Genomic DNA, 288,358 nt, shown 5'->3' on the forward strand with positions numbered 1-288,358 from the left:
AATGTGTTTCCTTTCTTGAGTTTAGATAATAGTTCCCAGAGACGTATTTTTGTTACTTTATATATGATTGATACTTTATCATTAAAAGCATCATCTTTTGAATAATGCTAATATAAAATTATTTTTATTATTGTCTGTTGTTTCTACCTACGATTGATTTACTGTTCCATTAAACCAGGCATTTCTGTATGTCTGATAAAGCACCTAGGACCACACACACCTTTAGAGTGTATGTCAAAAGATATCCCCCCTAAATTTAACATAATGTGGAAATACTATTTGTCTATGTTAGAAAGAAATATTTTTTTCAGGATCTCAAATTTTTAACAATTGAGTGTTAATATTAGCATCCATACTCTGAATTATTAGAATCTATCTTGAATCATTTATATGAAATATGCACATAAGGCACTCATCTCATAATTTGACAATAAATTGGTTGCTTTCCAGTATATGACAAAAGCATGACTGAGATAATTACTATTTGAAAGTCTAAAGGGCTTGCTAATTATATATTCTTTCAGATCACTGGTTCTCAAGTGCTAGTGTGCATAAAAATCATCTGTTAATATTCAGACCTCCTTTCCTATGATTTAATGAAGGTTGATTAGAAGGGTAGCATTCATATTCCTTTCCTTTTATTTTTCCCGTGGCCCATCTTCCTCTTCTCATCTTCATCCTCAACCTCCTCCCTTCATTCAGCTACTTTAATTTGATGGAGTCTCAGAGACCCATTGATCCATGTTTTATCAATGGTTGTGGTTGCTGTTCCTTAGTTACAAACCAGATTCTTCCCTTGTATTTTTCACTTGTTGTGCCAAGATCAGAAGAATTCTTTTATTTTGCTTGTTGCTAATTACAAGGTCCAAATGCTTACCAGTAAGCTAGATTTAGCTATTCAGGGCTGGTGACAGAGTAGGTTTTAGGAAGTGTTTGATGTTTTTTGCATTATTCATTAGCAAGACAGAAGAAAGGGTATTCCTGTATGCTGGTTTGTCCTAGAAGTAGGATTTGAGCTTGTTTACTAGGTACTAAATAAGTTTATGAAAATGGAAAAGTGAAATAAATGATATTAACAGTGGATAGAGGCTTGATTAGAAAGATCTCAAAGCAGAGTTAAAGGTCCAGGTGACCATGGGACCTTAGAATCTGTAGTGTGTCTCATTTTGGGGCTGTGTGATGTTTAGTAGAAGTCTTGGCAGCACTAAGCAGCTTGGGGACACGTATATTACAGACTTACAGAAGCCATTGCAGAAAGGGAGAAACTGAATAATGGCAATTACGCAGATGTTTGTTATTGAAATTAAAAATCATTTTTTTTAAAGATTTTATTTTTTTTCCTTTTTCTCCCCAAAGCCTCCCAGTACATAGTTGTATGTTGTTCTTCATTGTGGGTCCTTCTAGTTGTGGCATGTGGGACGCTGCCTCAGCGTGGCTTGATGAGCAGCGCCATGTACACGCCCAGGATTCAAACCAACAAAACACTGGGCCGCCTACAGCGGAGCGCGTGAACTTAACCACTGGTCCATGGGGGCCAGCCCCTAAAAATCATTTTTAACAATGAGATTCTTGAAAGGCAAGGCAGAAGTTTGAGCTCTTTTGTTATAAATATTGTTGCTTCACTAGGCATCATTCAAACATGTTCATCTGAATATAAAAACTTACCACTAGAATCAAAAGTTATAAAACATTCTATAGGTTTTGCATACACATACACAAACACACACAGAAATAAAATAATTGATTGTGCTTTGATACCTATTTGTGCATAGAGAAACATTCTTCAGGTTGATCTTTTCAACAATCTGTAAATGTTGATTGAGTTCTGGTTAGAATGTTGAGTTTAGTGTCCAAAAATTTGCCATGTACTAAGTTGGTAAAGTATTTCTAAAATCACAGATTATCGTTGACGCTTTGAACAAGCAAGTAAATTTATGGAACTTTATCTAATATTTTAATGTATGTATTTTGGAGCCAAAGGGTTTGAAGCAATTGGCATCTCCCAATACTGTGTCTAATAACTCATGAACAAATTATTCTTTTCGACCTCACTGACTCTGAATTCTCTGACTTAGAGATTTTTATATCTAATTATGACTGCCTCCATTAAGGAACAAAGCAAAGTTTGTCTTAGCTTGGAATCTGAAAGTGCTCTATGGCCATTTGGGGTATTCATAGTGACCAAAAATGTATTCTAACGTTGGCTAGGGTGTTCACCCGAACCCTTATGAGGAATGGAAGAAGGATGGATTGAATCAAAGTGGTTCTCTGGAGTTCCTCCAAAACTGCCATTGTCCACCATTAAAAGGTAATAAAAGCTAATGAAATCCTATACAGGAAGGAGCTCCCAGTAATAAGAACCTTCGGGAATGATAATTTGAGTCATGCCATCAAATAAAGAACTCTGACCAGTTAAGTGCCAGCAATATGTAAAAGGAACATGAATTGGTTGTAGATGAGGAAAGCCATATTTATCAAAAACAGCTTCAATACCAAATTTCTTTTCATATGCTCTTACTTGCTATTTCATTTAAATTAAGCTATTCTTCCTTCTTTTCCTACTATTTTCACATGATATATTATTGGTTGATAACTTTACAACTTAATCTTAGGTATTAGGATTTCAAAGAGAAAACATGAAAAAACTGAAGAAAGAACAGCTCGCATCAAATATTTGACCTTGAAGCTGATTCAGGATCTGGTGATTTTGGTTCACTCTCTTGTGAGAATGAGCTGGGTACATTATTGATTACATAGTGGATAGGTCCTTTGTGCAGAATATTTTCAGGGGCTGGGCAAATTTGTGTAGGGTAAGATCAATACATTTTAGTCAGCAAACGTGGTGGCTTGTACCAAACATTTATAAATTCGTGTGGGGGTGTGTGTGTGAGGCATCTGAACCCCTTTTCTATGTATGGGGAATTGACCCTACTCCCTACTCTGAATCTCAGTGGCAAGCACATCTAGCCTCCCACGAACAAAGCTGAAGTTGTCAGATATTCAGTTTCCAAGCTTCCCTTGCAAAAGAGGGCAATGACACGTAACTTAGACTTCACTAACTTGATTTTTTTAAAAAAATAAGCAGGAACCATGGAGTAATTGCTCTGGAGCATAAATTGTTATAGCCAGAGACCCCTTGTGAAGCAGAGACAGCAGGGACAGCTCAGTGTGTACTGCTTGGCAAATGCAGCAGCGCTTTCTCACTGGATCGGTAAGGTGGCTTGATGGGGCATCTTCCTTTCTCTGCAGCTTTAAATCTAGTTTTCTAGCTCTCCTGAAAGATTACGTGAGGAACAGAATTTTGGTGGTTAGAGCAGTGGAGTCGATTCCCACTCCTAGCGCCCTGTGTACAGCAGAGCGGAACCCTGCCCGGTCTTTTTGTGCCTCTCCCCTTCTGCCCTATATCAGACAATCCTCCACGCTATTCATAGGGTTTTCAAGGCCAATTTTTTCTGAAGTGGGTGGCCAGTTTCTTCTTCCTAGTGTGTCTTAGTCTGGAAGCTCTGCTGAAACCTGTCCACCATGGCTGACTCTGCTGGTATTTGAAATACCAGTGGCCTAGCTTTCAGCATCATAGCAACACGCAGCCGCCACAGTGTGACAACTGACAGATGGGTGGTGTGGTTCCCTGACCGGGAAAGGAACCCGGGCCACAGTGGAGGAACATAATACTCTCGTAAAAATTCCTTTTCAGCCATAGTTTCTTTTACTTGAAGCTAAGATGCTGAATGATAAACTGTTCGGAAGACTATCCCTATACCACACCTCACGCTTCAGTGTCGGGCAGCCGCATGAGAGCACCGTCCTGGTTTCTGCACCACCCCTTCAAGCATTTCTCTTAGGGAAAGGAAGAAGAGTGACTATAACACAAGTTGCTGAGCGAGCTCCTCCCTTGCTCTTGGGAACTGCCTGTTGAGAAGGGTGTACATGCCTCAGATCTTACATGCTATAAGTTTGATAAAAGCAGAACAGCATGAGGAAACCTGGCAATTGTCCAGCAGTGTGTTAATTGGATGGGCAAGTTTGTCTAGTTTGGGGTGAAATAATAAATCCATTTCCCCACACATATAAGGTACCAGTTCATTTCCCCATAGATCTGAGGTGGTAAAACTATTGACATTTTTATGTCATTTTTCTCTGGCTCCCATATTTATCTCTCACAGGTTCTGAACTCTGTTGAACCAAAAAGTAAAATATATATATATAATTTATTAGCCCCTTAGCAATACCATAAAATAGATTTTATATATATCCAGTCTATGAAAATATAAAATTTTTGAAGAAGAAAAGTGAAGAAACTGTACTTTACAGATTAGTCAAATTGGTATTATAAATCCTTTATTGATATTATCATATTTACCTTAATAGTTGAGAAATTATTTATAACTCTAGTTTTAAATTTGATGTACAAAAAATTATAGGTTATTGTGGAAAGATTTCATGAAGCTAAAAATAAGGAAAACCAAAGTCACATGTTAATTATAAATCTTTATCTTTCAAACGTTACTCAGAAATCCACTGCATTTTACTTTCTAATAAGTGAAGAGAAATAGTATGTGAAGTGGACAAAACTCTACTTTGAAAAAAGAAAGCCTCCAGCGGGTTCTCACACTTCATTGACTCCGTTAATCTTTATTTTTATTATTTTGGTTTGTTTGCCTCACCTGTGTCCTTAGCTGGATTTTAGGCCTCAGGCATTATCAGTACTCTGTATTTCTTTTATCTTGAAGAATGCAAAACTCAAATATCTGACGAAAGCTATTATTATTATTATTATGCTATCATTCCCATGCTTATATTTAAATTGTTCATCACCTTTAATTGTAATTCCTTTAATTCCTAAATTTTACATTAGTGTTCATAGTATGCAGTGTGTACTGTCCTCTTCTGGCTTCATTTCTCTCCCTTCGATTCTTCTATACTAAGAAAAGAAGGTTGAACAATCCATTCACCAATCTTTTAGAATCTCTCTCATCTCTGACATTCTCTCAATGCCATGCCAATGCTTTTGTATCTAGAACCAAGGTCAGTGGTGTCTTCTATTCAATTACCTACTTTGTATCTCGGTTTGATCGTGCAAAGGTATGTTTAAACCAGAATATCCAAAATGCAATGTTTGATTCCTACCGCTAAACCTGCTGTGTTCCCACCCTCATTTCTTCTTTCCCTTGAAAAATGTCTCCACCAAGCCCACAGTGGCCAAGTCAGAAATCTAGGAGTTGTTGATTTTTCCCTTAATCTTAATGCATACAAGATTTACTTCCAAAATATATTTCCATTGAGGCCGTGTGGATATGGTCACCAAATTTTCACCTGCATAATATATTGACTGGGCTCCTAACTGTGCTTTCTTCTTTTCTCCCTGAATCCTGGATACTGCACACAGTAACCAGTCACCGTAAAAATCAAATGCAATCACATAGCTGTGCACCTGCAACCTTTCAAAGCCTTCGAGTGTTCTTACCGCAATCTTGCACCCTCAGGATGCATCCCCCTGATGTGCTGCACACACCTCTACTCACTCATGTTCATTCTGAGCATCTACTGAGCTCTTTCCTACCTCAGACACTTAGCAAATGTTGCTAGCAAATGCCACCTTTGCAGGTAATAATTCATCACTATTCTTAAATCACAGCTTAAATCTTACCTTTTAATAGATGCTTTCTTGACAACCTTCAAAAAGTAGGTAAGTTCGATGATTCATTTGTTTTGTTTTCTTTGGTTGTCACTTTCAGTGCTGTTTGCTCCCTTCATAGTATTCTGCAGCATTCATTAATATTTAATGTGTTTATTTACTTATTTATATAATGTCTTTACTATAGACAGGCTTCTTGAGAGGGTAACATCTGGAGTATTTTCCATTTCACACCAAAAGCCTAACACAGTCTCTAGAACATTATTTGCTTTAAGAAAATTTGGGCAATGGAAAGATGAATGAATTCTGACAAACACCTCTCCTTATTTCCATTTAAACCAATGGAGAATGTCACCTGAATATTATGACCCTTCTAAAAAGTATGCATTATAAGCATAATTAAGCCTTCACAAATTGTTTTATTAATCGCTCAGGAATTCCCATTTAAGTATTATGAATATTTTGCATTTGTCTAACTAACCAATCTCACCACTACCTTCTACATTCTCTAAACAAATGAAGAGGCTGAAGTGACCATGTAATCCACGATAATCTGATATGAATTTATTTTACTTATGTTTTCTGTATCTCAATTTATTCCCTTCAGTTTGTACTTTGTTTCTTTTTACAAATATTATTTTACAATGAGTGCTCTCTATTTTTCTCCTCTCACTGTCTCAAATCATTCCCTTTGACTTTCTCTTTCCTTTCCTTACATGTGTCTTAGGCAGACTCCCAAACCCTAAAAGTGATAAACTCAGTACAGTTAAACCTTTGGTTGCATACGTAATTTAACGCTCCTCTTTTCCCGGGCACGAAGCAGAGCTTGAATAGGTGAGCGGCCAAACGTGCCCCTATCTTCTGTTCATAGGGTGGTTTCTTCTAGGTTGGGGAGCACACTAGGGAGACTGCAGAAGAGAAAGAAATTAACACATTTCAGTTGTGCTGCTCTGTCCTCTATTGGATCCCGTAAGAGTGACGATCATCGGCATCTGTGGAGTTGGCCGTTCAATTTGCTGACATACGACAATGGTGTAGAGCAGAAGGAAGATTCTTAGGATTCGCAGGATGGAGATTCACTTCAGGTGGAACTCTCTCAACACTCCCTGCTTAACTCTTGCCTGCAGCTGTACACCCGAAGTTTTATTTTTTTCTGAAGGCCTCTTTGGGTAGAATCTTAAAAAGAAGGCTCATGCTTGGTCACCTTCCACACAGGTCTACTTGACATACGGGAAACTCACGGATTCTTATTCTACTAAATTTTTTTTCTTCAAAGAAAGAGATGGGGGAAAAGGAAATCTCACACATAAGCAGTTGCCATCAGGGAAAAAGAGATGCACAATTCACCTCCTTGTAGTGACTTCCAGTCACCATAATTGAGTCGCTTGGAGTTCTCCCACTTGACATGGTAAATAGAGAAATATCTTGCCTTTCCACAAAGGAAGTGGAAAAAAATCTTTCCACTCGGCAAAATAATGACTTCAATAATTTCATTGAATGTGTCTTGGAGGAGGGCGTAGGGTGATGTTGATGGTAGTTGTAACTTGGCTGCCTGATTCTGTAGATCAATTTAGGATGTATTTCCATCTCAGTCACAAGAAGTCTTACAATCTATGAACATGGGATACTTTTATATTTATTTAGGCCTTCTTTAATTTCTTTCAACAATGTTTTGTAGTTTTCAGAGCACAGGTTTTGGACTTATTTTGTCAGTTTTCTTCTAAGTATTTTATTCTTCTTAATGCTATTGTAAGTAATTTTTTAAAATTTCATTTTTGGATTGTATATTGGTAGTGTAGAGAATACAACTGATTTTTGTATGTTGATCTTGCATCCTGCAGCTTTGCTGAGCTTGTTTACTACCTTGACTAACTTTGTATGTCATAGCTATGTGATTCCATAGGATTTTCTATATACAAGATCATGTCATCTGCAAATAGAGATAGTTCTACTTCTTCTATTCTAACTCAGGAGATGCTTTTATTTCCTTTGCTTGCCTACCTGCCCTGGCTGAAATCTCCAGTACAATGTTAAATAGAAGTGATGAGAGAAGACATCATTGTCTTGTTCCTAATTTAGGGAGAAAACATTGAGATTTTCACCATTAAATAATGTGTTAGGTGTGGAGTTTTCATGGCTATCCTTTATCAGATTTAGAAGATTCCCTTCAAAGGGCCAGCCCATTGGTGTAGTGGTTAGGCTCATGTGCTGCACTTTGGCAGCCTGGGGTTCATAGGTTCGGATCCAGGGCATGGATCTAGCACCACTCATCAAGCCATGCTGTTGGCGGCATCCCACAGAAAATAGAGGAAGATTGGCTCAGATGTTAGCTCAGCGACAATCTTCCTTAAGGAAAAGAGAAAGATTGGCAACAGATGTTAGCTCAGGGCCAATCTTCATCACACACAAAAAAAGAAAAAAATTCCCTTCAAATCTCAGTTTATTGACTTTTCATCATGAAGGAGTATTGGATTTTGTCAAATACTTCTTCTATATCTATTGAAATGAATAAAACACAAACTGTGTAATTAATGGGAAAATAAAATGGAATTATCCCACTACCAAAAGGCAACTTCCATGCAATCTGAAATCAGATGTTGGTCTAATGCAAGACATGAAGAACTTTTTATAGGGAGTCATGTCTCACAGGTTCAAATTTCTCCAGTCAAAGAGTGGTGACACTGCTGCCTTGGGAGCCTGTCTTTCTTGAATAGCTAGTTCAAATGATAGTGTGTAAGATTCATGTGAATATGATTTGACAATTTGACACTTTGTCTTCACATATATAAACAATATTTTCCTGACAAAAGAAAATATTTTATTTAGACAAATGTTTTAAAACATTTTCTTCCACAAAAATCTTTGATATTTTTGTTTCTTTCTATCACACATTTGTTTGCAAACACACACACACATAAACACACACACAAACCAGATACTATCACAAGATGTTACTTTTCTGTACTTTGTTCCTGCTTATCACATCATAGGGGCTGACGCTTGATTAGAAGGAAGATAGGATTTCAGTTATTTCATTGGACTACCCTGAGTGAAATTATCTTCCTGCCTATTTTATGAAATATTCTATGCACAATAAAACACTTCTTTCTACAGGGATTCACTGTATGGTTCAACGTTTTTTATAATTGAAACACTACAATATATTCTCCAGAATGCTGTGTTGTATTGTGGATCCTTCAAGGTTTTAGGAATGAATGAAGATAGATCATTTATCTCCCCACCGTTTGACAAAATCATACTGAAAAATCTCCAATGGTCACACGAAGTGACATGAGTTTGACATCGTCTGTGGATGCTGGAAATCAGTCCCATTATTTCACAGTCAAACAAAATAAGTACTTATTATCATCACATCTTAAGATGTTCAAGAATTTCTATAATGGTATGCCATCAAAGTCTTAAATATATTTAGTTTGTTCAATAAATAAAAAGTAAACTTACACTGAAAGTATCCCTGACAATTTATATTTTGTTTTAGGGTTAGGAGCACAAACATGAAAATGTTGTAAATAGGTTCCCTTTGCACAATTCTTGCCCCTGGACTGTCACCAAATAATTGTAAATTACCACACGAACATATATACACATATTTATATAATATTATATTTCTATACATATATCTCTATATAAATATATACATATATATTTCTCCGTGTATGTGTGAAATAGAATCAAGAGAGTGCATTTATTGCATAATTTACCTACTCTGAATATCTTGCTGAGATGAAGTTGGGGTATTTTTTTCCACTTTAGGTTTGGATTTAGAATGCTACATTGAATGTTTAATAAAGTGACAGATAAGTGATTTTCTTTTATAGTTTTGCCCCATTTCAGCTCAGAAAATAGAAGAACATTTAATTACAGCAGTTTTTCATCTAAATCAACTGAATACTTTTTTTTTCTGGGGAAAGTTGAAAATTGAAAGCTTAAATAAGTTAAAAATATCTTTTTCATCTTTCCAATGATAGAGTAAAATAAATCCATGATTCTGACAGAGTTTCATAAAAAGAGCAAAAGAATGTCTTATTCTAGGTTTAAAAGAACAGACAATTTTATATAACAGTACAAAGGAATTGATTTTAAAGTTTTTACTATGACATTTACTTATCACATTTCTTTGAATTTAAGTAAAAGGAGATATATTTAAAGAAATATCACATCACATTGTTACATGCCTTGAGATACATATTTCTAGTTGTCAGGTTTAATTGGTTGAGAAAATATATAGGCGGTCAAGCTAGAGACTTTCAGAGGAGTGTTTTAGAAATTTTGTAAGAGTTTTAAATTAATCCTGTTCAATATTCTAGTGATGCAGAATTTTTTTAAAAATAGATCTTGGGGCAGGAGAAGAAAACTTCCATACAACTGTGATCTACAAAAGGAAAGAAAAAACAGTCTTTATGGATACTTCAAGAGAAGGCAACTATCTGTCTGTAATCTATTCATTAATTTTGGCCCAGAAAGTAGATTTCTCTGTTCTACATTGTTCTCATGTCCAAATTTATGACTTTGAAGGGAAATCAGCACTGGCATACGTACATATGTACATATACATAATACACATATATACACATCTAATATGTATTATGTATTTTATATGTAAATAATTATATTTTTTTCAAGGAGGTAGCAAGAACCGAGAGGAACTTTTGATTTTGCAATTATGCCTTAAAAGGAACCAGAGCAGAAAATATAAAGAAATAGATGTCAGAAACACTTAGGAAAATATTTCTGGATCTATATATTATATCTCAATTAAAAAAATCATTTTATTGAGGTCATATTGGTTTATAACATTATATACATTTCAGGTGTACATTTTTTATGTTTCAGCTTCTGCACAGACTGCATCATGTTCACCAGCAATAATCTAGTTTTTATCCATCACCATACACATGTGCCCCTTTACCCCTTTTGCCCTCCCAGTGCCCCCTTCCCCACTGGTAACCACCAATCTATTCACCTTATCTGTTTGTTTATCTTCCACATATGAGTGAAATCATACAGAATTTGTCTTTCTCAGTCTGATTTATTCTGCTTACAATAACACCCTCAGTGTCAATCCATGTTGTCACAAATGGCATGATTTTGTCTTTTTTATGGCTGAGTAGTGTTTCATTGTATATATATATAGAGAGAGAGAGAGAGAGAGAGAGAGAGACATATATATTCCATATCTTCTTTATCCATTCATCTATTGATGGGCACTTGGGTTGTTTCCACATCTTGGCTGTTGTGAATAATGCTGCAATGAACATAGGGGTGCATGTCTCTTTTTGAATTAGTATTTTCATGTTCTTTGGATAAATACACAGAAGTGGAATACTGGATCATATGGTATTTCTATTTTTAATTTTTTTTTTAAAGATTTTATTTTTTTCCTTTTTCTCCCCAAAGCCCCCCGGTACATAGTTGCATATTCTTTGTTGTGGGTCCTTCTAGTTGTGGCATGTGGGACGCTGCCTCAGCGTGGTTTGATGAGCAGTGCCATGTCCGCGCCCAGGATTCGAACCAACGAAACACTGGGCCGCCTGCAGCGGAGCGTGCGAACTTAACCACTCGGCCACGGGGCCAGCCCCCTCTATTTTTAATTTTTTGAGAAATCTTCATGCTGTTTTCCATAGTGGCTGTATCATTTTACATTTCTCACCAAAAGTATATGAACATTCCCTTTCCTTCACACCCTCTCCAACACTTATTTCTTGTCTTGTTAATTATAGCCATTCTGAAGGATGTGAGGTAATAGATTTCGTTGGCATTTCCATAATAATTAGTGATGTTAAACATATTTTTATGTGCCTGTTGGCCATCTGCATATCTTCTTTGGAATAATTTCTGTTCAGATACTCTGATACTCTGCCCATTTTTGGATTGGGTTGTTCATTTTGTTGTTCAGTTGTGTGTGTTCTTTATATATTTTGGAAATTAACCCCTTGTCAGATAAATGATTTGCAATATTTTCTCCCAGTTGGTGGGTTGTCTTTTCATTTTGCTCCTAGTTTCCTTTGGTGTGCAGAAGCTTTTTAGTCTGATGTAGTCCCATTTGTTTATTTTTTCTTTTATTTCCCTTGACTGAGGAGACATGATATTCAAAAAAAGATGCTCCTAGCACCAACATCAAAGAGTGTACTGCCTGTGTTTTCCTCCAGGAGTTTTATGGTATCATGTCTTATGTTCAAGTCTTGAATCCATTTTGAGTTAATTTTTGTGCATGGTGTAAGACGATGTTATAACTTTCATTCTTTTAAATGTGGCTGTCCAGTTTTCCCAATACCATTTATTGAAGAGGCTTTCCTTTCTCCAATGTATGTTCTTGGCTCCTTTGTCAAAGATTAGCTGTCCATAGACGTGTGAGTTTATTTCTGGGCTCTAGATTCTGTTCCATTGATCTGTGTGTCTATTTTTGTACCAGTACCATGCTGTTTTGATTACTATAGCTTTGCAGTATATTTTGAATGCAGGGAGTGTGATGCCTCCAGCTGTGTTCTGTTTTCTCAGGATTGCTTTGTCTATTCGGGGCCTTCTATTGTTCCATATAAATTTTAGGATTCTTTATTCTATTTCTGTGAAGAATGGCATTGGGATTCTGGGTGGGATTGCATTGAATCTGTAGATTGCTTTAGGTAATATGGACATTTTAACTATGTTGATTCTTCCAATCCATGAGCATGGAACATCTTTCCATTTCTCTATATTCTTTGATTTCTCTCAATAATGTCTTATTGTTTTCAGTGTATAGGTCTTTCACTTCCTTGGTTAGACTTACTCGTAGGTATTTTATTCTTTTTGTTGTGATTGTATTCTTGATGTCTCTTTCTGCTAGTTCCTTATTAGTGTATAGAAATGCCAGTGATTCTTGTATGTTGATTTTGTACCCTGCAACTTTACCCCTTTCATGGGGACAAATGCAACATGGGGAGAGTTAGCACTTTCTCTATTTAGTTTCTTGCTGTAAGTGATTAAAACTTTGACTGTTCCTTTTATTTTGGCTTGTTGTCTTAACCACTGCTGTGACACCAGTCAGATCAGCTCTCTCCAGTTCAGCTCAGCTTTTGACGTGTTTATTCTGTCTCTATTTTTATAGAGTAGAACAGACCGATTAAATACATGTAGACTGCAAAACCTCTGATTTCTTCATACAGGCGAAAAATAGTGTCATTCACAAGTCAAACCCTGAGCCCAGTTTTTCACATGTGAATTAGGTCAGACTTATCAGTTCACTGAATCGATTGCTCCCAGGCTTAGATTTTATATATTAAAATGGTGAAGAAAATTAAATTAAATTTCACAATTAAATCACAGCCCATGGCAGAAAACTAAGTACACTTTCTACAGGAAGAGCTCCATGCAGCCGTAGGCTGAGTCACCTCAGGCAGAAAGTCATCTTTCTAGGAGTGAGTTCAACAAAATGAAGACTTAGGAATAATATCTCATGAAATTAATTTGAAATTTAAAATATACAGTCTGTATAATGTAATTTTCATGTTGCTTGACACAAAATTGCTGTTTGTTAAATTTAGCTATTTTTATTATAACAATTAGCTATATTAGAATCAAACTCAAATCTCGTTATTTTGCTTTTTTCCTGCTATTTTATATCTATGTTCCCTGTGTCTTCATAACGTAAAGATCATTCTACTTCTTTCCTTTTCTCTGTGTTTATTCATTGAACTACATACTCATTTATTAAATAAATAGTTTTTGAGTCCTACTGTACACCAGTTGCTGCATAAGTCACCACACATACAAAGATACACTCAGCTTTGTGGCAGACAAAGAAACAAGCACGCCATTGCAATAGAATATTTTAATTTAGTCATGGATACATGCAGGGGTGCACCCAGTCTAACTCTATTTGAGCTTTCATCATGTCTATTATGTTGTGCAACATACTCTGGGGAATGTAGCTAGTAGACGGCAGCAACTACCAGGTGCCCCTCAAGAGCTTTGAGAAAAGGAAAACTGGATTAGGCAGTCCAGTTCTCTTTATGGAAAGTCAGCTGGTGTTAGACTTATCATTCACCCAAAATAATAATAAAGAATATAAACAAAAGAAAAACAAGTCTTTTAAGGCACTGGATAGTAACCAATGTAGGCAGGACCAGGAGGGGATAGAACCTGGCAAGAAAAGAAGCAGGCAAGGTGTAAAGTGTTGATTAATGTCCACCCCAAATTCATATCCACCCAGAACATCAGAGTGTGACCTTATTTGAGAATATCATATCACTACAAGGATCTTTATGTTGCTCTCTTATAGTTGTGCACATTTCTCTCCACCCCAGCCCCTTCCTTAACCCCCTAGCAAACCCTAGGTTTTTAATAATCTCCAAGTACACTTTAATGTGCTCCGATCTAAATAACCAATAGCATGAAGATTTTGCAGGTATTCCTAGTAAGAGGCAAGGGAGTAGTCTGGTCATAATATGTATGTATCCATAACTCATATTTCACACATAGGGTGTGTTGTTCCTATTTGGGTGAGTCACCAAGTAAGATTTGAAAACTGGAATCAGAATGTATTGACATTAGTGGAAATAGTACACATTTTCTGGAAGACAACATAACACAGGGTATAAAATTGTTTACATATCATCTAAAAATCACACTACTTCGTTAAGTCATGATCACATGACGCACCCAGAAATATCCTTACATAATGTTCATTGACAAATGATATGTAAGAATGAAAAACGAGGAAAAGTGCATACAAATAGAAGAAGATCAGATAAGCTAAGTTCTGTTCTTGAAGGTTGACTACTTAACTTGGATAATAATAATATCTAATAACCTGAACAAATATTATTTAGACATATAGGGAGCTGGTTTTGAGTCATGGCTTAGCCATTTATTAACACTTAAATATGGTTGACATACAATTTCTCCTAAATTCAATTTTATTGTCTCTGGAAGATGGATAATAACAGATCCTACATTAATGAGTTGTTTGTGTATCAATTAAATTTGTAAGGCATTTAATGCAGTTTCTGATATATAGTTACTGAGCATCACACGTTGCTTATTATTATCTGTTGTCTTTGAGAGATAATGATGATGTTTCATCAGTGTGTGTGTGTGTGTGTTTGTGTTTCTGGTTGTACAATCTGGGAGAGAGAAATGGGCAGGCAGAAACAGAGACCATAATAATATATACCAAAGATTGACCATGGTTAACCTTAGGCTATGGATTTAACTAGCTTAACATTAAATATATATATATATATATATTTCAAGTTTTTATTATTTTGCCAAAGCTTTTGAAAATTTACTTTGTAATTAGAATAAAACTTTATTTCAAAATAAATCAGGTACTACATGTTTTCTAGGAAGTGTACTTGATGAGATTATTGTAATAAGGTTACATATGAGGAAAATAAATATTTTTATATACTGTTCATCCAAATGAGGAACGGTGAGAGTTCATGAACTCTTTTAGGGATGGCAGACTTCTTAAAACTTTGAGCACAAAGAGACCCTTCTACGGGATCATTTATTGAATGACCCAGTACAAAGTCACAACTTTTTAAACATCATTCCTAAAGACTCTCCTGTGGATTACATCAAAGTTATCTAACTTCTTTTTTATCTTTCATGAAGAGGGAAAGAAGACAGTAATAATTTCATAGAATCTATTTAAATCTGTGCCTTGAAAAATAATGAGCCAATATATTCCAGTTCTGTGTGGAGGCAGGCTGTGGTAGCAAGAACACCAAGAACTAATGTGTTGCCTACAAGAAAAATTTTAAAAAGCTTCAGACCTACCTGGTTGTTTTATAAAAATCAATTTGTTTTTTAAATCTTCACAGTTGGATAGGTCTCCAGAGATCCTTTTTTATATCCCGCAATATGGGTTCATTTGGGGGGTTGGTTGATGTCAGAAATTTCTAAGTGTAGAAGACTTTATATCCAAATATATCAAAGAGGTAAGCAGAAACACAGTGGTGTTCAATATGTTGACTGAGCAACCGTTAAAATTCAATTTTATTTCTTGGAGGGAACACTTAGCCTATAGATCATCTGAGTAGGAAAACATGGGAAACAAATATTAAGATGGTACTATTAAACAAAGCCATGTTGATAATTATATTAGAAGTCAATCAGATGTGTAATAATTAAGAACTATGACCCTAAACCCACTTTGAATATCAAGGAATCAAAGGTAAAAATTAAATAGTTCAAAAATATATAGTCATGTGTCCCATAATGATATTTAGGTCAATGATGGAACCATAAGATTAGTACCATACAGCCAAAGTGTGTAGTAGGCTATACTATCTAAACTTGTGTATACACTCTATGATGTTTGCACAACAAAATTGCCTAACAACACACGTCTCAGGACATATCCCCACCGTTAAGTGATGTGTGATTGTGTACCACGCTAACACTAAGGAAAAAGCCGGAGTAGCTATATTGATACTAAAAAAACTAGACTTCAGAACAAAGAACATTACCAGGGATAGAACAAGACCTTATAGGATGATGAAGGGATTCTTCAAATCCTGAAGAAACCATTGTGGCCTTAAATGTGTATGCCCCCAACAACAGAGCTTCAAAACAATGAAGCAAAAAAAGAGATAGAACTTAAAGGAAAAATAGAAAAGGCACAATTATAGTTGGAGAGTTTAGCACTCCTCTCTCAGTAATTAATGGAGCCAATACTTTCAGATGCTCAAAGTTTTATCTTAATTCTTTCAAAGTACTGTACAAATGAATCCAAACTACACAGATATGTACAAAATTTCACTTCTGAAAAATAATCTGTGAAAGTACATGGTTTAAAAAAAAATAAAAAGACCTACCATCAGCACTGTGAAATTGATTTTCTCAAAGTAAAGTAATAGCGATTTACAATTTCTAGTTCTAGTTTGTTTTCTGGACTCATTTGCATATGTTATTGTGGGCAGATACAAAAAGAGTTTATTTTAGAATTATCTTCAATTTCACTTTATTTGGTCAAATAGTCTTGACTTTTTCCCTTTGCAAGTCTTTAAGCACGAGGACATGGCGTATTAAGTTCAAAATCAACCATGATGTTCTTCCTCTTGCGTCACAGGTTGGAAAGGCATGATAGTTGTCCTTTCTCAGGATCAGACATTCAAAGAATTCTAATCAGTTTACTTGAAGGAAGTGAGATCATGCTTCCAGGAACAAGCAACAATGAATTACCTGAAACATTGGGACTCTTGCATCAGCCAATATCATGTCCATTGCATTTTCATATTAACCATATCAGGTAGAAGTGAATTGATCCAGGCATCTGAAAGGAAATTCAGCAATGATTCTAGAAAAAGAATAAAGCAAATCATGGACATAGAATGTTCACTTCCATATAAGGCTGTCATGCCATTGAAAGCAGCTGTTTTCCCTCTCTTTGCTAAACTTATATAAGTAAGGGTTTCATTTTCATGGTCAAAATTAATTTTTCCACATTAAGCTGGCTGAGATAATAAATTATCAAAGTACAAGTTTCATTATAAACTCAAACATCTTCTAAACTGCTGTATTTTATATCTATAGGTCATTATTTCTTCCAGTAATTTAACAAACTCTTTTAAAGTCTTTACTTTGGTATCCAAATCAAAATAGGTTTCTCTTTTTGCTTGGTACTGCCTCATTGTTTCCTCTGCGTCTCCATGATTATCTTGTTCTACTTTATCCTTTCGTCTTAATTAATTTCTTTGTCTAGAATTGATGTGGATTTTTTTTTACTTCTATGCACTCTGAGCAGATGTATTTTGCCTGTGATATCTTCTCCTCTAGTTATTTCCTTATGCAGTTTTCATTTCTTTTTATTTAAAGTATCTAATGTTCTTTTTGTTTCTCTTCATAATGCTGCTTCTCTTATTTTCTGTTATCTACATCAGCATCAGCAATGTTTAAGTCATGCCTAAGCGGATCTGCTACCTCTGGTAGCTGATTCATTTGCAATTTAATTGCACCATACTTGTTTTCTGCTTCTATTTTCAGATTTTTAAGATTCTCCATGTTTTCTTTTTGTTGTTCCGTATTTTTCCCAACTGGTTTCATTTTGACTTTTTATATTTTTCTCTTTTTATAAGCTTGAACATTATCAAACAACTTAACCTAACTGGCATTTATTACATATCCAAACAAACAATAGCAGAAGGCACCTTGTTTTTTTGTTTTGTTTAGAAATAGTTATTTTACTTATTTTTTAACAATTTACTTTTGAACTGTCTTTGACAAATAAAAATTGTATACATTTAAGGTATACACTTTGATGTTTTGATATATGTATACATTGTGTAAAGATCAAACCAAGTAATTTATCCATGACCTCTATATAGTTCCCATTTTGCATGTGTTGAGAAGATTTATTGAAAGTCTATCCTCTTAGCCGACTTCAGGTATACAATACAGTATTGTTAACTATCATTACCAGGCTGCATATTAGATTGCCAGAACTCATTCATCTTGTATAACTTTAAACTTTGTACCCTTTGACCAACATCTTATTTCCCCTCCCCCGTCCCTCACCCCTGGAGAGCACCATTCTACTCTCTGCTTCTCTAAGTCTACTATTTCAGATGCCACATATAAGTGAGATCATTCATCTTTCCATGTCTGGTTTATTTCACTTAGTATGATGTCCTCCAGATTTAACCATGTTGTCACAAATGTCAGGATTTCCTTCTTTTTAAAGGCTGAATAGTATTCCATTGCATGTATGTACCACAATTTTTTTCATTCACCCATTGACAGACACTTAAGTTGTTTTCATATCTTGGCTATCATGAATGATGCTGCAATGAATATGGGAGTGCAGATGTGTCTTCCAGATACTGATTTCATTTCCTTTGCATATATATCCAGAAGTAAGATTGCTGGATCATATGGTAGATCTATTTGTAATTTTTTGAGGGACCTCCATACTGTTTTCTAAAATGGCTACACCAATTATAGTGTACTAGGGTTCCCTATTCTCCACATCCTCGCCAACACTTGCTGTCTTTTGTCTTTTTAATAATAGCCATTCTAACAGGTGTGGAGTGATATCTTATTGTGGTTTTGATTTGCACTTCCCTGATAATTAGCGATGATCACTTGAGCACCTTTCCATATATCTGTTGGCCATATGTAAGTCTTATTTGAAGAAATGTCTATTCAAATGCCCATATTTTAATTGAGTTATTTGTTTTTTTGCTATTGAGTTGTAGGTGTTCCTTATATATTTTGGATATTAACCCCTTATCAGATATCTGGGTTGCAAATATTTCCTCCCATCCTGTAGATTGCCTTTTCATGTAGTTAGGTGTTTCTTTTGCTGGGCATAGACTTTTTAGATGTATTCCCACTTGTTTATTTTTCCTTTTGTTTTAGCCAAAACAAAACAAAACAATTTTCCTTTAGCCAAAAAATTGTTGCCAAGACCAATGTCAAGGAGCTTATCCCGTATGTTTTCTTCTAGTGGTTTTACAGTTTCAAGGCTTGTATTTGTCATTAATCCATTTTGAGTTGAGTTTTGTATATGGTGTGAGATAAGGGCCCAATTTTTTTCTTTTGCATGAGGATATCCAGTTTTCTTAACACTGTTTATTGAACAGACTGTCTTCTCCATTGTGTATTCTTGGCAACTTTATCAAAGATCAGTTGACCACAAGTGTGTGGCTTTATTTCTGGGCTCTCTAGTCTGTTCCACTGATGTATGTATTTTTTTATGTCAGTACCACATGGTTTTGATGAGTGAGATTTATAACATATTTTGAAATCAGAGAATGTGATGCCTCCAGCTTTCTTGCTCAAGATTGCTTTGCTCAAGATTCTTCTTGCTCAAGATTGCTTTGGCTATTCAGGGTCTTTTGTGGTTCCATATGAATTTCAGGATAATTTTCTATATTTCAGTAAAGAATGCCATTGGGATATTGATAGAGATTGCTTTGACTCTGTAGATTACTTTGGGTACTATGGACATTTTAACAGTATTAATTCTTCTATTCCAAGGAAACAGGATGTCTTTCCATTTGTGTGTCTTCTTTAATTTCTTTCATCATTGTTTTAAAATTTTCAGTGTATAGAGGGTAGTTTTAAAATGCACATGGAAAATTCACCAAAATTTGCCATGTATCAGGCCACAATACAAATCTTAATATTATAGACATAAAATTAGTAAAGATATAAAAGAATTAAACAACATTATCAACCAACTTTATAGAATTCACTTTTAAGAAACAGTGCAACCCATAATAACAGAATGCACATTATTTTCAAGTTTACATGGTAGAAAAACCATGTGATAGGACATGATAAAAATCTCAATACATTTAAATGGATTGAAATCACACAAATTAAAATAAGCTGAAATTAAATAAAAGAAAGATACTTGAAAATCACCCAGTATTTGGGAGTTTAAAAGCATGATTTTGAATAGCTCATGAGTCAGATAACACATCAAAAAGTAAATAATTTGAAATAAATAGAAATGAATACAAAATTTATCAAAATTTGTACATGTAGCCAAAGCAGTTCCTAGATGAAATTTCACAGAATTAAATGCTTATATTAAAAAAGGAGAAAAGTTATAATCACTTATATAAGCTTAAACTTTAAACTCTGGAGAAATTAAAGCTAGTTAGCTAGATTAAAGAACTGAGAAGAAACAGTTTATCATTGCTATGTCACTATCACTACAGACATTAAGAGAATAGGAGGGAAATATTAGGGACATCTTTATGCCAGTAAGTTCAACATCTTAGATGAAATGAATAAATTCCTTAAAAGGCATAAATTAAAATCAGGGACTCAAGAAGAAAGAAAAAAACCTGAATGGCTCTACATCTAACAAAGAAGTTCAATTCATAACTAAAAATTTCACCACAAGGAAAAACCCAAGTCCTGGTGGCTTCACTAGTGGATTCTATCAAACACTGAAGAAAAAGATCATACCAATGCTGCCCAAATTTTTCATAAAATAGAGAAGAAAGGAAATCCTCCTAATATTTTCTGTGAGCCACTGTTACCCTGATACCAAAACCAGAAGAAAGAAAAAAAACATATATCACAAGAAAACTCTACGCCACCATTTTTTATGAACATAATATTGGCTGATAAAATCCAGCAATATAGAAAATGAGAATACACCAAGCAGGGTTTATCATAGGGTTGCAAGATCAATTTAACATTCCAATATCTATCAATGCAGTTGATTATCTTAGAGAAGAGAAACAAAGCAATATGACGGTCTCAATTGATGTAGGAAAAGCATTTTAAAAACCGAATGTCCAGGCATGATAATAATTCTCAGTGAACTAGAAATAGAAGGGAACTCTCCTCCTGATACATGAAAAATCTATCTGTCATATCACATGTTACAGTAAAGGATGGAATATTTCCCACTGTGTTCAACACACAGATGCTAAAGGAACAAGTAAAACTGTCTTTATTCACTGATAACATGTTTATGTTTATAAAAAATCCTAAGGAATCTATAAAAAACTGCCAGTAATAATAAAGTTGTTAACCTGTCTTGGGATACAAGGACAATCTTCTGTGTTTTTATTTATTAGCAACAAATATCTGGAAAATGATAATTAAAAAAACTATTTAAAATAGTATCACAAAGTCTGAAATAATTATGATTAAATTTAACAATATATATGCAAGAGAAGTACACTGCAAGCTACAAATATTGCTGAGAAAATTAAAGAATTAATACTAATTTTGAATTAGAAAACAATATTGTTAAGATGTCAAGTGTTTGAAACTGACATAAAGACAATAAAGATCAATGGAATAGAATAGATTCCCAAACTGGCTGGTGGTCTGTTTTTGTAAATAACTTTTATTGTAACAAACAGCAACCGTCTTTTGTTCAAGTATGCCTGTGGCTGCTTTCGTGCTGTAACAGCAGAGTTGAGCAGTTGCAACCGAGACCATATGTTCTGCAAAGCTGAACATATTTACTGTCTGGCCCTTTACAGGAAAAATTTAGTGACTTCTGGTATTGACAAAAAGCCACATATATATGATAAATTTTAATTGTGCCAAAATATTCTATGGGAAAAGGATTGTATTTTAATCAAAGGATTCTGAAACAATTTATATCCTTACTTCTAAAGAAAGAAAAGGAGCCTGCGTCCGCTATTGCCTACACCACACACACAAAATTCAGTCATAATGAACTGTTGACCTCTATTTAAAAGCTAAGACTATAAAACTTCTGGAAAATGCATAGGAGAAACTACATGTAGCCTTTAGATGTGTAAATATTTCTAAGATGTAACAAAATTGCATGAACCATGAAAAAATTTAATGAATTGAAGTTTATCAAAATTAGAACCTTCTGTTCTTGAAAGGACACTAATCTGAAAAAGAAATGTCAAGCCAGACTGGGAGAAAATATTCTCAATAATGATATCTGACAAAGGACTTCTATCCAGAATATATAAAAACTATTACAAACTGAAAGTCAAAAAACAATCCAATGAAAAATGGGTCTAAGAAAGATATTCAAATAACTGATAAGCACAAGAAAAGGTCGCTAGCACTATGAATTATCTGAGATTTAAAATTAGAACCACCATCAATTATCACTCTATTCCCACTGAAATAACTAAAATTAAAACTTTACGGACAATGCCAATGTTGACAAACAGGCGGAGTAATGATTTTTTCATACACTGCTAGGGAGAATGTTAAATGGTGAGACTTCGGAAAATGTCTGACATTCTCTTATAAAATTAAATATACACTTATCATTTCGAGAAACCCCACTCTGAGGCATTTACTAAAGAGAAATAAAAACACGTGCCCACAAAAAAACTTTTACATAAATATTCACAACATATTCTTTTAGGTATGCAATGGAACACTACTCAGCCACAAAAAGAAACAAACCTCTAAAACACCCAGTGATATGAATTCCATTCGTCATTGTATGATTTACATGATTACATGTATATGTATCTTTAGAAAGTATAAATCTAGTCTGTAGTGATAGGACCAAATCACTGGTTGCTGGGGACAGGGAGCATGGTGACACTGACTAGGAAGCTGCAGACAAGAGCATTTATTGTTAATGGATATGCCATATATCTTGATTGATTGGGTTGATGATTACTGAATGTATATATTTATAAAAACTCATCCAATTGTAGACTTATATGGCTCACATTTTGTATGTAAATAATATTTAAATAAAGTTGATTTAAAAGATAAAATTAATGCAAAATCTATGACATTACCATGATTCTGGAATTAAGTGAATGGCCTGGGATAAATTACTTAATTTCTATGAGTTAGTCACAAGCTATAAAACGATAGGGCTGTTGCACCAGCACCAATTTAAATATTATCTTGGATAGTAAAAATAATTTAAAATTTTAAATATATAGTACAATACTAGACAAAGTAGATGTTGTAACAAAAACTTTATTCTTTGGAAAAGAGAAACAGCAACAGAAAAAGAAAATAATTTAAGAAGCAGAAGGTAGAATGGTGACTACTAGGGGCTGGGGGCAGAGGGAAATGTGGGGATGTAGTTCACAGGGTATAACTTTTTAGTTATGCAGTTGCATAAATTCTAGAGAGCTGCTGTACAACATAGGGCCTGTAGTTAACAATACTGTATTGAGCACTGAAGACGTTTGTTAAGAGGATCTATCTCATGTTAAGGGTTCTTACCACACACACAAAAAGACACCAACAAACAAGTGGAAAAACCAAAGGGGCACTAGGAAACTTTTGGAGGTGGTGGCTGTGTTTATGACCTTGATTGTAGTGATAGTTTCACAGGTGTATGCATCTGCCCAAATATGTGAAATGGTATGCATTAAATATGTGCAGATATTTGTAAATTAATTATACCTCAATAAAGTTTTTTAAAGAAGGAAAAAAAGGAACAGATGATTTGCCTGAGTTATATGACTAAAAGTGAAAAAAATAATCCTGGGAAATTAAGGTAATAAATTCACAGAGATAAATTTCCAAGTCTTTGGGTTGAAGGTTGAGGCTCCAAGTTGGAAATCTATATGTGATGGACACAGTGAATGGTACTGCTGGAAAGAGAGGAACAAAAACCATGTTTTGTTGAATCAAGGGCATGCTCCTTTGATGGATACAATAATTAAAGCAGTCTCTTGAAAATTACTGTGGAAATATGCTCTGGAAACTTATTTTCAATTAAGAATAATATTTTTGTCATTACAGACTCTAAACATAAACATCATTATGATTATAGAATTGCTATTAATAAATCTTGTCACAGAGGCCGGCCTGGTGGCACAGTAGGTAAGTTTGTGCGCTCCACTTCGGTGGCCCGGGGTTCGCAGGTTCAGATCTGGGCCTGAACCTATGCACTGCTTGTCAAGCCATGCTGTGGCTGGCGTCCTACACATAAAATAGAGGAAGATGGGCACAGATAGTGGCTCAGGGCCAATCTTACTCAGCAAAAAGAGGAGGACTGGCAGCAGATGTTATCTCAGGGCTAATTTTCCTCAAAATAAATAAATATATATATCTGGTCACATTACTTTATATTCGAATTTCATAGTTCACTGGGCAGTTGTCCTAATAACAGTAAACAATTTGTCAAGCAAAATGCTTACTTAAAAAAATCAAGAGGAAAATATTTGATATAACTTCACTTAGTTAATGCATGATTTTTACCTTTCTATCCTCCCTTAAAAAATACATCAATATTGCAAATTAAATAATTGTCATGCATCTTCAGTTTCACTCTTTCAGTGCTATGATAATTAATGGACTAGACTAGCAAGAGCATATTTGCTAAGTTATTATCTTCTCCATTGCAGACTGTCTCTGATGCATGCTGCTTTTCTGAAGAAAATGGTTTCGTGTGTTTAATGAACTTCCTTCTAGTGATCTTCACCTCCTTTGGTTACAATTTTTTCCTGCTTCCATTTGTCACTAACTGTTAATCATAACTTTTGAACCACAAAAAGAATAGTGTACTACTTCTTTATTTTTTCTTATTATTTTGGCGTGGGTTATTAGGTCTGTCACTTAGACAATGAGAAAAATAACAGCTGTGAAGTTTATGGTACTTGGAAGTCATTTTTTATACTACCTTCAGCAATGTCTATTAAAAGTCTGACCGATGTCTGTTGGGTAGAAGTAATAAATTCTTCATAGGAAAATAATTGAACCATTACAGAGAGAACACAAATATGAAATACATTACCATTAATCCTTTTCTCATTTCCAAAGTTCACAATCATTTGGGAGATATTTGTTAGAATGATGTATGTGTTTCGATTTCATCCAAATTAACCTAACAGAAGTTTGAAATCCTTACAATCCTTTGAGAATTTAATCCTGCAAAAGAATTGTGATATATAGTAGAACCTTGTGCTTTATAGAATGAAAATATTTTTAATTATTTGATTTATATTATCGATATGGAGCTACCTTATTTCCCTTTCGGCTGTGTATATCTTCATTATGTCATTGGAAACACTGAGCACCTTGCAGCTCCATCACTTTGGCAGTTCATCAACTTCCTGTAATGTATATTCTCAGTCAGGCAACCACTGGAGATCAATGTGTGAAATAACACGGACTTCTTAGCATTGTAAACCTGTTCTCTTGAGTACCATTGCTCCATTGTTTTCCTGTAACAGGGAAATTATGAATAGCACTGCTATGACCAGATAAGCCAGGTAAATCCTGTATGACAAGTCTTGGACTGAGCAGCTTATGCAACTTCTGCATTGCCTAATTCTATGGCCTGTCAATGTTTTGACTTCTGGTCAAAGGCCTGCATCAAATTGAATTAAGAGATTTTAATTATAAGCATTTTCATGTCACTTTCCTTGACAGGTTACTCACTTGCTTAAGGAAGTCTAGGTATCAAAATTCTCATACTTACAGTCTTAAACCTCAACATTCTCCTTGTGGCAGAGGCAACTAGATGTTGAAAAACTGTCTACGTCCCCTTCCAAGCTGTAGAGGTTTACCTCAGACTACTGAACCAACCGAGGACTATATTTCTTATTCCTTGTTTCTAAATAGGGTGACTTGCTTTCACAATGAAAAGTAAGCATCAGAAATGTCTATTTTCTATCTTAAGATGGTAAGGTGTGGGTTTGTCTTCTTCATGCTATTCCATTTTGTGCCCACTGGATGTTGATGGAAAATTTGGAAGCCACGTGTTCAACGTATCAGAAATTCTGAAATGTTCCATCTCCGGATAACTGTGTGAAATAGAACCCATAAATCTCTGCCCATCAGTCCTGCTACAGAATAGGAGCACCTGCATTTGATTTTAATCAAGGGAGAAATAAATTTCTGTTGCATTAAGTCACAAAAAGTTGGGGATTATCAAGTCTTGTTTTAACTAATACGATGCTAAAACCACTTATTACTAGTGTATCACTATTATTATTATTTTATTCAATAGATAGTAACTTGGGGTTACTATCATTTATTTATCACCTTGATGATCTAAGTAGAGAAACTTCATTAATTCTTGCCTCTATTTGCTAATCTCAGTAGAGAACATACCATTAAATCAAATGCCATTAATATAAAGATCTCATTATTCAGAGAGTTTGAACTGACATTTAATTTTTGAAAAATTGACAAATAAACTTTTTTAAAGAAATAGTTTGCTAGGCAAACAAATATTGTAAAAAAGCAAAGTTGGATGTTAACCTCACCACAAAACTAAGATATTGAGAAAACTTTAGCAATACAGCATACAGAATATAGAGAAGCCAAATTCCAATATTAGCTGGGAATAGTTTTGAGTTTTAACTTTCATTATTGGCTAGGTAACAAGAGCAAGTCACTTTATTTCTGTCTTTTATTATTTCAAGAAGAAGTATATTAACTGTGCCTTCCTATGTGGTGCAGGTATGAAAACTAATAGGGACAATCTGTTTAAAGTGTTTAGCAAAGTGGCTGGCACATATTAATAGCCCATAAATATTATTGTTATGTTTTATTATGGTGAATAATTATTTGTGTGTAAATAGATAACGTAATTTGAAAATGATTTATCCACTTAAAGTGGTCAACTTACTTCTTGGAAATAATTCATTAGTAGTTCAAATTACTGTATTTGGAAGTAGTAAACCTTTGTCTTTTTAAACTTCCTGAAGCCCATTTTCTTGGAGCAGTTTTCCTAATTACCCTCTTACTAAAATTCACAAGCTTGTGAATTTACATTTATCTGTATAATACTCATACAAAGGCACGTGATATATATCATTTGGGATTTTAATTCCATTTAAAATCATTAATTTGGTGGAGTAGCAAATGACAGAAAGAATATACTAAATTTGAGGGAATATAGTATTTGCTGTTTTGTGCCAAAAGATATAGTGGGAAAATTTTCTTTTCTTTTTTTTTTAAAGATTGGCACCTGAGCTAACATCTGTTGCCAATCTTCTGGTTTTTTTTCTTCTTCTTCTCCAAAAGCCCCCCAGTACATAATTGTATATTTTAGTTGTGGGTCCTTCTAGTTGTGGCATGTGGGATGCCACCTCAGCATGGCCTGATGAGTGGTGCCATGTCCAGGCCCAGGATGTGAACCGGCGAAACCTTGGGCCAGCAAAGTGGGGCATGCAAACTTCATCACCTGGCCATGGGGCCAGCCCCAAGGAAAATGTTAATTATTGTTTTAGGTAATTGATTAATCTTGAAAAGATGGATGAGGAAACAATATTGGAGGTAGAAATTCCTTTGGGAAATATAGTCATATGTAGTAACTAATAGTAAATAAATTGAGATATAGACCTATGTATATTTAAGTATATATTTGTCATATTTAATATGATATTTTAAGAAATCACATAGAAATAACCTAAGAAACAAATTTGTTACCATCCAGATATAAAAAATATTGTCATTGCAAACGTACCTGAACATATTCATTAAAAAACTACTTTGAAGATGTTGTCTCTTTGGAAGTACTTATTAAAGCATATGTCCTTGTGGTTCTCACCTTACTTTCTACATCACGTTTTAGAAGCAAGGAAAAAACAGTAATTCATGATCTGAAGGTAAGTTCTTCTCCCAACCCTTCATCCATAATGGAAGTCGTCTCTGTGTTTCAGGAGTGAATATTTGAAAATGGAAAACAGCAGAGCAATTTATTAGTTCAATTATATTTAATGAATAATTTGTCAACACGAATCAATATATTTTCTTTTTGTAGGCATCTTTTTAGAATATTTCTATCTCTATTTATGAAAAGACTTTCTTTACCCCGGTTAACTTGCCTCAGCATCTTTGGTGCAATTGATCATATATGTGTGGGTCTATTTTTTTCACTCTCATTCCTTGCGTTAATCTGTACTAGACATTTTATATTGCTCAGTTTTTCCTCTCTGTTGGCTCATTGGTTATTCACTTCTTTATTATTTTTAAAGTTTATGTTAGTAGTGAAAACTAGTATTCTTGACTTACCACTCAAAATACAAGACCTTTCTAATATTTGTAACTCCACTTTCTGCTTCTCCGACTCGCATGCTGTTGTCACTGGGTATTTGAAATCTGTATATATTTTACTTCCTATAGGATATCGTTGTTTTATATGTCAGTATTTACTTAGATTTACTTTCATACTTAGTCTTTTCATTTCTCTTAATTCCTTCATCCATGTTGAGCTTCCTTTGAATTCATTTTCTAGTATTCTGAAGAATGCTTTCATATTTTGCTGTTCTGTTACAGTTCTTCTGGTAAAACTCTTTTGGTATTTGTTCCTTCTTGAAAGATACTATCAAGGGACACAAAATCGTAAAGCAATGGGGATTTTCCTTTAGTTCTTTGACGGTAATATTCTATGACCTTTTGGTCTGCATTGCTTTTATTTGAGAAATAATCTCTTTTTATCTGTTGTCTCTTTAAAGGTAGGCTGTCTTTTTTCCTTAGCTGCCTTAAGGTTTTTCTCTTTACTTTCACTTTTTATGGTTTCACTGTGACGAAGCTCAGTGCGATTTTATTTATATGCCTCTGGTTCATGGGGTTTCCTCTTTTTGGCTCTATCATTAATATCAGAAAATTCTTAGTCATTATCTTTTCAAATGTTTCTTTACCTCAGCTATTCCCTCATCTCTTTGTGGAATTTCAACAAAATCTATTCCAGACTTTCTCATTTTATCATCTCTGTCTCTTACCAGGATCACACATTGCTTTCGTCGGCACATTTCTAATTCTGGTTTAATTTAGAAGCTTGACCTGTCTAGCACCAAGGAGCTCCTGAAATCTTTGCTCAGCTCTCTGACATCACATCTTTTGCTTTCCCCTGTGTTCCTTGGGGTCTCAGCCTACATATCTGTAAGTATTGGAGATATCATTTTAGGGAAAATTTATGCAGAGATTTCAGAATTTGCCCCTCTAAGTCTCCTACCCTAATTTCCTGCCATTCTGATAGCGCCAACACCAATCTACCTCTCCTTAGTTCATTGTCTTTATTCTATTAATGTCAGTATCCTGGTTGTGATATTCAATTATAGTTTGCAAGATGCTACCATTCCAGGAAATGGGGTAGAGGCTACACAAGTCCTCTCTGGATCATTTCTTACAACCGCATATGGATCTACAAGTAACTCAAAATGAAAAACCAAAAACAAGTTTAATTTACAAAAATCTTGTGGCAAGAGTCCATGCCAGAACTAAATATCCAGAATATCCTCAGACTGAATTCATTTTCCTTAAAAAGAAAAATTCCCAAATTATTTTGACATATAACAAAATTTATGAACCACCAAATAATGGTGATGAAAAATTATTTTGAACTTAACCAATTTTCAACAGGCATATGATACAATCATGTGACCTAACTGGAAAACTCCTTATATAGTTTTTTCTTGCTATTTAGGTCACATCTATATATCTAAACCTGGTAACCACAATGATCCCTGCAGGAGTTGCATATAGCCCAGGAGGTTCTTAGTAGATTCTGCTCAAAATGGAGCCAGTGTGAACAAAGACTTCTGAGAAGTGGAAGCGAAGAGATCCTTGACCCTTGTTTTATGCTGTCAGTCCTGCATAGAGCCTTGTCTAAATGCCAGATACGCCAGTGAAGGGTAGAGATAGGCCAGCGTGTGTGATTTATTTAAAAAAAAAGAAAGAAAGGAAAGGAAGCTGAGTTTGGAACCAGTTATCTATGAAGGATTTAGTGTTTCTTTTACTGTTTTTGGCAAGAGAAGAGCTTCATCCTATGATGTTGGAATAAATAATGTTTACCAATTCAAAATGGTAAGTAAAGGAGATATCGAGAACATAGTCGCTCTCTCTGCAGGACAGCTGGATAAAATTCAATTAGAGAGAAAATTAACTGGAAGGTACTAAGACCTGTATATAAGATCTAGCTGTGCACGAAAATATATGAGATTCTAACGGAATTCACATGTAGAAAATGTTTCAGCTGAAAAGTTGACAGTAAAAAAACGGGAAAGGGGAACAAAAAAATTGCAAGAACATGAAACAAGATAATCAGGCTTTAAAATATAAATAGCAGACAAAAATTTGTTCTGGGATAAAAAGAATTAAATAGCAAAAAACAGTTCTATATAGGACACAATTTTGTAGGCAGTTGCATTAACCAATAACATTTGCACATTAATGAACTTCAAAACAGAAAAGTGATTAGAAATTTGACATTTGTCAAAAAGATTAGGTATAAAAAATTAAAGATACAAAATAAGAAATTAATAAGTATATTTGTATAAGAAATATCTCAAATGGTAAATCATGCATCAGATAATACACCCTTAAATCAGCTTAGAATATGTGAAAGCATTGATCCATATTAGGTAATGATAAAAATATCAATTAATTCCTAAAAATAAAACTTGCTAAATTATCTCATAGTATAAATGATATATATCGAACAATGGAAATGTTAAAATAACCCTTTTGTTAAATGACACAAAGTTCAAAGAAAATCAAGCTTATAACATAATTGATTAACAGAAATACTAAAATAATCCCTCCACCATTAAATAGCTTTAAGCTCAAAAATACCATCAAGTTTATAATAAAACAGTAGTATGAAAATAATTACAAAATGAAAATATGTATCAGAACTAAGAGAATTTAGTTACTCTCTAAAGATAAATGCATAGGCTTAAATATCTTTGTTATTAAAATAAAAGGAGTATTGACTGGGGCTGGCCCAGTTGCATGGTGGCTAGGTTTGCACGCTCTGCTTCAGTGGCCCAGGGTTCACAGGTTCAGATCCAGGGCATGGACCTACATACTGCTCATCAAGCCATGCTGTGGTGGCATCTCACATATAACATAGAGAAAGATTGGCACAGATGTTAGCTCAGGGCCAATCTTCCTCAGTAAAAAAAAATAAAAAATAAAGGAATATTGACTGCAGCCCTTTGGGTACTTATGCTTTCCAAATACGCTGTTCTATTTTGTGGTGGCTATTAACAAGGGCAAAAGAAAATTTGGTGTCCATTTACCTCATGCTGGACTTCACCTCATGCTAGGCTATGGCTTAAAGCTATCAAGACAAGTGGATTAATTCTCCACATCACATTTATTGGAGTCAATCTTGGATTCTGTATAAGAAGTATCACTATTCTTTCAGAGTCTTTTGGAAATTATGAATACCAAAATGAGCAGACAGGATCTCCCAGTCATCAAGCACAACTTATTCTCAGAAGATGCTTTTAGAATTGTTTAGACCTCAAACATTTCTCCAACTTTAGCCTAGGAGTGTTCTCTTCCACACAAACTATTCTAGATCCTATAAAATGACAAGAGCCTTATTAAACTGAAAATTAGATTGACTTATTTTCACAGTGGGTAACTGAAAATTATACCAATAAATCACCCCTCCCACCCAAACACACACCACTAAATCTTCAGACTTCTGTCGTGACTTCTAAGGATCCAAGTCTTCAGCATTCTTGTACATGGAAACATCAGATAACTTTCCCAATCTTTTTTTCTTGTGGTGCGAAGAAACATGTGATAGGAAATCATTTGAGACCTTGAATATCTCACAAACATCATAAGCTAACCAGGACGCATGTGACATGCAAAAGAAGGAAAGTGACATGTGATGTGACAAATACTAAAATACTCTTTACTCACAAACAATTAATTTTATTTTCTGAGACACAATGCTTCCCAAAACTGACTAATTTCAACCATATTTTCTAATAATTTACCTTGCTTGGAAGAGACCGGCTAATGGCTCCTCTAACCCACTTCCCTTTTTCATAGTCATACAGTGAAATTGAATTTTCCAGGCTCCTGACAAATTACGCATGGCCATGTTAACTGTGTTCTACCCAAGTCCTGTAAGGATTATTAGAGCATGTCACATCTAAATTTGTACGATCTTTTTGTTTTCATCCATGTGTAGATGAGCAAAGCCATTTTAGGATGGCCGAGCAACAAACTAGAAAGTTCTAGTTCTTCATGAATTATGATTCATAAGGAATGAATTCATGATTTGTTATGAATCACCAATTAGAGAAATGCTGCCTCGTGATCAGAAACACTGTTTTGGAGTTTGAATGATAAAATAATAAAATTCTATTATTCTATTTTGTTTGATCAAACATAACTTTGTGTTTGTATGTCACAACATTTAGTGTTACCATAACTGTTATAGTGGGACCAATCTAATTACTATTATGAAACTATCATTTTTTTTTGAGATGAGTTAACTGCCTCAAATAGAAAATGTCTTTGAGATTATTGGTGTTATTTATAATGGGGTTAGTATAAAGTGTAATGTGAAAAAAATGAAAGCTGGATAAAGAAATTTGAAATGCTACATAGGTGGTTATAGACCACGTATGTAAATTTTGATGGCTAAATTGTTGAAATTGCTAATGTGAACTAAAATGAAGAACCATTTATGCATAGGAGAAGAAATTTTTGCACATTTAACCTGAAAATAAAATATTTGAAAGAAACTCTATAAAATATTAATAAATTAGTTGTTAGAAAATTTCAAATTAATCTGGCAACTGCTTTAAAATAAGTTAAAGGAGGAACTCTTTCCCATTTGAAACACTTTTAATTTTACAGCAAAATTCATGCTTTATATTCATGACATATTAAAATAAAAACAGAAAAGAAAGCATGAAAGGCAACACCTCAAAATTAATGTAATGTAATAATGTAGGTTCACCAAATTGTTTTTGTCATTTTTTCAAATTGTTCCTCTTTCAATTCATATAACAATTTTGTCAATTGTCATTCCATTAAGAATGCAGTTATAAGTACATGCGTGTATTTTCTTCTCTCTATAAGATCTTCATAAAACAAGAAGCAAAGCTATATTTTTTATATATCAATCTAAATACTTCTCTAGGAACCATTCACATTGCTTTGTGGACCTCTCTTACCCATAATGAAAGGAATAGTTCTGTTTCTGATTTCACCATTTCTGGAGAAAATAGGAATGACATTGCCTCTAAATTATCTAATGCATTTTGAGTAAACTGGAAGAAATAGCGATAATTTAAAAAATACTGAAAACATCTAAAATTTGTATGTTCAAAATCAAAAACATTCGGTAATTGAGCTTCTTCAAATATCAAAAGAGAATAACACATTGCAGGCAATCCCTAGTAAAAATAATATACCTTTTGGCGTTTTACAGTATTTATGGTAACGTTGTTTTCTCTTTAAATGGGCTATATGATGGCAGAAGTAGCACATCACCATCAAAAAAAAGAAAGATAAAAGCATCTGAAATGATGACCCTACATTTCCGAGAATCCCCTTGCTTGTGTGACTCAAGAAAAATGCTTAAGCAAACTTTGGAGGAGGAAGTCGACCCGAAGCTAGGATTCTCTGAAGATCCTCACGGCTAGAGTCACGAAGGACGAGGCCCAGGAGGTTCCTCTGTGCTCATTCTTCTCACTCTGCATCGAGCTCTTCTTTCTCACCGCGGTCCGGGCCAACCAACTGCCAGCCTGGGCTCACCTTCAGATGTTGGGTTCTAAATTCATAGAAACATCAGTGACAATAGGCACCAGACTTACATAGGCCACTCCTCAGGCCTGCTGCAACAGCTGGACAAGGCTAGCTTCCAGAACTCTCTGCATGCTCCAATGTGCCCACCTGCACCACTGATTCAGGAGCCCTGGTGTGGGCTTTTCTCTGATTCCTCCCTTGTGGGTTCTTTACTATCTAAGCTTTAACCACAATTGTGTAAGATCTTAGTTCTATGAAAAATTTTCCAAACTGAAAAAAGGTATATATCGATGGCTCTTCTCTTGACTGAACCCCAATTGATTCAGAGGATTACATTTTTTGATTATTATATTCTACCCTCATATCATCACACAAGATTATGACTTTTTCCCTCCAAATGTTGCTTTGGGATATTTTTTGGAAGCAGCTCTAACTTTCATGCAACACCGACAAATTGCAAGAATGGATAAGGACAACATTCTCCAAATATTTAAGCTTTGCCAGATCTGAGACTATTCATATTAGTTAGAGGAAAAAGGAAATGGTAGTGTGAATAATCAAAAGATGTTTATACAAATGTTCGTAGAAAATGTTTTTGCAATAACTGCAATGGTTTCTCTGCAGAGGTACTTTCCTGTGATATTTTAGTGTGACTGATACACAATAAATGAGCATTCTCTACAAACAACAGGACCTCACAAAGGAGACCTAATCTGAGAATAACATGTGGGGGCTCACCAAGTTTGTTTAAAAATTAGATACAACCCGAAGGAAATATAAAAAATAGTAATTGACATCTTGTTATCTTCATGAATCAGCATGAAGCTGAATTCACACGTGCGTGATTAAGATGGCATAATTGTTTTTTTCTTTCATGGGCATTTATCTGTAAACCTATGCGTGATATGTAAGGGAAGAGCTGACCTTAATAAAAAGCTTAAAAGAACACTTCAAATTTGAGTAGAGAAAAGGTTTTGCTGACTGCTCCCTACTTTTCAGTTATTTCCTGCGATTTTTAATTCTCTTTGTGAGCACGAAATTCGTAAAGACGTATTACTCCCTCTTTAAATGCTGATGAAGGAAGGAATGAAAATTCTTTAGAATTATTAAAACTGACTGGCTCAGGTATGTACACACATTCATACATGTTTTCAAAAATTTAAGAAATGAGGCTAGGGGTAAGGGAAATCAATATGAATGTCTTAAATTAAAAGGCATAAAAATGCTCTAAGATTCAATATGTATCACAGCATATTAGGAAACGTGGCGTAGTTAGGTCCACTAGTTAAATGCTATCCTACGTACCTGTTATCTTTGTTCCCACCTCTAAAAGCAGACTGTTTGGGTCTATATGTTTTTCTGTTATGCTCTTTCCCACAGTGCTCTATAGCTGCATCCTGAATGCATCATTCAGCTACCGACATTCCCCAAAATCCACACCATGGTGGAAAATGAGGCCACCATTCCGTCCTAAATAAATACTCCTGTACTCACTCTCTCTTCACAAATGGCCTCATAAAACCTGGATTTCCTTCAAAGATGACTTCTCTTGTGGCCTTCACCAGGCCTTGTATCATCCTTGAATGATGTTGGCATTTTTGTCTTACGTGTTAGAATACCTCTTCTTCTGAGATAGTCAGAGACATAAACACCTTTATATATATCCTATTATAATATAAAATATGTGTGATGTATAATATAATTTTTACTTCAACCTATATAATAATCATTTTATTCCTTGTTATTAATCCCCTCACATTCCCGTCTTGGATCTGTAGCTGTTACTTGATCCACTTTCTTTGGAATCTACTATAACTTCTCCTTTCTGTGTTTCTATGTAACCTTACAGTGTAGATCATCTCTACAATTGCAGTTTTGTTCTTCTGTACCCAGGCACTTCAGAAATGCTAAGGAGAGAGTATAAAAGTTGACTTTTAGTCATTAACATTCTTCATCTATTACTCAACTTATTTTGGCCAGCTACTTCTCTCATTCCTTCCTTAGTGAGCATTCAGACTTTTGATTTCTCTTTATACCTCTTCCCCAAACTTAACTCTCTTTCCTATCAATACTAGTAACCTCCTTATTTCCAAACTGATGAAAATTTCTCAGAGTGTCTTCAGCAGGTATTGGACGTTGATGAATGCTCCCTCCAGAACTGTTCTTGGATTCCACGGCATTACTCTCTTGGTTCTCCACTTTGTTTTTGTTCTCTCCTTTTTCAGTTTTCTTTGCCAAACCTCTTTGTTTACCATTTTTCTTCTCTGTAACTTGCCTCTGAGTGAACTCGTTTACAAACCTTGCTTTAAATACTGCCACTACAAAATTGTTGGAAATGCTTTAATGCAAAAAGAGGAAGATAAAGTATCTCAGAAGTTAGTAACAGAGATAGTTACCGTGCCGAGGAACGGAGAGAAAAATGGAAGAGTTCATGGTACACCAGAGTCCAGGATACTATATTTTCTAATGGAAACTGGAACGACATAAAGTCGAGATGTCAGTACGGAGCTGGAACCATCAACGAAACAATCTACAATCTGAAGAGGATGAAATGGGAGAAATATCCTGGCTTCTCCACCTTCTTATCCCTTTCCGGTGCTTCCCATTGGTAAAATGTAACCAGAGCCAGTGACCAAGTCCACCTTGGAATTTGGCAGGGGTCAGGCCCTTGCAATGCAAAGCAGAGTGAAGAAAGGCAGGAGATGGATCAGAGAAAAATCACACAAATGATTGTAGCATATTATTGGCTTTCAGGCCCTTCCGCAGGCTGTTGTCTTTGTTTTGAAATGTTCTCATCCATGTTGTGACTGTGTCTCTGTAGTCTTCCCTGATGCCACTAGAGTCACTCTTTCCTCTCTCTTATATGTTTCTCATATTTTGGTGTTTAACCTTGTAGTGTAAGACATATCTACATATGTTTTCAACAACTTGAGTTACTGTTTCTTTATTTTTAATCTTTTCCGAATATCTGTCAAAGTTCCAAGTTCAAATAAGTTATTCAATATATGTTTGCTGGATAACTAAACATTGCTACTTCCAAATACCGATTAGCAGACATTTGGTCCTGTGAAAAATGTCCATAAGACATTTGGTCCATAAGACCTTGAGTCCACACCAAAAGGTCCTGGATATTTGGTCTTCTTCGAAACCATTTGGCATGGACCAAGTATACTGATGGATGTTTTGGACAGGACCAAATATCCTGCAAGGCAAATACCAGTTTCTGGTATTATAAATTCTATTAAAACTAGCAAAAAACACATGTGTTAATCTTTGAAATACTTTGTCCCAAAATAACTATACTCAGGTACTGGATGTGCAAGTATAACTTCATAAACTTCTTAACTCACACATTCTTATATTGTGAGAGAATATTCTCATGTTCTCCATTACACAAATATCAATTTTACCTCGTCTATTTTAAAATAATTTTTAAACTTTTAAACTACAATGTTGCATCCCTTAAATGCTCCTATTCAGTTCTAACATATTGTCTTGGGAACACATTTCAAAACCTAAGAGATACAGTGAAGAGGTTAAAAGGCTAGATTCTGGAGGCTGACAGGGTAAATTCATATTCCGACTTCAACTCTTACTGAGTAACCCTGGGGAAATTATTTAGTCTCCCTGAGCTTTAGTTTTCTCATCTTCAAAATGAACAGGTTAATGTTAACTAATTCATATGGTTGCTCTGAGTACCGAGTCAAAATAGATAAGATACTTTAAAAATTGTCCAGCTGAATATTTTTAATATTTGTTCTTAAAAATCAGATGAATACGCATAAATTTTAATGAATACTAATTCAAATGATTTTATTTTCACAATTAAAAGGAAAATATTCTATAAAAGCCCATAATTTGAGCACATAATACAAAAAAATCATAAATAAGAAACGTGATATGTATGTAATGGGAATATGCAACGGATACAGTTAATGTAATTACAACTGAACTTACAGAAACAGGTGAGGTTTTATTTCACACTCTGTTATTTAATTGTGTAGTTAGCTGCCTAATGACAAGCCAGAGACTGCTGTCTAATGAAAGAAGATAAAAGAAGAATGCGTTGGTGCACACCTAAATATTATTTGATCAGGAAAATTTAGCCCTGCTAAAATTGGCTAAACTTGTAAGAGAGCATTGCCATTTTGAATAGTTAGTATTCTTATTTTTAGAAACAGACTGTATGATTATTGATGATTAAATTAACTTTTAAAGGTTTCAATTGAAAAACTAAAGTTATTTCTTGAAATTTTAGCACTTAAGACCTACTGACCAAGTCAGATATGATATTAAATAAATAACAGTACTAGAACATATACTGATGTGTGCGTTTTGGTAACTGGGTTCTACCTTTTGTAGTTCTCCTCTAACCCCCAAGAATTCCACTTGATTCCCTAACTTCAGGTCCACCCTTCTCTTAGTGTCTTGAGTCTATCCCGGTATCATGCAGGAGAAATTCCATTCTTAAGTAATGGCGCCAGTTCCATAACTATTGCTAGCAATCCGGTTCTCGAATTTTGAGTCTTCTCTAGAAAGTCAATCCTTGTTTTCATCCATGAACAGAATTCATGTTTTAGTAGGACTGGGAGCCTGCCTCTGTGTCATCTTTCTCCCTCACAAAGTTTGGAATCATTATTTATGCCCCCCAGCTGAATTGCTAGAGAATTCTACCTGCTAACAGACATCTCTGATCAGATTGTCACATATTTTGTGATAGTCTGAATGGCTATCATCATACAGCACCTGCCTATCATGACACTTATTGTTATGGGTTGAACTGTGTCCCTAAAAAGATATTTTGAAGTCATAGCCTTCAGTAACTGTAAATGTGACCTTATTTGCAAATAAAGTTTATGTAGCTATAATCAAATTAAGACGAGGTCTTAGGCTAAGCTTAATCCAACGTGATTGGTGTGCTTATAAGAAAGGGAAATTTAGGGGCCAGCTCTTTGGCCGAGTGGTTAAGTTCGCACGCTCTGCTGTGGCGGTCCAGGGTTCAGATCCAGTGGACATGGCACCACTCATCAGGCCACGTTGAGGTGGCATCCCACATCCCACAACTAGAGGGACTGGCAACTAAGATATACAACTGTGTACAGGAGGGGTTTGGGGAGATAAAGCAGGAAAAAAAAAAAAAAAGATTGGCAACAGTTGTTAGCCCAGGTGCCAATCCTCAAAAAAAAAAAAAAGAAAAGAAAGAAAGGGAAATTTAGACACAGAAACACATAGGAGGACAGCAGCATGGTGCTGAGCAGAGCGAGAGGTTAGAATAATGCAGCTACAGGCCAAGGAGTATCAGCATTGACAGCCACTTTCAGGAGCTGGGAAGAGGGAAGTGAGGATTTTACTTAGAGTCTCTGAGGGAGAATATCCCTGCCTGTACCTTGATTTTGGGCTTCTAGCCCCCATAATTGTGACAGAATGAATTTCTGTTGTTTTAATCTACCAGTTGGTGGTTATTTATGATAATCCTAGAAATTGAATATATTTGTCTTACAAATTATTTATATCAATATATAACCCCACAGAGCAGCATATTTTGATTCAGACAAGAATTGTATCTTATAAGAATGATATCAAAAAGTGATGCTCAGGCATACCTATTGAAAAAGAGGAAGTAAAACCGCCACTTTTTGCAGGTGATGTGATATTCTATACAGAAGGCAAAAGACTCCATCAGAAAACTGTTAGAATAAATGAATTCAGTAAACTTTCAGAATACAAAATCAGTAAACAAAAATCTGTTGTGTTTCTGTACTAATAACAAACTATCAGAAAGAGAAATTAAGAAAACAATTCCATTTACAATTGCATCAAAAAGAATAAAAACCTAGGAATAAATTCAACCAAAGAGGTGAAACATCTGTATGTTGAAAACTACAGGACATTAATGAAAGAAATTAAAGAGACACAAATAAATAGAAAGATATTCCATGCTTGTGGATTGGAAGAATCAATATTGTTAAAATGGCCATACTACCTAAAGCAATGTACAGTTCAATTCAATCCCTATCTAAATTCCAATGCCATTTTTTGAAGGAATAGAGTGAATAATCCTAAAATTTGTGTGGAACCACAAAAAGCTTTGAATAGCCAAAGGAATCTTGGTAAAGAACAAAGCTAGAAGCAACATGTTCCCTGATTTCAAACTATATTGCAAAGCTACAGTAATTAAAACAGCATAATATTGGCATAAAAACAGACACATAGATCAATGGAACAGAATAGAGAGCCCAGAAATAAACCCACGCATATATGGTCAATAAATTTCTGAAAAAGGAGCCAAGAATATACAATGGAGAAGGACAGTCTCTTCAATAAATGGTGTTGGGAAAACTGGACAGCCACCTGGAAAAGAATGAAATTGGACCACTATCTTACATCATACACAACATTAATTCAAAATGGATTAAAGACTTGAATGTAAGACCCCAAACCATACAACTCCTAGAAGAAAACAGCCAATAAGCTCTTTGACATAGGTCTTGACAACGAATCTTTTAATCTAATACCAAAAATAAAAGGAAAAATAAACAAGTTGGATTACATCAAACTAAAAAGCTTCTGCTGGCAAAGGAAGCCATCAATCAAATGAAAAGGCAACTAATTGAATGGGAAACAATATTTGCAAATCATGTATATGACAACAGGCTAATGTCCAAAATACAGAAATATATATATATATAATGGAATATTATTCAGCCATGAAAAAGAATGAAATCTTTTAATTTGTGGTAACATGGATGCACCTTGAGGGCATTATGCTAAGTGAAATAAGTCAGAGAGAGAAAGACAAATACCAAATGGCCTCTCATATATGTGAAATCTAAAACAAAACAACCAAGCTCATAGGTTCAGAGGACAAATTGGTGGTTGCCAGAGATGGGGCTGGGGGTTGGGAGAAATGGATGAAAGGGGTCAAAAGGCAAAAAGAAGAAAAAGGAAAAAAAGAAAAAAGTGATGCTCACATGTGTCTTATCTTGTAAGAAAAAATATTAAATAGACTCATTATTTGTTCCACAAAGTTGTGCAGTAAGTTAACAAATTATGAGAAAGAATTGATTTGGGAAGCTGACAAACTGACCTTTAAAAATAATTTCAGTTAGTGGCTGGCCCAGTGGTGTAGCAGTTAAGTTCACATGCCCTGCTTCAGCGGCCTGGGGCTCGCAGTTTCAGATCCTGGGTGTCGACCTACACACTGCTTGTCAAGCCATGCTGTGGCAGGCATCTCACATATAAAGTAGAGGAAGACGGGCACAGATGTTAGCTCAGGGCCAATCACCTTCCTCAGCAAAAAGAGGAAGATTGGCGGCAGATGTTAGCTCAGGGCTAATCTTCCTAAAAAAATATAATACTAATAATAATTTTAGTTGTATAACCAGAAATCATTTCATTTTTACTCAGTTTAAAAAATAATGAATTAGTTCAAGATGAAATCTACAAACTGATACACTAGAAGCTTACAGTATAGTTAGGCATTGCTTAATGATGAGGACACGTTCTGAGAAATACATTACTAGGTGATTTGAATGTTGTGCAAACATCATAAAGCGTAGTTACAGAAAACTAGATAGTATAGCCTACTACACACCTAGGCTGTGTGGCACTCATCTTATGGAACCACCGTCACATATGAGGTCCATCATTAACCAAAATGTCATTATGTGGCACATGGCTGTATTTCTTTATTTTCACTTAATTGAAAAATTATAGATCTCCTTTGGAGCAGAATATACCACTGTCTAGATTTTTTGTTGGCCTTCAGACATTTTACATAAACTTTTCTACTCTTTTTTTCCCTAGGTATGATCCTAGATTTTTTCTTGGGAAACAATCCAGTTCTAATCGATCTGTTTTGTAACATCGTCAAGAGTTTTGGTAGCAAACAATCAGAAAACAATAATGTTAGATAACTCTGCTGTGAACAGAGGAAACAAGTATAGAAAAGACTTCAGTTCTCCTGTTCCCGTAGGCTCTGACAGAACTTGCTGGAAGGCCTACACGGTAATAGAGCTACCAGAGGAATACGAATGACGACGGTGACAAAAGTGACATTCATGGATTGATGCATTCTGTATAAAGGGATTTGTGAGAAAGATGTGTTAGGAATATTAAACCATTTTTCTTGTCAAAAATAAATGCAGCACAGTCTTCTTTGCCCTTGCCAACATTTTGCACACTTTACTTTTCTAAGTGTAAGTCTTTTATGGCCCTACATTTTAAAAAAACTTTTCAAAAATCTTTTTAAAAATTGCCAATCGATGTACGCACTCCACTCCACAGAGTAAAGTGAAGATCAGTAATTGATTTTCTTTTTTTTTTTTTTTGTTTAGTTTGGCACCTGAGCTAACATCTGTTGTCAATTTTTTCTTCTTCTCCCCAAAGCCCCCCAGTACGTAGTTGTATATTCTAGTTGTGTGTCCTTCTGGCTATGCTATGTGGCATGCCACCTCAACATTGCCTGATGAGCAGTGCTGTGCCCGTGCCCGGGGTCCGAAACAGCGAAACCCTGGGTTGCGGAAGTGGAGCACGCAAACTTAACCACACAGCCACAGGGCTGGCCCCCAGTAATTGACTTTCCATGGAACCACATAGTCATAGAGACAACACTCCCTCCTTCCCCTCACCCAATTCAATTCTGAACTCTACTTTTAGATGCAGTCCATAAACACTGTTTTGCATTCTGGGTTTAACAAGAAAACTGGACCAGCTCCATTTCTTACTTTCAGAATGACATTGCCATGAGCAAAACAATTTGAGCATCAGAAAATGGTTTGCATAATTTGCAAACTGAAATCTTAATGTTACCTCAGCAAATGTTTACCCAGTATATGAATAAATAGACATGAACATATACCTATTTTAGGTGTAGTATTTTAGAGAAGCCAAATGAAATGTCCATGGTAAATTGTAACGACAGTTTCAAACACAAAAATTTAATCTATTTACTTTGATTTTATAGGGAGACATAATTTTTTATGATAAAAGGTAAATAGATCGGAGCTTTTATGGCAGTGCTCCCCCTAACAGCATGCTAGTAGATGCCACCACTTCGTTAGATGATCCTTCACTCTACAAATGCACTAGTCATTTTTCATTCAAAAAATGGAAAAGTGGATTTTACACTAACCGTCAAATAAAACTTTGCCATAGTCTAGCTTTAATTGTGAGTATGATTGGATATCTGGAATCAGTTTGAGGTGAGAGCAGAGAATATATCTGGGTTTTGCTGACTGTCAACCTTAGTCAAAATGGCACTACATGCACAGCCTGGGATGATCTTCTCGTTGTTGCCATTCTGAATTTGGCAGGTGTTGGGCAAGAAGCAAGGATACACAGTAATCTGGATGAGTGTGGGAAGTAATGCAAGAGCCATGAATTCTAAGTGTTGTCGTTAATGTCAGAATAAGCATTTTAATTTCAGTTTTGAAAAGTTGTACCAAACATAATATTAGGTTGTATCTTCTGCTTTCATAAGAGCATTATGAACTTTGGTGAGATGTTTATTCAGTATAGGAAACTTTTCTTCCTTTCAAAATTTGTGCTATATTCCTTCCATCAACCTGTGATGTGTGTTTGAGTGTATATGTGTAAGTATGTATCTCAAGTTGGTCACAGAAAACAAAAAGAAATGTACTAACAATTTTATTCAGTTAATAAAGAAATTGAAATGATTCAGTTATTTAGGGCTCTGTTAATATTTTACAGTGTTTTTTCTTCAAATCTGTAATTTTTTTTTCTTTTATTTGTTTTTTTAAAGATTGGCACCTGGGCTAACAACCCCTGCCAATTTTTTTTTTCTGCTTTATCTCCCCAAACCCATCTTGTACCCAGTTGTATATTTTAGTTGCAGGTCCTTCTAGCTGTGGGATGTGGGACGCCGCCTCAACGTGGCCTGACGAGTGGTGCCATGTCTGCGCCCAGGATCTGAACCCTGGTCCACCGCAGTGGAGCACCAGAACTTAACCACTTGGCCAAGGAGCCGGCCCCTGTAATTTTTAAATAATGAGCCAAATAAGTGAAGATTTGTACTCTTTAACTATAAGGAGTTTTTTGTGTTTAATTAGAAAATTTTGAGATGTTTAATAATAGTCTGTAATGAATTGGGCTTAATAGCTGGATAATTTCTACTCTCTGTCTCCTGTTATATCCACCTATATTTAATCAATGTAAAATCTCTCTAGTAGAAAAATAAAATACAATTTCAATCCTGTTTAACCCCATGATCGACTCTAAACAATGCCCATCTCCTTCCTTTCATTCCAATATAATATAGAAGCAGTTATTTGCCTATAAGACATTTCTACTTATGTACTTATTAACAATTCAACAAAACAAAGTCTACATTTATCACCAACTTTCTTCTGGAGCTGAAAATAAGGAGATATATATATATATATGTAATATATAGTATAATAATATAAGTATATATAAATAATAAAGTATAATCATACATATACATATTCTTACTATTTCTTTGTTATTCATCAATAGTAGACCATTGAAAATTGCTTATATCTTCATTAGATTTTTCAGTAGCTACTTGTATCTGTGCTGCATGTAATAATTTTCACTTCCTTACTGATTTACTGCCTTACTGCCAATTACTGAAGGTAAAATTTAATTTTTTATGTCCTACTATATTTTAAATGTCCTGTAAATAATGAAAAAGCAAACATCTCATTATTTTCAATTTAATTGTACTCATAATAGGCCAAATTTTATAAATTTATTGCCCATTCTGAGAATATCACTTTGCTTTGAATATAACTTCTGCATTTTAGTTACACTAAAGATGTACTCTAAAAGCAGAGCTTTGAAGTAGTACTCTAAATTAGTTTCAGGTTAACTTCATCATGTAAATAAAAATCATGAGCTTCCGAAATATTTTGTCAGATTGTTTACACGATCACTTAAAAATTTATTACTTGAACTTTAAAAAATAGTCAGTGGATTGGTTTATCACTAGGATTGAAAAGAAAGTAAGCAGTTTTATTATATTCAGAATGTGATCCCAATGAAGCAAACTGAGCAGTTCCTCATCCGAGAGTCTGTGTAGAGCTCACCAACCACCCACCTTGTTAATTTTGATGTGTCATCAATATGGGAAGTAGAATGGTGGATATAAAATAAATGTGGAGGAAAAATTGCCATTTAAAGTCAATCTTGTGCTTAACTCAAGGTTGTATTTCTTACTGTGCTTCTCTTTTGTAATAAAGTGCTTTGCACAAGGTTAAGTTCTCAGTGCCAGCCCTGGTGGTCTGGTGATTAAGATTCAGTAGTGTGGCCCGGGTTGGTTTCCTGGTCAGGGAACCACACCACTTGTCTGTCAGTTGTCATACTGTGGCGGCTGTGTGTTGCTGTGATGCTGAAAGCTATGGTGCCAGTATTTCAAATACCAGCAGGGTCACCCATGGTGGACAGGTTTCAGTGGAGCTTCCAGACTAAGATTGACTAGGAAGAAGGACCTGGCCACTCACTTCAAAAAAATTGGCCAGGAAAACCCTGTGAATAACGGTGGGCATTGTCTGATACAGCGCCAGAAGGTGAGAGGATGGAGCAAAAGACCGGGCAGGGTTCTACTCTGATGTACACGGAATCACTAGGAGTCAAAATCAACTCAATAGGACTAACAACAGCAAACAAGTTCTCAGAATTAATTGAATCTCTTGATTATACTATTTTTGCACATATAAATCCAATTAATTCACAAAAATTATTTAGGGCTCTTGCAAACACACACACACACACACACACAAAAAGTGTTTTTGAAAAGGTATAAAAAATGAGAATACCATTACTGTTTGAAAAAGAAAATCCAGTCATTTCCTAATAGAAATCAGCTGTGGATGACATTAACTGTGCCAATCTCATTAATAACCCCTAAACGTAGTTCACACTTCTGAAATACAGGCACAACAATTGCACACAAAAAACTGAAAAATTGCTGTGAAATAACTGTATTTTAACCTTCTGCTTCTTCAAATGCCACAGCAATCATTCCAAAGTGAAAAATCAATCAAGAGTTAGCTGGTTAATAATTCTAAAAAAAACCATGATGAGCAGTTTAGAGAACTACTATGTACAAATATATCATTTCATTACTTATATTTTCTCATTTATTACTGTGAAATTTCTCACATTTTACATGAGAGGAAACTAACCCAAGAAGATCAAATTCCTTGAAAAAAATAGAAAATGTAGAATGAGTTCTCATCTTTATGATATCCAGAAAGACTATGGCACTAAAAATTAACAATTTATAATGATGTTACTATCATCAGAACAAGTATGATAACTCTCCTTTGTATATAATTTGGTTATTTTTATATATATTATCACCTCTAAGTCTCAAAAAATACTGCCTATACCCTTTTACAAATGAGAAATCTATAAATGTTTTAAGAATTTTCTCATGCTCCTGATTAATGAAGCTCCAACTCAGACTTTTTTTTTTTACTTCAAATCTCCTATTCTTTCCTCTGTTTCTCAATGTGAATAATTTACTAAATGACAAAGTTCAATGCAAAGTAGATAAAGTCTAAAATAAGACTCCTTAAGCTATTTTCTCTAAAGGATACATTAAAATAAGACATTTTCTACTATGCAGGTGATGCCAGGTTTGAACTTGAAAAGCCTCTAATAGAATAAATGGAAAATATCTAGGTTGTATACTCCATACAAAGATAACAAAGGATTTGTCCAAGAATGTCAAACTCTTAGAATAATAGTGTCAGTAAATGTGGATCTCTCAGTAGGAATATTATTTTCTATATTTTAATATAAGCTTGTATGGGGTTCCTATGTATCTGGAGAGATGAAGGGCAACAGGTTTCCCATTCTTTAACTGGGCAGATACCTCACTCTGCCAAGAACCTCGAATATCACATGCATCTCACTGAGACACTCTGGAGGCAAACACAGCACCTTTTTCGCACCCCCGCATCTTTATCCCATTTACAACTTTGCGTACTTTGTAGCTGATTGAAGAGTAAACCAAAGGAAAGCAACTTTGAACAAAGAGCAAATCATTATTCTCATCAATTTTCAGTCCTGGAACAGACTCTATCCAAATGGTCTGATTTACCAAACCTGTGGGATACTGCTAAAGCGTGTTTAGAGAAATACTCAGAAACTTAACTAAATATATTTACCAAAAAGATGGTGAGAATAAACTGAATAATTATCCAGTTCAAAAACTTAGATAGGGAATAGGAAACATTAATTTAAGAGGATACAAAAGAATAAATATAAATGCATAAAAAAAGAAGTAGAAAATAGGAAATTGATGAAACTACTGAATGAATGCAAGAGGTGATTCTTTGCATATAAAAAATAGAAGAGATTAATATTTAGCTAACATGATAAAAATACAGTAATTTAAAAAGAAAATTAGATTGAAATAGTACTCATAAACTCTAATGAAATCAAAAGAATTATAAGGTCATATTTTTCTCAATCCTTTCAAAATAAACATGAAAGCTTTGATGAATTATAAGGAAAGTGTGAATTATAGAAACTAATCTCCAAACAGAACTAAACAAAAAAAGTTAGTGTAAGTCAATGTTTCTCTATAGCTGCACATTAGAGCTGTTTGAGAATTTTTTTATAAATGCCAACAGCCAAGCTATAATTGTAATAATTAAATCAGAATCTCTGAACTGTCGAACCCATTCTCCAGTGGTTAAGCTTCTCTGGTGACTGCTTTGTACGCCTATGATTAATGAGAAAACAGAAGATAAATCGTAATCTGCGGAGTTCAGAAAAGAAATGAGAAAAAATAAAGCCATCACAGAAATCATGATCACACTGTTAACTGCCAGGGGGAGAAAGAGAGAGAGAGAAAGGCCCTAGTTAACCTTTTAGAATATCCTTGTCTACGTGGTTGCCAAAAAACCACAAAGCACTGCAATCAGCTGAATTGCTAAATCAGAATTTCGAAAGAATTATTGAATGATCTTTCACCCAGACCAATGCAAAAAGATACACACATAATTTTTAAAAGAGAGAAAAATGATGCTCTTGGAAAAAAAGAATGAGATTCCAGTTTATACATAATGTGTATCTACAAGGAAGAGAACTGAAAAACTAAAAGACAAGAAAAGAATTCAAAGGTGGATTACAGGACAATATTTGAGAAAGAAAACAAAACACATCTATAGTCTAAAACACTGCTCCCCTCCCAAAGAAAAATGATAATAAGCAATGAGACATACTCTAGTAAACTCATTGGACCTCATAGAAAAAGGCAAATCTGGCATTCATGTTATAAAAACCAAATAACCTAAAAAGAAAGAAATTAGTTCTCCTGAGGTGTCTCTATATTACAATCTTGCATTTTTTTAAAGAAAGAACACCCTATGAAGTATCAAGTAAAGAAGGGTGAACCAAAGTTTTCATAATCAAACTGTCATTGAAATGTAAAGTGAAAAGAGTCAAAACACTCCAAAATATTTGAAATCTGGGGTGCACAATTACCAGGATTTTTTTGGAACATCTTTTGGAGTAGTGTATCGGTTTGGATGCTGTCTGCTTCTTGTCATTTTCTTGAACAATAGGATGTGTATCATCTCAAGCCAGCAGGCAGGGCAGATTTCACAATGGTTCCTGCTCTGTTGCTCTCTCTGTGTCAGTTTCATCCTCCTGTAAATAGCTGCACTATCTCCAGACACTACATCAAGACAAGACAATGCTGAGATTCAGCAAAGGATCACTCTTACTCATACCTGTTTCCGAAAGTGGAAAATATTTGCTTAGTGGCCACACAGCACAAGATCTCTCATTCCTCTTTGTCCAGAATTACGTGATATTCACACACATAAAATATCAGTTGCCAGAAACTTGGTATTGAACAATGAAATGAGACATAGAATAAAAGTGTAAAATACATGAAGACACAAGCCACAATAAAAATCAAATTATTTCACTAGAGCTATACTGAAACAAAATATAACCCATCTTAGTATATGAATGCTCACACAGAACTCCCAAAAATAGCATTATAGATCTAATTAAGAATAAAATTCACCTAATTTCAATTATACATATAGTACAATTCTGTACCATAGGAACACAAATTCTACCATCAATAGTCTATGGAATAATCACAAAAATTAATCATACATTAGGAAACAAAGAAAAAATTCCAAAAAGTAGAAATAAAATGTTATCTGATCTGGATGTAATAAAACTATAAATCTTTTAGAAAGATAGAAAAATGCCAAGATTAGGAATATTTAAAAAATACTGTTAACCCTTGGATCAAAAACAAAATAAAATTCAATGATTTATTTATTTATTTATTCTATTTACAAACACTTCCCAAACAACTACTATACGGCAAGGACTGTACAAGGCAGTGGGGATACAATGCTGACCAAACAGAACATCCGTCTCCTCCAAGAAACTCCCGTCCTAACGGAATAGGCTCACAAGGGAGAGAGGGAATAACGGAGGGTGTTCCAAACCAGGTAGTAACAGAAGACTTTCTTGAAAAGGGGATTAGTGAACACTGAATAAAGTGTGAGAGTGAGCCAGGTGAATATCAGGGAAATAGCATTCCAGACAAGGGAACAGTAAGTGCAAAGTCCTCGAATAGTTACGGGGTTTGTAAACTTGAGGAACTACAAAAAGGACTATAATATGACTGATACAGAGAAATAAGGAAGAAATTTGTAAGGATGAAGATCTGAAAAGTAGCCAGGTGCCATATATATGGCTTTGTGACTATGGGTGTGTGTACGTATTCACCCACATATGATATACATATATGTGCATGTATATATAGTTTTATTATAGAAATTTGCATTCATACACAAAACTAGAAAGAACAGCATTTGAACCCATATGTACTCAGCACTTACTTTCAAAAATTAACATTTTGCCAAATTTGATTCATGTATTTCTCTCTAACCACCATTTTTGAGAGAAAGTGATAAGACAACTTCGTAGTTTTGCTGTGCAGTTAATACATTATTTCTTGAAGAGCATGATAAACTGGTGGTTGTTCCACTTTATGTGACACTTAGATTGATCAGAAAGTTCTTATTGAGTCAATCTAGTCTCCCGATTATAACATTTACAATTGGGACATCACTTCTGGAAATTAAACAGCATTGCCTCATGCATTAGATTGGGATCAGAATAGAGAAGACAAGAATTTGGATGATCAATTAAATTAGTGCCGTGAATTAAATGGTTGTGCCATTTACTATAATAGGTACACAGGGGAGAAATAGACATTGGGATCAATTAGGACTTCATTCATAGATGTGGTTCATTTGTGATGCCTCTTAATAACCCCGGGCACAGACCTAGACACTGTTGACGAAAATAATCCATAATCAATCTATAAATGAAAATTTGGGTGAGTTTATTCTGAGCTAAAATGTGAGGACTATGGCCCGGAGCCTTTCTTCCTGAAGGAAGAAAGGGCACCAAAGAAGTGAGGTGTACAGTGTGGTTATATACCCCCAAAGAGGAGGTTTCACATATCGTTGAAATATCCCTTTTACAGTAGTCACGAGACTGCTCTGTCAGCACAGCGCTTGATGGACACAGCAGGTAGGTCTGCCGTCTCGGTGAACATAGCAGGGTGGCAGGTCTGTTGTCTCCAGGTGGGTGGTCACAGGTGAGCTGAGTGGTCAAAGGTGAGTGTAGCAATCAGTTCCTAGCCTAAGGAAAGATGCTTATCCTTAAGGAAATGCCAACGTGGGGGAAGTTGCACCTTTATCTTAAGGCCATTTGTTTTTGCCATAGGAAATGTTTAAAGCAGATATACAATGCGTGCTCAATGGCCACAGTCAGGCCTTTTTGGAAAAAACAAATTCAGGCCGAATTAGGTTTACACCAAACGGCTTTCTCATATACTCCAATATATCCTATTGCTTGCCATTTCTATTTGTCAACACCATTCATCAAGCCATGCTATGGTGGCATCCCACATACAAAATAGAGGAAAATTGGTACAGATGTTAGCTCAGGACCAATCTTCCTTCCCCTCAAAAAAGAAATCAGGAAAGAAAATATAGAAAGGAGGGAATATCACCTAAGTCAAACGTTGCTTAAAGGTCAAGTTAGATTAGGAACAAGAACTGACATTTGGATTTGGCAATGTGGAGATCATTATTGACCTTACAGTAGAAATTCTCATTGGAAACGTAGAGATAAGAACTTTTTTGGAATGCTGGTTCCAAAGAGCACTGGAGAAAAGAAAGAGGAGATGGTAAATATAGACGACAGTACTGAGATTTCCATAGTAGGGAGTAAAAAATGTCAGTACTTGCAGATGCCTGTGCTGTCAAGGAAAGTTTTTAAGTTTATTTTTGTTTAAGATGAGATTTATTTCATCATCTTTCTATGCTAATTGGAAGCGTCCAGGAAGCAAGAGAATAGAGACAACATAGAAGAGAGAAAGGATGATTACAAGAGAAATGACTTAATTTGGGTGAGAGTTGACAACTCTGGTTCATAAATGGGAAGACTGACTTTAGACAGGCACAAGAAATATTCATCCCAAAAAGCAGAGGCAGAAGAAAAGTAAATTTTGTGGTCAAGGAGTATGGGACTCCACATTTACTTCATTTGCTTGTAATAAATATAATTATCAGTTGAGAATGGGAAGAAAAAGAAGAGGTATATTTATATCATCATTTTGGAGGGTAGTAAAGTAAAGTAATCAGTGAAATATACTTGAAATAGCTGAATAACTTAGTTTCCACTGAGGTTAGAGATATCGTATTTGAAGTGATACTGTGCACTGGGACTCAATGATTGAGTGCAACCACCTTCAGGCGCTCAGTTCCAGGCATGGAAGGAGAGTTAGATAAACGCAGATGTGAAGTTCTGAAAGGCACAGATTATGGTGGGAGAGACGCAGCAGATACAAGAAGTCACCAATTACAGATTATAATTTTGATCGTTGTGGAGGAAAGTGGGAGAAAAAATGGACAGTGAAAAGGTGGTAAGTTCAATGAGTTTTTAATCCATATGTCAACTGACTTAGAAAAGAAAACATTTCGTGTATATTTGAAATGTTCTATCTACCCATCACTGATCTTACTCTGCCACACACACACAACTTTACCCTGAATTTGATGATTGTGTCTTCTGAACATGTCCTTGTATGTTAACTAGATGTGTGTGTTTACATATGTATATTTGCATTTATACATATTTTCTAAACTTTTAACAACATGGTATAATATTCTTTGTATCCTTCTGCAACTTTATTTCAAGCTCAGCTGTGTGATAACTTGGGGTTTTGTTACTTTATTTAGCATTCTTAATTTGATATCCTGATGGATCATTTTTTATTTTATTTAGTCTATCATATTCATCACAACTATGTTGACCATAAAAATTTAATTTTTGAAATTCTCACTCAACAATCAAGTCCTAACTTAAATAATATTTCTTTCTTGGGAGCCTTCTCAGATTTTTCAGTCAGGACTTTCAGTTACTTTGTGTCTCTATGGCTTGTGGTCAATATCTGTCTTCTAGAATTTATAGTATTCTTTGTATTGTAGTGCTTATATGTATGTTATATACAAGATGCGTGTGTATGTATGTTCACGCTAAAAATTCTTCTTTGAACAATTTTTAGTTAATTTATTTTTTATTGAGGCATAATTGACAAATAAATTTATATATATTTAAAGTGTACAGCATGATGATCTGATATATGTTTATATTGTGAAGTGATTACCACAAACACAGTTACCTTTCATTTTGAGAATGCTTAAAATCTACTCTCTTAGAAAATTTCAAATATACAGTACGCTATTCCTTAGTATAGTCTCTATGCTGTACATTACTTCTTCAGAAATGATTCATCTCATAACTGAAAGTTTGTGCCCTTTGATTAACTGTCATGATCTTGTTAAATCAACATTTATTAAGTAGAACCCTGGAATGCAGATTGTGAGCCACAGTTCAACCAAAGACCACAAGAGGAGTTGAGAGAGAGAGGTCTCAATATTTATCACTCACAGGTCCTGGAGGAAGTACACAGCAGGCCTCGAGGAGCCACGTGGGGAGGGGAGGGCAGGATGCAGGCAGAGAAAGAGTGACAGGACCTGGGGCACAAACCTTTATCAGGGTCTGTTGATGGAGTGCTTTGGAGTTCCCGGCTAAGACCAGGCTGATCAATTCAAACCAAAAGAGGGGGTTTGGGTAAGCTCCAACGGGGGTTTACCTGAGGGATGCACAAGGGGAAGGCGCTAGGATGTGGGGGACACTGTTTATCACCAAGGCCATTGGGGAAGTCATATCAGGAACTTTCATTTACCTGTGAATCTGTGGGCTGTTATCTAGGACATGTGCTTGCTCAGGGGCTAATGTCGGTTTAGGGCCTCCCTCAGGCCGCTTGGTCAAACAAAATGGATGCTGAGGCAGCAATGCCAGGGAGTAGTTTAGCAAAACTCATGACACCAACATCTCCTCATTTCCTCCAACCCCAGCGCCTGGCAACCACCACTCTGTTCTTTGTTTCTGTGAGTTTTGACTTTTTTCTTTTAGGTTCTACATATAACTGATGCCATACAGTATGTATCTGTCTCTGTCTTGGCTTATTTCACCTAGCATAATGTTCTCAAATTCCATCCATGTTGTCACAAATGTCAGAATTTCCTTCTTTTTATGACTGAATAATATTCCACTGTATGTATGTATCACATTTTCATTATTCATTCATCCATCCATGGACATTTAGGTAGTTTCCATATCTTGGCTATTGTGAATAATGTTGCAATGAATATGGGAATATAACTCTCTCTTTGAAGTTAGTTTTTGATTCCTTCAGCTATATACCCATGAGTGGGATTGCTGGATCACAGAGCAGTTCTATTTTTAATTTTTTAAAACTTTAAAACTTTAAAAATTATGGTTTTTTTCATAGTCTTTTCCATAAAGGCTGTACCAATATACTTTCCCACCAGCAATGTACAAGGGTTCCTTTTTCTGTACATCTTTGCCAGCACTTATCTCTTGTCTTTTTGATAATAGTCATCCTGATAAGGATGAGATGATATCTCATGCTTGTTTTGATTTACATTTCCCTGATTGATTGGTGATGTTGAGCACCCTTCACATATGTATCTTTTGGTCATTTGTATGTGTTTTTTTGGAAAAATGTCTGTTCAAGTCCTTTACTCATTTTAAAAATTGGTTTATTTGTGTTCTTTTCTCTATTGAGTAATGAGTTCCTTGCATATTTTAGATGTTAATTTCTTGTCAGATATAGGCTTTGAAAATATTTTCACCCATTCCGTAAGTTGCCTTTTCGTTTTGTTGATTGTTTTCTTTGTTGTGCAGAAGCTTTCTAATTGATGTAGTTCCAATGTTTATTTTTGCTTTTGGTGTTGTATCCAAAAAGTTTTGCCAAGACTAGTGTCAAGGAACATTTCTTCTATGTTTTCTTCTAGGAGTTTTACAGTTTCAGGTCTTACATTTAAGTCTTTAACCCATTTTGAGTTAGTTTTTGTAAAAATTCTTATTACTGCAATATAGGCCTTGAATATGCTGCTCAGTTAACTAGAGTCAGCTTTGGAACTGTAAAAGATAAAGAAGAGGTAGATTAAATGGAACTAGGATTGCTTGAAGAAATAAAAGACCGGAAGTTTAGCTAATAAGTCAAGAGAAGTGTAGTATGTGAGGAAAAGGAAGGTCACTGCCTGTTAATAGACAAAAATCAAGAGAAGTTACCTAGATTACATAAACTTTAGTGAAAAGAAATTATCTTAGTTAGTTTGCACTACTATAATAAAATATCACAGACTGAGTGGCTTATAAACAGCAAACATTTATTTCTCACAGTTTTGGAGACTGGAAGTTCAAGATCACGTGTGAGTCCAGCGTGGTTCTAGTGAGAGCTCTCTTCCCTATTGCACACTACTGCACACTTCTCATTGTATCCTCACATGGCAGAGGGCCGAGGGAGCTCTCCAGGGCCTCCTTTATAAGGGCACTAACCCCATTCGTGGGGGTCCACTCTCAGGACCTACTCACTTTCCAATGATACACCTCAATACCATCACATAGGACATTAGGTTTCAAACTATGAGTTTGGAGGGGACATAAACATTCATCCTATAGAAAGATTGAAGGGGTGTTTGTTGTCATTTTGTATTGTTTTGTTATTCCTCATTCATGTTCTTCTTGAGCACGTTGAGCAACACATTTGTGTTGCTGTCATATGCTAAGACAATTTCTTTGAAGTTGAGTGCACCAAGGCTGACTTTTATTTATTTATTTATTTATTTTAAAGATTTTATTTTTTCCTTTTTCTCCCCAAAGCCCCCCGGTACACAGTCGTGTATTCTTCGTTGTGGGTTCCTCTAGTTGTGGCATGTGGGACGCTGCCTCAGCGTGGTCTGACGAGCAGTGCCATGTCCGCGCCCAGGATTCGAACCGTCGAAACACTGGGCCGCCTGCAGCGGAGCGCACGAACTTAACCACTCGGCCACGGGGCCAGCCCCTGACTTTTATTTTTTTTTAATTTTTTTCGCTAAGATTTTATTTTTTCCTTTTTCTCCCCAAAGCCCCCTAGTACATAGTTGTATATTCTTCTTTGTGGGTCCTTCTAGTTGTGGCATGTGGGACGCTGCCTCAGTGTGGTTTGATGAACAGTGCCATGTCCGCGCCCAGGATTCGAACCAACAAAACACTGGGCCGCCTGCAGCTGAGCATGTGCGAACTTAACCACTCAGCCACGGGGTCAGCCCCAAGGCTGATTTTTATTTTAATCACATGGAGTTCCTTTCCTATTAGGTCACAAAAAGCCTGAGGAAAGGGAGAGACTGTCATCATTCATCAATTCACTCATTCATTTATTCCTTCAACAACCTAATACTTATTGAGCACTTATTTTGTGCCAGGTTATGTCCTATGTGTGTAATTAACAAAACAGAAAAAGATGTCTGCCCTCATAAAACTTGCATTTCAGCAGGGGGAGATAGAGAAACGTGACAGAAATGTGAGCTCTGTAGTAAATTAGAAGCTGGTAAGAACAGTGGGTAAAGTCTCCATTTTTGTTGCTGTGCCTCTCCTGACCTGAGATGATAAAATAAATACATTGATCACTCAAGGGAAATTCTTCCCATCGTTGTCACCTTCCCTCTTCAACAGATGGTTGGATTTTCTAAGATTTCCAAATTACATTTAACATAGCTTAACACGCAGTCTAAAAAATTATGCAAACTTTGCCATTTCTTCACATACATTATTGACTTACATATATACAAACCTGAAAACTTTGAGAAAACAATTCATAGAAAGTTTTTCTTGATATACTAGGAGTAAAGTGAATGTAGATTTGATTTTTTCCTCACAAAAATTTTGGTTATCCATGAAAGTACAGGCAGTTGCTCCTTATAGGGATTGACCTTATGTAAGCATGGGAGCTGGAGAAGCAGTTTCCCTAAGGCTGTTGTCATGTCCGATGCCGGAGCTTGAAGCCAGAGAACAGCGGGAAGTCAAGAAAGGAAGACGGATGGAAGGTGGGGAGGAGAAGAACAAGCTGGCATCCACAAACATGAGCTGGAGCCCATGAGGGCAGATAGAATCTGTGTCAGTTATTATTGCCTCTGAGCTTGGTAGAAGGCAAGAGAACCCTTCATTATGAAGGAAAACACATACGCTGGCTCAGGATTCAGAAAAGCCGAAGCAGGATGCAGGGGACTGTGGAATAGTTGTGTGTTTATCTGCTGCTTCACACCAATAAGGTGATTCAACAGAAAAACAATAATGTGTACAAGGTACAGAAAATGGCTACTGTTTCACCTTAGCTTCAAATCTCCAACAAGAATCTCTCTTATGGCCCAAGCTAATGGAAAACAAATTGGAAAGGAATTGTGGGAAATGCAGTTTAGCTCCTCCAAGTTGACACGTTGCAAACCCATCACAGATACTATTGATGAACTTCTCTACTTTTGCAGAGAAATTGGTCTGTGTGCCAATCTCCTAGGCTATGTCTACAAATTGATTTCAGAAAAGCAGACTGTAAAACCTATTTTTTTTCTTTTCCCCGTATACAGATAATTCATTTATATAAATGAATACTTCAGTTTTAAATACGTTGTTTGGAATATTATAAATGCACTATTTCTTTTGTTAATTCATTCAAAAATTTGTATTAGAAATCTTTAGTTATATTATGATACAAATACAGAAACACAGAGTTACAATCTTGTGAAATAAAGATTGTTTCTATATATCCACATGCAAGCCTCACAAAGGTGAATGGACTCCAACTTTCCCATTATCTTTGTCACTTGTCTATCGATTTATATTCCAGAGAGTCAGACTCATTCCTGGGACCCTTCCTGGACTTCTTGTTTCCTGGCCCTCTGGATCTGATAGCCAAGATATCAGGTACCTGATATCCAATGGCTGTAAATTGAAGAATTCAGTCACTTATTTAATAACTCAAACCAAAAGCAAATATTTTCCTCTTTATAACATTTCCTCTTTCCATTTCCTTTGGAAACTTATGGTTTTGTTCAGTTGGATAAAATTAATCAGATAATCTGCCTTTTCCTAGCAAAGGGGAAGGCATGTAGCTCAAACTAGGCCAATCATAATGATATAATAATTAGAAAAATAATCTGTCATGAAAGCTGTTAGTACCTTAATTTTAATTAATAATTGCTAATAAGAGATCAATAATATTACTTAACATTCAAAGAATGCCTCATAAAGAGCAGGCCTGCTTACTCCCTAGGCATATATCTTAACTGATGCTCGGTAGATAGTTTATTTTTGTCCCATCAATACTAGAACTGTAACTGATAACAAGAGGTCACTGCTGTAACAAAATAAGGGTTGGCACAAGTGAGGCTGAAAGAACAAATCTAAAGTAGCATAAAACATTGCCTTCGACATAGACAAAAATCAATACCAGTCCAATCTGGTCAAGAAACTGAAAACACAAATTTAAGCTTTTATATAATAAATTTGTCAACATTCAGACACATGTTTCATGATCCGAAAACCAACACTTTCCAAATAACCAGTGTGTTATGTTACAAAATTATGGGTGAATAAAAAGTGCCTTCAAAATTCGAATAAGTCTAGTGGAGTTTAATGTCACACATTGCAAAAAGCTCAGTGATACAGTTTCAGCTTCCACATTCAACCTAACTTAAAAAACTGCCACTTGCTATGTTTAGGTGTCACATCAAAGAAGAACTTTCACAATTACCTGGAAAGACACACACTAAATATATCGAAAATGTGAAACAGTTCCATTTCCTCACTAATGTTTGGCATTGAAAATATATCTTTCACACAAATATTTGTTAGTTTCATTATTGTTATTCTACAAAGACATAATATATGCATATTTTTATTATTATCCTTTACAGGACAGTAAATAATCACATATGCTAAATATAAATGAAAGCTCTTTTGGGTCCTCAAAACTTTTTTTAAGATTAAAAGATTCATGAGCCTAAAAAGTGAGAGCCACTGTTCTAGAGAGTAGAAATATTTAACTATATTAGTAAACCACCTTTATACTTCTAATCGATCATTCATTCATTCCTTTTAACACAGGTGTATTGAACAACTACAGTGCAGTAGCCACTTTTGCAGGTACTGGGGTTATGGAAGTAAAACAATTAGATCTCTTTACTGCCTTTATGAATCTTACAGCTGCAATAACTCTTAGTGACAGTAACCCTTACTCCATCGCCTTCTGCTAATGTCTTGTTTACTCTGCTCTCCTTGTCTTAGGATTTTGAAAATGTATATAAAAAGCCTTGAAAAAAATCTTGAAATTAAGAAAAATCTTGAAATTAAGGAAAATCTTGAAATGAAAAAATCTTTCAAAAAATGTCTTCAAACAGTATAATTAGTTTTATCCCATAGCCAATGCTAGTTAAAGTCAGTTTTTCAGTTCTGATAAACTTTATTTTTATTCAACTTTATTTGATTTATCACACTTTGCAACATTGTCATTGCAAATATGTCCAGGCTTCTCAGTTTCCATCCCCACATACCTACACACATCTTCACAGAAGATCTCTTCTAATGCGAGTAAAGTCTGAATTGTGGGAATCAGTCAGTCTTGGAAATAAACACTGGAGAATTTTTTTTAGTAGCTGATTTTTTCTTCCACTAGGATGAATGCATTTTTAAAGAAGTGGAAGCATTCTGAGCAGCAAGCCCAGAACCCTCTAATTGGAGGGTAAAAAGGTAAAACAGTGAGAGAAATTGAAAAAAAGTTTCAAGCAGAAGAGAAAGTTTGCATAATCAAATGCTACAGAAAATTTGAGGGGGGATACATTTGTTTGTATCTATTTACATAATTGAATCTAAATTGTCAGATATTTCATTGTTATTAATTGAACAGTTTCTTCAACTTGGCAATAAACCTTTTTAGGAAAAGTTGTCTAAAAGTGTAAATAACCCTGAGCTAGAGGAAGATTTTGAATCCAACTCTTACACTTCCACTCAACTTTTACAAGTTAAGCAATGTCTATTGATTTGTTTCCTGACTTTCAAAATTGATATAATAATACTGATCCTACCAATCAATTTGTGAAAAGAAAATTGGTGCTATATCAAATATACTTTGTAAAATATCACTTAATTTTAAGTAGATATTTATTTTAGAAAAATATAACTTTTTGGACTTATTGGCTTCTTTTTGTTCTAATTTCCTCTCCCCAGCTCATCTAGTAAGTTTTAAATGCAATTCTCACAAGATGACAAGGACCTAATATTGCTTCTTTAAGATTCTCTTTGTCAGGAATTTATAACCAAGAAAACAGCCATTGGTATCGTAAAAATGAGATTGACATCTATATAAGGAAATTATCCTATAGTAATCGGTTGAAAATTTGAGACAGAAAAATAAATAATGGAAAGTTAGAAGACAAGATGACATAACAAAAAAGTGAATTACCAAATTCAATGATAACCTGTCAACCAGACTTGACAAAAGAAATATTTGAAGATAAACTGCAATGCAGATAATTTGCCTTTGAATGGTCAGCTGAAACTTTTACTGTGTTAAGGTTTTCAAAGTCCTACTGATACACACAGAACACAAATTTATGTCACAATTATTTTTCCTAAATGAATATGGAAAAGCATTTCTAGGAGTCATTCCATATAACTTTCAGTTAAACCAAGTATTACTGTTTACTAAAAATAATGTAGTTTGGAAATAAATCTGAAGAATTAGTTATTTTTGTTAAACCAACTTTTAAGAAATCAGCACTAATTAATTTGAAAGAAAGCTAGTTTTAGACTCATCAACTGTTGTATAAATGTCTATATAACTGCCTAGAATGCTTCTTAGATGGCAGGATTCTAAAGAGCACAGAGAAATTTGTATGTATCTACTTGGTGTAATGTTGACACACTCCCACATATTGTATACATAGCATATTTTGTGAGCATATAATCTTACTTTTTCTAACTTCCTTATTCTCATTTTAGCCTCCAGCCTCTGTAGTTGCTGTTCCGTTATCCTGTAATGCTCTTGATCATCCAGATTTTTATATGGTTCACTACATCACGTTAATTTAAGTCTCAGATAAAATGTTACATTCTCAAAATTTTCTTCCCTTACTGTCCTATCAAAAACTCAAGCCGGGAGTTCAGAACAAGTCAGCTTCCTCATGACAGTCATTCACATGGTTAAAGACAACCACGAGCTTTCTCTTGTACAGGATACATACGCTTAATTCCATTACCCAATCTACGATGATTTTGATATTCTCACCATTCCATTGTTCTCCACATTGTCATCATACTTCTTAAAATAAAGTTCTAAAACTGAATAAATTACCATGTGTAGCCTGACTAGTAAAAGGCAGACAGAACTATCATCTCCCTCATTCTAAAGGCTTGACTTATATTATCGTACCTTGAGATGTTAGCAGCACGTTTGTTACCTAGATGGTACGACTCTCCCTGAGAATACTGGAAATTTAAGTGACTCAGTAATGTTAGTAAACCTTTTTCCTCTCTTGATTTATAATTTTAGCTAAATTTGATTTTTCCTGCAAAGACTATTTTTAATGTTAGCCAATATATATAAAATAAAAGAACAACATATAATTTGCCATCGTTAACAAGGAATATTAGGTTTAAAGTAATCCCTGTCCTATTTCTTGTCTCTTAGTTATCTATAAATAATTTCCCTGATGTGAGTTTTCTCACTTTCTCTTACCACAACAATTCTTTAAAGACCTAATGAATAAATAATAAAAAACAGAATAAATTTGCTAGAAACACTAAAGAAATATATCTCAAATTACAGTAATAAAATAACACTAAAAATTTAATTACTTTTGCTATTTATACTTGAGAAATGCTATGAATTAAGATGTTGAAATAACGAACTTTTCATCTCCAAAAGTTCAGTATGGAGTTTGGCCGCGCAAAGGAACACATAATTCACCATAAAATTCTCTCCCAAGTGTTTAGAAGCTGTTAAAGGATAAAGAGTTATAGTCTTTTCAGAACCATGAAGCTGCTCAGGCAGCAGTAATGAAGTGAAAAATTATTGGTGTTTTTGCACATTTTATAACCTGATATGCTTTATCTTCCTGTTTTAGTTTCAGTATTGGAGAAGGAATCAAGAGATCAAAACAGTATGGTTTAATTGTTCAAAAATATTTGAGATGTTCCGAATATTCACAAAGAAAAGGTAACTCCTAAGTACCCTAACTTAATGAATTTTTGTTAAGGAAGCTAGGTTCTGATAGGTCAACTCAGTAAGTTACACTAGTGTTACTAAGGAGAAATGATGCTCCATTTTTTCACCAATCACCTTAGTTCCAGGACTCCCTTTCTTTACAGAACCTGAGTATTCACTATCAGTCTCTGCTCTTTCCCAAAGTCCATTTGTTTCATGCCACAGTTGCATGGATAATGGGAGAAGGGAAAAGCTTTTATTGCTCATAGCACAGTAGGCGGCATGAGCTTCATGTTTACATCAGTTCCTTTGGCCCCCAAGTCCCAGAAGACTGATGCATAGCCACACCCCATTGGATGCTGTGCTCACAGTGGGTTCCTGGCACAGCCAAAGAAATTCAAGCTTGGGAAAGCCCAGTGTTTTAAAGTAGGCAGCTAGTGAATCTGCCCAACTTTTGCACAGACGGAGACGTCACCTCTATTTTTCTCTTGGACAGCGAACAAACCTGTCTTCTGCTCCAGAACAGAGCACACTGTATGGCACAGCTGTTTACCACATAAACATCCTCGAAAACGTATTTGTACAAAAGCAGATACAAGACTTGCAGAAACCTTAGAGACCCACTAAAACTTGCATCCCAAGACTCTCAGGAGGTAACACTTGGTCAAACACTTGAATGGCAAGAAGGATTCAGCCACTGATAACCAGGGGAAAGCATCAGGGGCAGTGAATGTAACTGCAACAAGGATTCTAAGTAGAGGAAGAATGTGGTGATTTAGGGAAAAAAGTGTGCACTCAAATCATGTGGGGATGGATCTTGTTAAAATGCAGATTCTGATTAAGTAGGTCCAGGGAAGGGTCTGAAATTCTGCATTTCTAACATGCTTCCAGGAGATGCCCGCCAGTGCTGTAGATGTGAGTAGCAAGGATGTAGAGCCTTTGGCAGTGTTCAGATGAGAAATGATTGTGGTTTAGAACAGTATGGTAGTAACAGAGGTAGAGAAAACTGGACCAAGTTAGCATAGGTTATGAAAATAGTGATGCTGATGGGATGGATATAGAGAGCATAGGAAGCAAAGGCAATGGTTCTGAGGACCCAATTCCGACATGTGTCAGTGTGTCTCTGTGGGGACAGTTCACAGCACCAACAAGAATGCTCTGACACCAGCTGGGTGTCCCATAATTCAACTCCCTTCTGACGCTATCTGCCCAGAGATAGCATCAGATTCCACAGGTTAAGGTCTCAGTCCTTCAGGACCACCCCCACCCCTTCAGACACCAATCGCAAGGCCAGGTTATCATCCCGTACTTCTGGCAACCACCTACTCGGCTTAGATTAATTTTCTAGAGTGAAACTCACAGAACTCAAAGAAACATTTTACTTACTTGATTACCAGTTTATTATAAAAGGATATAACTCACGAACAGCCAGATGGAAGAGAGGCTTAGGGCAAGGTAGGGGAAAGGGCATGGAGCTTCCATGACCTCTCTGAGGGCGCCACTCTCCCCACATCACCATGTGTTCACCAACCTGGAAGCTCTCTGAACTGTGTCCTTTTGGGTGTTTATGGAGGCATCATGTCATAGGCATGATTGATTATATCATTGGCCATTGGTGACCGAACTCAATCTCCAGTCCCTCTCTCCTCCCTGGAGGTTAGGCAGTGGGGCTCAAAGTTCCAACCCTCTAATGATGTGGTTGGCTCCTCTGACAACTCACCCCCATCCTCAGGTGGTGTCCAAAAGTCACCTGGTTAATATAACAGAAATTACATTTCTAGCTCTCATCACTTGGGAAATTCCAATGGTTTTAGGAGCTCTGTGTCAGAAAAGGGGGACAAAGACCAAATATACATTTCTTATTATAAATCATGATATCACAAAAGGTATAAAAGAGAAATCCCAGATTTTTTGGTTTACAAACTGTGCAGATCACAACATAATTTTTTGAGATAGGAAAAAAGCAGCTCCTATGTATGGGGTTGAAGGTGGGAATTAAGCATTCTATTTTAAGAATAAGTTCAAACTTATGAGACATCCAAGTGTTACCTACTAAGTTATTAATTAGTTACAACCCAGGAGTGATAGGGGAAGGTCATTAACATAGAGCTGTTATATAAAACATAGAGTTAGATGAAATTGCCTAGTGGCTTGAGGAGTGAAGGGAGCCTAAAACCAAATTTAGGGGAGGTACAAAGTGCAGATAACAGTAAGGAGGATTTTTTCTTTAAGTTTTGTTCTGAAAGGTACCTATAAAAAAAAAGAGTTGTAGTTAAGGGAGAATTTCTCTCCTCTTGTTTCATGCTGGAAGACACTAAAGCACGTTGATGTACAAGGGGATTGATCAAGTAGCCTGAGTGAAACTGATGCTCTACAGAGTGATACAGAGGAGTTACAGATAGGAAGGCCCTGAAACAGCAGAAGGGAATGGGGTACAGAGAGGCTCAAGGGTCTGAAATCAGGGGAACACTGTCCATTGTAACAGAAAGGAGAGCAGAACTCGTTTGCTGTCAGTGAGACAAGACATTGGTTTCTTAGGACTTTTCCTATTATTTCTCTCCTGGAAATAATAAGGCAATACCATTGTTTCAGTAGAAGGATATGGGATGTGTAACAGTTGAGGAAAGAGAAAATGTGAGCCAGTTGCTTTAGAGAGCAAGAAAGCAGACAGATGAGGGAAATTTGTCACATTCTTGGGCAATGTCGTTTTCTGATTTGACGTTTCTGGTTGTTAATGTAAAGTAGGCCCGAGCAACATTCCATGTTGTTGTTGTTGATGATTTTTCTAGGTGTTTTCCTGTTTACCAGCATATCTAGAGAAGGAAGTTAGTTGGATTTTCTCCAGGCATAAAACTGACAGAGAAAGAGAAAAGCAAAGGAATTCAAACGCTCACTAGAGTCACTTTTGACAATGAGTCATAGACTGTGGACTTCAAGTGGGAAAAGACGGAAGTTAGGACTTGAGAGGATTATATTAACTGATATACAAATTGAAGAAGTTTAAATCAATGGACCTGCAGGCAGGTAACTGATGTTTATTTCTTTTCTGACGACCCCAGCCATAAGAGATAACATTGGTCCTTTCTCAGGAAAAGCTACAGCTTTTTACATGACTTCTGCCAAGGTTTATTTTAAGTTAAAAGTCTATTTTTTCTTATGTAATTTAGAACTCATGAAGGTCATGAAATTACCATGAGGAATTAGCATAACATCCAAAGATTGTGTGAAATCTCCGGGTTATTTACATGGATACTGCATTCACACTCCAGCAAGAGAGGCCCAGCATGTTTGAGGGCACATTTCACAAGCACAAACAGAACAATACATTTATAGAACACACAGGAGCCTCATTCACAAAGTCTAGCCCTCAGCACTTGGCAGACCACCATCTTTAAATTTAAATATCCACCCTGGTGATAAGACCTTTCAGGTCCTAAGAAAATAGTCCTCCATATAGGACAAGAGCCCTGTGATCAAGAAACGAAGTGCAACTGCATCTGAGTGCCATGAAGTCTGTGTGTTGTATTCCTGCCAATGTTAGAGATAGATATTGATACAGAATGTATGTAGGATTTGAGTGATGGATGTGCTTAGGTAAGAGGAAAGACAAATTAATTAACTTGTCAAATCCTTCTCCTCAGACAGAAAGAATGCAATAGATTCTTGCATAATTAGGTATTGATTCCCAGTAGTTCTAAACATCTGTTTTCTTGCTTATCTTGATGTTCCCATTTGTGATTTCAGAGGAACTCATGAATTAGAAATGATTTTCACAACAGTGGCAAATGGAGGCTGCTGTACATTTATAATATTAGACAATTCATCTTACTTTTGAAATTATACATGTGCTATAACATTCAGGAAGTGTATCGCCATTCTTTATGTTGTCAACTAGATAACTTTGAGGCATAGAATTGAAAGCAACCCTACTTTGATAATGTCTTTAATGGCATTTAATTGAATGTACAAAATAAAAATAGCTCTATGTAAAATTTTTAGCATTTTAATTATGCTTTATCATGCTTTTTAATTTTAACAGATACTTTTAATAATTTAATAGGAAAATGACAAAATTACAAATAAAATAATTTTCATTATATAAATTTTTCAATTTATATTTTTATAAAATATATTAAGGTTCAAATACTGAACAAGTATTTTATTTTTAAGCCTTCATGTCATTGTGAATACATCATGAGAGAAGTATGCTCGTGATAGAAATTATGAAAGTATAATTCAGGGGGGAAAAAAGCTTAAATGAAGAAGTGAGAAAAATCTTTAAAGAGTAAGACTCACCTAGAATTTGTGAACCAAATTCAATAATCAAGGCCACAAGAATGTATGTGAGCTTCCATGTGGACTTGTGCCCTAGGGCCTGCATGTGTTTGGGGACAGCCCAAGTTCCATTTTCCTCAGAATGTCGATGGGGCCAGCTCTCCACAGGAAGACCACCTGACCCTGTCTGGCCCCAGAGCTGCCTACAGAACAAATTAAGATTCCAGTGCAGAATGCATAGTAGCCATTAAAGAGTTTTTAATATTAAAAATGTAAATCCAGAAAGTAGACTTTCTAAATTTTTGCCAAATTCAGTGATTGTTATATATGTATAGATATTAAAATTTCCAGGGAGAAGTCTATGGTTTGACAAGTGAAAGAGTAGATGATAAGTCTAACAAGAGAGGCTGGGTTCCTAGAGAGGACGCCAAATGGTCAGCAGAAGCAAATGCTTCAGAGAATCCAATCCTAACCTTAACCCTAACAATATAAGATTTTTGTTGAGGTCACCAAACAACAAAAAGACAACCAATACACACACCTGCACATACCCCCAATTAACTGACTGTATTTGAAAGTAGAATCTGGTATATTCTTGAAGTTTGAAGTTGGCAATTCCTATCACAAGTATGAAATGTTGAGGTTTAGAGTTGGGGAATAAGACAATTTTGAAGATTTATGAACAAGAGAAGGAAGTGATCAAATGTGCCCTTTAGAAGCATCGTTCTGGCAAGTGCATGCAGGACAAATCAGAACTAGAGCAATTATGACTAAGGAAGAGCTTCCAAGTAACTAGGAGAACCCATGAGATAATGAGAAGCTGCACAACATCCAAGGCAGGTATGTGGGCAGAAGAGACATAGTCAAGTTTAGGAGAAGTGACAGGAGATGTTAGCTGCTTTATACAGCAGAAGAGGGAGGGATGAAATACCACTCCAAGATGTGAACAAGAATAACTGTAAAAATGGCGATCTCATTAAGTCAACTTCAAAAAAAGGGGCAACAAACATTGACAAAAAACAATGACTTCAGTTTTCAAACATATTTTATTTGAGATGCCATGAGTCCCTTGGAGGAATGATGCCCAGCAGACTGTTACAGATGTGGCTGCTGACCTCATAAGAAAGACGAAGACTAAAGACGCAGTTTGACAGTCATGCATACAAAGAGGATAATTTGCAAAATAGAAAACAAATGATTAACAAATGCAGAAAATAATATACTCGTAATAATTGAAATATTTATTAAAATAACTGGATAACCGATTTTTACTTTCGGATAAAAAATGGTGTGTGTGTGTGTGTATGGACTTGTGTCTAAGTTTTGTTTTTCCAGGAGCATTCAGTATTTGTAAGAATACAATGAAACAGTCTTGCAATAAGTATAGATAATTTGTTTTACAACAAGGCATTCCAAAAATTTACATCCTGACCAACTCCTGGCCAGAATTATTTTATAAATGCGTGTTTCTAACTTGTTTATTAATGTCCATTAGCAACTTATCTCTTGGCATGTAGTGTCTTGCCTTAAGTTATTGAACTTTCCAGTTTTAATTTCGCTTATAAGTATATGTGTGTGTACATTATATATATTCACATACACACATATATAGTGTAATTAAATACACACACATATCTCATGTAATCAAATCTATGAATATTTTCCTTTAGGATATTTTTAATTTATTTTTAATTATTTTTTTGGTGCAAGTGCCTACATTTGCCTTTTGAATAAAACATTCTCCCAAAGCAGAGATTTCAAAAACATTTCTCGGTTAATTTTCTCCTATTCTTTTTCTTTTTGAACTGAGCAATTCACCTACAGTTAAATTTGGTGTTTTATGTGAGGTGAAGATCAAAATTTATTGTTTTCATCCACTTTCATTAGACTGTTTTGCTAAACTTCCTCTAATATGTCAAATTTCATTTACAGATTCTCTAAGCTTTCACATATTCCTTCAATCAACAAATATTTATTGAATGTGTATTATCTCTCAGGTAGTATTCTAAAAATGGAGACTATAGCAGGGAAGAAAGCATAGTTAAATGCCAAGGATCAGGTATCTTTCATTTCATTGTGTAGAAACAGGCAAGAAGAGGAAGGAGAAGGAAAGGAGGTTAAAGCTTTAGTCTTTTGTGTTGTGATAGTGTTTTTATGGAGGAAAAACAAAGTAGGAAAGGAAATAAAGGGGGATCGCAAGTGGGTCTGAGAGAGTCAGGGTGGAGAAGATGAAATCATTGCTTACGGGTAAGGCTTCCAAGACAGTCACGTGTGGCGGTAGCAGGGGAATCTGCAGAGGTTCTGGGTTGTGTCTTCAGATGGGAGAAACAACAGGTGGAGCGCACAGGAAGAAGCGCTGATGCAGAAATGGGAGGCACACTGCTGCCATTGGGTTCTGGAGGAGGTGAAAGGATTTAATCTCCAAGTAGAGGCTCTGACTCTGCAGAGAGCATGGATAATTCACCAGTGAGAAGAGGAAAACACGAAGAATGCATGGGTACCAAGCTCTTCTGATTGACTATATTTTCTCAGTGGCATAGGCACTAAGGCAGACAATTTTGTAGTGGTTCGTCAGTTATGATTTTAGCAGTAATCAACCAGAACAGTGATATAGTAGATTAGTCCAATCTATGATCTAAGCTAAAGATTCCTAAATAGCTTTCTGATAACTACATATTAAAATCTCTAGTAAAACAAATAAGTATTTCAGAATTAACCTTTGATTAAGTAAATCAGAGCTCACATTTTTTTTTCCTATTCAACAACACCAGTCCAGTGATTCAGAACGCATTATATTTGTAATACAAATTTTGGGGGAGAAGGATGCATTTACTATGTGTTAGGTGCTGCATCAAAAGCTTACATTGAGGAGCTGGCCCAGTGGCACAGCGGTTAAGTTTGCACGTTCTGCTTCGTTGGCCTGGCGTTCACCAGTTCAGATCCCGGGCACAGACCTACACACTGCATGGCAAGCCATGCTGTGGCAGGTGTCCCACATATTAAGTAGAGGAAGATGGGCACAGATCTTAGCTCAGGGTCAGTCTTCCTCAGCAAAAAGAAGACGATTCGTGGCAGATATTAGCTCAGGGCTAATCTTCCTCAAAAAAGAAAAAAAAAGCTCACATTGAGAAATACCGTTAAGCCTTGAAACAACACAATGGAGTAATTAGCAATATTATCTCTATTTTATTAAGGAGAAAAATGAAACTAAGGAGATCAAGTAATCTGTCTGCACACACACACAGCTAATACGGTTTAAAGCCAAGATTTAAACTTCAGAAGTCTGAGTGCAGAGCCTGTGCTTTTAATCATTTTCTTATATTTCCTCATTCCATTACAAACACTTTATCATCCTCAACAGAGCAATTTCGAAAGAATATCATGGCATTGAATTCTAAGAAAGTACTGGGATTTTGTGGAATCATAAAAATATGTGGTTTAGATCATCCAAGAGAATAAGATATGCCATAAAGAAGAATCTAAATTTATCTCACTTTCTTAGAATGCAACTGAATGTTTATCTTTTAAAGTTTATGTTTAAATTCATTAAAATTATAAGTATCAAATACATTTTATGAAATTTATGTAATATCTACAATACAAAGCAGAGGTAGCTGACATAACATATCTTGTAGTAACTTGGGTTAGAAATAAGAATCAGCATTGTGTCTTTTACACTAAAACACAGTCAACAAAAGTTCTTTTTAGGCAAATATAACTCATTATTTGACTTAAAATATTCAATATTGGTTTGTTGGTAGGCATGTACAACAAAATGCACAAATTGCTGTAGTATATCTGCAATGTTACAAAGAAAGAGATGTGCGGTGTACAACTCCTTTCCTAAAAGCCTTTAGCTTCTGCAAGACTCTCCAAAAAATGCAGCCCACAACTGCACTGGAACATGCTCATTTCCATTAAAATATTTCTCATTAAAGTGAAAATGACCAATTCCATCTAGAACAGGATAAAGAGAAAGAAAATAGGCACTTATATTCGGCCATGAAAGGGGGAATTAATGTGGTTGAACCAGGTTTAGTAACCCTGCTCAGGGAAAAGGTTAAGAAAGAATGAAGACAATATGAGAGTTTTTAGTATATATAAGATTTAACACGCTGCATTTTTTCAATATTGAGTAGATTTCATTATTCCCTCTTAGAAACTATCTTAAAAAGTGTAATAAATTATTGTAATTTTGGACAAAGCAAATAGTATCTATTATAGTTTGTCATGTTTCATGGTACTTCCTGAGTCTTGGAACCCTAACCTGTTACTTTGTTCTATTTAGACTAATGATCTGCTAAGCCAGTGTTCTGCTGATGATACCCCAAGCCCGCAGCAAGCACCACATATGGATAAAGCCAATTCTTTTTCTTTTCTTTTGAATATAATTTGCCACCTATGTTGACAAAAGAGTGTTTGAGAAACTATAAACTATATTTGGAAAGATTCTATGAAAGGATGCCACTTCTAACAAATGCTATTCTTCAGTTCAAATTTCTCAGCACCCCAAAGATTCAGTTCCCAACTGACAAGGCAGCCTCTTGTGGCTGCTTCTCTGCTCTTGTCTTCCCGATTCTACGGACAGCTGGTAGTTTCTACTTTGAGTTGATGTCTCTTCCTCCTGCATATTTATCCAATCATACCCTGCTGTCGTATTGACCTTACATCCCGAGGAAGTAGTGAATAATAACAGCCTCCCCTGGGTCCTGACAGGTGGTTTCAGGGTTTGACTTTGCTGTCAGCATCGAACCTCAACATGTTCAAAACAAAGGAACAAAGCGAAGAGGAAAGGTTATCTGGATTAAGAAGGAACATGACAGATAAGAAGTGTGCTAAGTCCTGGATTTAAACAGAAATATATTTTCAGGTTAAAGCTAAGTTTTCAAGACAAAGCATGAAAAGATATGTGTACTGCTGATTCCAGCTATCAGACTGAAACATATAAAATTCAAAAAGACACACATGATGTTACTGCACAAACTTGGGGTTCTCTTACTCGAAGAGCATTAAGAAAAGTCAGTTATTACGGCACCAGCTTTTGGGAAAAGAAATCAGCTTTATTTTGCAAGATTGATCTGCATGGAGACAGGGGCGTATGCTCTCAGATCTGTCTCCCTGATGCAGGGCTTGGGGCACGATTTGTGGGATGCAGGGCGGGGCCATCTGAAGTGTGGAGACAGATGATTGGAGGTAAGGAGAAGTGAGGTAATTGATGATCTGTGCAAGCACAGTCAAGCTTCATGCCTCTTCACAGGACGCAGGTTCACAAAATGGCGGCGTTACCATGATCTGAAGGTGGGATTTTTAGCTCCTTGATGTCAAAAAGGTCACTTATGGAGCGTTAGCATTTGCACAGGCCCAGTTGATAGGTTGGCGGTCTCAACTGGCCTGAACTGGATATGAGGTCTCAGTTCTTGAAAAACTCCTCTTAATGACTCTGTTGATAAGTCGGGGTCAGGTGAACTGGTCCTGGGGGGGCCTACTGTTCAATAATTCTATGCTCAATTTTTAATATATAAAATCTTACAAATAAGCCATAAGAGTTTATTTTAATTTATGATCAATAACCTATTAGTATATATATATTTTTGAAGTATGCCTCACAGGCACTATTATTTATCTTATCACACATTCAATGTTCAATAAAACAATGTATTATTAATGTACAGTATAATGTGAATTACAAACATTTGAAATTAGATTCTAAAATAAGACCTAACAATGGAAGATACATTTATAAGCAACAGATATATATGTCTTCATATTGATGTGATTATTTCAGCCACAAACTTGAATTAAACTTTCAAACAAATAATAGAGCTTTTTGGTCTAATATTCCATTCTCACTTCAACTACTTCTCAATCACTGTATTTTACAGGAATTACTGCAATAGTATTTCCATTTATTCCCAGGTTATTCTTTCTTCTCTCTCTCCAGTCCATCTTTTATATTTTCATTGGAATTTTCCTCCCTAACCCAAATCTGATTTATTTACTCACCTTCTTAAATATCCCCCTTAGTTCTCAATTACCTAGAAAAGAGAGATCAACTTCGACAGCAAATAATCTAAGACATTTCCTAATTTGAATGTAATTAATTTTTTCTAGTATCATAGCCAATCCTTGCCTCAAAGGTACTACTTTTACTCCCCTGAAAAACAATATGCGTTTTCACATCTCTACTACTGCTTACGCTGTTATTTAATCCCTTCCACCTTGCTCCTCCTAAAGACATCTTATTCCTGATTCAAGTTTCCATCCAAATGTTACAACCAACAAAAAGCCTTCCCTGGCCCTAGCATTTAGAATCAGACTCTCCCTCTGCTGTACTTTGAAATGTCCTGTAATTGAGCCTCTGTGTTTGTGTTTTTCCCCCTCACCCACAGGTATGCAGGTTTCTGTGTGCACGTAGGAACCCACGTGCAAATAAAAGCATTACATTGTGATATTCCTCAGCGGAGCAACTTAGTCTTATTTCTTGTTCTCTCTCCAGAACCAAGCATACTTCTCAGGCATGTTTCCTGAGCTGCATAGTTTTGAACCACCTCAGTAGAGAAGAGAGGACACAGGGGTGTGGACACAGAAGTCATAGAGATTTAGAAGCCATTTTGTACTCTGATTTTGTTTTCCTACTCACTTGTGATATTCTCATAATAAAAATAATATGAAATTTTAAAAATAGGACTAATTATAATGAATTTTAATTCAACTATGTCAATGACTTTGATCTTTGATTTAATAAGACTGCATAACTTCAGATGTAAAATGAATGTTTCCTATATTCAGAAATATAAACTTCACTTTATGGTATGGAAAAAGAAGCTATTTATATCTGCATCTTTTATTGTCTGTAACATATTTTAAAATATTTCATAATAGTTTGGAAAATAATATCTAAGCTATGTAGCCAACCAAATAGCATCATTGTCATTTGAATAATAGAGTCATGAAAAATCATATATGTGTCATTCCAGAGAGGAAAGACAACATTTTACTCTTAATAAAAATTTTCATTAAGCCATGGGGCTGGCCCAGTGGCATGGCAGTTGAGTTTACGTGCTCTGCTTTGGTGAACCGGGGTTCGACATTTCAGATCCCGGGCGTGGACCTATGTATCACTTTTTGAGCCATGCTGTGGCAGGTGTCCCACATGTAAAGTGGTGGAAGATGGGCACAGGCCTTAGTTCAGGGCCAGTCATCCTCAGCAAAAAGAGGAGGATTTGTGACAGATGTTAGTTCAGGGCTAATCTGCCTCAAAAAAATTTTTTTTCATTAAGCCAGAGATTTTCCAATTAAAAGCAAGACTGAAGGCAAGGCATGGCTTTTTAAATTTAAATACCATCACAGACTTTTACAGTTTCAATTTTAAAGTGCTTCATTGGCAATTGCATCTTTTCTTTTTTTTCAATTGATATTCAAATTATTCTTTCTTAATAAAATCATGGATACTGCATCAAAGAACCTACTTAGTTGTATATAATCCTGGAATAGTCCTAAAGAGCCATCCATTGTATCTATCAATAAGCATACTTCATTATGAAAAAACTGAAAAAAACTCATTGCCTCATATAGAAGCATAATATTTACAATGGAGTCAATCCTGGGGTTAGTGTCAGAGCTTCTATTTCAAGTCTGGACTCCAACTACCATTACTACCTTTTTTCTTCTCAGGCTCCCTTTATTCAACAGAGTATAACAAACAGCTATCTTTCCTATTCTATGGTTATATTTTAGCAGAGTAAATATTTTAGACTCTTCCCCAAACCCTTACTTGAACTCTCCCTTAAGAAACTAGGTCCATAGTTCTACTACAATTTTTTAAACATCAGTAGAGAACTCAAACCAACCTAATAATATCTAACAATCTCCGTAAAATTTCCTATTTCTAATCAATAACTAAGATTAAGCTTGTTGTAACAAAACAGATAGATAAATCATAAAAATGTTAAAATTTCACAGAATCGTTAAGAACAACTATCTCTTTTTATAAATGAGAAAACTGAGTTACAACTAGCATAAATGGCTTGCCTGGAATCCTATACCTATAATCAAACCATTAACTCTTGCCTGTCTTTTCCTCAGTTGTCCTCAAGCAGCAAACACCAACCCAGGAAATTCCAAGAATCCATATTTTCCTGTTGTGCGCAGGGACTCCTATAAATTTCTGTAGATGATCTTACAACTGTTCTCACTGATTGCACTCTGTGGTTGTGACTGCACAACTCCAAATAATGACTTCTGATCTACAATGGTTCCTTAGTAGCTCCTTCCCCATACATTATAAGGGTAACAGTCTCGTCTTCTAAACCTCACAATGGTCCTACCTCTTCCTCACCTTATAACTTGTCTTTATATCTCTCTTATATAAGAGAATCAATTTAAACAGAAGCTTGCATCCCCAAATCGAGTATTGGGCTTGGTTCAGCAGGCATTTAAGTTTCTTGTGAATCAGCTGAATGTGTGAAGCTTGTTTTCAAACTGTTAATGCACGTCTCATTCAACTTTCACCACAGAGCCAGATTAACCTTGCTGCTAAGGTGGTACGCCTGCTTGAGTCTCTACTAAAAGTCACAAGTGTTCAATGAGAACTCTCCATTTGTGCTAGATGGAATTTGAGTGTCCACTAGCCATGTGGAAACTCTTAAACATGTGCTGTTTCATCCTCCTGTCATTCTGTGCTTCCTCTTCATAATTTCACCCCACGCCTCTGTGACAATATTCAGTATCATATTCTAGTGGATGCTACACAGGTTTCTTTCTCTGCCTAGCTTCTTCCTCTCCTGATCTCTTCCCCACAGATTTCAGCTAACTCAGCATCCCTGAACTCCTGTCTCTCATTCCTTAACTCGACGAATTCACCCAGCTCTGAGGCGCCATGTTTTGGAAAGTCAGGATGATCTTAGTGGTTTCTGGTCCTACAGGAATCACAGTCCTGCTCCGCCTTTTATCCTTTTATTGAAAAGAGCTATTTTATATATTTTGTCCAGTCTTCTGTGTGTTTACTGGGGAGGATAGTCCAGTTTTAGATACTCACTCATGGCTAGAAGTAGAAGCCCCCACTCGTGTTGCAGTAGTCACCGATTCTGCAGACATAAACCTGAAGGCATAGTGGGAATCTGTTAAATAATCCGTTAAATTTATTTATGGAATGAAAATTTGCTAGATAAAATAATAACCATTTATCATCAAAAATATTAAAAAAATACTTTTATATACACGTTATTCTTTGTCTAATAGGTGGTCGATAAACTGCTAGAGAGGAAACGATACAGAATATTACTATGATGACCTGTAGATACCAATAGGCGAAGAGATTTGGCATTTTCATTTGTCTTATGGGGCTGATGAAATTAATGTCAAGTCTAAATTAATAGATTAATGTAAAATCTAAATTTAAAAATGAAAGTTTAGACTACAGAGCAGCATTGGTTGTGTAGGATCAAAAGAAGAAAAAGATATGCTAAAGAAATTTTTCTACTTGAAAATAAAAGAGCAAGAGTAAAAAACATTCTTTTAGCAAAGTCTGGAGATCATTTTAAACCACTCCTAAAGATCTTTGCTTCCTTTATTAATAAAACAACACTGCACTGTTATCAATGATGCTTTGTGCTTGTCACTTTGATATGTGGCTTTCAGAAGAAAAAATCTACTATACTTCACATATGGCATCCTAAATCCTGTCAGAAATAATGCCAAACACAAACATAAACAAAAGGTCAGAAATCACACCAGTACTTTTTTAATACTTTGTATGGCCCAAACAATGGCAGTAACTCAGAATGATTCTGTCTATGATGGTAAGATGAGTGATGGATTTTTCACTTAAGGTGGACGTGTACTTCCTTGAATAGACTCTGGACACTTCTGACAGACTCTGCTCCTCTCTGGCTGGCGCATCATGCCCTGTTTTTCCCTAGGCGACTCTCAGTGAGTTTGACTTTTCTCTAGGTCTTGCTGCCCTGATTTTGTACCTCTATTTAAAATTCATCACTGATTTAATTAACCTCAAATACCACTCATAATCCAGCTGTCAGAGCAAAGAACTGAGCAGCTGCTGGGAATACAAAACAAAGCAAAGAAGACAGTGCGGCAGAGCATTGAAAGGAGTGGAATGACAACTGAGCACTCCTCTAGGAACAGAGCATTGCCATAGAGAACAATGGTTTGGTGTTTTGCCTGACTCAGGAGCACTTTGCATGATCAGATTCCACATGTAATTGCTAGGACGCTCTGGGAAATGCAGGCAGCACCGTTGGTGTTCATAGCAAGTTGTTTGGCGTCTTAAAGATAATTAGGCAACTTGGGCTGCATTGTTTTGCAGCACGTATTATGCAGAAACACAGGGATAATAAGGCAACTTTATGTAAGCTTCGTCCCTTAAATCACGTACAACTTTTTTTCCTGAAAGAAATACCCTAAACTTCAAACCATGAGTCGATCGCTAATTATTATGGTTTCCTGAGACAGAGAAGACTGAAAAATTTGCCCAGGTTCAAAGAGAAAAGTGGAGATAGATGTTGAATTTTAATTAGCAAGGTCATTAGCATATTTTTAAAAAAGTCTGTAATATTTGGAGTTTATAAAACGATATGTAAAACCATATTAATGAAGTATAAGTATGAGATTCTTCTCTGCCAAAAGGAGAAAATTCTACTTTGTACCCCCTAACAAAACTGTTTACCAACCATCAGCCAATCTTGGAAAATAAAAATATTGACTACACAATAGGATTTTGGCAATGAATTAATGTTCTAATGGAAGAAATTATTTCCTAAAATGCTGTGCTGCTGTTCTCATAAAGAATATGTAGATGCGAATGGCTTCTAGTAGCAACCATATGGCGCATAGTGAAGGGCACCCACCCTGTCATTGACTGGGTCTGTGACCTTCAGCAAGTTACGCACATGCGTGCCTCAGTTTCCTGTCCTGTAAAAAATATAAATTATAGTGGTATCTGACACATAAGATTTTCTGGAAAAGTTAAATTAATTAATAAATGTAAAATGCTTCGAACAACACTATTGACTGTTTGCAATAATTACTATTGTCATTGTTATCACTGCCCTTGTTTTTGTTAGTATTGTTATCATTCCAATGGGGAATGAACAAAGTTTGATCCTGCTTCATCTTAATTATTCATGGAACCAAGTTTATTATTATTATAAATTATTAATAGCAACAACAATAATATTTTCACAGATGTTACTTTATTTACTTCTTCCTTTTCCCTCTGAAGTAGTTATAAAATTGAATACAAATAGAAATGCATAAATATTTTCCATACTTTAGAAAATTTTGCTTATTGTAATTCTCCTAACAACCCATGATGGATGTAATATATCCATTTTTATTTTCAAATGTGGATTCTGAGTTTAATAGAATTAAGTAACCTGATAAAAAACAGACAGAATCATGACTCCAAATCTTACCAGCGCCTTCACTTTGGGGGGGCAAATCCTCAGGAGTACACTGAGGTCCTGGTCTTCAGCAATAACGACACTGGTGGGTCTTTCTTTTCAAAAGAAAAGGAGAAGGTGATGAAAACCAAAATAGCCAAACAATAGCAATATTAAAAATATGTATATAATTCAATGTATTTCATTTGATTCCGTGATCTTTGTTAAAGTGTCAGATGTATTTCAGAAATTTTTTTCTTCAGATTTTGGAAAGGTAAAAGTTTGCATAAAATATATATACTCTCAGAATGGAATGGGGAAGAAAAAGAGGGTTAAATAATAGTTATGCTAGGTTCACTAGAATTCAATTCAGATTGTGTAGCCCAAAGTTTGTCACCCACTTCCAAAAACTTTTTATTTTCAGAGTTTTTTGGATTCCAAAATGGTGAACAAGGAGTGGTTTACCTATTTAACTCATCGTAGCCATTGAGTTGACTTTCTAGTTAGGAGTGTTTGCTCTTTGCCTTAGTCATTCACTTTTTAAAAAAAATAATTTTATAGCTATATACTTTACCCTGATATAGAATACCTTTTATGGTCTTTATATCCCTAACCTCCTTAAAAATACAAAAAAAAACACTATTTTGTCCTCATTATCCCCAGACCTCACTAACTGGCCAACAAGGCTAGGTTAGGATGTTAGAAAATACCATACAGAACAAAATGACAAACACTGACATCTGACACCTATTCATCATCTAACCCTCTATTTATCATCTTCCTATCTACCTGTTTATTCATCTTTTTTAATTCGAATGATGGACTTCCATGTAGAAGTTCTAAAACGTAAGTTCCCTTCATTCTACATTGAGCTATATGCACCCTGGGGAATCTGCAAATGTCCTGAAAGAGCATGACAAACACGAGCATTTTGCCCTACTTTATAAAAGTAGGACTTTCTCAGCCCAAATCAGATCCTCAAAATGACCCATAAACCAAATCATACATTACAAATTCCACAGAGTTAATTTTCTTATAAATAAGGATTTTTATTCCAGAAGTACATTATTAGTGCACCCTCCCAGCGTATTTATGAGACCGAAATTATGCGAAGTGGGATATGCTGCATACATCCACTCCCCATCCCTCCTGGTGGCTTGTCCTTGAAGCTGGCACGATCTATATCAGCACGTCTGGAGAGGAAGAGTGCAAGCCGTGGATGCAACACAGCAGCTCCTGCTCACTGGATCTGAAGCTGAAGATTGAAGTTGTGTCCGGTTATGGTCCTTGTTCATTTGGTAGAAATTACTTGGCTCTACATTTTACAAAAGTCAAACCAGGACTAAAGATATCCCTTTATGCCAATTTGCTCATTCGTTTATAGCGGAGAAAGTAAATAAGGTTTCCCATGTTAACGTTCTCTATGATATGTCCCCAGACGTCATGTATACAAAACTAGGATAGAAAACTCCTATCTCTGAGGGTTTTATTTTGACAGCTTTCTTTCAAGCATTCTTATTGAACACTTGCCCTTATACAGAGTTCTTATTTAATTATGATCTAAATAAATACTGTGTCTTAATCTTTGCCAGCTCGCAGTGTGTTTGGCAATCCACTGAGAGAAGATGGACATAGAGCCAATTTGGAAAATACTGGAAGCTTTGGCTTCTGGTCAACAGTGTTGAAAATGTGAAACAAAATAAGAACGGATTCTCAAGACTTGTAAAGCAGTCATTTTCACTTACAAGAGAAAATACTGAATTGAACTTAAATAGAATTTTAAAGATATTGTTATCTGAATAGCTGGCTCCTCTTAGGCCGTGTTTAGAAACGTTTGCAAGAACTGAAGGGACAGACTCTAAGCAGTGCTATAAAGTATGCGTGAAGCTTCCTAAAGCTTGCCTAATCTATGGACAAGAGCTTAGGGGTATGAAAACAGCACAGAGGTAAATTACATTTTCATGACATGATATCATACTATGAACATGACTTACTATTGATGTTGATCTTGATAATGTGGCTAAAGTAGTGTTTTTCAGATTTTTCCACTGTGTAGTTCCTCCTTGCCCCCTTTCCATACTGTACTCTTTGGAAGGAAGTCATACTGCACAGCCCACACTTAAAAAGTGAGGAGGCATGCTCCACTTCCTTGAGAGTGGAATATCTACTAAAAGTATTTGGAATTCTTCTGTACAAGAGATTTGTCTCTTTTCTCTTATTTATTTTTATATTTAGGCATTTATTTGTATCAGTGTGGACTCATGAATATTTACTTTATACTTTGGCTTATAAGCCAGTCCTGCTTTATTTTCTTGCTCAAGTCCTTCCAGGTTTGGCCACTGGGAGCTCTTTCAGTTGGCTCCCATACCCCTTTGCCATATGCTCATTATTGTGGGATGGGCTGTTTGAGCACTTCCTTACTTTCTAGCACCACAAGATGCTCCAGGTTCACTTTGTATGTTTCCTGTCCAAGTAACTGTGTACATACTAATCCTTTCAAAATAATTTATGCCCTTCCATAAACTAACTTAAAAACTATATTGTGGTACCAAAACTAATTATGTAAGACTGAGTAATTGCTATTTGGCTCCTCATGTCTTTAAAGCTGTTATAGCAAAATAAAGATTTTTATTTGTAATATCCCACTATGTTTAACATAGAGTGCCACAGTGTTACCAAATCTATAATATTTTTTAGAGAAAAGTCATAAAAACATGTTGATGAAAATGCTAAGAAGCTGAGTTTTAGTGGACAATACACACAGCCACATCGTGATCTGATATTTGAAAGTACTTGTAGGATAATATGAGGTTACCATTTATTGCTGCATTGTGCATTTTGACCTTATGTATTTCCTCTTTCTCTACCTTACAACAAAGTCAGATGATATAATGGATTTCAAAGGCACCAATTGTTCGTTAGATAATCAGTAATCTTTAGCTCTCATTTTTTTAAACTTAAGTACTGCTGTTTCATCTCATTATCTCTGCTGAGAGTGCCAAACGAACCTAACAGCACACACATACGTCTATACACGTATGTACACACACATATATTCTACATACATGCATATACATATATGCATTTATAATACAGCATGTGGACAAAAAAAGAACTTAAAGCTTTCAAGTGTTGGTAATCATGTCAATGACTGGGGTATGTTTGATAAAATTCTGTGATTGGGGAAGGAGGGAGGAAGATGTCTAAAAGAAGACAAGAGGAAATTCTGGTGCACTTCTGGGATTTTCCTTTGTGACAGGAAGACTTCATTAACAGTGAATGATGGTCACAGGGAGCAGCGGCTCCAGGAATCACGTCCTACCTATTAGCTGAACCTGGTCTAACACATTTACCTGGTGGAAGATGTATGACCCAGTGGTGATAAAGCCCTGTGTAGAGTTAAAGAACTGTTCCAGTAACCTCTTTGGGCCTAAATGCTATGACTCTAACACCTCTCCAAAATAGTCTCCCATGAAGGCTGGGGAGTGCTTTGTCCACCTTCAGCAGAAAAGTGGTCTCAGCAGCCAAAATAAGTTATGTAAAATTCCTGAAATATTTATTGGGTGTTTAGTATATTCCAGCCCTGGTTATTAGCAGTGGGAATTCATAAATAAAATGCTCGGGGACAAGCTGTAGTCAAGCGGCATCTACAGCTCGAAAATCAGCCACGGTGCAATATCCAGGAACTGCCTAGGAGGGCAGAGTCAAGGGACCTCAGAAAGACAAACAGAGTGGCGGAGTGTGCATGGCCTCTGTCCGGGGTCCAGCGGCAGTGCAGAGGGGAGCGGCTCTGGTCAAGTAACATTCTGGCTTCAGCAGAGCCTTGTCTGGTTGTGCAGAAGAACGAAGTTGATGTACTGGACACTGCCACGTGTGCGGCCCCAGCAGCAGAGTGACAGGAGTGGTGGTGCCCAGGGAAGCAGCAGCCAGAGTTCCCCAGCCTGCAGAAGACTCAGTGGTCTGGGGGAAAGGACAGAGGAAAAAGTGGCACAAACCCTTGCTCAAGGGGAGCATTCTGTGCTGACCTGTGGCAAAGAGGGAATGGCAGCGGAAAGGACAGCTCAGACTGCTTTGTGAGTACATGTGATATAAGCTACTTGAGAGAGGAAGGAGACGAAAAAGTTGATAAATCCTCAAGTCACATGGTAGGGGATTAAACCATTAGTGAAATTTCTTGAGAATGATATATCCTTAAACTGATGAGGCCTGGAGAGGACAACAAAGACAATTGATGCGCTAAATTGTGTCACATGAAAACCATTTTGAAAAAGACAGAAAATGTTTATAATTAGCTAAAGTGTAAGTAGATTTATGGTTTGATGTATAATTGCTTTAAAATAATTGTCAACGTGAAAATACTGTAAGGTAAAAATGGAATCACAGATATCCATACCCATTTTATATGAACTATCAAAGAAAGCTGTCTGGCTTAATCCTGGTGTGCCTTGATGAAAATAACTTTTTATTATATTATTTTATGAACTTGCTGCACGATGATGCTTATGTGAGTAACTAAACTTTTCTGATTCACTCTTTGGAATTTAATATGACTAAAGCAACGTGGTTGATCCTAGTTTTAGTCTTTGGAGAGAGAAGTTGTCCCAGGGTCCAGGAAAGGTGTAAACAGTAATTGGTTTTGGCAGAGAAACCTGTGTCAGCGTGCCATCACCTTGTCCACTGGGGGCTGATACCAGGATGACCTCCGGCTCTGTCAGCAGCCTTGTGAATGTGCAGTGCTGCTGGCCAGCAGTGTGTATTTTGTGAAGTTTCCACAGATTGGTTTTGTTTCCTGGGGAAATGCTACTTATTCACATCTGTTTTCAAGGTTGTTAAGAAGGAAAACGCTTTCTTTCCCAGTGCCTACAAGAGGCACTGTGAAATCTGTCTTTCTTTAGCAGATGACCCTACTCACTCTTGTTTTTTAAAATATTGACATTAACCACCTATAAGGTTTTGTACTTAGTTATGCTCCAAAGGGGGATAAGCGGCACAAATTTGGAATTTTTTTACATAAAATAGTAACTTCAATATTAACCGAAAACTAACTTAAACTAATTGCTCTAGGTTTAAAGAACTCAAAGAGCAGGAAGAAAAGTGCCTCTTTAGTTGGCTCCATGTATTTGTGCTTATGAAAGTGATTTTACGATATTGGAAAATTCGTGAGATCTGTCTTGCTATAATCACATCAGTTTCATAGCTAAAAGTTTTTCTTTTTCTAATAATTTTGTTTGTAAAGCGAAGATTTAACCATCCCTGCATAATTATTAGAAGAGCTTTAAATCACCAAAATTATTAGTTTCCCCATTCGGTGCTTAATTTCTAGTCAATATTTACTTAATAGCTGAAAAAGATTGGAAAAGAAAAAGAAAAAATATAAAATTCAAATACAGTATAAGCCTTTGCTAAAAGAATAATCCACATCATAAATATGTCTGAAGTAAAATTATCTACGGACAATTAAAAAACAATAACTCCTCCGTATTCACTGCAGCTTTTGATGCTTTATCAAGTAATAGAGATATTGTTGTGATTAGGAAGTTTTTATACTTGAAGATATCAGAAAATATCCATTAAATTGAAGTGATATTATTATAACGATGATATCTGAAGGTTTTATTCAGTTGCCCTACGCCATTATAATACCACCTATTTTCCCCAAAATATCAGAGATTCGTGGATATTCACATGGTCCTGATCCCCACCCTTACCCTCTGCATACAGCTGTTCGTTAAAATCACCACATTGTTTTAACTTACATATTTGCCTGTCTCCTTCCCGAAACTACTCAAGACTAGTGGCTATTTGTCTCCAACATTCAGCACAGTACAGAGCACATGAGGGACATTCAACACGCATTATATAATTGAATATAAATGAATGTGTTTATTTGCAAAATGTTTGCTTGATTTTCAAATTCGATACCTGATTCTCATTTATCGTGAAAATGACACCGCTGATGGACAAGAAAGGGAGCTTAATTGGTTTAAACAGAGACATTTTAGAATTATTAGAGTTTGTGCTCTAATGATCTCCTACGAAAATTCTTCAGTCTTATGTATTTGGCAATTAGTAAACAGCTTATCGTTCATTGTTTTCCATGAGTTTACACCTTGCATGGCCGACATTAGACTATACTCTACTTGAGGGCATGAATTTAACACTTCATTGTATATCCAACATTTCTATAGTACCTAGTGTGTTGCCTGATTCAAAATAAGACTCAGATCATATGTTCTTATTATCTATGCTTGCTATAAAAGAGTAATTTAACTCAGCAAATACTGAGTACTTGTTGAATCCAACATTACGCTCAGCCTTGCATATAAAAGTTAAAATGACAGCTCCTTCTCTCGCTGATTATAACCTAGTGGAGAAAGAGCATAGTTGTCAAGGAGTTAAAACGCATAGTGATAAGCAACGTGTTTGGGGTTTGCTTGGTTATGAAAATCTTCTTCAAAGAACTAATGTCTGTGCTGTAAAATAAAGAACAATGAGGATTAAAATCTTTAAACAGTTGATGAGAGTTTCCTAACAAGCAGAAGAGTGCAGGGAAACATTTTTAGCAAAAGAACGACATGATCAAATTTGTATTTAATAAAATATCATTGGCTGTACTTTAGGGAAAGATTTGGTGAGAGTCAGGCAAAAGTTGGTCAAATACAAGGCTGTTTCATAGAACTCCCCAAGGGAAGTATGGCTGTCCGTGCTAAAGAAATATCACGGAGAATGGAGAGAATAGGGCAGATTCAGGCACTAGGAACAAGATTGTCTTAATAGGACTTGGTCCTTCTACACAGATATAGTTAGAGAGAAAGTATGTATGTGTTCATCCTTAGAGACTTCTTATCACTGTGCCTTCAATTATCATGTCTGTATTGTGCTGACTCTCCAAAATCTCCATGTGAGATCGTCCTCCCCATCCCAAGACCTATAGATACATTTCCTCTCAGTTACCTATATTTTAATAGTTCAAGGACATCGCAAATTTAATAAAATCGAAACTCAAGAAATTTGTTTTACCCCACAAGCTTCTCTTTTGTTTTCTTTCTCAGAGAATGTCATCAATATCTCCAAAGTTGCTGAAGCAGAAAGCTGAAGGGTGATAAACCCTTCACATGCTTTCTCAAATAATAGAATTAATATATTTTCTGAAACAAATAATGTCTTCCAAAAATGCTTTCTATTCAGAATTCCCTGTGAGGTGAAAGGCTATTTACAGTAGTAGTTGAGGACATAGACTCTGAAGCAGAAAGCCTTGGGAAGGATGCTTACTCTCCCTCTGCCTCAGTTCCCACATCTGCAAAACAAGAATACAAATCACTACTCCGTCACGACTTCACAACGCTGCGATGGCATTTAATGAATCAATGCGTGTGAAAGCCTATGAACACAGCCTGGCAAAGAGCATGTAAAAATATATATGTGTATATTTACGTTTGTATGTGTGTATATGCATATGAACACACACACACTTATTATATATTTTAGGGCACAGATTACTGTTGTTTTCTCTTTAAGGGATATTTTTTAAATGTCACCTCACTCCTCCTATTTTCCCCCCTTCCCAAATGTAAACATTTGCTTCCTGACAAAATGTGTTAATTAGAATCACATATCAAAGAGAATATGAAGATAGTTGTGTAAAAAAATAAATGGATGTATCCAAAAGAGATGATGTGATGTTGGACAATTAATTTATCTAATTTTATCCATGGAAATGGTATAATGCTTTAAAAAAAGAACATATTGTAAAGTCAGAAGCTATGGGTTTGAACCCCTGTTCGTCTTCTTGTGTCTCCTTGGGAAATTTATTTACTTGTACTCAACAATAAAATGGAGACAATTATACCCGTCTTAAATAACTCAAGTAAGGTTGCTGCAGGGATCACATGCATTGCTACGAGTGGAAAGCAGTTTGTGACGGGGGCAGCTGACATGCCAGTCCCCCCAGGGCTTACTGTTGGATTTCAACTATGAAGAGGGTCGAGGTTGATAGCACCGCCCAGTCACTGGGCGTGATCGTGGATCCACGGTAAGGTTGGAACCTACATCACTCGCTGACAACCCTATGTGGTTTACAAGAGAAACGTCTCAAACAGAAGGACGCAGACAAGAAGAAAGTCAAGAATGGAAAATATTCTACTATGCAAATTCTAAATAAAATAAAACAAAGAAAGTAGTTGTAGCTATGTGACTATCTACAAAACGGACTTTAAGAAAAAAACAAAGTGATACTGACTAAAATTAGTCATTTTATGATGACCATAATTATTTTAGAAGGAAAATATAACAATTTTAATTTAGGTTGCACCTAAGGATATAGCTGCAAATTTTCTGTTTAAGCACAGGTTCTGTCATTTTAAGCAAGAGAAATAAGCTCTAAATCAAACAGAAGGAAAAAGTTGGAAAGCTACTGCTTCGCTCATAAGCCTGACAGGGAGGTTGGAAAATTAGGGAAACAGAAAGAAAGGCAGTTATGCTAAGCTTTAAATACCGCAACCAGGATTATAATGTGCGGAGCAGTCGAGTGACAGTGCCACAGTGGACACAGCTGGACACTGACCCTGCTACTGGATGCAGCTGCTGGCACCACTGCATGGCCTCACCAATTCTGTAGCATCTGCTTTGCTGAATGAATCATATACCTTCCTGGCTACCTGAAAATGGAGCCCAAGAATCCTAATTACCAATTCCTTTTTTGGCTGGAAATAGATAGATGCCAAATAGATGAGTAGGTAGGTAGGTAGATAGATTGGTAGATATACAAACAGATAGAAAAAAAATTTATCTAAATGGATAGTCAATAAGAAAATTTCAAAACAAAAAGAAATATAAAAATTGAAATGTTTTCTTCTTTATTTTTTTGAGGAAGTTTAGCCCTGAGCTAACTACTGCCAATCCTCCTCTTTTTGCTGAGGAAGACTGGCCCTGAGCTAACATCCATGCCCATCTTCCTCTACTTTATACGTGGGATGCCTACCACAGCATGGCATGCCAAGCGGTGCCATGTCCACACCCGGGATCCGAAGTGGCAAACCCAGGGCTGCCGAGAAGCGGAACGTGTGCACTTAACCAGGCCGGCCCCAGAAGTTTTCTTTTGCAAATAACAGAACAAAAATTTCCAGTACAACTACAAGACAAGGCTAAAATATACAACTCTTAATGGAAATTACTGCTCTGATAGATTTCAACTTCTCTTTTCGTGCCTGACCCTGAATGAGATTTCTGACTTATTGAGTCATCAGCAAGGAAAGTGGCTGAAATATTCTTCAGTAATTAAAAGCATAAAATCCAATCTCCAAAATATTGATAGGTCGTCTCACATTTTCTCCCCCTTTTGTTGAGCCAGCTTTGATCTGGAGTTCTGTGATCCTGTGGCCTGAAGTAATCGTGACACAGCAGCTGGCATTTGACAGGACAAAAAGCAAGCTGACAGCCACTCCTCAAACAAGCATAGACCGTTTCCAGGGTGAAGCTGAATTTGACTTTTAATTTCAAAGATATTTTCACATAGTGTCACACGCACTCACATACGCATACCCAGGCTGATGTTACAAAATCAATGCTGTCTTACATGAACCAAAAGACTCCTGATGTCCAGAAGGCAGAAGTCTTGTAAGGAATACATTAGGGCTCTACATCCATGAATCCTGATAAGTTTAGAGTATCTAATACAATACAAGTACTGTCTTCTCTCATTGGTATGGAAAACAGTGATAATTAGTTAAAATAAAAAAGGAAACTGCTATAAATACAGAATTTCTGTTGCTATAATTATTTACCAACTTGGATAAATGTATGTATGAGTGTGTGCGTGTGACTGTAATAACACACACATTTATGTATGGAAATCATAAATATATCACAAAAGCATTGTATTATTTCTATTCTTAAGAAGGAAGACCTTAATCTGCTCATGAAAATTATTTAGAGGAGTAGAAATAGCATAAGACTTAATTTTACAGAAGAACAAGCACATACATAAATTCATAATGAAACATATTTAATGAAAAAAGAAATCAAATGCAATGCCACTGTGTTATCTATTTAATCAAATAAAGCACTGGCATAATTTAAAAATGTCAAATTGATTAAAATACCAATTTCCAGTATATTGTTTTTCAGTATTACCTACTGTTAGGAAATTAAGAAGGAAAACACACTTTTAATTATCCCTTCAATTCCAAATTAGTTAATAAATTATAAGAAAGTCTGCTAAAGTTAGAGTTGTGGAAAGAGAAAAGACAACCAAAGCCATTAAAATGAAATTCTATGATACCTTCACGATGTGAGAACAGCTCAGAAAGATGCCTCTATGTGAGCAGGAGGCTGAAAAGTTTTCTAGACTAGTTTGGGGAAGGTCAGTAAAGTTTTGTTCTGAAAACTGTTCACTATCGAAATTCTTGCAAGGTATGGAAACACTGAGGTTGTGTTAATCTCAGGACTCGATGCAGGATAATTAAGACTGGGGCCGTGACTTCTCCCATAATGAATAATTGAATATTTGTTGAATAACTAAGTGAATAGCCATTGGTTACCCAATTTTGGTTTAGCAAGAGGATAGGGGAGAAACACTAAGAGCTAAAACCTTGACAGAGTCACTGGAAAATTTTTCATCAATCAGCATGTCTCACCAAATGCAATTAATTATTTTCTTTCCTTCTGTAATATTAATTTCAGTAAAGTTCCAGGATACAAAATCAACATTCAAAAATCAGTTGCATATCTACACACTAACAATGAACTATCTCAAAAAGAAATAAAGAAAACAATCCTTTTTTATAATAGCATCATAAAGAATAAAATACTTATGAATAAATTGAACAAAGGAGGTTAAATATCTGCACAGTGAAAACTATAAAACATTCATGAAAGAAATTGAAGAAGACACAAGTAAATGGGAAAATATACTGTATTCATAGATTGGAAGAATTAATATTGTTAAAACATCCATACTACCCAAAGCAATCTACAGATTCAATGTAACTGTTATCAAAATTCCAATGCCATTTTTCATCACGGTAGGAAGAACAGTTCTGAAATTCATATGCAACCACAAAAGACTCTGCACAGCCAAAGCAATCTGATGAAAGAAGAAAAAGGCTGGGGGCATCACATTGTCTGATTTCAAATTGTATTACAAAGCTATAGTAATCAAAACAGTACAGTACTAGCATAGAAACAAACACGTAGACTAATGGAACAGAATAAACATCTCCAACATGAACCCACACATACACGGTCAACTGGTCTTCAACAAAGGTTCCAAGAGTACAAAATGAGGTAAGGATAGCCTCTTCAATAAATGGTTTTGGGAAAACTGGATATCCACATGCAAAAGAATGAAAGTGAATCCTTATCTTATACCATATACAAAAATCAACTTAAAGTGGATTAACGACTTAAACGTAAGACCTTGCATCGTAAAGCTCCTAGAAGAAGAAATAGGGAAAAGTCTTAACGTTGGTCCTGGCAATGAATTTTATAACACCAAAAGCACACAAAACCAAACCAAAAATAAACAAGTGGAATTGCATCCAACTAAAAAGATTCTGCACAACAAAAGAAGCAATCGACAAAGTGGAAAGACAACAAACGGAATGGGAGAAAATATTTACAAATCATATATCTGATAAGGGGTTAATATCCAAAATATATGACAAACTCCTACTACTCAATAACAAAAAAATAAATAACCGTATTAAAAAACGGACACTTGCATAGACATTTCATCAAAGAAGACAGGCAAATGGCTAATAGGTATATGAAAACATGCTCACCATTACTAATTATCAGAGAAGTGCAAATCAAAACTACAATGAGATATCCCCTCAAGCCTGCTAGAATGGCTATTATTAAAAAGTCAAGAGATAAGAAATTGGTGAAGATGTGGAGCAAAAGAAACTCTGGTATTGGTTGGAATGTAAGTTGGTGCAGCCATTTCAGAAAATAGGATGGAGTGTCCTTTAAAAAGTTACAAATAGAACAACTATGTTCTAACAAACCCACTTTGTGGTATTTATCCAAAGGAATTATAATCAAGATCTCAAAGAGCTACCTGAACCCCTATGTTCAAGGCGGCATTATTGACAATAGCCAAGATATGGAAACAAACCAAAAGTCCACCAATGGATTAATGACTAAAGAAGCATAGTGGAATACTATTCAGCCATGAAAAGGAATGAAGTCTTGCCATTTGTGGCAACATGGATGAACCTGGAGGACATTATACTGGGTAAAATATGCCAGACACAGAAAGCCAAATACTGCGTCATCTCGCTTGTATGTGAAATCTAAAATAGTCAAACTCATAGAAGCACAGTAGAATGTTGGTTGCCTGGGGGCTCAGGCAAGGAGGAAATGAGGATGTGATGGTCAAAGGGTACAAAGTTTCAATTATGCAAGGTAAATCATTTCTCAGGATCTTCCAGAGAGCACAGGGCCTATAGAAAACAATACTGTATTGTACACTGTAATTTGCTGAGAGGGTACGTCTCGTGCTAAGTGTCTTACCACACACACAAAAATAATAATAACAATAAAAAAGGAGGAAGGAGGAAGCTTTGTGAGGTGACGGATATGTTGATGGCCTTGATGATGGTCATCAAGGGTAGCAGAAATGCCACCCCAAAATATGACTGTAGGAGATCAGGCCATGCCACGCCAAAACATGCTGCTTTCGTGTATTGATTATTTCGAGCTATAGGCACTTAGAAAACAGCAGATGCAGGGAGAGGCTTTCTGTAAACTCCCCTTATCTGCCTAAAGACAGATCCTCCAAGAGGAACTCAGTTGTCCTCAATCCCCTCCCTGGGAGTCTCACCAACCAGGGAAGATTGACTCACCTTATCACGGGAAAGGAGGCTACAAGTCGACACCACAGCTAGACACAGTATCACAAACCATCATAACTCCCATCAATTCTTCTAAGGGCCCAGTCATTTTTCCTAAAAATCAGTTAATCTCCATAAAAGGCCTACCACCCTTCTCTATTAAGGTGGTATTTAATCCTGAATTCTAAGCCCCATGGGGCGTTACCAACGTTTCCCTAGGGATCTCCCACATACACATGAGGCGTACATGTTAATAAACTGCTGTTTGTCTCCATCTTTTATCGCAGGAGTCTCAGCTAAGGACTCGGAGAGGTAGAGAGAAAATTACTTTTCCTCCTCTACAGTGGTGATGGCTTCACTAGTATATGCTTATCCTCAAACTCAGCCATTTGTAGCATGAAATTTGTATAGCTTTTCACATGTCAATTATACCGCAATAAAATGTTTAAAAAAAGGGAGATCATACCATTCTAATGGGATGTAAGAGCTTTTACTTGTATGTGATCTTAAATACACACCCCAAACAGAGAAAAAATATTATCCTTTGCCTGAGATATGTTGTTAAAAATTTATATTTGAGAATAAAAGACAAAAATAGGGAGATACAAAATCCACGTGCTCCATTTCTGAAACTGAGGCTGGTCTGTAACATACTCAGTTGTTACTTCCTTACCCTGTTTTGTAAACCAGTTCGAGGGCAAAGAGCAAACGCTAATCATCAATGTAATTCCCTTAGCCCTCCCAATCATAATTTACAGCGTGGTATTTTGTGCATAAGTAATTGTTCTCTAAATATTTGTAAATAAATTATTAAAATTTAAAGTCAAGAAGAGTAAGAGAGCAAGACCTGGGGCAGAATGTCAAAGTGGATGTATAGAAAAATTTGGATAAGAATCACTCACACACTTGCTGGGGCGGTCCATGGTGTTGTAGTAATGAGCACAGATGGACACAAAATTTTTTTTTTGAGTGAAAAGGAGGCCAAGAATAAATCTTCTTATTATGGTAATGCATAAGCTCACATACACACATTCGTATGTTGAAAATATGTATTTACTGTTTCTCACATGACAAAGTATTCTACATGTATTACTAATGTTTTTTTGAGGAAGTTAGCCCCGAGCTAACATCTACTGCCAATCTTCCTCTTTTTGCTGAGGAAGATTGGCGCTGAGCTAACATCTGCACCCATCTTCCTCTCTCTTATATGTGGGACACCTGCCACAGCATGGCTTTATAGGCGGTGCTTAGGTCTGTGCCCAGGATCCAAATTAGTAAACCCCGGGCCACCAAAGAGGAGTGTACAAACTTAACCACTATGCCACAGGACCAGCCCTGTGTTATTAATTTTGATGCTTATAGTAATCTTACATAGGAGAGAGAACCACTCCTTATACAATCATATCCTACTTACATCATTTCTTCAAAGAAGCCTTTCTTTTATATTCCAGACCAAATTGCTCCCTCCCTCCATGTTACTTTATGGTTAGTACAGAGACTTTTATTATGACAATTTTAACATTTTATTTAGCTTAGTTTTTACTACATGCTTTCCTACTGTGTATCTCTTGGATGCAGAAGTTGAGCCTTGAAAATATTTATTGCAATATAACTGGTCAATTGCACATTGAATGAATGATGAAATGTTTGTTGAATAAATGAATGAATAGAAGAATTATTTTTTCTCATGCGAGATTAAAGGCTAAAATTTCAGTTTATATTTAGCAGAATAGGTGTTGGCATCAAAAAAAATAAAAGGCTTAGTTAGAGTGCTCTACATTCATAACATAAATAAAGAGGAAAGGAAAGAGTGATTAACGTAGACACGGACAAGAAGAATCTTTGCTATTGCTGCTCGTGTGCATTAGACAACACGCCTCCTTATTAATACCTCTTTACTCACCCCATATAGTTTTTGCCTTCAGTAAAATCCAAGAAATTTTCTGTTTATACCTAACATAAAGTAGAGAAGAGATCTGGGTTGAAGAAAAGGCTTGGAGAAAAAAGACGGAGGTGTGTCTGTTTCCTCTGTCTCACCATGGAATACATTTGAGCAGCCTAGATTGAAGAATGAGGGCCCCAACTCTAGGAGTCTCCAGACAGGCGTTCAGGTAACTAGCCACATGTGGCAACAGTTTGGCAAGAAGCCCTTCTCCTCCATTGAAAATTGCATCATTCTGACCCCATCAGGAGGATAAGCCCTCAGAGCATTGAGAGACAGCCTCCCTGGTGGAATTTCAGGATGGCAAGTGACTGGGGTAAAACCTCTACAGGCAGCCAGGGAAGCAGGGGTGGGCAAGTGGAAGCTGAAGCAAGAGAGTGATACCCGAGTAACACAGCCTGAGGACTGCAGTTCATAAATTCCCAAATGACTGTGTGTGAGAGCTCCTCTGAGACACCAGAAATAAGTACAGGACACTGAAGGGGAGTGCTTGCTCACACTGTCACACTGGTCAGGGCCATCAAACCAAGAGTCATTTGAGTGGACAAGTAATGGAATTGCCAAGCAATTTTGAGGACCCAACTGAAATTGGAAACCATAAATCTGCCCCACCTGGCAGAGTTATATAGTTCTCTCCAGCAAAGCTCAGGAGAGGGAAAAAGCTTTTTATGAGAGCAAGGCAGTTTGGGAGTGTGTCTAAATGAAAGCATGAGAGAGCAGGGGAAGAATGGAATTGAAAGTAAGTGTGACCTGAATGGCCAGTCGTGATGATGAATCTGGTTAGGAAAATAGAGTCAAGAAGCAAAAGATAGTCTAAAAATACACGGAGGAAATTTAAAGGCTGAAGTGAATGAAAAAAATATATCTAGTGGAGATAAATGTTTGTTATCAGATAGAGGGATTTCAAATGAATGGTTTAGAAGGCAGTTCAGTCCAGGGAGATAATAAATCCTGACTGTGGCCTCAGGTGTGGTTTACTGAAGAAAAATGAAGTGAAAGTTATTGCCACAGGAAAGATTCAGAAATTGTGAGGAAACTAAAGTTAATCAGGATAAGGTGAGAGTGGAAGAGAATAAAATAAATGAGTAAGATGTAGCATTCTCCTCAGAAGGCAGGAATACGTCTGCCTTTGGAACGTGTCTTGACTAAGGGAAATTAACCCTGCCTGTTCTAGAACAAGTAGCTTAATGTCACCAATATCGTAGACAAGAGTGATGTCCTATAAAATGCCAATGTGATGTTCTGTGGAATGTTTGAGATCTTTGTGGATCTTTGTATGGCACAGATGAGGAGAATACACTGTAAAGATGGGCTACTATTTGCCAGGTAAAAGTTACTGGCTTCTGGTAGCGCTTCATGTAGAGAGAAACCACTTAACGGGCTCCATAGTTGAAAACCAGTTGTGAGGGTCTGGGCCCAGTTGTCATCTAGAACTATAGCTGTAACTGGAGTCACAGCGTCAAGAAATTATAATAATTCCTAGACATTTTTCAAGATCAATCCTCTTTCCACACAAGTCAAATAGACAAGTTAAATGGGGATGTGACAGTCACGACCATCCCGGAATCTTTCAAGTCCTTGGTGGCAGCATTAATCTCTGCAATAGCTTGAGGAAGGACATTCTGTACTAATAGAGTGGTAGAACCAAGACGAAACGCCATTTGATCCCTTGACCACTATAAGCTCTTACTATGACAGGTAGACCATTGTGGCATTTTGATTCTCTAGAATTAACGCCATTTCAGAGCTAACGTCAAGCAATCCACAAAAATTTTGGTTATTTTTCTTTCTTCATTGCTAAGACATCCTGGAAAATGACTTCAAGTTCCTTTAGAAAAAGCTAGGAGAAAGATATGCATTATACATTTTTCACTAAACAACAGAATATTTTCTCAAGTAGAAAGGGGCTTCTCTTTTATTCCAAAGGCTCTGGGTTTATGAACTGCCTCACCTCTAGGAATGTTTTCAGGAGTGATATCTCTCTTTTATGATTAAAAAATTCAAAATTCTGTTCAAAATATCTAGGCCTTCCTACCTCTACACATTAAGCAAGATTTTAGCGTGATGCCCGTCTGTTTCTATGATACTGTGATACATGAGCTAATGACAGAGATCTCTGAGGGTAAAAACATGCTGATCATGACTTTGAATGTTTTTCGGTTTTGGTAACTATGCTCACCTTGTCTCTGGCATTTAAGTGCCACCACTTGACCCATCTAATCCCAGGATCTTGCCCTCAGTGAATTCAGGAAGCCCAGTTTAATGGCAGAAATTTCCAGTCATTTTGTCCTGAAGACAATATTCTCACAGAGCTCCCAAGGATGTTAGGACTCCCCTCAGTAATGTACTTTTTGCAGTTTTGCTGGTATGAGAGCGTCCTTAGTAAGGGTTTGTGTGAGCAGCTCTTACCTAAGAAATCCACTCTGGTATTTATCTTTCTTTACAATATAAAAAGAAATTCTGCTACTTTATTTTTATTCTGTGTCATCTATCTTTGTGTCCACGTTTCAACCAACCAACCAAGCAAACTGAAGGGGACACTATCGGTTTTCTTAAGCTGATATACTGAATGGGGAATCTCTGATTAGTGCCCTGTGGATGCACAGCAAACAAGCTTTTCTCAGTCCCACGTTTCTATTCCACCTTGATCCCGCTCTCAGAGGCCTGTTCCACATACGTTCTCTAGATTTTGATATGTAAATTACCAAGATCTTGAAAATCTTTTGATGTGTATGGCACCTCCCCGCAGGCCACACTTGGCACTTGACCCTTTGGGGTGTGCAGAGACTTGCCTCTAGTTTAGAAGCAATGAGAAGTGGTGAAGGCGGGTTCTGAAGAGCAGTCCTGTGTGTGAAGTCTACTTCAGAGGAGGAAATTCAGGCAAGGGGAAGCTAGCCAACTGGGACCAAGGAGGAGGGGCTATTTTTACCAACAAAGAAAATGCTTGGAATTTAAACGTTCTAGGTCCTGAGCTTCATTTGCACGTTTTCAATGAGTGTCTCATAGTGAGGTGCCTCTGAGGCTATAGGGGTGGGTGAAGGAATTGTTGACTCTGTAGCAGGAATGTCCTGGGACATGAAACATGTCATGCAACTTGTTTGTTTGTGCTTCTAGCATCTGCTTGAGTTCAAAATTATATGTACATTTCCCTTAGTAATTGAGTATTTTTAATCCTTTTTTTCTTGGCTTAGAAATCAGCTTATTATCGCTTATTATAGACTTCTCAGGTTGCAGAGTCACTTGAAGTGTCAAACTCATGTTTTTAGTCTCATGCCAAGGGAGTATAACATGTCTTTGCTCTAAGCAATGCATAATTCCCTAATTCAGGATTGCCTCAGGCTCCATGCAGTATGCTTGCCACACATACTCTTGAGCACCATATGCTCAGTTTTAAGTACCAAGTAGCATACCAGCTCCCATCCAGCTTAGATATTCTGGAAACCAGTTTTCTTTCTCTGGGCCTCTGTGGGTAAGTACAGGGCTGTAGCAAAACCTAAAATATTTTTCTTATTCCTTACCTTAATTTAGCACTATCGGAATCATTCCAAGTGTTACCATTCTGACTGGTGGAATTCCTCTCTTTCCCAATCAGTGCTCCTGCTTTCATATCATAATTATAACATAATTTGCATGGCCGTATAGTCACCCTATGTTGACTTTGAAATAAACAAGATTATACCAGTTATCAAGGATCAAGGTTGTAATTACTGTATAGGTGTACGTATATGTGTATTCTCTTTCAGAACATCCAAACCTGCCATACAATATCAGAAGAATCATTATTGAAGGTGAATTGATATTTTAAAATGATCCAAAAGCGTAAGTCCTCTAAACTCATGCTTATACAATATTACTTTTAAGTTGCAATGTGTATTCTCATTTTCTTCAAGAAATATGTAATCATAGTGGTAGCTGTAACAAACTCTTTCATTGGTGAGAATGTCAACAAATTAGCTTGCAAGAGGCATTTTCATGTGGACACAAGTCATTCTGGGACAAACTCAACCAGTTGAGCCTTGTCTCTTAATAACACTGTGTTGGAAGAGTCTGAACGAGTGAACTCTAGTATAATAAGCCTTGTAGAAGAAAGGAGGCATTAACAAGAACCCTAACTAGTAGTTTCAGGAATACTTGGTCAGAAGTGGTCTTAGAAGTGGGAGCAATTATTCCTTCAGTTCATAGCCCTTGGGCAATTTGATTTTATCAATACAAGAGGAAAGAAAAGCTGGGTCTGGGGTGCAGTTCAAGGAAGGTTGAGGAAGCTGGTGAAAGTGGAAATTTTTCAGTCCTCGAAGGACTCTTATAGCCTCATCTTTAAAGTACAGTCGAAGTTCGTGTTTTTAATAAAGAAGAGAATTAAGTACTCACATCCTTCCTTTAAGGGGTGACTCCATTATTCCCAAGATGACAGCCACTTATTGGATATAATTGGTAGGTTTCTTTGTGAAATAAATGAAATAGGTTATGCTATGATCTGAATGTTTGTGCCCCCTCAAATTAATTTCATATGTTAAAATACTAACCCTAAAGGTGACAGTATTAGGAGGTGGAGCATTTGATAGGTAATTAGGTCATGAGGGCAGAACCCTTATGATTGGGATTAGTGCCCTTACTAATGAGATCTCAGAGAGCTAGCTCATTCCTTCCGCCAGGATCAGACACAGCGAGAAGACACCATCTATGAAGCAGAAAGTGGGCTCTCACCAGACACTGAATGTCTGAATGGCCTGGCACCTCCATCTTGGACTTCACAGCCTCCAGAACCATGATAAATAAATTACAGTTCTTTGTAAGCCACCCAGTCTATGGTATTTTTGTTATACCAGCCCAAACAGACTAAAGCAGTTTACATTTTAAAATATTAACTTACGTAATTTTTTTGGGGGGGGGGTAATTTCTGCTTTAGATTCCTTCACCTGAGTCTCAGTGAAGGTAGGAGTCAACAAAGAAAAAGGAGAAAGCATTGCACTTTGTCTTTCAAGATAGAATTTTTCAAAGTAGACTCTTACAGAACTCCCAAAGGCAACAGTCACAAATTGATGGCAAGAGAGATACACTTGAGAAAGAAAATGGTTTTCTGATGTCCAGAAGGTTACATGTAATTACCATGAGCAAAATTGGAAGGAAAAGGGGGAGCCAGCTGGACTCCTAAGAGGTTAAAATGTTTTCTACAATATGGGAACATTATGCCAAGACTCACCCACAAAGTACATTCCCGTTTTCCTTAATGTTTCTTCGACTAGTTATAGATTATTGTTGTTTTGACTTACTAGCGTAAGTCAAAAGAGAGAGACACACACACACACACACAAGAACTCTGCCCTTCTGTATGTCACATATGCTGAGTGGATGAATTGGAATAAGTTGGGTGAGTCATACAAAAGTAGATCATTGTTACAAGAATCTGGAAAGTTTGTATCTGTATTCCAAGAAATAGATTTTTTTCTGAAGACATAAGTCACGTTGATCAACTGTTATTGTTTGAACCTCATTTAAACAGAGATATTTCTGATGATTCTAATAGTTAAAGGAATATTAGAATCTTTTTCCTAAAGCCTTCTAAAATGAACAAATCAGTTCAGTTTCTATAAAATAGAATAATTTATAACTTTTTATAAAAGTATTCTTTGAAAATGTTAATGTGTCTTTTGTTTATTTTGAGCATGCTCTATCATATGCTCTCAGCAAACAAAACTGTAAAGAATAAAATACAGAAAGATAAATTATGAGAGCTTCTGATGTTGCCCCAGCTATCAGACTAAATAATTAGAGAATCAATGTGAGATGAGCCTAAACCTTGGGATCAGAAGATATGATGAATTTTCAAGGAATTAATTTTAATTAATTAATTCTATGAGATCAACATATCTTTAAAGGTACGATATAACTCATAAGTCATAAATAAAGGATTTTTTTTGCTTTATGTTCATAGATCAAAAGTTGATAAGTTATCTTATGCACCTTTAAATGTCTCCCCTTTCTTTTGATGGATATTAATAAGATTCTGATATTTCCAGAGAAGTAATAAAGGTAGTTATGTTCGTTTGAGTATAGTCAATACAAGGCCAAAAATAAATTAGTTGAAATTATAAATATATTTCCAGTCATTGATTTTTTTTCATATAATCTTTTTTATCCATGTTGAGGTGGTTTTGCAATGGTTAAGCATTTTGTCTCCTTTCCTGACTATTTCATGTAATTTTCAGTGAGTTACATCTCCTCTAGTGTTTTTATGTGGATTTTCATATTTTGTTTCTATCTCTTAGATAATTGTCTGGAAGCAAATTAATTAACAAATATTGTTTAGAAATTGCTCTTCAAATGTTAGTTTATATGCATTAGTTAACAGGGTCATTCACGATACTTTAAAAACCATTTAAGGAATAATTTACATTTTCTTAAGTATTTTTATTTTTAAGATAAAATTCGTATTTCATTAATGATGTTTACATTACCTATTTAAATGTGTTTTCAGCATTTTCTATGAATTTTTGCCCTACAATTAAGGAGCTTTCTTGAGTACCATTTTAAGTATAATTTCTAACAATCTATTTCATTATATTGCTACAATTTTAAACAATTTTTGCTTTTGAGGTTAAAGCTGTAGAAAGAAGCATGTGCAATCTCAGTGACTTGTGTAGATGTAGAAAATGAAACCAAATGCTAAGAGCACATACAAAGCCTGAAAGTACCCGCACAGAGTTTACAAAAAAAGGAATAAAACACCAAAATTCAGATAAAAGGATGAACAAATCTAAAAGTTTCATGAAATTTGCAAAATCACCCTGTAGTGCAAAAATTATAAATAATTGGAAACCTGTGCTTAGAAGTATTTGCTTTTGATCAAATTGTCATTTTGAGCAATTTGTCATTATGCTCAATTTATCAAACCAGCTAGGTCTTTTACAATTATTTCATCTATGTTTAAATAAAATAGTTCTGCATTTGCAACTGTCAGCCCTGAATTGCAAAGACACTGGGAAATAAATTACTGTTCGAGGTGACTACTCATAAAATTACTTTTTCTTTTTTATCCGTTAAGTATGTAGCACAGCAGTACCTCAGAACATATACATATATATAATTTATACAATATACACTTTTATCATTTTCAAAGGTTTAATTTCCTGTGAATAGGAAAGATAGAAAGAAACTAATATTCATTTCCCTGTATTAACACAAGAAACAATTAAATCCATGTTTACTGAAATGTTTCTTTACCTTTAAACATCTTTTCCTTTCTTTTTTAATATCGAACTTTTAAAAATACCCCCAAATATCAATTAACTTTCTCGTCATTGTTCACCTCATCATATAGAGCATAATTTATTGTGACATTTGTACAAGAATACATCAGATGGTAAATTTAACAGGATAATATTCCCAATAGAACAATCTGCTAAATTTTCTTGCTAACTTACCTCACTTTGACATACAGAGCTTCAAGTTAAGGGGTTTTGCAATTACGTAATACTGAATAAAGACCCACATTTCTCCTGTCTACTGCAGTCTCTCCCTTCTTCTCTTCCTTGCTCGTCCCTCTTCCCCTTTCCCTCCCTCTTCCTGCAGCTTCTCCTCTTCCTCTTCATTCTTCTTTTCCTCCTTCTCCTTCATAATGTGAGTTGTAGTACTTGAATAATAAAAATGCACTTAGAAATGCTATATGCCCTAAAAACACACCTGCATAACAAAGCAAAATCTTAGCATGAACTGTTTTAACTTCTAAGAGCTTACATTGCACTTCCATTGCTCAAACAGTATCAACTTCAAAGGAGTGTCCTTTATTATCATTCTGCTAATGTCATTTGGGGATGAAGACTGTAATAATATCGTCATTGAGTGGTAACCTAAAAGTTACTAAAATGGATAAATTGAAACTATATTTAGAAAGTAAGAGACAAAAATTTAGAAAGGAAGAAAAACTATTTGAAGAAACATTACTTATAGGTGATGAAAGCAAGACAAATTATAAAGATAACTAAAACTTGTGAATACCAGGTCAGCCTAACTCAGTGCTTGATTCATGGACTGTGGTTTATGGTTTGGCTGGATGGTCAGGGACTTGAAAGGTACATGACTGGACAATTAGAGACAATGAATATGGAGAAAAGGTATGTGTATAGACCTCTCTAAATGGGCAAAAAACATAAGCATGAACGTATTTGTGTCCCATATGAATGTTCACCTAAGGTTCACCTCAGCAGAGGAGGATTTTAATATCATGTGGATGTCTTAGCAATGAAGAAAGTGGAATAACCAAAATTTGTATGCTGCCAATCTTCCTCTTTTTGTATGCGCATGGCTACTGACAGACAAGTGGTGTAGGTCTGCACCCAGGAACTGAACCCAGGCCACCGAAGTGGAGTGCGACAAACTTAACCACTTGGCCACCAGGGCTGGCCGAGTTACTGTGTTCTTGTAGGACAGTCATGCTCTTCCCCAGCACTAGTTCCAGGCCAAGCACATATTCCTGCCCTGCTCTCGTGGTAGAGAGTTTCATTCTTTTCCTTCCCTCAATGGGTTTGAAAGCAATGGGTTTTCATCAGTACCCCAAAGCAGCAATGTTTACTGCCCCTATCGCAGAAGGTTAAGGTCTTTGTTCAGTAAGACAGATGGGGAAATGGATCTGGGCAGACTCTGTGCCTTTACTGTAGCCGCTGAGATTCCCATCCCAAGCCTTCACCACCAGGGATCTTTCTCAGATTTCACAGTGATTTTTTATTAAGGGCCTTGCATGATCTGTGGAGAGATGCCTGCAAGCTATGTGAAAATCCCCCTTGTATCTACAGCCCCCAGAGGTTCTGTATTTTTTTGCTAGTCCATACTTGACCTGTACCAGTTCAATAACAATTTCTGCTCAGTTCTTACTGGTCTTGAGAGACATCTGCTCCAGATAAGCAAGTATTCATACTCTGTCTTGCCCTGTAGGCACCCATTTTTCCTTAAATTTTGGTTTAGTTGGTTACTTTGTGACATCAGCTCTGTGATGAATTTAAAGTTTATGAATTTGAAGATGGTCTGAAGTTTTTATTTTTATTGTTATAACAGTGGGAGCAACGTCCTTTTCAAATTTTACATTCCAAGGAGAAACCAGAAGTCTTTTGCTTAAGAATTTTTTTGTACTTTTCAATTTGATCTAATTGTGGATTTGGGTGGGCACGTTTTGGAAAACTTTATCTTCAACTCCTCCAATTAGTTTAGAAATGCCTTTTATAAAATTATCTCATTCGCTAAATCCTGTATTTTCAGCAATCAAAGAGAGGACAGCATAGGATCCTAGTGAGATAATCCTAAATTTGAATTGCCAATATTTCCATTACACAAGCCCCTAACATCATAAGGAGCTTGAAGGTAGTTATTGTGTCCTGAATTTGAAGTTCCCTAAACAGAACTGTCCCACCAAACTAGGTAACAGAGATGATAATCTAAGAAAAGTTATTTCTAACAACTGTTAAGCTCAATAATTTAGGGAAAGAATAGGACTTTAGCTCAGAAGAACTGATTACTGTTGCCAGTCTCATCATACTAAAATTAAAGGAATATCTTCTTTGATATTTTTCCTCCTTTTTCTGCTTCCAAAAGATTATATCCACAGATTTAATATATATTTATTACATTGCAGCATAATATATGATATCCTTTTTTATAGTATTTTAAAAATTGGATTATCTCTTTTCAAAATTATAGCTGAGAAGAATGGGCTTTCCTTCAGTCTAAAATTCACTTATGGGTCTCCTCACTTACACTATATGTGAGTACTAATTAGGTTTGAATAATTCCTTCCACTGGAAAGTTGACAATTCTTGATTTGGTATTATCAAGATTAGATGTCACATAGTACTTAGTAACATTTTGTTGAGTTACTTTATAATTCCAAGGCCATGAGAAACTCCAAAGAATCTTCTGAATAATATTTTATCTCATAAATTAAATTATGTATTGGAAATTTTACTCTATAATAATTGTATTGAAATTTTTGAAATTGGGTCATCCATACATAGTCTACATACTAAATCAATTATTGTATTTACCTAAACAGAAAATTCTATTCCCTAACCACACCACTGACCAAGACTACCTTAGTGTTCCCCTCAGTTTGACAACACATTAAGATTCTAGGGCCCTGACTTCCCTTTTCTTGGAGCATTTACTTTAGAAAATTTATCATTGTAAATTCTTCCCCACTCCCTTGAGATGTAGGGATTTTGAAAAGAATCTTATGAGTTTTATATCCCAGGACAGTCTTTTTCAAGGACCCCGAAGGCTTTGCTTCAAAATGCAAAAGTGCCCGTCTCCCAGTTTCTGTGGGAAGGTAGGAGCTTAACTTCAGGGGGCACCTCACTTCTAATTGTGAAACTATGTCCTGTCAGGAGGATACTAGAAAGTTTACTTTTCTTTCGATAAAGCCAGTTAGCAAACAGATGGCCTAAGATCTTTCCCTCACCCCAGCTCTTAAAAACCTACTCTCTTTTGTTTCAGTGGCATAGAGCTCAGACAGGGTTCTGAAGCCTCTCCCCTAGCGCAATAGCCTTGCATAGTCTTTCGTGCCTGTTTAACTTTGCCCCTGGCAATTTTGCTTTGACATCCTATAATAAATAATTATTATATAAGCAATCCCAGACTTATTAAAGTCAATAATATTAAGATCACAAATACAGTTCCTGAATCCAGAAACAGCAGGTAGTGTTTTATATCTTTTACAATATTCACAGCATTTTATTTTCCAGTGACTAGCCTATTTGAAACTCTATATATTCAAATACATATATACATTTTTTTCAAATCTATATCAATATATATACATTGTTTTTCAAATTCTGCCCAAAAGTCAATTTGTCATTCTCTGATAAAGTCAACATTTCCCATTCCCATTTCAATTTCGGCTTGTACAAGGCATGCGTTTTTTTGAATTGCCTTATATCTTCACATTGTTTTGTGTTTTCACAAAATGACCTTTAACTTCCTTCCATCGGTCACTAGGAACAGAGTGGATGTCACCGACTAATTTCTTGCTAATGGCTCCACCAAGATAACAAATTTTCTTCACTATCAACCTGACAAGATTTAGAGAAGCAAGTTAAACATGGAAATCAGCACATTCATGATCTGTCCTTGACGGTCTGTGATGTTTTGAACAAATCACCCCATGCAATGATCTCATGATCTATGTAAATTTTTTTCTGCGATCAGTAGGGTCCCCAATACTATAAACTAGAATCTGTGAGGAAAGATCTAGAAATGTAGCAGAAGGGAACATGGGAAAGAAAAATATATTGCCTTATAGGTAACTTGCCTCAAATATAATCACTGGGAATCATTAAAAACAAAATGGTAAAGGGGAGAGCTTTTGTTATCTCTGCTTTTGATTGCCATTCCAAATGGTTGAAATTGGATTTTTTTTTTTTAGATATAAAATTTTAAAATGTCCTTTATGAGGAGCATTACTGTATAGTGAAAGAACAAGAAAGAGAGAAAATAGGAAGGAAGGAGGAAAGAAGAGGAGAGCGGGAGGGAAGGAGGGGAGCGGGGAAGGGAGGGAGGGAGGGCAGGAGGAAAGAAGGAAAGAAAGAAGTAGGGAAAGAAGATAATTTGGCTAGCCACCTATTTAATTACCCCTGCCTGACATCCACCAGAAAGAAATCATGTTTTCTGGGTATTTGTTATAAGTTTCCTAATTCCAGCAGTTACAGCATTGTTAATGGATACGGAAGGCATAATAGCTTAAGTCATTTACTTGGGGCATAAGTTTCTACATAGTGGGCAGTTTCTTCATTTTTCCTTAGATTAACATTTTTGCCACACAAACTTACAAATCTCTCTTTTATATTACATATTAAGTTAACCACTATGTCTTCTACCAACTTATTTTGCCTAAGTACCATAACACTATCTTTTCTCACTAATATGTATTTTTACATGATGACATCATCTAGATCTCACTCTTGAAACACTGAAAGAGGAAACAGGAGAGAAAGTGTCTTGAAGAACAGATAATTAGGGAAGGGGGATCAAAAGTTATTGTCTCCTGCATTCTTCAGATTCTAACCTCCACTTAGATCAGAGAGGAAAATAAAACCCATTAAGCTTTCACATCACATCATGAAGTGAACTCTGCTTTTGCCCACTCACAGTAAGCTTTTAAATTTTATTTTACTCAGAACAAACAGTTTTCTGAGCCAGCCCTGGTGGTCTAGTGGTTAAACTTTGGCGCTCTCAACTCCATAGCCTGGGTTCCTTTTCCGGCTGTGGAACCGCATCAGCTGTGTGTGGTGGTGGCTCACATAGAGCACCACGCTAACAGCTGAGACACACAACTATGCCCTGAAGCTTGAAAAAAAAAGGAAAAAGAAATCTCTGTTTCATGTGAAGTTTCTTGATAAACAATTTATGTTTCAGTTTGTGACAATGGTCAACATGAATTATTCTAGCTGATCAATATTTTAATAGTCGAAAACTTATTTTGGAATCGAAATAGAGAATTAATAGTTTTATTTTCAGTAGTGAAAGGAAATTTTCTCTCAACGAATATAGACACGTTTGAAACTATCTCAAAATCTATAAAAGTTGTTTAAACCAACCAATAAACTACTTCTCAAAGGCAAGATCACAGCATATTTTTGTAACTGTTTTGAAGTAACATGGCATAAATATTTATGGGTATTTTAAGAAAGGTCACATTATACTAGTGCTGGATTTGGGACCAGTGAGCACATGCTCGTTATTGGACTCAGCTGGGAGTCTCAAAGGATACACCCCTGGACCTGTCTATCATAGAATTGCAAGAGCAAAAACAAGCTCAACAACAGAGTTGGATCAGCAAAAATTCTTTGAAGGAAAAACTTTCTTTGCACGCTGTGTTATAAAATAAAGCTTCTAAAAAGACCTTGATTGTTCTTTAATAACATCAGCAATCTGGAGTCTATGTCTAACCGGACTTCCCCAGGCAAGTAATACATTGATCCCCGCACCCGGGCCTAAACAGATGGATGAGGGCTCGCGCACAGTAGGCTGGAATCAATGCCATTTGGCTCTATCACTTTCCAGGCGATAAATATATATTTCCTTTGGAACTGATGTTGCTAATCTAGAATGTTTTTAAATTATAAATGGAATGCAATGCTATTGAATACTTATTATACAACTCCCAAAATAGGATGATTGAACACAATGAACCAAACCAAACAATAAGAAAAACTCATCTGCCAGCACAAATGGACTCCAATTCCACTTTTGTTTATTCAGAAATAGTAAAAAAAAAAAAAAAAAAAAAAAAAAAAATCATTCTCAGTTCCACAAAGAATTCTATCCACAGAATGCTGCAATAAAGATTCATAAATTCTCTGCACAATGATATCTGGAAATATTCCAGACCAAACCTCTAAAATGCAATCTATATGGCACTTTCTTGGAAGCAAAACTTCAGAGAGAAGCAGAATGGAGCCCAGCTGCTCTTTCACAGGGCCCCGCTGAGCCTCCGCAGACTCAACGGCCGCATCTGTGCTGGAGGGACGATTTCGTTCAGCTTGCTGTCCGTTAGCGTGCAATTCTTTTCTTCTTTTCTTTCTTTATTAGGGATGTCCTATTCAAGGTATTTTAACCTATAACCCTATCTCTTAGTCTGTTAAATCTTAGCCTCTATTCCTCATAGAACCTTATATGACTTCTTTGTAGGAACCAGTTAGGGAGAAAAATATTGGAAGAAAGGGATACTTGAGTCCTGGTTTTTTTTTTATTGTTCCTATCTCCTAAAGCTCTGGGGGACATGTATATATATGCTTCAAAAATCACATTTCATACATTTACTTTATATAGTTCTCAGTCATATAAAACTTATATACTTTGGAAGCTTAGATCTAAAATTGAATATGCAATACCTGTTCAAAATCAACACAGAGTCACATCCTATGAGGTTTTGGTAAAATTTGAAAAATTTTAATTTGTATAAACTATTACACTGTGGTACTATGGATAACATATTTTGATTTATTAAAAAATAACTCAACTTTATTGAGTACATATATAGCAGGTACTTTCTAAATTTCTCACATCAGATTATTTCATTGGATTTTGGCCAGACACTTTGAGGCCAGCACTGTGATATGCCATCTGCAGGTATTGAAACTGAAGCACTAGCAGTTACGTAATCTATCCGAATTCACCCAACTAATGAGTAGCGAAACACGGATACGATGCTATGCATAGTCTCTCTGAAAAGTGAATGAAATAGGCAGGAATGCCATCTTTAGGTTTAAAATCTCCATCTCAAAACTATTCACTTTTAATTGAATTATAAATCAGACCATAATCTGAGATTGAAAGAGATGCTACAAAGTGTACAGTTTACTATAATGCTATTCATTTCAATAAACAATTCATCTTCATCCACTCCTAGTCAACATATCTCCATTTGTCTTCTTAAACATTTATAAGCGAATTCCCTTTTAGTTTGAAACTACCTGATTGTACTTCTTTTCACTGAGATTTGTTCTGGAGACAGAGCACTTCAGCCTGTGCTTTGCAGCCTCTGCTTTTGAAATCACTGGATTCCTGTGACGACAGCCTACACTTATGTACCAAGAAGAAATGTCAAGATAGTACTTTATTGTCAAAAGTGTCTGACACTGTTGAGATTGAACCTAGGAGATCGACTTAAAATAAATATGCTCTCTGAAGTAGCCCTTTCATATTCCTTAAGACCACCGTGGTCTTGCTGCATCCTCCTCCTTTCTTAGGGCTCTTCAATTAACTAAGAGTCACAGCTGCCATAGACACTGCATATGAGGGCCCCACGGACCCAAGAGAATCGGGGAAAGTTATGTCATTTATCTGCATAGAAAGGAGAAAAGTTGGAGCAGCAATAAATAATCCTGCAGAAAGTAAGATTGCCTATAAGGATTGATGGACAGTATTAAAAACAAAGAAAAAGAAAATTATGCTAGTGTTAAAAAGCTTTTCTTAGACAATAAGAAATGTCCCATCACAGATTAAAGAGACAGATTTTTCTCTAGCTAAGATTTTGTGTTAGAGAGCTATATGTAAACACACATACAAACATACACATAGAACCACTCCTGTCACACGGAGAAAACATAGATCAGATTTCTAAATACAACCAAAACAAGTGTCTAAGAGAGGTTCTATGATTGAGAATGTCTAAGACTGTTAATATTCTGTCCAATAAAAAAAATGATTGCCAAGGTTTTTTTAAACCAGTTCTATTAGTGTCACCTCAATTTGGGGATAATTGATCTCTTTATTGTTTCTTCTGGTTCAAGAACATGGTATATTTTTCTATTTATTTAAATCTTATTTGTTTTTTTTCATTCTAATTTTATAGTTTTCTGCATATAGGCCTTATAGATATTATATTTGGTTTATTTTTTGGTTCTATTGTAAGTGATATGGTGTTTTAACTTTAAATTTCAATTGTTCACTGCTGCTATTTAGGAAAGCAATTGACTATTGCATTACACCCTTGTATCCTGTGAACTTTTTATAATCACTTAATAGTTCCGGGAAGGTATTTGGTTGCTATTGTTGATTCTTTGGAATTTTACACATAGATAATCATGCCACCTAAAAACAAAGACAATTTTATTTCTTCCTTCCCAACCTGCATACCTTTTATTTTCTTAAGTTTTTGTTGTCAGAAGGATTTTTTTTTCACCTTTTTCCTCATGGCTGATCATGGTAAATTGGATTGAAATGATTTGTTTTAGAGTTGAACACTAATCTTGTACAACTTAAGAAAAACCTTCAATTGGTTAAGTAATAGATTTCATGTCAAGATCTTTCTTACTGGCTTTGTGTGGTGACAGCCATGGTAGAAGTAAATTGGAATTAAAATGACTAAGATTGATTATTCAAATGATTTATCTCCCATGAATTCTATCCTAACTTATTTACGATCCCTACATATTTACTGTCATGAGTGTATAATCTGTGCCAGATACCTCTGTTTCTCTTTCCAGGGTCATTCTACATCCTGGTTTACCTGGCTCCATCTTTTGCAAGCTGTTGTGTTGGACTAAATTAATAAAGTCACTTTTCCTCTGGCTTCAAGTTGGGTTCCGACTATATGAAGACTAGAACAAAGGAGGCAGTGGTTTTGGTGGCCAGGTAGGCAGGCTAGATCTAGTGAAGACATTTACAATCCTCATGCCCCAGATAATTGACTAAGAAGATAGAATCTCAGTCCTGAGACAGGGAAAATAGTCTTAGATGTTTTGGGAACTGGTACAGGTACCCAGAGCCACAAATGTACAAAAGAAAAAAAAAAGTGCATCAAAAGAAGCGAGAGCAGAGAGGGAGTTTGGAGGATAACGGTGTGAAATTACTAAAGATTCATCTTTGGTTTCTTCAGAATTTGGTCTGTGACTAATATGGGTTTTTGGCCTTCTATTTCAAAATTACATAATGGAGTAAGAAGCAATCCTACTGCTATGAACTGAATTGTGTCCCCTCCAAATTCATACTTGAAGCCCTAATCCCCAATGTGACTGTATTTGGAGACAGGGCCCACAAGGAGGTAACTAAGGTTAAATGAGGTCATAAAGTAGGGCCCTCATAGGATAGGATTAATATTAATATTGGAGATATCCCACAACAAATTCATAATGGCAGTAATATTTGGAGCTCATGCATTCACCTGGAGACAATGGCATCTTTATAGTTATTTTTTATATATCTCTTGAGCAAGGGTAAATCCTACAATTGGTGCATTTTCAAAGCCTGAAAAGAATGGCAATTCAGTATTTGCTCAGGTTACTAAAATTTTGTTGTACTATTAAAGCAGAAATTAAAGAGTCAAAATGTTAAGATATACAGTGTTATAAATGGACATGGCATCAGAGTGACTTACTTGATCCTCAGGCAAGGCAGAGCAACCTTCAGTGGCTTTATTGTCTTCAGTGAAGTGGAAAACCAAACTATTTAGAGGAACTCACGGTCACATGCTTCATTTTATACCATTATAGGCTGATGAGGAGCAAGTAGGTTGGGGTGGAAGAACGAGAGGAAGGGAAATACAAGAATCTACTTTATTACTGAAAGGAATTTCATGTTGACCATGATTAGGCCACATCCATATTTTTATTTGTGTACATATGTATGTCCACCATACTTTTTAAAATAAAAGGCCCACAAAATGCCAGACAACGAACCTATATTCTTAGTGTTCAGAAGGCGAATCCCATGAGATATTCATGACTGGACATTTTAGGGAAACACCATACGATTCTTAATAAACATTCTAAGTATGTTTCAGAAGAATAGACTTCTATACACACTGATTTATGTTTATTAATGGTATTTCAATATCCAGTCATTTAGGATACGAGTAAATTACACAATAGCAGGGATAAATTTTAAATGCTAACAATAATATATTATACTATCTTAGTATGCCAACCTTCTGTTGAACATAGATATTAACAGTGTCTTGTTTATTCTTGGTGCTTTCCTAAGACACATAAATGTTTTTGCTGTGATTCAAATTCATCTATCATTTGACAAATATCAATATAATGTGAATATTTGTCTATTGAGGTTGAATGAGACTTGAAAGGAAATTCAAGTTGAAGATTATACATCTATTTGTTAGAAGAAATTGAAGTAGTTAATAAAGCCAAGCATTAAAGTAAGTATGTAGTTAGATTGTTCAAGTAGCTGCATTAATTAATTTTGAATAGAATTTTATTTTGAAAATATTGCTTCTAAAGTATTTTTAAAATTTAATGCAATTAATAGACTCATCTATAAATAATGTTTCATGGCTTAGAGATATGAGGTAGAAAACAAAATGAACAGTGTATAACATATTTTATATATTTTACATATTTCTATGATGAAAAGTTATTTTTTCTGTGCTGGCATAAACATTGGGCCATTGTTTATCATTTGATATCTTCAGGACTTTGTTGCAGAAAAAGTGTCTTGATGTGTTAAACAGAGGATGATTTCCTATCGGGAATTAATTGCTGAATAGGGAGGTGGCTGTAGGTGGATCTCCAAGAATGACTCCAAGATGCCAGGACAGTGACCTGCTGGTGAAGCTGCTGCTTCTGACTCTGCGGTAGGGGAGGAAACTAAAGAGACTTGCAGGGCCGGCATTGGGATTGCCTCTTGCCCCTCTTTCCCTGCTAGGATCTAGCCTCTGGAATGTTCCTCAGTAAAATTCTAGGTTTCCACAAGGTCTCCACAACTGTGTTTGTTGGCAGAAAATAACTAAGCCGAAGGCTGGTCCACCATCAAAATCTCATGGAAGTGCATCTCATTAGATGGAAAGCAGTTTGCCAATAAGAACTTTGAGATATGTAAATTTTAATTTTATAGTCTCTCTAGGACAAGTAGGCACACTGGGAGAAATAATGGAAAATGAGAACACTAATCCCACTATTTACCATAATTTAAAATTAGTTTGTTATTTCAAATTCATTACTGGTTTTCTTGGTCTCTTTTTAAACATATAAGAACAAATTGAAAATAAGAATAGGCTAGTATCCTAATGAGTGACAGGGAGTTCCTTATGCATTTTATGCATGAAGTCAGATAAATAATTTCACTCAACTTGAAATACAATTGCTGGTTTTATACTTGTAAAATCACATCTAAACTTCATTTGCAAAGTGGTAGAGAGACTGAAACTTCTAATGTGTTATCCTCCACTTAGTTTAAATTGTCGGTTTTATCCTAAGCTAGTAATTGAAAAAGCATAAATGTGAGCTGCATACTCTCCACTTTGATTTTATTAAACTATAATCACATATAAAGTGGGAGGTTTTCCAGCAGCTATTGAGTTTTGGAAACAGTAGAAAATGGAAGGAGTTCCAGAGGAAAAAAGCAGAAAGAAGGAGCATAGTCCTGGAAATGACTTTCAGCCTGTAGTGGCCCAGGCCACAGTGGTCTGTCAGCTAATAGGAGGTTTCGCCTTACTCTGCTCAACTAATCTTGCTGGCAATAAAAAATCCAAGGCTTCTCAACGCCTAGGTCCATGCCTTTTGTAGTTTTCAGGATATAGTGAGGCGGGTTAGGCTATTACAAGGCAGAATTTCATGACACAGACCCTAAACACTGTGGGCGGATGGTCAGGTTTGCATCTTGGGTCTCACTCCTTGCTGGCTGCGCTTCCTTGGGCAAATTGCTGCACCTTAATTTCTTCATCTGTAAAATAAGGATAATAATAGAGCCTAACACAGGACTGTTATGAGTGTTAAATATTCTAATCGATATAAAGTTCTTAGAATAGTGAGTATTCAATAAATCATTTTAATTTATAATAGAAATGGCAAGGCTAAAGCATTCAGTACAGTAATAGTAATTCAATGAGACGTATTTGTCTTCATTTCTGTTTAAGGATTCTAAAAAAAGTCTGTGATAGACCTCAAGTAGATACAAAACATGTGGTCGTATGTTCATTCATTTAGTATGCAATCAGATTCAGGAAAATAAAAATTACCTCAGATTTCAATAAGCACACATCCGAACCCATACATGCACATACACACCGTAAAATAAATGAAGTAATCATTTAGCGCTAATTTGGACTGAATTTTCGTGCCCCCCCCCACCAAGTTGAAATTATAATCCCTAGAGTGATGGTATTTGGAGGTGGACCCTTTGGGAGGTAATTAGTACTAGATTAGGTCAGGAAGGTGAAACCCCATGATGGGATTAACACTCTTATAAAAAGGGGGAAAGACAAGAGATCGCCCCCTCTGTTTCAACGGCTAAGTGAGGACATAACCAGGAAGTGGGTTCTCACCAGAACCTGACCCTGCTGGCACCCTGATCAGGGACTTCCAGGCTCCAGAACTGTGAGAAATACATTTTTGCTGTTCAAACCATCCAGTCTATGGTAATTTGTGATAGAAGCCCAAGATGACTAAGGCAAATAATAACTTAATCTTGGTCATTATAATTATGGTCAACAGAAATTGATTAAGTAATGAGTCATGAACGTCTACAAAGCTAATAAGTTAATTTAGGTAATTTTTCATGAGACACAATGAGTGTTAAAATAACCATATTTCTACAGGATGTGTGTCATTTTCCTTAGCTTCACTAAAAATGGAAATTCACCAAAATGTAGTAATTTCATAAAAACTTGATGTGTATAAAAGTTGAACTCCACATGGCCTTTGCTATATAAATCAGAAAATAATAAGAATGCAGTGAGAAAGCTTTCATGCAATCAAAAATCTATATACATCCATATATTTAAACTGCAATGTAAATAGTGATACCACACTTTTTTTCACACTGGTGAAAGATTAAATTTTTAAAAAGCTCAATGAATTCAGAAATTTTCATGATATTATTTGTAAATATGTATATGACAGATTCCTGAAATCCTAGTGGGAATTAAAATTTAATTTCGAAGTCATAATTTTGTCCATCCTTTCATCAAAAGTATCTAGATGTTAGATTTCATAATAAACAATAAATGCCTTTAAGAAATACAGCTAATAGGGATTATTATTTTTTTGTATTTTTCCAATTTTAGTAATTGATTCAACCCCCTCTGTAAAATCTCTCAGTGTAGAATGTTGTGATTATTGTCTTAAATTTACACATATGTAGGTTTTCCAATCTTTTTTTAACACTGCATTTTGATGTATTTCTGTTAAGGTTTGATACGTGTTTTGTTCTATCTACATATTGGTGAAAGGTGACCTTTTAATTTGATTGTTTATCTGACTTCAATGCTAGGACGAGGGTGAAACGTCTAATGAAGCTTGTGTGTGGATAATGATAGGGAGTTTATTTGGAATTCTATAGACACAGCACTGCCAAGCTTCCTGAGGAGTCTTTGGACCCTAACTAGTTTTAGAGCGGTTTTATTGATTACACAGAAACAGGGCATATTTTAATCATTTTCACAGCATTGTATTGCCTGAAGTACCAAAATCCTTTAAACAAGAATCTAAACTTTGTTTTAAACTCAATCCTAAATTGTTTCTTGATGTGTAGTAAACAGAAGCTCTATAAGATCAATCACAGTTACTAAGGCATATTAAAATCATCTCTTTAATTTTAATCACTCATATGCCTGACTCTCTGAGGTGCAGCTGTCCATGAAGCTAAATTACTTTTGTTTCGGATAGGAGTTTCATTTTAGGTACGGCCCTCAGCCCCTGCCCCTCTCCCCCACCCCATTAAGGCATCTTAACTGCTCCATTATATATTTATTTTAATTCATACATCTTTTTCTGAACAAAAGATAACTTACTAACACCTAGAAATGTTTAGTAAATGTTTTCTTTACTTTCACAAGGGGATAAGATTTTTCCAAAACGTTATTTGAAGAGTTAAAACATTTCACACATACACACTCATTCATGTTCCACATGGAGGTATCCTTGCATAATCCTGATTGGTCTAAGTGTGCCAATGTGCACTTGGGAGAAACAGTATTTAGTGCGTTCTAATAGAACATAGATTTTCTTGTTATAAATGGGAAATTGATTTGTTTGGTTCCATGAAAAACTGAGTTATGTCTTTAATTTTAATATAATTGAACATACTTTAAATAATATCCTGACTTTACCTTTGAGCAGGTGATGAATTGGTGCAGCACGGAGGATTTTTAGGGCAGTGAGAATACTCTGTATGATACCTTAATGACGGATACATGTCACACATTTGTCCAAACCCGTAGAATATACAAAACCAAGAGTGAGCCCTAACGTAAACTGCGGACTCTGGGGGATTAGGATGTGTCAGTGTAGATTCTTCAGTTGCAACAAATGCACCACTCTGGTGAGGGATGTTGATAAGGCGGGAGGCTCTGCATCTGTGGAGGCAGCAGGTACGTGGGAAATCTCTGTACCTTCTCCTTCATTTTGTTATGAACCTAAAACTGCTCTAAAAAGAAAACACCTTAGTGTAAAAAAAATCAGATGGAAAAAGAGTAATTCCTTTAAAGCAAATAATGAAAACTCCTTTGAAGGTGGTCATGACATAAAGATAATGATTAGTTTGAGCAAAAAATACTATAGTAGAATTAACTGAACCGTAAGAACAAATCCAAGTGAAACAAAACCAACAGCAGGAACCTGGAGAGGTGAGTCTTGTCAATTTCAAGTGCCCATAAGGCTGAGGGTAAAGAAATCTCTGGATAGCACAATTATGGGTATGTTTTGTTACAATTTGATTTATGATGGAAATTCCTCTCATGGAGAAAAAATAAACTATTTCTTTTCTCTAAATTAGGGGTGCTATCAGAAGTTTCAACAAGGAGTGTGAACAACATGAACACGACTGTGTAATACCATGATTCCCTGTAGCTGTCTCTAACATTCTCTGCATTATAATTCTCAATTCATTTCTGCAGTTTTCGTTTGAGACACTGATTGACCTTTGTGCAGAGAATATGTTTTATTCTTACTTTTTTTTTGAGGAAGATTAGCCCTGAGCTAACTGCTGCCAATCCTCCTCTTTTTTGCTGAGGAAGCCTGGCCCTGAACTAACATCCATGCCCATCTTCCTCTACTTTATTTGTGGGATGCCTGCCACAGCATGGCTTGACAAGCAGTGCCATGTCTGCAGCCGGGATCTGAGCCAGCGAACCCCGGGCCGCCGAAGCGGAACATGCAAACTCAACCGTTGCGCCACCGGGCCGGCCTCGTTTTATTCTTACGTAATGTCTTCCGAATCCAGCATAATTTCTGGCAAACGGTAGCATTAAGTACATAGATCGAATAATGTATGGATAAATAGCATGCATATTTGGGAAAGATTAATCTGGTATGTTGAAATAATTAAAAATGAAAAGCTACACATGAACTTTTGATATAGGAGACTGAGATAAATATCCAGATATACACTGAAGATGACCAACGAGAAGGTAGTCTAAGGAGTCACAGGAGAAAAGACAGGTAAATGGAGAAATTATTGAAAGAAATGGAAAGTCCTTTTCTGGGACTTTGTTTATGTTGATTTCTAAATTTAGACAGGCCAAAGTCTTTTCCTCGCCTAACTAAATTATTCCTGTCCTGAAAAGAGAAACTAAAAGCTCACTTATTCCATTGTTTTCTCAGTATACTAGAGTCAAATTTATTGAAATCTTGATTTCATTGGATATACTTTTAATGCTAGAAGGAAATGTTAGAATTCTAGTCATTAAAGGCTATTTTGATGTCTAATGGATGGATATAAATGGATATAAATTAATTAGTAAACCTCAGATAATTATTTTTCTGATTTTTTTCACATCAATTGAAATGAAATATTAACAATGGTTACCAAATACCACTATCCTTTGGTTTTTGTATATACTTTTTTAAGCTATTTTTTTAGCAGCACATCCAAATAACAATCAAAAATATTTAAACTCCAAATCAAATGCTACCCACAGAGACTAATTTGGTGATGATACTATCATATTTGTTTTTCAAATTTCCATGAAGGTAGTATTCTTATGAAATAATATGACTTCATTTGCTTGGCGGTGTTTCATATTAAATCAGAAATGTAAAAACTATTATAAAGTACCTTTATTTGTTCTTTACTTCAGATTTTGAGTAGTTTTTCCAAATCTAAGTTTTCTTAGAGGCATGTACAAAACTATTTAATCCCTACCGATAGTAAGAAAAGTTATATCATCTAAGGTTAATGAAAGAAAGCAAACGGTTCACAAATCTGTAAGAAATGAGTCTTAGATTTGCTTCGGTTATCAGACACGCTTGCTGCTTTTAGGTCTCTGCCATTTTATGTGCTTTTCACAGGAAACACACACACGCACAAATGTACACAAATTAGAGCTATGATGAGTTAGAACTTGTGTTTCCACGAAAATTTGGTCAAGTGTTTCCTGCTACACAGGTTTAGGGAATTTTACACTGACAGAATATCTTTAAAATTAAGCAAATTAAAGATGGATATAAGAATTAGAACTGTAGTCAAATTTTCTTACAATTACCAGATTTTTATTCTATTTTGTTCTATATTATTAAACTTTTCTTAAGTAAAGGAATTAAAAAGCACTTGGAGATGAGGTGTGTATTCCATGTAACTCAATATTTAGAATTTGCTGGAGTCACTCGAGTGAAAAGTTGGCCTGACTTGTTACTGTCACATAACTTCCTTTTAGCTGTTCATTCTCATCCCCCCCAGTTGAATGTGACACTTCATTTAATATGACATTTTCCCTAGACTTAAGCTTTGCTAAGCATTACATGGTATTTGTTGAAAGAAAGTCCCTTAAAAAACCATGGAGACCTTTGGCCAACATAAAAACTTGGCAGAAGTTCACAAAATCCTCCATGGCCTGCAGACAGACTCATTGACCAATGCCACCAACAGAATCTGAAACTCAATCATTATCTTAAATGTCAAAGGACAGGCCATAAGCCTCAAGCATGGGGTATCAGATATATAGGAAAAACATTACACGAGTAAGCATAAAATTCTTAGGCAACTTTTTACACAAATTTAAATTGTTGGTAAAAATAGGAAATATTTATTTTCATTGATGTATAGAAAAACTCAGAATTATTAGAAGTACCAAATACTAAAATTATGTAATATATGCTGTATTTTTTAATATTGCCTCTATGTATCCTCACTCATATAGAGAGATAACATTTACTTGAAATATTTGTAAACATTTTAGATGCTATTAAAGATCACAAAACTTCCTTTTTATTTTTTTCTAATCTTTTGCTAAATATTTGTTCAGTCTCTATTGCCTTAAAGGCACTGTGAGATATTTTGGGAGATGGACAATGTAGACCTCCTCTACCTTCATGAGGCTTACATTATAAGATAGACATTTAAACGTTATTACAGGAAGGAAGATTGAGTTTGATAGGAGTAGAAGAAAGAGTGGGCTTACAAGTTTATTATTGCTTTGATTTTATAAAATTGGCATCAAGAACATGTTTTTACTTGCAAGCTCTGAAAGAGCACACATTTTTCGGTGAGCAGAAACAAGCACCAGACTATTTAGACAGATCACCCAAATAAACCTAGTTACCAAATGTTGGAAGTTCTTTCAGCAGTATGTTGAGATATATAGGGGAACCAATAGATGAAATCAGTTTGGTGAGGACGAAGAGAAGTTCAGTGTAATTATAGGTAATCTTGATTACGAGATGCATGAAGCAAACGTAAATGAAAACATCTGTGAGATATTGGTCAGTGTTGAGATAGAAGAGCATGGCTAAAGCAAAGATGACAGCATGAGTGTGAATTTGAAAAACACCACTACATGTTGAAGTCTCTGTACTTGGTGAATTCCAAAGAAGGAGCCAAAGAAGTAAAAGGGAGAGGATAGAACTTCTGTAAAAGGAAAGACATAGAAAGGGAGCAAGACTCCACCTTTATATTTAAACCTTTTAAATGATGAGCTGTTATGCCATTAATTTAATGTTACAAACTACTCCATCAATTCTAAAGTTTTAAAACATATTTAATAGCCAGTTGAGTGTAGAATGATTCCATTTCATTAAAAAAGACTATTAAGACTTTAAAAGTACATTCTAAAATATCATTCCCTGTTTTCTTTGCTACCAAGAAAATGTAAATAAAATTTTTAAAAGTAAAACAACAAAACAAAAAGTGTCTATCAGATATATGCAAGTGTGATACTCTCGTGCAGAAAGTGGTACTTAAAAAATAAGGACATATTCAGAACTGAACAGACACACTATAGTGATAAAAATTATTTGAATATATTTATTCTGGCAAGCTAAGAGAAAAAGTGTAAACTCATGAACAAGGAAATTAAAATATAAAGAGTTAGCAGTGTGCAAGAAAAGAAAGGAAGCAGAGATAATTATAAATAAACATGCTTTATCGGATTATAAAATGTACTAAAAACCCAAGAATAAGAAATATAATCTGAAAAAATTATATATTAACTTAACTATATGAATCTACATCCTGATATTGTACTTAAAATTGAAGAATGTGTGGAGAATTGAGGGTAGATGTGAAAGTAGGACAAGCACCTCCCCCTACATGAAGATGTGCCACATTTTATTTCTCTTGTCATTGATATTAAAGAAAATGAATTCAAAATATTTTAAACTAACAAGATTAATTTATTCCAAATACCGGAGGATAAAAACATCAAAATACATACAGCAAATGTCTAAAAAATTAAAATAAATAAAAGTAGAAACTATGAAACTAGATGATAAGGTAAGATTAATGTGCTCTGATGATGAAACCTCACATGGCTGACATGGGTATACTTAGAGATTTGTGCTCTGCAAAAGGAAACACAACACGTGGTTATATCAAATATTCAAGGAACATTTACAGAATCCTCGAAAGTTAATCTCAAAACATCTAAAATATAGTCCACAGAGGAAATATAATTAAGAAATAAATAATTGAAGTTTTTAAAAAATGACTTAGCTCTTTGGAAACTCAAAATTATTCTCAAAGATAGACCAAGCTGCCATAATCTCTGATTTGTTAACTTTTCCTTGCAAATGTATAATATATAGTACAACCACGAATGGTAGGGAAAGAAACGTCCCCCGTTAAATAAAAGTAAAAAGTTTAACCCACAGCACTGTTCTCACTTTCTTCCTGCCACGGATTCAAAGTAAAATCTATCCCTATTATTATGGAAGAAAATAAATGTTTTAAAGTTTGATAAGTCTAAAGAATATAAGAATATATGGAAATGAAAATGAATTTCTGGTTAGGTATTTAAAAGTAGTAAATTCTTGTATTAAAATAGATGAAATTAGAAATTGTTAGGGATTTTTGACATTAGCACTTCCATGCAGATTTTGATACTGACAGTTGTTAATATTACCCTTATTTTTTATTTAATGTTCTCTATTTTATGATATTTTCTGGATAATATTGTGTTAATAATATTTGGATGAGCTACTATTTTTTCAACTGTTAGACATATGACCGTATTTTTCTCATTCTTCTAGAGATAACTTCATTGGAAATACTTTGTATAAATATTTTGTATCAATGTTAAAAACAGTCTCCTCCCCAAATTAAATTATATTCACCGGAAATGTTAAGCACCAATGAATGCTTAATGGTGAAGTCAAATGGTGAAGTTAAATGGTGAAGTCAAATGGCCTGGGATTTTCTGTTGACTGCATCATTACTAGCTACACGACTTCGGGAAGTAAATTTAACTTTTCAGACTCCGTTCTCCATTATGTGAAAAAGAGTTAATAATAATATCTACCTCTGTAAGGTCGACACCCATTTGGGTTTTAATGGACTGGCAAAGTGCTGATTGCTGTCGGATATTTCTGGATTGCTCATTCATTCATTTGTTTAGTCATTCATTCATTTAAAAATATTCTCTGCAACCCTGCTTCTACATTGAAACTATTCTATGCATTTTGGATTCATTAGTGATCAGAAAAAATCTCTGCCCTCTACAAGTTTACATTCTTGATGACCAGATCAAACGGTAAAAGCAGCTGAATATCTTAAGAATCCCAAAGAAAAAGCACAAAGATAACACGTTAATAGACTTCAAGGGTTTTAGGTGATTGTGAAGAATTGTGACACTTCTTTAGTAGCTAAACTGGCAATTCAACCCAGTAGATTTCAATAAAGTGAAAGTGGAGTGTAATGATTTATTTTTAATTGTTAAAATTTAAACTTTAATTATTTGTTTTAATTATTAAATTTTAATTATTAAGTTCCTCATTTAGAATATTATGAATCTGTTTTCCTTACTTTTTGTCCTTTTTTTCTTCTTTTTTTGGTTCTAAGCCTTCCAACTCTTTTTTGTGTGCTAGGTAAAAAAGTGATGAATGATTTGAGTAATTCATAGGACAGCTATTGTTTTAAAAATTACAGTATTTTTGGCTATCTACATTGACTGTCAACTGCTTTTTTCTAACCATTGGTATTTTTCCTCAAACTTACTATATCTTTAGCCGAAAGGAAAACTGAGGGGAAAAATGTAAACACTTTTAAACTCCCTACCCATCTGATGATTTAATGGCTTGAAATGCCCATAACAACCATGGGAGCTATGTTCCTATATTAGCATTATATAAAGAAAAAAAATAAAGACTAAGTTGGTATTTGGCAGTAAACGATTGGTCCCTGGTCTGTCTGATACCAGTTATTAACTTACTACACAAAATTGAATATAGAGAAGTTATTAGAGAAAAGCAGCGTCTTTCTTGCATACATAAGCCACACAAAAAAGAAAGGGAAGTTGATGCAAGAATATGACTGACACATTTCTAGGGGTAACTAAAATGTACGTGGATTTACACCTATCTCTACAATGAGTTATGGAGCATATGGATGGTAGAGTTAAACATGGGTCCTAACTAAGCACTTTGATTGTGTGATCTTTAGACATCTTTGGACTGAGTGTGTGAAAGTGATTCAACTAAAATTCACCATGGAACAGTCAAGATATCACCAATTCAGAAGTGGATGCTTTCTGCTAAAAATTACTTATTTTTTAATACATGCTTTTTGACCCACCAGCATATCGACCAACAAGTTTCATAAAACTTTTCTTCTCCTTTTGCCCAAATACCCAGGGACCCAAGCTCTTACACATTTTTAAGCATTGGCCTCATCAATCATTTTGACAGCCATTGGGCTGGATCAGAGACCCATAAAAAGTCACATTATGGATGAAAAAACAACTCAGTAGAAAACTGTTGAAAATGAAAAGTTTCCATCATTCTTACATAGTCTACCTACTTGAATTTTCATGCTTCAACAGAAAAGAGAGAAGGAAGTCGGTAAGTGCAATGACAAGTAAGAAGTAAAAATCTAACTTTAGAAACTTATTTGTGTGTCCTTCCTCAAACATGTTTTAAGACAATTTTTCTTTGTTATTTTGATGCTTATATAATACGTATTACAATTTCTTCATTGAGTTCTTCTAAAACAGCGATTGATAAATAATTCCTTCAAAACACTTTTAATTTTCTGCTAATGAAACTTCTCGTTGAAGTTTAGGAACTTCAAAGCCATGTTTTTAAAAAGTAATTTTAACTCATATAAAACATAGGGAGACTGGAGATTTTTTTAGTTGATTTGTTTGTTTTAGAAAAAACACCACTTTTTTTTCCTTAAAATGTAACTGTGGAATCTGAATGAGTATATGTTTGAAAAATTTGGCTTTTCTGACTGAAATATAATCCGTGCTGTCTGTGAAATAATGTTACCGAAACATCCCCTTCACTAAAAATTAACTAGTAGGCTGAAATTAACTTTTAAATTCAGTCATGTAAAAGAACATACATTTGTTTGTGCTAATAGAAAAATAAAAACTATCTTTTTTTTTCCTAGAAAATTTTGTAATAACTTTCTCTATTGAACTTAATTAAATAATTTATTATTCCAAATGAGGGAAATTTCAGCCCATCCCTTTCTCAGCTGTTATTACACTTAAATACTCTATTTGTGACAAAGCAATAATAATATTTAAATTACTTTTTTCTGTTTATTGTCTTTCAAATTGCCTGAATTTATTTTTAAGAAGTACCATCAGTTGTGATGTTTTCCTAGAAACAAATCTACCTAAAGTGTCTGAAATATAGTTATTTAGAAATCACTTTAAGATGATGAAACTTAGTAATTGCACAAAGTATTGAATTTATATAATTAATACCCAACTTGACAATTATTTCAGACCAAGATCTAGCCTGAAGAGTATTTTCAGTGCATGAACAGATTGGGGGATGGTGGGGAGAAGCGAGTTCCTTCTATATGTTCCTCCTGCATAACTTTAACTGAATTTGCAAAAAGTTTTGCTTTAAAAAGCCTATGGAAGATTTTATAACAATATATTTCAACGACAAGAAAATTTATTGAATATTCTGATGGGGTGAGGCAAGAGGCTACAAGTTTTAAAAAGTATAATTTCTCAATATATACTACTTTTAACAGTTATCAAATTATAGAAAATAAGGCAAAATAATATTAGGTGAAGAACAAATTCCATTTCTTAGTGCTTATTTTAATTAAAATTTTCTTGAAAGTTTCCTGAAATGATGCAATTGATACTTGTTTGTGGAAAAATCACAGTCTCCTGAGTTTTCAGGCTCACAGTCCTTGCTTGTGGGCTTTATCTATTAATGGAGACACTTCGGTTACTCTCATTATGTCTTCCCAATCTTTGACTCTGCCACAAATATTGATCTGAAAATGGACTGCCCAAGGACAATGGCACCATAAATTCCTAAGTGTTCTTCAAACAATTAGAGACTCTTTTGCTCTCATACAAATGGCTGGTGGAATCTGTCAGCCAGATCAGATATGGCCGTATTACCTATGGACGGATTAAACTCCCCAGAAAAGTCCTCCTCATCTTTCTACTTTCCACTTCTCACAGTAAACACAAATAATGTCTTTTATTTCTACACAGTCTTTTCTAAGGAAGCTTCATTTGTGGAAATACTTGAAGAAGAATAACATTGAATCATGACACTACTTTGGGGAGTACTCAATGAAAACCCAGGCTCTTAGCAAAAAATATCTAAAATTCAGGAGTATATGAAAAGGTTCAGTTCAGAAATGAGTTGAACGGCACACCACAGTTAAGAAACGTAAAAAGTATTCACATCACACTTGAATATAATTCATGTATCTAATTTCTGAATAAAATGGACTAAACTATTCTAAAACTCTGCCTATACATAGGTTCCCACATCTGTGCAAAAACATATCAATCTATATATGATTCCTAAATCAAAAACACAAGTGTTTAAACCAAGATTGATTAAAGCACTGTTATAAACTTCAGTGTTTAAGTAATTCACATAAGTTCATTTTATTGACTTATTAAGTGCCAGCCCTTATAATCATTTTCTACCTATCTGTGACATGAATTAAAATACCTGACAATATGAGCATCAAAATGATCTCATTCATGTACATAATTTAAAATTTTAAGTAGAGTTGTGATTTTTGAGCCATCATTGGTTTAAGGATATCTCCTCGGACTTGACCAGCTCAATTTTTAACAAAATATTAGAAACTGAGTTGTTACTACTCTTTCACTAATATTTTGGTTTATTATTTGACTTCTTAGTGTTTATTATTTTATCTCATTAGACAATGAAAGCATAAAGGAATAGTGTTTCTGCGTATCACATACATGATGTTGAATTATCCCAACAAGACTTTACAAATGTAGACACATAGGTCTTGATTTGTGCGTTCATTCACGTGTCTCGAATCATCCATCCATTCATTCATTTATTTTAATTTCACATCTACTTAAGATCAGGTACTGTGTTAGCTGTGGAGTTCCTGGTGGTGAGCAAGCCTTACAGCCTCACCTCACAGATTCACTTTAATTGGATGAACATGCAATCGAATGTGTGTGTACTTTACGCAGATTTTGCTTCTGTCCACGTGAACTGACTCTGTTGAAACAAACACGTGACAAACATGTGCAGTGTAAAAGAAGGAGCAAGGGCCTGTGATTTAGAAAACCTACGTTTAAAAAACTTGTACTGTGGTCCCGATGCTAATTGTTTGAACTTTAGAAATTCATTCAAACTATTTACATCTTTCTTTCTAAATATAAATCTTCCAGATTATATAAAAAAAATTTTAAAGCATAAACTCTCACTTAAGGATGTTTCTTGTAGGAAACTTCTGATCCTGTTACTGTTGTCAAATGTAAGACATTTTACTAGCCATTATTATTATGTGAAAACTACAACCTTAGAAAAAATTACCCAAATATTATACAAGTCAAGGATAAGAAAATTTAGTCTTGTTAATTATACTGACTTTGTAATATGTGTGATTATTTTTACCCAAAGTGCTTGAGTGACTTTCTATAACACATGTAGTCAAACACTCGAGCAATGAGAGGTTTACTGTCACCACGTGTTGTAAATATATCCCCCTGTCATCTCAGCCATTGGTGATAGATGCTGTTTGCTCCATTCTTGTAGCTGTTTGGATATAAATAAAATATTTGAGTTTATGCACACTTATTCTTGGCTTTCAACTTAGCTCTGCCACTTTTTTGTCTCTCTGATGGCAACAAATGTCAGGAGACAAAAACCTTACCATAATCATGTGCTAGTTTATATTTTCAAGTTTTATTTAAAACCACATTTAAGTAGATCAAAAGTATTTTTTAACTTAGAAAATAATATTCTTTGTTTCTGAATTCATATTTGCAGGAAAGAGAACGTTTGAAGATCTCTGAGATGAGGCCCAGATATGACAACTCTGGTTTCAGCAGTTACATTAAAGTGTTAGAAACACACAAGTCTCCACAGAGATTTACGAAAGACTTTTATTGCGCTGACTTCATCCTTTTCCTTTGACAGCCATCTCTGAAATTCAGGCCTAGAAAGTGTCTAAAATACAACACATTATTATTTATGTTCATTGTAGATATAATAGAAATGTGCTTTAAATTAATTAAAATGTTTAATATAATAGCAACTAATATACTTCCCTATAGATTTTGGAAGTAATTTAAAAATGTAAAACCCAACTGGCCCCAATTGAAAGCAGATGGTTAAGCTGCTGACATCAAAAGCAGAAAATGTCAGACATGGTGGAGATGAAGAGAAAATGATGAGGCTTCCTGGGATTAGCCAGATCGGTGAGTTACCTGCAGAGAAATAGGGGCAGCAAGTGGTACACAGCAACAAGACTTAACAGCGACAGCAATGACCAGAAAACGTCAAATTCATATTGCTCTATTTTAGACGTCCTGATTATACCCAAATTATCCATCTGGTTTTGGTTAATACTGAAATACCAGCACAAGATCTTTAGAAAATTAAACAGTAGTTCCCTTTCCTATTCAATGTAAGAAAAAATTCATAAAATTTGCACTAGAAAAGTATATTCTAATAATTAGGATAAATATTCATTTAAAATAAATCCAAAATCTTTAATGAACAATGAAGTATTTGCTTCCTTTTTACTCTTCTACTCAACTCTGCTTTGCAGGGGCAGACAGCATCTTTCCTACCTTCACTTGAATCTGATAGAGAGGGATGCAGTAAACATGGACATTTAGGGAAGAAGATGCCCCACAAAACACGTCAGGCTGAACCTAGATGGAATGGTAATTTCTAGAAATTGTCATATTTGAGAATCAGTCAGAAGGATTTAAAGCGCAGTCATGATTTATTTTAAGATAATTAATACATTCTAATTGTTTCTAAATCATGAACAGCAAGAGCTTAAGAAAAATGATTTTGGTGGTAGATGAAAATAAATTCTCTTGGAGAGGATCACCTGGGTGTATTTGCTTTGGTTGTATGAAAAACGACATTTTTAGAGTACCTGCATCACAGGATGGGTATTATCCTCATTGATATTTGTGTATCAGTCTTTGTATATTTATGAGAACAAATTTATAAATGCTCTTGAACAAAAGGGTAGCTGCTTTTGCTTTGTATTTTAAAAGGTATTTGGGTCAATATTCCTCTTTACCTCTCAAAAGCTATTTAACACTGTTGTGCAGCGATATGTTAGTATTGTTTGAAAACTGGCTCTTCAAAAATAAACATTAAGTTAAAAAAACCCTAATTTGAATTGTTTGCCAATTTCCATGCTATAAATACACATAAGTGATCTCTTTCAAGCTAGCAATGTTACATCAGTGCAATTTTAGAGAGCCATCTTAATTGGGCTCTCGTTGGCCAATGCATGTTGGCTCCAGCAAAGAGCTGGATATGACATAGAGCATAGGATTTTAGCTATAAAAAGACATTCTTCATATATAGGGCTGCCAAATCTGTGCTGCGCCTGGGGTAGCTGAGGAACTCAGCACCAGAGTGCAGGAGCAGAGCCTATGGATGAGCCCAGAAAGGCACAGGTCCCGCAGGCACTGGTGGCCCCTCCTTCAAAACCACTCTGTCCTTGCCCCGGCCCTCACACTCGGCTTGTGGTGAGGATGGCAGCCCTGATGATCTCTGCCTCACTTTGGGGGTTATTCTTCCATTGTCTTGAACAATAGGTCTTGGCTCCTGTTGAGAAAGCTAACTAAGCTCTACATTAGACGGTCTTTTGGCCACACTCTTACTGTTCTCTTCCAAATATTCTTTCTCATTTTTCACAATGTGGAAATTAATAAACAGAAACCTCATTGAAATGGAGTCCAGAGGCCAAAAGGGGGTGCTCTCACACTCTACAATGATTGCAGAGCTCAAGAGGAAAAGGGAAAACTTCCTCTTCTTGCCCAGCAACAGCTTGGCCAATGAGAGACTGTCCCAACTTAGCCAACGAAAAGCCGCTACACTCTGAACTCTCAGGTCCTCTAATGGGCTCTTTGTAGCAGCCCTCTCAACTTGCTCTTCCCTCTATAGAAGAGTTTCTCTTCACTTGCTGCTGGGGATATGTACTGTGGCTTGCCATGGTTGCACACCCTGAATGGCAATTTTTTGTTGATCCTGAATAACTATTTTTGCTGGAGGAATAACTGGCTATTTGTTTAAGGTCAACAACAATATGGACAGGCTGAGAATTTTCCAAATCTTTAAGTCCTGCTTTCCTTTGATTAACAATTCTGTCTTCAAGTCGTTTCTCTCTTCTCGTATTTTCGTATAAGCAGTCAAGAGAACCAGCCACACCTTCAATACTTGCCTTAGAAGTAGCTTCAGCTAAATACCCAATTTCATTGCTCACAACTTCTCCATTCCACAAAACGTTAGGACAGAAACAATTCAGCCAAGTTCTTTGCCACTTTATAATAAGGATGGCCTTTCCTCCATCATCCAAAAACCTGTTCTTCATTTCCATCTGAGATCTCATCAGAAAGGCCTTTACTGTCCATATTTCTAACCAACATTCTGTTAGGATTGCCTAGGTATTCTCTAAGAAGACTGAGGCTTTCTCTGCAGCTCTCCTCTTTTCTTTCTGGACCTGCACCAGAATAACCCTTAACAGTCCATTCACGGCAATGTAGCCATTTTCTAGCACACACTTCAGGACTCTTCCAGCCTCTGCCCACTACTTAGTTCCAATACCACTTCCACGTTTTATATATTTGTTACAGCAGCATCCCACTTCTCAGCACCAAGTTTTGTCTCAGTTCATTTGAGCTGCTATAACAATCTATCATAAACTGAGTAGCTTAAAAAGAACAAACATTTATGTCTCATAATTCTGAAGGCTGGGAAGACCAAGATCAGGCTTCAGCAGATTCAACATCTGGTGAGAGCCCACTTCTTTTCACTATAACCTCACATGACAGAAGGGGCCAGGGATTGCTCTGGGTCCTCTTATAATGACACAAATCCCACTCTCCTGGGTTAGAATAGCACATCGGTGGCTATACCAATGACCTGATTGCTTCCCAAAGGCCTAAACCTCCAAACATCATCGCACTGAGGATTAGGTTTCAACAAATGAATTGAGAGGGGAACCTACAATCCATAGTAGTATTTAGATATTTTTGTCACTTAATAAAACTGTAAATTATGAAAAACGAATTTCTTCCTACAGGTCAAGTATATTTTATCTTATCTTTCATCATTATTCCCCTTTATAATCACTCTTTTCTGGAAGAACAACTACACACCTATCTAGCTCTGTTGTACACCCTTAAATTTTCTTTCACAATGTTACAGTTTTATGCATCTCTCTTTTTTTTCTCATCACATCCTCAGATATTTCCTTACTTTATCTTGCAATTGGCGCTCACCTATAATTGGACCTTTAGCTACCTCCTTTCTAATATTTAGCACTTTAAATACTTCAACAAATCTATTTTTTAATTTCCGAGTATATTTTCTCTTTCTCCCATCATTCTTTATTTATAGTAACCTGCCCTTGAAATTATATGCAGTGTCATCTTAACTATGTCTAAGGCTACTAGTTATTGGTTTTTAGTTGTCTTTAGTTTCATTCATTTTCTCTGTCTCCAAATAGTGTTTATTCATCTACTATGCCATAGAAGTGCCTTCAATTAATTAATTAACTATAACTCATTCCTACTTTCATTTTTTTTTTTTTTTTAGATTTTTTTTTTCTTTTTCTCCCCAAAGCCCCCCGGTACATAGTTGTATACTCTTGGTTGTGGGTCCTTCTAGTTGTGGCATGTGGGACGCTGCCCCAGTGTGGTTTGATGAGCAGTGCCATGTCCGCGCCCAGGATTCGAACCAATGAAACACTGGGCCGCCTGCAGTGGAGCGTGCGAACTTAACCACTCGGCCACGGGGCCAGCCCCTTCCTACTTTCATTTTGACAAATCCATCAGGGATATCGTCATATCAGTAGTTAATGCTCATGTAGTGCTGTGTTCCCGTAGGCTCTTCCAACACTTAGTGCTTGTTATATATTTCACCACTGTGAGAAACTGAGGCTCTGAAAACCTACGTAACGTGCTCAAGGTCACAGTGCCGATAAATGATGAAGCCAAAATGCAAACACTGGCACTTTAGTTCCAAACTTGTTGCTTGTAATCATTACATTATACAGTCCCTCATAGAAGCTGTCTGATTATGTTTTTGTTACTAAAATGTGCTTGATGAGAAAAGGACAGATAATGTTGTTACCAAGCAAGTGTTTGCTGCCTGATGCGCATAGAAGCCAATACTCTGACATGGGCTTTTGAGAAAAGAAAGCACTTTATTGTGAGGTGGGCTGGCAAGGAGACAGCATGCAAAGTTCTCAAATCTGCCTCTTTGATCCAAAGTTTGGGGTGAAATTTAAGGAGTTAGGAGCTACTAATCTGTAGCTGGGCCCATGTAAGCTGACTGGAGTCTCCAGTTAGTCTCTATATGGTAATCAACCTACTTGGGATTTTCCTTATTGCAGGACTTTTCACTTCATAGAAGGCTCCAGTGGCAATATTTCTGAAGATTCCTGGTTCCAGTGTCGTACGGGGGCTATAGGTTCCCTCCTGGCCCAGGTGCAGTGCCCTCTCAGTTATTGAGTAAAGTTTGATTAAAATAACCTGTTTTAAAGAAGCAGAATTATCTAAGCTGCTCAATGTTTTATGTGCTGTTTTGTTGCTAATCAAAGGATGTCCTTCTTTTATGATAATATAACCCCCCTCCTACCCTCAAAAATAGTAAAAAAAGAAAATCTATATAGGAATTTCTTAATGTGAATTTTGATTATGCATGCATATGGAATGACATGGACATAGATTTTCAATGGTCCAAATATCAAGCTTCTACAATAATAATATAAAATTTAGGAATTCAACTTTAAGTTTAGTTTTATTTTTAATATAAAATTATGTACTTTGTATATCTATAGTATTATTGTTAAGCAATACAAATTTAAGATTACTTTCAAATTTTTGAGAAATAGAAATCTTGCTATATATAACATGATTGATAATAATATTATCAAGCATAATGCAATACATTTAAAATATATTTAAATCAAGTCAACATAAGCGTGAAATAGAAAAATAGTTATTGTAACCAAAATATAATATACTTTGTGTGAAATTAAGTAAAAAAAAAAACCTGTTAAATAATACCACCTCTGAAGATTAGAGAATAAAGGGCATGTATGCTTTCTATGGTTCCTGCAACTAGACACAGATATTAAAGCTTAAGTCTTGCAATAGAAGCATGCTAAAATCCCTAGTTAAGACCTGTCATCAATTAAGTAAACAAACCATTAGGCTGGTAATAAAACTGTCAACACTGGCACAATCTTTGCAGTTGTAAATAACTGTCAAGAGGTTCACTTGAGATGTCAGTCTTCACTGATAAGAAAGATAAGACATTTCAAGCCTTATCTTGATACTTCTACTGTTTCCTATTCAAAGCTATTAAAACAATTTCAATGTAATAACTGAGATTAGATTTATGACAAGTGTTCAGTAAGTTTATGTTATTGGAAAGTGCAAAATTGGAAAACAATAATTTGGAGATAAATTAAATATGACAGGACGATTTGGGGATTGTGACAAGGAGTGATAAGATTTTATCAAAGTATCGTATACTCAGTCCTCTCTGCCATCTTAGGAATGAAAAATAAATCTAGGGCAGGTCTATTTATAAGGCTTTATACAGAGAAAATGGCAGCCATCTGCCAATAGTTATAGATGGTGAGATGGAAGGAGATGACCCAGTCCTAGACAGCCAAGGAGAGAGAAAGGAGAAATGCAAGTCACACAATATTTTCTAATAATACATTGGATGAAAAGCATCAAGAGATTATCAGGTAAAGCAACCTGAATAAAAATTGACTTCAAATTCAGGACTTTTACAAGTGTCTAGATCACAATCATTTGTTTTACCTGTAATTTCAAAATGTTGCCTAAAATAGATTCGGATTAAATTAAGCCATACACAGCTACATTTTCCACCGTGAAACACTCTACTAATAATTTGGGGGGAAAAATACTGTCTCTTGAGACGTGTATATTCTGTTAAGATAAAAGAGTTTGAAGAGAAAAGCTTTCTCTCTAAAACAACTAGAAAAGCGTGTGTGTGTGTGTATGTGTGTGTGGAGAGTCTAGCTAAGCTACCCCATGGTATTGCTGCCTTTGCATCTATCTTGCTTGGCCAAGCCCCTTGATGCAGGCACATGTCCTACATAACAGTCCACAGAGTCACAAGCAAATGTAAGTTCCTTATGTGACTCCTTCAATAGCCTTTGTGATGAGCAGTCTGCCCTGTCTCCTAGCGCCTTCCCCGTATGTGCTCTTAGATAGACCCTTGTGAAGCTTACCAAAGCCCCACTCTTTTGGTTTGAACTGACCAGTCTGGCCTTAGCCTGAGAAGCCCAATGCACACTACCCACGGACCCTAATAAAGGCATGTACCTCAAGTCCTGTTGCTCTCTCTGTCTACACTCTGCCTTGACCCCTCACCTCCACATGGCCCCTGGAAGTGTGCTGCGTACTTCCTCCGGGACCTGTGAGTACTGAACTTCTCTACTTCAATTTCTCTTGTGCTCTTTTGCTCACCATCCAGCACCCTGTGCTCCGCTTAAGAAATGGTAATTTAACACAGTCATAACAGTGTGTGTGTATAGATTTGAAGGCATTCGAGAATTGCTGGGGCAAAGTGGAACTCCAGAAGCTAGGATTCCTAAGAAGGGAGACCACAAAGAAATAAGCAGAAATGGTAAGACTCACACTAAAAATTCTTCAGCCAAAAAAAAAAATCATACAAGAGAAAAACTGAGGAATGCAGGGAGCAATGAAGAGTAAGGGAAAATATCACCTCTATCCCCATCCGGCTGCTTCTCCTGTCCTCTTTTGTATGGTGATCTTATGGTTCATGTAACTTCATATATTAATTGAAATTATTCCAAGATTCAGAAACCTTTTTCCAATTGCCAATGATGTATTTCTACCCGAATATTCTGGGCGTTTCAGAGTTGTCCTGTCCAAAATCATATTCATAATCTTTCTTCTGAAACCTTTTCCTTCACCTGAGGCTCCATTTAATTTAGAGGCATCGTCATTTACTACATCACCTCCAGACATAGTTTGTACACTCCCTAACCCAAGTAATACATAAGACTTGTGGGATTTAGTTTTTAATTATTTTTGAGACAATCTCCTACTCCCCATTTCTATTTTGCTCCTGTAATTACTGTTTCCCACTATTTTGATACTTTGCCACTCCTCTCACTTGTTTCTCTCCCAGTGACAACAATCTCCACACTGCTACCAGCTACTTTCCCTGCACAGATCTGATTCTGTCTCTTACATGATTAAAACTTAATTTTCCCACTTGCCTCATTATAATGTAAAGTTTCTCATGGTAGAATTAAGACGGGTGCAATGTGGCCCATACAAACTTCCCCAACTTCCTTAGCAGTCATTTCTTTCATGCATCCTGTGTCCCAGCCATACCAGGTAACGTATTTCTAAAACATGCCTCCCATCACCGCCGTCCCATACATCTACGTACACAACCTATCTGCTCCATGATATCTCTTTACTTTCACTGTTCTCTGCTGATGAACTTTTATTCATTCTTTATCCAAGACGCAGTAAAAAATGTTTCCATTTTTTCTGAATGTTTTTCCCAAATGAATGCTCACTTCCTCTCTCCTTTTCAGAGACAATCAATTTTGCCATCTAAAATCTTATAGGGGCATTTCCCAGAAGCTGTGAGATATACCAGACAGGTCATCAGGATGTTGAAAGTCAAAGAGAACTTGGTTTCAATGCCACTCCTCCACTTTATAGTGATGTGATCTTGGAGAAGGCATTTGTCCACTTGGGTAATTGCTGTATTCCTCTGTGTACAGGGGAATTATATCTTTTAGGACAGTTAGATTAAAACAAGCACAGAACATGAAACATATGTTGTCAATATTTTAATTTACTCAACAATAAGAAAAATATTCATAATAAAAATTAAAATATACTGAGAACTGGTAAATGTATCACATCTTGTCAAAAAGGCTTGAAACTTACATGAATGTGCTGTGCTTTATTCCAACCTTTTTATATTTAATAACTTTTATAATCTTCACAGCAGCCTTATAAAGTTGGTAATACTGTAACCCTCATTTTGCATATGACAAGTTAGAGATATACGAGGGTTACCCTGCCTGATACTGAAGAGCTCGTCAGTGGTCCAGCCGGGATCAGAAGCAGACACTGAAACACCAGGACTCTATCTGGCCATTAAATATACGTGCAAAACAGCCTTGGTATTTGTGCACTCTCCGTGAAAGCTTCCTTCTCCTTTGCAGTCTGCCCCGATTTGGGCTATTATGTGAGATGTTTTTCCTGCTTTGATAACAGCTTTTGGAATTTAGATTTGACCTAAACCCCTCCATCTCTCCCCACATCAATACCACTAAAAATGGCATGAAAAGCTACAACTGTTATCTTTCAAGTCTGTGCCCCACTCCAATTCTACCGATTCCAACTTTCACTTGGTCAATAGTTTTACCAGTAACTTCTGTGCAGTCATTTCCCTAGCTCTTCAAAGGAGCGTGACAGGTAGAACTACGTTCATTTTTTACAAAGTAAACTGTAAGAAGTATCTATTTAGTTAATCCAGGTCTTCAAATTACCATCAAGTCCCATAATGAAAATGATCAATGCTTTGCATAAGGTAAAGAATTTCATTTTTGATTGCTGATAAAACCAATTCATGTATGCAAGCATTCCCAAGTAAGTTTTTCTTCATTTCTAAATATGACTCTCATACCAACCACACCCATGGAATCTATAGTTGCATCTTCATACAAACAATTTCTTCTAGAAAAAAATATCCCCCCAAAATAGGGAGACAACCCTGGTCCTACAGTAATGGCTTGAAACTTTAAAAAATTTGTTTTTGTTTCTGATAGTTTGATACGATAAATCTAAACGCATGAATGAATATGAATTTTAGTTTTCAAAATCAAATTTTTCTGATTTTAAGAAAGTTTCTTCCATATCAAGATTCCCTATAATTCATTAAGAATATAAAAAGATGAAAATTAAATATATGTATGAGGCAGAAAACATTATCTTTTTGCTTTTTTTGGCTGAGGATAAATTTGTGGAAGAAATTATTATGGTAATTCAAATAAGAAATTGAAGAGATTTAAAGAAAGTTATTTATTAAGCCTTAAGGATACACAAAAAGCAATGTCTTTCTTAGAGTTGTGTAGAGGAAGAGCTATTTATAAACACAAGAAGAATGTAAAGGTGGAAATTCACACATTCCTGGCTAGCTCGTCCTTTGGTACCTACATCCTCAGCTGTAATTCTATTTTTTTTGTTGTTGAGGAAGATTAGCCCTGAGCTAACTGCTGCCAATCTTCCTCTTTTCACTGAGGAAGACTGGCCCTGAGCTAACATCCGTGCCCATCTTTCTCTACCTTAGCATGGCTTGCCAAGCGGTGCCATGTCCGCACCCGGGATCTGAACCGGAGAACCCCAGGCCACCAAGAAGTGGACCTTGTGCACTTAACTGCTGCACCACCGGGCCGGCCCCTGGCTGTAATTCTTGAAAGATTAAACACTCTGCAAACCAAACTAAGAGGTATTCTCTGGCGTTCTGCTTCAATGCTCTGGCAACAAAGAAAAGGTGTGGCATTTGTGACTCTGATTTAAAATTGATTCTGGATGTAAAATGATCATAAAGGCCGGGGACAGACCCAGAGCACTGAATGCACCACAGTGTGCCAGCAGGAGCGTGAGTGCTTTATGGGAACTGACTGCAGGAGAAAGAAGCTAAACCCCTTCTATTCATCGATGTCACAGGATAAAATATCCTTTCAGGAATACACTATTAATCCTGGCAAGACTCTTCCAAAAAGAGATTTTAGAGAATTTAACAGAATTTAATGTGATTTTCTAGTGAGCACAAAACTAAGAAACCCATATACATGGCCGCTGTGTTCCCGGTATTAACTGTTCATAGTAGCATATTTTTCATCATCTGTTGTTGAAATCTGTGCGACAATAAGGCTGTCGACCTATAGACAAAATTGATAGCTTATTCTATGCTCGGGAGAAAATAGATGCTCATAACTGGACCAAAATATTCACATAAACTCTCTTGGTCTAAATTTAACCACTTGCCAGCATAATGAAATCATCATCCTATTTACAGTTACTACCTTAGTGAGCAGAATGTGCGTGATCTGTTTTACTTGGACAGAATTCAAACTGCATTTTTTAGAAAATGAGGTTTTGACATTTTTCCTGTAACAAGAAAGACAATCTTCCTCTAGTAATAAATCATCTTCCCAGAAGGCCTGCTAAGTAGAGCCATCAAAGTAAACTGAGAGTGGACCTTTCAAAATAAAGAAACTCAACTCCTGCCAGGCATATAAAGAAAATCTGTATGTCCCCTCCATTATTCATCCGTTAGTGAACTAAACAGATTCATTCATAACATTAGATAATTGCTGCTCTGAAAAGCACGAGGTGTGTGACCTTGGACAAATAAAGACAGGTGATTACAGCTTCAGAGTGAAGATTGGGGGAGGGGGAGTGAGCGAAGGTGCAGGACATCAGATTGAGTTTAGAGGACTGAGAGCATCATGAGGGCAAGCCTTGGACAAAGGTAACTGGAATAGCTGCCAAACTGAGCAACACACGGGGAGGGCGGGTGGGAATGATGGAGACCAATGTAGAAAGACAGCTACTTAGTTTGTTATCAGAAATACCAAAGGAGACCTGTCTAAAAATACTGATTCTGAGGCCCACCTTCAGATGTAGTATTAAATTCATTTTTTTAACTTAGATAATTATGCTCATTTCCAGGTTTGGGAACCACTGAACTGGAATGGACTGGAATGAAATTAGCCCAACATTTCTCCATTCCGTTGGAATGAACTGGAATGAAATTAGCTCAACATTCCAGACATCTTTGTTCATCAGTTTCGGGGGCAGGGCAGGACAGAGACTCATCCCACAGGAGTTTTTATGTCAGACAGAAAGGATAAACGCGACTCCAAGAACACTCTTTGGAGACATGTACCCAGATACTGCTTCCCATATAGAGACAAGACGAGTAGGATTTCCCAACATGCAGAGGAAGAAGACCAGAGAATCATTATCGCAGCAGGGTCTGAAGAGATCAGGAGAATGACAGAGATCAAGAGGAAGAGCCAGAATGTCAGGATGAACAAGGAAGGTACGTGCAGCCATTGATTATAACCAAGGTGGTAGCAGAAAGTCCAGGTAAAGCACGTGAATGTTGAAATTGTACGGAAATAGAGTTCCTTGGTAGACCAGGAAGCCTAAGACTTATTCTTGGGTCAGATAACCAGGAAAAAGTCAGCCTTGTAAAGTAGATTAAAAAAGCAGTACGATACAAAATCACAACATGAAATCTCGATGATCAGTGGCACAAAGAAACAGAGTATATTAGTGTCATGTTCCAACTGGACTATTCCATTATTAAAAGGAAACAATATAAGTTACTTGATGAGACCCATTTAATACTTTAAGGTACTTTTTTTCTCACAAATTGGAGAATTCCTCCGTTATGTGTTTGTACTAACTGATGTTTTACTTTTTTTGAAATGTTCCACATTGTCTAGAAGGGAAGTCAACAGTAAGAAATTATAATACACTTGGATTTATATATAGTCACTACAAGCAAATTGGAAAATAAAACGCAGTCCATTTTGTAATAACTAATTCAGCCCCTCTTTCCTGAATGATAATATTCTGAGGGAATTCAGAACTTGCCACCTCAAAATATGCCACTCTGGAATATTGACTTTTTGGAGTTATAGGCACTTGAAAACAACAAATACAAGAAAAACACTCTTACCTTCCTCTTTTTCTTGAAAGCAGGAAAGGAAATTCCCATGTGAAAGCAACAATTTCATTATCAAGGTTAAGACTTTGAGACCTAGAGAATTCTATAAAAATAGACTTTGTTACATAAAATGTCTTATCTGCCTTTAGCCCCCTGTCACATGGTTTACTAACTTTCCGCAATTGCCCCTCTTTGTTCAACCTAATAGAAATCCTAGTAGGTTTTGCCATTTTTTGCGTCTTCATTCCTTATGAAGTCTCCTGTGTCATCTAAAACTTGTATTAAACAAATTTGTATGCTTTTCTCCTGTTAATCTGTCTCATGTCAATTTGATTTTCAGGCCCAGCTAAAAAAAAAGAAACCTTAAGAAGGTAAAGGTAAAATTTTGCTTCCTCTACAGCTCTAATCCAAGCCAATTTCTAAACTAGGTCAAAGAGAATGTATAGGCATTTAAGTACACAAATAAATAATAAAATTCTCTTTTTTTTTGAGGAAGATTAGCCCTGAGCTAACATCCACCACCAATCCTCCTCTTTTTGCTGAGGAAGACTGACCCTGAGCTAACATCCATGCCCGTCTTTCTCTACTTTATACATGGGACGCCCACCCCAGCATGGCTTGGCAAGTGGTGCCATGTCTGCACCGGGGATCCGAACCGGCAAACCCTGGGCTGCCAAAGCAGAACATGCGAACTTAACTGCTGCGCCACTGGGCCGGCCCCCAAAGTGATAAAAGTTTAGATGAAGGCAATTAAAACCAAGTTTGCAGACCAAGTACCTGAAAGCAAATAAACACAGATGTTATCAAGCAAGCCATTTTTACAGATTGTAGTTTACATTCAGAAAGGGAAATACCAATAGCATGTACATGAGCAGGATCATTGGGAAAATTTTTGAGTGTGATTAGAGAGACCTAGTTACTTTTTTCATATTCTGAAGCATGATAGTAAGCTCCTTAAAAGGGCATAAAGGATTAACAACAATAATAATAATAAAAACTACAGAAAGTCTTTGTTACCCAATCCTTACTGGTTCTGCAGAGAAACACAGAGGAGCTGATCTCATTAGAGACAAATGCAGCAGGAGCTCTCAGTGCCCTGATGTTCTAACAGGCGAGGTCGGACCATCCCAGGCTCTCAGAAACTGCCCCCCCCCACCCGGGCCATCTCACCCCTGCCTCCTCCATTCCCAAGGTGCTGTCCAACCACAGGATTTCATGTTGCACAATTTGGCTTTTTTAATCCCTTGGATAAAGATGGACATTCTAGTATAAAGACTACAAAAAGCCATCTAGCTGATGAAGATACTCCTAGGTGCAATATTTATTTAAGATTCTTAAAATGTTTTTCAGAAGTCCCAATTCCTCTGAAACAATTTTAAATGCCACAGATTCTATAAATATTTACATTTCAGTATAATGGAAAATATTCTTGATAGGAAAATCATCATGATGCTTATGATGATGGTTGAAGATGTAGTTAGAATAATGTTGATGAGAATATTAAGAAAGGTCCTACTGTAAAGAATGGAAAGCTCAGACAGGCTGGCATTATATGTTAGGATAAAGGCAACATCATATGAGGATCTAAACTCTTGGCAGATGTGTCATTTCAAGCTGCCAATTTGGGAGCAGGCACACATAAATAAGGGACAATGTAGAAACAGCTCCCAATCAAGTTCCTGAAGCACTAATATTGCGGCCATTTAACTGTTCCATAGTTTTATCTCAGAGCTTATCAGGAAAAATAAATTGGTTTCTGTCCCTCGTAACTGAAGAGAAGCATCTATCTAGCCAATAACCCAAAAAGTGAAGACTTCGTACTCACCTTCAATTTGAAGAGGAAATCTGAGTGAAACCAATATATGATAGTCACGAGAGAGGAAGGGAAAGAAAAAGTAATAAGTCTTATTTACCACGCGTTTACTACTTGCTGGGCTATAGCACCCAGCTAAAGTGCTTTATACATCGACTGAGTGCACCCTCAGAAAAATACTGTGAGGAAGGTAACGTTATTATCATTGTCTTCCCCATTTTTAGTATGATAAACCCAAGGCACACGTAACTTAATAACTTGCCCAAGGTCACACAGCTGGTGAGTGACAGAGCCAGAAAATGAGAAGAGAAGCCGTCTGACTCCAGATGTCATGCTCTTAGCAGCCAGGCTGTATTATGTGTGTTTAATGACATTATTACAAACAATCTATTATTTGTTCCCCATTATTAGCTTCAGGAGGAAAGAAGAAAACACATTTTCTACAGTCATTCTCTATCTCTTAATTTTTTTCAAAAGTATTTACTTTTTCCTTTCAAAGACGTCGTGTTAAATAAAACTCTCTTATCTTTAAATTTCATTATTTTATATGTATAGTTAATATATAAATTATTTAGAGGTTATAATTACTGTATAGAGATAGCTCATCTCTCCTGAGTAAAGTCAAAATCTGATAAAAGACATATAATCTTTATTTGAAATTTTTCTCAATACTTAAAAATGGTGTTAAATAGTCTAAGGCAATTTTGACATGGAAGAGAAGACCTGGAGATGTATTACATCTCATTGATTGGAATCAGTGTGACTAAAGGAGTCTCGTGCACCTCCTATCTGTGGAAGGGCCAATGGCAGAGATCAAATTTGCAAGTGACACTGTTCTGTTACCCAAACACTTAATTGTAACATTTGATGATGTAGTTGCACACATAAACTTTCCATCTGGAGTTTTTAAATTTCTAAATTTAATTAATTCATCAATTCATTATTTCCCTGAGCATGTGGTAAGGTGAAAAACCACATTGTAATTGTAAAGAAAGAGAAACAGAAAAGGAAAGACGAGCCCTTAAAGAGGTTGCAGTTTGCAAGAGAAAAGAAGCAATATTTAGTGAATGAACAAATGGGCACAAGGAAAGTTTTAGCAGAATGGTGCGATGTTTCCTCTGAAGACAGCAGGCCGAGTATATAGGGTCGTGGATTCCACAGTCAATACTTCACAAGTTTCAAATACTTTTAATCCTCATTTCCATGGAGACAGATTTTCTGTTTCTTAAAATTTCAAGCACATTTTTGTAAGAGGTCAGGGAGTAAACAGATAAATGAGAGAATATGATGCATATTAAGATAATTCTGTTTTTTTAAAGCACTGAATATCGCAAATCAGCTTCCTCAAGCAGTAGACGATAAAACAAAGGTTAGTGTGAAAGATATTAATTATCAAATATATATCAGGATTCATAGCTGCGGTTAATTTCAAAATAAGCATAGTAAATATATATTTTTACAGGGAAACAAATATTCTTGTGTAATATGACCTGAAAGTTGTTCTGCTTGTCCCTAAATTCATTACTTATTAAATCTGTATAATTTTCCAATAAAGTCATTTGGGTTTTCACTGAATTCTTTTTCCCCTAAAGTTCTGTGTTAAAGAACTGAACATTCCTCTCACTCCCCAGTTACTGGGGAGAAGCATCCTGGGGCGGTGCTGCCAGGTCGCTGTCTGCACAGCCAAGGGCCTTGCAGGCTTCTGCCTTCCTGGGAAGCAGGGCCCGTCTGATGAGGGGAGGCTGCCTGGTCCAGGACATGTGGGACTTGAGGGTTTGATGTCCTGATGCCACAAATGTTTCCAAATGCTTATTTGCAATAAATCTTCCTAATCTTGGCTAAGTAAAATCAAAATGCAAACCTCCCCATTAGAACTCCATCTAAAAGGCATTTAATCAAAAATGTTATCAAGTTTTTAAAAAATAGGCTCTATAAAACTTGACTAGAGTATTTTGATTATGGAGTATGCAAATTTCAAAAGAAACTGGTAAAATTTTAATTGAAAATAATTTAAAATTATCCTAGAATTCAAAACTGCGGGAAGTTGCCATAACTGTTATCATATTATCCAAGCATCCTTTTATTCCAAGGGAAAATGATGATTGGACTTGAGCAGCACGCACATTCGTTGTCTGGTCCACACTTGGCAGAATTTTCAAATGAGAGAAGCAGAAAAAGTGTCTATCAGAAGCCAAAAATCATTTTCTTCCTCACTTGACACACTGTCCAGATCATTTATTTTAGAGAGCACACTATTGCTTTGGACACCATATGCTCAGCATCCGAGGTCCCTCAGTTTCTCAGAGTGAAAGTAGGACAGTTAGTAGCATCCTGCCAATTATTCTAGAAGAAACATAGAAGCAGACAAGGGTCATTTGCCATTATGCATGTCCCTATAACCTCAAAATTAGTATTATAATGAACTTTGTTTCATCTTCTGATTCATCATGTGTATATGCATCTTTTGTGAACTAAGTAATTGTTAAGAACTTGAACTAGTGCTTCAATAAGGATAGTCATCTTTACTATTTCCATGACTCAGCAAATTATTTTGACTGAATAGATATTACACATCTGTTAAGCTTGCAGTAATCCTTTTTTTAGAACGACTTGTTCCTTAGGGTAATTACTGCATAATACTTTCTTATTTTAATGTTGATTCTAATCTTACAGGAACTTTAGAAACTCAGTCTCATGATAATATCAATTTCTTATCATTCTTTTTCTGTTAACTTTCATCTCAGTGAGTACCATTCTCTCTTCACTTTGAGCAATATACATGTTTTAAAATATTTATATACAATTTCTCTGTAGAAATATGAGGACAAAACAATCAGCAAGAAACAAAAAGCTAATCTTTAACAAATTCTCTCTCCAAAAGTTCAAGATCAATTGACCATGCCATATTAATACTGAAGTTGCAATAACAGGTATCTACGATGTTTGCCTCTATGAAAATGACATAACATTTTATTTATAGTATACTGCATTTGTTCTCTTTGAAAGTTCTCAAGAAAAACAAAAAAGTTCTCTCTTTTTTTTTGTATTTTTACAGGCAGCAGGAGAAGAAATACCTAACATAATTGCATAGTTTGTGGAAGTAGGCAACATGATCACCATAATCTTCTCTATTCCCTGAAGATTTTCGAAAAAGTTTCCTGAAAATCGCAGAGAGTTCAGGGATACTTAAAATATTAGCCTGTACCTTTTCTTTTACTTGCAGAGGTTCTAGAAACCCCGTGGGAGGAATTTGAACTTAGTTTCTGTATTAGATTCCTGATGCTACCACAACAAACGATCACAAATTCAGAGGCTCAAAACCACACCAATGTATTATCTTATAGTTCTGACTTACAGGTCTGAAGTTCGCCACACGGGACTCAGTTGGCCAGGACCAAGGTGTCTGCAGGGCTGATTCTCTTGCATGGGCCTCGAGGGGGGAATGTTTCCTTCCTTGCCTGGCTTCCAGAGGCTGCCTGCATCCCTTAACTCATGAGTCCGTCTTCAAAGCCAGCATCACATCACATTTCACCACTCTCCTCTCGTGCTTCCTTCTCCTCCTTTTGAGGACCCTTGGGATTCCATTGGGCCCACATGGGTAATTCAGGATAATTTCAGTCAAGTGATTAGCAACTTTAATTTCATCTGTTATCTTAACTCCTCTTTTGGCCTCTAAGGTAAAATACTCACAGGTTCCAGAGAAGAGAACATGGACCTCTTGGGAGGGAGTGGGAAGGAGCATTCTTCAGCCCATTATAGTCTTAAATTCTTTCAAACATGAATTTGTTTGAAAGACTGGAGAGCTTTAAGGAAAGCTGTATCTGAATGAGGCATAGCAAGCTCCTGGGAAACCACAGGAGTGGGAAAAGACGTTTTACCAAAATGTCAGAGTGATGTTCAGCCTTCCATGGAGGAGAAAAAGGCCACATTTAAAAGAAAGAATCATGCCAATGATAGTTTTGGGCCTGGGACCTGTTCCTTAGAGATCTTTTGTATCGTACACACATGCTTTGCCTTAAAAATAAATTTATTCTGAAACTTACATCTGCCTCCTCCGTCCCTCAGCATCTGGCTGGCATAGTTTGCACATCCTGAGGGTCTGGCGTAAAAACTACTCCATTCCGGATTCAGGACACATCTGTTGCAGATAGCATTTAGACAAAAGTTAGCCATGTTCAAATATGAAGTAGGTTTTTCGTTTGTGCTACTGTCAACATTCACAAATGGACCTTTCTCTGCAGTGTAGGGAGGACGCGGGCAGCATAGATGCTTAAGGGGAAGAAAATGAAATTACTAGCACGTCAAATTCCTCCTCTTAGCACAAATGCAAAAGATACTGTCATGCTGAGGCATCATTTCTGAGTAGTGCTGAAGACTTCTTCCCTGTTTTTTGTGTTTGAATGCACCTTTCCTTCTGATTCATGAGAGATGTTCACAATTAGCAAGCTCTTTGCAAGGTTGCACAGGTGGCTGGGGATCACAGCCTCTTATTCTTTATGGAGGCACTGCTCTCAAGATAGCAAGATTGAGATATTTAATTTCACTTTGCTAGCCGAGTTGTAACTTTTAAATATTTAGGCATATGGGATGTGGACTCCATTTGTACTAATGATCCCGCAAATATCAGAGGCCAGTTTGCACCACTGGCCCAAAAGCTCTGCTATTGAAAAACCTTCTGATAAGAAATAGTGCGAATTTTCCTACTGAATCAAGAAAAAGAATAGGCCCCCAAATCAGAAATCAGTGGAAAACCAGAGGGCTGTGAGGTCAAAAGACACAGAAGCTGAGGGTTTTCACAGCTTTGTGCAGCAATGTCAACTTTATGTGAGACTATCTGGTCCACCCGGGACTGTTAAAAAGAAAGTGACTGCTGATGTGGGACTGTAATATTTGTAGGAGATGAAGAAGAAAGGAATTTACTGAAGAAACTTTGGAATACAGTATTTGATGATGAGACTATCAGGTTGACCACCCCATACCTAAGAGCTACCACCAGCTGGATTTACCACGCAATCTAAACTCTCATTTTATTTTTTATCATATTTATTTACCTGACACACATTTATTGTTTATAGTAAGGAGGGAAGAAAAAGCTAACATTTGCTGAGCACTTGCTTTGGAACAGGCATTGCGCAAATAACTAGAGGCATTATCTTATTTAATGTTTTAACATCACTCTGAAAGATCTGCTATTTTTCCAGATCCTATCGGTGGGGAAACTGAGGCTGGTAAGTAAGGAACCCAGATTATGTGACTCCAGAGAATGTGCTCTTAAGCACCGCTCAGCTTCCCTCCCAATGCTTGTGAGCTGCAAACGGTGGCCAGCCTCATTGGCCTTATTCAGTCAGGGTGTTCTCCACTGCTAAGGTGATTGTGTGTCTCTGTAAGCCCAGTTCCAGGGCACACTTGTCTGCTGTAGGGCTTACTTTTTAATGGTGCCCCCCTCCTTTTTCCTCTCAACAGCGTAAGGTTTGGCTGATAAATCATATGGCCGCCCTGAATTCTCTTCATCAACGTCTGTATCTTTTACACCTTGTGGGGCGCCTTGTCCACGGAACATCAGTTAGATGCCCTCCCTCTCTTCACCAAGTCAGTTTCTTCATCTTTTTTCAGTAGAGGATTTGGCCAAAGATTTGTGTCCAAAGGTTTCAATCAACAACGTATATAAACCCCAATAAACTTTAAAAAATGATCTTTGGTGATATAAGCTAAGACAGCTTCATTAAGCAGTATTTTAGAAATAATTTCCTGATTCCACATCTCTATAGTTCATCTTAATTGTAATAGTAGTAAGGGTTTTTAACCGAAATGTATTCCCATATAAGGATTAAAGATTTGTATATGGCATTATTTTTGTTCATTTATTTACTCACATATTATCTTTTTTCAGAAAGGTTTTAAGGTATGTTAAGAAATGACAGCCTTTTCCTGTCTGACTCATTTCACTTAGCAAAATGTCCTCAAGCTCCACCCATGTTGTCGCCAATGGCAAGATTTCATTCTTTTTATGGCTGAGTAGTATTCCATTGTGTATATATACCACGTCTGCTTTATTCATTTATCCATTGATGGGCATGTAGGTGGTTTCCATGTCTACGCTATTATAAACAGTGCTGCAGTGAACGTGGGGTGCATATATCTTTTTGAATTAGAGTTTTTGTTTTCTTCAGATAGATGCCCAGTAGTAGACTTGCTGGATCATACTGTAGTTCTATTTTTAATTTCTTGAGGAATTTCCATATTGTTTTCCACAGCAGCTGCACCAATTTACATTCCCACCAACAGTGGACGAGGGTTCCCTTTTCTTCACATCCTTTCCGAAACATATTTCTTATCTTTTTAATGATAGTCATTATGACAGGTGTAAGGTGATATCTCATTGAGGTTTTGATTTGCATTTCCCTGATAATTAATGAAACTGAGCATGTTTTCATGTGCCTGATGATCATAAAAAGAAAACAAAACAAATGACAACCACAATTAGATTATGAAAATCTAATTACAGAAACAAAAGGAGTGCACCAGATAAAAAAATATATGTATGACTATGGTAAGAATCAGGGTCAAAATGTTTGCTGTGTTTAATCTTTAAATTTGACTCAACTTACTATCAATTAAGACAAAAAAAAGGAGGGCAGGCCAGAGTAAGATGAATCACAGAGATGTCATGAAAAATGGAGAAGGATAACAGTTCTCTGTGAGAAGCAAAGGTTTTCTTAATATTTTATTTATAAACAGGTCATTATAGGACATAGAATAACGTAATAGAAAATACCTTCAATAGTGTTTTTGTTGTTTTTATAGAAAACAGGAAAGAGTATTTTTATTTGACGTACTTGGAGGTGAAATCTGATAAATTTATGTCATTAAATACTATTCAGGAGTTTAATTTGTATTTTTGATTCTTCAGCAAGGCTAATAGTGGGCTGAATCTTAGGCCTCACTCAGAAATGCTTGTTGGATGATTAGAGCTCCAGGGGTGGGCATCGCAAATGAATCAGTAGGAAGGATCAACGATAAAAGATTTTTTGATAACAGAAAATATAAGTAGATCCAATGGTTTATGAAAACTCCTTCTGGATCGTTCCCTTTTTCTGGATTCTGAGTATGCTGTGGATCATCCACCAGCAAAATCCGATGTAGGAAATAGCAGCCTGTGTTCTTCCTGTTCAGAGAAAAGAATTCACAATGTGGAAACAGCTGAGAACACATATTCAGAATATTGCTACAATGCAAATACTGCATAAAATTATTTTTTCCCTAGGAAGGACTGGTCGGTGCTATACAACATTAAATTCTCTTGAAATACATAAAGTTTACTTTTTAATGTGTGATAACCTCTTGGTTAGCTTCTGGGCTATAAAGTAATATGAGGAAACCAGTCGATCACATAGAGGGGGTAGGTCAATGTGGAGACTGATATTGTGTGTAAGAAGCCCATAGTGAATATAAATAATCAAGAGGTATTAAACAATTGAATGCCTGATTATTTGAATCAATCAAATTATCTTTTAAAAATAGCCTCCAGTGTATCTGGAAAAGATTCATTTTACCACTTAATCTCTAGTAGATTATGGCAATGACATGCTTCCCCCAGAATAAGACGATAAAGAAAACAAACACACAAAAACTCCAAATTGAAAAAGTTAGCTAAATGACCAAACTTTTATTAAAAAATTTTTAAAAATCTATCTTTTAAGAATTTCCTTTTGAAACTTAACTCTGTTACTAAAGATAGTTCACTCTAGGAAATAACTACTGTCCAATACATTTTACTTATATCAAATATTTCAATTACAGGCTCAGTGCTCATTATGAATATAATCAATATGCTTATTTAGGTATATTTTCAATACATGTCAAGCATATTTTAAAATAATTCAATTAAGTAATAATTTGTTTATGAAAAATAAAATCACTTTTTATTTGTATAATAATGCAATACCCTGCATTATCCATTTTTACTGATACTTAAAATGTAAAAAAAAATAAGAGGAAAAGAAAGACAGAAGGAAGGAAAGAAGGAAGGAAGAAAAAAGGAAGGAAGGAAGAATGGAGGAAAGGAAGGGAAGAAAAAAGGGAAGAGAGGGAGAAAGAAGAAAATAGCTAAGATAAATGAAAATACAGATGTGTGGCACGAAGGGAACTTGGACTTTCAAAGTGGTAGAGGTCATGTGCAAATCCACACAGATGTATCTAGCATAGGTAAAAGAGAAATATTTTTCTATACAATTTTACAGCTTATTCTGGAATTCTAGCAAAACCAAAAGAGAATTGAACTGAACATTTTGTTTATTAAATGTCGATGGACAGCATGAGTAACAGAAATGACATTGCCTCTGAAAACTTCCATATACATACAGAAACAGTGCACCATCTCAGAAAGTGTTGAGACCCACTATCAACAAGAGAAAATACTCTAAACGTTTCTGAAAAAGAAAAATAATATTGAGGACTACCAGATATTAAAATGTAATTAACTAAAACTTACAAAGTCTGGACCTTATCAATACATCAGAAAAATGCAGATAGAAGAGCATACCATGTTTTGCCTATCATAGTGTCAAAGATTTAAATGAATTGTAATGCTTAATGTGGAAGGGAGGAACCGCAGTCTCAAATTCTATAGATTTTCAGAAGAATAATTTGGCAATGGGGACAAAAATCATTAAAAATGCACAGACCATGTGACCCCCAAACTGGATTTCTAGGAGTTTATCCTCTACAAATGTAGCTATACCCAAAGATACATTACAAGAATGTCTATCACCGTATTGTTTATAACAATAAAAAATTGAGAATAAACGAATATTCAACACTAGATGATTCATTAAATAAATTTGATTTATTTATTCAATGAAACGTGCTACAATTAAAGGTGATATTGTTTATCAATATATAATAATGAACTTTTATATACCATGCATTGATTTTGTAAGGTGTATGTTTGTATGTTATATATACACATATATGTTCTAGAGAGATATATAGCCAAACTTTAATACTGATTACCCGAGAGTGACCAAAATGTGTAAGATTTTTATTTTCATTGTGATTCTTTATGTAATGCAGTTTATTTCTCCCTTGTGAGCATATAGTATATAATCAGAAAACAAGTTTATAAAAATAGTCTCTCTGAATTTCTAAACAGTAATTACAGAGAGATTGTAATGAACAATAAGTAATCCGTAAATATTAAGATATATCAAATAAAATAGATAGTATTTACAGGGTAAAAGGCTGCAAACACTTATTATGTATCACCTAAATCTTTTTCAAAATTTCAGTAAGTAGCTATGGATTAATTTCTCCAATAATGGTAGAATTACAAATAATGTTTTAATTAAATCTCTCCAATAGAAAAATTGTAGAAATGAGTTACCTACATGAGTTTTTGTACATATTTATGAACAACAAATAGAAGGACAATGGAAAAAACTATTACATTTCATATAGTTAAATATCATTTTACTCATAATTGCTCAATATTTAAAAAATCACTTTTGATCAAGGTGGTTATAATTTATCATTTAGTACCAGCTGGTCTCTGGTTCCATTTGATACACTGTAGAAAACTTAAGAAATAGCTTTCTTGTCCTAACATGATGAACATTATGGGGTAATGAAAAAATTTACTAACTCTTCAAGCTTTTGCAGTTGTTTAAGGGGCAATGCAGTGGTCACACCAGAGCTTACCATTTCAAAGCCTTAAATTATTCCTAATGATTTGGTAATATGCAGCCTGTTTGGGGAAACCTCCACTTCCTTCTCACAAACAGTGGTCAAGTAGCAAGGCATGGTAACAAAAAATCAGCGAATGTAAACTCTATTCAAAATATATCTTGTTAGTTTCATATGTTGTGTGTATGTGTATGCTTCAAGACTGTTAATAGAAAATATTGATCACTTCACTGATTCATTTATAAACAAAGCTTTTGATAAAGATTGCATATATGCCAATGGCAACCAAAAGTAAATAGGCTTCAGATTAAATCAAATACCTATTCCTTCTTCTATACAGATCAAATGTATACAACTCTGCAAAATGCTAAGTATTTACAGTTTAAATTACATATAATAAATATAGTTCTAGCTTCAAAAATGACTAATTCACAGCAATAAAATTTATTAGCTAATCAACAACTTTTTTTATTTCCCCATACATTTTATTAAGCATGTAACAAGGTATAACAGTATGTAACTTACTGAAATCTGTTAACAAGGTGTAACATATATACTTCTCCTTAGGGAGTTTTCTGTCATCACCGCTTTTCCAAGCTCCATTCTGTTCCGGGCATCATAGACTGTGTTTGATTAAGAAACGTATTTATACAGCAACTATCTGGTTATATCCAGACAGTTTCTTACTGACACAATGTTTTTTTGGAGTCATTCTATTCATGATGGGTACCAAAGGGAAAAAAATATTCTCATAGCCATGGAAAGTCACTAATTAGAACTGACAGTTAATCTACAGGACAATAAGTTCATCTCAGTTCAGTAGACAGCTTTAATTTCATAACTTTTTGTTCACTCTTAATGGAATCAAAGCATTAATAAATCAAAGAAAAAGAAACTATCCTACTGCAATGATAATAATAAAAACACCACAAACAAAAATCAAGAAGCCATTTTTCTTTTCCATGTATGAGCTGCACATACATAGAATTGCATTTTGAGTGGGGTAATCCCAGAATCTGACCATCTCCTTAAGTATCTGGGCTTTCTTCCTGGCTGACTGGACATGTGACCTGTAGAAAGTCTTGAGGCGTCTCCAATAGGGTATACAGCAAGGACCTAGAGATGACATTCAGTATGACGACCAGTGTTTGAATGCTGGCTCTTATTTCAGCTATGGCACTAACGACTTTTCCAATTCTTGGTTCCCAAAAGGAGATATGCGTGTCTCAAATGAATTCGTGGAACAAATCATGATTGGAAAGAAGTGGGCCTCACCTCCTCCCAAAAATCTAGATAGGAAAGAAAGAAGACAATAGGTAGCTCACACTTTGGGATGACGATGAGACCAGATGTTTAGGATTGTCAGCTCTTTTGCTTTAATTCTGTAGGGACATTTCCTCTGAATTCTCTAGAAAAGCTCACTTCTAAGTTTTTAACTGGCATAGAGGTGTCAAAACTAACCAGGGAAGAACCAGAAGCTTAAATCCCTAAGGCCTAAGGAAAATTCTAGTGCTGTAGAGGCTGCCTTTGATACTCATGACTTCCGCATCAAGGAAATATACTTGGAAGTACATTTGAGGGGAAGCGGCTCTCCCCTAAGTTATTCAGTATGGTGGCCTTGGTCAGTACTGAAGAAAACAAAAACAAAACACACACAACAACAAACCACCACCACCACAAAAACCTGCAGGCCCACTGACGGAATGAAATACAAACCAGAACACTGAAAGCAAGTCAAATCATCTAGTTATGCCAAGCAGGATGGATTTAATTAGGAAGCCTGAAGCATTATATGACACACACAACACAAGTTCCATTCTTCCTAACCAACTTAACATACACAAGGAATTAAAAATGCATCATTTCATCCACCAAGGGGGAAGAAGCTTCTGATACTACCAGACCTTGTTTCATCACTCCAGCCCCAACGTAGGGCTGAGACAGGTGAGCTCAAAAACTATTCCCGGAGCTGAGGAAGGCTCCAGCTGGCGTAGGCTGACATTAACAGTCAATAAACCAATGAAATCATGAACAAACATTTGGCCCTTTTGAAAGCAACTGTATGTGACTGCCAGCCAGAACATGTGAGAACAGGGATAGCCCGTGGCTCAATATTTACCTGCTGCAACATGAAAGGGCTGAACTTAGATCAAGAAACAAAAATATTACTAGTACTTTGATAAAAGGGCTAATTGGATGCAGTGGAGGGATCGGGAGGGAAGTCATCAGTGTTACCTGTCCCAGGCAGAAATCAAGTTCCCAATACAGGTTTTACATCTCCTATGAAAGACAGGGGGAATTTGTGAATCATACGGTGCAGTGCAGTGATGAGGGGATCACGGGAGAAGATTCCCTGAGGTTAGATGCTGGCCCCTCACTTACCAGCTCTGTGTCCTTGGGCAGCTCGGTTAAGAGTTTTATCTCTCAGTGTCCTCTTTATGTGTGGGTATAATGATAGAACTGGAGTCTCAAGGTTTCTATGAGGATGGGATAACTTAATATAAATAAAAATCTTGCAAGATTCCTCAGCTAAGAGTAAGTGCGATGTGTTAGGCTTTTATTACTAGCATTCGGCCATATACAAGACCATGTACTCTTTTTTTTTTTCCTTTAGGAGAAAGAGCAGAAGCCAAGAAGAATTACTCTGACACGTTAATAACTTTGCCCATTGGACTTGGTGTTTTAGGAATGTTCCCTGACAGATGGCTAAGGATAGATCACCTATATCTAAAAATTTCAAAAACCATTTCATTGATTACGTCCTAATTTGTAGTTAATCCAAAAAACATTCAGCTTCCTTTTCCAAATATACCATAAAAGGAAGTGGTAGGTAATGTCAGCATAATACGTTTTATCCTAACTTTAAGTTACTTTCTGTTGAAAATCACTAAATCTGTGGGTCCGTTTAGATATAATTATCACCAAAAACTACATAGAAAAAATGATTTTTATTTGAAAGCATGAAATAATCTAGAAATATCAAGAAATTGTCTTAACATTTAACATATATTGAAAACCAAAAATCACGCCTTTAGATTATTAGGTCTTCTATCCTCAAATTACAGTGAAGATGCCTTCTGCTTGAAGTTAGACCCACGTATTCTGAACTCCCTCAGTATTGGTCAATGAGGAACATCATTCACTTAGGATAAGTCCCACCCGTCCCCCAGATTCATCAGGAGTAAGTCTTATACTTGAGGACAAACCTCCCCCTATCTTACGTGCCTCTGTGAGTAGCAATCAAAAGGGAGACCCGCATCTTCATACCTCCGTGCACCTCGACCCTCTAGCTTGCTACCACTGTTCTAAGTCTACCCAAGGCATTACTCCCTTTCTCCTTGCTTGGGTCAGTCATAACAAAAAGTCCCAGGACCACAGTTTATCCTTAATTTTATTTTTTAAGAATTTTTTTTTGTGACAAATTTAAGGTTCACAGCAAAATTGAGGGGAAGATTCAGAGATTTAACATAAACTCCTTGCCCCGACACGTGCAGAGCCTCCACATTATCAACATCCCACACCAGGGTGGCACATTTATTACCAATATCAACATTTGTTACCAATAGCCTACATCGACACTTCAGAGTCACCCAAAGTCCATAGCTTGCATTAGGGTTCACTCTTGGTGTCGTACATTCCCTGGGTTTGGAGAAATGTGTAATGACCTGCATCCATCATCATGGTATACAGAATAGTTTCACCGCCCTAAAAATTCTCTGTGCTCTGCCTATCTATTCCTTCCACTCCCAACTCCTGGCAACCCCTGATCTTTTTACTGTCTGGATAGATTTGCCATTTCCAGAATGTCATACGGCTGGAATCACACAGTATGTAATCTTTTCAAATTGGCTTCTTTCACTTTGCAAAAGGCATGGTTTCCTCCATGTCTTTTCGTGACTTGGTAGCTCATTTATTTTTAGTGCTGAATAAGATTCCATTGTCAGGATGTACACAGTTAATCCATTCACCTACTGAAGGACATCTTGGTTCCTTCCAAATCTGGGAAATTGTGAATAAAGCTTCTATAAACATCTGCATGCAGGTTTTGTGTGGGCATAAGCTTTCAACTCATTTGGGTAAAAACTGAGGATTGTGATTGCTGGATCATATGGGAAGAATATGTTTAGTTTTGTAAAAAGCTGCCAAACTGTATTCCAAAGTGGCTGGACCACTTCGCATTCCCACCAGCAATGGATGAGAGTTCCTGTTGTTCCACATCCTCAGCATTTGGCATTGTCAGTGTTCTGGATTTTGGCCATTCTAATAGGTATGTATCTCATTGTTGTTTTAACTTGCATTTCCCTAATGACATAAATGTGGGGCATCTTATCATATGCTTATTTTTCATCCAAGTATTTTCTTTTGTGAGGTGTCTGTTAAGGTCTTTGGCCCATTTTTTAAGGTAATTGCTTGTTTTCTTATTGTTGTGTTTTAAGAATTCTTTGCTTATTTTGGACAGCTGCCCTTTATCAAACATGTGCATTTGCAAATATATTCTCCAGTCTGTGGCTTGTCTTCTCCTTCTCTTGACATTGTCTTTCACAGAGCAGAAATTTTTAATTTTAATGAAGTCCAGATTATCAATTATTTGTTTCGTGGATCCTGCCTTTGGTGTTATATTTTAAAAGTCATCATCATTGCCAAGTTCATCTAGGTTTTTGCCAATGCTATCTTGCAGGAGTTTTATAGTTGTGCATTTTCTATTTAGGCCTGTAACCCCCTGAGGTATTTTACAAAGTATGTGAAGATAATGCGCAGGAGGATGGAGGAATCACAGTGACGACACTACTGATGCTGAAGAGTTTCTGAGAACTCACAGCAGATCTTTGCAACGTCATTTTTGACCTGTGCATTTAAACCAGGAGCAGTTTTATTCTGGTGGTGGGAGCAAAATCCTCATTGGAGTAATTTTAATAGAAAAACTTAGAGGTACTATAGATATTCTTTTGATGAGTTTTGCTGGAAGGAAGAACAAAAAATGGGGTAATAATTGGCAGGAGAAAGACAAAAAAGAATATTCTATTCTTTCTTTTTCTTTTTTAAATCTCTTTTATTCAAAAAAAGTTTTAGACAGGAAAAATAGTAACGTGTTTGCATGTTGATGAGATTCATTCAGTAGAGAGGAGAAAATTGACGTTATGGAAAAATGATTAGAGGGACATCCTAGACTACGTGAGAAGGAATGCAGACTAGAGCTCAGATGAAAGGACTGACTTCGGATATAAGCATTGACAGTCTATATACACACATAGTTTGTATATGAGCATTGGTACATAGTAGGGTAAGTTTTCTAAAAGTGTCTTCTGTTGGTTGACCAATTTTTCCTGATTCTTTTTATTCACTAAATATTTTAGGCTCCCGAAATACTGGGATCAATACATAAATGAAGCTCCAAATTCAGGCCTACACATAGTATTTAGTTCACATACTCTTTGTGCTGATAAAGTAAAGCTGACTATATGGAAACCTGGAGATACAACTCACTTATAAGTGTATTCACAGGGTTACATCTACCACAATTCCCTAAACCATAATCCATGAGGGTTCTGTATTTCAGATACTTCATGTCAAAGGTTTCTGACAAGTATGTTGGAAAATACCTAGGAGACAAAATCAGTAACTTGGAGGGCAGGTGCAGAAGCCATGACACATTGAAGAGCCCGCAGTGGGCACTCAGTCAATACTTGTCAAACAAAATTTGATTTGGGGATTCTGCGTTGGTGTCCCACGCTATGGTGTGAGGTTCATAATGTCAGCATGTATAGAAGTGAATACTTTGCTGCTGATGAGAGAGATTTATACCTGCATGTCTAAGGAAGACACGGGCCCCTCGATTTGCATTAGCTACTATGGTAAGCAGAATAATGACCCCCAAAGTATCCAAGTCTTTACCCCAGAAGCTGCAGATATCTTACCTTAAAGGGCAAAAGGAATTTTGCAAGTGTGATTAAGGTTAAGGACTGTGAGATGGGGTTCATCTTCGTTTGCCTGTGTGGACCTGATGTAATCACATTCAGAGGGGCAGGAAGATCCGAGTCAGAGGAGATGCGATGCCGCAAGCACAGTGGGAGCAATGTGGCTACAAGCCTGGAAACAAAGGCAGTCACTGGAAGCTGGAAAAGGCAAGGAATGGATTCTCCCTCAGAGGCTCTAAAAAGAACACACTCTGCTCATGCCTTGATTTTAGTTCTTTACAACTCATTTATGATCTCTGACCTCCAGAGCCATCAGATGATAAATGTGTGTTGTTTAAACCACCAATTTTGCGGTAATTAGTTCCAGTAGAAACATGAGAAAGTGTTAGGAACATTAGGAAAGGAATGCAGCCAAGAAGGAGGATGTGCATTAATGAGTACATTACATAAATGCAGATGTACAAATACTGTGCTCACGATATGTAAGCTTCCTAGTGACCTATGCCTTAAAATTAAACAATGATGGACAGTTAAAGTAAAATATCTATAAAAGAGAAATAAATTGCAAGTCAGTATTAACAAAATCCTAAGTGTTGAGGTCAATGTTTTTAAGAAATTATTTGTGTAGAAATAACTAAAAGTATTATATATAAAAATTTACTAATACAGAAAGGTTAGGTCAAAAATATTTCTAAAAATATCCTATTGACTCTCTTAAGTGTTGATCCCTCTGGCCAAAAAAAAGCAAAGATAACTATACCCTTGTGAGGCAATCCTGTACCAAACGCTCAATAGCATTTTAAGTGGCAATCTGTCAATTCTGTCTCCTTCTCCCTCCCTTCCCCCCTCTATATGCCACACTCCCACCCTGTGTTTCTCTCTCTTTCCTTCTCTTTTATACTTCCAAGTTTAATAGCAGATGCCAAGGAAAATAACTTATCACTTTAGATCCCTTTCATAGCAAACACCAAATGTAAAATAAATGCCTAAAAGGATGCATACGTGTGTGATTAATTTAGCCATCTGATGAAGCTAATACTCTGCACAATTATGTCCATATTCAGGCAGCCAAAGATGAGATAGAGAGGACTGTGACAAGAGAAACAGCTCTGAGGTGGTGATGGACCTATCTTCCTTTGGAGAGCTATGTCTATCCTATTTCTCCCTAATTCTTCTCAGCCCACTTGATTTGAATCAGAATCATCTCTGTCCACCACACAACACAGACAGGTCGTGTGACCCAAGTCAGGATAATCAGAGTAATTCAACTGCTGAATAGGGAAATTGACTCCTTGATAGTCACATGATTAAAGACAACAGGTCAAGTTCTTCTCTGGAAATTTTGGGAGAGCAATTGAGAAAGACAATCTTTCTTTCCTTGGAATTTTAGCCACTTTGCTAACACATGAAGAGAAGATATCTTAGAATAAAATCAGATGGAGATAAGTAAGTGAGTAGATGGAGACGCAGAGGGAGAGAACAAGAGAGAGCGAGCATGGGAGTGCACAAAAGCTTGATGTTATCATTTTAAACTCTTGGTGTAGCCTTGCCCAACCTCCACCAACCCAGTTTACCAGTTATGTGAGACCAGCTTGGGCTGGGTGTGTTTTATTTGCAACGATAATATTCGTGATCAACGCAGAGAAGGTTTACTTTCTTTTATGCTATGATACCTGTTTTAAAGGTAATAGAACAGGAAAAAAATGTAGTTCTGCTATGATAAAATGAAATCATTGATAGAATTCAATGATGAACAGTTGGTGGAAATATAATAGTCTGAAATTAAAACTCGAGTGCATAGAACTAATCGAATCTAGTGCAAAATCACCGGAGAATCGCAATTTCGCACAAAAAGCAAGGGAAAATAATAAGTAAAATTACTTCAAGGAAGGTCAGTTTGGAGATATGAAAACCAAGAATCACTGCCAAAAATCACCCTATAATTAGAATCACTTAAAAATGACAGTTAAGCCTCTTGATTTGTTTTTGGACTGCTTTTAATGTAATTTTATAGACTGTAAATGAGTGGCAATGTTTAGCGTAGGAGGATTTCAATATAGCACCAAGATGACAAGTTAATGTTTGCATGGTGCTCAGTGTGGGTAATCAGTTATAAAAGTGAGATTTTCCAGTTCTAAGGATTGTGCATGCCATGAATATCCTTAGTCCACATATTTACACATAAGAAGAGAAAACCTTTCTTTATTGAGGCAAATAGACTGCTCAAAGTGACTTTCATTTCTGCCTTTTCATGGAGGAAACAATAGTGGCTCATTAACTACCATTTTGGAATTCATTCCCTAAGCACATTTCTCTGTCAGCTTTTCAGGAGCTACACTGCGTTCAGCTTTCACTGGTTCTTGCAGGGTGGTGAGAATGTGAACAAGGCCAAGGATGAGATTTATGGTCTTCTATACCAATAATCCATTTACAACTTCCTATTATGCTTTAAATGAGAAGTACAGTTGCTTAGGAGAAGCAGAGCATAGATATATGTAGGTTTAAACGTAAACCAAAATATTTATGCATTAACTATAGTAATATCATTATTAAATTAGAATCCAAAGACGACAGTGTTTTCCAAAAATTTTTATTCTCGTTATAAAATAGTTAAAATCTCACTGTTAAAACTACACGAAAGGGCCTGCCCCGTGGCCAAGTGGTTAAGTTCATGTGCCCAGGCTTCAGCAGCCCAGGGTTTCACCGGTTTGGATCCTGGGCGCAGACCTAGCACCGCTCATCAAGCCATGCTGAGGCAGCACCCCCCCAGCACAACCAAAAGGTTTTGCAGCTGTAATATACAACTGTGGACTGGGGGCCTCTGGGGAGAAGAAGAAGGCAAGAAAAAGAAGATTGGCAACAGATGTTAGCTCAGGTGCCAATCTTTAAAAAAAGAAAAAAAACACTACACGAAGGAAATGACATTTAAACACCATTCATAAGACAAGGGAACTTCCTCAACTTGATAAAGAATATCTTCAAAAAAACTGCAGCTAACACCATATGTAACGGCAAGAAACTCAAAGCTTCCCCCACTAAGATCAGGAATAAAGCAAGGGAGTCCCCTCTCACTGCTCCTGTTCAATATGGTCCTGTGAGTCTTAGCCAGTGCAATGAGCCAGGAAAAGAAAAGAAAAGGTGTGTGCAGATTGGAATGGAAGAAATGAAACTGTCTTTGTTTGTAGCTGACGTAACCGTCTGTGCAGGAAATCTCGAGCACACCTTGCAAAGCAGAGCACTCCTGATTCAGAAGTCGGTTCGGTGCTCTAAGCTTGCTTCAGCTTGGTTTTATGCCCACTCCCCACAGATTTCTGAATTTGCTGACAAGGAACTTATTGAGACGGTTAATTTTTAAGGCAAAAGCCACCAAATATTTTTCGAGGAAGCACTAGGCAGAATTGTCTAGGAAGCCAAATTCTTCATGATTTCTCAGTGCACATTTTCCAGTTCTTTTATTACTTGTTATATTGTAATGGACTTGTTTTTCTCTTTCTAGGTCAAGATTATTTTAAAATTTTGCTGTCATGAAAGAAAATTGGAAGATTTATTCTGTCTTTTTTTATTCTCAAGTTTGGATCTTACTAAACTGGAAAATTTTCTCACTTTCAGCAACATTACAAATGAGATATAGCTATTTTGGAATCAAAGAAATGAGAGAACTAGAGAAAGAGTTATTATAAAGGTTCTTTTTAAGTTTTATCTGGCAGAGCACAGGCAACAATGTATACAGAGCAATAATTTTCTTCCCTTGAAGGACTGGCTGCTATTGAAGGATGGCAATGCCAAATCCTCATGGAGTTTACAGAAATAAAACATCACAATTACAAATATGCTGAAGTCTCCTCGCTTCTGCCCTGTCAACAAATTTAAGGTGTAATCAGAGAAAGAGCGGCATGAATGAGTCTAAAATATTGTACTGAGGCTTGAGGAAATCTTAGAGAACAGTCATGGAAACCAAGGGAAAAAAAGAATTTCAGTAAAGGAATGAAAGTTCTGTAAGTATAATTTAATCAAGGAGAAATAATCTTAAAGGGGATCATTAGACTTGGTCATTGAAAGCACTTGTGTCAGAATGATGGGGGACTTCACCAAGGCAAAGGTCAAGAATTGAAGAGTATCATTTTGCATGAAGATTTGAACACATGATTTTCTCTGATTCCTCTTAAACTTTCTAACGACAGTAATGAAATTTGAAAATATACGATCCACAACCATACAGAATAGCATAGAGGAGATGGCAGCAGGTGAGAAGTATCAACGCATTTTCTGGAGATGGGAAGCAGAAGGATGGATGAGAGGTAGATGAATTATAGCACAGAAAAACCTGAGAGCTAAGTGTCTGCACAGGAGGGTAATGAGAAGAAGCAGTTGTGCTATAGAAACCACCGTTAAACTTTCCTATAATGGAGGCACAAGGTACCTCAGTGAGGTAGGTGTAACCATTTCTAAGTTTCCTGGAGGAGGAGTTAGATTGTCCAAGACATTCCCCAAAGCAACACAGACATCTGAATGGCCCTTCTTGAAGAGGCAGTAGAGGAATGCTTATTCTCAGGAAAAATCATGTCTAAGTGATCCCAGTCTCAAGGGAACCAGGCATAGCTGAGGGTGAGGATGAAAAAGTGTCCTGACAATCGGGGAAGTAAAGAAATTGCTCATTAAACTTCATAGTTCCTATGCTATTTCTCCACTCAGTTACCAGTATGAAAGCAGCCAGATGTGGAGCACTAGGCCAGAGGTTTGAGACTTCATCTCTGAAAAGATTGGCTGGCCTAAGAAGATCCAAACAAGCAAACAAAAAGCAAAACAGAAACAAACAATACCTACAACAAAAAACTACAGACATAAGCAACTTGAGATTCCACAGAACTTTATTATGAAGTCCATCATTCAACAGGCCCCCTCCTCCACACACGCTCACAAACACACAGAGCCTCAGTAAGCTCTTAAATATATCATTCTAAATGATGACGCAATAGCCAAAGATCAACAGACACTTCATGAAAGCCTATAACATAATAATGTTAAGACTATCTCCCAGAAAGGAGGAAAAAAGGCAGAGATAGAAAATAGAAAAGGAAAATGGAATATTATAGTAGAGGATCCATTTCCAACTATTGTGCATTTTAGAAAGAGTGAGTAGAGACAACACATAGAAGATTATTAAAAAAAGAGATATTTCCAAAGTAACGTATATGTGTGTCCAGAATAAAAGATCCTAAGACTGTCCATCATCAATGAGAAAAAAAGGATTCTGCCAGGGACTTTCATTCCAAAATTTTCAGAGTAAGGGGAATTAAAACAAATCCCAAAAGAAGCAAAGAGGAAAAAGACCCAAACAAACAAAAAAGTAGAATAATTGATTACCAATCTAGAACTCTAGATCCAAGCGTCCACCAAGGACGAGATGACAATTAAGTTATTTTTATCACATGCAAGTCCTTACAAAAGTTTTACTTCCCATGCAGCCTTCTTCAAGAAATTACTGCAGGGTAAGCAGTGTGGTAAAGGAAGAATAAGTCATAAATGAGTAAAACATAAGACTCTGGAAACTGGGAACGAGCACCGGAGAGGGGAAGGACAGAAGGTAGAAGGAGATGAAAGGATATGTGGCTCTATTCCAGCTGGCGAGAGGTCACCCAGGACAGATCGGAGCAGCTTCAAAAGAAGGATTAGGAAACACAGATTACTTCACTGGAGTGAGAAAGATTTTGCAGTTCATTTCAATATCTTGGGAGAATGAAGGAAGATAAACAGCTTGTGGGTTGGTACAGAATTAGATAACTGTGTCCTCATACAACAGTGGGAAATAATTAAATAATTTATCAGAGACAAAATCCATAGTAGCAGTATAAGCATATTATTGAGCAATATGGTGGTGAAAACCAGAATAAAGCAGAATAAAATAATTTGAATGTTTGCCTCTGTGGCACAGTTTGGCTAGTAGGCTGGAGCTTGGAATAGGTTGGCTAATGATTTTTCTTTTAATTATTATTATTATTAGGCTCTTACTATCGTTTGGTTTTAGAGCATGTACTACTCTGATAAAACCATAATGCATTATTTTAAAGGTGAGTGGGTAGTGGGAAAGCAATATTTATTATTACAAATTACTTTTACAAGATGTCTTAATAACTTAGTTTCGAAAGAGCATAACTTGAAGGATGGGACAATGTTCAGGGTTGCCTTGAAAATGCAGATTTTTTGGTTTTAAGAAGGAGTAGATGAAAACACATTTATTTCCTGAAAGTAAAATTACTTGGATGAATTTGAACTTGAGCTGATTATTTGAATGAAAAGAGACATAAATGATGGAGCTAAGTCCTGGGAAAGATGGAAGAAAATGAGCTCAAAAGTCATGAGTAGAGGAGTTACACCCTCTAATGGTAACCACACATCATTAAATATTTATCTTGTACCAATCACAAAATATCTCATTCTGTTATCACAGTAATTTTATGATGCAATCATTCTGATTCCCATCTTACAACATGAAACCTAAGTTTCAGAGGTTAAGTGGCAGAACCAGAGATTGAACTATCTCGATCCTAAATCTGCCAAGTTAAACTTTCTAAGCCTCGGTTTCATCTGTAAAACGTGAGCAATAATAGCACCTCCTTCACTGGATCATTTTAAAGATGATTTAAAATATGTAAAGAACATAGGGCCACAGCTGAACAAGAGTGCCTCTTCAGTATTAGTCAGCGCTCATCATCATTTCTGTTATTGCCATTAATATCCTAACTCATTTGAAAACGTACAATTACAAAGAGAAGTTAAGTCTGGTGAATTAGAAGTGAACTTGCAGCTACATTCACATTATATCGTATGGTTAAAATATCATTTCCAGGAAAGGAAATCTCTTTAAAATCATACCAGAAATAATCAGGTAACCTATTGCTCAAAACAAGCACAAAAAGGAAGTACATGCAAACTTTTTCAAATCACAAATTTTAAAACATTTAAGCAATCACGACTAATTTCACATTTGCCAAAGAACGCTAAAGGCTTTATATAACACTCATTTGTAGCTGGGAAAACAGACTTCCAAAATATTGACCACTGTTACAGTCGAAAATTAACACATGCATCTAGCAGTAACACTTACAATGATGGTCTATGTGTGTGATTTAAGTATATAACAGTCACATGCACAGAACACTTTACGGTGCTGCGCATCAATCTTATTTTCTGTGCTAATGGGCCCATGACTAGGCAGGAAGGAAGCAAGGAGACAGGAAGAACTCTACAGACACAGAAACGCACCGGTTGAAGTCGTTTTTCATTACTGAGTTCTTGAATGATTTTCACTTTCCAATTTCTGAAAACCAATTTTCAGAGGCAAAAGAAACCTTCAATCTTTGAGGATTCTTTCTTCTTTCATCTGAATCTCAAGTCGTAGAAACCAAGTACAATAGTGAAACTCACTCACTTAAATGGAGAAATAGAGGTTGTAATGAAAACCCAGAAAACTGTGTGAGCACATAACTCTTCAACAGTGATAGCAAACAGATAGTATGGGCATATACCTCAGCCTCCTGGCCTTAAGCTGGCGCCTCTGCTTCCAGACCTTGGAAATCACACCATTGCCATTCTTTCTAATTCCATCATCTAGAATAGTTTAACTTCCCTTCACTTCTTAATTTCTTTTTTTAGTGTCAATATAATAAAAAACAAACGTACACAATTAACCAAACAATAAAGCTACATAAAACATTACTACAGGGCTGGCCCCCGTGGCCGAGTGGTTAAGTTCGTGCGCTCCGCTGCAGGCGGCCCAGTGTTTCGACGGTTCGAATCCTGGGCGCGGACATGGCACTGCTCGTCAGACCACGCTGAGGCAGCGTCCCACATGCCACAGCTAGAGGAACCCACAACGAAGAATACACAACTATGTACCGGGGGGCTTTGGGGAGAAAAAGGAAAAAAATAAAATCTTTAAAAAAAAAAAAAAAAATTACTACATTACTAATGTTACATGATATGTGTAATCAGCTGCTTCTTTGTCTCCAACTTATTTGTTATCTAGACTGTGTCCACCTTTTATTGGTGAACCAACAGCTTTTAAAAGCATGCAGGTAGAAAAAACAGGCAAAATCAGAACTACTTGGCTGCAAAAAATAAAGCTGGCCAGGCCAAAATTATTTTGTGCAGGAAATGAAATTTTTTTAATGGCAAATAGCAAATTACATTAGTTACATTAATGTAATACAATATTTGTTGTTGACTTGTCAGCCCGTTTAAGTATTTAAAGAGAACTCTTTCCAAATCCTTTCTCTCTCCTAGACAATATGCTGCATTAGCTATTCAATTAAGGAATATGCTGTCAGCTTCATTTTTAATAAATGGTTTTAGTTTCTCCGATACATCTATGCCACTGTTAGAAAAATTAATACCAGAGAGTCACATTTGGAATCCAAATCCTGGCATGACTATTGGCTTAAGATTTATATCCTCTAATAAACCCCGCTAAAAATATATATATGAATTCTTTTGGTCCAACAGTAGTTGCACCTGGAAATTAGGAGTTTCCATTCTACCTATGTAGAAAGAATCTGCCTTCCTGGGCTGAACTCTTTTGTCTGCCAACATAAAATCAGTATCCTCATGGGAAAGTCAGAACCACAGCAACACTGTGCTTCCTATGGAAAAGAGGCTGAGCTGAAACATCTGACAGCTCTGCATTAGCTTGTTGCATTAGAAATTGATGTATCATTGCCCCTGCCTTCACGTTCTGAAGGAAAGGAGAAATGTGGAGCTGCCAGACATTTAAGACTCAGCCATTCATTAGGCAAGAACTGTTATATCAAATCAGTGATTTTGCTCAGCTGAAATGTCCTGCAGCTTGAGCTGTCACCAAGGAGGATGCCATCTATCCCTTCCCTACACTGTTTGACATGAAGGCTGGGGTTCATCATTGTGACTAACATTTGCACTCAGGATTTTCCTCTCTGAGGGTTTGTGCACATCCGTGTGTGTGTGTGTTCAGTTTTAGAAATTCTAAATTTTAGTAGAGATGTTCCAGTAGTAACAAAAAATAATAGTTTTAGCACACAGATGAAAGACCAGGTCTAAAAATGTAAATTTTGTATTTTCTTAAGCCTTCTGTTGACGTGACTCTCCCTGTTTACTCTTATAATAAGTGAAAACTCTCAAGAAAATATGTACAAATGTTTGTGTGGAGCAGCAGAGAGAGGAAAGGGCTTAGGTTTTACCTTACTTTTTGAAACTTAGATTAAAGTACTTAGGAAAAACTCTAAAGCAAAAATGCCATATTCTCTTCTTATTAGAAATGAAAACAAGTTAGAAGCCAAGCAAGAAGGAGGAAGGATGTAAGCATGTATGTGTTCTTTGCTTCTCCAGGACGGGGGGTCTTTTAATGTGAATTGCGTGAACTCTCTGAACATCGGAAATACGTAGGTTTAATATAGCCACATAGTTATATTCTACTTTCAATACGTTCTTTTTTGCTTATATCGTTCTTACTCTCAATTGCTTTACACAAAAAGAGAAATTGATTTCTATTTTTTTAAACTAGAAAATCTTTCAATCTTCATTATTTATATAAATTTAAATTTTTTAAATTATTGCCAAAAACAAACATCAAAAATCATTTATTTAATACCACACTCTAGACAAGGCCCTGAAACTGAATCATGGGAAGAAGAAACCCATTATGTTCAGTGAAACTGCTGCTTGAGATGACAGCCGTAGGCCACCCACGAGGAGGGGCAACTTAAAGGTAAGAAGTTTTCTTTACCACATCTGTCCCAAAGGAAAAGCTAGACGTGGAAACTACAGGAAAAATGTGAAATATCTGAATGTAGTACTTATTATGTCAAGAAAAAGAAGAAATTGGCCAGGAAGTCAGTCACGACAAAGTCATAATATCTGAAGTCTAAATAGATATTTAACTACAGAAATTAAATATGTTCCTATGGAAAGGTGCTAAAATGTCAATATCCAACCATTATGCCTTTGAGTAATAAGAAATAAGTCTCTATGGGGTCAAGCTTGCCCTCGTAATTTATTAAGACTTCTGTAGTACAACAAGACCTATTTAAGTATCTTTAAACCATGAGTGGTATATTTAAAAGGAGTATTTATCCTTATCCAAGCTGTTTGTTATAATAATTAGTCCTTCAAGGAAAGGAGAAGATACACTTCTCGTCAAATGGTTTAGCAATATGAGTTTACCAGAAAAGATGTAACTATGCTTTATGGGAAGTTCTTTAGTGAATATAAAAACGCACAAGGTTTCAATTTAATCAGATACATGAAATAAACTCAGGAAAGAAAACGACAGAAAATATTTTTAAATGTTCTCACCCCAATAGAAGCAAAAAGAAGAGAAACATCAAATTAATTTTTGATCTTATGACATTTTTTAATTAAAAGATCAGCAAACTCCTCAAGTCTTTATTGTTTCCAAGTCTACAGTTACTGTCCTTATGGTAAAGTATGTGAGTAGAAATCCTTCCAGGAGTGTTGACATTTTCCATTACCATAAGTTGTCAAATTTTCTGTATAAATGCTTGAATAGTTTTTCAAAATTTCTATTCTGGAATACCAAGGAAGCAGTGTTCTTGAGATTGTCTTAGGAATAATGTAAGACAGCGTTTAAAATAGAAAGCTCAATGAACGTTCAATTTATGATTTAGAGCTGAAATTAAGATTTATTATCTATTTATGGGTAATATGAAAACAACTTAGTTCCAACCTGAAGAGCACATAGTGCTTAAACAGAATTACAGCGCATAGATGGAACTTGTCATTCCAATGGATGACTCATTGAAAACTGTTCATAAAGTAAATTGGAACCTAAACGTGGAGTACTAGCATTGCTCATTTATTATTGAGAAAATGACTTTTGATTACTGTGCGAGGCATACGTAGCCTTTACCCATTTGCAGTGATTTGTACTGAAAACAAGTGAAGAGCTGCATTTGCTCCCTCAGTTACAAAGAAATTCCAGCAGAGGTGTAGGCGGCATGTGAATTAAAGAGACCCTATCCACACACCCTCCGCCATTCCTCAAAGGTCTTTTGGTGCCTAACAAAATGAACAACAACATCTATATTTACAGGAAAGTTCTTGAAATTCTATCCAATCACCTGTCTCCTTCCTTAAAGCTTCTTAACTACACAAGAGAGATGCTGGGTATCTCCTTTTTATGCTGCTATTTTCCGCTTAAATTTGGTGGTCTCTTTCTCTATCAGAGGTACTTGTTCAGAGAAAAGACAGAGTTAAATGCAAAATGAAATACTTTGGCATATTTAGCATCCTCCATAAGGTAACGTTCTTGTTCTCAGTCAAGAGTCCTTGTTGCTTAAAATAAATAAACAACAATATAACACCACAAACATAAGATGAAAATTTAATACAGCTTAGAAGCTTTTAATTTCAGAAAAACAAATGATTTCTTTTGAAAGCCTATGTTAAAAGTTATTCTCATAGTACTTTTGACTGCATCGCTGTGTAATTTAGCACAGGTCTTCCTAATCCCTCATTTCCACATAAGTAAAACAGATAACTTTATTTAAACAAAGGCCTTAAAAAATCCTATGATACAAAATGATGCTTGTTGAAGTAATAACTTGCTGAAATCATGTAGATTTTGTTAAAGCATCTCTGTAAGTTGTAGAGAGCACCAAAGTCTGGAAGAGAATTATAGAATGTTCATATTTTTAGGATGCAGTGACTATGTTTCAAACTAATCTTATATTTTGTGCTATAATTTAACAGAAAACTATCAACTTGAATAAATCTCATACTGTAAAACTGAATAAAAATCAGCCTGACTTGTTAAACAGGATGCATCCATCTTCTTGTTTGTCTCATGATTAAATGAGACAAACAAGAATGAACTAAAAATTTTAAAATATACTTAACGTAATGCTAAAATATAAATATAATGCTCATTGTTGGGCTATTTTCTCTCCCTCTCCTTCAACATTTTTTTCTCTATCTTCCTCTCTTCTGTATGCATACAGCATTCTTTCTAAACCTATTGCCACACTCAACTCTAGGAATCCTCCACTTCATCATGAGACACCTTCGGAATACTTCTAGCATTTGTGAATTTCATGGCGTATTATCACAAGATTTTATACTCTACAGCATATTGGTATCTATGTATCTCTATGTAAGTTCACGTGTCTGTAAACTATATGGACATGGAGATGTAAATCTATCTATCTACTCTCCAAAAATTCTTACAAAGCCCTCTGTTATCTCCTATATCCCTAGTCTAGAATATGCACAAATGGGCAACACGTGTGAACACACAAACACAACTTGATGAGTCAATTGACTGTATGATTGTTTAAGTATCTATTCTTCCTCTCTAAGGAAGTGACAGAATTAATGTCAAAAAGAAGCAACAATGGTAATCTGTTTTTATTAGAATAACTTTTGGTTTTTTACTACCCATAAACACATCAGCAAACTGAGAATCAGATAAGAAGAAATGGGTTTAAGCTACAATGAAGAATATTTTGCTTGCTGTTATTAACAATTCTACTTAGAATATATCACATTTATGAAAAAACCTGTATCATGCTTGGTCAGACAGATAATTTCCTGCATCTGTGCAGCTAACTTATACATTACAGCCTTCAAAATGTATACATATTGAAAAATGGAAATAACTATAAAAAGATTGATATAGGGCAACAAATAGAAAATGGTAATAAATATGGTAGCTATTAATACAACTATTTGTTGTTAGTGACGTAGAGTTAATTCCCACTCCTAGTGACCCTGTGTACAACAGAGTGGAACCCTGCCCAATCGTTTTTGTGTCGTCTTCTCATCTTCTAGATCTATATCAGACAATGCTCTGCTGCTATTCGTAGGGTTTTCATGACTAAACTTTTTGGAAGTGGGTGACAAGTTTCCTCTTCCTAAATGCAACTATATCAGCAATCTAATTGGTACATTTACATCATTCATGCTCAAATGCAACAATGTAAAAAAGAATTATACACCACAAGCAAGTGGGATTTATCCCAAGTACACAAGTCTAGTTTAACATTATACAATTAATTTATGTAATCCCTCATGTCAACAGGCTAAAAAAGGAAAATCACGTGATCATATCAATAGGTGCAGAAAAAGCCACTTGACAAAATCCAACACCCATTCATGATAAAAACACTCAGTAAACAATGAATAGAAGAAAACCTTCTAACTTGATAAAGAATATTTACAAAAACCCTATAGCTAACATCATATTTAATGATTAGAAGTTTGACGTTTTCCCACTAAGATCAGGTTCAAAGCAAGAATGTTCTCTCTCACCACTTCTTTTCAACATTGTTGTATAAGTTGTTGCAAATAGAACAAGATAAGAAAAGGAAATAAAAAGTATGCGGATTTGGGGGCCGGCTCTGTGGCCAAGTGGTTAAGTTTGCGTGCTCCGCTTCGGCAGCCCAGGGTTCAGATCCTGGCTGTGGACATGGCACCACTCATCAGGCCACGTTGAGGTGGCGTCCCACATCCCACAGCTAGAAGGACCTGCAACTAAGATATACAACTATGTACCGGGAAGTTTGGGAAATAAAGCAGAAAAAAAAAGATTGGCAACAGTTGTTAGCCCAGGTGCCAATCTTTAAAAAAAAAAAAGTATGCAGATTTGGAAGGAAGAAATAAAACTCTCTTTGTTCACAGATGACATGATTATCTATGTAGAAAACCTGAAAGAATTGACCAAAAAAACCCTCCTGGAATTAAAAAGTGATTATGGTAAGGTTGCAGAATATAGGGTAAATATACAAAAATCAATTGCTTTCCTATATACCAGCAATGAACAAGTGAAATTTGAAACTACAAACATAATACCATTTACATTAGCATCCCCAAAACTGAAATGCTTACATATAAGTCTAATAAAATATGTACAAGATCTATGTGAGGAAAACTACAAAACTCTGATGAATGAAATCAGAGGAACTAAGTGAATGGAGAGACATTCCATGTCCATGTATAGGAAAACAATACTGTCTAGATGTCAGTTCTTCCCAACTTGATCTACAGATTCAATGCAATTCCAATCAAAATCCCAGCAAGTTATTTTATAAGTATTGACAAACTATTTCTAAAGATTATAAATGGAGAGGCAACAGAACCAGAATAGGCAATACAATATTGAAGGAGAGGAACAATGTTGAAGGACTGACACTACCCAACTTTAAGACTTATCATAAAGCTATAGTAAAGAAGAATATGATGTTGGCAGAGGAACAAAGAGATCAGTGGAGTAGAATAGACATCACAAAAACAGACCCACATAAATACAGTCAACTAATCTTTGACAAAGGAGCAAAGGCAATACAATGGAGCAAAGATTTTTTTTTCAACAAATGGTGCTCGGATAATTGCACATCCACATGCAAAAAAAAATTAATCTGGACACAGACCTTACAGCTTTTACAAAAATCAAAATGGATCATAGGGGCTGGGCTGGTAGTGTAGTGGTTAAGTTTGCATGCTCCGCTTTGGTGGCCTGAGGTTTGTGGGTTTGGACTTACACACCAATTATCAAGTCATGCTGTGGGGGCATCGCACATACAAAATAGAGGAAGATTGGCACAGACGTTAGCTCAGGGCCAATCTTCCTCACAAAAAAAAAAAAAAACACAAAAGCCATCATAGACCTACATGTAGAACTCAAAACTAAAACTCTTAGAAGATAACATAGGAAAAAACCCAGATGACTTTAGGTATGGTGATAACTCCTTAGATACAATACCAAAGACGTTATCCATGAAAGAAAGAATTGACCAATTGGACTTCATTAAAATTAAACTTTTTTCTCTGCAAAGACACTGTCAAGAGAATGAGAAGACAACCCATAGACTAGAAGAAAGCATTTGCAAAGTTTTATCTGATAAAGGACAGTTATGCAAAATATACAAAGAACACAAGAACTCAATGATAAGAAAACAAACTGATTAAAAAATGGGTCAAAGATCTTAACAGATACCTCATCAAAGAAGGTAGACAGATGGAAACTGGTCGTATGAAAAGATGTTCCACATCATATGTTACCAGGGAAATGAAAATTGAAACCACAATGGAGCAACACTACAGACCTATTAGAATGGCCAAAATGCAGAAGTCTAGATGCTGACGACACTAAATGCCAATAAGGATGTGGAGCAACAGAACTTTCATCCATTTATGGTCAAAATGCAAAATGGTACAGCCACTTTGGAAGACAGTTTTGGGTTTCTTACAAAACACAACATACTCTTAACCATACAATCCGGCAATTGTGCTCCTTAATGTTTTCCCAAAGGAGTTAAACATTATGTCCACACCAAAGCCTGCATATGAATACTTATAGCAGTCTTATTTATGATTGCCAAAACTTAGAAGCAACCAAGATAACCTTCAGTAGATGAATGGATAAATAAACTGTGACATATCCAAGCAATGGAATAACATTCAGCACTAAAAAAATTTGCTATCAAGCCATGAAAAGACATGGAGGACACTTAAATGTGTATTATTAAGTGAAAGATACCTATATGAAAGCCTGCATACTCTATGATTCCAACTATACGACCTTTGGAAAAAGGCAAAACTATGGAGTAGTCAAAAGATCAGTGGTTGCCGAGGGTCGGTTGGGTGGATGAATAGTCAGAGCACAAAGGATTTTTAAGACAGTGAATTTACTCTGTATGATACTATAATGATGGACATGTCATTATACATTTATCTAAACCCTTAGAATGTACAAAACCAAGAGTAAACCTTAATGTAAATTATGGATTTGAGTGACAATGATGTGTCAGTACAGATACATGAATTTTGACAAATATACCATGGTGGTGTGGAATGTTGATACTGAAGGAATCTATGCATGTGTAGGAGCATGGAATATATGGGAAATCTCTATACCTAGCAATGTTTTGTGAACCTAAAACTTCTCTAAAAAATAAAGTCTATAAAAAAAAGATATACTTCTAAAATTTTTTCTTGAGACTGTCAATATTTAAAGTGGAGAATCTTTCATCTGCTGACCCTTATTGGTAGGATACATCTTCACTCGAATAGACTGATATAGATGTCACCACATAAGTATCAGGGATAAGACAGGGAAGTAAATTGTCTTAAAAGTTACAGCATAACTTTTAGCATATAAATATTTGCTTCTGGGCACCCAAATTGTTGTTCATGTAAAAATCAAACCGTAGAAGGAAACACTAGCGTGAAGCAATTTTCCAAAATGTTTTAAAAAGCACAGAGGTTGAGTAAGAAACAATGCAGCTCAAATAAAATTAACATTTTCCCTTGTCAACACTCTCTTACAGATGGTCATTTGTCAGTCCAATATCAAAGAATCACTCTACGATGAAGGAAGAATAATTGATAAGGTTATGACTCCATGTTTTTTTAGTACTTGCACTTTTAAAGATTTTAGTCAACTAAACATTTCCACCCATTCTAAAGTGATCATTTGATGGCTGCATACATTGGCGCCCAAATCCATACAGGAAATGAATAAAGGAGGAATGGTAATACTGATGGTTTTATTTTCCTATCATTTCTTCCTCTGTAAAGTTCCCCTTTCCTTCATTGTTAGAGTTAAGTTGCTTTTCATTTCAAGTGAGAAACACTGCCTTTGGCTCTGTAGAATAAAGTGAGTTTTGTTTGAAGCATACAGTGGGAGTTCACAGAAAACAAGAAACCACTGAACAACAAAGACTTGAAAATGTCTGCAATCTTGGAACCTCCGGGGACTATAATAGCAAGTTTGCCTACGTCTCCCTAGGACACTGCCATTAACCTGTGTTGATGCAAAACATTTCAGTTCAAATCACAAATTTCCGAGAGAGCAGAGCTGATTGCTTTACATGGATCAGGCAAACCACTCGTATGCGGACAGCATGCCTTTGCATAAACATAGCCTCTGGGTACTCAGACCCACATATTAATTGATTGGGATCATTATAAGAAAGGAGATAATTATGGTCAATCAAGCAGAAAGCCTAATTAGTGCATAAATGGAATGACACTTTTGTACACTTACTTTATTATAATTAAAGTGTACCTGGATAAATAAATAAATAAATAAATAGCAAGAATTAAAACCAATAATTTAAACTAGCAGGGAATTTCAACCCTGCATCCCATCTAAAGCATTTACAGCTCTGGAGTGGGCATATTTTTTAAATGAATGATGTGGACATTTTTAATGCTACATTGCCAAACAACAAAAAAAACCTGACAAAACAAAAAGTCCAATAGATTTTAGGTAAAAATATGCATATATTGTGGGCTTCGTTGTTTGCCTGGTGAGCATCCATCCTTCTTATTTGAACAACTATCCTGTTCCATGTTCACATTTTCTTTTCTCTCACATGCATCTTCAGAAGATGATGTGATCCTTCTACACTGGAGACGTTGGGTGACGAGCCTGAGGATATCCCCACCTTTTTTTTCCTTGACCAGTGATGGGTTTGCAATGAGCATATGTTAAAATTAAGGCTCCTGGGAGGTCTTCAGGGAAAGTTTTCTCAGCTTTCCTGGGAGTGACATGCGGATGTTAAACCTTAATTATCACTGCCATCTTGCTACATGGAAAGAAAAGCTAAGAGGACTATGGGGAAATGGACCACGGATTACACCCTTTTGGGAGTCCATCATCCCTCAGACAACCACTTATATACGTCAACATATTTCCTTTTTGCTTAATTCTGTTTGACCTGAGTATTCAGTTACTTGCTGATGACAGAATTCCGATATGCCTTTTCTCTTTATGAAATTTTGATAAGATATCTGTATAAAGGAATAGAGACAATGCAAAGTTATTCTCTTAGTAGTAAGTATAAATACTCCTTTTTAGGGAAAGGTCCATTTTTGTTGAAACTGGCTTTAGGCTTCGTGTAGAAAAATGAAGCTACTCTAAATACCAAGGAGGGAGAGGAGAGAGCAAGACTAGGTTCTACACGGGAAAACAAGTGAGGGTGCAGTCCAGCAGCTGGGGCCTGAAGGAGGAGCTCAGCCAGAGACATTCCGGCCAGGAGTTCCCCACGGCCCTGTGTGCACCAAGTGATGTGGCACCTCTTTATGATCCCACAACACTTTGGAAATAAAAAAAGAAGAGATAATTATAATATATTTGGTTATATTAAAATCCTGTGGAAGTCAGTAAAGGCATCTCAGTGAGATTTGAAAGCATCGAGAGAATAAACCCATAGGGACAGGAAACAAATAACATCTGTGTTATTAGTGGACATTGGAATGACATCCCCCAAAATGTTAATGGTAAGCATCTTTGTTGAGTTTTCCTCATATTTTTTCTGTATTTTCCAACTTTGTGTTGTTTTCACTCCAGAGGAAGTAACTTTTCATGATCGTAACATGAGAGGTCTATTGAGAAAGCCAATGCCCGGAGGCAGAAGGACACTGGTAAATCTTAGAGAAAGTGAGACATTTCAGTGATGGTTATCACAATGCGGGTAATGGACTCAGACATCAGGTGGTGTTTGACAAAGTGATAAGTAAAATGTATCAGATCTGTCTAAAGAGTAAAAGCAAACCTCAGACACACCAGGATGACAAGAGTAGTAAAAGGATCTGATAATTGGATATTACAGTAAAATAGCTCATGGCTGAAACTGTGAATAAGATAGAGCTTATGACATGTTGTTAAAGTAAAAAGACCTTTATCTGCCCTCCCACAGTGTAAATGACCCTTCAGAGAAAAAGAGAGAACAACTCTTGAAATGGTTCAAGGGAGCCTGTCATCCCACTAAGAGAAAATAAGAAATCATACTAGTTGTTATCCTACCAGTACATGTAAATGTATATTTTTAATAACTTTTTGAAATGGAAGAACAACTTTTATTTTTTAAATGGCAAGGAATTACTTAAGACCATTTTTTTAGAGCAGTTTTAGGTTTACAAAAAATTGGGAGGAAGGTACAGAGATTCCCCATAGACCCCTCTCCCACAAATGCATAGCTGTCCATCACCAGCGTCACTAACCAGAATGGTACAGTTTTTACGACGGATGAACCTACGTGGAAACATCTTAATCACCCAAAGTACATAGTTTACATTAGGGCTCACTCTTGGTGTTGTACATTCTGTGGGTTTGCACAAATATATAATGACATATACTGTTTATATTTTCTCATATTTTCCTCCCTTTTACACAAACAATAAAAAGATTTTTTAAAGAAATATCATGACCTACCAAGTGTAAACCCAACACTACTTTGTAAGGCCATTGAATTAATTCCACCTGCTTCTTTAGGAAAAAATCTGTTTTAACTAGATAAGTTACAAAGCTTTATTTTTCCCTCTCCCACCATGTTTTGCATTCTACTTATACCTATAATGTGATTAATGACAAGAATACATAAAATTATCCCCTGAATGAGTGAGAAGTTAGGGGAAAAAAGGATAGGCTTAGTTAATAAATTCTTGAGAATCTGATATTTAGTCTAATGTTGTGGATGTGAATAAAACTTTACTTACAAATTTTCAAGTTTCTACTTGTCTTTTATTTTAAATGCTACCATTACTAAGAGAAAAAAACACTTAGCCAAGGCCCCATTAAATCTTTTCCTCCTTCACTACACACTTTATGATTTGTGCTCTTTGTGAACTTGATACATCACAAGAAAACATAAACCCTTCTCCATAATATAACTGTATTTAGGAAGAACTTTTGATTTGCTGAGCATTTAGCATTACCAATGCTATTTCATTAAGTCTTTCTTTGTTCTTGGAAAGCTGAGTTTAGGAAAGTACTATGACTTTTCTTTTTCAATTGGGAAACATATAACACAACTGTAATTTTCTAAATATCTTTTTGAGATGCTGATCAGCCCCGTAGTTACTAATTAGTCACAAAACATGTATCAAACACCCTTCATATAGGGCATAGGGAACATAATAAAAAAAAAAGGAAATCTATTATAAGATATTTGAGTAATTAACAATTCTGAGATGTTATAGACATAAGAAACGAACCTGCAGACACAGATAAGCTAGGTAAATACTAGAAAAGTAGAAGTAGCTTTTAACACTTTTGAAGATGAATAATGAACTTTTACACAAAGATAAAAGTCCAAGTGTTTTTCTTTACTTTTTATTATTTAGATCCAACTTTATGTTTCAAATTTCCAAAGACTTTAATAATTTCTTCTTATAGACATATAATAATAAACACAAATATGGTACCACAAAGAAATCAAATTATTGTAATGAGACAGTTACATTACTGCAGTAGGCAGAATAATGGCTCCACAAAGATGCTCCCAGAACTTGTGAATATGTCATTTTATACGACAAAGGAGAATTAAGATTATAGATGAAATTAAATTTTTTAATCAAATGGTGCTAGATTATCTGGCTGGATATTTATCACAAAAGTCCGTGAAAGAGGAAGACAGAGGCAGGAAAAGGAGGCCAGGGTGATGTGATATGAAAAAGACCCAAGCTGCCTTTCCTGGCTTTGAACATGGAGTAAGGGAGCCACAAGCCAAGGAATGAGGCTGACCTCTAGAAGCTGGACAAGGTGAAGAAATGGGTATTCCCCTAGAACTCTCAGAAGGGAACCCAGTACTGCTAACACCTTGATTTTACCTCAATGAGACCCATGCTGAACGTATGACCTAAAGAACGGTAAGATAATAAATTTGCATCATTTTAAGCTGCTAAATTTGTGGTAATCTTACAGCAGCAAAAGAAAATGAACACTGACTTTAGTGCCGGAAGTGGGAAGCTGTTGCAACAAACACAAATGTGGAAATGTCTTTGGAATTGTGCAGAGAAGAGGGGCAGGAAGAAGACTGTTAGGATAACAGTGGGTGTTAACATTTCTGCAATCGAGGACTCCAGTGGAAGTGAGGAGCATGGTAGAGAAAATCTAAATTACCTCGGAAAGCTCCCATATCATTGTGAACAGACTGTTAGCAGAAAGATGGGTGTCAAAGGCGCAGCTGCTGATACTGAGGGCTGGGGAAGAAATGAGGAACATGTTGGAAGCTGCAGGAAAGACAATCCTTGTTACATAGGCAGTGTAGGGGAGGAAGACATTTCCTCTTCCCAAATGTGGGTTCATCTGGCCGGAGAACGAATTAAATTCATATGAGACAGAATAGCAAGAGAAAATTAAACAAAGCTTTATGAGGAACCATGGCCCGGGGCCTTTCTTCCTGAATGAAGAAAGGGCACCGAAGAAGTGGGGTGCACATAGTGGTTATATACCCCCAAACAGGGTGTTTCACACGTGATTGAAATGTCCCTCCCACAATAGTCACAAGATTGCCCTGTCTGCACAGCACTTGATGGACACAGCAGGTAGTGGGTCTGCTATCTCGGAGGGCGTAGCAGGAGGCAAGTCTATTGTCTGGAGCTGGGCGGTCACAGGTGAGCACAGCAATCAGTTCCTAGCCTAAGGAAAGATGCTTAATCCTTAAAGAAATGCCAATGTTGGGAGGGGGAGGGAAGTCAGTTACAGGAGGTTACCAGACTAGCACAATAAAATGCAGATTTAAGTCCTTGCCTTTGATATTGATTAAGAGTTTCTAGAGAGAAGGTCATCTCCTTTCTTCTTCCTGGTACAGAGAGGGAGGCACATTTTACAGATAGAGATTTACCTTACAAATGTAAATGTGTCCTAACAAAGGGCAAGTTCCATTCCTCAGAGCTTCCTTCCCTGTCCCAGTTTATCAAAAGCAATCAGCCTCAAATAATCCTGATGCCAAAGAGATATATCTTGGGGTGGCCAATTCCAGGTCCCCACAGCAGAAATCTTGGCAGTTGTGTGTCCTGTAGTTATGTGGAAAACAGAACTCATGAGAGAATTTAGGTGGTATTAAGGAGGCTAATCAGCTGACCTTGAGATGGAAAGATAATCCTGGATTATCCAGGTAAACACAATGTGATCAGAAGGGTCCTTGTAAGAGGAAGAGGGAAGCCATTAGAGGAGGTCAAAATGATTTGATACGAGGAGGACACAACCCACCATGGCTGGCTTTGAAGATGGAGAAAAGGGGCCAGGAGCCAAGTGTCAAATAAAAATGGCAAGTAATAGGATGTATTGGAATATATGAGGAAGCAATTTTGGTGTAAACCTAATTCGGCCTGACCTTGTCTTTCCAAAAGGGCCTGACTGAGGCTGTTGAGCATGCATTGTATATCTGCTTTAGAGATTCCCTATGGCAAGAGCAAAAGGCCCTTGAGATAAAGGTGCAACTTCCCTCCCCCTCCCAACGTTGGCGTCTCTTTAAGGATTAAGCATCTTTCCTTAGGCTAGAAACTGATTGCTGTGCTCGCCTGTGACCGCCCAGCTCCAGACAATAGACTTGCCTCCTGCTACTCCCACCGAGATAGCAGACCCACTACTTGCTGTGTCCATCAAGCACTGTGCAGACAGAGCAATCCTGTGACTATTGTGGGAGGGACATTTCAATCATATGTAAAGCACCCTCTTTGGGGATATATAACCATTCTGTACACCTTATTTCTTTGGTGCCCTTTCTTCCTGGGCCATGGTCCTCAGATTTCAGCTCAGAATAAACTCACCCAAATTTTCATTTACAGATTGGTTATGGATTATTTTCGTCGACACAAGGAATGTGAGTCATCTCTAAAAGCAGGAAAACACAAGGAAATGGTTTTTCCCCAGGTCATTCAGAAAGGAACACAGCCCTGCTGACATCTTTATTTTAGCTGAGTGAGACGGTGTTGGACTTCTGACCTACAAAATTATGAGATCATAAATGTGAGTTGTTTTAAGCGACCAAATTTGTGGTAATTTGTTGCAGCAGTGATAGAAAATAAATATAATTACCTAAAGCCACAGTTCTCAAGGTTTCTTTCCTTGTTTTTTGGTAACTAATATATCTGAGATAATTTCAAACTTAGGGAAAATCTGTAAGACGTACACAGAAATCTGTCTACCCAAATTCATTAATTTTTAACATTTACACATTTGCTTTTTATCATTCATTCTGATCCCCTCCCTCTCTGTTTCCCTCCCCTTCCTCTCAGAGTTGAGTGTACATTGTATATAACATGTTTCATTATTGCTGTGTTTTTAGTACGCATTCCCAAAGAAATAACACATTTTTCTGACATAACCACAGTAAAATTACAAAATGTAAGAAATGTTACATTAAGTTAAAAAATCTTTGCCTCTGAAGTTGACCGAGATTAGTCACAGAAATGCCAGCACTTTCGTAATAGTTGAAATTAACTTGTGAGAGAAAGCGTGAGCCCTGAGCAGTGGTTCTCCATGTGTGGTCCCTGGAACACAATTACCGGCATCACGTGCTTACTTACTAGTGAAGCCACTTCTCTTCCTCTCCCACCACCAAACATATTACTCAATTAGAAACTGTATTACCCAGGCCCAGAAATCTGTTTGTTAACAAGCCCTCAAAGTCCTTCTGATATGTGCTAAAATTGGAATATCGCAGGTCTACAAGCTTTAGGCAACTAAAATTCTTTACGTAAGGAAATGAGTGTATTGAACAAAAACAAAAAAATTACTGACCTGCCTGCACATCCTGTCAACTTCTAAGAAAGGACAACTGGGAAACCTAAAAGTCACGTATGTTTCTGTTGTGCTAAACTTCACTTGCAGGCACTAAGTCCACGGTGCTGACTGGGCTGTGAAGAATGCTTGAAAGGGACGGCATTTTTAGGACTGCCTAATCCGGTTTCTCTTCACCTCTGGGATGGTCAGGACACTCTGCATCTTACGTAGTGAAAGCGCTAGGCATTTTGCACAGAACACAAACCCTCTTTCTCTGTTTCTGCTCTTTGGGATATAAATGTTCACAAGCGTTTTCGAAAGCATCACACCAGCATATATTCTACTTACCAAGGATCTCAGAAGCTGAGAAAAACTGAGACCCTACTACATATTTCATATACTACATGTGAGACTATACTACATACTTCGTGCCTGAAGTATTGCACAAACCAAGGTCCCAAACAATAATTCTAAATAAAATGCAAGAAGGCTGTATCTCGCCTACAGGATCTTAATAAGAAACAATCTAGACCTCTAAAGGTTTCTCATTAAATAATCAGTGGACCTTGTTGACAAGGAATTACAAAATTTGTATAGGCTTTTTCTCTACTATATAAAATTCAGAAAGCTTGAAGAGTTACAGTAAGATGAAGACAAATGTTATAATAACTCTTTGCTATCTTGCATAATACTATCCAAAAAGAACAAGAAGGGGCCAGCCCCATGGCGTAGTGGTTAAGTTCGTGCACTTCATTACGGCAGCCCAGGGTTCTCAGGTTTAAATCTGGGCACAGACCTGTATACCACTCATCCAGCCTTGCTGTGGCGGCATCCCATATACAAAGTACAGGAAGACTGGCAACAGATGTTAGCTCAGGGCCAATCTTCCTCGCAAAAAATTTCAAAAAGAACAAGAAAAAAAAGAAGCTTCCATGTTAGAGGCACATGCTGAAGCGTTTTTCTGTGAAATGAAATGTTGTTGAGGTTTTGCTTCAAAATACTTCAGAACAAAAAATAGGAGAAAGAGAAATAGATTCAAGACTGCAAATGTAATAATTAGTGAAGCTGGGAAATTATTAAACTATTATTATTGTTTATTTAAAATTTCTCATAATAAAAAGTATAACATGAAAAAAATAATAAAAGATAAACCAAACAAACCTAAAAGACCAAAAAAACCTGAAAGAAACAGTATTTCTCTACTTTGAACTTTAAAAGAATTTTTTTACTTAAATGGCTTCTGTTTGGGGCCGGCTCTGCGGCCGAGTGGTTAAAGTTCACGTGCTCCGCTGCGGCAGCCCAGGGTTCGGATCCTGGGCGCAGACATGGCACCACTCGTCAGGCCACATTGAGGCAGCGTCCCACATCCCACAACTAGAAGGACCTGCAACTAAGATATACAACTATGTACACGGGGGGTTTAGGGAGATAAAGTAGAAAAAAAAAAAAAAAAGATTGGTAACAGTTGTTAGCCCAGGTGCCAATCTTTAAAAAAAAAAAAAAAATGACTTCTGTTCTCACAGATGTGTGTTTCAGAGGAAAGTCAAGAGTTGTGGTAATAGACGAATAAAAAACATGATACATTGAAAGAATTGATACTGTTTGTAGAAATACAGATTATATTACAAAGGTATAAAGAGATACTTTATAAAGGCAATCATTTCAAAAATAGAAAAAAAAACAGTATGGAGTAACTATATCTCAAAATACTAATCTTTTTAAATTTGTTTATATTTTGTTCATTTAGCTCCCTCTAGTTTATACCAAAGCAATACACAGCAAATCTTTCATATTTGTTGTAAGATAGATGTAACCTGATGCTGCTTAGTGCACTAGTTTACCCCCCCAAGAAGAGCTGACACTGGATTTGGAAGAGGGACAGGAGAACGTGGAAGGGCATCTAAAATGAGAGTGGAAGATGTGGAAGGGAGTGGAGTCTTCAAAGTGGGGAGAAGCAGACAATGTAAGTAGCAAGATGTTCTTAATGGTGGAAATACCCTTCAGCCTATCGCTGGACAATATACTGTCCACCATTCTAGAAGACTTGTCAACCCCACAGAGAGAGGAGCTGGATTCCTTATTTGGGTTCAGAGTCAAGATAGGATACTTCTGAACATGGCAGAATCGAACAGAACCAAGAGGGCAGGTTCCTCTGATTCCTTCGTCTGTAATCAAATGCCCACTGTTACATCAGCATTTGTTCCAAATCAGCCTGGGCTATCTTTTGTTTAAGATCTCTGAAAATGGACTTTTGTGTGTTTTAATGTTTTCATCGAAAGCAATGCAGAGAATATCCTTCGTTTGTAAATATGTTTTTTCATTTTGTACTTATATCCATTACAATGTAGAATCCTGAAGTAAACATATTAATAAATATTTTATATATGCATATGCCTGTGTAACAGCCACACCTGTCAAGATATAAAGAACTTTTACCACCAGAATGTCTCCTCCTTACCTGTGCCTATCAGTCTCCTTTGTTCTGACTTCTATCACCTTGTATTAGTGACTTGTCCTTAAAATTTATTGAAATTTAAATAATACAAGATAGACTTGTTTTATTGTTTCCTTTTGCTCAATATACTGTCTCTGAGATTCGGGCAGGCTGTTGTGTATATAAGTGCATTGAAAATTTTTGTATTAGATAGCATTATAAGCATATACCACAACTTATTGATCCATTATTCTTTTCACAGATATTTGGGTTGTTTCCAGTTTCCTTTTGACAGCAATTAGCTGTTTCCAGTTTAGTGCTATCTGGAGGAAAGCTGCTTTGAACAGTATTGTACATGTCCTTGATAGCCAAACACAAGAATTTCTTTTTAGACATACAAATGGGAGTGAAATCCCTGGCTCATGGAATAGGAATATGCTTAGTTTTAGTAGGTACTGTCCAAGAAATTTCCAAAGGGTTTTTTCTTTTAATCAATTTACACTTCATGCTACAAAATACAAGATTTCTAGTGGCTCCACGTCCTTGCTAATAACTGAAACTGTCAACTTTTAAAAGTTTATCCATTCTAGGCGTGTAGTGCTATTTCATTGTGGTTTTCATTTTCATTTCCCCAATGAGTAATGGTGTCAGGCATGATTTTATAGATTTATTGGCCATCTGGAGATTATTTTCAGTTAAGTGTATTTTCAAGATTTGTGTCCAATGTATAAATTAGGTTTTTTTCTTTTCTTCCTTGCTTGTGGTGGTTCTTTATAGATTCTGGACATTAATCTTTTCTGTATAAAAATTTTAAATATTTTCTCCCAGTCTGTGGCTCACCTATTTGCTTCTGAAGACCGTATTTTAGTGAATTGAAGTGCTTACTTTTAATAAATTCCAATTTATCAATTTTTATGTCTAGTACTGTTTGTGACTCGCATAATATATTTTGGACTCTACAATATCATAAAAATATCTTCTATATTTTCTTCTATAATCTTTATCGTTTTATCTTTTGTGTTTGTGTTTATGATCCATATAAAATTGAAATTTGTATATTGTTTGAGGTGGCAGTCAATTTTGTTCCTGCCAAACTTATTGAACTGATCATTCCTTCCCCAAATGAATTACATTGTTTCTTTTGCCATAAATTAAGTGGACATGGTTGAGTGTCTTTCTATTTGTCCCATTTGTCAATTTATCGAAGCTTGCATCAATTATACACTGTCTTACCAAAGCTTTAAAGTAAATTTTGAAATATGGTACTATAATTCCTCCCATACTCTTCATGCTCTTTAAATTTTCATTGCCGATTCTAAGTCAGTTACATTTCCATATAAGTTTTAGGCTTTTGCAGTCCTTAAATTTTTGAGTAAAATACCAGTCAGGCCTTCTGGACTTAAAAGATTTTTCTTTTGTGAGGGGAGAGTAATTACATAATTAATATCTTTAATATAGAGAGGATTATCCAATTTTCTATGTTTTTTCAGGTAAGAATAGTAATTTTATATACCAATTTCTATTTAAATAGGGCATGAAATATTGCTTGGATTATATTCAGTTTCTATATCAATTTAAGGATAATATTAACAATATAAAATATGAATCAATAATTCACAATTATTTAATCAATTAACAAGGTGTATATTCTCAATTTTAGGTTTAATTTTTCTCAGAAATGTTTTGTAGTTTTAAATTTCCAGATCGTCTATGACTCTTTTTTTCTTTCTTTTTTTGCTGAGGAAGATTCACCTTGAGTTAAAATCTGTTCCCAATCTTCCTCTTTTTGCTTGAGGAAGATGTGCCCTGACCTAATATCTGTGCCAATCTTCCTCTATTTTTTATGTGGGTTGCTGCCACAGCATGGCTGCTGATGAGTGGTATAGGTCCATGCCTGGGAACTGAACTCAGGCTGCCAGAGCGGAGCACACTGAACTTAACCACTTGGCCACAGGGCAGGCCCCTATGACTTCTTTTTTGAGATTTGTGTCTTTGTGTTCAATAATTCTGATGCTACTATAAATGACATTTTTATATTTAATTTTCTGGGTTTTGTTGATATAACTGGGTTTGTATGTCAATGTTAAGTTTGATGACCTTACAAAATTTACATCTAAACTCTGATAGTTTCTTTACAGCATTTTTCAAAACCAAGACATTTGTGAATAAAGACAGCTCTGACCATTCCTTTCCAATAGTCATGCCATTTTTCCCCTCACGTTATTGCACTGGCAGTAATTTCCAGTACAATACTTCATTCTGACCACAGAAGACATGCATTAATATTTTGCCACTGACTTTAATATTATCTGTAATTTTTAAAAAAAGATAGATAGATGTAGAAATAGATAGTAGGTAAATATAGATGCAGATACTCCCTATCTGATTAAGGCAGTCTTTCTATTAGAAGCTGATTGAGAATAGTTATCATACATGGGTGTTGAATTTTATAAAATATATTTCTAGCATCTACAAGACGATTACATGCTTCCCTCCTTTATCCTACAAATGTGGTGCATTGTACTGATGAAATGTACTGATGCATTGTACCACTTCCAGTGGTAAAGCCCACTCACATTCCTGGCATTGTCTGCCCTTGGGCACAATTAATCAACCTCTTTGTGATCCTATTTGTCGTTATTGAGACTTTTTACATTTATGTCTATGAAAGTTAGTGTGCACTTAATTATCATTTTTTATGATAATTTTATGATGGTTTTATTTTTTATTTCATTATTATTATTTTTTGCTGGCGAAGATTCACCCTGAGCTAACACCTGTTGCCAATCTTCCTCTCAAAAAATTTTGCCCCGTCCCCAAAGCCCCCGTGCATAGTTGTACATCCTAGTTGTAAGTCCTTCTAGTTCTTCTATGTGGGATGCTGCCACAGCATGGCAACTGGCAGACGGGTGGTGTGGTTCCGCGCTCAGGAACCAAACTCGGGCAGCCGAAGCAGAGCAGGTGGAACTTTAACCCATAGGCCATCACAGCTGGCTCTACCATTTCTTAAAATGTCTTTTTTAAGTTTTAGTACCAAAGTTTTGTTGATCTCATCAACTAAGTTTGTAAACTAACTTTTTCTATTCCTAGGGAGAATTTGTACAAGTTTAGCATTATTTCTTCCTCACCTGTCTGGAAAGATTTATCAATGAAGCTGGTCCTCTTGCCTTTAAAGGGTTTGTTATGTTTGTTTTGTTTTGTTTTGTTTTGGGTTGAAGAAGTGATTTTCGGTTCCAGATTCAATGTCCTTAGTAGGTATAAGCATACTCAATACTTTTACTTCTGGTGGTAGTTTTCATTAAGTTCTGCAGAAAATTATCCATTTGCTATATTTATGTGTCTATTGTCATAAACATGTTTTTACAATATCATCTTATTAACATTCATATGGTTATAATTCCATATCTCTGCCCAATCCTTCCCGCTGTTCCGGAAAGAATAGAGATATAATTAGAGTGTGCCCTGAGGCATTCATCGAATTCATCACCCAAATCTCTTCCAGTAAACAGAATGCCTCTTTGACCTTACAGTACTCTCAAACGAAAAAGTGTAGCTTATTAGTTTATAGAAATTGCGTATGTTTATGTGTTTGTTGGTGGAAGAATCCCAGATTCCACCTCATCATCTGCAATGCTTCCAGGCAGAACCAGTTGTAGCATATTTCAGTAAAAAGTCTGTCGTCTTTTATGTAAATGAGTTGGTAGTTGGCTATATCATAATATATTTACATATGTCCTTTAAATGTATATAAGCTAAAACATAAATAATATATATATTTAACATATATTAAGTATGTTTAAATATCTACAGTGTTGAATACACACTTTTAAACTAATAGTAAACATCCACACCATGGAAAAAATCCAGGACTTCAGTAAATAATGTTAAAGCCCAGAAAATTATTACATCATAGTATTTTAGTTTACTACCTTAAATTCAGATTTTTAGAAAATTCAGGATGTATCCCAGAGGAGATTTTGGATAGGGAGAACTTTGGAATTAATAATAGTAACAAAATCATAATTAGCAATAATGAAACAACAATATTATCTAACACTTATTAAACACTTTCAATTCGCCAAATATTTGCTAAACATTTTACATGAATCATCATATTTAAAAATTTCATAATAATTAGAAGCAACTGCTGTTAAATGCTGTTCAATCTGTGCATATGAGGAAATGAACTGAGGCAAGTTCATTAGCGTTTTTAAAGTCTCAATGCTGGAAAGTGCTGGAGCTGTAAGATGACAGAAACACCGTTCTCTCCACCCATCTACAGTGGGCGTAACTCTTTTGACCTAACAGCAGCAGAGCTGGTCAGGTGTGGCTTCTAGACTGAGGTACTGTTTAACCAATTAATTCCTCATGGTGGATGAATTTATGTGCTTCCTGTATCAGTGTCTCAGGAGGAAGAGAGACGGAGTGAGGAATCAGTTAGCTCTAAAAGAACAGTGGCATTCTATACAACTGATGAGAGTGAAAAAGGTCCATTAGATTTAAGGATATCAGTTAAACATAATTTAGCAAAAGTATTATTCTAGGAATAAGGGAGTGTTAAGTTTGTTAATTGTTAGGTAGGTACGTTTTCCAGTAGAAAAAGACACCTAATTGATGGTCTGGAAGAAAGGAAAATTAACTCAGAACCTCAGATGTTTTGTTTAAAAAATATCCTAGATTGTTCAAGTTAGTGTAGAGCCAAAGACTCCTTGTCATTTTGTGAGATTAAGAAGTACACTATGTTAAGAAACCCTTAATCAAATGAGGGCCTTAAAAACTGCAAATATCATTAACTTTGAAATTTACATTATTGATTCTTAAAAATAATTGATTATTTGAAAATAATTCTCCCAAATGAGGATAACTGAGATCAGTAAGGTCATTTCCCAGACAGTAAACTTTTCTGGAGATGTTTTTAAAAATATAAAAAAGAAAATCTTCATTCTTATTTTCGGTTAATTTGAGCATGCAAAAATTTTAAATGGAAAAAAAATTAAGTGAAATTGGTGTTCCTGAAATTCAGAATATACAAAAACCTTTTAAAATGGTAAAATCAAAAGCTCCAAATATAACAAATTCCTCCTATGCCCCTATTTTAAAAAATGAAGACAATTTGAGACCGATACATAGTGGACAATAACGAACACTACATTCCCACAAACGCTCTGGGCGCCCTATAAAGCTTGGAGTCACAGGTGGTCTGCTCCGAAATTAGAATCAAATTCTGCTCCTGTGAAAAAACTTTTGAGTAATGAGTTTCAACTTCAAAATTACATTCAAGTGACAAGGTGATCTTTTATAACTTGCCTGCATATATTGGGTTTATTAGTATTTTAAGTAAGGATTTAATCTGAGATGTCTGAATAAAAGAACAGATGGAAGCTTTATTTAAATTTAGAGAGAATGAATACCACATGCTGAGCTCAATAAAGCAATTTAAATGTTTTCTATCTGATATAAATTTTATTTAATGCTATAATCAGCTTAGGAATTCTAAAATACTAACTATAAAACAACTAATCCTACCTATGTCTTTCATCTGTATATAACCAGAAAAATATGTTCTAAGAATATGGAGATCCTATTTTTAATTCTTTTGAGAAACTGGCTAAAACAGGTAAGTTACAATGCAAACCTCATTTCAGCTAGTAAATAGTATCTTCGAATTAACCAACAAGCGTTATGATTCAAAGTCCATATTCTTCACCGCTGCATGACTCAGATATTCTGAGCTGCCTAATCAGCAAGACTGCCGAAAACTTTCTCTCTAGCTTAATATTCTTATATCCATGCCATGAAATATATATTATATAAATCTTTTTCTACTTAAATTCAGCATCTCTGCAATGTGACAAATTTCATGGTGTTGTCCAAAGGATACTAAACTTCCATTATTCATTGATTAGGTCCACCATTTTTTTTTTAAAGTCCAACCTGTCCCACAAAAGAAAAACTAAATCACTAATGATTTCAGATAGAGGGAAGCAAGGATTATGGTTGACTGCAAAGATGAGAATGTATTTTAAACAGGTTCCCAATGGAGTTGTCATGGGCTCCAGTAGGCTCATGGGTTTAAATGCCAGATTTTCTTCAATTACTATTCTTTGCATTCTTTGTTGTTGTGTGTCTCCCTTCGTGGTTTAGTTTCAAGATTTTTTTTAAAAAAATCATTTTTGTTTGGCTCTCCTTTTTAACACCATAAAGAAAAAGAATACAAAAAATATTTTTTCTCTTTCAACTATTTTCTTTATTTATTACAATGAATACCCCCAAATGGCATAATAGAGGTGAAAGAATCTAAAATATTTACAGAATATTAGTCATTAAGGTTGATAAATAACATAGAATTTGTCCAAGTCAAAAAATACTAAATAAGAAGGGGGATCTTTGATAATAGCAGAGAGTTAGTATTAAAGGAACATTTGCAGAGGAAACAATTATTTACTGTGCACAATATTTAAAAAGAAATATTTGAAGTTATTTGACTGCTAAAGCCAAAGATCAACACAATTAAGGGGAAGATAAAAGAAGTTAGAAAACTAAACAGTTCCAGGTGTGCAAAGAATAAAGAAAAAGCCACCAATGTTTTTTAAAAAAAAAAGCAGTTGAGAGAATAGAAACCTGATGATCTTTATTTAAAAACATTTATGTATATGATGACCAAAAGAAAATATGCTCATTATAATTGAATTAATGGGGAATCTATAAAAAATAGAAATCAAAGCAAAATAAAAAGGAAACTCGAGAACCAAAACCTACAGTCATTGAAATGACAAATTTACAAGATGGGCTTATCACAGGTGAGAGAGAGCAGAAAAACCTAAAATTAAAGAAAGATCTATTGAAATGATTGAATCTGAAGAATATAAACAGAAGAAGATAGTTTATGGAAAAAGCAGAACACTGGGTTTTGTATAATATCAAGCAGTCTAACTTAAATATAATTGGATTCACTATAAATGGAAAGAGAGAATGGTGCAGGAAAATAATTTGAAGATATAATGGCAAACTTTTTCCCAATTTTGTTGAAAAATATCAAACTCCATGTTCTTTCTGTATCAAATTTCAAGTCCAATAAACACAGCAAAACTGCAAGCAGATAAAAAAGAAAATCCTACCACATTGTGGTATAATAATAAACACATATTTTAGTCTTTATCCCTAGCTCCTGGTCAGAGCTCTTGAAATCTTTGTAATTTCCCAAACAATAAAGGTGTTAAGAGCGTCTTTTGTTCTAATATTTGGTCTTTGGCCACACTTCCTGACACAAAGCATCTATATCCCTTGGAATTTTCTGGGTGATAAGAATGTCTTTTGTTCTAATGAGGTGACTCTTGGTGGGCTCCCGATGGCTTCAGGATGGGCTTGGTCACCAGAAAGATCAAGCCAGGATTAGAAGTTGGAAGCTTCAGCCCTACCCCTAACCTCCAGGTAGGGGAGAAGGGCTAGAGATTGAGTTAATGATCTATCGTACCCATGTAATGAGGAGGCCATAAAGGTGGACTAGCTTCTTTTTTCAGAGTAACTTGGCATTTGTATCCATTAACATTCTCGAGGCAATTCATTTGAGAAGAAGCCTACATCCATTTATCAGTGGAAAGAGGCATGGAAAAGGGGAAAAAATGAAAAAGAACAGGTGGGAGAAGCATGTTAAAATTTATGAGATATAATGCTGCTTCTTTATCTCTAAGTTAACGCACCCAGTCTTGAATTATCTGCATTTCCTCATCTAGAACCATGATGCTTCAGGCCTGGAATAGCTTCCCCCTTGAACTAAGGTACTTGAATATTATTCAGTCTTCACATCTTTTCTAACAAGCCATCTTCATCCAGACAACTGTGCTTATCATCCAACTGAATGCACTCAGATTTTTACAACAGTTTTTTTTTTTTTTTTTGCCTATGCTTATGTAAATTAGATTGCAAGTTTAGGAAATTCTATACACTTTGATCTAGTCTGCACAACCCACGGCAATATACAAGCTAAGAGGCTATTTGAAATAAATTGTTTAGAAAATATCACTGAAAACAGAACAATGCGATTTCAATTTTAAAGGAATACTCAAGAATATATATTTAGATGCCAAGGCATGTGCAGTCTTCAACATCTTCAGAAATATATTTTCTCTATTTTCTGCTTCTTTGTTAATGAGTATATCAACATTTTTAAATCGTAAATGTAGAGGTAAAGAACTTGAAGGACGAAACATGCCGCGTGAGCACTTTTTTCTCGGGCAATGCCAGAGAGGAATCTACAAAGAAAGGAGACTTGTAATAAGACCTAAGTAGTTGTGAGGAAAGACATCACAGGCATTTCCTGACAGAAAGACGGAGATTTCATCACAGAAGCTGCTTTTGCAGCCGCTGCCCAGGCGAGTTAGCATCGCCATAGGGAGCAGGATGCCCGTCAAGCCCGCAGTAACGCGAACGGAATTGCTGCCGCCGCGCCGCCCGCGGACGACAGATGATGCTCACGCGCTGTTTATTTTCCTTCCGCACATTTTGATCTTGTGTTGCTTTATCTGTAAAAAATGCCAAGCCTTTATATCACTAGAGAAGGATATCTAGGGAGAAAAAATTGCTATTAAATCTACGAAAAGGAGGAAAATGCTTCTTCAGCTTTTACGCCACTAGCCAGAATCTTGCTGCTGAGTAAAGCAAAGATCTATATTGATCATTCGTCAAAAATCTGAAGCTTTAGAGGGACACAATTAAAACATTTTCATCTGAAAATAGGAAAAGTACAATAAGAATTATATAGTCTGTAATATTGTGGTACTTCCAAATATAAGGAAGCTCCTTAAGCCAATTTAGGCACGTTGCTTGTGTGACCTTGAAAGGATAACTTAACCACGTAGATGGTTTCCTTATCTAGAAAGTGGGAAAACAGCATCTCTAGTGCTGCTTGAAAGAGAAGTAAATCAGATACTCTACAGAAAGGCCCGACATTTGCTAGATAGTTAAGACAAATGAGCTCGCTTCCATTGCATCCCAGATTCTTCATTCCTATACAGGGTCTCAAGATCTATTTATTATAATCTTCATAGTTGTTCAATAAATATTTGCAGGGTTAATATATGAACACTTATGTGTTCTAATGCTCACCTCTGCTGGAAAATGTGACACTAGAGACAGATGACAAAAGGGGACAGAAGCAAGAGACTGTTCATAGCAGTGGAAAAAAGGCCAGTTGAATTTAGGGTTTCTGTTAACATCTCAATTCACCTGCATAAATACAGTATTGGGCCTATAGGAGTGAAATCACATGAGACTTTGAGTTTCTAGAATCACCACAAAGGTTATATTTTAGCCTTTATAAATTTATAAAATTAAATAACATTTATAATATTAGCTACCAGGTATAAGAATCACAATGTGCTCACTATAATAAGTACTATGCTTTAATGTGCTATCTCACTTTATTTTCATGATTAAAAGATATGGCTCTCTATGTGTATATTTGATATATATGTTTGTGTGCACACACGCACATGTGTGTATCTGTGTGTGTATATACACTCTGCCTCACATGTGATCTGTTACTGCTCACATGTGATCTTGAGTTACTTCATTAAACTCAAGCATGTTTCTCTTAAAAGCCAATGCCATTTCTTTTACACTGAACTGCAAACAACATTATAAATTTGGAACCAGCTTAAGTGCATTAAGGCTGTCTGGACAGAATTTGATATAATGACAGAAGTTAATTGAGCCCCTCTCCTACTTTAATGTGGAAAACTGCCACCGTATACTCATCTATCCTATCCTATCCACAAGCACAAGAAAAAATTCGTTATATATTTCTAACCACTCACTGGCCTAAAAAAGATTTGTATTTCCATTCAAACACACGAAACAAAGCTATGAAAAACACCAGCTGAAGGTAGACAGACGTGGGGCTTATGGAAATATTCTGTAACTTTCCCAAGAAAGTGAAAGGATAATTATAATGGACAAAGAAAACTTTTGTACCCCTAGCTGACTGATTTGGTTACATTCTGTGGCCTGGGATAAAAGAAAGTAGAGTGAGAGAAAAGAATTTTCTGTAGATCTTAACTGTTTTTCTACTAAACGCACCATGAACAGGAACTGTAAAAGTTTATCATCTGCTAAATTTTCCCCTTTCACTGAAGTGTAACCCCAGATTTACTACTCATTGTGTTCTAACATGCTGGCTCAAAACTGTCATAAACCTAAGAAAGTGCATTCAGAGATATAACGCTTTGCATATGGAGAAACTTACGCGGTACAGGAGCTCTGCAATTGCCAAATGCCACCCTCAAGCAGCTGGCAATGCTTAATTAAGTAGAGATTGAAAACATCTGTAGCTCCCCACTTCGTGCTTCTACGACAGAACCAAAGAAAGTCCCATCCTCAAGTAGAGGGTCTGTGAAAATCAGAGATTGGCAAATAAGTTTAATTGAAATGACATTGGTTCGAAGTGCTCCTGCTTGTGAGAATCTGTGAAGAATTAACTGTAGGGAATTACTTTCTTATTGCAAAAAAAAAAAAACCTAGAAAAACTGGCAAATATGGGACAAAGACGTTTCATATTTTATCGACAGGCAAAAGAGGAGAAAAGCAGAGAATTGTGGACCACACTTGCCCCACCTTACAGCCTGGAGGCAGTTTCTGAGCCACAGGGCTGGAAGTGCAAGCTAAACACGGTTTGGTGGTCTCAATTCCTCGAGGAGACAGGGACTGGAGTTTCAGAAGGCATTGTTCCCCTCATGTTTATGCTTCTATAAAGCATCACTGCTCTTCTGGTTCTGAAGAAGATGGAGCAGACGCATTTCACCCTGCTCGTCCTTCTGCTTACAACAACAACTCTGGATACAGTTAGTAAAGCTACTGACGGAAGACTGAAAGGTAGAAAACAAAAGCAGCTGGCTGGAGAATTTGAGACTTGAGGATGACACAGTGGGAGGACTTGTTTTGTTTTGTTTCTGTTTGCCTCCAATAAAAGTAGTTTCAATATTCCATAACTTCAACTATTGTCTTTATCAATCAGTTTGTATTATTTCTCTGTGATTTTTACACAAAGAATAAGTCCTCCCTAAACAAGGGGGAGAGATGGCGGCCCTGGTGCAGGGTATCCTAACCTAGAACATCATTTAACAGGACTCAAGTCAGTGCTCATAAGACAGCCCTCAGGCTTCAAAGTTCATCGTTTCCGTTTATAGCAAACATATTCTCCAACTCAATAAAATGAAATAGAATTTTCTTCTCTGCTTCCAGACATCATATAATACCATCCACCCTTCAAATAACCATTTCCCCTTGGTCAGTACTGCTGCATGCTGCACTTCACCTTATTTAACTCAATACCAGGATGCATGAAGAAGGAATATGCAAAGTTTGTTAGATTCCATGGCCTAGCAGGGTAGATAACATAGCATTTCACTCAGATAAGAGAAACCCAGGCCTGAGGACAAAACTCTCCTACTGAGGAAGTAGCAATGCTTAGGATGCTGACTCAGCCTCTTGGTGGTAGCACACTATCCAAAGATGATGGCTGATTTTGCTGGAAACCTAAATAAATTATGAGGGCACTTTGCACATGATGCCTCCTGGAGCTGTTACTTTGGGTTTCTGAAATGACTCCAAGTATGGCCAACTCTCTGTTGTGTACTTCAACCTGACACTGTTTCCTTTGAACTGCTTTCTGATGAAGTTCCAAAGACAGCAAAAACACTTGGGTTCTAAACACCAGAAAGAAAGTGCTATAACATAAGGATTCCTAGATTTACATAAAGATTCCTGGGTTTTCACGCCAGGGCTGTGATTTCACATGTCATAACAACACTGGTGGAAAAGCTGTCTACCAGAAAAAACACACTGATAAGAACTTCATGAGAAATCATACTGGTCTTGGCATCCTGTTTCTCATATGTCATCTAGTTTTGTTGTCTGTCATAATGAACATAGCTGTATGGAACTCATGTAGTCTCTGGCCAAGTAAAAGAAGAAATGAACACTGTGGAAGCCATGGAGAGCTTTGGTGCCTAGAAATGCCAACATCCACAGAAGCTCACCATTGCTTCAACGTGGGACTCTACTATTCCCACCCATGATTTCTGTATCTTGGAGTAGCTCCTGCTACCCCAGGTCTACTCTCATACCCTGTCACCTGTCTGCTTCTCTTTGCCTTTCTTTAGCTTTCCTTTCCCTTAACTTCTTCCTAAGTGTGGCTGGACTGTAGGGTAAAGTTCATGACCAAAACTAAGAGATACAAATTTCAAAAATTCATTACGAAGGAGGTGCACAAGAAGCAGAGGGCAGTGGGCGAGTGGCCTGACATCCACTTATCCAGGGAGCAGAGGTTTGGGGAGAAGGGAACCCCAGTGAACATGAAAGGAGCTCAGCGGTCAATGTTTGGTACTACGGGAGAACCAAAACAAGAAACTGAAGGACCAGGCAAATTATGAAGACAGAAACCACTTACTAAAATCATGGCACTCCAAGACAAAGCTGCTCTTTGCAGCAAGACAAAAACCTTCTTACCCGCTGTGGGACAGAGTGAGCCTGCCGGAAAGAATATCTGAGTACGGAAGTTAAGTACCTGATTTATTGCAGAGCCTGGAGAAATGACCACCCTAACAACAGAAGTTTAAAGGACTCAGCTATATAGATTGGACCTCCACAAGGAGGGATTAAAAGAAGTCATTACATCCCATGTATCAACTGAACATGCAGAAATCTATTGGTGTTTGTCATTGGTTTGCACTTTAGCATTTTGAAAAAAATACTTGCTTCTTTTTGTAATAGTAAACATATAATATCATGGCAATATATAGGGTTCTTTTTCTTTATGACTTGATTTAAGACATTTTCAAAGACTATTTTATGTCAATATAGTTAGAAAAGAATTAAGTATTATATCTACCTCTTTACTTTCACTTATTTAAATGAGAAATATCCATCTCAGGTCAAAGATGATACTAGATCTGAAATCTGATAGTCTTCCCAAAGAACAAAGTTCCAGAGACTCCCTGGATGCTGCTCAACGCTACTCTGAGCACAGGGTGATGCGGAACTGAAGAAAAATTTCATTAACATAAGATTTTCATTTTTGCTTAAGTTTGTCAATCTTTCTGCTCAGACAGAAGAAAATAACATGCTCCTTGGTCCCAACTGAAAAACTAATTTTTTTAGATGACAATAAAGTTTATGTTATTTTATTTTTTTCTAAGTTTTTAATTATTTCCAGTTACAATATAACACATAGGAAACTGAACCAAGTCGTGCAAAGCATCATTGTAAGAATATCAACTGAGTCCCACAGGATGTGTCTGTATATCAGATTGTAGCACATCTCACTCTTACTCAAAGCTCACCTCTGATAAAGTAAACTAAATAGTGAAAGTCAGAAACTGCCAAGGTTAGCTGGCACCACTGTTCAACATAAAAGGATGCAATCCTGGAGCACCTGGGATGCTGAGGGATCAGAAAACAAAACCTACTCTTTTCACCTGTCATTTATCTCAGAAGAAAAAGAAAACTGAAATCTTATTGGGTTCGTTGAAGTCATAATTACTGTTGAAGGCTGAACAGTCTCTTAGAACTCAAGCACTCTGATTGCATTGGAAAGGTACCAGACAAAATCTTTTCTAAATATATATATTTAATTATCAAAGAAGAAATAGGAGAAAGTATGACCACCAGAAGGTTGAATAGAGATAAATCAAATTAAATCAATATTAGTTGTGTGTTTTCTAGATGTAAGACACAGTGATAGGAATTTTGAAGGCAACTAGGAGATATCAAACATAGTTCCTGCTTTACAAGCAGCTTACATTTTAATCTAGTAGAGAAAGGATATAAATACATTGGATTATAAATAATGATGCAAGCTAGAATTTACAAATACTTTGTCCGTAAAAGAAATAAGATAAGATAGGCAGTTCATGATAAATTACAAATGAAAGAAGCAATCAATACAGAAGAAAAGATATGATTTGAACTGTGGATACTTCACAAAACTTTTGTAACAATGTGGAATTTGAATGCAGTCTTGAAGGATGAATGAATATAAGAGTATATCTTACTTTACGCATTAGATGTGAAAAAAATGTATAATTGTTTAATTCAAGTCAAATGTGGTCCACTGGCTGCAGGTGACTGCTACTTCTATGTCAAGTTTGCTCAAAAGAATCTTTGCTTCTGGTAGGACCCTGGTATTTAAGTTCTCTGCTCTTTGAGGCTACCACAGACAAGTGGTTACCCTCTGCCATGTGGCCAGCCATCCTGGGCTCTGCTAGGGAGTAAAAGCAGTGCTCTCCTATACTCTTGTCACCTGCTCAGCTCCTTCTCCTCTCACTCCTGGGCTTCCTCTCTCTCTTTTTCTCTCCCCACCCACCCTGTCTTCCCTTCACTCTCCTTAATAACTAAAAGTCCCTCAAGGTCTTTGGTCTTCTGGAAAAAAACAAAGCCAGGAAAATATGTTCTAGTGCAAATTTCTTCTTTCTCTCTGGGAAAATAAATTTCCCCTAGTCAAGAATCTCTATGCTAGGGAACCTGCTTGGAATAGTGAGGAGGGAATAAAAGAAAAGCAAAATATAAACTAATATCTGAAGAAATTATCCTGCCATATATGAAAAAGATTATGCTGGGAAGTCCAGGCTGGGGAACTCGGACAATGAAGTTTAAGAGACAATGAATAAACCATTCTAATAAGTAGAGATGATCAATTCTAATTCTCTAAAAGAGAATTCAAATAGAAAAATATTTTCTAAATATTCTAAATTAATATTAAAGTTAAGTTTGGGAAAAATTTAAACATTGAATACAAGGTTAAAGGTCTTATGTATGACTCTACCTAATGAAAATCATCAATGGTTTTTAGAAGAATGATTTAATCAAAACACATTGTTTTAAAAATGATTGAAGATTAGAAAACACACTAGATTGAGGAAGGGAATGGCTCAAAGAAGGAAGAGTGAGTAGACAGTCAGGGTGACACAGAAATAAGGGATTTTTCTTCTTAGCATATTTTGTTTATGATACTTACGTGTCATATGTGAAATCTTATGGTAAATTAAAGTGCCATGAGTTGATTGGCAAAAGGTAGGGTCAGTAAATTAATGAGAAAAGGGAGTAGGGAATTAAAAAAAGATGACGTTGAGAAGGGATTCAGAATGCAAGTGGTGTCTTAGGATTAGAGTGGGAATGTGACCAATTATTCATAAGAAAATTTAAAATATATATGATATTGCAAATCATTTATTATTCTGAGAACAGCAAGAGACATGGAGTTCGACACTTTGAAATCCCACTGATTGGAGGAGACATTTGACAAATGAGCAAAGCAGAACAAAAATTTTATTTAAATAAATCATGTCTCAAAATGCCAATGCCATGGGGGTCTTGAAAGATGACAAAGTTTCCACATTTGCATACAAAATGCAAATCAATTGGGCAAAATTAATTTCCATTTTAATTAACTTTAACTTTAAAAAATTCATTTGCTTTGGTATTGTCAGAATGTCTCACTTTTTTTGTTTTTTTTGAATCTTTAAGAGAAATTTGGGGTTTAGGAGATTGCATTAGAAAAAGGAATTTTAGAGGTCTAGTAGAATTAGCAGTTATTCAGAGAAAAAAATAATCTCTATATGGAAATGTTAAGGGATTATAAAAGGGTTTTTATTATAATCCTTGTGTAGAAGCTAAAGCTTCATTTGCTTTTTAAACTGGGCACGGTGAAGAATTCTTAATTAGATAAATATTTTGTATGGAAATGGCAATCCAGAATCCTTGGATGCCCCTGCTGCTCTGTGACCAATTAGCTTGGTAATCTCAGCTCTTCAATCTTACCTTCTTAGATCTTAGCCTCACTTCACAAGCCTTTTACCTTAATTTTCAAGTGGAAGAATTTGAACTAGAATCAGAGATCACAAACTAGATACGATGGCATCTTAGTAGCTTCACACTGCTGTAACAAAATACCACAGACTGGGTGGCTTATAAACAATAGAAACTTATTTCCCTCAGTTCTGGAGGCTGGAAGTCCTAGATCAGGGTGCCAGCGTGGTCAGGTGAGGGACCTCACCCTGCTTCCAGACTTCTTCTATCCTCACATGGTAGAAAGGATGAGGGATCTCTGTGGGGTGTCTTTTGTAAGAACAGTAAACCCATACATGAGAGCTTTGTCCTCCTGATACAATCACCTCCCACAGGCCCCATCTCCTAACACCCCCGTCTTTAGGGGTGAGGATTTCATATATGAATTTGAGGGAGAGCACATTCAGGCCACAGGGGATAGCAAAGGTGATTTATTTGGCCTATGGTATTGATTTTTTAAAACCGTTCCAATATCAAACAAAGATTTACATCAATACCTACATATAGCTTCTTTTGAGCCCTGGGTCCACTTTCTCACTGAGTTGCTGTTGTCCTATTTGGACTGGTCACAGAAGTGAAACTTCATCAGCATTATCTATGTTGTTGGCCTGGTCCTTGTAGGTATTGAAGTTAGCAAACTCTAATCTGGATGATTACTGAGTTCCTGAAATATCTAAGAACTCTCATTGGACACTGTCAAAGGATAGAATGTGTATAGAGGTGTATGTCTGTGTATGTGTTTTTAACTTAGTTTACAAATAATTTATTGTATTATTTTCATTATGTATATTTTTCCTTGTCAAGCAATGTGTTGTTCCTCTACAAAGATATTTCTTAATAATTTAACTAATTTTGTTATTGCGTATATTGTTCTGTGGTAAGGAGCCACAGATATTTTTGGAAATATGAATGAATTATATCTCTCTCTCTAGCTATATGTATATATATATATATATATACACTCCATAAACATATACTATAAATATACATATACATTACACACATATGTGTCTGTGTGTGTATGTAGACAGCAAGAAAGAGAAAGAGAAAAAGAGAGAGCACATATTTGATTGTCTAAATTTAACTGATATGATGGATTATACATTTCTGTAGTGTAGATTCACAAGAAGCCATCCCATGCTGTAACTGCTATAGATAGCACTGAATGGTTCTACGGCTTCATATGGCAAACGTGAAGTTGATGAAACATGAAATTGTGAGCAACACAAAGGACTTAATGTTTTATAAAGTATTTTAATAATCTAGCAAATAAAACGTTAGCTATTTAATCACTAAAATGGAATATAAGCATTAAAAATATTAGCATATTTTAAAAGAGAAAATCAATTTTATTTTTTCTTCTAGGATATATTCATATTTCATTTTGTCTCATAAATATTTACAAATGTAGTCTGCACAAAATTTTACTTTCCATGTTTTGTTTCATAGCATTACATCAGATACATTTTTCCATGTTGAAATCGTGTTCATAATTATCTTAATGGCAGCATAATATATCATCAAATGGTAGCATTTTAACTTGCTTATTCAATATATTTTATCTTCATAATTTTATTGCTGCCGTGTGCTTCTTTGTGCATATAATTTTTCTCTTCTTTCTTTTTCTCTGTCTCCTATTTCTCTTTCTCATATCCCTCCTTTCCTTGTTTCTTCTTCTAATCTTTTTCTTCTTCTTTTGAAGTGTTTCTATAAAGTACTTTCCCAAGAGTGGAATTATTGAGTCAAAAGTCAAAGAGATTTGTCTATAGTTTATGATATACATAGCCACATTCTTTTCCAAAAGGAAGTATGAATTTGTGTTGCCCCAAGGAATGAACCAGTTTTGTTTGAAACTTAGTGACACTTGGCTATTATTATTTTAATTTTATGCTACTTAAATTAACTCACAGCTATTTAAAACTTTTGATATTAATCATGAATATTTTAACATAGGACTTGTGCTATTGAAGTAGTTAACTAAAACCTCCATATTAGTAAATAAAATGTAGAAATAAAAAATCCAGGTCATGTGTCCTAGCATCACTGGAACACAGAATAATAAAGGATTGAGAGAGAACTTTCCACTACTTACTTCAACTTACATTGCTGTGGGTATAATCCTTTTTTATAAAACCCTGCATACGTTCAGAATCGTGTTTTCGGTTGTCACTCCTTATGACAGTGAACTGTTCTATCAAATGCTACTTTGCTGAACAAAATTTTAACTTGTCTTCTGGAATATCTGAGTATTTCATCTACTTTAATTAAAGAAAATGAGCTGCCTTAAAAGTATTTGCTTATCTAGGCCTCAAATAAACAATTGAATATGAATTTTTCAGATGATTGACAACTTGGAAGAAAGTAATGCCAACATTTAATTCAAATACAACTAAAATCATGTGACACACACTAAACTTTACAAATCCAATTAAATAATCATCTGAAATATTCTTGGGAAGGCTGTTTAAAATCAAAATAATATGTACAACAACCTATCCATTTACGAAATCAGTAACTTACATGAGAGGAAAAAAAAAGCTCAAACAGCAAAATCTAAAGAAATTAATGAAAACTATGAACACACACATCCACCATAAATTTGTACGTCAATTTAAATGCCTGAAGAAAAATACTATATTCCTAGATAGAAAGGCAATGTTTTAGAAATGTTAGTTATCTCTAAATAATATATAGATTTAATAAAATTTTAATCAAAATTATAGTGGATATATCAAAACTTGAATTATTGTGAAAGACTCTAAAGTCCCTTAGGAAGAATAACAGGCAAAAGTAAGTTAAATTTGGAGCTGGCCCAGTGGTGCAGCAGTTAAGTTTGCATGTTCCGCATGGGCAGCCTGGGGTTCTCTGGTTCGGATCCCGGGTGCGGACCTCCACACCGCTTGGCAAGCCATGCTGTGGTAGGCGTCCCACATATAGAGTAGAGGAAGATGGGCACGGATGTTAGCTCAGGGCCAGTCTTCCTCAGCAAAAAGAGGATTGGTGGCAGATGTTAGCTCAGGCCTAATCTTCCTTAAAAAAAAGTAAACTAAATTTGTTTTAAAAATGAAATAGGAAGAGCTTTTTTTCACTACTTGATATTCAAGTTTGTTAGAATGTGTGGTAATTAAAATACTGCTGTCAGGAGGCAAGAACAGACTCTCATATCAGACAAATCAGAAACAGACCCTCGTATCTGTAAACGCTGAACATGATAAAGGAACTATCACAAGCCAATAAAAAAGGGGTGGGGTTTTCAATAAACTGCATCTAGATAATTGGCATTTGAAGGTGCAAAATGAAAACAATCTAGTGTCTCATCTCCCATCACCCATCAAAATTAATTCAAAGCAAATAAAAGACAACAACATGAAATAAAAAATAAAGGACTACTAGTATATACTTTAGGGGAACATTTATCAAATCATGGATGGGGGAATATAATAAGCTTTTAATGAATTACAAAAAGAGCATGAGAAAAAGGGAAAAAATTATCACTCCCTTAAAACATACACATCAAAAATCATAGTCACAATATTAAGATAAAATCAACAAGGCAAAATGTAGCAAAATATTGGCTGATAAGTAAAATATGTAGAATGCTTGTGAAATTTGTAAGAAAAATCCCAAAAGGAAATAAAACAAATTAATGTACAAGGAATCCATAGGAAAAAAACCCAATTTTAATAATAATAAAGAAATAGAACAATAATTATAGTAATATAATGAACACTGTTATACACACTGTGGAGAATATTAATTGATCTGACTAATCTCAAAAGCAAATTTCAAATTATTTGGCAGAAATTTAAAAAATATCCATTTCGCTTCTAGGAATCTATCCAAAGGAAATAATGAGAAATATAAAATAATATGCATACACTAGGATGCCATTTTCTGTATAACAGTTTATTTATCATGGCAAAACATTAGAAATGACCAAAATCTTCTAGTATCGCACTATTCAATTGTATTAAAAAAAAGTACAAGTAGCAAAAGTATGTGAGTGAATTACATCAAAATGTTCACAAAGTATTCTTTATAATGGGATTAAGTCATGTATTTCTATAATTCTAATATCGTTCTGTAATTAATACATATTACAATATTATAATATGTATATTCAATATTTCTAATAAGATTATAGATTACTTTTAGCTTATAAAACAATAAGAGTTATCTAAACTTGAAATAAATTAAAGTTAGTTAAATTTTATTTATTCATTTCAGAAAGGATGCATAATTAAATAAGGAAATTGATCTCTTGTTAGTTCTAAATAATTAAGCCAAATTTTCAGAATATGAAAGCATTGAAGATAGATTTTTTCTATCAAAAAATGTATTTTCATTTTGGATTTTGGGATTACTCAATCTATAACTTCTTTTCAAATTCTCTTCTTTCAAATCAGAATAACTGAAGTGTTTTAATTTATATAATTCATATATTTAGCAAGTTTGTTAATTTATGCTTTCTTTCTTGTGTTTCACTACATTTTAAATGAGGACAATAATTATCTAAGGGCCTACAGGTAATTGAATTATTTCCTTCCTGTTTACAAAGCTGGTAAAAAAAATTAAACTAAATTTATTGACCCAGCAAAAAATTCCAAAAGTCTATATCCTTTATATTTTGGAAAAAATAAGTCTTTCAGTATTCACATTATTTAACTTTCCTTACATGTGACTCTCAACGTATCAATATGAACAAAGGAGAAATTTAAAGGACCTCTGGGACTCTAAACATGAAAGCATGAGGGAGCAAGTTTTATGGAAAAATTTTCCCTAAAACAAAAGGGTGTCATCACAGTCTCTTTTGATTCTTGGAAATATTTAATTTTCGCTTGTTACTTTTTGATAAAATAGTAAACTATGACTTTTTAATTAAACCACAAGAGAGTCTGTCTTTGTGAAGTTAAATGACAATGATCTATTTATGTGTGAAAGTTTTGTTCTACTGATTATTATTATTGATTCTGAAAAGCCATTCTCATTTCTATAGTGCTTAACACAAAGCTCATCAATAAGAAGTTATCTGCCACATAAAGTTTCATACACAAAAAGAAATGAAAACTTACTGCAGTTCATCCACATATAGCATAAACTTGACAATGAAATATGTCATTGGAAAATTTCTATAGCAATAGAATGTGAGTAAGTGATATAAACAGAAGTTTGAAACCTGTAGTTACCGAATTCTATTCACAATCAAATCCAACTCAGGTTTCCCCAGGGCCACTGAGATAGTGAGTTATATTTCAGACATCAGCTAGTAGAGAAACAGTGACAATATGTTAAAATGAACTTTCAGTGGCTGAAGCCCTGGGAATCAACAGACTGATTCTAGGGGGATGAATGTGTCACCGCAAAGCACCATAATTCTTCTTCATCTAAAAGATAAAGGACATACTCAAGAGTGCCTAAATCTTTTTGTGTCTGTTTCATTTTTATTATATATACTTGGATGGGAGTACCTTGGACAGTGTTTGTGACAACCAGAAGAAATATGACAGTAGTTAAATAATAAAAGGGAATATTTATTTGACAAAAGTATGGTATCAATTTATACCAAAGTATGATCAAGAGCAACCTCCATATGGCTATTGGAATTACAAACTCAATAATAAAATAGAAAATCACAGAAAAAAATCTACTCCAGCAACTGGCCCCATGGCTGAATGGTTAAAGTTCTGCTCCCCTGCTTCAGCAGCCCCAGTTCATGCCTTCGGATCCTTGGTGCAGACCTGCTCCACTCATCAGCCATGCTGTGGTGGCATCCCACAAGCAAAGTAGAGGAGGATCGGCACGGATGTTAACTCAGGGCTAATCTTCCTCAAGTGAAAAGAGAGAAGATTGGCAACAGATGTTAGCTCATGGCAAATCTTCCTCACCAGAAAAAAAAAGGAAAGAATTTACTCAATAAACGTTCAATGTAGCATACAATATGGCTGAGTAAACCTAATAAAAGAAAGTTGTTTCAGATTCTAGCTGTTCTAAATGTACCAAGAATAATATTTTTATCAGATAATGTAACAGCATTGACAAATTCAATCATTTATTTTCTCTGAAGGAAAAATTTAAAGCATAGTCTCTGAACTCCGTACAGTCAATATCAATAGATTAGAAATTAATAGATTCTGTGATAACTTATTGGGAGCTCTAAGTTTTAAAGTACCTTTTTCCTTTTTTCTTTTTTATTATTCTTTTACTATACTTCTTTCTCTTGGTCAGTGTTTTCATTGGAGATTTGTTTTAAAGCCATTTTGAGAACTAGAAGCAGATATACTGTAGAAATTACATGTAGCAGAGTGTCTTATGTCTGATAAAGGGGTCACATTTATTAGCACTTTAAAACGGGAATTTGGAATATTTACCACAACTGTGTTGATTCTTTAATCTGCCCTGTGTACTTACAAACAGTTGTCATTGTTTGTATAACTAATTACATGATTCTTTCCAAAAATAATTCTTCTCCCATCTGTTTACTTGTGACTTTGGTACCACAATAACTGCAGAATTATTTGTGTTCTTAAATGTTTGTTTCATATGCCAATGTTTAAGCAGTGAAAAGCATGCTCTGAAATATTCTAAGGAATATTAATCAGATGTTTAAACTTTATTATTTTAATAAGAATTTTACTAGATGATGGAGATCATTTTTACCTATACTGGAAGCCAACAATTACAGAGCCTTTCTTCAGTACCAAAATCTTGTTCAAAGAAAACCTGATTCTGTAATTATTATAGTATTATTTGCAGAGTGTTAAGTTTGTGAGAATATTTGTACCTTCATTATTCGTCTCTTTCCACGCATAGAAAGTAAATGCTAGTATGCCTTTTTTGGGAGGCTATTTTGACAATAAGGTTAAAAGCCAGGAGCAAGAGAAATCACATAGCACTAAATTATTCTGATACTTTGTGTCAACAGTGGTGCCATTAAGTAAACAATTAATGGATTGTGGCTACAATATCTTCACCATAAACAGACTATTATTATACGTAACTCCAGTGTATATATGTTTAATTTAATGGAGTCTTTTGAAAGTTTTATGAAGACAATTATTGCCCCAGTGATAGGTTATTTAGACTACTGAAATCATTATAGCTGGAAGAAATCTAAAAGTTCTGAAAGATATCACTCCCTCACTTTAGAGATACAGAAAATTTCAGCAGCACAGGTAGAAATAGATATTTTTACCAATCACTTGAGGCTCTTGAAAAAAACGTAGATTCCTAATATAGTACTACAAAAGATTGTAATTTTACAGGTTTGCGCTGGCCTCTTGGAGATCTGCATTTTTACAAACTTGCTAGGTGGCGTGATGCAGGCAGTTCACGTAGAAACACTGAAATGAAAATACAAACACCCAGGGCCTCAGAATCTAAAGTCAATGTTTTTTCTATTCTACCAAAACTTTCATGAACATTATGAAGTTTTAAAATTCAGTTAAATGAGGTGTAATTGAGCTTAACACATAGGTTAGGTAAATTATAATTCAGAATTGTGTATCAATCATATTTTTACCATGGGATTCATGTTTTGACCATAAATTACGGTGGTTAGTAATCAGAAAAGGCATCCTTTCTTTCTGGGGAGCATTCTCTTTCATCTATTTAGGTAACAAACAATGGCTTTAGTCATTCTCATATATTGCGCTTCCAGGAGCAGAAAGGACGACTAAGATCTGATTGCTGGTTCCTGGTCAAAGATACAGCAGGGGACTTAGAATTTCCCACTGGTGGTGAGACTTCTGAGGAAGATACAACTTTGCCCTAGAGCCACTCTGGCGATACACAGTGGCAGCCTTCTCTTTGCTGTCTATTATTAACTAATCCAACTTTAAAAAACAAAAAAAGTACTGATGCTCTCTATTTTGAAATTGGGAATTGTTTTAAAGGAAAATCACTGAAATATTGTTCTTTACATAAAAATATGCAACAAAATGGATTCTAGAGTTTCTCTGTAAAATATACTAAACAACTTTGTAACGTGGTAGAAACACAATTGAATTTTTTCCCATCTTTTGCCAGCTTTCACCTTTGGTGAAAGCAGTTCACATATGTTAGCAGTTTATCTTATCCCCTTATCACGCAGTAAGTAAACTACATCAGTTTTGTGCTGAGTGTAAATAACTTTCTAAAACACACTTAAGTTTCAAAAGCCGAAAAATGTGACTTTACAAAAGCTTTCTGTGCAATTTAAAGATAATAATCGGTTTTCAGCACTTAAATAAAAAGAAAGATTTCCAGCATTTAGATACTTGGCATAACTGTTTTAACCCATCACCAAAATAAACACACAATTTTTGAAGAAACCGTGTTGTTTATTGGAAGAAGTATGAATATTTTGAGTTAAAAGTTCTAAATTAAAGGCTTCTCCCCAACATTTATTTATAGGTTTAACAAGTTGTATCTCTCTAAGCTTCAGCTGCTTCCCATTTAAAATTAGTTTTTAAAAATGCATCCACACATCTAGGGTTTAATAAAATGGTATTTACAAACTGTGAAATCACCTTATAGATCACACCTATATTTTCGTTTTCTATTTAGAAAATATTATCTACTAACAGTGAATTCCTAATTCAGTTATGAAAAGTTATTAAATAGAATTGTCAACTAGTTTATAAACTACTCGAAAAGATGTGTGCATTTTTGGCACCCTAAAATCCACACTCCTACCCTTTTGTCCTCCGTTCTCTCCCACTTTTCTTCCTTCCCCCTCTTTCGATCTCTTCTTCCTCCTCCCTCCCTCCTGTCCTGTTTCCTTCTCCCTCCCTCCCTGCTTTCCTTCCCTCCTTGCACTCTTCCTTTCTTCTTTTCTTCTTTCTCTCTTGCAGCACTTTCCTTACTTGTTAGCACTACAAGATGTTCCAGACTCATCTTTTATTTCCCCTGCCAACAGCCCTAGAATTATCTATTTTTCCAAGCGTCTCTGGTTCCTTTAATTGGATTATGGCCTTTAGAAAGAAATATCTGGGTATGTGCATTTGTCCTTGCCATTGGGGTGTCACTGCTTCTAGACCTTCTTAGTGGACTGAGCTAGAAACCATACATATCTATGCTGGCCCATGTATGCACATATATTTAAATGTACATCTATCTCTGTATGTATTAAAAATAAACACAAGTTCATATTAACAGCTCTGATTCTAACCCAGAACATCAGTGTCCATCTAGCATTCTCTGCTTGTTTATTTTATTGTAACATTGTAAAAGAGAAGTATGGCTTTCATCTGCAATCTTTTTATTATTAGTTCAACCACGGTAAACATATAACGTAGAATCACGCTTACTAATGGTAGCCCTGGGACAAACAAATTTGCCAACTAGAACACAGTTTTTGTTCACAGTTCTTTATGTTTTTAGCCTTCCAATATCTGAGAAAACATTCTTTTCCAGAGTTGTTTAGCTTAGCTCCTTTCTTCCCCACCCACTTCTCTGAGATTATTTCATATAATTGAGATAGAATTAGATTCATTTCAATGTCTGCATTCCATCCTGGCTTCCCTACATCCCGATTGTTTTTCAATTTGAATGCAGTAAAAGTCATTCTTTGTAGTGTACAGTTCCATGGGTTTTGAGAAGAGTCATGTATCTACAAATGCAGTACCAAAACGGAGAGTCCCATCAACCTAAAAACTCCTTTGTGAGGCCCCTTTGCAGAAACTATTACAAGAGTTGGGGGAGGGGCAATATGGTCTATTCACCATCTCAACTCTCTGTGTGTCAAATCCTTTGGACTGCCACTCTGACCTTCCGGGTCTTTGATAATTGCAGCTTCCTGTCTTCTGGTGATTAAGTGCCGACTCCTGGCCTCATGGCCAGACCATCATCCTCATGGATATCAAGGAGCCCAGCTCTGTGAATACCTCTCCTGCTATTAAATCATGTCCGCAGTGGAGAATCACTAACAAACATCTTAGTGATGCTGGTGCCCCTCTCACCAGTATATTCCTGATGACCACCATCGAATAGTGTTTCCTCTGGCCCTCTGGTGGAATATAATCCACTGGTGGATATTCTGGCTTCAGATAATATATTCACTCCAATAATCTCACTTCCTTCAGCCCCTTTAGTCCCTTCTCTGCTGTCTTCCAGAGCAATTTAGCCTTATCCATCTGAGCCAGCCTTAGCCATCATTTCCTAAGATTCATGCTAGCCATGAGTTCACCTCTTCCCTTGGGGTCCTTCCTAGAGCGTTATATCTCATATTCGAAGAAAGTGCCCCCAAGTCAATGAATTCTTGCTTATTCGGTCTTAAAGGTTTTGGCCACCTTGATCAAGCATCTGCAAAACCTGGCTCCTGCCTGTAGACACTGGTTCTTCCAACTCCTCTTTCCTCTCACATAAAGCCCAGCACATCCCCAATCAAATTATCCTGAGATTTATCCCTAGATAAGGGCCTTACAGCCAAAAGAAGAGAAACTATTGAGTGGTGGTGTTGGGGCGGGGGGGAGTGGTACATGTTAACTGGGGAGGAGAAACCTCCGCAGCATTTTCCAGTACAGAAGAAGTACCACGACAAGGTCCGAGAGTCCAAGTGGTTTACAAAGCCGGTATTCTCAGGAGCAGTCATCTACAGATCAGCACTCACGTTTCGGGGGCCCAGCTTTTTTTCCTACTGGGACTCCAACCTTAACATAACGGACCTGCAGTGGCTGGGCATTTAAACATCTCTAAAGATGGGTGAGTCTAACTTGTAGGGGTCACAAAGTCCTAGAACTATGTCTTTTTGCCTCTGATTGGCCTGACATGGGGCCCGAGCACATCTCTGAAATAATCCTTGGTACCAGGGGAACAAGAGACTTCCATTGAACAGCTCAGGGTCCTGTTCACTGAAGTCAGGGCAGGAGTTAGCATCACCTGAAGCAGAGGAACAGCATGGGGGATGATTTGTTATTTATAACTACAAGCCAGAGGGTGTGCTAGGCAGCAAACCTGCAAATGCCTGGGAAAACACTTAACATAGGTTGGTTCCTATTTCTTAAATATTTTTATGTTCTGAGTTACTTGGAACCAAAACAAAATTTGTTTAAAGAATAAAGACCCCAAATAAAACACAAATTTTGGACAGTGTCGAGCCATATAATCCATAATCAATCTATAAATAAAATTTTCGGTTGAGTTTATTATGAGCCAGGTCTGAGGTCAATAGCCCCCAGGGTGGGGTGGGGGGGGGGTTCCTTCCCCAAGGAAGGAAGCACATCTGAAGATGTAGGGTGTCCAGAGTGGTTATATACAGTCTTGGAGCATGGAGCATACATCACACATGACAGGAACATCTTTTATGCTGCTGTCTCTAGATGCTTAGCTGGTACAGCAGTCAATGGTCACAAAGTGAGCACAGCAGGTCAATAATTAATCCTTAGTTTTCAGGAAAAGATGCTTCTCCTTTAAGAGATGGCTGTATTGGTGGAAGATACATCCCTATCTTTAAGGACATCATTCCTGTCTTTGGGACACTGTAAATGTTTACAGCAGATGCACCATGCATGCTCAACAGACCACATCAGGCTCTTTTGCAAAAATAACGTCAAGCTGAATTAGTTTTGAACCAAATGGCTTCCTCATATACTCCAATACATCCTATTGCTTTTTTATTTATTCATCAACAGCAAACCTCACACCTTAGGTCTAACAATGTTCTTTCAATCAGATCCAAAAATGTTCTGTCAATTGCAGGCCTTCTGCTTGTCTTCTAATCCTGGAACACAGGAAACGGGAGAATAGAAGGCGAGAACTCCTGGTTTTACAGTCTCACATCAGTTGGTTTATCCTTTCCTCCGTGTAAACCCACGGCTTCGGGCCTCCTGTGTGACAGGGGCGTTGAGTCCAATCTGTAGATCTAGACTCAGAATCTCAGCGCTCTCCCGGGCCGAGCTCTGGCCTGTCCAGTGGATGTGCGTGAGGGAAATAAAAGACCCTAGGAAGGCAGCGAAGCGGTGGCAGCGGTAGTTAAGGATAAATTCTGCGGAGGCCAAGTGGCAGAGTCGCTACACTCTGCTAATAATTATCACCACTATGAAGCATGGGAGCAACTGTTCCCCTTCCCACCCACTGTCCTAGGAGTGGAGGGTAAATGCCCCTCTGTGTGACTGTCACCAGCTTTGGAGTGATCCAAACAGCCGCCCCGGGCACCACCTCAAGACTCCGACCAGCGTCCCGGCCCATCCTGGGCGGCCGCCACCAACCTGCCCGCAGCGGCCAGGGAGAGATGCCGGGGTCCCCACGCCGCCCAGGCCGGGGACAGAAGGACCAGAGGGGCCGATCCCGGCGCAAGGCGGGCGGAAGGGGGGGCCCCTGCCCCTGCCCCTGCCCCTGACCCGGCGGGCAGGCGGGCAGGCGGGCGCGGGGAGGCGGCGGGAGGGCGGCGGCGGGGAGCTAGCGCAGAGTCCCCGCCCGCCCCCGCGCTCGCCCCGCCCGCCCCGCCGGCGCCGCCGCCTCCCGGAGCAGCCGCGGCGTCCGCGCTTCGGCCGCGGGCCCGGCGAGGGGAAGGGCCGCCCGGGGAGCCGCGGAGGCCGAGGCCCCGGGGCGGGAGGAGCCGCGGCAGCTGCAGCCCGTGGTGCGGACCCCGGCGGCCGGTCCGGTCCTCGCCCGGGACCCCGCCCAGGGCGACGTGGGGTGCGGAGCCCAAAGGTGGCATCCACGATGGGGACAAGTTTCTGGCGGCTTGAAATGAAGGGGTCCTGAAACAAACACTCGTTTGATATAATCAGCTTAACAAGTTTCTTTAGACCAAGAGGAAATACTTCCCTGGAGTATTTTCGGTTGAAAACATTATTCTGAAAGTTATCGTCTGCTGTGGTTATTTGCGTATGTATATTTGTTAACTTTCTAGCCAATAGAAACCCTTAAATTAAAATATTCTGACAGACACATTACAGGATGGCTGTGGCGCTTGAGCATCATGTTATCAGTTTAGTTAGCATCTGTCTTCCAGGACTGGTACCAAAGCCAGTCCCTTGGCGATGCGTGTTGCTTGTTACAGTCGTGGCTGAGTCCCACCAGGTTCGCAGCCCTTATATGGCTAATTTTAGTAACGTGTAGCGTAGCACGAGGTTGTGGGGCTGCTACCAATACTGCTGCCTTATTTAAGTGAAGCCAGTTTCCAAAGGGCCGGGGCCGCGGGGAGTGGGTACTGCGGTTCTCTCTCTGTCGTGCGAGCCTTAAAATTTTCTCCAGCGCTCATTTCAGCTTGTTGAAGTTTAACTTCAGGTAAGTGTGCCCATTTGTTTGGCCTATCCAATAATAACGATTCAATTGTAAACTTTTAAAAGAGATGAAGCAACTATGTTGCTCTTGTTTATTTACTGAGACAATTTAGGAGTTGACCTAGTGACTACTTTTGTTCTCTTAGTGGAAATTATTTTAATTAAATCAAGTAAAACAAGACAAACAAAAAACCCCATTCTTTTTTATCATTCTGAGTTATTTGTAAGTCTCTTGAAACATTCCAGTATTGAGAAGAGGGACTGCCCCCTTTTAATTGTTTAAAATCTCCATCAAAAACTTGCAGTTGTCTCTTTAATGGGTTTATTAAACAAACTACTTGTCTTCTTTTGCTTGAGGGACTTTGTCAGAAACATTAGGGATTCCTACTTGATACAATGTATTTTATCACCTTCAGTTAGTTACTCTGGGTACCCATTTGAATGTCAAATTTAGTTAGAATTGAAGTATTATTTCTTTTATAAACAATTGTAATCTAGCAATATATGTAATCAGGAGGGATTTCGAGAAGAATACTCTTTTAAAGAATGGAAATGCGTATGTTAAAATACTAATATGTAAACATTGAGACACAAGTGAAACTGATCTCAAACACTTATGTAGTCTCTCTTTGCTCTTAGCCATATTAGAGCAGAATAGTTTGGGAGTTTCTCGAAAGTCTGTGTAGAACATGTATATTTCTCCTTTCCTGGACTTCAAAAATAAAATACTCCTTTAAAAACAGGGCTGTATATACCAAGGGGCTTGCTCTGTCTCCTCCCCCTGAACACAGTGTCTGCCTTCCCTATGATAAGCTAATTATTTTTCTTTAAATGCATTTAATGGGAAAAATAGGAGGTTTTCTCCTCTAATATGCAAAATCTTGATTCTAAACTTGTCTCATTATTTAAAATTTTTCTTTAGCATCTTTAAAATAAGGGAATTTCAAAACAGTAAAATATCTTAGAAGAACACATGCATTTTTGTGAAGAGATTTATTACTCAGTTTTGTTGATTTACAATATGGCATTTTCTTTCAGCTAATTTTTGGGGAAAGATAGTGTTTCTGAAAATTATAGCAAACATCTGAGTAATTTTGATAAAATTTAAAGTTAGTTTTAGTGATAGTAGCGATAGCATTTTAACTTTTTTTTCCTGAACCATATATCATGCAGATGAAGTAAATGAACTGGAATTGAAATATGTCATGGTTAGTGTGGGTTTGGGGAAATTGTAGCTTTAGTATTTCTTTTTCCAGTTAAGGGAGTGTTTGACTATATAACTTTCTTGCAGTCAAGCTGTGCTTTGCTGCTTTTTGGTGCAGAGGTCAGTTTACTGACGCCCACTCCACAAGCAAACTTCAGCTCTTTTTCAAGGTAAACTGCTGTATTTATTGTAATATTTGTGTGTGGTCAATCATTTGACATGAGTAAAACTGTGCTTACATATTAATTAAGTTCCCAGCTGTTTTTTATGTTTCACTGACAAAGTTTCTGAGTGATGTTTCCCTAGCTCCGTGTTTTCCAGAGGCTTCCTGGTTTATGCTGCAAGATTTTGCATAGTTCAGTGATCTTTTTTACTTTAGTACTGCATGTGTCAGCTTGTAGCCAAACTAACTGTGTGTGTGTGTGTGTGTGTGTGTGTGTGTATGTAGATATATGGGTACTTTATTATGTATGATCTGAAATATATAATTTATAGGATAAATAATGTAATTATACTTACCGTAATGTGGAGATGTAATATCTGTTTCAGATATCTATTGCTGAATAACAATCCTGGAATTTAGTAGCTTAAATTAAAAGCTTAAATTATAAGCTTAGTAGCTTTTAATGTCTCTTGTCGTTGTGCGACTTGACTGAGCTCAGCTGGGCAGTTCTCCTGCTGGCCTCACTTGTGGTCTCATGTAGTTATAATCAGATGGCAGCTGGGGTAGAAGCATCTGAGGGGTTTATCGTAGTGCTTCCCTCTCTCTTCAAGTAGCCCCGGGGCCTATTCTCTCATGGTGTCTCCCTGTCATGGTGTCTCCAGCAGGGTAGCCACATTTCTTATATGGAAACCTCAGGGTAAGCAACAAGCACAACAGTAGAAACTGGCAGGCGTTCTTAAGCCTTAGACCTGGAACTGGTACAATGTGACTTTCTCCACCTCCACTAGACTAAGCAGCTACAGGGCCAGCCCATCTCCAGAGAAGGGGAAAGCACTGCCTTGTGATGGGGAATGGCAAAGAATCTGTGGCTGTCTTTAATCCACCACCATATCCTTCACTAATAATTTTGTAGATGAATATCACAAGATTTTAGAGCCAAAAGGCTCTTAGCGATTGTTTAGTCCAACATCATCAGTTTACATGAAGGGGTACTGGAGCAAAATATCACAATAGAAGACAGAGTCAGAGTTATTACCCTCTCAACTTTTTTTTATTTCTCATAAGGCATGGAAAACTGCCTGGGATATAGTAGGCAATAAATACATACTGTTGACATGGGAATTTATTAGTAAATGAAACCTAAGATTCTAGTAATATTCTACTTTAAAGGTACTCACTTTTCTAACTTGTTAGAAATATGCCTGAATTTTCCAAAAGGCATTAAGACTTGAAAGATATTTTAAATGGTGGCATAACAAGATATTTCAGGACGTTTTCACATAATTATTGTGCCTTCTCCAAACGCACACACATCAACACAGAAGTGGAATGTCATAAGACAGTGAATCTAAGGTAAATCTTCTATTCCTGAGGACTGTGTGGCCCCCTCATGGTCTAATACGCAGGTCATTATGCCTCTTCACACTCCTCTCACCCCATGAATGTCCTTATTTTAGACTGTAAATGTGTACTTCTCAAATAATCAATTAGGATGGGAACCTGTTTTATTGCCAGAAAGTTACCCTGCTCATGAAAACACCATTGATGATATTGTTTTGTGCCTGAACTTAAAAATACAAAAGTAACAAAATTCACTGTATATACAACAGAAAAAAAAGTTCTGTTGGTTTAAGTGAGGTACGTACCGAAATGTGTCCAAACTTTCTGACCTTTCATTGTGTCTATCCATCTCATCTAACCCCTCCACCTTTTCTAACCAATGTTTTCATTTTATAGTCTCTACATCAATTACCCTAATTTAAAAACACCAGTGAAATTCTACTCCTTCTCTTTATTTTTTCTCCTTAGTTCCCTTCTTTGACTCCTAGGTGTTTTAATTCTGATGGCAATTGTTCTTTCCTCCCTGCTTAGACTCATCTTCCTTATTTATGAATCCGTTTGCCTGTATTTCGTTTGTCTCTGAACTAAACTATGTATTTATTGCCTTTCTTAATTTTTGGACTTGCTAATTGTCTATTTTTCTATTGGGTTTTTCTTTTTTCTATTGATTTGTTAGATATTCTTTCACAAAGAAAAACTATGTATTAGTTGGAAATAATAGCATTTGTTTGTTTTTCCTAGTATTTTTCTTCATTCTTGTAACTAAGAGAAGAAATTAATTTTCTTATGAATTCAGGTCTCTGTTGTCAATGTTTCTTTTTTGTTATATGCTGTAAGTAGAGTGGTGTGTTTCCTAGTTAGGAAATGAAGCTCTAATGGCTGTGCTTCCAGAGTACTACATGAAGCTTCTTATAAACTGGATTTAAGGAAATCCCAATCATATAGAATAAGGCTTATGCAACCTCTTTTAGAAATACCAAGTCTCAGCATCTGGTGTTCCTTTTCCGTTTTTTTGTTCCTGTGTTGTAAGAGCCCTGTTGATGACTGTTTAAAGGTTATGTGACTTTTCACCAGCTAGTCACGATGCTGGTTCTAATTCCTCTGTAAAAGTGGGAATGAAAATAGCCATACCTCCTACTTCACTTAGCTGTTATGAGAATGTAATAAGCCTCTGGCTGTAAAAACACTTTACAAATTATAGGTCATTTTTCATCTCGGTTTTGGTTTGTTTATAAGGTGTGAAAACTAGATTTAATCATTTCTAATGTCTCCAGCAGTTTGAACTATGTGAGAGTCTTTAAAACATCACTAAGGGAGAGCAGCACCCATTGATTGGAACGTAGTAATTATGTGGTAAAATCCGGTGAGCAGAACACCTCTTCTGAGGGTTGGAATCCCCATCATCTGTCCACATGGTAAGTTTGGCCTAAACGTTGGACATTTTGTGTCAAGTTGCTTTGGCCTCCTGGACTTCAGCCTCTTCAGGTGGAAGAGTATAATTCTAAGACACTCTGGTTTTCCTGAGTAAGTTATTATCCCTCTATAATATAACATTTAAAATACTTGAAGGTACTTATATACTTACTTTCTACCATCTGTTATTGCAAGAAATTCAAAACTTACTTCTCGTATGAAATGAATTTACTGGCCTCTAACCCTTAACCAAATATGTCATCATTGTGCTTGTACCTTTGGAGAACTCAACTATTTTCCTCTTGTCTTACACATTTGTATACTGAAAATTTTTTTCTGACCCCCCTCTTTATTTCTTATTTACCCTTGTCAGATGCGTAACTGGATAGCTTTGAAAGAGCTTGAGATTTAGAGTGAGATAACCCTGCCTTTAAGTCCCAGCTTTGACAGTTTTTATCTGCGGTCCTGAGCAAGTTGTTTAGTCCTTGTCAGCATCATTTTCCTTTCTGTAAAATGAGGACATGGACCTCATAGGTTAGATACTTTATCTGTGAGAATTCAAAGGCATATAAAATGCCTAGCACAGTAAATCCTCAATATATTTATTACTTATCATGGTAATTAGATCTTGAGTAAGGATGGTATAATTAAAAAACACTTTGCTGAAATTCCAGAATGAGTAAAATGAGTTTCCTTAAAAATACCAGAAGTGTAAACTCAGCAAGTGTGATCATTTTTGTAGTTCATTTATTCAAAAAACATTTGAGTGCTTGCTATGAGCCAAGCACACTTCCAGCAGCTGGCTGTGGAATGACAGACAACAGGGCAAGTCGCTGCCCTCATGCAGCCTGCCTTCCAGGGAGGAAAGACAGAAAATCAACTCACAAATAAATATGTATGGTGATTTCAGATGTGATAGGAACTGTGAAGAAGACAAAACAGATTATGAGACAAAGAGTGGCAGGGTGTACAAGAGGCGGAGGAAGTCCTGCCGTGGTGCAGGAACTAAGAAAACACTGCTGGAACATTCCAGCTGTGATGGCATGTATGATTATTATTAAGGGGAGGAAGACCAAGCAATGTAGCCAAAAGGACAAGGTCGGGAGCACTTCACAATTGAGGTCATAGCTCAGGTATACTCAGGTGAAACAGGAGGAGCAGAGCATCAGAGATAATTGTATACCTCACTAATTTTTAGGGAAAGTCTTATTCCTAAGTTAACTCCTGAAACAGTTTCATTTGAAATTCTAGATCTCAAACTATCCTCCATTTAATGTTTCACTTAATGGCTTCAAATTAGATGGTAGGCTTCTTGTGGATCGCATCATGCAGTGTGTTTCTTTTGGTCTGTCCCTGACCCTGGCATGGTGTAATGCAAACAGAAAGTGCTCATTTTGATGCCCTCTTTAATGAATCATTTAATGTGGTACTAGAGTATCTTTTCCTTTGTGATACATAGTAGACCAGCTACTGGGGCCCCCAATCATTTTGTTTTAAGGAAGGCCTCTAAGTGGACAGCTCACTTTACTGCCACACGCCACCTCCCCACCCCCAATGACTTTGGAAAACTCGTCAAAGCTCAATGGTCAAGGCTCAAAATGCACCTTAATTTATGCATGTAGAATCCAGAAATTGTCTTTCTTCTACTAGAAAAGCCTAGATGCAAAGTGAAAAGATCATGGGTTTCGGACTTGAGCAGACCAGCGCTGAACTTTCAGATACACTCCAGAGCAGACCTTTGCCAGCTTCTTAACCTTCTGAACCACGGTCATCTCATATATGAAATGGAGATGATAGCACCTTCCTCATAATGCTTGAAGAGGCTGAACAAGAGCGTGTCCTCAAATGATGGTTCTATTATCTATCCTACAAAATGTGCTTCATCTCAGGAAGTGTTTTGGGTGTTCGCAAATTCCCATCTTACTGTGTGCGCCAACTGCAGGTGCACTCTCCATCAATTCATTGTGTGCCTAAAAATTCAGCCTATTTTGAAAAGGGTGCATACAGCATAAGAAGTGAGTGTATGTGTGTATATGTATTTGTAGCTATAAAAATACAGAGTTATAGAAAGTTATTTTACAGACATTAATTACTTATTGTCTCTAAATGGTTCTCCAAATGTAATAGAAGAGATCTTTTACAGTTGTCCTAAGTATTTTTTGGTTTGTTTTTAAAGATTTAGCAGTATTCACAGTCAAGGACTGTCACAGTCTCGTTATTTTCTGGCCCCTGGAGGAGAGCTGTGCTAATTGAGTACATTTAATGGGGAAAATTATTGCTTCTTTGTTTATGTTCTGCTTCAGCTCCTGTTCCTCTGCTTATTAGTGCTTGTTACAATTTATTAACCATGAATTATACATCTCAGTAAATGAAACGTTCCTTCTCTGCTGCCTGCCTCCCACACTGAATTTGCCAGGTAGAAAATTTGCATAAAGTTAAGAACCAGTCAGTTAGCTTCTTGAGAATAATGTCGTTACTGACCAATTTCTTGTAGTGCTTGACCTCAGAACAATTCACCAGCTCCTGTGGACCCAGTGCTGATTTTCCTTTTCCAGCCAGGAGCGGTCGTATCAGCCAGGCGCAGCACCGTGTACCTGTCTTTACAAAGCTGTTTACAGTCACGTCTGCTTATTAGATTTCCCTGGTTGAGAGCTGCATGTTTTCTTCGCCCTCCCATTCTTTGTATCCAGCAAACCACACACACACACACATACACACACACTTCCCTATTACAAATATGGTGCATTTTATGATGTTTTATGATGTTTTATGGCATTATTTTTTCCACCTCCATCCTCAAACCATTACATTGGAGCTTTAAATAAACTGGATTTTATGCCATACATGGCTGTTGACAAGTTTTCGTTTTGTCACTAGAGATTTTTCTCTTAATACATTGTGTAACAGATTAGCACTGTTATGAATACATGTGTTTTTGAAATTTGCATTGATTTATTCTATGTGTGGAATCATCAAATCATATATTTCTCTTCTAAAGGGATACTCTCAAATTCCTTGGTATAGTTTTGGTTTTTTTAATGAAGAGGCAGTTTTTTAAGGCTTACCCAATATACTTGACCTCTGTGTGCCTCGATTTTCCCATCTATTAAAAAATGGACTGTCTTAAGGGGTTGAAGGAGATAATCGGTGCATAGTTTCTTGGCACAAAGCTTCCTGGCTGGTAACTGGCTGTGGCAGTTACCTCATGAAGAGATGGGGTGGTTGGCATGTCTCCTTGAGTGTGAGTGTGGTAATGGCTTTTGCTAATAGAAATGATTCTGGACCAATGTCCCACCTCAGGCACTTTTTACCTCCTGCCTCTTGATATGTTACAGCTAGGAGCTCTAAATTGGCATGTAAGTTTTCTGACTAGCCTTGAGGCTGCCATACTGGAGAGGCCATGTGTAGGCTCTCTGGTCCCCAGTTTTAGATGAGCCTAAGATTCCAGCCACTTCCATCAAGACATCATACTTATGAACAAATCAATCTTGAGTGTTCCAGATTAGCCCATCTACCAGCAGAATGCCACAGAATCATCTATTGATGCTCCATACAACAAAAGAATTTCCTGGTCAGGATCTACCTGAATTCTTCACCCACAAAACCTTGAGATTTGAGACAATGGTTGTTGCTATATAAGCCACTAAGTTTTGGGCAGCAATAGATAACTAGAACACTGATATATCGAAATAAAAACGCTTTCATATCCTGTGACATTACTAAAATTACTTATTAATTTCTAATATTTTTCTATATATATACTCCTTATGTATACATTCAGAATATTCTGAATATACATATGATTTTCTAAATATACATTCACCTGTGAAAAATGACTTTTATTCCTAGTTTTCCAATGTTAATTAACTCATTACTATGCCTTCTTGCAGTGCCTAGGGCTTTGGGACAGTGTGGGATAAGCGTGGTGATAGCAGCAGATTAATGGCCAAAATGGCTTCAAGAGGGAAACCTGTTAAGAGTATTGTGTTCAGTACGATGTTTGCTTTAGGTTTTTTGTAGATGTACTTTATCAGATTAAGGAAGCTCCAGTCTATTTCTGGTTTCCTAAGAGGAATTATCATTATTATATTATAATAATTATTATCTGAAAATAGAATAGCTCTTGAAAACTGTTTTTAAAAAATTATTTGCAAATTGTTTTTCTCGTTTTTCTAATGTGAAAGCTCTTGAGGTTATATGTGTTAGGATGATTATTGCTGTAACTTTAGCCACTAGAACAGTACCTTTATTTTTTTTTTAATTTATTTATTTAGTTTTTCCTTTTTCTCCCCAAAGCCCCCCAGTACATAGTTGTATATTCTTTGTTGTGGGTCCTTCTAGTTGTGGTATGTGGGATGCTGCCTCAGCGTGGTTTGATGAGCAGTGCCATGTCCGCGCCCAGGATTCGAACCAAAGAAACACTGGGCCGCCTGCAGCAGAGCGCATGAACCTATCCACTCAGCCACGGGGCCAGCCCCCTAGAACAGTACCTTTTGAATAAATGTTATTGAATACAGCAATAAATAACTGAAAAATTAGTTGAATGTGTGACAGTTAAACTTTCATACTTTCTACTGGTATATCTGGAGCTACTAATCAATTAAATTTGAAGTTGCAAAAAATTGATGGAAGGAAAGCTACTGTAAACATCAGGATGGGTGAAGTCTTTTCTATTTTAAAGGCAGTTAACAGCATCAAACATTACACCAAGTCTGAGAGTGACACAATTTCGTAATTGTATTGATCAACATATATTCTTAAATTTAATATTTATACTGTGCATTTATTAAAAATATAGAGACGCCACTATGTAACTGATAAGGAATGAGTTCCAAGATCTTGAAAAAGAAAATCAAGTCACAGTATAGTGACTAGAACATAATGCCATTTGTATATAAAAAGAATATATACCCAATTCTAGATTCTTCCACCTATTTTATAGTGTAGGAAACTAAGTTATGGAGGGATTATGTAATTTGTCAAAGGTCACATATCTGTCCGTCTGTCTATCTGAAGGTATTCATAATAAGTTAGTGAGACGGGGCCTCCGTGGAGAAGGGACTGGAGAAGTGGAAGGTTAAGGACAGGAATGAAAGAGACTTCTTATTTTATTATTTTCATACTTTTTAATTTGTGTCATATACATACAATGTCTATTCTACTAAACACATAAGTAATTTTTAAAAACTGCTGCTGTATTTAAATAGGTTTATTATGACGTGGCATAGTTTTCTACAATTGTACTTACTTTTTAAAATTTTCACTTCCAATATTGTCGAGTTATCCTGTTTGTATTTTTTTTTTGAGACTCTCCAAGGGTTTAAGCAAGAAAATTTTTAGAGTGCTACTTGTATACTAATATTGTTACAAAGTCCATGTGCATATGAATAATACAAATGTATTTTTGAATAAGTGAGGTTGCCTTCGTTCCCGGAATTGAATGAAACATGAGCCTTGACCCTAGTATGTTTGGCAATACATCTCAGTGAAAGTTTGCCTTCTCAATTTGAGATTTTTGAAGGTTGTAATTATAATTTTACGAGGTCCTAAAGGCCTTTTTCCCCTAAATTTCTTAGACCAAGTGAGTAAGATAATTTCCAGAAATGTCACAAAAATGCTGTCCCTATAGTTCACGTTTTAAAATTAGGTTATGATTGAATGTCATTAGCTACAAGCAATGAAAATAACGATAAAGACACGATCCTTAGTGTGATGTGTGCAGTATAGTTTTTAAAGAATACCTCATGCTGTGTTTTAATGGGAGTGAATCTTAACTTGTTCGCTATGCATGAATATGCTTTCCCAACAAAAATGTTCCTTTGCTTATAAAAATGTTTTTCTCAAGGGTAGTAAATTTGGAAATCTATTTACGTCCTTCTGCCTACGCATATGGCTACCTTGTTCAAAAGAGATAAATTCCTGCTGTACTCCAAAATTGTAAACGTATTTTGAAAAGTTCTGGAATGCATTGATAAGGAGATGTACTTGTAAATAAATTATATAGTCAATTATGTAAGGGTTAATGTTACTTTGAATGTAACTGGTGTTAAAGAAAAAAATATTCTGACACTAGTTAAAACAAAAAGGAAGACTTTATTCAGGACTATTGTGATAGGTAATCAAGACTATGGAAATTGAGGAGAGAGATGGGGCTTAACTCTGAACACAGAAAACACTGATTTATAGCCAAGGAGCAGAGGCAGTGGTGGGGAGCGCGGTCAGTGGATAGAAAATTGCTAACAGGAGACTTCAAGAGTAGGGGGATTCTTACTGAACCAACATAATAGAATTCTTGTTGAAGGCAGGCTAGGGTGATCTGATATTGAGAGAAGGGGATAAGGAATTTGATCAGATATCAAGGATGGGGGGTGGGAATTCTCACTAAAGTAACTTAGTAAGATTCTTGCCACAGCTGGGCTATGCAGGCTCAGCAAGGACAGAAGCCAAATGATGAGGCCCAGACAAAAAGAGGGTTCAGAGGAGGCTGTCTAAAGTTTGGTGATGGGGAGAGTCTTTGTCACCAGCCAGAATATGGCAGATGCAACTGCAATCAATAGAATGTGAGGCATCCCCAGGCTCTATTAGCTTCTAGGGCCATCTTGCCTGGCAGACATTTTGAGCATTAACATTGACTCCCTGCTGCTTTCTTGAGTGGGCTGAGCTTCTTTCAGTATGCCACGTGCTGACCATAAGGGGACACCTGACCTTCAGGAAAATAGGGCAAAGGTCTGCAAGAAGAAACCACTAGATGTGCCAGCTAAGAGTAAGCAGCAGCTGAGGTTGGGAGCGAGGTTGGTCAGTCCCTGTACAGGTGGTGCACCATCGGGCTTGCGGACATTGCAGTGAGCTTGCTGAAGAAAGCAAATACGTGAAAGGTCTGTAAGTTAAATCATGCTGGTGTGCCATTTCTCTTGATATTATCGACTTTTCACCATCTCTACTCTTGTCTTTGTTTTGAGTTTGCAGTAAAATTACTCAGAATAAAAGAGATATGACCTCTTGATGACCTTTCTGAAAATTACTTGCTTATAGGTTAGTTTTGCCACCTTTGCAGATATTCATGGGTGAGAACTTTCCATTTATCAATAATAGTTCTGAAAATGTCCTTAACACAGTTATAACCGTAGCTCTACTAAGGTCACAGCATGGGGACACCGTGACATTAAGGAGTAGAAGATTGTCGACAACATCTTCTTGATTCTGGCCTAACGACAGGATGATTATCTTGGAAGTCCTTGAATGCTTGAGGAATGGCCAAGACGTAGGTTTAGACACTTGGACCAGTTGTATCTGTGCAGTGGGGAGGCGAGGGGCGAATTGGGAGAAGGACAATGCAAGAAAACCCTGGACTACCGAAATTTATCCAAGAAACATTATATGGCAACTGAATTTTTCTGTTCACCTCTTAAGTCCTAAGAAATGAAGCCCTCCTTGTTTTGTGTTCCCTCATCACAAATGTCTGTCTCTCTTCTTCCTCCTTGTCTTCCAAGAGCTCCCTTCTCTGTCTTTCCCTGAGTGATTCCCGAAGTTCTCAGTGATGATGGTCCTGAGCTGTACTGGAGAACATGGAGAAGTGGGCGGTGCAGCCAGGCCTGGGAGGGGTCTTGCGTCAGACCACATCTGGGTAAGATCCACAGCTGCCTCAGCACCACAGCCAGCGTTGTCTAAGGACGGAAAGACCATATTGCAGTGAGAACTGTTACCAAATTGTAATTGCTACTCTGCAATCTTGAGAACTGAGAAATTGTAAAATTTGAAAATAAAAGAGATACTCTTCTTTTTCTACTGAACATGTCATCCACTTAACTCAGCTGAGCAGGGAGGGAGAAAGCACTGTCAAAACAGTACGTTCGACTTTATTTTGTAAGAGTGTTGTGTGTGTTACATCTTACTTCATTTCTTTTCTCTTGAATTATGAAAATGTTAGTGGCGCTTAGTTAGTATCTGCCCTGATATTGGGTCCCCTACAGTGAACCCACCATATGTGGGGTTAAGACCAAAAGCACACCTTCCCAGGTCCCTGCTTCTTTTTTTTTTTTTTTTTGAGGAGGATTAGCCCTGAGCTAACATCTGCTGCCAATCCTCCTCTTTTTTGCTGAGGAAGCCTGGCCCTGTGCCAACATCCGTGCCCATCTTCCTCTACTTTATATGTGGGATGCCTACCACAGCATGGCGTGCCAAGCGATGCCATGTCGACACCCGGGATTCTAACCGGCGAACCCGAGGCCACTGAGAAGCGGAACGTGCGAACTTAACCACTGCACCACGGGGCCGGTCCCTCCCTGCTTCTTTAGTTACACTCATATGTAAATATTTCTTTCTTCAACCTCTGACTCCCTGAGCTTTACAACCAAATAGAAGTTGCAAATTGTTAAAGTCCAGGTGGGCTGCCCCTGAGATCACACTAAAGTTTTAGCTAATTGTGTGTCCTTGAAGTTCCTTTACAGAGAAACTAATGTCCAGAGAATATGAAGCTTCCCAGAGGAATCCACTGGCCACCAGAGACAAACAGCCGAGGATGCCCATCTGTAAATTCTTTATCTTGCCCTGCAAATAGCCTCAAGACCAAATGCAAACTGGTGGGAAAACACAGGACAAAACTATGTACACCCCCTCCCCCACCAAAAACCCCTAATAAAAATCCCTACCCATTTCTTAACAGGGAGCTAGCAATTCTTGAGGCACCAGCCCCTGCTTCGCTCCCTCTGCCTGGCAAAGTAAAACCTTTCCTTTTCACTCAAGACTCTGCTCTTGTTATTTGGATTGGCATCAGGTACAGAGACTGAAATTTCGGTAACAAAAGATTTGTGTATTTGTGAGAAATCTAAAGATGGGAGAATGAAAAATGTGGCTGCCCTTTGTTGAGCACTCACCATGTTCTCTGTGCTGAGGAATCTTCCTGTGCTGCCTCGGTGAATTCTAGTTTTTGCTGTCTAGAACCTCTGTGTCTGGATCACTCACTTAAAGGTGCCCAAGCTTACACTGTTGAAGAACAGTCTTAACCCTATTTTGATTTGAGCCTATGGCTGGTGATTTAGGAAATTGAACATTTTTTCTTTTCATTGTTGTTTGGATGGCAATCTGTGGCTAAGGACACTGAAGGACAAGAGGTTGCTACCCCGTATCTGTAGGGTTTTTAGATTTATGATTTTTTCCCAAGCTACTCAGGACCAATAGTATTTGTAAATTGCAAACAGAGTTGTAGAATTAGTTTAAAATTTAAATAAAATTATAATTATTTTTAATATTCAAATTTATTTCTAAACTCCATATCATGTAAAGTGCACAGAGTTTAGAATTGTTCAAACTGGATTTGAATTCAGGTTCTTCCCCATGAGCTTTGTTGACTTCAGGCAAACTAATTCTGCTTTCTGAGTCTCATTTGTCTCATCTGTAAAATGAGGCTAACCGTGACTTACCACTTGGGGTTATTTATGAGAATTAAATGACATAGTCTTATAAAGTGCTTAGCACAATGCTTGATACTGGTAAGTTTGCAATCAGTGATAGTTTTTATATGATATTAGAATAAGAAATCCTATGGATTAATTACTGGAGAGTTCTAAGTCATAAAAATAGTTATACAATATTAGTAAGTAATAATTTACAATAATATCAAGAACATAGCATTTTAATAACTCAGGTGAGAGCACTTAAAGTTGAGGAATTTGAGTTCTAGCCCTTCTCTCTTCCTCTGCTTCTGATGAAGATGGGCAAAATGAGGAAGTGAAGGGACCACCAGAGACCATGAATCCGGCCATGAACAACTAAATTCCAACTTCTTTTTTTATCATTTATGAATAAAGTAATAAGCAACTTTCTATGAAAATAATCCAGAACCAAAAATTGGAGTGAGTTTATTCTGAGTCAGATATGAGGACTAGCTTAGCCCAGGGCCTTCCTTCCCAGGGAGGGAAGGGCACCAAAGAAGTGGGGTGTCCAGAGTGGTTATTTATCCTCAAAGAACATGTTTCACATATGATTGAAATGCCAATTTTATAATAGTCATGAGACTGCTCTGTCTGCACAACGATTGATGGGCACAGCAGGTAGTAGGTCTGCTGTCTCGGTGGACACAGCAGGGAGCAAGTCTGTTGTCTTGAGCTGGGTGGTCACAGGTGATCACAGCAATCAGTTCCTAGTCTAGAGAGAGATACTTACCCTTAAGGAAATGTCAATGTGGGGGAGGTTGCATCTTTATCTTAAGGCCATTTATTCTTGTCTTTGGGACATAGCAAATGTTTAAAGCAGATATACAATGCATGCTCAACAGCCATGTCAGGCCCTTTGGAAAAACAAGGTTAGTCCGAATTAGGTCTACACCAAATGGCTTCCTCATATACTTCAATATATCCTATTGCTTGCCATTTGTTTGTCACAATAGACACTTGTAGATAGTATATAATGAATTCTGATACAAATAAAAACAATACCAAAGTGAGATTTAAGGAAATCAAATAAGGCAGAGAATAAAGGCAGAGCCATGGAGAATAAAGGAGGGCAGACACCATCTGTTTAACTCCTGTGTGATTCAAATGAATGGATGTTTTTGCCTCAAATATAACTGTGATATTCAAGAAACGGCAACAGGTGCCTGGGTCACTTTTTGTTTTCCTAAAAACAAGCAAACAAACAACACACAAGATCTGTTTCTCTGTCTTGATAAATTTTGGGCAAAGGACAAGTAGAAAAATGAATGAAGGAGAGATGGGAGGAAAGACGTAGGGAAAGATAAGAGTTTAGTTGACAGGAACCAGAACATTAGGGTGGGTGACTGTTCATCAATTTCAGCTCATATTCATTCCACTCACATTGCAGTGAAGGGCCGACTCAGAGAGAAGTGGTTAGAGTTCCTGATTACTGCAGGACCTCCACATCGGAGACATCTGCCAGTTCTCAGTTTAGGGAAGAAAAATTGTAGGAAGTAATTGATTTTTGTGTTAACTATTGTGTTCTGAGGAAATGAAAAACATTCAGCAACAGGAGCATAGCATGGGTGAAAGTAGAGATAGTTAATTACGAGGAAACTAAACCCTACCCTCATGTCACCATGTCTCTAAACATCACCAACCACATCTACAAAACACGTATTTACCAGACCCTTCTTCCTTTACCCCCAAAAGGTAGCAAAACCCAAAGCCCTATCTGGCTTGAGCTTTGCAGGGATGTTGTAAACCTTCTTTTCCATCTCCCTTTTCCTTGTCATTCCACAATGGGCAGCTTCCCTGAGCTGTAAAATAAAGATGGGCAAGTTTCAGGAATGTGAGTGTGGGTTACTCGTTAATCATAATGTTTCGGTCAGCATAATGGTTTGGTTAATCAACAAACCTGTTGTCCCCTCTGCCACAGAACAGTCAGATGATAATATCCTTTCAACCCTGAGGTGTAGATTTAATGACAAAAACCCAAAGAGATTTGGAAAAGACATGAGGAAAACAAGGGTGGTGCAACCTACAAATGAACTAACATTTTCCAATTCCCATAGCTATACTTTTCCTCTATGCTGTGGTCTCAAGAGTATAAGACAAAGAGGGAAAACACCTTTGAAGATATCCTTTACATTGTTTCTTCTTTTAATAGCTTAATTTTTTTCTTGAGATATAACTGACATATAACATTATGTTAGTTTCAGGTGTACAACATAATGATTCGGTATTTCAATATATTGCGAAATGATCACCACAGTAAGTTTAGTTAACATCCATCACCACACAGTTACACGTTTTCTTTCCTGTGATGAGCACTTTTAAGATCTACTCTCAGCAACTTTCAAGTGCACAGTACAGGACTGTTAACCATCGTCGCCGTGCTGTACATTACATCCCCATGGCTTATTTATATGACGTTTCTTTAAGGAATTTTAGTAAGTCCAAAATGGACAAGTCATTTTCCAGGAAAATCCTATAGACTTAATCTAGGACTAAACGAATTGAAATACCGTCTGCTGATTGATTTGGAGAGACTAAATATTATTTTCATATTCCTAAATATCACTCATGCAAACAATCATACAGAGAAATATGTTTAGTTTAAGATGAACCTATGTAAGATCTATATTTAAACATTTCCACTGAGACACATTTCATCTATTTTATAAGCAAATAAAATCTAGTCCACTTAAATTCTTTCACAGAGACCTTTTACACTTTAATCCATATTTTAATTTGTTTTGATATACATACCTTCATCAATATAACTTATTTAAATTTCGTAACATAGAATCTTTTTTTAAATAAAAGTTTTAATGTGTCACCAAATGTACATCCTCTAACATCTATTTCAGTATTGGTGCCAGATTTTTAGCTAACCTTATTGTTTTTGCATTTCTAAAGAATTTATCCTGTGGGATTTCTGTCATTTTAACTAAATAATTCAGCTGTCTTGTCTTCCAAAATGACAATTTTATTACATTTATATAACATAAGCTAACAGTTTTGTTATCAAATTTCTATTATCTTTATAATTTATAAACATATTTTTATGTTTTGTTCCAGACAAAGGTCAGCCTCTTTTCTATAATGACAAGTCTCTTAGCCACCTCGCTGGGCAGTCACTGCCATTCCTACCATCCCGCATTCACAGCGGCCGCTGAAGGACTCCTCCCTCACCAGGGGTCAGACTGCCCATAGTCCCCCAGGAGATGACATATGTGTGTAACCAATCAGAATGTCACCTTAGGAAACACATTGTCTTAAAAGATGCTTTCATGAATTGATTTATTCCCTCATACACTATTTGCAGTCACACACACACACAAATGTATATGTGTGTATTATGTTCTAAGGGCTCTAATTCAGTTTTTAAACATGCATTCCTTGCCCCCACCACATACGCACTCAGCCAGCCTCTGAGAGATGTATTTTCTTACATATGTAGTTCTTAGGTATGAAATAATGATTCAGATGCCATCAGTTTTGGAGAAGCCCGATCGAAAATCAAAGCAAAATTACTTTTATCTAGATATAACTTATCTAGATATAACTCTAAATGTGTCACAATATGCAAACATTTAGAAAATCTATTTTGCATTCATGTAATTATAAATGTAAATTCTGAATATTGTGAGATTGTTAACCAAGGCATATGTTTCAACTTCTCCTATTCTTAGGAAATGGGACATTCTAACCAAAGTGATTATTTTAGATGTGTTCCATTTTATACTTCAGTGAATCTGCTTAACCTTCTATCATTGTGGAGATTTTCCAATTACATTTGTCTGCAGACTTTCTTGTGTGCAACATATTGAAATACTCAATAGGTATTCTTTTCATAAATAGAAATTTAAAAAGTTTTTCTTGTTCAAAAGTATGAAATGAAAAAAATTGTTAAAGTAAAATAGTGTTCTTAATTACTAGTGTGAATTTAAACCAGCCCCCTCCTCCAAAAGTATTAAGGATATTGACAAAAACAATTTATTTAGTAATGAGGCTTAATGTGTTGCTCATAACAGGTGAACAAAGATTTTTTTTCTGTTGTGGAATATTAATAAAAATTATTTTTCCGGGAAAACAGCATCATTTTTTTGCTTCCTAAATTGTGTTGGTCTTACATCCTCTATTTAGAAAATATTTGATGTAAAATCTAGAAAAATAGTGCAGTGTTGACTTTTGTACAATAGTTTAAATATATGAATGCATAAAAATTGATTATAACTTATTGTGTGGTAAAACGAAATGAAAATTTTCACCTATAGGGTCAAAAGTGTTCTTCACATATTCATTATACAAATATTAAAATTTCTCTGTGAGTTATCCAGTATCCATTCTGCAGATTAATTGACAGCTTAATTTAACTGACATGATTGTATAAAGGAAGAATAGAACAGGGGGTGAATGCTACAGAAACATATTTGTTCAAAGATATTTACTTAGTGCTTGCCATTGACTAAGAACAGGGGTTATAATGGCAAACAGAACAAATACACTGTAAGCTTTCCTGGATCTTACTGTTTAGTGGGAAAATCAAATAATTATGCAAAGAAATGTCCATTTACAGACTATGTTGCCTACTTGAAAGACACGTGAAGAATAACGTGAGAAGCTGTAAGGCAGCAGGCTTGGTTTAGAATGGGGGTTGTTTTTACATAGAGATGCGGGAAGATTGAAAAACTCTATCACCACAACTACTTTCACAGCAATCTTCTTGGATTAACTCTGATGATACATATTTTCTACTATTTTATATTTTTCCTATTATAAAATAAGCATTTGTTCTCAAATTCAGAGTCAGAAATAAGGAATCATATATATATATATACATGTATGTACACCTTATAAAACATGGTCAACAGTCTTGTAGAACAACCAGCCTTCACTCTCAGGTTAAAATTTTCCTAGTGAGGTGATATTTCAGGCAATTCTCTTTGGTACTCAGTGTAAATCTTGGCCTAATTTGTGCAGTCATTAATCTAAACTCACATAAAAGTAGCTTCTTATTAACATTCTATTTTGACAGCTGGGACCTTGTGTTACCAGAGGAGGAATCAGAGCAAAAGGATGGCCAACTAGGGAACGGCCAGGGCAGTAGGAAGAGACTGACACCTTGTAAAGAGTGGACCAGTAATGCGGTAATATCCTCCTCAGAGTGGAGGGCTAACAGTTTTGCAGGATGTTAGTGAACAAAAGCACTGGGCAAGGATAGAAACAATGACAATAACAGACAATATTTATGGATATTTATGATGTATCAAGAATTGTGCTTGACGCTTTGTATTCTATATTTTATTAGTCATCCCTATAAGGTAAATATTTCATTTTTAGCACTTTAGAGAGAAAGACACTAAGGGTTAGAGAGTTTTGGTAACATTCCAAAGGTGACTGTAGATGGTTAGTGGATGTGGTAAGCTAGAAAATACCCCTCCAAACGGTATCCACCTCCCCATCCCTGGAATCTGAGAATGTACTTTAAATGGCAAAAAGAAGGATTTTTGCAGATATAGTTAAATTAAGGACATTGACATGGGGAGATTATCCTGGCGTACCCAGGTACAATCACATGTATCCTTATAAGAGGAAGGCAGGGGGATATTTTACACACTGACGCACAGTGGAGACTGTGGTGTGACCATGGAGGCAGGGATTAGAGCGATGTGGCCACAAGTCAAGGAATGCTGGCAGCCCCCAGAAGCTGGAAGATGCCAGGAGCGGGGTTGTCCCCTGAGCCTCCCCAGGGAGCACAGCCCTGCTGGCACCTTGATTTCAGTCCAGTGATACGAACTTTGAACTTCTGGCCTTCAGAACTGTGAGGAAAAAGCCATTCTGTTGTTTTGAGGTTTCAAGGATGTGGCAATTTGTTACCGCAGCTGTAGGAAACTAATAGAGTTATGAAATAAACCAGATATGTCTGTCTCCAGAAATAGAGCTTTCCACCACTTGCCAGACCATAGATATAAATTACAAGGCATAAAAATTATCAATTTTTCCTTAGCACCAAAAGCTGAAAGGAAAAAATTAAGTAAAACGTGTGTGTGTGTGTGTGTGTATGAATATGTCATGTATGTATATGGTAAATTATGAAGCCTAAAAGTCTTAAAGTAATGTTTTAATTTTACAATCAATGCTCATGCACACACACACACACCTTTTCACAAACATTGTTTGTCTAATCCAAAGTTAGGGAAATGTTTCTACAATGCCATACCATTTGTTTATTATACCATATTCCTGAAGATACAGTTAACTTTTATGAGTAATTGAAAGTAGTTTGAGTGTTATCATTCCCTAAGGAGGCGTACTTTTCTCCAAATTTAAATTTGTACTTGCTGGCATTGTAAAATTTATCTTTGCTTATTTTTCTCACTTTCACTCTTTCACTGTCTTTTAAAAGATTAGTTAACCTGATAACCATATAATTTTTTCATTCATTTCTCTGTGGCTTAAGTCTGTTTCCTCTCATTCATTTCATTATCCTTGCATTCCCACACTGGAACCATTGAGATGAATCCTGCACTGATCTTCTTCTGAAACATTATGAGTTTTGCAGTTCCAAGTTCTATCCTTGGATGAATAAAATCAACTTTGCATTCATCTGAATTTTTAAAAGCACATTTTAACAAAAAAGGCAATCAGATATTTCGGCAGTATGTTTTAGTGAAGTTCTAAAACACATAGTAAGGGCTCTGATAATTTCACATGCTTTGGGGCTGGCCAAAGTTAAATTCAGTGGCGCAGCAGTTAAATTCACACATTCCCTTCGGCAGCCCGGGGTTCGCCGGTTCGGATCCCGCGTGTGGAAATGGCACCAGTTGGCAAGCCATGCTATTGTAGGCATCCCACATGTAAAGTAGAGGAAGATAGGAATGAGATGTTAGCTCAGGGTCAGTCTTCCTCAACAAAAAGAGGAGGATTGGCAGCAGATGTTAGCTCAGAGCTAATACTCCTCAGAAAAAAAAAATCATCCTTCTCCCACCCTTCAGAAGCCCTCCCTGGGTCCCCTTCACATCTGGTATGAGCCAGCCCTTTGCTCACAGCACTGTTGTTGTGGTCAGTTTTTCCAGGATTCTCAGCTTTGGCTAACTGAATGAATAGAGTTTACTAAAATAAGAGGGGACAGAACATTTCAGTTAAAGGAAATAATAGATGCAGTGGCTACAGCGTGGACAGAAAGATAATTATTAGGAATGACGGGGGGTTGCTGATGCTAGGGAGGCTGGGCTTATCTTTCAAAAGGCCTCACGAGTTATGTGAAGGCGTCTGGATTGTAAGTACCACCAATTTTCCTGGCATGTCCAAGTGATTCATATACTTTCCTCCCTTCCTGGTATCATTTAGATTCAAAAGTAAAGCCAACCATATTCTTCCAATATTCTATACCTATTTGTACAATGTTTTTATAACTCAATGATTTTAACAGCGACACCTCAGTGGTCTCTATACGAAATGGCTCTTTTCATGTACAAAAACCAACATAAGTTGAACTTTCAACGACGATAAAGCTATATAAAAGTAAAGGCTAACAAATAAATGAGATTATCTCAAGGAGAACAAAAGTATTGATAGAATCCTGGGAGCCAGAAGAGTACTTCTTATGACAAACATCTTCCTTCCCTTTGCCTGTGCATTTGATTGTTGCACCAAAGAGGATGTGTGATGGAGCATCTCGAGGAGAGAAAATCAATCAAAAATTGTATAAAACCATTCCACCAGCACCATCACAACAACAGCAGCAAATCATTTTTAAAAACTTCTAGATGTCAACTAGATTTATTATCTGAAGTAAGAGGACCTGTGGAGATCATGTGAATGGAAGAAGCATATGGCATATGATATTTTATGAGCTTCGTGCATGTGTAGTTTTGAATTTTTATCAACTGGAAGGGTTTTATGTTCAGTTTTTTTTCAAATTAACTAAATTCTCGGATTATGTGGCACATTCAGAAATTCCTGCTTTCGTTGTGAAGACTTATCCTTTAAAGAAAATCGCTCTTCAGAATCTGACCTTGCTATCCAATTTAAGGTGTACGCTCCTCTCAAGGTAAGCGACATTGTTTGTTATGGGCCCATATGCGAAATGACCAACAGAAATGTGACAGACTTGGTGGCAACTAGAAAATAAAATCCTGTCAGAAGGCCTGGTCTACTCGGAGTGTATTCTGCTCCCCCAGTAGATCCTTGTTTAATTTTGTGGGGAACACTTAGGTTGTTTGTAGTAAGTGTCATTTTTCCCACTGAAATTATGAGCGGTGAAAGGAATGTGGATGCTATCCCAAGGGTGTGCTGAATGGGAGATATAGTCACATCCTTCTCTGAAGCCACTAGTCCTGTCCCCCAACCCTCAAACACAAACATACCAACATCAAGCCTGATGGAATAGCTATAATAATTCATGAAGTCTGCAAGTCTTAAAAGTAACATCTGAATTTCACCACGTAGTTAAGTAATGGTAGATTTAACTAGATGTATTTACAGTACGTTTTAAAATTCTCTATTTAAATCTATTTAAAATAAGATTAGCCTTTGCCTAATGCTTCTTGGTGTTCTGTGGGGCCTTGCTTGCCTGTGGCCCTGGAGCTCAGTGCCACCAAGGCAGTAACAATCGTGTACTGCCTCGGGCTGGACAGGGCTGGAGGGGGGATTTTGCTGGTCTCATAACCTGGGCGAGACTGTCTGATGGGAAATTGCCCAGACAGAGGAGCCTGAGGAGTAGATAGTTGGTGGAGGATGTTGCAGACATTAAGAACGTTAAAAAGCAAACTCAGGCACATTAAAGTTTTCAAGAGTTTATTTGAATATACATGGATTGAAATCTAGCAGAGTGAAACCGAAAATGGTTAGGAATGCAGCACCGACAGGAGCTAGGGGAGAGGTTTTTATGGAGAAGATGGGGAAACAAAGAGAGGAAATTATTGGATTGGCTGTAGTTTAAGCGGGTGCCTTATTTGGGAAGGCCTCCTCGCCTGCCTGTTGTGATCTGTTGTTCTTCAGGTTCGTTTTCTCCATTTCCAGCACGTTGACTCTGGTTGGGTTTTGGTTTGCTTGCATCGGCTGCTATGACGTTACAGCCGCCTCTGTCCAATGGCCTCCTTGTTTAATGACGTTAACAGTAATAGCTGCTGGTTTCTAATCTGTCTTTGTAAAGTGATCTCGAAAGTGCCGCCTGCTTGTTCATAAAACATTTATATTTTCAATTAAAATGAGACAATACAGTGATAGCATTCTGCTAACCTAAGTATTTATAGTGAATATATGTTTCTGTATTTTGAAATGCTCCCTAACATTTCTTGTTTAGAAAATAATATGAACATTTAGAAACCTTTTGGCTTAGACATTAATTTCTGACTTCTCACTGACTCTTCCATTCTGTGATAAATTCTCCCTACCCTGTTAAGGGAAAGAGAGGGTGTCAGGATGTTTGTCAAGCTTCTGTGGCCCCTAAACCATACGGAGGCGTGGCACATTCTGTCTTTTCAGTGGCCAGAGACCTCAAATAATGCCCAGATGTAAAGAGAGGTATTTTTAAAAAGTTTTTCAATAATGCTTTACTTTTTGGTTTTGTTAGAGAATTACACGATAAGCAAGTGATTTGCTGTTAACCTATTAAAAATACAGTATTTCAATTGCTGAGCATCAAAGCTGATCTTGTGCTCAAGGGAAAAAATAGTAGAATGGAATTTATCACTTTGTCTCCATATGCTTAACTTGGTGTTTATTCTTTCATGTGCTATTTGTATACGTTATGATAAAAACGCTAAGTTAAAAAATAATATTTATTGAATGAAAGTTGAATGAGTAAAGTCAGTTCTGTATTCCTGTTTTTTATGAGAGAGGATTCAGATTGCAGTTCAGGCAACATATTCATTTATTTAACAGATGTTTTGTTGTTGTTTGTTTCTTCTTTTTTTGTTTTTACCTTTCGACTCCCTTCATCCATTTCCCTGACCCCAGACTCTGGTAACCGCCAATCTGTTCTCTATCGGTGAGCTTTGGTTTTCTGTCAGATTCCACATGTAAGAGCGGTCATAAGGTCTTTGTCTTTCTCTGTATAACTTATTTCACTTAGCATAATGCCTTCAAGGGCCATCCATTTTGCCTCAATGGCAATATTTCATTCCAGTTTATGGCTGAGTAATATTCCACTGTGTATACATACACCACAATTTGTCCATTCATCTGTGGATGGGCACTTAGGTTGTTTCTCTATCTTGGCTAGTGTAAACAATGCTGCAATGAACATGGAGGTTCATATATCTTTTCAAATTAGTGTTTTTGTTTTCGGATAAATACAAAGAAGTGAAATTACTGGATCATATGGTAGTTCTAGTTTTACTTTTTTGAGGACTCTCCATACTGTTTTTTTTTTTTGAGGAATCTCCATGCTGTTTCCTTTCTTTTTTTTTTTTGAGGAAGATTAGCCCTTAGCTAACATCTGCCGCCAATCCTCCTCTTTTTGCTGAGGAAGACTGGCCCTGAGCTAACATCCATGCCCATCTTCCTCTACTTTATATGTGGGACACCTGCCACAGCATGGCTTGCAAACTTAACCCCTGCACCACCAGACCGGCCCCTCCATACTGTTTTCCATTGTGGCTGCATCAATTTACATTCCCACCAGCAGTGCACAAGGGTTCAACCCCAAATTTTTTACACAGAAAAAATAATCTCTCTAAAATGAAGAAGAAATAAAAGCATTTCCATAAATATAAAAACTGACAGAATTTGTCATCATCAGATATACCTTAGAGAAAGAAAAAGAGCATTCTTCTCTAGAAGGAAAATGATTTTTAGTCAGAAATGTTGAAATAAAAGAAGGCATTAAAATCAACCAAGAGGCTAAAATTTGCATAAATGTGAATTATGTAGTCTGTACAAAAACATAATGATAAGGTCTCTGGAATCAAAGGAATTTGTAAAGAAATCCTTACTTTTAATAAGACAGTTTAGAGGCCAGCCCAGTGGCGTAGTGGTTAGGTTTGCATGCTCTGCTTCAGCAGCTTGGGGTTCGCTGGTTCGGATCCTGGGTGTGGACCTAGCACTGCTCATCAAGCCATGCTGAAGTAGCATCCCACATGGAAGAACTGGAAGGACCTGCAACTAGGATATGCAGCTATGTACTGGGGCCTTGGGGAGCAAAAAAAGAAAAAGAGGAAGATTGTCAACAGATGTTAGCTCAGGGCCAGTCTTCCTTGCCAAAACATAAATAAATAAAAGCACACATTCACAAACAAGGCAGTTTAGCAAGGTAGCTGGATACAAAATTGATGCATACAAAACTACTATACAATTTTATACCGTTTGAAATGAAATGATATAAGCTACCAGATCCATTCATAAAAAATGTGAGGTAATTTGAATAAATCTAGCAGAAGTGTAATATCCTATGTGAGAAAAGTTGTAGAAATTTTCCTGAGATTTACTTTAAAAAGACCTAACTTAGTGGAAAGCTATAATACATTCATCATTTTGAAAACACTGTACCGTAACAATATAAATTCTTTTCACATTTACGTATAGATTCAATGTAATCCCAATGTGTGTGTGTGTGTGTGTGTGTGTGAACATGTGTGTAACATATGACAAGCAGATTCTAAAACTTAAATGCAATGTAAAAGGCCAGAAGTAGCTACGAGATTCTTGAAAAAGAAGAACAAGCTCTCAAAACTTGCTCTACCAGTGTAGAGGGATAGAAAGATCGATAAATCGATACAGGTAGATGAGGAGAGAGAGAGAGCTTTAGTGCTGGGACGAGAAAATAGATCCATGGGAGGTAATGGCGAGTCCAGAATCAGTCTCACATATGTTTATACATTTGATTTGAGATTTTCGTCTCTTTGATTATTGATTTCTTTCATGCAAACAAATCATTTATCCTGAGGAAAAAATCTAATTATAAAGGTACATGAATTTACATTTTAGTTTATTCCCATTTTGTTGCCCAATTCAAGTTTTTCTGTGCTTTCTAGTGACTCCATTGATTTTCCAATATTAGTAAAATTATTTCAACTATTTTGAGAAAGAGACTGTAAGATTTATATTTACTTAAATATCATCTGCCTGAGACAACTGCTATTCTCTGTACCTTCAAAATTAAATTTTATTTGTAAAAGTTTTGCTTTATTAAGAACGTATGTATATATGAAAAGTGTTTTAGGTGTGGACTATGAGGACACAGTTGTTCTCCTTCTAAAAGAAATTTCAAGGAACAAATTGATTCAAACTTTTCTAGTGAAAGATCTTATTAGGCACATGGTTGCCAGATACAAGGACCTAGAAGGAAAGAAGAGAATAAAATAAAATCCACTAAGACATTTACCCACCTGAATTCAGAGGAGTGACTGTGAGAGAAGAATGCAGAGAGAAAGAACTATAAGATGTAATGGGTAAACCAGTGAGACACTCCTCTCCTATTTCCAGTTTATAAGAGTTGATGAAAAATGAACACATCAGAACAATTAAAGTGAAAATTCCTAAGCACTGCGTAGAGCCAAATAAAATGTACTTTTACTATGTATTTTTAATTTATTTAGTATTCAGAAGTACAGAATTCAGCTGATCAAACTTATGGCTTCATGGCATACGAATATTATTTACTCATGATTTTTCTCTGTTAATTTCTTGTTCTATTGTCTTTACTCTTCATTCCTCAACCGCAGTACCATTTCCTCTTCAACATTAGTCCCCATTCTTGTGGATTAAATATGTTTGCTTTCAATCCGCTATCTAGCCTTCTTGTTTTATATGTGTATTTGTGACTACTTGAACTATTAATTTATATTTTTGATAAGTTTAAATAAATTTTGATATAAATGTGTTTCTTTTAAAATTCACTATTATCTATTTTTCATATGTTTCTACATTCAGTTTATACAAATAGTCCATTTATTCTCATCACTACATAGTATCCTATTACACACATATAGCTGATGTTACTTCAACATTCTCCCATAAGAGACACCTAGGTAGCCTTCTGCTGTTTGCTAAAAAAGAATATTGCAGTAGAAATCCTTATGCGTGTCTCCCTTATCCACCTGAAAGAGTTTTCTAGGCTTTTTTGCTTAATTTTCTCTTTTTGAAAACATGGCAACACTTACACAGTTGAACAGTTCTTTACTGAGAGTTAAGATATAACCAAACAAAGGTGGAAATAATGAAAAATGAGAGCAAATAAGAAGAAAAGACTGTGTGGACAAACCTAACGAGAAACTAATAAGATAAGTCATCTCGCTAACATACTATTTGGAGTTGTCTAGAAACAGCAACAGGATTAAGAGACTACAGTTTTTTAAAAAATCATGCTATTGGGTATAGAATTTTAAAATAGGAATGTTAAAATGAACATTGGCATAAGAAAAGCTTCATTATGCTAAAATGAAATAAATAATAAAAATTGAAATGATTTAGTTATATACACTCTATACAAACTCTTTTAGAGCCAAATTTATATTTGATTATAATACACCTCTTGTAATAAAGTTATGGTATCCTTATCTATTCTATAAGGCATTATTATTAACTAATGGGGTTAAATTTAACATTTTAAGTGTATATAGTATATGCAATGTTTGTACATTAAGATTGAAGAGAAAAGCAATGCTTTTCTCAAAAAAATGAAAAAAGCAAATTGTAAATTTGAAAAATAGGAAAAATACCACGTTTTACATGTGTGTTTTCCAAATTATGGTTTGTGGTCTACTTAATGCCTACCAAATAGTAAAATCAGAAATTTGTCGTAGTTAAGAATTGTTTGAAACGTATAATATTTTAAAAATCTCCTCCCAACTCAGAATACCTCTCCACAAGTGTAGAGGAGAAAGAAAATAATCTTAATGTTGCATAAGCAATAAACCAGAATGTGAGGCACATCACAGGCAGTTTGTAAGAGAAAATTGCCAAAGACAGAAAGCAATCTCACCCTAGTATGTTGCCAAGCAGATCGATGCATTGTGTACATATTCTCAACATAGACAATAATTAGTCCTCAAGAAAGAAGACTTGACAGCATCAATTCTCACACATAGTTCATCCTAAATTCGACTGGTTATTGGGGTGAACATCTATGTTTGCTAATGGGCTTTATTGAAAAGAAGAATGAATTTCCCATGTCTTTATGACATGAAGTAATTTGCCACTTAGGCAAGGCATCTACTGAAATTAGGCTCCTGCCCTCCCACACAACCTAGGAGGTAGGGAAGCTCTTTCCCTTGATGTCGACATTTCAAAGAAGTGGTTCCCAGGTCCTAGAGAAAGTCATTCATGGGTCTTAAAGCTGGTAAGAGGCTTATTAAACTTCTAAAAGGATTTACATACATATCCAACAGAGAAAGAACTTATAAGTTTTCTAAAGTAAAGAAAAGGGAGGGAAGAGAACTCTCTTCCCTTATTTTCAACAGAGAATTAAACCACTTGTTTTTAATTTCTTTTCCCTTCTAGAATCTATATTGAGTAGACAGAAAATTCAGTTCTCCTGGAAAATTATACATTTGAACTTTATATAGAAGAAATATCATTGGATATTTCTATATGTATAAATATTTTCTGATCAAAACATGCTATAATCAAATGAGATCATAGCAAAACCGTGAAAAATATTTAAAAATTTAGTAAAATATATTAATTATAGGAGCCTTGTATATATATAAGATATTTATTTGAGATATTAATTTATGTGCATTATATATAAATATATATTGAAATTCAAACATATTTATATATTTTATATATAATAAAACTATTTGTATTTCAATATAAATCAAAGTTTTAAAGGTCATATTCTTTCTGGAAGAAAACCATCCGTAGTTCAAATTTACTTGGAAATTCACATGCATCAAGAAATCAGAACTAGTGTTTCTAATTCCAAATACAGCTTAAGGCTAACAGAGACTTATTACCACAGAATTAAGACTAACACAGGCTTAGGATAACCTTCAGTCCTTTTTGCTCAGAGAAAATCATCAAGTTAAAGTTGCACATTTGCTAGATATATACTACTGGTTGATTGAAATTCTCAACCCATTTTTCTTTCTAACACATTAGCAGTAACAACACTGTTAAAAATAGCCTTGAATTTTGATGTCTATGGAGTTATGACAAGCACAGCACAGACTGTGAAACCTCTCCTATTACTGACTTATATTAATAGAGATACAGAGTTAGTATTGCCTGTCAAGCCTGCAGTTGACAGGAATTTAAGTTATGCAATCGAAAGTTGCCCTGAATTTTCACTGAAACCATTTTGCAAATGAGTGTTTCTCTGCGATCATAATAACAATGTCCAAATTGTGACATAGACTTATTGAATATCTTCCTTTTTGATTTTTAATAACAAAACATTTTTTATTAAGGTATTTTTTACATACCATAAAATTGACCTATCAGAAGTGTACAGTTTGATAAATTTTGGGAACTGTCTATAAACATGTACCCTCCATGCACAATTCAGATATAGACAAATTTCCTCTCCCTAAAAACATCCTTCTGTTCCTTTGTGGGGGAGACTGTCTCCCACCCCTAGAGCCAGTAAAGGCTACTCTGCTTTCTGTCACTGTGGTTTTTCCTTTTATGGAATTTTATATAAATGGAATTATATTGTCTTTTGTATTTTACTACTTTCAGTTAGCATAATGTCCCAGATTCAGCTAGGTTGTGGTATGTATTCATTTTTTTCCTTTTCATCATCATGTAATATCCTATAGAATGTTTAAGCCACAATTTGTTTGTCCATCACTGGTAGATGGACATACAGCTTGTTTACAGTTTTTAGTCATTATGAATAAAGCTGCTATGAATATTCACAGACACATCTGCGTAAGCATATATTTTCACTTCTCTTTGATAAGTACCTAAGAGTGGAATTGCTGGTTTGTATGATCAGTGTATGTTTTACACTATATGATAGAGCTATATTGTTTCAAAAGTGACCGTTTGGAATGCCCACCAGCTTGTATGAAAGTTTCACTTACTCCCCACACTCCTCAAGTCTGAGTATTTTCACTTGAGCCATTTTAGTGTATGTGTGTAGTTGTATTTTGTTGTCATTCTAATTTGTGTTTTTCTGGTGGCTCGTGATGTTTAGCATCTTTTCACATTAAAGTTTGCCATCGCACATCTTCTTTGCGAAGTGTCTACTCCTATCTTTTGCTGAGTTTTCATCGGATTGTCCTATTGTTCTTGAGTCATAAGAGCCCTTCCCATATCCAGCCCATGGTTGGATTTGCAAAAGTTTCCCCGGGTCTGTACTTTGCTTTTCTGTGTCCTGAGTGATGTCTTTCAAATAGCAACCATGTCTAATGTTGATGAAATATGTTTTATCAACTTTCATATACTTTATTTTTTGTGTTGTTTAACAAATCTTAGCCTAACCTAATTCTCAAAGATTTTCTCTTATGTTTTTACCTTCCACCTGGATGTCTGTATGTGAGAGTAAAGGTACTGGATAGTTCAAAACAAAACAAAAAACTCCTTTTTCTGTGAAGCTTTTTCAATTTCAGGTAAGTCCAAAACACTTTAAGATGAATTATTCTAGGAAAAGGCAGTGTATTGAATTAGATATATTGACAATAATTCTAATCAAAGTGTCAGTATTTCTCTGTCATTTTTCTTAAAGTTTCGACAATTCATGGTCTCATAGTTGCAAGAAATGTGTATTCCAGTACAGTTCCCTTTAGGGGATTGTGTTAGCCCAGGGAAATCGATGAGAACTATAATAATGTAGAGAGATTGATAATAACATAAAATTGCTTAGAGTCAATTTACATGGAAAAATAGCCTAAGTAAGACTCTAGGGATTGGTGAGCACTATCTATAGATTACCTATTCTGAACTCTTTTTCCAGAAATTTTCTGTAGGGCTGTCATATTTTGCTTAAAGATCTTTTTATAAATAAACTTTAATTTCAAAAACATATCCATACAACTTTGTCACAACTATGATGTTATGTAAAGCAATTGCCACTGGGAACATATTCGGTGGGTTTTTTCCCCTATATTTATTGTGATTTAGATCTTGTGAGAAATGCCACCTTAATTTTCTTCCAACTGCATTTATGATCTCTAAATAGACATGACAGTGCATCTCACTGCAAAATAGCTTACAGATTTGTTAAATATCATGATATTCACATCAAAACAAACTGAAATTTCTTGAAATTAGATATTTATTACTAAAATATGGACATTTTATTGTTACCAAGTCTTGTAATATCTACATATTCCTTGTAGTTAGAGAAGTGGCTTAGTATAGTATAGGAAATTTCTTAATTGATTGTTTGTGAATACTAAAAATAAAAGATGAAGGAAAGAGACCAAGTACATGAAGAATTTCCTCCTTCTTACTGGTAAATGGTAAACTCACATTCATATTGTAGCATATTTTGTTTTTCAAAGAGGGCCACATGTCCCTTCTCAAATGCTATTCTTACAATGTGACTGACACTCTTCCACCCAAGACTTGGGATCGATGTTTCCTCCTCTTGAATCAGGGTTGCAGTTGTGACTGCTCCTCTCCAAAGAGAATGCTGGACGTGAATTCTATGTGATTTCACATCTTAAAAATATTACAGGTTCGAGGCTGGCCTGGTGGTGTAGTGGTTAAGTTCATGCACTCTGCTTAGGCAGCCTGGGGTTTGCAGGTTCGGATCATGGCTGCAGACCTACCACCACTTGTCAAGCCACACTGTGGCAGCATCCCACATAACATAGAGGAAGATTGGCACAGATGTTAGCTCAGAAACAATCTTCCTCAAGCAAAAAGAGGAAGATGGCAACAGATGTTGACTCAGGGCCAATCTTTCTCACGCACACAGAAAAACATGTTACAGGTTCTATCTGGCTTTCTCTCTGTCAAAATACATGGCCATGGGACCCAGTCACCATGGTGTGGGAAAGCCTGAACCAGCCCATATGGAAAGACCACATGGGCAGGCAAAATGGATGGGAACCTAGGCGCTGAGATGACAACCAGCATCAACTACCAGATATGTGAGTAAATGATCCTTCAGAAGATTCCAGGCCCCAGTCTTTGAGTTTCGTACCTGAGACCACAGACATTGTAGAGCAGAGGCAAGCCATCCCTGCTGTGCCCTGTCTGAAATCCTGACCACAGAACTGAAGGTTCCTCTGTGCCAGTGAGTTTTATAGTAATTTGTTAGGTAGCGTTGGACAACTGGAGTAGTATTTAATATTTTTAAAGAAGTGAGTATATTTTGGAATAGTGACCACAATAGATCAGAGATTGCTTTCTACCGTTCATGAGACTTGGCCATAAAATTAATTTATGTCTATGTATTAGTAGGCTTTGTCTCACTAAGTCGAATAAACCATTTAAGTTAGTTTTCTTAAGTTAACAATTCTAAATTGGTCTTAGTAGAATTATAAAAAGAAATAAGCTTTCACATCCTACATAGAAGAATTTAGGAATTAGAGCCCTCAAGAGTTTGCCCATATCTGAACACATGAGCTGATAAATGGGACCACTATTAAAGGTCTTAGCCCTTACCATAGGTTATAGTTGCTCTGGTTGGCACATCCTTCGTGTTTCAGTGTTTTACTAACATCACCAACCCCCTCTGATTTTGACTTTCGGGAATCAAGTGCAGTAAAGACATAATCTAGGAGCCTGACATCATGACTTTTCTGGGATAGAATCCCTGCTTTGTGAAAGCAAATTTCCTGTCCCCAGTAATGGGGAAGAAAGGGATGGGTAGTGGATACTGCTTTTTTCTCTCAATGGGTAGACTGCTGTTCTTCTTAATGTACCTTGAGTGGGAAAGTGAAGATATGCACAAACTAGTTCATAATCTATTTTCACAAAGAATATAGTGGAAAGAAACTGAATTTTTGAAGCCAGACAGAAACAGTCTTTCTCTTTCGTGTTATAGCTATGTGACTTAGGGCCATTTCTTTATCATATTTGAAAGTTAGTTTGCATATTTGTTCAATGAGGTTTAGTAAACCTATCATATAGAGATGTTGAGTGATAAATGAGAACGTAAATGTAAAACGTCTAGCACAATACAAAACTAGACTCAATATATAAAAAATATTGGATGAAATAGCTGCAAATGATAACCCAGGAGGCAGTCATTCCCTCTTCTCTTTGCAGCTTTCCCTTTCCCTGGGAGATCTTATGTAGTCCCACGTCTTCAAGTATTATCTATATAGTAAATTTATACCTGCATCTCAGAATTAGCAGACAAAAATAAGAGAGTGTGCTGGAAACAAAGATGATATAATCTTAGCTGAAAAGGAAAAGGAGTGAAGAGAAAGAGAAACTTGGACATAAAAATGATAGAAGACTTGTCTTGAGAATGGGGCTTTGGAATGCCAAATTTTGGACATGAAAAAGAGAGTGTTTTAAGTTATGGAGCAGGAGTTTCAAAGGGCACAGTCAATGGGTTTGTATTAGAAAAGAGAAACATGATGTTAGGGTAGGAAGACAAAATGGTGCTCTGTAAATATAAGAAGGCAAGAGGAAATATTCTTGGCAGGGGAAAGTGGTGCCGTGGAGCCTGGTGGGTTTAGTACACATGATCTCCTGGAGACAGGTGAGCATTCATGACTCACGGTGATCAGCAATGGCCTGTGGGCATTGGATGGCTCTCTAGTGTGGGGTTGCTGCTCCTTTTCACTCTGTTCACAGCGGTGGATATTCGTGGCAGCAGACAGAAGCCAGAGTCTGGCCATAAGAACTTTGTGGCTTGACACACAGAGTTTAGGTGCTATCTTGCAGAAACGGTGTTGTGTGCCACGTGCAGATGAGTGGCAGAGCAGAACGGTTTTTCTTGAGGAGAATCCATAATTATGACAATGTAGCACAGTAGTTTAGTTTGAATGTCTAGGTGGTTTTGCAGAAAGAAGAAATACAGTTGTCCTCTATGGCTTGACTTCTAGAGAACAAGTGTGACTGCTAAGCACAGCAGTGGAAGAGGGCAGAATTTGACAGAGCACTCATTAATGTAAGTGACCTCAGCATCCTATTATAGAGAGTTAAGATAGAAAAGAGAGCCAATGACAGCTGCAGTTTGAAAACTCAGGAGATTACTTTGCTGGTCATACCTAGTAACACTTGGTGGTGAAGTGGGGGGAAAAAGGTGGCGAAGGACATGAGAGAGACCCCAAAGTGAAGCTTTAGATCCTGCATGAGAGAATGAGTCAGAACTTTACAAATATTGTCACCTTTTTTTTTAATCTTAGGGTGGTGTGGAGTCAGAAATCTGGGTAATATCAACAAATATTTGAGTTTCCAATTTATTCTTAACAAGGTATACAACTCATCTCATAGTTTCTGTTTATGTAGTTTTTTCATTCTTGTTCCTCCTTTTCTGTCATTATTCTTTTTCCATTGATCTTTGTCTACAATAGAAGATAAAACATTTTCCTTTTGCAGTGAATGTTAAAGTTTTCTTTTTATTAAAAGCTTTCTTGAAATTCTCCCCTTCTAATTATGTACCCAGTTTGCATTCTAATTTACTTCCTTTTAATTTTCCATAGGTAATATTTTATATTGTTTTAAGTTATCTTGAAAATAACCCCTCCATTGTTGTTTGTTTTTCCTATACAGCAATAATTTATCAACTCTGGCTATACGTTGGAATTCCTAGGAGGAACATCTGTGAGGAGTACCCACCCCCACGCTCGGATATATGATTTATTTGGTATATCTCATTTCTGAGAGTTTTTAAAGCTCCACTAAGTGGTTTTAATGTACAGACAGGAATAGAATGATTGAATTAGACTATTTTCATTTCTGAGAGTTTTTACAGGCCCCCTAAGTGATGGCTTTAATGTACCGGTAGGGATAAGAATCATGGACTTAGAATACTTAAATTAGGATATTCAATTAGAAGTGAAAAATTACCATGATTTGCTGCTCCCTTGTTCAGTACATTTTTTATAGAAATGAGAAATCCTCCAGGGGGATTTGGTCGGCACTATTGAGAGTTTCTGTGAAGGAGGTGTCATGAGGGTGCCAGTGTCTGGAAATGCTTGTCTGCAACACAGCATTTCATCTATAAGCCACCTGGCAACACCATGTCAGAGCTTTGTATGGTCCCTAACATTTTGAAACTTCTTTTCTGCATTAATCAGTTCACTTGTGTATTTTGAGTGGTGAGTCCCAGGTGGCTCCTTCATGATCTCTTCATCACTAAATACAGGTTCCTTTTTCAATAAGCAGTTCTGGCAGTAAAATAAATCTCATACACTTGGGGACCTTGTAGGAGCGTGTTGAAAATTTTGGTTGTTTTTGTTGATGTGTAGTTATTGAAATTGTCTTTGTCTATGCAGTCACAGGTGGCCACATTTATTCTGCTTTAAACAGCTGCAGAGGTTGCTAGAAAAATCTAAGGAATAGCTTGATTTATTTCTGGATTTCTTTTATATACCACCTGCTGATTGACAGCATTCATAGAGTTTTTCCTTATAATGTTGTTTCAGAATAATCAAATCTGTTTACTATTCCCAGCAAAGGCAATCCTGAAAAGTCGAATGCTGTTGTTTTTGATTGTTTAACAAAGTTACAATATCTGTTCACCCATTCGGGCTTATAATTCCTGTTTGTTTAGTTATTGCTTCATTTCTCCCTTTAATGATTCCTTGCTTACATTACATATTCATTCAATGCTCACCATCCAGAGAGAGCCACGTGAGATGCTGTGAAACCTTTCTCTGATAGATCTCAGAGTCATCAGATCTATTCTCCCAGGGCACTGTCTGCGGATTCCAGCCCCGCTCTCCCACACAGGCAAACTGCCAGGTGCAGGTTCATTCACTATACAAAGACGGCACTTGTGTTAGCGACAGCCTGCTATGCACTGAGTTGATGTCTAGTTACTAAATTCTTGAGTAGTTACTGAGATGTAGCAAATACCCAAGGAAAGTTGTATGGAGGAAAGAGCACGTGTAGTCACATAAATCTGAGGCAGAATTCTTTTGCCATCTCTAGTATGCTGAATGGCAGTAGGTGTGGAATTAGTTCTTCCTAAACCTAAGTGGGAGAGTTGTTTTAAGGATTAGATGTGACAGTTTATTGAGATTTTCCAACACAGTGCTCAAAATCTCAAATGGTGTTCATAATATTTGTTGGCATTATTAATGGTACTAAATATTAAAGGATAATCGAGGTCCTTTTTTTCCTTTGAACGTTTCTGCCTGCAGTGAATATCCTGTCCTGTATCTTGGTGAGCTGAACTGGACATTTTAGTTTCCTCTCTCACTGCAGACATACAGTAGAGTAGCGTAAGCTTGCACTCCAGTCTCTGTCTTCCTTTCTCTAGATTCAACATGGCGTCTGCTTGATTTTCAGATTTTGACTCTAAATTTGGGAGAGAGGAGGACAGGAGTTACCTTATATCTATAACTGTTGAACATTTTTACATTTCAACTATATTTAGACCTTCCATCCAAATCATGTTCCTCTGTGGTTCCAAAATGTATTTTTTTATTTATTCTTAACTCACAAACAAAATATGAAGATGACTTATGCCCCGCCTCCACCTTCTGAGTAAAGAGGTGCTGAGGAGCTCTGTACTTCCATAATTGCTAGGATTTCTGCAAACCACCAAAACTGGAAAAAGCATAGAAACCAAAAAGGAGACCGGCCCTGAAAAGCATCCATAAGATAAGCAGGAAAATTAAGTAAAATGGAATATTAGTCTTTAGTTTAGATTTGGATGTGATCTCTGCTTGCAGGGGTGAGACATATAATTTGGCAGCAAGGTAAGTGAAATCTTCTTTTTGGGGAAATAAAACTATTTGAGGAGAAAAAAATAGAGCAGTTTGTCTTTGCTTGGCTCTCCATCTACACAAAACTGAACTCTCTCTACAGGTTTCTATGGTGACTCCCCTACAGTCAAGCTTTGGAAGCTCTAGGATCCTTATTGTCATCTTCTCTCATGGTATTCCACCTTTGGTGTAGCGGTCTTGAAGTAATTTCCCCAGTAAACAGTCTTACTCTTAGCAGAAAAAGCCTCCACAGTAAACAGAGACGATATGTGCCGTTCACACTTGTGGAGTTTAGAAGGAACGAGAAGCCAGGAGGTCCTTGCTTTAGGTTTGAGTTTTGACTGTTGCTTGGAGAACCAAGAATCCAGGAACAATGTTAGGCCTCTAAAGATAAAATTTATCTTTATGGGCCCTGTTCTCATGGGCTTTACAAACTAACAGGAATAGCTAGACATTAAACACAAAAATAAATATAAAATGTAAATATAAATTTTTTAAAAAGTCATATTAAACATATTAAAGAAAGAGCAATATGTTATTAAATAATTGCAAAAGGCTATCCAAGTTGGCCATGAAGCTATTTATAGAATACTTTTCTTAAGAAATGACATTTATGGCAGTTCCTGAAAGATCTAGCAGTTTAGTAGCTGTGAGGGAACAGTGGCATGTTTACGCAAATCTTGGTAATCTCTGTGATAGACTTTTCATTACAATGAAAAACCATGTTTTAGAGAAATGCTTAATATTTTTTTCCAGCTTTGCTGAAATATAATTTAAATTAAGAAATTCATCAGTTTAAAGGATAAATTTTGATAAATTTTGGTAATTGTATACAGTCATGTAAACACCACCATTATAAATACAGAACAATATCATCGCCCTAAGAGATTCCTCACGCCTCTTTTCAGTTGATCGCTTCTCAGAACAGCTGAATCCAGACAACGGCTGACCTTTCTGTCACTATATAATTTATTTTCCTAGGCTTTCATATGAAGGTAATTAAGAATAACATAACCTTTTGTTTCTGCGTTTTTTAACAATGTAAGATTTTGAGATTCCTACATGTTGTTATGTCTATTTCATTCATTTTATTGCTGATTAGTATTCCACAGTAGGATGAAACCATATCCATTCACAACATTTGTTAATATGATGTCAGATTTCTTCAAAAGAATTATTCAGTATTGGGAAGCCATCAAGCTCATGGTAGTGGATATATGTATTCCAAAATTCTAGTTTTCTCTTGAAAGTTCAAATTTTACTGTGGAAACAGATATTGATTGTTGTTATTCTTAAAGTGAGTGACTAACTTCATTCATTTTTGAGAAAATGTTTTCCAAATGTCCAAATCTGTGTTTTCAGTTAAAAAATTGATGTTTCATGACGAAAAGGTATTAATTCAACTCACAACTGAAATAATTGCACAAGTGCTTTTTCTTGAGACAACCATCTAGTTTGTTATACTATCCTGTCTCAAATAGGAATTGGCAAGAACTGCATAAAGTCTGAGATTTTATCCTCTTTGCAAACTAAAATATTAAGCGGCTAGAGTTCAGGGATCTTAGAAGAAGACATAAGACTCATGGCTCAGAAATAGGGGATATAGCATTTTACTGACAACAGCAAGAGTAGCCAGAGTTTCAGCATGTGTGCCAGCACTGCAAACTCCAGTTCCCACATAGTGAGGTGAAGAGGTACAGGTGATAGCAGCACGTGCAGTGGGGTGTGTTACAGGAAAAGAAGCCCGAGCGTGGACACCCTGAATCTTATAAGAGGCTAGGTCTCCCTGACCTCTGCTTCAGTGAGAGACATTATCTTCGTTAAACTAGGCAGTGAACAAACTTTCCCTGTGATTCAGAGGAAGACACGATCTTTATCTTCCAAGGCTATTTATAAGGAAAGGACAATGAGTGTGTCTTATGGTAAGATATCCAGAAATATGAGATACTTATGGAGAATTGTCTCTCAACAATATTGACCACTAGTTTCTACACTTGTTTTGGCTTCTGGTGAATTTTTCCATGAGTACACAATTTGGTGAGCTTCTTTGATGAATCTGATCAACCAAGGCTGGGATCAAACTGTTCAACTGGTCTCATAAAATATTTAATTAAAATAACCCTCAATAAGACTCTAAGAAGCAGAATAAGATCAATGTATGTTATTGAACTCAACTATAGCAACAAGATTCCAGACCCAACCAGCTTAACAAATCTCATAAACAATCAGTGTATACCTTAGAAATCTTTCTTAAATCTTCTTAGATGTCTTTCTCCATAGGTTTGAATTGGCTTTTTCACATGGACTAAGGCATTAACACAGGGACAGCAAGGTGTATTAGGCTTTATACAGACCTTATATTGGCTTTCAAGGAGGATATTTAGGGCAATTGCGTTATTCATAATAACCCTGACCAGTGACTTGAGGCTCATTTGAATGCCTCATAGGTTGAAAAGATGTCATTAATCAGCTAAAGTCTGGGACATATTTCATACTAGCTTTTCTAATTTTATGACTCTCAACATAGGGATCACTATCCACATAATGGTATTCTTCCAGAAATCTCCTCAGTTAACCAAGGGCACTCTCAGTTTGGAGATACTGCTGCAGTCATCAGGGTGCTACACATAACATCTTGTTCATCTACTGGTGATACTTGCTTAAACACTTTAAGCTGTTTTATGACAACCCCTATAATACAGGTCATCATGTTTCTGTGAAGGAGGTTCATTAAGGCTTTGCTTCTACAAAAGAATTATAATGACTTGGGAGTTGTTAGCGATCCGGGAGACAAAATGTTGCTTACAATTGTTGGGGCCTCCCAAAATAAGATCTGTAAGAGTTAGGGGCATGAGTTGACAGCGCTTCCAACTGGCCTTCTGACTAGTTGGTAGATCTTAGGTTACCAGATAGTTCAAATAATTGAACACAGTTCTTATTTTTGGAGGAAGTTGTTTGGGGAGGGGATAATGGCAAACCTGAGTGTCAGTTAAATTTAAACTGTTTGCAGTAGTTTTGGGGAGCTCTCTGTGGAGTTTTTCCTTCCTGAAGAAGCTTCTTGGGGTGACACTGAAAGACAGAGATCATTAATGTTCATCCTCCTTGTATCTTCTGGTGTCTAAGTTCTTCCCACCAAGTCATGACGAGGTTACGCCCTCTTACTACTGTAAATCAGAGCCCCCTTCCAATAACTGTAAGTTCACCATTTTTCCACTCTTCCTCTACTTGCAGGAAAAAATGTCAGATGAACGAGGAGCAATGATATTATTATAAAACTTATGGAGACCCACATGTCCCCTACTTCACCCCACTTGAACCACTGTAGGTGGGACGGTCAGCAATGTTTTCCACCAAGTGGTCATTTTTGTTGTTACCCAGGAACATATCAACCCAACAAAATAATCCAAGCAGTCGAATGAGATTGTTTGAATCCTCTAGGCCCCTGTTTGGAAAGATAGTTATTCAGAAAGCATGCCATTCAGGCCGGTCCATTAAGGGGAAAAAAAAAAAACATGCCAAGGAATGTCCAGGAAGAATCCAGAATTTTCTATAGAGGCTTATGTAACTCTTTATCACTTTCATCCTGATCATTACTCAGGAAGTGGCACAGAGGAGGTAATTCTTTTCTGGAGACAATGACATTCAATGACTGAACTGCCTTTTTGAGGGGTATGGACCAGGAGGAGACGAGGGAGGATGTCAGTGACGTTTTAAGTCATTTGAGGAAGCTGTTCCAGTGCTCAACAATATCAGATGACTGGATGGTAGCTAGCATGGAAAGCACATTGAAAACATTTATCATGAGTCCATTTTTCAATAGCTTTTTCAATAAAAGATGCACCATTGTCAGAGTTACAAATTGTCTCTATAGCCAAACACATAACATAGATTAGCTTTTAGGGCCACAGGGTGGGACTGCAGTCAGTTGTTTGTGCTGGAACAGCAACAGTGTAACTAGAAATGTGTCAAAAACAGTGAGGTACCACCAATGGGGGTAAGAAGTGTGAAGTAGTCAGACTGCTGGGAGCAGGAAAAGGGCAAGGGGGCCATGCAATGTGGTCCCCTTCACCTAGAGGCAAATGAGTTAGATTTTGACAGGAATGAGAAGTCTGGCATGCAGTGGGAGCTTCTGCATCAGAATAGAGTCTTTACTTGGTGCCTAGAGTTTTGATTGGTGGATGTGTTGTTATATCTGGTCTGATTATAGATCTAGAGAGCAATCATGGTGATCCAGTTCTCTCATGAGAGAATTGCCCTTATTCTTGGCATCTTTATTAGTGACCCAAACAGTTTGATTGCAGCTATGATTTGTGTCCACAGTCCACAGCCCTGATAGATTACCTCTAATCTCCCAGTCTGTAGTTTTCCAAGTGGCAGTCCAAATAGCTAGGCCATTGGCAGCAGTCCAAGAGCCAATAAAAACATAACAAGGTTCATCAAGGGGAGTATTGCTCAGAGCTATGAGAATGGCCTTGATTTCTGCCCACTTACTGTAACCGTCGCATCTACTTTCAGTTCTGGATTACTGCTATTCAAGCTGATCAGCCATAGTGGCCCAGTGGACACCATTGATTTCCAGGTTAGCTGAACCATCAGTAAACCAGGCCCAGCTATTTAGGGAAAACCATGAATCAAGGGCTCCAGTGAGCCAGCAGTGTTGTTCCAGATAGCAGAGTGAGAATAAAGTTTCTTTCAAAAAGATAGATTCAATGTTTTTATCTAAATCCTAGGTGCTATGGGGGATATGTCAGCTCTTAAATGTACTATTTCCATTTGATAAGTGAGACTTTGGGGGCACTTCCAATATTGTTAGTTCTTGAGTCTGAGTTGACCCACCCCCAAAATGGGAGCATCAGGTGGGAGAATCACATGGTTTCCTTGGATGAGGCATTAAGTTTCAGTAAGAGTCCAGTAGCAGTCTGCTCTTTAGATGGGTTTTCCTGGTAGCCGTTTTTGGGAGATGATAAGTATAAAACCCCAAGGGGTTCTTCTGGGTGTAGCTGCCTCCCTTTCCCAGAGGCTCCAAACATCACGTCATCACTTAACAGAGACTTCTAGCTCTAAGGAATCTTAAAATTACATGGACCCAAAGGTACTAGCACCTCTCTACCTGCAGCTCTTTCCAATCTGTAGACCTGCCTCTTGCATTTAAGGGACAGGGATATACAAGCATATAACAAATATATTCCAACTGTAGCTTCAGATGTGGAGTCTACAACAGCAGGACATTGACTTGGCCCAAAAGGCTTACTCAGTATGTCATGTTAGTGTCCCTTTCCCAATCTAAATGTTGCCCAAACCCAGTCAGTTATGGTCATTAGGAAAGGGGGGAAAAAAGACCCTCAAGATGTCAATAATAATGGCATTTTGGTATTTGAAACAATTGATGTTTGCTTTTACTTAAGTTTAGAAAATTACTTTTTAAAATAAAATTATCAAATTTCACATAAAATATATGAATAGACAAAACATAAGCAAATCTTAAGTAGATAAAAAATTCTGAGATAATATGTTTTGCAAATTGCTATTTTTAAAGATAACACTCTTTTTCAACTTGAAATGGACATAGAAATGTTATAAGAATCTCTTCCATGCACCTTATAAAGTTGGTTATAATACATTAAATATACAATAACTTGGTGGAATTCTAGTTTCTTCTGGTCCTTATCCTGTCATCAAATTAGTTTTCTTTGTTATCCTCATGTGAAAAATAGTGGCTAATATATTCTGGAGACCAAAGGAGAATTTTGATATTAAAGTCAAAATGGTTAGGGGAAATAAGAAAAGGATAAAAGCAATTAATTATTCTCTAGTATTTGAGAGATAATAGTAATTTTGCCATAGATCTTTTCTGTTGTTTGAACAGTCTCTAAACATACTTCATAAGACATTGTCATATGTTACTCAGTTAGTGCAAATAACTCGGCATCTATATTAGTGACCAAAACAGTTCCATCAGTAGCCATGATTTGTTTCCACTCAGTTATTACAAATAACTGAGTAGCATATGTATTAACATCCATTAATACCATTTTCTCCAATATAAGGTGTAAAAAATAATCCTCAATTCTCACATTTAATATTCGAGGTTCTAAATAGAGGGTTTTAAAGCCAAACATTAAATACTGATTAATAATTTGCATCAAATATGAATTTATTTTTTATTCAAAATAAGCAAATTATTTGTAATCCCTCTGCAAATACTGATTTAATAAATAAGATGTAACTTTACGAAGTGGTAACTTTTTTAAATGAAAAAATTTGTAAGACTTAGTTTAGTGGTATAGTTAAAATTTTCATTTAGAAATTTAAATATATAGTTTAAATTAGCCAGCAGTGTGATGCATAAATTAGTACAAAGAGCCCACATTAATATAAAAATTCTATTCAGAACAAGGAACCATTTCTCTGTTCCTATTATTTCTTCCTAAAGAAAAAAAATACTCCAAACTTAATGGCTTAAAACAGTTTGTCACTATCTTTCACAAGGGGGGTTGAGTTTCAGCTAGAGATTCTTGCCTCAAGTGCCTTATGTGAGTGCATAGGATGGCACTGAGTCTGCAGTCATTTACCATCCCAGCCAGGCTGGATTTCCAAGTTGTCTCAATTTCACAGACATGGCTGGCAATTGATGCTGGATATAAGCCTGAAGTTCAGCTGGAGTTTTAGAAAGGAGCACCTACACATGGTTTCTTCATGTGGCTTGGGTCTCTACAGCGTGGCAGCTAAGTTTTGGGAGGGAAGATTCCAAGAAGGAACATCCTGAGAAAGAGCATTCCAAGGGGATTAAATAGAAACTATGAGGTTTATTAGGATATATTCTCAGAAGTTCCAGAATGTCACTTCTCTGTAGTATATACTAAAGAAAATCACTGATGATAGCCAAATTCAAGAGGAATTAACCACTTTTGTTGGGAGGAATAGCAAGGGATGTACAGACATCTGGACCTCTCACAATCTCCAGTGGTTTTTCAGAACATATTTTCAGTACTGATTCTGCTGTCTTCTAAGAGCTCAGTAGGAACATATGAAAGGAAGACTTTACAGTTCTTGGCATTATATTATATATTAGTTCATTCACTTGAGAGAGCAATATTTTCACTATATTCATCATATGAGATTCTTTTATGCAGGAAGAGTAACAGATTTGTTCTGTTTTATTCCAAAATTCAGGCAGGAACTAAAGTATGAATTCCAAAGAAATAACTTCATTTAGGTAAGAAGAAATTATAGTAATTAGAGTTTTCTAAAGATGGAACAAACTGTCTCAGGAATTGTTTTTTATTAATACTTGTAAGCATCGAAATGAGGTTTGGATTACCATCAGTTAATGAGATAATAGAAGTTTCTATTAGATGACTTTACAAATTCATTTCATCCATGTGTACTCATGCTGCAGTAAGGTGATGAACTGCAGAAATATCATATATACCATTTGTTTTCATTTAAGACTTGTTTCTGTATGAAGTTAGATATCTTAAAACCATTAAAAATGTTTCTCCAATTTTCTTTGATACATTTTGAGACAGAGAAGTTGTAGTATTCTCTGGGTAATTTTAGATTTAATTTAGTGAATAGAAAATAATCTAGTTTGAAATTGATATAAAAATCAGATATGTAACAGAAGAGTGCTACTGTTTATAATTAGAGTAATTACTTTTTAGACCTAGATGATTTTGCCTTGGGAATTCATAAACCCATATTACTAAAGAAGCCTTTTTAAAAACGTGAATTTGATAGCTAAGGTGACAGAAACCGAGCCCTTAAAAAAAAATCAAAACAGATAAATTAATAACATGTGTAGATTCACCTTTATGTTCTTTTAAATTAGTAGTTAGATAGAAATATCAAAGTGTTATCTTGTTAGTCATTAAGATACTTCTAATATATCAATCAAAAATGGTCCGTAAGGATGACATCAGAGAGAATAGCAGACTAAGAACCTCCAAAAAGCCTAACTTCCATGAAAGGAGTGAGAACACTTGCAAAAAAAGTCAAAGTCAACTTTTTCAGAACTCTGTAAATTAACCAAAGGTTTACAACAATCTGGTGAGCTTTTATTCATGGAGAACAAACAAAGAAATTCAAAAGGTACACTAGAAGATATCTAACACAAAAGAAGGCAGTAGTAGAAAAATAGAGGAACCAAAAAGTAAGACAAGTAGAAAACAAATTGCAAAATGGCAAACATAACTCTTACCATACCGATAATTATTCTCAATGTAAATTGTGCATTAGATATTCCATTCAAAAGAGGGAGATTGACAGAATGCATTAAAACAATGTGATTCAACTATGTGCTGTCTACAAGAGATAAACTTTAGAATCAAAGACAAATTGATTGAAGTAAATGGGAAAAGAATGGAAAGACAATGGATTGATTCTGTTGGAATGGAACAGAAAGATATACATACAAACAGGAATCAAACGAGAGCTGGATTGGATATACTAATATCAGACAAAACAAACTAGTACAAAAATTATAACTAGAAACAAAAGGACATTTTATAATGATCAAAGTGTTAATGTGTTAGGAAGACATAAATTTATAAATATATATGCACAACAAATATATGAAGCAAAAATTAATATAATGCAAAAATAGGCAATACAACAATAATAATTGAAGAATTGAATCCCCCACTTTCCATAATGATTCAAGCAACTAGTCAGAAGATCAATAGGGAAATAGAGGACTCGAACAATACTATAAACCAATTGGCCATACAACTATAGAACACACTACTCATAACAGCAAAATGTACATTCTTCTCAAGAACATATGGAATATTTCCAGCATAGACCATATGCTAGACTATAAAACAAACCTCAGTATTTTTAAAAGCAATTAAATCATACAAAGTATGTTGTCCAACCACAGTAGAATGAAATCAGTGAATAATAATAGAAAGAAATTTGGGAAATTAAAAATTAGGGGAAATAAAACTTAATCCACTCCTAAATAACCAATGCATCAAAGAAGAAGCCACAAGAGAATTTAAATAATACTTAGAGACAAATGAAAATGAAATGCAACGTGCCAAAACTTTTGGGGTGCGGCTTTAAACACATATTACCTGTAAACGTCTATTTTAGAAAAGGAAAAAAATAAAATAAAATCAACAACCTAAGTTTCCACTTTGAGAAACTAGGGAAAAAAGAGGAAACTAAAATCAAAGCAAGCAGAAAGAAGGAAGTGATAAAGATTAGAACAGAAATAAATGAAATTGAGAGTAGGAAAACAACAGAGAAACCCAATGAAACCAAAATTTGGTTCCTTGAAAAGTTTGACACAATTCACAAACTTTTTGCTAGACTGGCCAAGAGGAAAAATAGAGAAGAATCATGTTACTAAAATCAAGGTTGAAAGAGAGAACATTACTACAGATCATATAGAAAGATAAAAATAATTATAAGGGAACGTCATGAATAAGTTAATGTAAAAATTAGATAGCCTTAATGAAATGGATAAATACCTATTAAGACACAAACTACTAAAACTGACTCAAGAAGAAATTGAAAATATGAACAGACCTATAACAACAAAAGAGATTGAATTAGTAATAAAAAAAAGAAATTTCAAAAAAAGAGTAGCCCAGGACCAAATGGCTTCAATGTGAATTTTATAAATATTTAAAGAAGAATTAACAACAACCTTTCACAAACCTTTCCAAAAAACTAGAAGAGGAAGAAACACTTTGCAAATAATTCTACAGAGCCAATATTATGCTGATGCCGAAACCAGGCAAAGACATCTCAAGAAAAAGAGAGGTGGAAAGAAAGCACATTCATCAACAAGGTAATGACTACTTCAAAAACGTTTTGTTCTTATAAGAATCTTACCTACTCCAATCTATCTGTTAGCACTTCTTTCGCTTACCTTATAACCCTTTAATGCCATATATATATATATATATATTTATTTTTAAGCTATTTTTCACAACCTTTCTTGAATTTGGAATATAGAAGGGTAATAATTTAAAGCTAGCTTTAAAGAAATACACCCATTTAAATTCAAATATCACTAAGTTTCTCCCAGTAATTCTCTCTATTTTCAATGTCTGTTCATCATATAATCTGTTTCTGAACATCTACACCCAATGACAACATTTATAGTAGCTTTAATTTACTGAATTTTGTTACTCAATTCAGCTTAAGACCTGAAGAATCAAAACAAAATGTTAGGGTATTTAGATGAGAAATTGTTATCATCACCTTTGAAGTCAAACAAACCTGAGCTGCATCCTGGCTTTATTCCTTAATGTTTGTGACTTTATCCTTTTTCTTTACAGTTTCTGTACCTGTAACATAGGTATTAGATTATCTGCCTCATGTGATTGTTTTGAGCAGTAAAATAAATGAGATTGAGAGGCACTTGCATAAAATGCCTGACAAAGGTGGAGACTTAATAAGCAATAGTTAGTGTATCAACATAAAAATGTTTTGTTAGTACAGTCGTGCATTGCTTAATGATGGGGATATGTTCTGAGAAATGCATCAGGTTAAGCGATTTTGTCATCATGCGAACATCGTGCACTTACACAAATCTGCGTGGTATAGCCTACTGTACACCTAGGTACTAATATTATGGGACCTCTGTCGTACATGGGATCCGTTGTTAATGGAGACGTCGTTATGTGGTGCATAACTGTGAGTGCTCTATTTTAGAGACCTTCTTTGAGAAACACTCAGTCAACTTTGGGCTTGCTAAAAATTCACAATCCTACTCATACTTCGTGAAATTCTGATTCGTATAAGGAAGGAGAAGTAGAATAGAAATTTGTATTTTGAAAGAGTATCTCTGAGACTTCTTATGTTTATGGTAACTCAATTCTTACCATTTCTTTAAGGACTAAAAAAGATTATCTCTCTAGATAGCCATAGAGAAAATGTTATTTCAAAATGCTTCATTTTGCTGTTATATGGAAAAGGACCACTGTTTTTTAGTAGTATCTAATATGCTCACTTAAATGATTTCATCGTCAATGAATCCCTTTAGAATGATGGTTCACAAGTCCCGGAGCACCTAGCTTTTACTTAGCCGTATACTGTTACCAACACGATTCTTTGGGCATCTGAATTTTTAATAAACTGCCCATCGATTTTTTTAACCTACTAGTATTTACAAAGCACATACTTAGATATGATACTACCTAGGCAATATTTATAAAAGATGATCACATGCACCTCCTACAATTAGAGGAAATCTATGAAACATTCTACTAAAACTTAGTCTTCACAAATTAAACAAGAGATTTAGATAATGTTTAACCAAGAATAATCAGATTAAAAATTATTTTGTTGCCAAAAAATTGACTAACACAGAACCTTGCATTGATATTTTAAGGTCTTGAGACAGAAAAGATATTATCTGTTCAAAATTAGCATAAGAAACTCAGTAATGTACTATAGTTCTTTATAAGCCATTTAAAGGGGATTACTATGAAAATTCAATTTTAAAATGATTCTGTTAACATATTAATGAAAGGATTTCAATTTATCCCACCTAACTAGGTCAGAAACACTAGCAGGATATTAGGTTCAGGAGTTGTAATATTTTATGATGATCTTATTTTTCAAAGCACTGTTTGCCAAATTGAATCTTGGAAGGAAGCTGATGTACCATTGGACTCTATAATTATTGACTTGGCCTGGGCAGGCTGCTGCGATAGCTATGACTGAAAGTTGATTGCCCAGCTGTTGCTGGCACATAAAGGGACCGTGAAACTGAGCATAGTTTCAACCGCCTTCTCAGGTTCTCTATTCTCAACAGATACGATAGTTTGATGAGATTTTTTTTGACTTTTTTAAACAGTCCATGTATATTTAAGGATTTATTCATATTCAAAATTAGACACTGCTGATTAAAAATAATAAAATAGAATACATTACCTCAAAATGAGAATTACAAGGTTACTTAAGACTTGATTTTTTTTTTTTTTTTTTAAGATTTTATTTTTTCCTTTTTCTCCCCAAAGCCCCCCGGTACATAGTTGTGTATTCTTCGTTGTGGGTTCCTCTAGTTGTGGCATGTGGGACGCTGCCTCAGCGTGGTCTGACGAGCAGTGCCATGTCCGTGCCCAGGATTCGAACCGACGAAACACTGGGCCGCCTGCAGCGGAGAGCACGAACTTAACCACTCGGCCACGGGGCCAGCCCCAAGACTTGATATTTTAATAATTTATATATTTAAAGTATAAATTTGTCAAAAATGATCAACTCATATGTCCAGGAGCTAATAAAGTGATCATGGTATAATTAATTGAAGTAAATAAATATTATTTAAATTTTGTTTATTTTCATGAATTAAACTTTGAGTGTGATATAATATTTTGCATATGCTTGTTGTCACAAGTAAAAACTAAACTTTGATGAAGTAGATAGAAGGAATTAAATCTGATATATTATAGTCTCTAATGCATACAGCAGCCTGAGGATTGTGTAGCATTACTGAATTTAAAAGTCCATTTTATGTTAGATTATGGCTTAATGTTCATGAAATTATTCATTTAGGGTATCTTTTACATTTGATTGTTTTAGTTAACTTTTGCTGTGTAATTAACTGCCCCCAAACCTAGTGGTTTTAAACAACTTATTTGGTCCCAGAGTTTGTGGGTTGGAAATTTGGGTTGGCAGAGCTGGACAGTGCTTCTACTCTCTCAGCTGATTCACTGTGTGTCGGCTGCCAGCTGCCAGTCAGCTGGGGACCAGGGCACTGGTTTTTCTAGGGAAGCCCTAGCCATTTAGGCTCATCTCTCTTCCATGAGATCTCTCCTCATGGGCCAGAAGCCTAGCTTGTTCGCATGGTGCCATGTTTCCCAAGATCAACAAGCAAACCTACCCTAAGGCACCAGCATTGTTAAGCTTCTGCTTGTGTTACATTTGCTTACCGCCTCATTGGCAAAGCAAGTAACGCAGCCAATCTTAAAGTCATTGTGAGAAATCCTTACTGAAGGGCAGGGAACTAGGGAGAGGAAAGTTTTATAGCCATTTTTACAACAAACTACAGTCCTCCCTCTGGCTGCAAATCATTCCCAATCTTTCCAAATAAAAATATCCTCAATGCCATCCTAGGACCTCCAAAGATCTCATAAAATCGTGGTGTCAACCTTGAAGTCCAGACTTTCATGAGCTTTAGTCATATATGGGGGCAACTCCTTGATCTAAAGCTACTCTTGATCTAAAAATTAATGATCTAAAAAAGTGTTTTCTGCCTCTGACTCACCCAACATACAATGTTGAGACAGGGGCTTACCTGCAGTCGTCACTTCTATTCCCGTAATAGCTGCTGCTGCTTAGCATTCTGAAATCCAGGGCACATATTGCAACGTGAGACAGAGTACCTTCTCTAGTGACAAAGAATATACCTTCCTTAAGCCTGGATTTTGCTCCTGGAAGTGACTCCTCTGTCATTGTTTTCTCTGATGCTGTCAGGGAATTCCTCCTCCATTCAACATTCCTTGAGACTCTTGGCTCTGCTCTCTAATTTATTGACTCTTTTTTTCCAGGACTTCCTTTATTTTCTCTAAGAAATGGTCCATATTTGCAGCTAAATAGCCCTGCCAATGTGCTTTGTGCTTGTAGACAGTTGGGGGTCCAGAGACCTCTTCAGGTTTGGAGTAACTCACCTTTTTACTCCAAGCTGTTGGTCCTTTTGCTAGTTCAATTTTAACCCACATCAATAAATCAATGCTGCATGTTTTAAGGTTTTTTCCAGCAGCTATTCGATTTTGTGTCAGATTTTTCGTGTTAACTGTCCTCTGTGCTAAACCACCACAAAACTGTTTTACAACAGCAGCTGTTAATCACATCACAAACTATAGGTTAGCAGTTTAGGTTGGGCTCAGCTGGGTGATTCTTGTGCTCATAGAAGCTGGACTCACCCACATGTCTTTAAGCAGTTAACCAGTTGCTAGGGTTGGTTGGTCCACTGGGGCCTCAGCTAGGATAGCTCATCTATTCTCCTCATATTCTCTCTTCTTCCAGCAGAATAACCCAGGCTCGTTCACATGGTGATGGAGTTCTCTGTCTCACGTTGAGTTTCCCAGAATCAAATCTGGAGGTAAGCTGTGGGGTGCAAGATATTTATTTGTGAGCAAGATCTATAAAAAGAAGAAAAAAGAAACATATTTGGGAAGAGGGAGAAGTCAAATTGTGAAATAGCTCCAGCGAATCCCTGTTCCAGTCCATCAGGGAGCTCTTGAGTGAGTAGTGACTGTTAGACAGGCTTCAGCTCCAGCGACATGAGTCTCTGAGGCAGACCCGGAAGGAGCTAAGAGCGGTAGGTTGTCTGCTAACTGCATTCCCTGAAGCTGGACAGCAGGTCCTTCCTCAAAGGAGGATCTGGAAGATGCTTTTCCAAGTCTACTGCATTTCCTAAAGCAACCAGTAAACAAGCCCAGTGTGTCAGTTTTGCTAATGTCCCATTGGTCAAAGGAAGTCATATGGCCAAATGATGCACTAACAGAGGATATGGCCACAAAGAAAGGATGGATTTGAGGCAATTTTTGCAGTCTACCATATTGTGAGTCTAGTGTAGTAATGACCTTGCAGTAACAGCCTAAATTAAAAACAAGAGAAAAAAAAAGCATGTATCTCTACCTCTTCATGTTGAAAATGAACTTTATTCTGCCCTAAACATCAGTCTAAAAGAAGTTTAGACTTAAGGAACCCAAGTGAAAAAAATGGAAGTGTAAACTTTAAAAAGAAACAGCCAGGGTACTCATAAGAGTATTTTGGTGAAGCAGGAGAATAATATGCTACTTTGTCGCAGAATTTAGAGAGCTCAGAAGAATATGCCTCGCTGACGTATGTTTTAGATATTCAAATATTTTGGGTCAGAAATTACAATGTTTTTTTTTTCTTATGACGTTAAGATCATTTAGAGTTGAATATGACCTAAATGTTATTTTCCTGGTAAGGACTGACATTTTCAATTTGGCTTCTGTTTAATTTTCTCGTTCCAAACAAGAGAGCTTCTAAGTTATTGACAGAAGTCTCTGAAGACAGAAGCAGCTTATACTGCTGTCTGTTTATGGAAGTTTTTGAAAAATATACTCATGAGTTGGCAGAGACAGACCCCACACAGCCTGGCAGAGCTGATTATCATGTCTTAGCAAATGAAGAGAGCCCTAATGCATGGAGAACTCTCAACCGTTAATGCTGGTTTTCCCACAAGGTTACATAAACTCACAGTTTGCCAGGAGTAGCACATCTTGCTTATCCTTCCACTGATTGACTCAGAAATTTCATTAAAAGTACAAAGTATTCTCCCTTACTCACTGTTAGACTTCAAGTTCCAGGCTTTCATTTTATGGATAAAAATTGTAAATAGTTTGGGTGGATGATAACATGATTTTCATTACACTGCAAATCATAAAATGTATACTTTGGTTTCCAACTGTGCAAATATTGTGACACAGGTGATTTTGTTTCCTGAAAGGATCAGCCATTCAAATGACTGTAATTTTGCTTGTAAAAATGTCCTGTGCCTAATATAAGAGAAATGTTAACATTCACCAATATTATAGGACAATTATTCCAAATTGTCCAGAACTTCATAGTGTGTTGACTGCGAATATTCCTGAGTGATTGTGTATGGGATTTTCACAGAAAATGACACTATTGCATGAGTAACCCTATGACAGATATAGGAACTAGGATTTCAGTATTAGCCGGTATAGGAAAACACCATTGCAAGGTTTTGTTGCCATATCCTTTTTCAGTTATTTGACTGGGAAGCATTTTTATGCAGACCTAATATTCTTAATGAATTGCCTCAGACATATGGTCATATCCCAACATGTTTATCCATCGTGTCTTTATAAATTCAAATATTTGTACAGTGGCTTTGGATATAGAAAGCAAAGACACACTGGTGAAGTCATTCCCAGAGTTTGCTGGGTAGTTTGGATAACAGAATCGAGTTTCAAATTGATGTCTATTGGTTAGGATAAAGGCTAGTCCAAAACATAAAATACCTGTGTACAAGATGGGAGAAGCATAGCGTATGACAGCAGATAGAAAATAGGTACATTTGGTATATTGAAATACTCTGTGTGTATTAACTGAAATGCAGAATAAAACTATAAGTTGGAAACAAGAAGACACGTTTTTCTTTGCCTCCACTTTCCATTTAAATTATTTCTGTAGATCCTTTATTTCCTTAATCCTAGATGAAAGCATAAGAAGTTTCCATAGGGTTCTGTCCAGGTGACATGGTGTCCACATGTGCTGCACTGACTCTCCCATGGAATTCAACAGTAAAATCTGGACAGAATGCGTGGGGATGGTATTTGAGGACTGAAAAGTAAATAGGAACTGTCAGACCAGAGAAGAACACCAAAATCTGAAGTACCACTGAACCTACGTGAGCTTGGTTTTCATTTTCCTTTCTAATCCTTCTCACCCTCCACATGAACTTCGCTTAGCTGGAAACCTGGATAGAGCATCATGACACAGACAGAGAGCTCTAGGAGAAGCCTTCTACTTCTGGCTGAACGAGCAGGAAACTGAACTCCTAGAGCTCAGAATGAGTGGGGAAAATCCTCTGTGATTTCTTTTCTTCTGTTCTCTTGTGCCCCAGACCATAGACAGGCCCATGGTATTGGCAGCAGCAGGGGCAGCAGAGAGAGAAATAACGTATTACCTAAAAGGAACAATAATTCAAACAATTATAGATTTCTCATCAGAAACTATGGAGTATGAGAAGGAACTGGCACAGCATATTTAAAGTATTGAAAGAAAATCACTGTCAATGCTAAATTCTATAGCTAGTGAAAACATCCTTCAGAAGTGAAATCGAAATAAAGACATTCTCAGATGAAGAAAAACCAAGAGAATTCATAGCCAGCAAATGTCCTCTAAAATGGTTGCTAAAGAAAGTTCTTCAGACAGAAAGGAAATTATACCAGAAGCAAACCTAGAACACTAGGAACATGATGAAGGAAGGATGAGCAGCAGAAATGATAAATATTTGAGTAAATACAGTTATTCTCCTCTAGAGTTCTTATACACCTAAAAATAGAACTTCAAAATGTGCAAAGCAAAATCTGAAAGAACTAAAAAGAGATATATGAATCCACAATTATAGTCTTCAACATTTTCCTCTCCCTAATAGATAGAAATGGTAGACCAAAAATCAAAAAGGATATAGAGGAATAGAGAAACACTATCAAGCAACTGGATCTAATTGACATTTATAAAACACTCCACCCACCAGCAGCAGAATGCATGTTCTTTCCAATTGCCTAGGGAACACTTATCTTGGGCCATGAAACAAACTTGAGACACATTTGAAAGATTTGAAATAATACAAACTATGTTCTCGTACCATAACAGAATTAAACTAGGAATCAGTAATAAAATATAACAGGAAACTCAATCAACACTTCAAAATACACAAAGCAAAACTCAAAGAACTGAAAGGAGAAATTTAAGCATCCACAATTATAGTTGGGGTCTTCAACATTTCTCTATAACTAATAAACACAACTAGTAGAACATCAGATTGTTTTGCTTGCTTGAAGCATTTGTTCACTGGAAGCCCATCCATTCTTACCTGCAGCTGCCACCTCTCTCTTGCAATGTCATATCATTTATTAAAACTTCAGTTTCTCCTGGATCATTCCCATCCACATCCAAATTTCCTGTATTATTCCCATCTCAATTAAATTTTTTTTTCTTGACTTCACACCATTCTAGAAAATACTACGTTTTCCCTTTATAATACAAACCTGGAAAGAGTTGCCTGTATTCCCTGTCTTCACTTGCATTCCTCTAATTGCATATTGAACACACCTTAATCAGGCTTATATTCCCATAATTCCACAAAAGTTCTGGTTCTCAAGGTCAACATAGGCCTCCATGTTGCCTAATCCAATAGTCATTCCTTCCTCCTCATGTTCCTGGCCTATTGGCAGCATTTGACCTCCGTCCTTGAAGTATTTTCTAACTCTCCACTGACCAGTGTCACTGGCTGCTTCTTTTTCCCCTCTTCTGGATCCTCCTCAGATAACTGACCTGTGAACAAGGAAAGACTCCACCCCCCAGAATCTGCTTTTTCTAAATTTCGTCAATTTTGCTGCATCTTCTAATTACTCAGTCCAAAAAACACATAAAAAAACGCCTTCCATCTTCAACGTCACTATCTCACCTCTGACATGAAATCCACCAGCAAATCCAGTTTGAAATACATTTCCAATCAGATAACTTTTGAATGCCTGCACTGTTTAGCCTGTGTTTATGGCAACATCATCTTTGCTTAGATTTTTGCATTAGCCTCCTAAGAGTCTCCTTCCTTTTATCCTTGTTTCCGTGTCCACCCACTCTATTTCTCATATCGCTCTTGAGTGTGATCTTTCCAAACTTGAAGTTAGGTCATGTCATGTCTCTGTGGTTCTGCTCTCACAATAAAAGCCAAAGAACTTTCATAACAGACAAGGCTCCACATGATCTTCCCCCTCCTGACAATCTATCCTCGATTCCTTCTGCTTGCGCACTCCCCAATGCAATTCCAGCCACACTGCTTATGCTCTTCTTTCAATGCATCAGGAATGTTCCTGCCTCGGGTCCTTTGTAGCTGCTCTTCTTTCATTGTCCTGTGCTGTTGTTCCTCAGATATGTCTGTGGCTTGAACTGGCAACCCTATTGAAAATATTGTCTCTCTCATCACTTTGTGTTATGACTCAACTTGTTTTTTCCATCATTCTGAGTACTTTCCACCACTTGCCGTATTATGTGTTTATTTGTATATTTGTTTTATTTCTTGTTTTCCTCCAATAGAAATTAAGCACTATAAAAATAGGATTTTTCCATTTTTGTTTAAAAAAGATTTTTTTATTGAAATATAATTTACATATAATGTTATATTAGTTTCAGGTGTATAACATAATGATTTAATATTTGTATATATTATGAAATGATCACCACAATAAGTCTAGTTAACATCCAACACTGTATACTTACAAAATTTTTTCTTTGTGGAGAACTTTTAAGATCTATTTTCTTAGCAGCTTTCAAATATATGATACAGTATTGTTAACTACTGTCACCATGCTGAGCATTACATCCCCAGAACTTATTTATTTTATAACTGGAAGTTTGTACACTTTGACCACACCCCTGTTTTTGTTGTTGTTGTCTGCAGTCTTCCCATCATGGAAGGTACAGACTGGCACATGATAGATGTCCAACAAACATTTGACAAATGAGTAATGAAATGTAAAGATAGCCATTGTGCCTGAAACTTAGAGAACGAACATCAGGAAGAATAGTGGATGATGCAGGAAAGGAAAGCCAGGGCAATGAGAAGCCACTCCATGACCCGAAGAAGAGAAGTGACATTAACTAAGTTAGAGTGGTAAGTGATCACTTTGTCTGCTGTGGAAAGAATAGATTTTAGGGGAACAAGATTAGAGAAAATTTAAGAGCCTAGTGAATAGTCTAGCTAAGAGAGACTTTTGGCCTAGACATGAATATTAGCAGTAGATGCTGTCATTTGCAATGGAGTGGGTGGTGGTACAATGCACTGAAAACTGAGATGTTCTCAGGCATCCAAGAAGGCAGTTTGATGTGGGCATCTAAAGATCTGTGCTGGAGGTATCGATTTGGAAGGCTACAGCATGGTATGTAAAAACAAGGGATCAGCTGAGATTACTTAGTTAAGGAGTATAGATGAGTGCATGAGCCACTCCAACAGATATGTTTAGGAATTTAAACAGGGCCCAGAAAACAAAACTAAGCAAAAAAATGAAAAGGAGTAGACAATAGTATGAGAGGTATAAGTCAATGGTATAATGGTGTGAGCTAGGACAGAATAGGAAGCCAATAGAAGCCAAAAGTAGTATAGAGTGTTTCAAAATGGAGAGAGGTGTTAATGGTGCCAAGTGTCCCAAAGAGAGAGTATGCAGGTTAAGGATATAGAGGCAGCTGTTAGATAAGCAATGTGGCATTTCATAAAGTCCATAGAATTCATTTATTCAATAATAGCAAAAATGAAATGATACAAAACAGTGTATTATACTTAGAAGTAGCATTAGCTTTTATCACAGAAGACAAAGTCACAGAGCTGATATGCTAGTAATCAACACAGACAGTAGGTAATTGATTGCAAATAAATCATTTTGTAATGATATTTTTCAAAGATGCCATTATACAATCATTTGATCTGGCAATCTTCATTCAAGGAATTGATTTCACAGATATATTTCTACATACAAAAGAATAATATATGCAGGATTATTTTATTGTACTGTCGTTGATTGCATCATTATTTCTGATAGCAAAATGATGTTGAAACAAGATGTTCATCCATAGGAGACTGGAGAAATAAATTACGGTATGTCGGTAAAGCTTCTGTGTGGCTGAAATATGAATGAGGAATGTGCTTATGCACTGATATGAATTTACCACTAAGATGTACAGACATAAAATATGTGAAATATATGTAGATATAAAAAAGTAAAGTATTGAATATTATTAATAATATGATGCCATTATTGTAAAGAAAACACGGGACAAAAGAGTACATGTGTTGCCTTGAATATTCATAAAATATTTTTAGAATTTTCTTTAAAACAGTATCTTATTTTTTTATCTACATTGAGATACAGAAGTAGTTATTTGGGACACAAGGATGTGAACTAGACTTTTACAGTGTATCATTTTGTGAATTTTAATATATGAGATATATTACTATACAAAATAAACATTTAAAATTCATAACTTTGAGACAAGAGTGCAGAGTGCCAAGTGTTTATTTTCTTTTTGTTGTTTTTTTTTGTTTTCATCTGTTTTATCAGAGGTGTAAAACATTGGAGACAATACGTGACAGTTACACCCTAATGGGGCGTGGGAAGAGAACCACCTGTCATGAATTCTTTTAATTACATCCTCTTCCTCTTCCTCGTAATTACAGATGATTTATAGTGAATCTCTAGTCGCTGATATTAATGCAAGTGTATCATACCCTTAGGTAAAAAACAATTGTAACTGATAGGCTCAGAAACATCTTTAGAATAAAATACAAATCACTTCCTAAAGAGAAATCAGTCTCAGTCGCGGTTCCATAAATTGTATGTTTTGGAGATCACTGCTTTGCTTTGTATTGAACTCTATCCATGGCCAACATGAGTGTTAGAATCTGTTTCTCCTGTGAATAATTTAATACCTAATATCATTCAGTTTGTTGTAATTAAATATGTACATGAATAAATTCAAAAGTATTCAGTGCAGCTCAAAGCAAGTAGCTATACTGTACACATTGAGCAAATTTTCAATATCTTCAGGGTTCAGAACCATGTCTTAAATTTAAAGCACATAATTTTCTAGATGAGTATCAGATTTTTCATTGATATATGGGTAATCATAATTGATCAATTCTCTTCACAGAGTGGTTGGGAGAAACATAAGATTAAGTTTTGAGCTACCCGATGTGAAGGTGCTCAACCAGGACAAGGAGTCAAACTGAACATAACAACTAAGCCTTTATTCTTTACCACAGCGGTAAGATCAGAAGGCTAAAGAGAGTTAGGAATGTTCCATTTCTACCCATTGACTGGTATTAAGATATTGTCAGTGCAATGACAGGCAGCGCAAGTAGAGATAATCTTCTCACAGCTAAGGAGCCTTGAATAGAAGGCTCCTGCCATCTTATGAACCTGGGGGTGTGGGGAAGGGAGAGGAGACGGGCTGGGGGTGGAAAGTACTGAGTCAGAGTGGAGAAGTGTCTTAGTCAAGGCTCCCCACCCCAAAAGAAGGTCATAGCAAGAGCTCCTGAAGAGTGCTCCAGCCTGAGGTCCATCCCTTCCACCAGGAGGCCCACCCAGGCTAGGAATAGAGACATGCCTATGAACGTGGCTGGCCAGGGAGGGAGGGACTTGGGGGAGGGGAGTGGGGCTGGGTCCTTGTCTGCACCTCCCTCCAGAAAACTGTACTGCCCTGGGTGTTCACAAAGTCTGGGTGCGAGGGCTGTTTTCCACTTTGAGACCTCCCAGGCAAAGCTCTGACGGCCTATGGTCAGGCTTGAAAGATCACACGTTCTAAAACTTCTAGCATTGTTTACATATGTCATACACATTATTAACGCAATTAAAAACCTGAATGTACAACCAATATTTCCTTATACAGAGAAAATAATTCTATAAAATATTTAAATTTAAAAAAGTGTCATTATTTTCCCTTTGTTTTAACCTTTTATAGGTGACTCTTGGGGAGATTTTAATATTAACCAGGATGAAAATTGTTAATATGGTAACAATGTAAAATAATTTGGGAAATAATAATAATTATACTGATTAAAATGCAGAGGAAACTTCTCTTTGTTGGGGACAAGTGGGTATTGGTAGGTGAAAATATGATTTGCATCCAAATATGCTTAGAAATTTCAAGTGACTCCATGAGCAAGTTGTAAATAATGACAGTGCATGCATATATTAAGATTTTAATCATTTCTGATAGAATTTGGTGTTGATTGATTTCATCTTCACTGTTTTATGGATGTCTGAGTCTAGTTGGAAACAGTCTTTAGGCTGCTCATCTGGCAGCAGGTGCACCATTTGCATAAGTAGAGTCTTACATGTGGGCTTGTGTTTTTGGATGCCTCTAGATTTATGACACCAAATTATGTTTTATGCAGACGGAAGAAAATCTGATGATGTAATGGATGTCAGTATAAAGAAGAGTTAATTTAGTTCCCTTTAAAAATAGTAAATATTCTTACAGTAGCTCTGGTATAATTTTGGGTATATGAATTGCTTGCTTCATTCATGGATGTATAATTCTTATGTAGAAAATTTTAAAAGTAAATAAATGGCTTTGATGTTTAAAAATCATCTGCTTCTTTATTTTATTCAATTTGAGTCTTATGTTTGAACTCTTTAGCAACTCTGTATTAGGTTTCACTAAGATTATGGATGTTATATGCCAACTCCATAATTATATATTAATTTAAATAATTTAAAGTAAGCATAATGACATACTTAATAATTTTTTTAGCATATATAATGTATTATGTATTTTTTTGGTATGAAAATACTTTAGGGGAAAAAAGTTGAAAAACAAGTTTCTTGTTTAAAATATGATACTGACCCATTTAGCTCCTGAATATTCATCTCTTTTAATTCTGATGTAAGAGACGTAGCATAGCGAAATGAGCATTAGCTCTGACTCAGTTATTCTTGGATTCAAATCTGTGCTCTATACTAATTGTATGGCTAAACAGAAACTAATGAGTTGTTGCCTCGGTGGCATTTAAAAGATTATTAAAACCACCACACATTAATATTGAAATATTTTAAATCATATTTATGTATACATATGATATATGTGCATATATCTATAATATTGCATATATGTGAATATATATCTCAGATACTGAATACATAAATAAAATTACCTATCCTTCTTCAAGTAGTTTATAGTCTAGTGATGGAGACAGACATAAATAAGTAGGTAGAAATGTAGGGTGTTATGGAAACGTGACAACTTAAGGATAAAATGAAAAATAGAAACTCTGGGAAAAAGGAATATGATCCATTCATGTAGGAAACATAAAGAAAGACACAGAAGAATGAAACAAGATTGTATAAATGGGGAGGCAGTTTTTTCTTTATTTTTGATGGTTAAGCAAGAAGGAAACAGAAGATGAGGGTGTGGATGGGAGGCAGATTTTGTGTGTCATGGAAGGGAGTTTAGACTTTATCTGGTGGGACAATGATTATATTAATCAAAGAATTAAATTTCTCTCAAAAAGATCCTTCTGGTAGTCATGTGAATAATGGATTTGATGAGTTAACTTTGGCAGTAGGAAGATGAATTAGATGATTATTGCCATTTTTAGAAGAGAGATGATAGCATTCTGAGCAAAGTGTTTAACGTGGATAGAAAAAATAGGAAAGCATAAGAAGTATTTATAACTCATCTTAAAATTGTTTTAAAAGCATTTCTCAGTACAGTTTAAAATCTCACATTCTTGGGGCTGGCCCCGTGGCCGAGTGGTTAAGTCTGTGCGCTCCGCTGCAGGTGGCCCAGTGTTTAGTTGGTTCGAGTCCTGGGCACGGACATGGCACTGCTCATCAAACCACGCTGAGGCAGCGTCCCACATGCTACAACTAGAAGGACCCACAACGAAGAATATACAACTATGTACTGGGGGGCTTTGGGGAGAAAAAGGAAAAAATAAAATCTTTAAAAAAAAAAATCTCACATTCTTATAATTTTTTTGACATTTCAAAATAGATATGACCAAACAAAGCAATGTTAATTTTAGTAGAAGAATTACATGCGAATATATAGATAGAGAGATACGATGCGCACGCACGTGCAATGTTCATTTGTACACGTGTGTGTCAGTTTCAGTCTGGAGTAGGTTGAGTGTGCATGCTAGAACACAATAAAACTCACTTTCACAGTTGAGCCTGAAAAGTTGAAAACTAAGAACATGGGGAAAGTTATTCAGATGTTTGAGGTTAAAGAGACAAATATTTGGACCAGCCAGTGGCTGAGTGGTTAAGTTCGCACACTCCACTCCAGCAGCCCGGGGTTTTGCTGGTTCAGATCCTGGGTGCGGACTTGGTACCATTCGTCAGGCCACGCTGAGGCGGCATCCCACATGCCACAACTAGAAGGACCTGCAGCTAGAATTATCTGACTATGTACTGAGGGACTTTGGAGAGAGGAAGAAGAAGAAAAAGAAGATTGGCAGCAGATGTTAGCTCAGGTGCCAATCTTTTAAAAACAAAGAGAAATATTTTTTCAAAGTTATTGTTAAACCATAAATATAGCTACATGTTTTATTTTATGTTTTGAAAAGTTCCAAGGCATTTTTAATTATTTCTAAATTGCATAAGCTGCTTTCAGGGGAAAACAGAGTGCCACTGTTACATGAGAGAGAAAGTGCGTCAAGGTTTGATCTTGGTGTAGGAAGCAAAGCTTTAGCTCCAGGTGAAAAACTCATACAGTTTACTGTAATTTCAGAGATGTTTGAACAATAAGTATAATTTATGAGCCATCACTATCCCTGTAAAAGCATGTTTTCATGACTTCTGTAACCATCGAAAACATTTTTTAATTCCATGGTGTCTGTGCAAACGAAGCTTAGTAATTCTGAGGAGTAAAAAAGTTTCCACGTTTTAGTGAAGAAAGAGTCCTTATGTCGTTTGATTGGCAGAAAATGCGGCAGAGACATCTATGATTTCTGATAGAGAGCTAAGCCAAATCTACATTTTTATTTATCCAATAATTTATTATGAGGTAATAAACACACACAAGAAAGGGAATGTTGAAATAAGCATCCATGACTCCATTCCTTAGGTATAGCCAATTTCACTACTACATCGTACTTGTTTCAGATATTTGAGTCATTACAAACACATACAGACAAGGTGGAAGCTCTCTGTTCCCGTTTACTATTTCTATGCTTCTATTTTCTTCAGACTCATTTTGTTATTACTTTTTTTTTTCCACTTCCTGATTTGAAAACAATATATATTTGCAAACTTCTTTTTCTGTTTCATACTTTCACTCAAAGCTACAAGATTTCACCTGAGTCCTCTCTCAGTCAGATATTAGAGACCTTGACACAGCTTTTCTGCTGTTATTAACACCTTTCAAATTTCATTTAATACCTGTGTAGACTATAATAATGGAGCTGTATATTTATAATATCCAGTGGACATTTGTGATATTTTTTTATCAAAAATTCTATTGATATATAGTACACTTAGAGAAAATTTTATAAAACATAATTGTGCATCTCAATTAATTTTTACAGAGTGAATAAACCTGTAGAACCAGCACACAGATAAAGAGGAAGACGTGACACATGATCATCGCCCTGGAAGACCCTTTGTGCCCTGACTCTGGCCGATATTCCCTCCTGTGACAACTACTATCCTGACTCCTAATAATTTTAATTGTTTGATTTTTGACAAGTGGAACCATATAATCTATTCTCTTTTATGACTGGCTTCTTGCTTGTAATGCTGTGTTTTTGATACCTATCCACTTTGTTGTGTGTAGATATAATTTGCTCATTTTAATTGCTATACATTATTAAGTTGTATGAATATACCTCAGTTACGTTTATCTAAATAATGTCAATGGACATTTGATTTTATTTTTACACTTTTTGGCTGTTAGAAGCAGTGCTACTATGAATATCTGCCCCAGGTGTTTTGGTGCACATGTGTATATATGTCCACCTTGAAATAGAAATACTGTACCGTTGGGTCTGCGGATGTTGCTTTCTGGCAAACCACTGCTAAATGTTTTTCTAAAGGATATATGTCAATTTACCCTCCCATCAGCTGTGTACAAGAATTCCATTTTTACTATATTCTCATCAATACATGGTATTGTCTGTATTTTTCATTTTAACCACTGTAATGGGCTGTAATGATGATGAATTGAGGTTTTAATTTGTATTGTCATGATACTTAATGAATTTGAACATATCTGCAAACCTATACCTGCCATTTGGGGATGCTGCATCAAGAAAAGTCTACTCACTTCTTACTTATTTTTCCATTGTTTTCTGCCTTGTTCTTGTGCATTTGTGTATATGTGTATACAGAATATATTGTGTATACAGAATATATATCCTGTAAGTCTTTTGTTCGATGTGTATGTATTTACAATATTGTGTCTCACTGTGTAGTTTGCCTTTTCATTCTATTATAGTTTCTTTTTGATTAATGAAATTATCTCATCAAATTTATCGATATATTTTCCTTTATGATTAGCACTTTGTGTGTCCTGTTGGAAAAAGACTTTGCTTACAAGTTCATGAAAATATTTTCTTATAATATCTTTTCAGTAATTTGCTAGCTTTCATATTTCGATTATAATTCATCAAGAATTAATATTTGTGTATATGTCAGGTTGAATGATATTTAACTTTTCTGTGTGCAAAATTAGTTGACCCCACAGAGTTTCCTGAAGAGACCATCTTTTCCCCACTACAGTGAAGTGTTATCAGATAACTATATTTGTAGGCTGGTTTTGAGACTGCTGTTCTGTTCCAGTCTGCTGCCCTAGCACCTATGTTGCCTGTTTTTGATTTTTTTTTAAGTAACTCTTCATATCTGTTAAGTGAAATAATGCATCTTTGTGCTCTTTCCAGTTTGTTTTTGCTATTATTGGCATTTTGCGTTTTCATATAAAGTTTTACGTTAGCTATTTAATTATCAGAGAGAGAGAGATCTGTTAGTATTTTTACAGAGAATGCATTAACAGTATTTTTTTTTTTTGAGGAAGGTTAGCCCTGAGCTAACTGCTGCCAATCATCCTCTTTTTGCTGAGGAAGAGTGGCCCTGAGCTAACATCCATGCCCATCTTCCTCCACTTTATATGTGGGACACCTACCACAGCATGGCTTGCCAAGCAGTGCCATGTCCGCACCTGGGATCCAAATCAGCGAACCCCGGGCTGCCGAGAAGGGGAACATGTGAACTTAACCGCTGCACCACCGGGCTGGCCCCACATTAATGGTATTGAATCCTTAAAATATGAAATCTTCCAAACCAAGAATCATATATCCCTTCACTTATTTAGTTTTCTGTTAACTTTTCTCAAGTATGTTTTGTAGTTTCAGTGAAATTGGTTCACACATTCTCCTTAGTTTTATCCTGGATATAGTCCAGTTTAATCTTACATAAGAATATTGATTAGAATGAACTAATACCAGTTCTTAGGATATTGTGGAATGAATTCTGTTGTCTTGCTTTCCCAGAGCAGTGCTTTATAAAATAGTACTTCAATAAGCTGATTGCCAGTGGGCACGAGAGCTTTCCTTTATTTCATCCTTAAATGTCATCTAATATTTCTGCCTTCTATGCTATTTTTTGATACAAGGGGCTTATATTATTTTGTTGTGATTTTCACTCATTTCTTTCCCAGTGACTACTGAAATAACTTTGAATTTGGAAATTTTTATTAAATGAAGTTTGGCAACATGAGTCAGAAAATATTTATGTAAAAGTTTTCAAATCCATTTTATTTGTTAATACTTTAAAACAATAACATGCTAATTCATCCTTAGTACAGATCACAAAGGAGACATAATTTATATTCAATTAATTTTATTATTTTATGGAAACATCTTTTATTTGAAATTACGTATTTACATAGGTATGCATCTGTGTAAATGATTACAAGAAATTAAAAACTGTTATTTCTAATTTTCTTTACTCTAAGTGTCAACCCTACAAAGGATTGAGACTCAGTGCTAAGAAAAATTTGTCTCCCTGCATATTTATGTGCTGAATTGCATCCCCCCAAATTCATATCTTGAAGTCCTAACTTCTAGTAAATCAGAATGTAGCTGCCTTTAGGGATAGAGCAGCTAAAGAGGTGATTAAGGTACAATGAAGTCATATAGGTGGGTTCTTAGCAATGTGATCGCTGTCCTTATGAGAAGTGGAGATTACGACACAGACACACTCAGGGAAGATGGGAAGACAGAGGAGAAGATGGTCATCTGCAGACTAAGGAGGAGTCCTCAAAAGGAACCAACTCTGCCGGCACCTTCACCTCAGACTTCTCGTCTCCAGAAAGAGACGAGAGAAATAGATGAGAGAAAATAAAATTCTGTTGTTAAGCCACCTACTCCGTGGACCTTTGTTATGTCAGCCCTACCAAACTAATGCAGAGAAAATATATCAAATCGTAGACAGATTATTTCCTTTTAATCTAAACCGCAAGTGCAGTAATGCCTTTTACATTTTTAAGCTGAATAATTGAGGAAGACTTTAAAATATGTTTTTATACACACTTGTCCCTTGGAATCTGGCCAAATATGTCATATTTTAGATAAACTCGCTATATATCTACTTATCTATTCCGGTGCATGTGTGTGTGTGTGTCTGTCTGTCTGTCTCATCATCTCTCTCTCTGTCTCACTTCTCTCTCTTTGCTAGAAAATCTAAACACAGATTTTCATAACTCCCTGCAATGAATTCTGAACAATTCATTCACCCTCTCTAAGTTTCTGTTTTTTTTAACCTTCGGACAGGAAGAGTAACACTCACCCTTCCTCAGTACATATGAAAGCTCTACAGCCACAGACTCGTAAATAAAGTAGCTAGCTTTTCAACTGAATAAGCAAGTTGGAAAAAAAATCATTCTGAATTCATTAGCAGAGCCTAAAATTAAGCATCAAAGACATGTTTGATCCTATGAGTGTATGTGAGTGTAGCTACCTTCAAAATTCCATGACCGTTTAGAAAACAGGATTGATTTACATTCTGTGTGCTTCTTATGTGGTTTGAATTTGAGTCCCGAGTCTCTGTGTGTCTGTCACGGTGTTTCTTCGCCCTGACAGCGCTTCAGAGATGCCTGAGAAGCTTGTTCTCCTGTAGCATGCCTGGTCCTCAAGGCAAACCTTCAAGACACTGAGGCATAATTCTCAACGATTATGATTTAATAGGAGCCTAGTGGGTCCCAGCCAGCTGTATTTTTAACAACCTGGACAGACAATTTGGAGTCCCAGGTTGAGAATTATTACTTGAAGCAAATTAGCTCATCTTACTAAGCCCCTCCTCCTTGTTGTCATATACAACATATTATTATTGACCGTCACCGAACATTTTCTTGTTATTTTTTAATTAAAAAAAATTTTAAGATATAATTGACGTATTGTGTAAGTTTAAGGTATGCGGTGTGTTGATGTGGTACATTTTTATATTGCAGTGTGACAAGTACAGTAGCGTTAGCTAACACCAATATCATGCCACGTTATTATTTCATCTTGCGGTGAGCACGTTTAAGACCTAGTCTCTTAGTAACTTTGAAATGTATTCTGTAGTGCTGTTGACTGTGATCACAGTGCCGTGCATTGGCTCTCCAGAACTTATTCATCTTGTAACTGCAAGTTTGTGCCTTTGACCAGCATCTCCCCAATTTCGCACTCCATCTCCCGACCAGCCCTGGTAACCACCATTCTAGGCTCTGTTTCTCTGAGTTTGGCGCTTTTAGGTTCCACATATAAGCGATATCATACAGTATTTGTGTTTCTCTGTTTGATTTTTCTCATTTAGCATAATGTCCTCAAAGTCCATCCATGTTGTCACAAATGGTAGGATTTCCTTTCTCATTTTCTTTATAACTTCTAAGGGGTCTCTGGCTTGGAAGTATTATAATAAAGCTGTGAAATGATTTGAGAATATTAAGAAAATAAAATATTATTTTTCAGAATTTTGTTACGTGTTATATAACATTGATTACTTAACTTTCAAAACTAGAAGATTTTTTTAAAGTTTCAGTTAAATCAACAATTAGTTTTGGTAGACGTTTTTGTTATTCTGAGTAATTTTGGAGGCTGTGTGTGTTCCGGGAATCAGAAAATATTTAGAAATGTTCTTTTTAATACTTAATCCTTCATTACAACATAAGTGTTGAGGTGGGAAATTGTAGGGGAGATTATGGATATGGGCAGATAGGTTTTCATTACATGCAGTAATAAACCTCATATTTATACAACTAGTGACAGCAACTCAGTCTCTCCAGAAATTGCTAGGCTAACTGTCTGTAAGGGAATAATTTTTCACCAAATATAGTGCCAAAATAAGGGTTAATAATAACTTACTGATACGTGAGAAAATTTGATGTGAGATTAATAACGGGGAAAACTATGACATGAAACCAAATTAATTTCACTGTATGCATGCATTTACTTTTACATTTAGCATTTATTTTTAAATTCATGGTTCTTAGAGATTCAAATTCATTAAAATTACTTAAAGCAATCCATGCAGCATTTATGACATAAAATGTTATATTTTAAATATTATTAGGATGCTATATATATCCTATACTTTATATTTGGAAAGGATTTTAACATTTTAAATTTAAATTGTAAAAATTAAAAGGATATTTACCATCGTGCATTTGAAATTATTTGACTCTAAGTCTAGCCCCACAAACTTTTCTACAAACAAAATTTCTATTAACAGCAAATGTCTCATTTTTAGAGATTCCAACAGACATTCATTTAAGATTTTGTACTTTTTACACAGATATTTTGAAGCAATTTTTTTTCTTCTAGCCTCAAATTTTACCCCCAAAGGTGTAAAACTGGTATAACTTATAACTGACATATTTTTACATCTTGTCACATACACACAAATGTTCCAAAAAACTATTTCACCATTTACGTATATCCGTCACACAGACGTGAAGTGATTTTGCTGCCATGTTTTACCAGACTTGTAAACAGCCTTCATTCCAGCTGTGTCAGAGCCGCCTCTATTATAGCTGATGTATAATTGGCAAGAATAATTCTCCTCTCTTTAAAACCATAATTGTAACAAACACCTTCTAATAAGCATACAAAGTACAAAATAATCTGCCTCAATGAACAATATATTTTATGAAGTCCAACTACTTCCACTTAATGAAGCAATTATCAAAAGGTAAATCTGATGCCAAAGAGTATTTATACCAGCCAGTTTAAAACATTGTTAGTCTTTAAACCATTTCAAAGAATATCAGAATTTTTACGTATAAACCTTCTTTTTAAATTAATATTTTTATATTATAATTAAATTGCAAGATTTAAAAAAACACAATATAATAGACTTCAATTAATTTATTTTTTCCAAGTGTCTGTAGCAGAGGCATATGATAGATGATTATCATGCAAATAATTATGTAAGATTGATTATTTTAACCTTCTCTTGTTCTTACATTCATACACGGTTTCTCATCATATTAACTCATTCAACCATTGCCAAACATTCAGTAGGATTCTTCAATGATGTGCTGTAACTCTCAGGATTCACATAAGAGCATCAATCGATAAACTGAGCAAAATTCTGGATCATTAACCATTAGATAAACATTAGAATTTTGATCTCAGCATGCACATCTTCAACATTATAAAATAATGAGCAGACTATATTGTTCCTATTTCATAGCCTAATTCTGTATTCAAACATACCATAGAAAAAGCAAATCCAAGACAATTATCATTGCAAAACTGTAGCATTTTTTTTCTAAATGCCCACCTTCACATGAATAAAAAGCTTCATTTCTACCAAAATTCTCTAGGTTCTGAAACATGGTATTTCTTGACAACAACTTGATGTGGTTTTATCATGGGAAGGCAGTTCTAATTTCAAGGTAGAATAATGAAGCTGGTTAAAATGACATTTTTGCTATGCTAAAGAAATAATTAGTTTTCTTCTAATAATATATGATATGCCAAAGAATTAGGAATTGTGAAACCTTCAAAAAGAAAGTTCAAAGAGTATTAGCCCTTATTTTATCATAGACCACCTTTAAACCACACTGCATATTCATTTTACTTCAGTCTATGCAATGCTGATTATAATACTGAATTGAACTTAAGATATTGAGCTGGGATCAAATATTCTGTTGGGATTTCTACATTCCATTGGTGGCAAGTTATATCTGTTAAAGTTATTTCAAAGTCAGTTTTCAATATAATGTTTTCCACTTAAATATTTATCCATTATAAATCAAACATGAATATCTGATTCCATAAAATGGCTTGAGACCTGATTGAAATACACACGCAGAGAAGTTCTGAAGTTTTGAGAAAATAATCGGAACATCCTGGAAAATGACATTTATTTACAAAGCATGCATATTTAAAGTCTTTATAGTCTACTTTTATTGGTTACTTAACTAAATTCTTTCATGTTCATGAATAAACATAATCATATATAATCAATAGAATATCAAAAATTTGATAGAGTTATGTTGTGTTTTAAGGATGAGGACTTTTCTTTTCTAATTCAGTAGACGCTGGATTGGAAATATGAGAAACTACTGGGTCTCCACCCTCTGTCTCTGGCATTAAGCCCTCCTGAGCTGGTATTCATCTTTTTTCACTAGTGATTCAAAGTCGGAGATTAATTGTCTACCTTTCAGGTTGCCTCATGGAGAGAGTAAAATAATCGGTCACTCACCTAACCTGATTAACCCTGGATAATCACCCAATATGGCTGTAAGAGGAGCTAAAAATAAACAAAGTTCACCTATTTAGAAACAATTTGGAAAGTGGTTTCAGGATAAAAGGAATAAACCTTTCAAAGCAAAAGGATCAAATTCACCTCTTACGTCCCTTTAGAGTGATACATTCACGGATGCTGATGCACTTTTTAAACTATGTCAGCATGGCTATGAGACCAATGCCAGTGAAAAATTTTGTTTATGGTGTAACTTCCATTTCTGCTAGAATTTTGAGTGTTAATACCCATAACATTACTTCTAACTCAGTCCATCTAGTGATAAATGAAATGGCAAATGAAAGAAATTTAATGATATCATCAAACGTTCTCAGTGAGGAACCATTTGCTTTCCTAGAGCGTGGCTTTCGGCATTCAAACCAAATGTGATTTATGTAATTGTTTTTGCTGAGTTAAAATTTGAAGTGATAAATGTTAAGAAACACTATTAATACATTCTCATATGCAGCCAGAAGCAAAATTAAAAAGAGAGTTTTGAAATTTACTGTACCCCTTGCAAACACAGGGTGTTAAGTGGTACATTTTCAGAGGAGACGTTTACACTAACAGTTTGCAGTTATTAGATTAGATCTGCTGAAACGACAATGAAATGTATTCTAAATATTGCCACACTCACAATACCAAATCAGAATAAGAAACCATGGATTCTGTTTAAATATTGATATGCCCTAATATAAAGTTCAAGTCTCACTCCTTTAAATACTCAAGTTCAGTGCTGACCATGGGATAGAATTGTATCATCTGTGCCCTCCTCCTTCACCTCCTGTCATCATCATCATCTCCTAGAGTTTCCATATACACTCTCTCATCTTTAGAAAACCCAAGCAAATAGGTATTATGATTTGCATTTTTGTGTGTGAGTAATCTCAGAGAAATTATGCTATTATACTTCTCCCAGATGAAACTTATTTCCAGGACACATGACCTGCAAGATGAGCAAGCTTTGACCAAGTGAGCATTCCTTGCAGCAGCAGAAAGAAGAGAGGATACACTTTTTTATGGCTAACCTTCTTTAAGAAAAAGAGAAAAGGAAATAAGCCAGACAAATAGTTTCATATAACAGCAAAAGGCATGGCTATGGAGCTAGCATTAAGTATTCCATGGGGATGGGTATGAAGGAGAATGAAAAGGACTTCAAATTTTCTTCAAGAATTATCTCCTACCATGGAGGTGAGAGGAATACATATCATCTCTTTAGAAATCCTAGGGCTGTGTTGAAGTCCACCAATACTTGAGGATGTCCAAGAAACAGGAATACAATTCAATGATGGTTCATTTTTCTTCACAACAAAACAGACTACTAACCAAAAACAAGTGTTATCAGAACTTAGACCTGTTTTTATCTCAGACCTAGGCTTCCAAGGAAATATAATGTGTCAGAGCCTTTTGGAAAGATTGCAAGGACTTTAGTAAGAGTGGTAAAAAAATAAGTATTTCTTGCTAGGATACAAATAATATGACTGGATCTGAATGAAATATACACATAGAAGCTGAATCTTAGTAAAAGAGAAAACTCACTCAAAAAATATAACCCCGCATTAAGGTATTAAGCTGTACGTTGGGTATTAAGCTCTACCCAAATATAGTGCAGTGGAGTTGGGGTCAGTAACAGTGATCCACACATGGCCCTGTGGTGTGACCGCCATTACCACAGTCTACGTTGGCTTGGAGAGATGGGCGCGTAGCCTTCATTTGGTAACCTATTTTGGTGGCAACTTGATTTTTGGTTGGGAAAGAGCTTCTTCATAGATGTCATCTCCTCCCTCTCAGGGAAGAAGCTGGCACTGTCTTTGGATAGTCCATTGTTGTAAATATTGATGGTCTTTGAAGGGAAGGAGGAAGCAAAGATGATCACCAACGATGTTAAGGTAGGTATATATTACTTCAACATTTCAAATTTCACTTTATTTCTCCGCCTCAGATGAAACAAGTATATCATATACTTCTCTCTGAATTATGAAAGGCCGTATCAAAGTATGCAGTGTGTCATGATCTTAAAATTTTTTTCTACCTGGATCCACAATTACAAAGTGGATCCAACGTTTTAAAAAAATGCCTTTGAAGAGACTATCTACCATTAAAGCATATTGCTAGTCTAATCAGCTTAAATATGAAATCAACATGAATAGATCTTAATAATAATTACTTGAAGAGTTTTCTATGAATTAAAATTCATGCATATGGTAAATTCAGACTTTTTTTGAAATCCAAGTATGCTATTTATTTTCTATTATACTATTTTAGAACTCTGAAAATTAGCTTAAGTAGGGAGAAATAGGCACAGAAAAACACATTTGTTCACATATAAATGTGAAGATTTAAATTGACTTTCCAAATTTATGAAACACTCTATGTGTACACATATGAAGACCATTGTGCTGTGTTCAAATTACATTATATTTCTCATTGTGTAAAACTCCTGCATGTAAATAAAGAAAAACAATTATTTGAAAATGTTTAACTTTTGGAATGCATTGTGTTGCGTAACAACGTGGTTTATTTATTAATAAAGTATAAATAAAAGTGATCCACAATTATTTTAGTTTTCAAGCAAATCACTGAATGATCTTATCTCTTTTACATTCCACACTGATTACTTGCAAAGGAAAGCAGAGATGGTTGATTCCTAATCTTTATTCTGTACAGCTTTGTCAGTTTGGAAGAATATCTAGGATCAAATCACAGAGTAAAATTACATCTTCCTAAAGATGCAGTTTTTCTCTAGATATTAAATATCTCCCAGATATTAGCAGTATTAATTCTGTTGTTAAATAAGCTAAGAATACACTACATGTTACCAGGTGAGTGTGCGAAGACTAGAAAAAACCCACTCCATATTCTGGATGATATTTTAGTCTCTCCTCTTTAACATAATAGAAAATAATTAATAACAAACCTTTATTTAAGTTTTCATTTAGTTATTTTTGAAAGCCAGTGTTTTATATGCAGCCAATTAAAGGTTCGAATGCATTGCATGCTGAAAAAAATAGGATATACGTAATTTTTGTCTAATATTTCCATTTCAAAATATTAGGTTGAAAACTTTTCAAATTTTTATTCATATGCTAATATTTACTGCAAATTTAGAATATGGTAGTTTGGCCATTAATGGGTTTTCATGCAAATGCAATTTTATTCAAAGCAGACAGCGCCTTTGTGTTCTTGAGGTGAGGCCATTTCCTGAGAGTATGCAATGTAAGAAGCCGACCAAACACGTCCGGGGGAACTGAACAAGTGTAACCTGCTGTGTCACCTGCTCCTCGTTAAGTAGAAATCTGTTTGTAAATTGCATAAAGGCCGAAAAGATGTTTTGAATTGTTTGAGATTTGATCTAGTTCTTAATTGTATTAATTGAAAAAATTCTATTTATTTATCTGATTCTATGTCACAAGTTGATTGCATCTCAGAAAACTAATTCCATGGACAGGGAGCCTCCAGTGATGGCTGAGGTCCTTGTTCATGGTCCTGAGCCCCACATGTTCAAGTTTTCCGCAGTTGTGATTGCCATTCCACGTGCCGGGCACAGAGGCGATTAACGTGGTATAATTAGTAAGGCGTGGCTCCCATTTAAAGTGCTTATTGAGGGAGATGGATTGATGGATAGATAGATGGAAAATAGATAAGCAGATTGATAAATTGCATGTGTAATAGTAAAGACTTCCTTCAGTTTTATTTAAACACAAAAGGCTTTTGGAGGAGGTAATGCTATGGGAGAAAAGTGTAACTCGTGCTGTGTTCTGGAAACTGTCTGTGTGAAGGATAGAATGTGATAGAATGTGAATGCGAGACTACAGTAACAGGATGAGTCAGAAATCTATCACAGAGATCCAGACAATGATGACAACTTCTGAAACTAAAAGAGGGGTAGTAAGAGTGGGGAGGGAAGAAAAACTTTAAGCAAAATTGGTCTGGTAACATTGGAAGAACGTGTTGCTGATTGTGTGAATGACGTTTGTAATAAAGAGTAAAACTCAACTTTGGTGTTTGCCTGCCAACAGCTTCCAGGCCTCTCGCCTGCCTCTTCCTGTGCCCCACACCTGGGCAAGCTGAGGAGGAAGCAAGTGCCCCCATCCAGCTGCTGCAGGAGACTCAAACCACCCAATCTCCTCCTTCCCGTGGGAACCCTCCCCCAGGCCCACCCCCAAACTCAATAAAAGCCCTGAGCCAGCCTGCTTTCCTTGCTCCCTCAAGCCATTTTCGAGCTTGAGACTGCTCTACTCGTCCCAGAGGCCTCAGTTATGTAAGTGATAAACCTTTTCTACCTTCTTGGTGTGTGTGTGGCATCATCTGTCTCCACATTCTAACCAACTTTCGGGTGGAAGTTCTTCCTCTTTTTAGAAAGAGGCCAGGCCCCAGCAGTGTTGAGGAGCATTGAATTCAGCATGACTTCCAGATTTCTAGTGTAGGTTACAAGGTGTTGATGTCTTTTTGATTCTCAGAAAAAAAAAAAAAAAAAAAACAGTGAAGGGGTTGGATCATAGTGATGAAATTAGAGGTTGTGGTGGTTTTTCACTTTTATACCTATTGCATTTAAGGTGCATGTTCAGGTTTTAGTTTTTTAGTCCGTTTTTTGGCTTATGAGCTCAAAAGAGAAAATACAGAATTCAAGGTCATTTTAATAAAAGGAATAGTTGAAAGTATGAGAAAACTCAAGGTCAGCCAGAAAAAGTGTTTTGAGAGTAAAAGAACAGGAATTATCCACAACTCATATAATTTTCCTTTTCTATTAAATGTTCATTATGGAAATAATAGTGAAAGCATTTCACCCGTTTTTACATATTAAGTTCAAATGACAATTCAGTGTTAGATTAGAAGAAAGAAATGATCCTAGCATCAGATGAATTCTCTCATTTAATATATATAGCACTTCTCAAATTTTTTCACAATTTTAAGTATTTTTTTGAGATATTTCAGAACTAAACCAGCAGTTTCTAGTAGTTTCAGAAGTTGACTTCCACACTATATGGGCTAATTACAAATATTCCTTTACATTTAAAATGTTTTAATAGCATGGTTTCATGCAGAACTAGACATTGGTTTGCTCCCAAATTTGTGTAATGATGCACCTATTGTTGACACACAATTAGAAAAGATAAAATCATCGAGGACTGTCTCCTGGTTCCTGCCATACTGGGCCCTCATTTCGCCAAACCATATTACAAGGTGGAAAAAACACAAAATAAAAATTCGGGTAAAACATTCTTTCCGGACGTTGCATTGCTGAATGAGACTAAATCCATCTGGAATAGACGGATTCTCCATGCTGAGTGGACCTCTGCCCAGCTGATTCGATTCTTCATTTCTATTGGTCACTTAGAAGTATTTGGTTTCAATTACCATTATTGCAGCATTTCTATATCTAAGCACACCATCTCTAAACATGACTACACTGCATTCGAGTAACCCAAAATTCTATGCTCTGATTAACTTATTCAGATGGATAGGTAACTAAATTTCTTTGGCCAGTAAGGTCATTTCAGTAACCCAGGGAAGCACAAAACAGCGATCTAAAATTAACATATCTTTGTAATTTTGTTACTTACAATGGATACTTCTAAAAAACATGAAAATGTAAAATTAGTTTAATCTGGGGGGAAAAAGAAAACCTCATTTTTAAATCTCGTTCCTGCCAATTCTCATAAAATATATGTGCGTATTTATTAAAATTCCTAATCTTATAATTAAATGACAAAAAGGAACATTTTCCTATATTTAAAATTTTAACACTCATATTTCTCTACTTTTTACTTATATGAAGTTGTCTTGAAGATCAGAGAATTAGATTTCCTATTCTTTCCTCTCGCTTAAACTTACCTTTTTTTTTTTTTTTAAAGATTTTATTTTTTCCCCCTTCTCCCCCAACCCCCCCCCCCCCCGTCCATAGTTGTATATTCTTCGTTGTGGGTCCTTCTAGTTGTGGCATGTGGGATGCCGCCTCAGCGTGGTTTGATGAGCAGTGTCATGTCTGCGCCCAGGATTCGAACCAACGAAACACTGGGCCGCCTGCAGCGGAGCGCGTGAACTTAACCACTCGGCCACGGGGCCAGCCCCAAACTTACCTTTTTAATTCTTATAAACTCATGGCCCCTATTTTTTAAATCTAACACATTTAGAATCAGTTTTTCACAAGCAAAATTGTGTATAGGAATTAAGCCAGTTGATTGGAACATTGAAGTCTGATCTCATCAAACACAGCCCTTCTCTCTCTTTCACTTGGAGTTGCATAATCTTTGTGACACTAAAACAGTCCATATCTAAGCCATCACTCATTTTGATTTATGAGAGAAAAGGTAATTGAGTTCATTTTCTAAGACAAGGTACTTGTTAAACAGAATAAATGAAGAGTTAGTGTAACAGTTGCCATTATAGGAAGCTGGGACATGTGTATTGTCTGAATTGGATTTAAAATATTCTGAAAAAACAACTTCAGGAACTATTGTGTAATATTTTAACTGAAATCATCTGGCAATATATTCAGGAAAAAAGATCATAATGAAAATATAGTTTAAATATAGTGTTTTGGCTTTATTCCGGTTAGTGCCTCCAGAAGGCAGGCCTTGTTGAGGAGAACCAAGTGCTCTGGTGTATTTCCAAAGGGTTCCTTTTCCCCTCCCCCTGCTGGAAGCAGGAGGAGAGTTTTCTCTAATATTTACTGTGCAAACCTGGTAGATCTCCTGGACATAACCAGTACCAGGACAGGAAAACCTGAACTATGATTGACAAATTGTTGGTGGCTTAGTGTGGGCAAGCAGACATAAGCATATGTGAAATGAATGACAGCAGTGATGTAAAAAATGGGAGGAAGGAATTAGGATTATTATGTTATTATAAGGCACATGCACTACTTATCAAGTTGTTAATGTTATTTGAAAGTACACTTGAATTATCTGTAAATGCGTGTTGCAAACTCTATGGCAACAATTTAAAAATAATAAGAAAAGTGTAACAGATATGCTAAAAAAGGAGAAAAAATGGAATCATACACATGTGATCACAAAAGGCAAAACAAGTGAAGACAAAAATAGAAACAAAGAACAAAGGCAGCAAATAGAAAACAATAATGGATGTGTAATATAGTAATCCAGTGGTACTAATGACTTTGAATGTCAACTGTCTAAATGCACCAATTAAAAGACAGAAATGGTCAGAGTGATACAACAAAGAAGACCCAAGTACATGTTTTCTACAAGAAACCCATTTAATATATAAAGACACATATAGACTACAAGCAAAGGGATGATGAAATATATACCATACTAAGGGTAATCAGAAAAAAAGCAAAATTAGCTGTATTAATTTTAGACAGAATTGACTTTGAAGTGAAGAAAGTTGTCAGTGATAAAGAGGAGCCTTACATAGTGATAAATGGGTCAATTCTCCAAGAAGACAGAACAACCCTTAACGTGTATGTATCTAACAGTGTCAAACTAATGAGGGAAAAACTCATCCATTTCTCTTGGCAGTTCTTTCACAGTGGAGACTTCAACACCTTCTATCAAAATAGACAAATCTGGCAGGCAGAAAGTCAGTAGGACTGTTACCCAGAATATACAAAGAACTCTTATACTCAACAACAAGAAAACAAACGACCTAACTAAAAAGTAGGCAAAGACCTTAGCAGATACTCACCAAAGAGATATACAGATGTACCACTGTGCCGGGGGATATTGATGAAAGGAGAAGCTGTGCATGTGTAGGGTTAAGAGGTGTATGGGAAATCTCTGTATCTTTCTCTTGATTTTACTGTGAACCTAAATCTGGTCTAGAAAAAAATCTTAGAAATGTTTTTGAAAATGATACTGATAGTATTTCAAACCAACAAATTTTCATGGAACAAAGTAGGCATACCGAAATCTGATATACCTCTCAAGAAATATCTGATCAAATTCTGGCTGGGACAAAAGCTGCCATTTCAAAGCCGCAAAAAGTTTTGTTTTTCCAAATGTTGTTACTTGATGATGTTACTTGAAGACACTTTGAGACAGAATGTTCCTATGTTTTGGGGGAAAAAAACATGGAATTTGTCTCTTTGTTATGTGTTGTACGTCCAATACTTTCGGCAATTGGGCTGTCAGGATCCCCATTTCACAGTGGGATGATAAGAAAAGTCATTAGAGGCAGGAAGCATCTCCCAGACAATGTCACCATGAAGGAGCTGCTTCATTGCTGAGTGGGACTTCCTTCTTCCCTGTTGAGTGGTTCAAGAAGGCCTATCATCCCCCCCACCCCCCACTTAGGATATATAATGTCAGTATTAGTGTCGCTTTAATAGCACCAACAATAAGATTCAGAAAGTAGGCAGTGGAAATAATTTACATAATAATTTACTAGATAAGGGTCAGAAGTAAATACTCATCTCAGGCAGAGTATAAAGAAGTTGATCCAGATACTTGGCCCAACCCAGTGAACTATGTGGCTGATGAACAGCCTTGAGAAAGGACTGTATGAGCAACCTGAATTAAAAATTTAGAATCAAATTCTTACTAAAAGAGTAGAATATTTGAGGGCCAGGAATTGTGAGACAGTCCCTATTTTGAGTTGGCAGAGAGATACTTTCCTCTCTCTTCTGGAAGTTTCATGTGTTGGGGGACAAAAGGAAGGCCAATCCTGGTGTGAAGCTGAGTGCAGAGTTTGACTGGAATGTTTATTAGGAATTTTGCTGCATTAGTATATGGATTTGGATGATTGTTTTTGTGCTCTGATTACAAATTTACATAGGTTTGAGTGATCCCTAATTCTATTTTTCTCACATGAACAATCTTAGAGAAAGTCCTATATACCTATGATTAAAATTCTGGTTTTAAAATTCCAGAATCTATTGCACAGGGGCTGACCGGGTGGCACAGTGGTTCAGTTCACATGTTCCACTTTGGTGGCCCGGGGTTGGCCGGTACAGATACCAGGTGCAGACCTATGCATCATTTGTGAAGCCATGCTGTGGTAGGCATCCCACATATAAAGTAGAGGAAGATGGGCACGGATGTTAGCTCAGGGTCACTCTTCTTCAGAAAAAAGAGGAGGATTGGCAGCGGATGTTAGTTCAGGGCTGATCTTCCTCAAAAAAAAGAAAATCTATTGCACAAATGTCATAATTTTTTTAAATTGTGGACTTTATTTTGTAGGAAATAATTTATTTATATGTTAAATTTTAGCCCTGATACTTCATTAACAACATTTGAAGCTGAAAATATATTTATTTTGCATAAATCTACCTGATGGACATCTAATAAAACTAAAATGGATTTTTAAAGAATTGATCACATATCAAATACAAAAGAGAACTTAGGAAATAAAGCGTTAACGGGATATTTTGGGGGGTTTTTGTACCAGTTGTATACAGTTAACCATTATGTTGTATACACCAAGCAATGAAATTTTATTTTTAAAGACTTCTTTTTAAAGCTGTATGGTTCTATGGAGATTTCAGGTCATGATGGGAGATGAGAATCCAGAGCACCATCACCACATCAGTGGAGGCTTACAATCCCGATGTTTCCTCAAATATGAATAAAATGGTGGAGGAGCATAGAAGTCATAAGTAATGAAAGTAAAAAGGAATAAAATTATTGCTTTTCAGCAAAGCTTTAAAAGCAAATATAGCAAAGCAGTGGAAGAGAAAATGCTCAGCGTAGAGAGTAATTTGCCATTGTACCACCACATTTCTAGTGGATGGTAGGTTTTGTCTCCCTTCTTCAGAAATATGTTCATTACACACCCCATTTAGAGCAAAGTTAGCCAAAGAGTGTTTTAACAATAAAAAACAGTTATTTTCCATAAGATTTTTTTTTAAAAGATTGGCACCTAAGCTAACATCTGTTTCTAATCTTTTTTCTTCTTCTTCTTCCCAAAGCCCCCCACTGCATAACTGTATATTCTAGTTGAGTGCCTCTAGTTGTGGCATGTGGGACACCGTCTCAGCATGGCCTGATGAGCAGTGTCATGTCCCCACCCAGGATCCCAACCGGCGAAACCCTGGGCTGCCAAAGCGGAGCATGCGAACTTAACCACTAGGCCACTGGGCCGGCCCCTCATGTGATTTTTTGAGCTACATAAGCCTGTCATTAGGTAAGCTAGAGGATCTTAATTCAAATTTGAGACAAAATGTGAGCAAGAATACTTTTTTAGTTCCCCATTGAAGAAAAATTATTTTACCAACACCTTAGTTTATTTCCTAACATTTAAGAAGGACACGCTTTTTTCTATTTATATCACTAATTTGTCCAAAATAGAGTGACAGTACCCCTCAAGCAGATCACCACCGCACAGCTTTATCTCTGATGTTGTTGACACTCCATCCCACGTCTTCTTGTGAAGAAGCAAAACAAGTCCATTCATCAGTTAACCAACCAGTCCATCAAATCTGAAATATGTAAATGGCCTGTAAAATGTGTTCAGACAAATAATTTTTCCCATAGCCAAGCAAGGCCTGAATTTGATAATACAGATGTACTATCTTACGTAATTGGAGGGCCGTGGTTTAATTAACAGTGGCACACATGGACTATTTGATGTACGTGGCTAGGAAGTATAAAGCCTGCATGCCACCTGGTCCTGTTCACCTGGGTTAAGAAGTCTGTCTTTTAAAAAAACTTTTTTTACTGTCTATATCAAAATTTTGGTTTACTTTCCATCAGATTAATTTAACAGTGCGTTTTTAAAGGATGCAGATGTTTTTAATCTCTTCATCCACAAGACCCTGCAAATGCATACTAAGCACAAAGTGGCACTGAATAAATATTCCTAGATGAACAAAGGGTTGAAAGTGCAGAAGGAACACAGTAATGATAAGTACGTTAGAATGAAAGAGAGCAAATAGGGTTAAATAATCGAGACTAAATATTTCATTTGGAAAATACATATTTTCATGAGTTTGGGCTGAAACAGACAATAAAAATAAATAGCTGTTAATTATGATAGGTAAGAATGTCAATTAATGGATACTTTAAGGAAAGACATTTTTTTCCTCACA

Source organism: Equus quagga, chromosome 3 (assembly GCF_021613505.1).
Source record: "Equus quagga isolate Etosha38 chromosome 3, UCLA_HA_Equagga_1.0, whole genome shotgun sequence".
Classification (NCBI taxonomy): Eukaryota; Metazoa; Chordata; class Mammalia; order Perissodactyla; family Equidae; genus Equus; species Equus quagga.